Source organism: Chrysemys picta, chromosome 2, assembly GCF_011386835.1.
Source record: "Chrysemys picta bellii isolate R12L10 chromosome 2, ASM1138683v2, whole genome shotgun sequence".
In the NCBI taxonomy this organism is placed as follows: domain Eukaryota; kingdom Metazoa; phylum Chordata; order Testudines; family Emydidae; genus Chrysemys; species Chrysemys picta.
Window position 1 is genome coordinate 64432904 of NC_088792.1, and position 281311 is coordinate 64714214.

The following is a 281311-nucleotide window of genomic DNA, read 5'->3' on the forward strand; positions in this document are numbered from 1 at the left end:
TGTCCCAAAGGGCTTTGCAAGCAAAAAGGAACCAAAGTCACTAAAAAGACATGTCATACTTTAGAATGTTTGTCTAAATTTTTTTCCATTCAATTCAGTTTTCTATAGGTTCTTATACTACCCTCCTCACCATAGTGCCTTCTAGTGAAGACACTGTGGTAAGTAGATCTAAGTACGTTGACTTCAGCTACGTTATTCACGTAGATGAAGTTGCATCACTTAGATCGATCCCCCTACCTCCACCCTGTAGTGTAGACCTGCCTGAGCATAGGTTCCTTTTGAAAAATCAGGCCCTTCTCAAACATAATTCTAGCACAGACTTAACTGTTACCTACAGGGGAGAAAGGTAAAATAGCCTTTTCAAACTTGTCTCCCTTCTTATTGCAAGTAATTAAAGGTGACTTGAAAAAAGGAGAAATAAAAGTTATACCCTGTTTCACTTCTTTATGATGACTAATGGAGGCTGGAAATGGTTTTTCTTTTCTTTTTAAAAAGGAGTACAGAGAGCAATCGAGGGGGAGAATAAAGGGAACGGAGAAGAGGCAAGATGGTGCAGTAGTTAGGGTGCTAGCCCGCTACTTGGGAGATCCAGATTTAGTTCCCTACTCAGCCACAGCCTTCCTGAGTAACTTAGGGCACGTCTACACTGGCAGAGTTACAGCTCCGGGAGTTACAGTGCCGCTCGGAGAGCGCTGAAGGGAAACTGCTGTTGTGTATTCACACTGTCAGCTGCCTGCGCAATATCATGTTCACACTTGTGGCACTTGCGCTATTCAGAGCGGTGCACTCTGGGCAGCTATCCCACAGAGCATTTCTTCCTCTTCTGCCACTAAGAGTTGTGGGAAGACGGAGGGAGTCGTGGGGCATCCTGGGTCCTGTCCCAATGCCCCATTATGTATTGCTTCGCATCCCAGCAATCCCTGTGCTTACGTCCCCATTTGGCACCATCTTTCAATGGTTTGTGTACTGCGCGCCCTCTCTTCGGGCTGCAGGAATGGATCCCGAACTGTTAACCAGTATGCTGCTTGTTCTGACCAACACATCACAAAGGCAGTGGAATTATTCCTTAAACTACAAAGGCAAGAGGAGTGCAACATTGATCTCGCCACGCGTAGTAGCTACGACATGAGATTGCTTGTGGCATTCATGGAGGTGCTGACTACAGTGGAACGCCGCTTTTGGGCTCAGGAAACAAGCACTGGGATGTGGGCTGCATGGGAGGGTGGGCCTGGAGCTGCTCGGTTTGCAGAGCTAGTATCACCTGGAGGTGTCTGCTTGGTGCTCCATAATGTTTCAGAGCTGCTCCGTGGCTTCATTCTGGCATGCCGCATTCTCCTTTCAGTCCCTATTCTTGCTGTCCAAACACTCCTTCAGTTCCTACTTCTCGACCGTGGAGTGCATCATAACATCACGCAGAAATTCCTCCTTAGTTCTTCTTGACCGCTTTCTAATTCTGCGCAGCCGTTCAGCCGCTGATAACAAAGAGGGAGGCTGGGCTCCCAAGGTCGTCTCTGTGAAGTTTAAATGCCACATTTTACAGATTTCAGAGTAGCAGCCGTGTTAGTCTGTATCCGCAAAAAGAAGAACAGGAGTACTTGTGGCACCTTAGAGAGTCTCTAAGGTGCCACAAGTACTCCTGTTCTTCTTTTTGCGGATACAGACTAACACGGCTGCTACTCTGAAACCTGTCATTATGCAAGGCACTGCATTTAGCCGTATGGAATGGAAATCCATCAACCTCATGAAATTATTTTTTAAATTTGTTAGTCTCTAAGGTGCCACAAGTACTCCTGTTCTTCTTTTTACATTTTACAGAAGCAGTATTGTTTGCAACACACAGAACACTGATTCAGTGCTTTAAAACACAGCCACTATTCACACACCTGTCACTCACTGGCTGAGCCCAGGCAAGCACACATGAGCCACAAGACCCCCAAAATGGTGAGTAGTTGCAGGGGCAGGGGAAATCACTGTTCCCAGACCCAGCTGTACAGTGGGCACATGGATCTTGGGGAGAGTCAGCACTGTAAGGAGGGCCTGATAATCATTCCTGTCCCCACACTTTCCTCCGGAGGTGATCATTATGGAAGATATCTTGCTGCTGAGGGTGAGAAGGGAATCAAGGGAGGGCTTTCTCCAAGACTGCAGCTTCCGCCCTGGCCCCTATGCGGCTTGCCTGTGTGCAGCAATGGTCCCCCCGCCCCCATGACGGCACAGTGGTGCGGGAAAGTTACCATTAATGGGGCAAGAAACAAAGCAGCTCTGCCGAGGAACCTGCAGCAGCGGATTGCCCAGTATCTCCATGAGAGTTTTGTGGAGATCTCTGAGGGAGATTCCCGTGAAGTGAGGGAGTCAATCAACAGCCTGTTCCACCACTCAGACTAGGCATGCGGTGGGAGACAAGCCTGCTTTCTGCAACCCTCCTTCCCCCAGCAACTCGCTTCAGCAATTCCCAAAATCAGATCCACTTACCAGGGGCCTCCTCTCTTCATTAACATCCAACAGCTGTGACTGGCTAGTCTCCTCCGGGATAGAAAAGAGCTCCTGGCTGCATGCATCTCTGACCTCCGAGTGATCCTCTGCCTCTGGGTTCCCCTCCACCTCCACATCCTCGTCCAAGATTTCTTCCTCCTGGCTCAGTCCACTCTTGACTGGCACACAAGCCACCAAAGTATCCAAAGTGGTCTTCGCAGTGGAGGTGGGGTCGCCGCCGAGTAGCGCGTCCAGCTCTTTATAGAACCGGCAGCTAGTGGGCGCAGCACCGGAGCGGTGGTTTGCCTCCCCAGCCTTGTGATAGGCGTTCCGCAGCTCCTTCACTTTGACCCTGCACTGCAATGTGTCCTGCTCATGGCCCCTTTCTGTCATGCATCGTGAAATCTGTCTGTAGGTATCATAATTCCTATGGCTGGAGCACAGCTGGGACTCGACAGCCTCCTCTCCCCAAATGCTGATGAGGTCCAGCAGCTTGGCATTGCTCCAAGCAGGGGATCACCTGGTGCATGGAGCAGGCATGGCCTCCTGGAAAGATGCGCTGAGACCACTGCACGCATCATCAAACAAACAGGAAGGAAGGAATGTACGGGATGGGGATGACAGTTGGTCACCTGAGGGCAGGGCAGCAGAGTTCAAACCAATGACCAGAGAGGTGAAAACAGGCATTGTGGGACACCTCCCAGAGGCCAATCACAGCGCTGTAATCGCCATGGTGTCTACACTGGCATCGTGGTGCTGTAGCCCCAGCACAGAAAGCTTTACACCTCTCGTCGGGGTATTTTTGATTTTTTTTTAAAGCTCTACAACTGCGCAATTTCTCCTCACTAAGTGGCTTGGCAGTGTGTACACCTCGGGAGTTACAGCGCAGAAAGCTGCTTTACTGCGCAGAAACTTGTCAGTGTAGCAGAGGTGAAAGTAAGCCAGTACGCCACGGTATGGCATACCAGCAAGAGCCCGTGCGCCGTACCGGGGCGGATCGGCTTCCCCTGGCAGCAATTTAAAGGGCCTGGGGCTCCCAGCAGCTGGAGCCCCAGGCCCTTTAAATTGCCGCCAGAGCCCTGCTGCCGGAGCCCTGGGGAAGCGATGCGGGGCTTGGGCAGCGATTTAAAGGGCCCAGGGCGCCTGCCGCAGCTACTGCCCTGGGCCCTTTAAATCATCCCTGGAGCCCTGGGGTAGCGGCGGCGGGGCTCCAGTGGCTATTTAAAGAATCTGGGACTGCGGCAGCCACTACCGCCCGGGCCCTTAAAATAGCTGCTGGAGACCTGTCGCTGCCTCTCCAGGGCTGTGGCAGCAGGGCTCCAGGGACGATTTAAAGGGCCCAGGGTGGTAGCGGCAGCTGGAGACCCGGGCCCTTTAAATCACCGCCCGAGCCCCCGGCTGCCGCTGCTACCCCAGGACCCCGGCAGCGGCTCAGGTGGCGATTTAAAGGCCTCGGGACTCCCACTGCCACTACCCTCCAGGGCCCTTTAAATCACCACCCGAGCCCCGCTACTGGAGCCCTGGGGTAGCAGCGGCAGGGCTCTGGCAGTGATTTAAAGGGCCAGGGGCTCCCGGCTGCCACTACTGCAGTGGAGCCCCGGGCCCTTTAAAGCTCCACCAGAGGCCGGGGCCCCCTCCAATGGTGATTTAAAGGGCCTGGGGCACCACTGCGGTAGCAGCAGCTGGAGCCCCAGGCCCTTTAAATCACCCTCGAGGCTCCCAGCTGCCTCTGCAGTTGATAGCTCTGGGGGTGATTTAAAGGGCCCGGGGCTCCCAACTGCTGCTACCACAGCCCCAGACCCAAGGCCCTTTAAATCTGGATTTAAAGTGCCCGGGGATTTAAAGGCCTTGCCTCTTCTGGCAGAGGCCACGCCTCTTCCGGTTGAGGCCCCGCCCCTCCTAAGGACTCTGGAGTACCAGTAAGTCCTTTAAGTTACTTTCACCCCTGCAGTGTAGACAGGGCCTCAGTCTCTTATCTGCAAAATGGGGAGAATCATATTCTAGTGTTGTAAGGCTAAATACATGAAAAAAGTGAGAGACTGGATATTATGGGGACAGGGCTCATACCCATAGTTGTTATGCCTATGTTTACACAGCAAAAAAAGCCCTAGGTAGCAAGTCTCTGAGTCTGTGTCAACTGACTCGGGCTTGTACTGCAGACCTAAAAATACTGTAGATACTTGGTCTTGGGATGGAGGCTGGGCTCCAAAACCCTCCCCACTAGCTGAGTTTCAGAGCCCAAACAACTCCTCTGCTATTTTTAGCCCCACAGTATGAGCCCTATCAGCCCAAATCAGTTGACCCAGGCTCGGAGACTCACTGCACAGGTCTTTTTTTGCTGTGTTGATGTATCCTAAAAGGAGTGGGGGGAGAGAAGTAAAGAAAAGTTGGAGTTGGTGAGAGACAGGTAGGCATAGAAAGAGAGAAAAAATGGAGAGAATTAATGAAAAGAAAAGGGAGGGTAGAAAACCTAGGAGACACAGTAAGTAAAAAAAAATAGTATATTGTCATATAGAAAGTCTGATATAAAAATATTACAATGAAATACACAAAGTAGTTGGCAGGGCACAGGCTCGAGTAGGAGGGGGATGTAGAGATTTGGCTGTGGGTGGGAGATGAACACAGGAACCTAGAATTTTTAGAGAGGAGCGGAGAGGCTCTGGTGGGATATGACGTTTTACATCAACAATGCTGGCATTTGGCAATGGCTTGACATATTTATATATGTGTGTTGCATGGGAAAATTTGCAAGTTTGACACCTGGTGGCTTTGGCCAGTGTTTGCTGGGTTGTTTTGTTTTTTAACCAAACCTACTTTACCACATGCAAATCACAGGCAAAGATCAGGCTCCTTTCCTTTCCTTTCCTTTCCTTTCCTTTCCTTTTGTTTTTAATTCATAAAATCTGTCTCCTGAAATGTCTTAAAATCATTTAAAATTCAGGACACTGCACCAGACACTCCAGTTTTTCAAGAAAAGAACTTCTGGGCCCTTCCTTTTTATTTGCCATTACATCAGGACAGTTTCTCCACCCGGGGTAAGTCTAAACAAGGGTATTTATAAGGATCAAGGCCGGCTCCAGGCACCAGCCTGGCAAGCAGGTGCTTGGGGCGGCCGCTCCAGAGAGGGGTGGCACGTCCAGGTATTCGGCGGCAATTAGGTGGACGGTCCCTCACTCCCGCTGGGAGCAAAGGACCTCCCGCCGAATTACCGCCGCAGATCGCGATCGCGGCTTTTTTTTTTTTTTTTTTGGCTGCTTGGGGCGGCCAAAACCCTGAAGCTGGCCCTGATAAGGATAGTTGTTGAGAGCCTCAGGGATGTGCCTCTGTCCAGCTCACATCCCCCTCCGCCCCCCATAGTTGTGCTTGACTAGCTATGGGCCTACTTGGGGACATGAATTCTTTCTGGATACATTTCTGCTCTTGCTGCAACCTGTTGCCACAAGATAATGCCAAAGCAGGACATATCACTTGTACTAACTGTCACCAGAACTGGTGAGCTCCCTCTCTGATTCTAATCTACCTTAACCAATAGCTATATGCTAATAAAGTCATATGTCCTTCCTCCTGTGTAAACATGGACTAAAATTTGGTCCTTGATTTGTGCTTTGGTATATAATCTGCTGTCTCCTGTGTAAGCAGAGTCAGGATGAGCTCTACCCTGACATCTGGTGGTGAATTATGGCGAGTGTGGAAAAGAACTCCAGGGGCTGATCTTGTTTGCATAGGCACACCCACTCGCCTGGCATGAAACAACAGCAACTCAAAGTGGTTACTTTGGCTGGTGTGGGATCCCCAGTTTCTCTGTTATTGGGGCAGGAAGAATAAAGTTTTGTTACCCTGATTCTGTGAATCAAGGCCAGTGGAACTGTTGTATGACAGAAGGACTGAGGGAGTCCTTCACCATTACCTAAGTAGCACTTGCTTGACAAGGGGCATGGGTTACAAAACCCAGTGAATGGAGAGAGGATGGGGACAGGTATTTGTACCTGATGGGATGGGCCCCTCTCTGAGGGGTTGAAACACCAATTGCGCTACCTCCTCTCTCCACTGTTGAATATCAGAGCTAAATTTGATTCCATTAGAAGTCTAGTTACTGACTGCTGAGCTGAATTCACTTTGGGCCAATGGTGCCCCAGCATTGGGGCTCCCCTACTACTATGAGCTGAAATTGCTAAGAGCTGAAATCACAAAAGAGCTGAGATCACTGAGGCTGTGTTAGCTAGTGGGGGAGCCTGAAGCTATATTGCTAAGCGGCTGGTGGAGCAGCGAGCAGAGTGGAGCCTTGCGAGCGGAGTGGAGCGGAGCGGCTGGAGGAGCAGCGAGCAGAGCGGAGCCTTGTGGGAGCGGCCCAAGGGACGGCTGAAGTGGAGCAGAGCTGAGCGGCTCACAGGTCGGTGAGCAGAGTGGAGCAGCTGCCAGAGCAGTTCGTGGGACGGCGGGAGCAGCTCACGGGGCAACTGGTGGAGTGGAGCGGCTCGTGGTGAAGGCTGCAGCGGAACCCCGTCGGCCTCGGATCACGTAAGGTGCCCCTTAACACCCTGCGTGCCCCCCCCCCCCGAACTCTGGGGCTGCACTGACCAGGGACAGAGACTTTGGGGGGTTGTTGGACTTTTGGGACTTTGGTGAACCTTGAGTTGCTGGTTTCAAGAACCCAAGGGAAAGGACACAGCCCAACTTGCTGGGGTGGGTTTTTTTGCTCATGGTATGTGTTATGAATCCTGTTTGTGGTGTTTTTTATCCAATTTAATGCTGATGTCATTTACCTCATGTTATTAAACATTTTCTGTTACACTCAGACTCCGTGCTTGCGAGAGGGGAAGTATTGCCTCTTAGGGGCGCCCAGGGGGTGGTATGTAATTGTCCCAGGTCACTGGGTGGGGGCTCGAGCCGGTTTTGCATTGTGTTATTGAAACGGAACCCCTAGATACAGAACCCGGCCCTTGTTGCTGCCAACTTAGATGGGCAGAAGGGTTACACCTGTTATTTCCACCAGTTTTTATTAGTCTGTGTTCTGTTCTTCTGTTGAAATGGATAGTTTTATTGGATGCACTTACTCTTGAAAATCAGTAACAACTAACTTTAAAAAAAAAAGCAGGCAGAGTGAAAGGATGTAACCATGTTCTTGTCTGCAGCTGTAAAGCCTGTTGGCCTATCAGCACTGACAATAACTATTTATAACTTGGGTAACATAACTTCTATAGTTTTGCAAAGATGTTTTACAGGGAAAGGTACAATGATTGTGGTGGATAGCTCTGTCTATCACGTGTGACTCTGCTGTTCATGTATGGTGCAGACATGGGAAACTTTTTTAATTTGTGAGTAAATGTAGTGTTCATAAAAGGAAGGGATGGATAGCATATTAAGCTAAGCATAAGGTGAGAGAGGTGCTTCTTTCTCGGTGCTCTACTAATGCATTTCAATGCTAAGTTGCAACGCCCACGCTATACCAGTCCTTAACAACTCCTCAATAGAGATATACTTACAATGTTTTAGTGTTTAGGGCACTTAGCATTTAAATGGGAGTAAGTAATTTCACATTGCCATACAGATACTATACTGTATTATCAAATGATAGAATTACGTTGACCTTGATCTTGCACTCTTTGTGTGCTCAAAATTCTTTGAAGTCAATGGGAGTTTTGGGTGCACAATAAATGCATAATCCTACTCAATATAGGCAAAATGAAATTCCCGAATCAAGAAAAAAGGAATTTATTCTGACTGTAAATTGGGTTTTTGCAAAGCAGATTTAACAATCAAACTTGATATCTTTCCTGCCTGACATTCAGGTAGGACAATCTGAGATGAGAAAATCATCATGCCAGTCATAGGCTCCTTTTATTAGAATGCCCAGATTGGCATCCTTGGAATAAACAACATAAAATTGATCCACTCTTTTGTATCTGATGCAAAACCAAAGGCAAAATAAATAAGCAAACCAAATAAATAAACATGGAGATTTGTGGGTCCGATTCCTGGGAAGATTTGTGAGTCCGATTTATATAAACACAATTTACAGGTGAGAGTTTAATTTTTTGTCCATAGGGACCATACATTCAGTAGGAACTGGAGGTGAAAGAAACTGAAAACTTTAGAGCAGAGGTGGGCAAACTACGGCCCACGGGCCGTCCTGCCCAGCCCTTGAGCTCCCGGCTGGGGAAGTTAGCCTCTGGCCACTCCCCCGCAGCCACGCTGCCACATGGGTAGCGCTCTGGGCGGCGGGGTTGCATGCTTCTGCCGAGCAGTGCGGCAGCGTGTCTGGCTCCAGCCGGGTGGCGCGGCTGCCAGACATGCTGCTCTGAGCAGCATGGTAAGGGGGCCGGGGCTGGGGGGTTAGATAAGGGGCGGGGGGTCCCAGGGAGCAGTCAGGGGACAGGGATCAGGGGGCAGTTGGATGGGGCAGAGGTTCTCGGGGGCGGTCAGGGGACTGGGGTTTGGATAAGTGAGGGAGTCCTGGGGGGGCCTGTCAGGGGGCGGGGGTGTGGATAGGTGTCAGAGCAGTCAAGGGACTGGGAGCAGGGAGCGTTGGATGGGGGATAAGGTCCCAGGGGCGGATGGGGATGGGGTCCTGGGGGGTGGGTGGTTAGGGGACAAGGAGCAGTGGGGTTGGATTGGTCGAGGGTTCTGAAGGGGGTGGGAAGTGGGAGGGGTTGGATAGGGGGCGGGGGCCAGGCACAGCCTTCCCTACCCGGCCCTCCATACAGTTTTGCAACCCCAATGTGGCCCTCGGGCCAAAAAAGTTTCCCCACCCCTGCTTTAGAGCAACTGTATTTAGCCCTTGTGTGCCTCCCAGGATGCCCATTATCTATTATATAGAGAAGCAGTGGGTAGGTGTCTCAATTGGCCAGGGCAGATTTTCTGCTGAAGGATCTTTAAGGGAGAGAGAGTAAAGGAAACCTTACACAAGAGGCTTTTTCTTATGTGATTAGATACTAGCGCTGGTCAGACAATGGGTTGGTTGTTTTTCTAGAGAACACATTACTGAAAATGAAAATAATTTTTTTCTTAATTTTTCACAGATAACTTTTACTTTTTGGCAAAAAATCAAAACCCCCCAAAATTCATCTGAAAATTGATGTTTTGATCTGGAAATGATGTCACAGTGTCTCATGGGACTTGTAGTTCAGGTGCCTCATGCCCCCATTGCCCTCAATGGACTGGGCTCTGTGGCTAGACTACATCTCCCATGATACACTATGGTGTCCCAGGTCTCTAGAGCCTCAAACTAGCACCCTAACCACCTTCATCCCCTATCTTGTTCATATAGAGTTTGACAATCTAATGTATATCATAGCCTCACACAGCAAAGAAAAAACAAGGGCAAAAACTGGAAGGTAAAATGGAAGGAATGAATCACAGGATCATCCTAGGAAAAGGGAGAAGGATGCAGTTACCTTGTCCTCTGAAAAGAACAGCTCGGTTCCCAATCCTATTGTGCTAGGAGAATGCTCTCCAGAGAGAGGAACAATTAAGCCCAAAGACTTGAGGGAAGACAGACATAACTTTCAGAGGATGGATTTGGGGTTATAATATTTCCTCCATACTTTTACACCAAAAGCTAGCTAGCTATTAGGACAGGGGTAGGCAACCTATGTCACGTGTGCCAAAGGCGGCATGCAAGCTGATTTTCAGTGGCACTAACACTGCCCGGGTCCTGGCCACCGGTCCAGGGGGCTCTGCGTTTAATTTAATTTCAAATGAAGCTTCTTAAACATTTTAAAAACCTTATTTACTTTACATACAACAATAGTTTAGTTATATAATATATACTTATAGAAAGAGACCTTCTAAAAATGTTAAAAAGTATTACTGGCACACAAAACCTTAAATTAGAGTGAATAAATGAAAACTCGGCACACCACTTCTGAAAGGTTGCCGACCGCTGTATTAGGACCTTCTCACTGCTCACACCATGATGAGAAATTCAAGGAGTATCTTATGAAAAAAACAGTGAAGTGTTATTTGGTAGTCAGAACAACATAAAACCTGTAAAACTTGTATGAGTTAGAAAGCTTAGTTTTTTCCTGTCCTTTGAAAGAAACAGTAATTGGAAGGGTAAACAGATAAGGAATTAGACATCTGATGTTTCTTGACTATAGCCAGTCAGAGACTGATCTCCCCTCTCTGTCTGGTGGATAATTTTGTCTTTTTAGCAAAAAATATCAAAAACCAAAATCTTTTGTGTGATTGGGCATTCTGTTTTTGATTAAAAAATCAAAAATTAACATAGAAAACATGCACTTTTTGCAGAGAAATTCATTCAGTCAAAAATCTAATTTTCTGTTGAAAAACTGTTTCAAAGGAAAATTTACAACCAGCCCTAGACTTGGCAGAGGAAAGAGCAAAAAACCTACTCTGAAGAATGTCTTCCAGTAAGATAGAAAAAGAAATGTTGTTGTTCTACCAAGTTTCTAGGAAAAAGCAGTTGTATTACCTGCCTGAGAAGACCTGTTCTAAAACTTAGGTTGACCTAACTATGTCGCTCAAGGTGTTAACCAAAAAGCGTAAAAAAACAGCTTTAACAAAGAGAGGCATTATTTATAATGGCCCCCTTCCCCCGAGGTTCTTCCTCAATTCCATATATATTCACCGGTGGTGACCCTTTTCCCAACCAATAATACAACGGGAATGTAATTAAGATACAATAACAGAGATTTATTAAAAAAATAACTCGGTAGTTAACTTTTCAATGGCTTAAAGCCAGGACCACAAACTAATAAGGTGGGTTACAAAGAAAGACAAATAATTATGCACATCATCATTTCCTTCACAGGGACACAAGGGACCGAGACAACACCAGGAAAACGACTGGATCAGGAATCACCAAGAGCTGATGCCACCGGGGCTCAAAATGGACGGGACAGTGACGAGGACCACAACAACGCAGGAGCGGGATCAAGATCAATGTAAGGAGGAGGTAGGTACAATCTTTTTTTTTCTTCTTCCAAGGTGACACGGAGCAAGCACGGCTGCCACTGGGGTGGACAGCACCTCATCCAGGGTGTACAGTCTTTATATAGTCTGCCGTTGCTAGGTAGATTTCACCAAGTCAGGTGACCTTTCCCCCTCTCACTTTCCCCCCATTATTCAAAAAGAGCGCCAAGTGGGCGACAAGGCAGGGACCCAACATGGAGGGCAAACAACAATAATAGAAAAACAAAATGGTGAAACAAACCCAACAAAGGATGTGAAAAATTCACACCCTGGGGGACAGTTAATCTGACCTAAGCCCCTGTGTAGGCACTGCTACCTCCCCTTGGGGAGATAAATTTATTACAGCAACAGGAGAGCCATAGCTAAAGCTATGGAAAAACCTCTTCTGTCGTTGTAGGCAGTATGTACACAACAGCGGCGTAGATCCAGCACGCAGCTGTACCGTTGTAGTGTAGACATATCCTTGGTCTGAGAAGTAAAAGAATGTAAGAAGCTGCTTCTAAAATATTGTACTTTGAAGGGCAAGAACCTGCCATGGGTCCAGAAAGGCTAATTCGGTTATCACAAAACCCCGAGTTTCACAGGGATTTATGGAGTCTGATTACCTGTCTGAAAAAGCCTGAAATAGAAGAGAGATCAAGGATGCTTGCTCAGGAGTTGGTTGCCATACCTGTTCTTGTGTGCAGCCTTTTACAGCATATGATTTAATTTGTCCGCAACTGTGAGCAATGTAAATCTGGACCTTGTGAATTCCCCCATTGTGTGTTGACAGGTTGAAAGGCTTCTGGCTGCCAGTTACTAGAAATATAGACACCACCTAGGGTTTAGAGCCAGATTTCAATTGCTAGAGAGTATATATGCCCTTTCCTCTACTCCCTTTTCTGACAAAATGTAGTTTACCTGGCTACAGTGTCTGATGGTGGAAAAAAAGATGCAGTAAATCAGAAATATTGTTTTAGAAAGGAAGGGGGGGGGAGTCCCTCAGCCCTGTGTGATGGAGCTGCCAAAAAGATCAAACAATTATTTCTGGAAACTTTACTAGCTAAATGTGGGCAGAAAGTCGTCCTTCTGTATGATTTAGGAGCAAGTGGAAACATAAACAACAGAGATTTAGTTTAGATTAAGTTTAATCCCTGATGACATTAGTTATGTTTCTTTGAAAGAAAGCGTCCAGTTTTTCAGTTTAATTATATCAGCAATCACAAAGTTGAATTGCAGAATGGTATCACACACAGAGAAACACTGAAAGGTTCCCAGGCTTAGTTCAGTGAGATAATCACCCCACAGTTTGGATGCTTAGCTGAGACATTTTGCATCTACCTTTAACCACTTGAGATTGAAAATGAAGCTTGGAATTTCATGAGAACAAGGTTTCCTGTGAGAGTTCCAGTATTTTGTGCTTCCAGTCAGAATGGAAATATTGTGGGAACAGCTTTTCTTGCCACATTTCACTACATCCGCTTCCCTTAAACTAAGGCCTGGTCTATACCTAAAACTTAGGTCAACTGAAGTGTGCTGCTTGGGGGAGAGGGGGTGTGAAAAAATCACCCCCCTGAGAGATATAGTTAAGCTGACCTAAGTCCCGGTATAAACACCACTAGGTCAACAGAAGAATTCTTCATCAATTTAGCTATTGCCTCTCCAGCAGGTGGATTAACTACGGTGACAGAAAAGCCCCCACCATTACTGTAGCAAGTGTCTACACTAAGGTGCTACAGAGGCTCACCTGCAGTGCTGTAGCTGTGCCGCTCTAGTATCTGCAGTGTAGACATACCCTAAGAAAAAAATTTTGAACCCTGAAGGAAAATTTGGTTTCCATTTGAGTTTTGAATAAAAGTTTGTAGGAGTTGTGGGGTTCTTATTTTATCTGGACTTGTTCACCCTTGTTCTGGACCTTGTTCACCTTGTTCATTCCTAATAGTAATATATAAGGCACTGAAGAATAAAAATACAGTTTCCATACTGTAGGAGGGGAAAAAATAGGTAAAAAGTAGATCTGGTTCAAACATTTTCAACCAAATGAAATGTTTTCAAAACATGCTGTTTCATTGAAGTGTTTCACGGAGATGTATTTGTTTTGGCAACATTTTCATAGTGAAGGATATATTGGCACATGGGCTCTCTTGTCACTTCTGATGAGAGAGAGAGAGATCTGAATTGAAAACTTGAGCTTTTTTATTCAAAAATGGACTTTTCAACACTATTCAGTTTCATGAAACTTTTCAAGATGTTTTGTTTTCACTCCAATGCAGAATGAGAATAAATTTCAAAACCTCAAAAGTTGCCATGGAACACAGTTGTTGTCCTCCAGCCATCTCTAGTAAAAGTGCCAGATAGTCTTTTGAGGGGGAAAAGATGCATTATTTGTAGAATTAAAGGGCAGGAAAAGAGCAGCTGCACCAGGGAACAGCTGGTTCTACCTGTGGTGCAAGTGCAGATCTCATCTAAGTGGAATGTATTAGTCCCGGCTAATCCTGCAATCACTTACATATGTGTTTAATTTTATGCCTGTGACTATACCCATGAGCAGGTCCTCAAAGACACTAAAGTTCAGCATGTGCACAAGTATTTGCAGGATCGAGGCCATGGATTGTCAACATTACTTTCCTTTACTTTATTCTGTAAAACAACTAGAACAATTTTGGCTGCTCAAAAATAAATATACATGAAGTGTATAAAATGCACAGTTGTGGAGCTTATTAAGTGTGACTCCTATAAATGCAGGTAGAGAGCTTATAAAAATCCATATCCTCTGTGTTCCACTCTTGGTCCCTAGCACACTCCAGTCTCATCTGTGACGGGGTAACGATCCCTGGGCAGGACCAGTGCCATGCAGACAGTACCAAACACTGGTCAATGCTTTTAAGTTAACTTTAACGTGTAATGTAAGGTTTGGGGTGGGCGGTCGTGTGTCAGTTTATAGGCATATATACAGAAATAAGAACTACTTACATAAATAAAATCTCTTAATTTGAAAAGTGAGTGGGTACAGGGACAGTTGTTGATCCTGCAAACTGCTTTGTCTATTTAATTAGCTTAATGCTCATGTTGTTGCTCTGTGTGTGCTGCTGACCAAGCTGCACAATCTGCTTCTCTGCTGTGCTGCAGCTATACTAAGTCCTATGATGAGATTCTGTAGAAGGCATTAACCTTCCTTGTCTGACCCTGGTCCTTTTATCTGCATTCCCCAGAGGCTTTCATTCATCTCCTCTACCAGCGCAATTACAGGGGGCGGAGGGGAGGTGTAGAGAAAAGAGTGCTTTTTCATTGGCTACTCTGTATATGCTAAGCATCTATTTGTATGACATGAAGCATCCTATACAGAAGTGCTTACGATGCAGAAATAGCTGAAAATACTAGGGGATATATTTTAAAGACAGTGCTCAGAGACTTAGCAGCATGATTCTTACTGACATTAATGGGAGTCATGAACCTAAATCATAGTGCAGTGCTTTCAAAACTGACCCCAGAAGACATTTCCTGACAGAGGGAAAGATAAAATAAGAAATAAAAGTTTATAAAACCAGAGAGCTGAAATAATTGAATAAAAACGGACGATATTGGTACAAAACTGAATAAGTCGGGCCCTATCAAATTCACAGTCCATTTTGGTCAATTTCAGTCATAGGATTTTAAAAATAATATAGTTCATGATTTCAGCTATTTCAATCTGAAATTTCATAGTGTTGTAATTGTAGGGGTCCTGACCCAAAAAGGAGTGGCGGGGGGAGGAGGGTCACAAGGTTATTGTAGGGGGGGTTGTAGTACTGCTATTCTTACTTCTGCGCTGCTGCTGGTGGCGATGCTGTCTTCAGAGCTGGGCAGCTGCAGAGATGCAGCTGCTGGCCAGGAGCCCAGTTCTGAAGGCAGAGCCACCGCCAGCAGCAGCAGCGAAGTAAGGATGGCACGGTATGGTATTGCCACCCTTACTTCTGCACTGCTGTTGGTGGGGCACCGCCTTGAGAGCTGGGAGCCCGGCCAACAGCTGCCGCATTCTGGCCGCCCAGCTCTGCAGGCAGCACAGAAATACTGCAACCCCTCTGCAACTCCTTTTTGGGTCAGGACCCCCAGTTTGAGAAACGTTGGTCTCCCCTGTGAAATCTGTGTAGTATAGGGCAAAAGTACACAAAAGACCAGATTTCACAGGGGAAGATCAGATTTCACGGTCCAGGACGTGCTTTTCATGGCCATGAATTTGGTAAGGCCCTATGTATGAGTTATGAATCTGATAAGCTGGTATGTAATCTGTAAACCTGCAAGAGGAGTGAAGAGATAGTATCTAATCACAGTCTCAACATTTATATGTGTTCACTCTGTGGTAAACATTATGGGCTTGACCTTTTCTATTTACTAGCTCTAGATGTCTTAAGACAGTGAACATTGACTGGCAGCCTACAGAAGCTGTCTGAACTGCAAGACACTCATCCCCCCCAGTAGGTGGCTTGGCATAGCAAAATTTGCCTGGTCTTCTGGGATCCTGGGGCTTAATATAGTCAGCAGAATGTACAAGGGAGTTCATTCATGGGCTATTGAAATATTAAACCTCAGCTGCATTTTAAGGAATGAGGCTAACAGCTGAGTTTCTTCAGCAACTCCAAAACTGCACTAATGTTCCATTACTGTATAGTGTGGAAATGACAGTATTTTTGTCTGTATTCTTTTTACGATTTGTTTGTGTCAGTGGAGCTATGCCAGTCTGCATCAGCTGAGGATTTGGCCCATAAAGTCAAGTACATGGCAGAAAAATAATTTGGCCTCCGTTTGGGATCTGGCAAATGAGAAAATGGAAAATAAATGGACTCAGTGTCAAAGAGGGCTGCAGCATGCGTGGCATGCAGGGCAATGAAATGGAAGGCATAACACACACCTACTGTGTGAGATAACACAAGCTAACACTTGCATGGCAGCTAGGAGAATGTTTAGTGTGAGATCACAGGAAAAATTTCCAAAATTGCCTAAGCGACAGGGGACTAGGAGTGGAATCCATAAAGCTATTTAGGCATCTAAACCCATCTTTAGGTGCCTAAGTCCCCCACTGTGATCCACAAAGCTCTCGGCAAACCCCGTAGGTGCCTAAATTCACTTGGCACCTAAGTTTTCCCAAGGAAAAATTCCCTAGGTGTCTAAGTTTCTTCCTCTGGTCATGTGCACGACTGCCTCCCTCTAGACATCTGTATACCTATCTCCTGCCTATGCCCCAGAGTGACTCACAAATGAAGGGAAGACAGGTGTTCGGCTGCCTAACTCACCCAAGGGACCTGATCTGGTGGGTGCACTTAGAGGACACCTACTGGATCAGACCCCATTCAAAATCTGGCTGGAAGAGGTGTCGGGATGCCTATCTTATAACTTCTAACCTAGTGGTTAGAGCACTCACCTGGAATGTGGGACCAGGTTCAATTCCCTCCTCCCTGGCATCAGGGAAGGGGTCGGGAGATTGAAGCTGGGGTCTGCCACCTCTCAGGGGAGTGCTCTAAGCATTGAGCTGTGGGATGATCTGATGTGGGGCTCCATCAGTATTGCCTGTTGAAGCAGTTCTACTGTGGATAAATAAAGAGTGATTGGAACAGGGGGACTGGTCCCAGAGTCTCCTGTCCCACAGCTAGGTGCCCTAAACACTGGACTACTGGCGCTTGGGTGGGGGATTGTTTTTGTTTCGGCGGGGCGGCGCTCGGGTTTTGTTTTGTTTTGGCGGGGTGGCGCTCAGGGTTTTTTGGTTGTTTTTTTTTTTGGTTTGTTGGAGCGGCGCTCAGGTTTTTTTGTTTTTGTTTCGGTGGGGTGTACTGGGGCTTTGGCTTGAGCTAGGGCTGTGAGTTGTTCGATAGCTGTGAGGCAGGGCTTGTGGGGCTTTGCAAATGCTGACTGGTGAAAACGTAGGTGCCTGGGGGTTAGGTGACAGCTGAGTGGCAGTTTGAAAATGTCAGTGGTGCCTAAACGGTGGATTTAGGTGCCTAAATACCTTTAAGGAACTGGGCCTAAGTCCTCTTTGAAAATGGGTCACTTATGTGCTTTCGAAAAGGTTACCTCACAGCTTTGGGGATGCAGAATCTGCTGGTATATTAGCACAGACAGTTTTGGAGATTTGTTTGTTTTAACCCAATCCTAAATATCAGTTTGCTTTAATAACATATAACTTAAGAACAAACCACACCTATTGGCAAAATCCAGGAAGCAAAATTCTAGCATTCAAAATTGTGTGAAGTTATCAACAACAAAAAAGACATAAAGCAAGGAAAAGAAAATTGTTCTTTGGGAAAGGCAGAAAAAATAACAGAGAGCTCATACGGAGAGCAAACATTTGTGACACTAGCTTGCAAGTGAAGATCATGACCAACTGTCAAAATAAGAGACAAACAGAAAGCACACTTTAAAATAAAAGAGAATTGAAAGCGTCCCAAAGCTGAGTATTCTGGCTTCCAGCCAAGCCAGCCTATGCAACAGTTCAGCTCTCTAGAGCAAGAGCAGTCCCTGATATCAGCTTTGCACTGTGGATGGGACCGCATGTTTCGAAGAAGTGAAAGTTTCTGTTACAGCAGAAAACAGACAGAGTCTGGGGCTTTCAATGGAACAAGCCAGGCAACTGAATGCGCCTGAGTGACATGCTTTTACTTCATGCTGCATGCCAAACAATGCTGCAGTTCTCCCACTTGATTTCTGAACTCTTGGAGATAGTAACTCATTTGGTAGGGATTCTAGCACAGGGCTTACCCAAGCTTTGGCCTTTGTGCAATAAGTGGTATTTTTGGACAATTTTGTCCACCCTTTTAGAATAATCTTTCATATGAGCTGTGGGGGCTGTCAGTAAAAATAAAAATGCACATTAGTCTAAGTTTATGGATATGATCCTTATAATTATGGGTAACAAAATTACTCTGGATCCTGTTCTATGACACAGCCAGAATCAGGGCATTGGTGCCCTAGACAGACCAGATTTGACTCTTCTTTCCACATAGTGATTTCCTGTTCCCTTCTCCTTAGCTGTGTGGCCACAAATCTGAACCATTTCTTCCTCTAGAAGGTTGTCCCTGTTTCTGCTTTTGTCATCTGTGACAGGTGCTTTCAGTCTCCTAACAGCACCACTGAATTACTTGTAGCAGCTACAGTGGTGTTTCAGAGAGAAGCTCTACAGCAACCAATGCAAAATGTCTTGGGAGTATATCTAGGACCTAAGGCATTTACTTGACTAAGCAGAATCAGAGAGACCTTCCTGAAGGGGGCTGGCTTGGAATCTCTATCTAAGCCAGAGAAGAACAAGTCCTCATGGTCTATTGGTGAATGGCCCTAGTTGTCTCAGCTTTCTTCCATTATTGCTCTCATAAGTTATGCCCTAAGTGGTCACCTACTTACATTTGTCTGTTGAATGGTTTAAGTTTAAATCTTATAAAAACAACACTACCCAGCCAATAGGTAACACTCAGGAAAAAACAACTCCTCTTTTCTAGGTGGCCAAAGTACCAAAAAATGATTCCAAATACATAGAACACCGCTAGCCAGGGCCTATTTTTGGTGATAAGACACCTGCACTGCTACAGACTAGGGACCGAATGGCTAGGTAGCAGTTCTGCAGAAAAGGACCTAGGGGTCACAGTGGACGAGAAGCTGGATATGAGTCAACAGTGTACTCTTGTTGCCAAAAAGGCTAACGGCATTTTGGGCTGTATAAGTAGGGGCATTGCCAGCAGATCGAGGAACGTGATCGTTCCCCTTTATTCGACATTGGTGAGGCCTCATCTGGAGTATTGTGTCCAGTTTTGGGCTCCACGCTACAAGAAGGATGTGGAAATATTGGAAAGAGTCCAGCGGATGGCAACAAAAATGATTAGGGGTCTGGAGCACATGACTTATGAGGAGAGGCTGAGGGAACTGGGATTGTTTAGTCTCCAGAAGAGAAGAATGAGGGGGGGGATTTGATAGCTGCTTTCAACTACCTGAGGGGGGGTTCCAAAGAGGATGGAGCTCAGCTGTTCTCAGTGGTGGCAGATGACAGAACAAGGAGCAATGGTCTCAAGTTGCAGTGGGGGAGGTCTAGGTTGGATATTAGGAAACACTATTTCACTAGGAGGGTGGTGAAGCACTGGAATGCTTTACCTAGGGAGGTGGTGGAATCTCCTTCCTTGGAGGTTTTTAAGGCCCGGCTTGACAAAGCCCTGGCTGGGATGATTTAGTTGGGAATTGGTCCTGCTTTGAGCAGGGGGTTGGACTAGATGACCTCCTGAGGTCCCTTCCAACCCTGATAGTCTATGATTCTATCTTGTGAGATACAGAGCACTTCCCACTGGGTACTGAATGCGATTATCAGTGTGCTCAGTAGGAGGGAAGGGTGCTCAGCAGGGCCGGCTCCAGGCTGACCAGCTGACCAACCACATGCTTGGGGTGGCACCTTGTAAGGGGCGGCCAATCTTGGGGAGGCGGGGTGGCACTCTGGGTTTTTGTTTGTTTGTTTGTTTTGTTTTGGCGGGGCGGCACTTGGGGTTTTTTTTTTTTGGTGGGGCGGGTTGGCGCTTGGGTGGGGGATTGTTTTTGTTTCGGCGGGACGGCGCTCGTGGGGGTTTGTTATGTGGGGCGGCGCTCGGGTTTTGTTTTGGCGGGGTGGCGCTCAGGGTTTTTGGGGGGTTTTTTTGGTATGTTGGAGCGGCGCTCAGGTTTTTTTTTGTTTTTGTTTTTTTGTTTCGGTGGGGTGGCGCTCGGGAGGGGTTGTTACAGGGGGGGTGCCCTTTTTTTGTTTTGGTTGGTGCTCGGCACTTTGCAGCATCAAGCTCTTTGTTGCTTTTTAGCAGTAAAAATACCCCAGATACTTCTCAAATGTACCAATGACAAGGTATTTACACAACAACAGACACCAATGGAACACAAGACCTTAAGTCTTTAGAATTAAATATGTTGCTCAGTTTTATTTTATGGTGATAAGACACCTACATAGCGAGGCGGATTAGCTGGGAAAATCAGTAGAGGCTAAATGAAATGGAAAAAATCTAGATCTCTAGACTTTTCTGCTTCTAGCACAAGCTGTGGTGTTTCACTTTTCCAGTTTATGAAGACACCCACTGAAAAATTGCATCTGGTGATCATATATATATAATGTAGAGTGGTTATTTATTCTATTGAGCAAGAGTTAGGGGTCTTAGGCCTGGTCTGCATGAAAAAATTTAAATGGCTTAACTATGTCACTCAGGGTGTGTGTGAAAAATCCACACCCTTGAGCAGTGTATTTAAGCCAATCTAATCCCCAGTGCAGACAACGCTAGGTCAATGGCAGAATTCTTCTGTCGACCTAGCCACCGCCTCTCGGGGAGATGGATTACCTATGCTGACGGAAGAACCGCTCCCTTCAGTGTAGGAATTATCTGCAGAGGTACCATGGTAGCTGTGCCACTGTAGCATTTCAAGTGTGGACAAGCCCTTAGAAGGTGGTTTTCAAAACAAACACTCTTTCATTAAGCACAAGCAGTAAGTCCCTTTGCTTTCTAGTGATGAAGAATCTGATTTTGCCTGGGGTTGAGTAACCTCATCTCTCCCTTAACTTAATCTATGACAATTGAGGGATTTAAAGCCTCACAGAAAGTGCATTTTACCTTCAAGGGATGAAATTCTGGCTCCACTGAAGTCAATGGGAGATTTGACATCAACAGGGGCAGGATTTCATCCTAGGGTTTTAAATTAGTCCTGTAAATTCTCTAGCTTTGGGATAGTATTAGCCTTTACTGCTCTGGTGCAAAACCACAGAACCTTTTTTTGGAGCTCAGTGTATTGTATGGGATGTGTATGGCACTTTTTGTCCAGAATCCCCTAGAAAATATAATCTCTGAAAAGGGTGAATCCATCTTTCATTCACAATGCTCTCCAAAGCACTGAAAACTCCGGATGAGTTTGCCATAACTTAGACATCTGGCACACTGCTTTGCTGTGTGTTGCAGATAGATTTGTTAGTTTTAGTATTGAACATGTTTATTTTAGTACATATAAACATAACCACTGCCAAAAATCTACCACATAGACTCATCTATCCTGTCCCCCCAAAGTACTGCTTATAATAGGATTGAATTAGTGGATTTCTAATAGCATCTTTGTTTATTTAATACAACTAAATATCAATTAGAGATCACTAACAATTAGACATATGGAGTGGATATAACAGATGGGCCTTGTCCATGGTTTATTACAGTAAAAACACTATGGGATTCTATTTTTAAAATAGTATCATTCTAATACTCTTGCTCCATGCAAATCATACTGAAGTTAATAATGTAGTGGTCATAAATTCTGCTTCCTGATAAATTTGCAGTTTGCACAAAACATGCTGTTTAAATTGCATAAGTGTTCCAATATTATGTCCTGTTACCTCAGGATTATGACTAACAATTATGGTTAATCTTGTCCTGAAAGGTATTGTTGCATAAATCTGATTATGATAATTTGGTTAAAATGCAAAAATATCCAAAGCAGACTTACAAATAAGCAATTTGCACATGTGATCATGGTAATTTGGTGTGTAAATTAGGCAAGCAATTTTACATTAATTTTCAACGTGACCTTGGGCTTTTAATGTTATGAAACTCAGGCTGTACATGTCAGCTATTTAATATATACCTCTGGTGAAAAGGATGAGGGATTTATTTTCCAAAACATGAAATCGTGATGCTGCATGCATTGCTACCTTTGATATGCTCAGTGTGTGATTTTTAACTATGCTGTACATGGAAGATCCTTTTATCTTCACCATCAAAAGAACTTTGATTTAGATTTCTGGCACTATACTTATTGTACTGGATATTTTACAACCATTCTGAAACTTCCACTTTGTCCAAAGGAATATGAACAAAATAGCAAGGAACTATAGATATAGATATACATACAGATATACAGCGAGATATAGAGAGAGGTAGTTATATGTAGATATATATAGTTTTATATATAGATAGATATAATATATTAATGTTGGTGTTTTTATTGTATGTTTGAATGGGATTTGGATCCTTGTTTGGTTTTGTTTCTTCTGCACTCTCCCCTGGTTTACTCTCCATCATGTGGTCTTTTACATTTGTCAATGCCTAAAGAAAATGAGGCATAGTGGTATGCAGAGCCATCCCTTGGGTAGGGTGAATCGGGGCGACTGCTCTGGGTCCCGCACTTTGGGGGGCCCTGTGGGCCAGTGCAATTGGCCAGTGCGGTCGGTCCCGGAAGAAAGTAATCCGTCACTTCTGCCCTTGGCCCCGCATCGTCCATGGACGGCCCTGGTGTTATGATATAATTATGACAGACACCTCTTCCTATTTAAAGAAAATAGACAACACCATCTCCTAAAAGGGTTTCAGCTATCTTCCTTCCCTATCACACAGAAGAAAAGGTAGGAGAAAATCCTGCTGAAGAATATCACCGAGAGAATTTTGGAAAGGGAGTGTTACCCTAAGAGCCCCTCAATGCCACTGGCAGAGGGCCCGATGTTCTGTAACTCCTGTCAGGCCTGACACGCTCACTACACCTAACCCATTGCTGTCATAGTGTTTATCTGTAAAGAGTGTTGTATGAATTATCAAATGAAAGCTGGTGACACCCTGGTAATTAATATAATTGTGTGTGTGTGTAGGAACGGATGGTGTGTGTGCTGGAAATACCTTCCTAAAATATGTTTTGGGGCAGAGTTGATAAAAAAAAAGTTTGTCTTAGAGAAAAGAATGTTGATTTGACTCTTTGCCTATGTCTCCAATGTAAATTGAGCATGGCAGTGCCAGAGATAATGGACAGTTCATTTGTATCTGAGGTAAACACCAGTTATCAGGAGGATGAGGAAACAGCATGGTGTCAGCACCCCAGAGACAAAGAGGGTGAACTCCCTGGGAATATAAGAATATAAGTTATCCATCACTGAGGGAACAAAGAGGTCAGCGCTCTTTGCATTCCATGACCAGTGGATCCCTAACCCCAGAGGGTGCTAGGCATAAGCAGACTAAACAATTGCTTAGGGCCCCAAGCAGCTCAAGGGGGTCCTTTATTAATTATTAATATGTGTTGTGTGCCCAATGGACTAGCACTGGAACTGTCCAACCTCTTGGGGCTGGTGACTCAAAGAAGTGGCTGTAGGTGAGAAAACTGCCTTAGACAAGGATTGTAACCTGTTGAGTTAAGTTTTGGTCACTAGGAAGTGTGATTATACACCTCTACCCCGATATAACGCGACCCGATATAACACGAATTTGGATATAACGCGGTAAAGCAGTGCTCCGGGGGGGGGAAGGGGGGGGCTGCGCACTCCGGTGGATCAAAGCAAGTTCGATATAACGCGGTTTCACCTATAATGCAGTAAGATTTTTTGGCTCCCGAGGACAGCGATATATCGAGGTAGAGGTGTAACACAAATTCGGATATAACGCGGTAAAGGAGTGCTCCAGGGGGGGCGGGGCTGTGCACTCCGGTGGATCAAAGCAAGTTTGATATAACACGGTTTCACCTATAACACGGTAAGATTTTTTGGCTCCCAAGGACAGCGTTATATCGGGGTAGAGGTGTTTTTTTGTTTTATTTGTAATCATTTTCGGTTTCTAGTATCTCTGCTTAGTATCACTGAAGTCTCTGTTTTATTATACATTCACCTCAGTGCTGTTATATTAGAATGAGGTGGGAATCCTCAGCTGAACCAACAGGCTTGTGTTTTTGGAGACAGTGGGCTTGGTATCTCTGTGGGCATCCAGAACAGGGGCTGGATGCTGCAGGGAGATGCTTCTGGAGAGTTCAGGAACTGACATACACCAAGGATCAACCTGCAAGGCAAAGTTAGGACTGACAGAGTCCTGAGGAGTTTGTTTGGCTGGCTAACCAACGAGGGGGGCAGGGGGCTGTCACGCAGGCTAGCACCAACAAATTCCTCTTTTGCTAAGGCAGAAAGGTGACAGAGTGACTTACAGTTCTGAATGCCCCAAGAAAGCGTCACAGGGAGCATGTCAGAGAACATAAAACAAGCCCAGAGGAGCACTGATGTTGAAGGATTTTAGCTAAAATTAGAAGAGTTTGGGTGAAAGGCCATTTAATCTAAGATGACAAACGTAACCCATTTGAATTGCAATCATGCACTCTGTTTCATATTTACAGCACAAATCCTTGCCCTTTTCATTTATTTGGATCAGTGGCACACAATCTTTAATATCTGGAGAGCCCCTTTGTCATCTAATATAGTCTCAGACAGTTCAGAAAGAATTAAATGTACATGAAATACAAGTATTGGACCAGATCCTTAGCGTCGCTATATACAGTCCCTCTGCAAATCTCTGGCAGCACAAAGGGCCATAATACAGCTTAATTGTCCTCCTGAGGAGCCCTCTTATATAGGAAGATTCCTGGGTGGCAAAGAGCCAGTGTAACAGTTCTTGGCACAGAAGGCTTATCTGGTGAAAAATGGATGAATTCTGAGCACTACTGCACTCCAGTGATCCCTAACTGTTGGAACAGCCCACTGGGATAGATACAACTTAGAGCAGACCTGAGGCTGCACTACATTGCGCTGGGAGCCGAACTGGCCCCTAGACAGCTCCAAGATTGGGAGAACCCACAGTACCAAAGTCACCTTTGCTCCTTCTCTCTGGTCCTTTGCTGAGCATAGCCTGGCTAGAAAAGAGGATTCAGCCCAGTGTATGTAACTACTTAGTTGCAGAAATGATGGTTAATAATATTATTAATTAATATTACCCTCTAATAAAGCAAACATCAAAGCATCAAAAACATCCAGGTGAGATCCATGGTAAAGAGCTGCTGAGTTGTTTGGGAAGGATGTACAGTAACCTTCACTCAAATTTCCGAGTATGGAACAGAGAGACCAACTACACAGTCACCTGAACTAGCTGGGGGTTCCTGGAAGGCTCCCTGCCATGCCGCCACAAACATGTGAGCTCTGGTTGTGAATGGGGCATTTTTTTATCTTAAGACCCAGTCTTCAGTCCCTGCCCAATAGTGTTATTTCAGGAAGCAAAGACAGGGAAACTGTTAGCCATGGACACTCTCTTTGGTGGCAGTTTATTTGATGTCCACCTGTTTCTCAGGTGGGGAGAAACCTGCCTTCCTTGTGACAATAATGAGGCATTGCCTGAGCTGATTTAATCTACAGTGGCTTGATTGCCATATATGGAAGTTGGGCTGGAGTCGTGGACAGCCCCTTTGGAGGGGGTTGGGTTAGGTTGCCACATAGAAGCTGCTGAGGGCTCTTTGGAGAAGCTTGGGGCTCTGTGACAGGAACAGTGCTAGAACCAGGATTGGGCTCCATTTGTATGATTTTATGTGCAAGGGTTTAGATACCATGCTCTGGTCTTTTACAAAGACAGAAGAGAGGTGCTGGCATTAAATGAACTGGCAAATATATAGAATTGCCAGGGCTACCTACAGGAATTAAAATGTGGAATTAAATATAATTCTTATGAGCAGGGCCAGTGCAAGGATGTTTCGTGCCCTAGGCGAAATTTCCAACTTGCGCCCTACCCGAGCCCTGTAGCAGCTCCCCGCCCCCCCCCCACCCCCGAGGCACCTCCCTCCCCGCGGCAGCTCCTCCCTTCCCGCCCCCCGCCCTGAGGCAGGGCCGCCCAGAGGATTCAGGGGGCCTGGGGTCTTCGGCGGCAGGGGGCCCCCACTGCCAAATTGCCACTGAAGACCTGGCACTTCAGCGGCGAGTCCCAGAGCGGAAGGACTCTCCGCCGCCGAACTGCCCCCAAAGACCCAGAGCGGAAGAAGTTCCGGGGGCCTGGGCCCCGCGAGAGTTTTCCGGGGCCCCCAGAGCGAGTGAAGCACCCTGCTCTAGGGGCCCCGAAAAACTCTCGTGGGGGCCCCTGCGGGGCCCGGGGCAAATTGCCCCACTTGCCCCCCCCTCTGGGCGGCCCTGCCCTGAGGCACGCCCCCCATCCCCCGCGGCAGCTCCCCACCCCCCCGGGCAGCCGTGCGGCAGCTCCCCACCCCAGCTAACCTCTGCTCCGCCCCCTCCCTGAGCACTCCGTCGCTGCTCCACTTCTCCCGCCTCCCAGGCTTGCGGCACCAATCAGCTGTTTGGAGCCGCAAGCCTGGGAGGGAGAGAAGCAGAGCGGGTGGCGTGCTCAGGGTAGGAGGTGGAGCAGAGGTGAGCTGGGGCAGGGAGTTTCCCTGTGTGCCACACACACACCCCCACTTGCTGCAGGCGGCCCTCCCAGTGCCTCCCTGCCCCAGCTCCCTCCACCGAAATGCCGACGACGACTGGGGCGGCCGAAGATCCAGCCGCCGCGGTCACCGCCAAAGAAATTGCCGCCCCCCAAATGCTAGCGCCCTAGGTGACCGTTTAGGTCGCCTAATAGGTTGCACCGGCCCTGCTTATGAGCCTAGTTTGAATGTTGCCATTTGGGGTATAATGGAAAAATGAATGGGTCCTGTTTTTCTGTTGGAATTATATAGAGTGAAAATGTTGGCACTATAATTTTATCATTAGGTGATTAAAAGTACGCGTAAACATTCAGTGGAAAGGTTAGGAAGTTTCCAGTGCATTCTCTAGTTCATATCCAAACATACCAGCATGCTAAATTTTATGAAAATCCAACTTCATTTTACTGCGGGGCATATTGTCCTCTCCCTTGTTACACTTGTGGGAGAGTCACTGGAGATCTAGGAAACTTAGGGCAGTTCAGATCATGGAGTCTACCTCAAATCATCCCCTTCTGGGCTCCAGGAGGATGGGCACCCCTGGACTCACAGAGGGGATGTCCCTCCATGCTGCTGTTCTAGCCTCACAGTTCTCCTAGCAACATAGCACAGGAGGTGTGCTGTCATTGGCAGAGTTCCCCCGTGGCTGTGTAGTAGTAGCTACAGAGGAGACTCTGAGAATTAATTCTGTGTCAAGCAGTATTAACTGTAGCTCAGATTTCCAGCTGGAAATCCTTAGGGTCAGCCGAGGACGATGCTGTGGAGAGCAATGAGTCCTCTGCTCCGCTCCCTCCCACCACAGCCTCCACCCCCAGAGAGCCCAGGCTTGCGGAACTACCTCAGAGGTGCTTCTCTTGTGTCCCAGGAAAGGGAAGGGGGAATAACGTCCTGGGGGCAGCAGTTACCTCATTTCTTTCCCCATACTAGGGAACTGTCAGGTTTTCAATCCCTCCACCCACCGAGACAGAGGGAACAATCTGGCTCTGAGGTTTTTATTACTTCTACCAAAAAATGGGAATTTTTTTCTACATTAAAGTCTGAAAGCTTTTTTTTTCCCATTATTGCACCGACTTATTGCCCATGATGCTGGAGGCAGCCAATCTGTGCAGAAACTCAAAAGTACAAAGTTTGATGCGTGATATTTTTAGACTAATAATATCACAGGTTCCCCATATAGTTTGGCCTGTATTGAGGAATAGATGCCCTAATGTTCTGCTAGTTCACCTTAGATTCCCTACCAGGACTCTCAAACAGAGACAAGATACTGCTGTTAATAAAGGCACTTTTTGAGGACTATTGTTTCAGAACTAGTGCTATAGACAAGGAATTCTCCTGCAGAATTTGGGCTCCTAATGCTGCAGAATTGTCAGAACCCTGTTCTAGACCTTTGTGACAAGACTCTTGCAATATCAAAAGCAAAAGAGAGGCTTTTCTGTAGTTGAGGACATAAGATATTTCATGGCCACCTGATGACCTTGTTTACAAGTGCGTTACTCCCAGAAGTGATTGGCAGCTTATGCTCAATCTGGTGTTTCCAGCAGCTGCCACTAATGATTAATCTAAACAGCCAGCTAAATCTCAGGCTGTTCCTAAAGTCTGGGAAACAACGACAATCTAAATACATTAATATTAACCCCCTGTCACCAGGGTTTGGAATTTTCCAGTACTGAGTGCTGCTTTCATCAAAACATCTCTCAATTTATTATATACAACTGAAACTTGATATAAATTACGTTCTGATTCTGTTACTAAAGTTGCTGTTCCACGGATTGGAAATGGAACTGAACTAGGCAATAACCAATAACAAACATTTTTCAATGTCAGGAAAATATTCAGGCAATTTTAAATTTAACATGGGGAGCATCCTCTTCTACCAAAAGATTTCGGATGCCATGTTGAGATGGTAGACACTCTCCAAGATGAATTCATCTGTCGTTTTTTGAGGTAATGGGCTAAACTCTCTGAAGTCAGTGGAGTTTTGCCAGCAATAGACTTGCATCAGCAGAGAATTTGATCTGATATTTACAAGAGTGTTTCCCTTTACAAGATCATGCTTTCCTCTTTCACAGTTGGTGAATTTCAGTAACTTGCTCCTTCTGTTAGGATAAGATGGGCAAATTGTTTCAAATCAACTGTGCCTTTGCCTTTGGGGTAAAATTCACAAGGACCTCAAAATAGGGCTAAAGTGAGACTTAAGTGCCGCATAGCCCTTGTGCGGGCCCTCTGCGTAAAGGTTAGTTCCATCTTTTAGGAGAGGGATCAGAAAAAAATTGAAATAATCATCATAATTCTGGTTTGAAAAGCAAACCTATTGTAAAACTGTCTTTTTGAATAGCTCTGAAACATCTGGTTATGTATACCCTGACATTTAAAAAATCCTATGTAGAAGAGGTTTGACATTTCCTCCTAAAGCAAAAATATTTTACATACCAATCCAAAATATTCTCACTAGTGCCAGCATTTATAGAAAAGGTGCACCATTTTTACTGATGATACAAAAAGAAGCTCTTATTCATTAATTTTTTGTTACTGGCTGGAAATGGATATGTAAACTGGCCTGACAATGTCCAGGTATTCTTTTTCAGGAGCAGAGAGTTTTAATCTGCCTAAGCATTATTCAGTTCACTTTTTGTCTGAGGAAAAGGTTTTTAGCTTTCATTCCTTATCTTAAATTCATGGAGGAATCACACTGTAAATGTCAGATTGTTAATAACAAGACTACATATTTATTCTCCGATCATGACCAGCTGGTCTTACTACATGGGAATTGGAAATCTGAAAAAACTGTGATTCTTCGTCAGCGGAATTGAAAGTGGAGTGGATAGTGGAGTTTTCCATGTATATATCAGAATATTTTATATTGATTGATTTTAACATTGGTTCAATGTTATCTTACAGATTTCGACACTTATAGATAGACCATTGGTAAAGAAATATTATTTATGATGTTCAATGGGAATGTATTAGACATTTTAGCAGATTTCTCTCCTGTTCAGTAATTTAGAGGGTTTGTGGTTGATACACATAGGGGCTCCTTTGAGCTAGAACCTCAGTTGGTGTTAATCAGCATATCTTCACTTTACCCCAGCTGGAAATCTGGCCCTTTGTCTCTTGGGGTAGGCCTACATTACAATCAGGAGGTGTGATTGCACCACATGTAGGCATACCCAAGCTAGATTTGATTGAGCCGGGGGCGGGGAGGCAGTGGGGTGGACAGGGGTCGAGGCGGTCAGAGAGCGGGGAACAGGGGGGTTAAATGGGGGCAGGGGTCCCGGGGCACCCATCAGGAATGAGAGGAAGGGTTAGATGGGGTGGTGGGGGGTAGTCGGGGCAGGGCTTCTGCAGGTAGTCAGGGGACAGGGAGAAGGGATGGTTGGATGGGGCAGGGGTCCTGGGGGGGGCAGTCAGGAAGGAGAGGGGGGTTGGATGGGCCGGTGGGGGGCAGTCAGGGGCAGGGGTTCCTGGGCCAGTCAGGGGACAGAGAAAAGGGGTGATTGGATGGGGCAGGGGCCCCGGGGGGGCCATCAGGAATGAGAGGAGGGGTTGGATGGGGCAGCAGGGGGCAGTCAGGGGTGGGGTTTCCAGGGGTTGGGGACAGGGAGCGGGGGGTGGTGTGGATGGGGTAGGGGTCCCGGGGGGGGCCATCTGGGAATGGGGACCAGGCCACGATCCCCTCCCCTAACCGACCCTGCATACAATTTCCGAAACCCGATGCAGCCCTCAGGCCAAAAAGTTTGCTCGCCCCTGGTCTAACTCATCGCCATATTTGGAGTCAGGAAGGAATTTTCCCTCGGATCAGATTGGCAGAGACCCTGGGGTATTTTCGCTTCCTCTGCAGCATGGGACATGGGTCACTTGCAGGTTTAAACTAGAGTAAAGGGTGGATTCTCTGTAACTTGAAGTCTATAAATCATGATTTGAAGACTTCAGTAACTCAGCCAGAGGTTAGGGGTCTATTACAGGAGTGTGTGGGAAAGGTTCTGTGGCCTGCAATGTGCAGATCAGCCTAGATAATCACGGTGTCCCTTCTGGCCCTAAAGTGTATGAGTCTATGCTGCAGGTGCTGTGGTAACAGCAATGTCATCTAATCAGCCTGGGTGGGTACTGGGACATTTTAAAAATAAACATTAGCGAGGGGCCTGAATCAGAACCTCATATCCGAACACTCCCAAACTGTGTGGCAAAGTCCACATATTTGATGGCCTTAGTCCCATGTCTAATACACATATAGTTGCATCTTAGGTTCCATTTAGCATCTGATCTGCTCACTGACTTAAATTAAAATGTCTGTTATTAGAGTACCATAAACAAATTAAACTAAAACTTCCTATATGATGCACTTGCATATTATATCAATTTCATTTCCCCATTAAAATAATTTTCTGGATAAGGATAAAAAGAATCAGGACACTTCAGAGAGATTTACAGGGCCCCTAGGATTTTTTTAAAATTTCATATCCAGAACTCCAACTAGTAAACTGGCATACCAGCCTGGATTTCTCTTTGGGTAATTTGCAATTGCTTGAATAAGTACTAATAAAGAGCTCATACATTTATTGCCACTAGAATGTATTAAATTAGCATGTCTAATGTCTACTGAAATTTGTTTTTCATTAATATAAAATGATCAGAACTCTATTGGGCCCCTAGTTAGAAGGTACTTGTAAATTAAATGAAGAGCTGTCCCCAACTTTCTGTTTGGAATTTGACTGAGCGCCATTAATAAGATTACATATAGCTGCAAATGTAGCCAAATGTCTCTATTAATGTATTTAATTATATTTATGATTCTTACACATAAACCGTACATTATTTTTATCTTCCTGCATCAGCCAATATGAGATTAGCTTTTTAAACTCTCCTGACTATCACACCAGGGAATTAAACCAGTTATGTCATCTACAAAGAATGCAACATTATTCTGACTACATTCAAAAGAAGCAGATGCCAGAACACAGTTTAGCAGCTGTTATTTTTTTGTAGTAAGCAGCATATTGGAATATTTCCAAGTATTAATTTAAGGGGACAGTCCAGTACTGTCATTACTTGAATTTATCATAATTTGGTGGAGAGAATGCTGTGAGATCAAAGTAACATTTTAAAGTTTAATTTTTGTGATTTTAAAATATTTTCATATGAAAGCCTGATACAGATCACATGCATCCTCTTTGATTAGCAAGCTTAAAGCACAACATAAACTAAGGCTCTACTTCTGTTAGGTGCTTCATTTGGATGGACTCTTGCACCTGCATTGAGTTCTATTGACTTTAGTAGAACTCTACTTGGCATAGACCACAACAGAGCAGTTTGAAAGAGTGGAGCTCAAGAATGCAACCATAATATAAGTTTTAATCAATCACTTGGTCACCAATAAATTTTTTTAGGTAGGACCGACCTGATTGAAATCCTGACCCTATTGAAGTCAGTGGCGAAGCTCTCGTTGACTTCAATGGAGCCAAGATTTCCCCCACTGTTTTTAGTGCTCTGCTGCTTTACAGCCATTGATCTAGCAGAGGAAGCATATGTTAAATAACAAACTCTGGGCCATATACTGAGAGATGCTGGTTAAAATCAGTGGGATTTGCAAGCTCTCAGACTCTGATTCAGCAAAGCACTTAAACACGTGCTTAACTTTTAGTCAATGGGACTTAAGGATGTCCTTAAGTATTTTGCAGACTAAGGTCTCTATTTTCAGAATTGGAAAAGTATTACTGATTTTAAAAGAGAACTAAGTGAAATAGCCACATTTTGCATCTGCTTCACTAAATCTGAGTGCTTAGAAGGAGGAACCAAAGTTGACCTAATGGAAGAGGCTTGCACTGGTAAGAAAAAACATGTAAATTGTCAGGTTCCAGGAGAGTATTGCAAACAAAAACTAAAAACTCCTTCCATGTCCCTTTGCCAGTTTCACTGAAATCTGTAAACTAGGCAGCTTTGGATGTTTTGGAAACATATTTTATTGTTTGTTTTGCTATAAGAATCTAAGCCCACGCAAGTTAGTAAACCCAGGCAACATAAAATTGTCACTTATAAATACAACAAACGGCAAAAACAGCTCACACTCGTTAGATGTAGCAAATTAGCAAACGAGGCAACTTGTTGAATAAAACTAAAATGTTATGAAACAGCTATTGTCCTCCCACAGGGCAGATGTACAATAAAAATAATTGTATGTAAGGTAAAAAGGAAATAGATTAAGCATCCCAAATAAAAAGGACATCAGTGCACTTTACAAAAGCATTTTATGCCACCCGTGCTATATATTCAGACTAAAAGTCTTCAGCTAACAAACAGTCAGAGCTTTAGAGGGACTTGAATGGCTTAGAGGATTTGTATTGGGATATAGAAGCTTTCATCTTTACGTCACTACTTTGGATCAGGTCCAAGATGGGTGGTGATCAAAAATTGTCATATGATGGTGATTTGTTTGGTAGTCTATATGAAAAGAGTTGGTGGTCTCATTTCTGTCCACCTGTGCTCACATCACACCATCAGCAGTTTCAGCTGAGAAACTAAGAACCACCCCCAGATGAGGCTTCTGCAAGTGACACATGAGGCAGAACAGGAAGCCGAATTGTGCAGCATCCCTTCTGAAAAATAAATTGAGGACTTTACATAAGCACACATATATTTTAACCCCCCACCCCCCGTAAAAACAGCAGTGCATTAACAGCATCTATTATAATGCAGCTCTCAAGAGTAAGATTTATATTGTCCACCATTGGATTATTCCTAACCCTGGAGTTTGTCATGGGCATGAGAAGAGGGTCTCTGGAAGACACATCCATATGTTGCTTCAGGAAGTCTCACACTGAAGGGAGTCCTTCCTGTCAGAAGTGCATGCAAGCTCCTTAGCAGCTATGTTATGTTTTTCATTAGCAGGGCTGGTGCTTCCATTTAGGCGACCGAGGCAGTCGCCTAGAACACCAGGATTTGGGGGGGCGCCATTTCGCCACCCTCGGTGTAAATTCTGCGGCGGGGGGGTCCTTCCGCGCTCCGGGTCTTCGGCGGCAATTCTGTGGCGGGTCCTTCACTTGCTCCAGGACCCCCGCCGAAGTGCCCTGAAGACCGGGAGCGCAGAAGGACCCCCGCACCTAGGGGCCACAAAAACCCTGGCGCCGCTCCTGCGCAGCCACCATGTGGGAAGCAACTACTCTGTTGCTGCCCCCGGCGCTGCTGGCCAGGCTCCCGCGGCCGGCAGCGCTGCAGCCCGCCGGCCGGGCGGTGCTCATCACCGGCTGCGACAGCGGCTTCGGGCACCTGCTGGCGCTGCGCCTGCACCGCCTGGGCTTCACCGTCTTCGCCGGCTGCCTTTGCCCGGGCGGGGAAGGGGCGCAGCGGCTGCTGTGGGAAGCCGCCTCCGGCTCCAGCTGCCTGCGGGTGCTGCCGCTGGATGTCACCTGGGAGTGGGACGTGGCCGCGGCCAAGGAGTTTGTGCTGAGCAACCTGCCAGAGACAGGTGAGAGCATCCTGCACCCACCCCTTACTCCGAAGGTAGCACATTCACATGGCACTGCCCTGCTCCGGGCTCCGGCTCCTGTCCTCTGCCCCCGGCTGCCACCTGCCAAAGACCCTTCCCAGAGACAGCAGCCACTCACCCTCTGCACCGGGGCCAGGCAATGGTTGGGGGAGCTCGGGACACTGGAGTAAATCCGGAGCAGCATTTTCTCCGGTGTAGGAGCAGGGTGTGGTCCTAGACTTAGGGCTGGGAGTTCAACCAGGGTAGATATGGGGGCAAAAATAAATTATCATCAGTAAACCTTCGTGTGTTGTAAACTCCTTGAGGCAGGGACTCTACTGCCTTTGTCTCTTGTCCAGACCCAAATTTGGGGGGGCGCCTCAGGGCAGGGGGAAGCTGCCGCGGGGGGGGGGGGGTGCCTCAGGGCGGAGGGGGGGGCAGGGAGCTGCCGCAGGGCTGGGGGGAGGCTCAAGATGGAAGTTTCGCCTAGGGCACAAAACTTCCTTGCACCGGCCCTGTTCATTAGGGCAAAAGAGCTGAAAAAAGGGAAGAAAATGCTGGTGAACATTAGCACTAACTATAACAATATCCTAACATTCAGGAGTCATCTAGCTTTGTTCTGGACTCCAATATGAGCAGCATAAAACATTTTAAAATACTCTTCTTTCTTGGATTTTCATGTGTCATAAAACAATTGGAAACAACAAGGCTAACTATTAATCCAAAGAAAAGTTATTTAAGCCATAGGGAAATTAAAGAGTTTGGGTTTATTTTAAGGATTGAAGCGATGAAACCGGACTAGGATAAAGTCAAGGCAGAGAAGTGGGGTAGGTTCCTAACACCAAAAAAGAGGTGAAACATTGTATAAGGTTAGCCAGCTATTACAGATCTATCAATAGATCTGTAATTTCTGTGAAATTACTGCTCTATCAACAAACATCATTGAAGATAAGTGTAAAAAAATTGGTATAATATAGAATGAGCGAGTCGTTTAAGAGAAAAAGAAATGGTTGTGATATTCTTCTGTTTTACATAGCCCAGATTTTGAGAAACCCTTCTGCAAACAGATACCTCTATGCAGTGCTTAATTTGTGATGAAAGACGTGCCAGGGCTCAAGCAATGTTTTAATTTTCACATCGGATGCAGCAAGCCCAAAGGTGCCGGGGCTATGAACTGCCAAGCCTAGAGGTTCCAGGGCTTGCCAAGGCCAGCACAAATTAAGCAATGCCTCTATGCCTGTAACAGGAGTAGCATTAAAACAAGAATCCTCAGAAGTGGAACGGTCAGTTCTTTGTGTGGTTAAAAAACAGTTCTCAAGAGAACAAATGGTAGAACAGATATGATCCCATGATAAAACAGGAATGCGTGGCTATGAAATGCAATTTTAAGGAGTGAGAATATATTTTAATAAATATATTTTGTTATCTAATAGGGTGAGAATTTATTAATAACAGACATCACCCACTAACCTGTATGAACAGCATTTGTAAGACATAAACACCTGAATTACTCCAGCCACATAGATATAAAATCATGCACTGGCCAAGACCGCAACATAAAAAAATGTAATTTTCATTTCCCATATGGAACTGTGATGTCAGATAAAACTGAAGAAGAAACAAGTTCCATCCTGACCAGAGAGATACGTGAGGACGTGCCACCTCTCAGGATTAAGAGAGAGAAAGAGGAAAACGTAACAGGAGCTAAATATACCAGGGGAATGGGGGTGGGCTAGCCAGCAGCAGTTATATGCAAAATAGCTACCTTAAGGTGGCAGCCGCTTTTCTCTCCTAGATTTAAAGGACCTGCTACCAGCAAAGCATTCTGGGAAAGGTTCCTATAAAATGTGGAACCAAAATTGGAGAGCCCTCAATAGTGACCAGGTAGTCACAGAAACCCAGTTTTGACATTTATATACCTGCTTGTGCTGGAAGTAGTTCAAGTGTGCTGCCTGGAGATAGCTGGCCTGCAAGGGGAACCTACCCAATGCACCATCTCCTTTAAAGGGGGCAGAATTTCCCCCCTTCACAGTAACTTAGCTCCATGGCCAAGGCCCAGCATTCTCCCCATCCCCTTTGGAATGTCTCTGCTGGGCACTCCCTACACTCAGGAGAACGTGAGGGCTGCCTTTCTGACTAGACCCTTCACAGGACTACAAGAGAGGAGGAAGCGCCTCTCCTAGACATCCACAGGGAGCAGTCACACTGCCGAGGGTGGCATAAAACCCTTCCCCTAGTCCATCACCAGTTGGCCAAGCCCCCACATCAGGAGAATGTCCTGAAGGCCAGATTCACTGACAGAGGTGGTACAAAAGGGGCATAGTGCAATGACAAACTGGGCTCTATGTACCTTTGTTAGCTTGTGATAGTCTGTTGAGAGAGTGTATCCCTTTTCAACCCAAGTGGCTAGTCAAAATTCAGGGACCTGCGGATGTTTCAGTAGGGAGCAGAAATTGATGATGGAGTCTGGCATTTTCTTTGATGCGGTCTTGTTTATTTGGAGGAATGTATAAAGTCTTGCTTCTCCAAATGCAGCAGGAACCAAAGGCAAAAGGAGCCGTTTCCTGCCTTACAGGCCCAAGCCAGCCCCATCCAATCAGAACCTCTCTCTAGGTTTTGCTCAGGGTCACACCATGGAATTCTTACAGGCTTCTGCTTGGATTTCTTCAGGCTGTCTCTGTCTATCTCTGGTTCTATGTTCTGCTGGGGTCACCTTTGTCCAGCTTGTCCTCGTCTGTCCCTCCACGAACGCAAGTCAACACCACACCATTCTGTTTTGTTGTGAGCATGTTTTTTCCATTTCTGGCCAAAGAGTTTTGTCATGGGATCAGTCCAATGCGTTTTCGGTCTGCCCAGCGGTCCCTTGTGGTCTCTGGGGATCCAGTCACTGATGTCAAGTTGTCCACCTGTTGTCTTGCCTACTGACTACATGACCTGCCATCTCCGCTTTACGTCGTACATCACCTGAACTACATCGGTCACCTCTGTATGCCTTCTGATCTCCTCATTTGGTATGTGATCACTGAGCGATATCTTGCACATTTGCCTTTCCATTGCTCTCTGGGTGACATTGAATTTTTCTTCTGCTGGGGTGAGTGCAAATAACCATTTTGCTTTAGGTTGCAGATTGTGATTAATTTATCTTTACAGTTAGGTTATGTGGAGAGTGTGTTCACACCCATCAATCTCAATGAGATTTTAACTCGCCATAACCTGGCTTTACCCAGTTCACAATAATAGAATCACACTACCTTTCACACATCAGCTGCTTCCTGTGCTCAAGGTTTACCATTTCCTTATCTCAAGGATGCCACGGAGGTGCCTGACATGTGGATAGATGGCAAACAGCATGGTTATAGGTAGAAACCCTAGATGGGGTGAGGGTCACTTTGATACTTGGGTCCACATCAGTTTATTGTTTTCCCCAGTTAACTGTGACAAGAAGGACTCATGATGAAAGACAAGCTAAGAATCAAAGAACTCAGGTGTGATAGGACCACCACGTCTGTTGAATTATAAATTAATTAAAAATATGCTTGGAGTACCTTTCCTAGATCTGAGGAAGAACTCTGAGTAGCTGGAAAACTTGTCTCTCTCACCAACAGAAGTCAGTCCAATAAAAGATATTACCTCACCCACCTTGTCTCTCTCAAAGATACTAAACATTTATGATGCCATTCCAGAATTGTTTAATCTAGCCACTGAGTAAAGGGGGTAAAGAAAGGCTTTGCAAGGTGCAAGATAAAAAAGGTAGAGAGTAATAAAACAGTATTTGTTAATGATCCCAGTGGGAGTGAGAACCTCTTTATAACAACATGCTGAGGCTGTAGTATTTTGTAAAACTGTGTGATAAACTCCAATAGCTTCTTTGCAAATCTTTAGAGGCAGAAGTGAGCTAAAGCTGGCTGCTGTTGCTCCCACAGCTTTCAATGAATGAGCTCAAAATGGACCCTCTAGTCACAGCTCTGTCAAAGAATAACAATCAGATATGCTCAAAGACAACCATTTCAATATATATATATATATATATATATTTGTAGGTTCTGGTATCAAAAGAAACGACAATCTCAGAGTTCTTAAGATGGATGGTTGGATTCTAAACAAACTAAAGCTGACACAGACAGTACTGGATTTTTTTCATCTGGTTTGCAAAGCACGATTTTCACTCAAATTGAGATGAGAACAGAATACAAATACAGGTGGGGGGAATGATTGGAACTCTGACATCACCTTCAAAAGGGAAATGTGATGGATAGTTATTGTCACTACCGCATGCTTAAAAAAACCAGTTCCCAGTTCAGAGTGGATCAGGGATGGGCTGAATGATTTAGTAAACCTGACCTTCGGGCAAGCAGCATAAAAACCACTTTCTGGGTAAGATATTTCAGACTGCAAAAATCAACTGGTTAGAGAGAGAGACTTAATCAGAACCAAATCATTACCTCATGATGTTACTGGTTTCTCGACAGACAGCTGACTTAATATCCCTAATACATTTTACATCTGGAGATCGTGGTGTGCTTCTTCTGTTGAATAGTACATTACAACAGCATGAATTTCAGAGAAGTGCCAGGAGTTTCAGAGAAGTGCCAGGAGCTTCTCCGCAGTGATGGGTGGTGTGAGTAAATGGACCTATGTGCTTATATTTATAGAAGAGGAAATGAAGACTCTCCTTTGACTTGTAATCAGTTCTAGCTGTGGGGAGAATATCATGCTGTATTGAATCCTATGCAACCCAGCTATATCGGGTGCTTTTTCACAGCCATGCTAAGAGTTAAAAACTCCAGGCTGAAAAGAAAGACATCCTCGTCTGGATTCTGCTCAGGTGTGGCTGGTTGAGCAACCTGATGGAACTACTGCTATTGCTAATGGAAAATTAAAACTCTTGTTTGGCTAATAAAGGGCTCTGAGCATTAATGTCTTTTCTCAAATTGTCCAGAAGTTTCAATCCCCTATGTGATGAAGACAAAGCACCTGCAGCTATTTTAAATGGTGTTATTTTAAAATTTTTGTTAGGTAAAATATTTTCAGTATTTATCTCTGACCTTTGGCAAACAAATCTGTAAGGAATATGGGAGGACGTGAGAATGGGATAATTATTTTGTGGGGAAGGAGGGGTTAAACCTTGCGCATTAAACCTAGCAGTGCAGATAAAATAAAACAACAACACTTTATGGGCCTGATTCTCAGAAATGCTAGGCATTCACAGCTCTCATTGAAGTCAATAGTCCTGGTTCATCATTGTTCTGTTGCTCCTCTGTGCCCTGCAATGAATTGCACTGGTGCAGAGGGTGTGTATGCAGGGCCGGCTCCAGGCACCAGCGTAGGAAGCAGGTGCTTGGGGCGGCCAATTCAAAGGGGCGGCACTCCGTCCGGTATCGGGGAGGCACGTCTGGGTCTGCGGCGGGTCCCTCATTCCCTCTCTTCCTCTTTGAGCTGCTGCCGAATTGCCGCCGAAGAGGAAGAGAGGGAAGACCCGCCGCCAAACTGCCGCAGAAGAAGCGGCGCGATTGAGCTGCTGCTGAAGTGCTGCCGCTCTTTTTTTTTTTTTTTCCGCTTGGGGCGGCAGAAAAGCTGGAGCCGGCCCTGCGTGTATGCCAGGCACAAAAAGGTGATTCCATCACCTCTCTGCTGCTTCTGCAGCAGTCCTCAGTATAGGGGGCATTCCAGGGACAGAGTAGAGGTCAACATGGGAGCGTGCCAGAAAAGGGAGGGAACGTGGCTGGGGTAAACTTGAGCACTGGTGATTTTGCACCCCGGCATTGCTCCATAGTAGTCACTGAAATCAGTGGTACTAATTAGAAAAGCCTACGCAGGTAACAGGGCTGAGCCAGCCTCCAAAAGCCCCTTATCCAAAGACATAAACTCCAGCAGCAGTGTCCCCTAGCACTTGGCTGGGCATTGGTTCATTCCTGACTCGGGGTATGTCTATGCTGCAATTGTGGAGTGTGACTGAAGTTTGTGTAAACACACCCGAGCTAGCTTTAATCTAGTTGGCTTGGGGACTGGAGAAGTGAAGCCATGGCAGAATGGGCTTCTGCATGGGCTAGCTGTCTGAGTAATTAACCAAGATTCCTGGATGGGCTCGTAGAGCCCACGCTGCTGTGACTTCATTGTTCCGGTACTAGTTAGATTAAGGCTAGCTTGTGTATGTCTACATGAGCTGCACTCACATTCCGTGATTGCACTGTAAACATATCCTCAGAGAAGAGAGCGCCACCTCCTCACTCAACACCACCACTTCCTGGAGCACCGTTGCACTTTGGAGATCTTCCACCAGGGTGCTGACCTGTCCCTATTCTATTTGGTTGAGAGCTGATATGATGAGATCAACCTCTGTGGCAGTATCCTGATCATTGTTTTTATTGAGTAAAGAAATTCTCTGAACATATCCGTGTTAAATCCACCCTATCATTCTCATTTAATATTTCATCCTTGCTCTTCTGCATTGACTTGGAAACTGCACCTCCTCCCAGTCACCTAAAAGGAAGCACTACCTAGGAGTGCAAGCACTATCTTTAGTAAGAGATGACTCAAGGTTCTCTAACTTTAATGATTATAATAATACACCTTCTTTATATAGAACCTATCTGCATGGCAATCTAAGTGCTTCACAGAAATGAGAGATGACAGCAAACAGATTAAAACATTAAAATTCATCTTAAAATGAGAGAAAACAATCAAATGAATCACAGAGACATAGAAAGACAAATCATTATTTCAAAAATGCCATAAAACAAAAACAAATAAAAAGTATGCTCCATCTGAAATGCTAATATCTGAAAGAAGATATTAAGAGACATTCCCATCCCTGTGCAGGGACCCATCACAAGCCCTATGCACCATCTAAATTCCACTTAAATTTTGTTTTGAGGGCTTAAATGAGACTTAAGTGGTGCAATGACTTTGTGCTGGCCCTCTGTCACAGAAGTGAAATTAATTCGTTGAGTGCTTGTATGATGTCATGTCATGTCTCCCAGCTCCTACATTATTCCTGAAGGATGCACTGGCACAAAGATGGGAAAACTTGATCTGCCTGTAGGGGAGGTTTGGCCAGGGCTCGTCCCCCTCCGGGGCGGTGGGGAACCAGACTGCCTCGCTACTTCGGTCAGGTGTGTCGGGGAACTAGCCTGGCTGTGCGGCAAACAGTCAGCAGCTCAGGCCCTCAGGCAGGGGCTGAGCGAACAGTTCAATATTAGCAAGCCCAGGCCCTGGATCAGGGCGGGGCAACAAACAGTCAGTAGCTCAGGCTCTCAGGCAGGGGCTGAGCAAACAGTTGAACAGCAAATTCCAGGCTCCTGGCTCCGAGTGGCCTGGGAGAGGGGGAGACTGCCACCCACAAGGTGGGTGGCGGGGGGACGCAGATCCACCACTCCACTGTGCCCCAGCCCGGGGCCCTAGCAGCGGCAGAAGGCCCACTGCTGTGTCAGTGGGGATCTCACCGCAACACACTGACATGGGCTCTGGCAGTACTGCAGCCAGACTAGCGTCGGCTGTCCCCGGGCTACTTCCTACCTCCCCGTCCGGACCGGAGGTCTGAGTCCGGACGGCGTCCTCCAAGGGGTCACACACCATGGGCTCCTCGGGGTAACCGGCGCACGGTTGGCTTGGCAGCTCCTCGGGGTAACTGGTGAGCAGCAGGCTTGGCAGCATCTCTGGGCTCGGGCTAGCATCAGGCATTGGCTGGTCTGGCCAGTCCTCGGGTCGGACGCCAATTGCCGTGGTCTCCCAACTGGGAGCTACGCCACAGGCGTCTGGCCTCTCCTGTGGCTGAGTTCCAAGTGAGCTCTGGGGTCGGGCTTTTATACTTCCTGTCCTGCGCCTTGACCTCTGCGGGGCGGGTGCAGGATTTGGTGGCTCCGCCCACTTTGGTGTCCAGAGAGGCTCGTCCCCTTCTGGGGCGCCAGGGAACCAGACTGCCTCGCTACACTGCCAAATTTTAAACCCCCTCAAACATAATGGATTTAAAATGTGACAATAATGGGGCAGGACTTGTTAGTATTCAAGTGCCATTTTTGCCATATGAAATTCACCAACTTCCTCAGTTGTAATTAGGTTTTGTGGTGCTGTTGATCTCAGCCAGTCTCATTGCCCCATTTGTCTCCTCCTCCTTCTGCTTCCACCTCCGTGCCATTATCCATTATTATTGTTGTTATTTATACCCACCCTCATCCCAAATTCCCTAGCCATCACCCTCTCCACGTTCAAGTCCCTCCTAAAGTGAAACAAAATTATATACACAAATAAACTCTCAGCTTCAAAGCAGGAAATGTCCTCATTTAAAACAGGGCCAAGCACAAAGTTGGTACTTAATAAATAAATAATGGGTCTGATTCTGAGCTGCCACTTCTGAAGGCACAGCACTGGAAGTGCATAAATCACTTTATTTGACCCAAATCTGCATTTTTCAGCTGAGAAAAACTTTGGCAGAAAATGTTTGCCCATCTCTACTTGCAAGGTGGGCAGCATAGCGCTGTGAATGCTGATTGTTCGTTGTGCCTGTGCTGGGGGACTTTTCCTCAAACTATTGTGGTGCATTAAGGGTTCATATGTGCTGCCAGAGCAGTGTATGGGAGTCGTGTGTGTGTGTTTGTGTGTGTGTGTGTGAGAGAGCATGTCCCAATAACAAAAACAGCAGCACTGACACCTCTGTCAAGTTAATAAAGATGGCAAAACACCATAATTAGGGTTAACAGGAGGGCTCTTCTTTGCATTCATAAACCTAGACATCTGGGTATAATAAAAATACATTAACACATGGACATGTGAACTATTTTTCTTTGTTAGCAGCTGGTCAATTACAGCTTAATTTTGCTCAATTGAAATGGATGGCAAATCTCCCTTTGACTCCAGTGTATGTTAAAAAAAGCTCTTACAATACACTTGGGGTTTTAATCCTGGTTTAAATATAAATGGCCAAGCTTGTGGAGGAGAAAAAACAGTATATCAATGATCTAAGATTTTGCAGGGAAACATATGACTATCTGAAATTACTGGGTGTCAGCTCCTTTCTGTAATTCTGCTGGATGTTAACATACAGTTAATGACAGGGGTCTTAGCTTCTAAGTGTAGGTGTTAGCAATAGGAAACACTAAATCATTACTCTGCCATTGCAGGGCCTCAGGCACTGTTGCGCCTCTGTCCCTCCTATTCTCTGCCTGTGGCACATGACAATCGAGCTGTAATAGTTTGGTCTAATTTCAGTTGTTGGCTTAGTATGCGGGTGCTGGATGGAGTTGGTGGCCTGTGATAGACAGACTGGGTGTCAGACTAGATGATCTGGTAGTCCCTCTGGCCTTAAACTCTATGAATCCTTAAGTGAAAACCCAGGTGCAAACACCATCATGTTCTGTTATAAATAAATGGGTGTGAAAGTTCAGTAGCAAATTACATTCCAGTTTTAGATGGATTACTATGGATATTCTGTGATTCTGTAGGACACCAGCCTGTTGGCACTTTGTTCTGCTGGCAAGTTAATATCAATCAGACAAGAGTGTTCTAGATATCCTTGAGACAAGGTGGGTGAGGTAATATCTTTTATTGGACCAACTTCTATTGGTGAAAGATACAAGTTATCAACCTGCATAGAACTCTTCTTCAGGTCCAGGGAAAGAAGCAGAGTGGCAGAGCTAAAATATAAATTGGGACAGATTATTAAACAGAATGGGTAATGCACATTGTTGGTGGTCATTTGAAATGAAGTGGACAATTGGGGGTTAGATTGATATGCATAAAGTGTTCAAAGTGGGCAATAAAGGGTAGCAGGTAGTGTGGTATGTTAAAAATTGTTGTAATGAACCATTAAACCAGCATCTCTAAGTCCATGGCTTTTGGAGTCTAGCAGAGGTATGATTTTAAGTTCCCATGCTCACCTTTTGAAGGTGTTGTGCAGGTTTCCCTTGAGGACAAGTATTGAAAGATCAGATATGAAGTGATCACTTTGTGAAAAGTGTTCACCCCTAAGTGATATGGTGGTTTTGTCTTTTATCATTTTCTGTGTGAGTTCATTTGAGAATGTAGTGATTGTCTATGTTTCACTGACATAGTTATTATTGGGGCATTGGATGCACTGGATGCTGTACACCACTTGTTGTGATAGGCAAGAGTAGGACCCATGGGTCTTGAAAGGTGTGTTGTGGGAACAATTGCTCATTGCAGTAGTGGAGATATGTCTGTAAGTTTTTGTGTCTGTTGTTGTGGCAGGGTCTGGTGCTACTTTGAGTTGGTGTGTCCTGGTCTGTGGGGAGCTTGCTTCTGATGGTGAGCTTGGTGAGGAGGGGGGGATTATTTGAAGGCCAGAAGAAGGGATTCAGGAAAGATTTCTGTCAGGATGTGGTCCCCATCAAATATGAGTTGTAATTGTTTGATGAAATCCTGTATGGGGTCCAAAATGGGCTGGTAGGTGATAACTAGTGGTGTGCAGTGAGTGGGTTTCCTTTTCCTGTATTGAATCTCCTAACCTTCAATCTACTTCTCTCGTGGAGTGTCCTTGTTTAGTGAAGGTGGTTTAGGTGTGTATCCTGGACTTTCTCTTCAGAGCAAATTCTGTGGTACCTGAGTGCCTGGCTGTAGATAACAGATTTTTTGGGGGTGTCTGTGGTGATTGCTGGATCTGAGGAGGTAGGTGTGGTGATCTCTGGGTTTCTTGTATGTGGTTGTCTGTAGGGTTCTATTGCTGAAGCTGATTGTGGTGTCCAGGAAGTTGATGTTATTGTGGGAGTGTTCCAGAGAGAGTTTAATGGGCAGGAGGTGGTTGTTGAAGCTGTGGTGGCAGTGTATGAGGGAGTTTAGATCTTCTGCTTAACAATCTGTCCTAACTTGTATTTAGCTCAGACACTCTGCTTCTTTCCCCAGACCTGAAGAAGAGTTCTGTGTAGCTCAAAATCTTGTACCTTCCACCAATAGAAGTTGGTCCAATAAAAGATATTCCCTCACCTAACTTGTCTTTCTCATATCCTGGGACTAACATGGCTACAACAACTCTGGAAACAATAGATATCCTTCTGAGCCATAAAAATCTTTGAATTTATTAAAACCTAGCTACACACTGAAGTGCTAAATTGGGCAGGATGACCAGTTAGCTTTAATTGTGGCTTGCTTAACTTGGCCATTTAAAAGTTAATCCCTTTTTAACATGGCTGTTTCTATAAATATTAAATATCATGGGCTTCATTCTCTGCCACATTTCACTGTATGTAGTTATTTATTTGTGCAAAGTGGGTATGAAATGGTACCAGATCAGAACGGCAGTATTTTACACCCACTGGGCAAAAGAGTACATGCCTACACAAAGTACAAGGCAGTAGAGAACCAGGTCATGTATCTCTGTATGGAGGAACTGTGATTTTTCTGAGCTCTGGTCTACACTACAGAGTTAGGTCAATGTAAAGCAGTTTACGTTGACCTTTGTAAGTGTCTACATTAAAATTGCGCTCCTGCTGATGTAACTCGCTCATTACACCGACTTAATAACTACACCTCCACGAGAGATACAGAGTCAATGTAGTCATGGGTGGCGGGTATTGGGGCTGGGGGAGGCTGTGCCTCCCCAAACAGCCTGGCATGGCCCCACCTACACTCTGCCCCCAGACTGCCTCCTGCAGTTCCTGGTGCTCTGCCCTGGCCCAGGCTGGCTGGGGCTGGGGCTGGCCGTCCTGCCTCCCAACAGCCGGGTCATCGGCCACCCATGGATGTAGTTAGGTCGATGCAGTGTCAGTTTAGACACTGCATTGCTTATATCAACTGTTGCTGGCTTTCAGAAGCTGTCCCACAATGCGTCACACTGACAGTTCAGCTGGTGCAAGCATTCCTGGTGAAGACACACACTGCCGACACAAGGAACAAAGTGTAGACACTGTAAATCCCTGAAACTCAGGCAACAACATGCACAAGTGATGTAATTACTGTGGTGGATGTATGCCAACGTAAGTTAGGTCAACTTAATTTTGTAGTGTAGACAAGTCCTAAGTTGGTTATTTTTAATGCAAAGGTTTTGATTCAGATATCATTACATTTGGCTTTACAGAGGTAGTAAGGATCAGTCTAAAATCACCTATGGAGGAAAAACATATAAGAAGTCTTAGTAAAAGTACAATCTTAACAAAATTGTAATTCAATATCTTTGAAATATATAAAGCAGACACTTTTTCTGTTAGGATATGCTATTTTAGCATACCATCCATGGGAAACAAAAGGTATTGTTTTGACCACCAGAGGGCTCACATATTTTCCCATGGATGCAATAGAAATTTATTGAGAATGACTAACAAACTAATTTTAAAATTGAATATAAGGATTGTGAGGTACAGAGTGCATTCTATATTACATATCAAAATCAACATGCAGTCATTTAGTTAAAATTTGAGTTAATAGCCCATATTATGTTTTAGTTCTTCAATAAAAATAGTTGTTCACGGACTTTTGTTAAAAGCATTTTGGAATGAATAAGATAATTAAAGGCCCAATCCTGGCCTCAGTTTCACAGGTGTAATTCCTATCATTCCTACTGTGTATCTGAGGGCAGGATGGGCCCTGTGTAGCAATGCATTTGACACAGAGAAAATAGATATGAACTTCCAAAAAAAAAATACAAAAAATACAAGGGCTTGATTCTCCTTTCACTTACATCTCTTTTACTCTGATGTTAACCCCATCACTGTTACTTCTAATTTCCATTACTGTAAACTAGATCAGACCCAACATTCTGACTAAGTACCTTTTGAAATAGAAAACACACACTTTTTCTACAAGCCTATATACATTTGCATGAGCCATTTTCACTGGAAATTAAGGGCTTGATTGTGAAAGGTGTTGAAAACCTCTTTAGAGAGACTGAGAATTCTCAACTCCTACTGAAGTCAATGAGAGTTAGAGGGTGCTAATGGGATAGGCGATCCAGTCCTGCAAGATGTCCTCAACCTATTGACCTCATTGGGAACTGAGGGCACTCAATGCCTGGCAGGAGGTGCTCAGCACAGGAAGGATTAGATTTTTCTTTTGGCCACCACAAGCATCACATTATTTAATGAAGGCAACAGAAACATATTGAAAATCTTTTAAAATATTAATAGAAAATAAATATCAGAGATCTGGGGTGCAGTCCTGAGCGGTGCTGAGCACCTCCTGAAAGACCCTTGTCTCCTTTTCAGGAAGCACTTGGCTCCTCACCTAACCAGAGCTCTGGAGCTTAAATGAAACATTCCCTTATTATTAATAGTGCATTGTGTTTCCAACTAATAACATGCGTATGTATCCTGATTGAATGAAAAATGTGATTAATTTTCAGATTAAAATAAAATGTGGAATCAACAACACAAATATGAAGAAGATGAAGAAACAAATGCCTTCTCTTTTGTTCATAACAGTTTTTGATAAACTGGGCATGCAACACCATAGTTTTAGCTCTGTGATGTTAAAGTATGTGGGTACAAAACCGTCAAAATAATACAATGTTAAGGTTTAATACTGTCAGATCAATATGTCAAATTCCCCATTTAGTTCAGTTCTGAATAAACAGAGATTCTTTTTTTCTAACTTGCTTTGAGTCACTTCCATATCTCTCTATATTGTCATAGCTTATTTGCTGCACTGTATTTTGCAGCCCTAATGTATTTTTTTCTAAATGCACTAGAATACAGATATACTTTGGCCTACTTGCAAACTATGATTGTAGACTAGTTTTGGGGCTGCTGCTATTATTATTATTCTGCTAAGAACTGAAAAAGTATAAGACACAAATATAAAATGAACCCTTGCCACAAAGAGTTTATAATTTAAAAGACAGACACAGGAAAATGGATTAGGATCTCTAGAGTGAGGAGTAAATTTAGATTGTGTTTTAATTACTCTGTTCTGGTTTAAGAGATCCTTTCTGTAATTTGACATGCTCTGCAGTCTTGGAAGCAACTAATTTTCAACTCTGATAACACTGACTGAATGTTGATACAGGGAGAGGAAACAGGAGGGACACAGTCACCAGGACTTTAAAGCACAATAGTCAAACCATCATTTCCTGCAAAGATACCCATGGAAGGGACAAGAGACGCAGTGCATCCAAGAAACTCCAGGACATGATTGTTAATAGAAGTTTTCCTCAGATCATCCTCTTTAGTGGGAGGGGCTAGGGCAGGGGTAAGCAAACTTTTTGGCCCAAGGGCCACATCTGAAATTGTATACAAGGCCATGAATGTAGGGCTGGTGCAGGGAGTTGGGGTGCAGGAGGGGGTGCGGTGTGCAGGAAGGGGCTCAGGACAAGGGGTTGGGGTGCAGGAGGGTGCAGGATGCGGCGGGGGCTCAGGGCAGGGGGTTGGGGGCTTGGTGCAGGAGGGGGCTCAGAGCAGGGGGTTGGGGTGCAGGAGGTGTGCCGCAGGGGGGTTAGGGGGCTCAGGGCAGGGGGTTGGGATGTGGGGTGCAGCAGGGGGCTATGGGCAGGGGGTTGGGGCCTCAGGGCAGGGAGTTAGGGTTCAGGAGGTGGTGAAGAGTGCGGGAGGGGGCTCAAAGTAGGGGGCTAGGGGACTCAAGGCAGGGGGTTGGGGTGCAGAGTGCAGGATTGGTTTGAGGTGCGGGCTCTGGCCTGGCGCCACTTACCTCGAGCGGCTCTGGGGTGGCAGTGGCACGCAACGGGGCTAAGGCATGCTCGCTGCCTGCCCTGGCCCCGCGCTGCTGCCGGAAGTGGCCAGCATGTCCGGCAGTGGCTCCTAGGGGTGGGGTGGGGCAAGCGGCTCAGCTGCGCGCTGCCCTAGCCTGTGGGTACCACCCCTGAAGCTCCCATTGGCTGCAGTTCCCTGTTCCCAGCCAATGGGAGCTGCGGGGGACGGTGCTTGCAGGCGTTCTAGACCTTTTTAGAAACACTAGACTTTTCTGGTTTTCCCAACTGTAAATGGAGAGCAGCATGCTTGGAGAACAGTGCTCTCATTCATTTCCCAGGCAAAAAGTATTAAATATGGTCTCATCTGAATTCCACTCGTTTCATTCCAAAAGAGCTTCTAGCACAGTTCTTGTTAATTCAGATAATAGATTACTTCAACAATAAGACACAACAGACCCTGTTTTAATGGCCTATTAAAATGTGCCTTATGTGCATTGTGAAGCAAAAGGCCGAGTAACTTCAACCACCCAGGAAGTGTATTAATGGCCAACGTATACCTTGTTGTGTCTTATTGATATAATAATACAGATCTTTTGCATTTACCAAGGAATGTCTATCATGAAATTTTGAAAATGATTTTGTGTGATTTCATTGAATGCATCTTTATTTTATGAAAAAATAGATTATAGTAAAAGGAATGGGGAATTTAGTTTACTCTTTGTAATGGCTTTTAAAAATTTGTACTTTAAACTTGATGCACTGGAAGTGATCCCAAATTATGTTTGTCTATTGGGTTAAGATTTTTTTTTTTTAATTCTAAACAAAACAGCCACCATCAATTTGTACCCAGTATTAGTCATTTCCAAATCCAAATGAAAAAGGCAAGATTTTTGACACATTCTCTTAAACAGGTCACGGGGAAAGAAGAGCAAGATGTAAAATATGAATATACTGAGCCATATGTTCCCTTCTGCTTCTGCAAGTGAAAGAGAGCGAACAGCTGCAGATCCTGACAAGAGGATGGATGCAGAGCAGGGAATGTCAGCTCTATGGCCTGCTTTCAATGGTGACCCAGAAGCACCTCCTTAACCCTGTCAGCATTAATTTATGCCAATTCCACCGCTGTGACATGACGCCCCCCTCGCTCCTACGAAGAGTTTCCAGGATATCAAAAGGTGAAAGGCACTACAAAAGCTGTGTTGCTACAGAGAATAGAGAGGGTCTCCATCCATGTGAATGGCTTTGCCATTGGTAGATACTGGAGGCTGGCAGATACTGGTGGTCAACATTCATTCTGATAGAAAAAATGTGAATCTCAATTTTTTAACTTTTATTTCAAGCTATGTAAATGAGGTGTCTCAATGCGTGGATGAGACGATGGTGTAGGGAGGAGGTGTTTAGATTAGGAACTGGGGACACTTTTGGGAAAGGGGGCACCTATACAGGAAGGATGGGCTCCACTTAAACCAAAATGGAACCAGATTGTTGGCATTTAAAATTAAAATGGTCGTAGAGCAGTTTTTAAACTAAGGGCTGGGGGAAAGCGACAGGTGCGGAGGAGCACGTAGTTCAGACAGCGACATCTCTTAGGGGAGGATCTATTAATGGAGATTCTCTATGTCCTAGTAAGGAGGAGAGGATGGAAGATGATAAAATACAGGCAGGAGCTGATGAGAAACAGTCAAATGAAGAAAAGTCCCATTCAATACATCATGTAATAGCAGACAGCTAGAAAGTGACAAGTTTTTAAAGTGCTTATATACCAATGCTAGAAGTCTTGCCTCATTTTAAATGAGGATATTGATATAACAGGCATCACAGAAACTTGGTGGAATGAGGATAATCAATGGGACACAGTAATACCAGGGCACAAAATATATCAGAAGGACAGAACAGGTCATGCTGGTGGGGGAATGGCATAATATGTGAAAGAAAGCATAGAAACAAATGAAGTAAAAAACTTATATGAACTGAACAGTACCATAGAATCTCTATGGATAGAAATTCCATGCTCTAATAATAAGAATATAGCAGTAGAGATCTATTACCGACCACCTGACCAGGATGGTGATAGTGAGTTTGATATGCTCAGATAGATTAGAGAGGCTATTAAAATAAAAAACCCAATAATAATGGGGGGATTTCAACTATCCCCATATTGACTGGGTACATATCACCTCAGGACAGGTTGCAGAGATAAAGTTTCTTGACACCTTAAAGACTACTTCATGGAGCAGCTAGTCCTGGAACCCAGAAGAGGAGAGGCAATTCTTGATTTAGTCCTAAGTGGAGCTCAGGATCTGGTCCTAGAGGTGAATATAGCTGGTCCGCTTGGTAACAGTGACCATAATATAATTAAATTTAAACCTCCCTGTAGCGGGGGAAACACCACAGCAGCCCAACACTGTAGCATTTAATTTCAGAAAGTGGGACTACACAAAAATGAGGAAGTTAGTTAAACAGAAATTAAAAGGAACAGTGCCAAAAGTGAAATCCCTGCAAGCTGCATGGAAACTTTTTAAAGACACCATAATAGATGCTCAACTTAAATGTATACCCCCAAATGAAAAAACATAGTAAAAGAAACAAAAAAGTGCCACCGTGGTTAAACAACAAAGTAAATGAAGCAGTGAGAGGTAAAAAGGCATCCTTTAAAAAGTGGAAGTTAAATCCTAGTGAGGAAAATAGAAAGGAGCATAAACTCTAGCAAATGAAATGTAAAAATATAATTAGGAAGGCCAAAAGAGAATTTGAAGAACAGCTAGCCAAAGACTCAAAAAGTATTAGCAAAATATTTTTTAAGTACATCAGAAGCAGGAAGCCTGCTAAACAACCAGTGGGGCCACTGGACGATTGAGATGCTAAAGGAGCACTCAAGGATGATAAGGCCATTGCAGAGAAACTAAATTAATTCTTTGCATTGGTCTTCACGGCTGAGCATGTGATGGAGACTCCCAAACCTGAGCCATTCTTCTTTTTAGGTGACAAATCTGAGGAACTGTCCCAGTTTGAGTTATCATTAGAGGAGGTTTTGGAACAAATTGATAAACTAAACAGTAATAAGTCACCAGGACCAGATGGTATTCACCAAGAGTTCTGAAGGAATTCAAATGTGAAATTGCAAAACTACTAACTGTAGTCTGTAATCTATATTTAAATCAGCTTCTGTACCAAATGACTGGAGGATAGCTAATGTGATGCCAATTTTTAAAAAGGGCTCCAGAGTTGATCCCAGCAATTACAGGCCAATAAGCCTGACTTCAGTACTGAGCAAACCAGTTGAAAGTACAGTAAAGAACAAAATTGTCAGACACATAGATTAACATAATTTGTTGGAAGAGTCAACATGGTTTTTGTAAAGAGAAATCATGCCTCACTAATCTACTAGAATTCTTTGAGGCGATCAACAAGCATGTGGAAAAAGGGGATCCAGTGAATATAGTTTACTTAGATCTTCAGAAAGCCTTTGACAAGGTCCCTCACCAAAGGCTCTTAAGCAAAGTAAGCTGTCATGGGATAAGAGGGAAGGTCTTCTCATGGATTGGTAACTGGGTAAAAGATAGGGAACAAAGGGCAAGAATAAATGGTCAATTTTCAGAATGGAGAGAAGTAAATAGTGGTGTCCCCTAGGGGTCTGTACTGGGCCTAGTCCTATTTGATATGTTCATAAATGATCTGGAAAAAGGGGTAAACAGTGAGGTTGCAAAATTTGCACATACAAAATTGCTCAAGATAGTTAAGTCCCAGGCAGACTGTGAAGAGCTACAAAACGATCTCTCAAAACTGGGTGATTGGGCAACAAAATGGCAGATGAAATTCAATGTTGATAAATGCAAAGTCATACATATTGGAAAACATAATCTCAACTATACATTCAAAATGATAGGGTCTAAATTGGTTGTTATCACTCAAGAAGGAGAGTTTGAAGTAATTGTGGATAGTTCTCTGAAAACATCCACTCAATGTGCAGCGGCAGACAAAAAAGTGAACAGAATGTTGGGAATCATTAAGAAAGGGATAGATAATAAGACAGAAAATATCACATTGCCTCTATATAAATCCATGGTAGGCCCACATCTTGAATATTGCGTGCAGATGTGGTTGCCCCATCTCAAAAAAAATATAGTGGAATTGGAAAAGGTTCAGAAAAGGGCAACAAAAATTATTAGGGGTATGGGACGGCTGCCATATGAGGAGAGATTAATAATAGTGGGACTTTTCAGCTTGGAAAAGAGACAACTGGGGGGGATATGATAAAGGTCTATAAAATCGTGACTGGTGTGGAGAAAGTAAATAAGGAAGTGTTATTTACTCCTTCTCATAACAGAAGAACTAGGGGTCACCAATGAAATTAATAGGCAGCAGGTTTAAAACAAACAAAAGGAAGTATTTTTTCATACAATGCACAGTCAACCTGTGGAACTCCTCGCCAGAGGATGTTGTGAAGGCCAAGTCTATAACAGGGTTCAAAAAAGAAGTAGATAAGTTCATGGAGGATAGGTCCATCAATGGCTATTAGCCAGGATGGACAGGGATGATGTCCCTAGCCTCTGTTTGCCAGAAGCTGGGAATGGGCGAAAGAGGGTTGATCACTTGGTGATTACCTGTTCTGTTCATTCCCTCTTGGGCACCTGGCATTGGCCACTGTCAAAAGACAGGATACTGGGCTAGATGGTCCTTTGGTCTGACCCAGTATGGCCATTCTTATGTTCTTGTAACTACCTGGAATTTTAAAGTTTGATTTATACATTGACTCTTTTAGGCTACGTTCAAGCCTCAATTCTACTTACATCTTGGGCGGTGAGCCTATTAGCTCTCACAAAGCCCAGCACTGCCTATCTTATCTATAGTTGAATTGGAGACCTCCAAGGAACACCAGGTTCTGCAGGAAGTGGCATAGGTGATTCAGTAGATGGCACACCTCTCTCAGAAGCAGCACTGAACCAAAATTTTGGCATGGGAAATTGTGTTTCTGAAGTTGGTGACCCAGATTCTTCCCTGCATTAGGGCCACTTTGTGCCATGCTGCCATTGGCCCAAAAGCCAGTGTAGATGATTACAGGAGGATCACGCCAGCATGGGTGATCCACTGTGTTGTAGAGCTGGTGTAATGGCTCCTGCAGCATTCCCCTCCCACAGTAGAAGGTGGGACCATAAAACAGGGGGCATGACTGGGGATTCCCTGTACCCTGGTAATCCCCAGTTGCATTCAGGTTCTAACTTATTCCAGCACACAGCTGAACAATGATTAGGGAACTGCAAAAGTGCCTTAAGGTCACCCCTTCACACACACACAAGTTGTGCTGTGCATTCTTTGGCCACAGTTGAGAATCTGGGCCTCTGTCATCTGCCTAAGATGTAAACTAAGGAACTTGACCACTTGCAGTGATTAAAAACAGATAGCAGTATTTGTAAGAGTAGAAATGTTAACCCCTGAGTGACCCAGCCAAATTACTTACCTCCTTCCTAAAATCAACCTGTAGTTTCATTTGAATTCGGGTATTCTTCTTCACACCATGTCCTAAAGTATTGTGTAGAACAGCTGCTCACTGCTGTTGCATCTCCCCTGCAGGTTACTGTATTCTTGTGGTAGATGAAATGATGCCTTTATACATGTGTATCAGTTTATAAAGTGTTTTGGGATCCTTTAGGTTGAATCCTGATACACAACTACATGGCAAATAGTTACCAATATTACCCAGCAGCGCTTTGAACAGTTCTGTACCCAGGACACTGCTGCTTTTAACCTTCACATTTTAGTGAAAAGCGTTTGATTCTCTAGATTTTTTTCTCTAACGAGAAATGAAAATCAACCTTGACACAGCCATACATGAAGCAGCATTAAAAGCCACTGACAGTCTCTGCTGAAAAAAATTATCTTTCTGTTCCTTTGATGGCACTAGCTCAACTGTGACTTTCAGAAACTATCCCCCCTCCCCCGACTTTACAGCTTTTAACTTTTAATTTTTAAAAAAAAACCCCTGAGCTTTAAAGACCTCTCACAATTTGACTTTTATTAATTAAAAAAAACCCAATCAAATGTTGAAAAGAAGCACTGTGGTGGGTGAAGTGCTTTTGAAAAACCATACAAGCACTGATGTCAGGTAGAAATCTGCTGAAGTCTGGAGTCAGAGCAGGAAGTCTGAAAAGAAGAAGGGGGAACCAAAATGAGCATTTAGGTGACATGACTAAAATAAACAAGGAAAAAAAACATTCAAAATAATATTACATTCTATTATTTTTATGATAGTGCCTAGGAACTGCCCAAAGACAGGGCCCCATCATGCTAGGCACTGTCCCAATACCCAGTTGTAGACAGCCCTTGCCCTGAAGAACTTACAATCTAAATAGACAAGTCAGACAAAGAGGTGGAGAAAGGGGACATAGCATTATAAAACACGAAAACAGGGATGTTTTTACTATAAATTAATATTTTTTAAATTACACAACCCCACAGATCCTGGGGTTTCCTAAACTCAATGCAATATAAAGCATCAGACATATTCAGTTCAGTTTTGATTTAAAAACTCAGATTAGTCTTTGAATGTGAAAAGGTAATTGATTTCATAACTGTGGGATATAAACATTAACAGAGGAATTCAACCCTGTGTCAGCACTTGCAAAGGACTGGAGGGCTTTCACCTCTCCTATTCAGAGGGCTGCCAAATGATCAATTAGGCCCTCAATGCAGGCTACAGCTGCTCTAACTTTTGCTCCTACTGCAATGGCACCTATAGGCCATTGCAGCAGTGGAGAATAACTAGGGCATAAGAATACCCTGAAAAGCTCCTTGTGCCATGGCTTCCTGTTTGGGAAAAGGTATGCAGAGCTGATTCTGTGGCTCCCACAGAAGGTTCCTGACACTGTGGGTATTCCCCATGGATTCATGCATCTGCTTTGCAGCCCACTTGTATGAGAATAGCTGGCACAAAGGGATGAGAGAACCTAACTCCACCTTGGCTTTCATGGATGCACTTCATAATGGGAGTGATGCTGTAATGGGAGTTATACCTGTATAAGGGCAAAATTGGTCCCTATGAGCCAAGTCTTCACAACTAGCCTCCAATTTCATGCCTGAAACTAACTACAGGAACAAACAGTAGGGTTTATACACCAAACTAACTAGATTGGGTAATCCAGGTAATTAGATTTCTGTATTCTACCACTTGCATCTACAACTGTGATTGCAAAATTACTTTGGTTGAAGCGTCTCCGAAAACTTGCCCAAAAAAGCTCAATCCTCTGTTCTAAAGTACATTTAGGACAAACTGGCCAACATCCTAAATCCACAGGTTCTGACCCTTAAAAAAGTATATGGAAATTTAAGAGAAAAGTAAGTAGGAAAGGTATGCAGAGTTGAGCCAGATTTTTTCATTAAATATATACTTGCAGCTCCCAATTATGTCATGCTTAACTGAAGTGAGAATCTGGTCCTTAAATGTGGTTGTAATTAAAATGAATGCTTTTTAAATATGTGAAAGTCAGATACAGTAAAATACCTATCCTAATCCTTTCTTTTTTTCCCTCTCCAAAGTGTTTAACTCTGAAAATTGCCTCATATTTTGTCTCCCCTGATTTTCTTCTTTCTTTCTTCATTCAGGCAGAAAATCTCCTCTGACACTGCTGTCATTCTTGCCAGATCTGCTTGTGGTTCCCTTTAAATGAATTTGCCAGGGCAGAGAGCAGGGAACAGGCAGCAATGCTTGCTACTGAAGACCATCATCTTCTACAGGATTTTCATTAGGCGCTTAATTTTTTCCCTGGCATCCCAAGGAGCTGTAGGGATGCAGAGCAATAGACTCTGACTTGAGAAGATTTGCAGCTGGTCAAGGAGATCTGGAAAAAAGCTGCCTTTTGCAGCCATAGATACTTGCAGCAGAGTGAAGAGGGGTATGCACTCCTGAGGATACTAATATTGTGCATTATTGTGTAACGGGGGTGTATATTTCTTCCTGACCGCAGCTGATGATTAACTTTTTGCCCTGAAACATGGTGATTCCTAATCCTTATTAGTTTTACTTTAACTTGTGATGGTTTTGTGTTTTTTGTTTTTGTTTTGTAATGTGGACACCAATCCATTACGAAGTGAACTAAGTCCATTCACGTTGGCCACCAAACTGTAGCTTTTCTAACGTGCTGAGATCTACAATGATTTGACTTCCCCACGTTTATTTGAGTTTTTTTAATTAAAAGTCTTTGCCTTTGTGCTCTGATTCTACTGAATATGAAAAAAGGCTCTGGGGGCTTGATTCTTATTTACATGAAGGGCCCTATACAACATTCTGGCAGTATAAAAGAGACCTTAGAGCAAATGAGAATCGGGGTCTTTGTATTTATGAATTTTTTTAGCGAGCCTTTATTTGTCTGAACTGAGAAATTGTTGCTGAAACAAAGGAGTTGCTGCACTCATTGGAAGTGATTATATTCAGATTTTAGTACCACAGAGATCTCCACCTCACTGAGGCCCAAATAGATTTCAAAATATGCAACAAGAGCCCAAATAAGGAACACAACAAAAAATAGAGACCAAAGCTTCTATGATGACCTGGATAGCCCTTGACAGTTCTGCCCCTCTGGAACAATGGAACTATCAACCTGCAGGGTGAAGTTTGTATGGGCTGGCGACAGGGATTTCTCAGGGCCTACCCCACGACTGTGGAATTCACTACTGCTGGACCAGAGAGCCTGATTCACCATTGCCCTGCACTTTTTGTAACTATTTACACCAGTGCAAATTTGGCTTAAAACACTATCATTCTGCTCTGGTACCATTCTCACTTTGTACTCACTGCAGTCCTGTAAATGACCCCATATGGTGCTGGGTAATGGTGAATTAGACCCTAAAAGTAAACACAAACCTCATTTCTTTCTGGTCCAAATGTAAACCCCCCTTCTTTTATCTATCTAAGGGTATGTCTACACTACGAAATTAGTTCGAATTTATAGAAGCCGGTTTTATAGAAATCGGTTGTATACAGCCGATTGTGTGTGTCCCCACATAAAATGCTCTAAGTGCTCTAGTCGGCGGACCGCGTCCACAGTACGAGGCTAGCGTCGACTTCTGGAGCATTGCACTATGGGTAGCTATCCCACAGCTATCCCACAGTTCCCGCAGTCTCCGCCGCCCCTTGGAATTCTGGGTTGAGATCCCAATGCCCAGATGATGCAAAACAGTGTCGCGGGAGGTTCTGGGTACATGTCGTCAGGCCCCTCCCCCCCGTCACAGCAACGGCAGACAATAGATTCGCGCCTTTTTACCTGGGTTACCTGTGCAGACAACATACCACGGCAAGCATGGAGCCCGCTCAGCTCACCGTCACCATATGTCCTCTGGGTGCCGGCAGACGTGGGACTGCATTGCTACACAGCAGCAGCTGCTAACTGCCTTTTGGTGGTAGACGGTGCAGTAGACTGGTAGCCTTCATCGGCGATCTGGGTGCTGGCAGCCGTGGGGCTGCATTGCACCAGCCCCTTGCCTTTTGGCAGTAGATGGTGTATTACGACTGTTAACCGTTCTATTACAAGTTGGGTCATCGCACATTAGCAGAGTCTTCCCTGAGCAGCAGATTGTGCAATAGGCCTGAAGGCCATCGTAATACACTAACTGCCAAGCGCCCAGTATTTGCTGCCAAGCACCCAGAAAGATGCCGAGGGCTATCAGTCACGCTGCACCGTCGTCTTAAGATGTAAAAAATAGATTTGCTCTGTATTCATTTGCTTCCCCCTCCCTCCGTCAAATCAACGGCCTGCTAAACCCAGGGTTTTCAGTTTAATCTTTGGGGGGACCATTCTGTGTGACAGTTGTTTGTGTTTCTCCCTGATGCACAGCCACCGTTCTTGATTTTAATTCCCTGTACCTGTACGCCATGTCGTCACTCGGCCCGCCCTCCCTCCTTCCCCTAGTCCGTCAGATACTACTTTCGCGCCTTTTTTTTGAATTCTGGGTTGAGATCCCAATGCCCGGATGATGCAAAACAGTGTCGCGGGCGGTTCTGGGTACCTGTCGTCAGGCCCCTCCCCCCCCGTCACAGCAACGGCAGACAATAGATTTGCGCCTTTTTACCTGGGTTACCTGTGCAGACAACATACCACGGCAAGCATGGAGCCCGCTCAGCTCAGCTGAGCTCACCGTCACCATATGTCCTCTGGGTGCCGGCAGGCGTGGGACTGCATTGCTACACAGCAGCAGCTGCTAACTGCCTTTTGGCGGTAGACGGTGTAGCATGAGTAATAGCGGTGGGGCTGGCAGCCGTAGGGCTGCATTGCACCAGCCCCTTGCCCTTTGGTAGGCGATGGTATATTATGACTGGTACCCATCGTCGTCGTACTGGAGTGGCTGTCAATCATGGCCACCTGGGCAGACATGCTATTGTTTCGATTATGATGGCTACCAGTCGTAGTATACTATTTTCTGCCAATTGCCCAGTATTGTCTGCTAAGCACCCAGAAGAGGCCGAGGGCGATGCTGGGTGCTGGCAGACGTGGGGCTGGCAGACGTGGGGCTGCATTGCTACACAGCAGCAGCCCCTTGCCTTTTGGTAGACGATGGTATATTACGATTGGTAACCGTCGTCATCGTACTGCAGAGGCTATCACTCATGCTGCACCGTCGGCTGCCAGCTTAAGATGTAAAAAATAGATTTGTTCTGTATTCATTTGCTTCCCCTTCCTCCGTGAAATCAACGGCCTGCTAAGCCCAGGGTTTTCAGTTTAATCTTTGGGGGGACCATTCTGTGTGACAGTTGTTTGTGTTTCTCCCTGATGCACAGCCACCTTTCTTGATTTTAATTCCCTGTTCCTGTACCTGTACGCCATGTCGTCACTCGGCCCTCCCTCCCTCCCGCCCTCCCTCCTTCTCCTGGTCCATCAGATACTAGTTTCGCGCCTTTTTTCTGACCAGGCGCCATAGCTAGCACTGGGATCATGGAGCCCGCTCAGATCACCGCGGCAATTATGAGCACTATGAACACCACGCGCATTGTCCTGGAGTATATGCAGAGCCAGGACATGCCAAGGCGAAACCCGGACCAGCCGAGGAGGCGATTGCAGCGTGGCGATGAGAGTGATGAGGAAATTGACATGGACATAGACCTCTCACAAGGCACAGGCCCCAGCAATGTGGAAATCATGGTGTCACTGGGGCAGGTTCATGCCGTGGAACACCGATTCTGGGCCCGGGAAACAAGCACAGACTGAAAAGTTTCAGAGTAGCAGCCGTGTTAGTCTGTATCCGCAAAAAGAAGAACAGGAGGACTTGTGGCACCTTAGAGACTAACAAATTTATTAGAGCATAAGCTTTCGTGGACTACAGCCCACTTCTTCGGATGCATATGCATATGCATATGCATAAGCTTTCGTGGACTACAGCCCACTTCTTCGGATGCATATGCATATGCATATGCATCCGAAGAAGTGGGCTGTAGTCCACGAAAGCTTATGCTCTAATAAATTTGTTAGTCTCTAAGGTGCCACAAGTCCTCCTGTTCTTCTTTAAGCACAGACTGGTGGGACCGCATCGTGCTGCAGGTATGGGACGATTCCCAGTGGCTGCGAAACTTTCGCATGCGTAAGGGCACTTTCATGGAACTTTGTGACTTGCTTTCCCCTGCCCTGAAACGCCAGGATACCAAGATGAGAGCAGCCCTCACAGTTCAGAAGCGAGTGGCGATAGCCCTGTGGAAGCTTGCAACACCAGACAGCTACCAGTCAGTCGGGAATCAATTTGGAGTGGGCAAATCTACGATGGGGGCTGCTGTGATCCAATTTGCCAGGGCAATGAAAGACCTGGTGATATCAAGGGCAGTGACTCTGGGCAACGTGCAGTCAATAGTGGATGGTTTTGCTGAAATGGGATTCCCAAACTGTGGCGGGGCCATAGACGGAACCCATATCCCTATCTTGTCACCGGAGCACCAAGCCACCGACTACTTAAACCGCAAGGGGTACTTTTCAATGCTGCTGCAAGCCCTGGTGGATCACAAGGGACGTTTCACCAACATCAACGTGGGATGGCCGGGAAAGGTACATGATGCTCGCGTCTTCAGGAACTCTGGTCTGTTTCGACAGCTGGAGGAAGGGACTTTCTTCCCGGACCAGAAAATAACCGTTGGGGATGTTGAAATGCCTATCGTGATCCTTGGGGACCCAGCCTACCCCTTAATGCCATGGCTCATGAAGCCGTACACAGGCAGCCTGGACAGGAGTCAGGACCTGTTCAACTACAGGCTGAGCAAGTGCCGAATGGTGGTGGAATGTGCATTTGGACGTTTAAAAGCGCGCTGGCGCAGCTTACTGACTCGCTCAGACCTCAGCAAAAAGAATATCCCCATTGTTATTGCTGCTTGCTGTGCGCTCCACAATATCTGTGAGAGTAAGGGGGAGACATTTATGGCGGGGTGGGAGGTTGAGGCAACTCGCCTGGCCGCTGATTACGCGCAGCCAGACACCAGGGCAGTTAGAGGAGCACAGCAGGGCGCGGTGCGCATCAGAGAAGCTTTGAAAACGAGTTTTGTGACTGGCCAGGCTACTGTGTGAAACTTCTGTTTGTTTCTCCTTGATGAACCCTCCAAACCCCCCCCCCGACCCGGTTCACTCTACTTCCCTGTAAACCAACCACCCCACCCCACCCCACCCTCCCCTCCCCAATTCAAGCACCGCTTGCAGAGGCAATAAAGTCATTGTTTTTTCACATTCATGCATTCTTTTAGTTCCTCACAGAAGTAGGGGGATAATTGCCAAGGTAGCCTGGGATGGGTGGGGGAGGAGGGATGGAAAAGGACACACTGCATTTTAAAACTTTAACTCTTATTGAAGGCCAGCCTTCTGATGCTTGGGCGATCATCTGGGGTGGAGTGACTGGGTGGACGGAGGCCCCCCCACCGTGTTCTTGGGCGTCTGGGTGAGGAGGCTATGGAACTTGGGGAGGAGGGCTGTTGGTTAAACAGGGGCTGTAGCGGCGGTCTCTGCTCCTGCTGCCTTTCCTGCAGCTCAACCATACGCTCGAGCATATCAGTTTGATGCTCCAGCAGACGGAGCATTGACTCTTGCCGTCTGTCTGCAAGCTGACGCCACCTATCGTCTTCAGCCCGCCACTTGCTCTTTTCATCCCGCCATTCAGCCCGCCACCTCTCCTCTCGTTCATATTGTGCTTTTCTCATGTCCGACATTGACTGCCTCCACGCATTCTGCTGTGCTCTATCAGCGTGGGAGGACATCTGCAGCTCCGTGAACATATCGTCCCGCGTCCTACGTTTTCTCTTTCTAATGTTCACTAGCCTCTGCGAAGGAGAAACATTTGCAGCTGGTGGAGGAGAAGGGAGAGGTGGTTAAAAAAGACACATTTTAGAGAACAATGGGTACACTCTTTCATTACAAGGTCGCATATTTCGGCTTGCAGGCAGCCATGGTAGGTCACAGTGTTTTGGCTTTTTTAACCTTCTTAACATGCGGGAAAGGTTTCAAACAGCAGCGCATTTCCCATATCAAGGATGAATTGGGTTGTCCATTTAAAATGGGTTTTCAATGTAAAAGGAGGGGCTGCGGTTTCCCGGTTAACATGCGGCACAAACCCAAGTAAACCACCTCCCCCCCCACACACACACACACACGATTCTCTGGGATGATCACTTCACCCCTCCCCCCACCGCGTGGTTAACAGCGGGGAACATTTCTGTTCAGAAGAGCAGGAACGGGCGCCTCTGAATGTCCCCTTAATAAAATCACCCCATTTCAACCAGGTGACCGTGAATGATATCACTCTCCTGAGGATAACAAAGAGAGATAAGGAATGGATATTGTCTGCATGCCAGCAAACACCGGGACCATACGCTGCCATGCTTTGTTATGCAATGATTCCAGACTACGTGCTACTGGCCTGGAGTACATGAAGGAGAGCTTTCTGGAGATGTCCCTGGAGGATTTCCGCTCCATCCCCATACACGTTAACAGACTTTTCCAGTAGATGTACTGGCCACGATTGCCAGGGAAAATTAATCATTAAACACACTTGCTTTTAAACCATGTGTAATGTTTACAAATATTTACAAAGGTACACTCACCAGAGGTCTCCTGTGTGCCCTGAGGGTCTTGGGTGAGTTCGGGGGTTACTGGTTCCAGGTCCAGGGTCACAAACATATCCTGGCTGTTGGGGAAACCGGTTTCTCCGCTTTCTTGCTGCTGTGAGCTACCTACAGTACCTCCATCCTCATCTTCCTCGTTCCCCGAACCATCATCCCTGTGTGTTTCTCCATTGATGGAGTCAAAGCACACGGTTGGGGTAGTGGTGGCTGCACCCCCTAGAATGGCATGCAGCTCCGCGTAGAAGCGGCAAGTTTGCGGCTCTGCCCCGGACCTTCCGTTTGCTTCTCTGGCTTTGTGGTAGGCTTGCCGTAGCTCCTTAATTTTCACGCGGCACTGCTGTGTGTCCCTGTTATGGCCCCGGTCCTTCATGGCCTTGGAGACCTTTTCTAATACTTTGCCATTTCTTTTACTGCTACGGAGTTCAGCTAGCACTGATTCATCTCCCCATATGGCGAGCAGATCCCGTACCTCCCGTTCGGTCCATGCTGGAGCTCTTTTGCGATCCTGGGACTCCATCACGGTTACCTGTGCTGATGAGCTCTGCATGGTCACCTGTGCTCTCCACGCTGAGCAAACAGGAAATGAAATTCAAACGTTCGCGGGTCTTTTCCTGTCTACCTGGTCAGTGCATCTGAGTTGAGAGTGCTGTCCAGAGCGGTCACAATGAAGCACTGTGGGATAGCTCCCGGAGGCCAATAACGTCGAATTCCATCCACACTACCCCAATTCCGACCCGCAAAGGCCGGTTTTATCGCTAATCCCCTCGTCGGAGGTGGTGTAAAGAAACCGGTTTAAAGGACCCTTTAAGTCGAAAGAAAGGGCTTCGTCGTGTGGACGTGTCCAGGCTTAATTCGATTTAACGCTGCTAAAGTCAACCTAAACCCGTAGTGTAGACCAGGCCTAAAGTACTTGTATGGCATCCCTCACCATAGTTTCCGAGCACCTCACAATCTGTAACATGTTTATACTCAATACCCCTGTGAGGTAGGGAAGTGCTATTATTCCCATTTTACAGATGGGGAATTGAGACACAGAGGTTAAGTGACGCATGCAAGGTTGTGTAGAATGTCTGTGGCAGAGCAGGAACTTGAACCTAGATCTCCTAATTCCTAGGCTTGTGCCCTAATGACTGGACTATCCTTCCCCTTTAACCGTGCTTTCCTGCATAGCAACACAGAGCATATTGCTTATATTTAAATTAATTACTTCAACCGCCCCTTATATATCATTGCCTCTGTAAGGGACAAATGCAGAGAGAACACATGATCAACATTAATCACCTTGTTTATTTTTAACATTGGAAGGTATTTGGACATCACAGTGAATGGTGCAGTACAAGAATCTGAATAAAATGAAGCCAGGCTGATTTCTTTAACATAAATGATACTATTACATTCATTTCAGGATCACAGAACCCTTTATAAACATTACTTATGCCGCCTAACAATCTTATGAGATAGATATAGGGCAGAGTAATTTTAGACCATTTTGCAAACGGATCAACTGAGGCAGTTAACTGGGGAGCTTAAGTGACCTGTGTACTCACACTGAATCAGTGGAAGAGTTAGGAATAGTATCCAAGAACCCCGACTTCGTGTTCCCTCCGCTAAACACTACCCATTTCTTCAGTTTCATGATCCAACAAAGTTCATGTTAATGATGGACAGTAAGTAACAGTGGGATAATACCAGATATGTATGAGACAGGAAAATTTTAATCTAAACTAAATGAATGAGTCATATGCATTAAATGACATATTCAAGTACTTCTAGGGACATACACACAATATTTTCAGTTAGAAAATCTGGAGCTCATCTTGCCACTCCTGAGGAAGAATGTCATTGAATTTATATACTTTCCATAGGCTAGTTTGAATCACATATGGTAATAAATGCAAAATGTATAGCTACTGAGAAGATACCACCATTTTTAGAATTCCCCTAATTTTCTAGAATTCCTCTAATTTTTATCTTGAACCTAAAAAGTTGATTATGGGGAGTGTTTTTATAGTATTTCATTATTTGCATAGAGACAATGCAGGTGGAAAGTGACAGGAATGTATACGAGCAGAGGCTTTGGGATGATAGATCAGCAATTGGTGGACAGCAGATGACTAATCTTTGTGTAAAAAGCAACAGAGGGTCCTGTGGCACCTTTAAGACTAACAGAAGTATTGGGAGCATAAGCTTTCGTGGGTAAGAACCTCACTTTGTTACTGCAAGCCTAAAACAACCTAATGCCTTAAACACTTTTGATAAATATACTGTTTGTTGTGCATTGCCCCCTACAAAATTTTCATTTAGGAACCCATCAGATCCTAAAGCCCAATGTGATAATTCCTCTGAGTCATGCCAAATCACCACATGAAGGTCTTTGGCTTTAATTGACAACTGAATGAGAAGTAAATGGCCCTCATCGCTCATGGTTAGAGAACAGATGGCAGTTTTGTAAGAGTTCAGGAGTGAATTTTGGGGTCTTGTCCAAATTCCAATTTGGATGATTACATTCTACTTACCTAAATTCTCTCTGCAGGTTCAATTAGATATCATATTCTTCTTCACTTCCTTTCTTAAACTGTTCTCAAGTGTTGCTGTGTGCTATTAGGCAACTGCCAAGCTTTCCTCCTGGGGTTGTTATACTTCAGTCGGAAGTGAAATTATCCCTGCTTTTTAGATGAAAAGTGCTATAAAATTAAAGATAGTGTTATAAAAATTATTTTTCAAGGTTAATTTACCATGTTTCCCTTCTCTTTGTTCTTCATTCATTTTCATATTTCACCTTTGGGGGGGAGGGTTCTTTATTTTTTTCCTTATTCTTTTTTAGTTTCTGTTTTCCATTAAACTAATTTCTACAATTTAGTCATTTTTAAAAATGTTCACACTTTTTCTTTCAAAGCACCCATATTTATTTGCTGTGCTTTTTTTTCATCTAGTTTTTTACAAGGTATGGGCAACAATTCATCAGTTGTAAGTTACAAGTAATAAGGTAGCTTGTTATCAGCTACCCAATTATCAGAGAAGGACAGAGAGGGGTGATTCCCTCTGACATAGGGTGACCAGACAACAAATGTGAAAAATCGGGACGGGAGTGAGGGAGTAATAGGAGCCTACATAAGAAAAAGACCCAAAAATCGGGACTCTCCCTATAAAATCAAGACATTTGGTCACCCTACTCTGACAGGATCCAAGACCGAATGGAACAGTACATCAAGAATTTTTTACGGTTATGCTTTTCTATGGATATTCTTTGTTCCGTGCTAAAACGTGCACATATCTTGGGGAAAGATGAAAGACGGGAAAGAAGAATATTCATCATAGCATATGGCATACTTAACTATATCCCTTCCTTTTAAACACTACTTCAGTGCCTTTCATCTAATTAGACATAATATGTGTGTAACAGGCTGGTAATATTTGCCTGAAATACCCCACTCTCTTATTAGATGTTGATTCTTCTGGGAGGCTTAAGGGGGTTTGCTGAGGCAGGTGGCTCAATGTCCTACATGGGTATGAGGCTGGGATGGGGTGAGAATGGCTGTCTATAAAGAAAGAAACTAGGGTGTTGACTGTGTAATCCTCAGGTAAGAACTCTTGGAGCATCTACATTTGGGGATAAGGCTTGAGATTAATTTTATGTCATGTCATCTCATGCTAATCTTTTTGTCAATAAAGCCAACCCCAAGAAGGGGGTTAGTTTTTTATTCTAAACTGTGTGGGCTGAGAGCTGAGAATGTATGTGGGCTGAGCACAGAGGAGCGGAATTATACATTAGAGAATAACTGATACATTTAAAATTAATATCTTTGGGGGTAGAGATCAAAGATGGGCACTTCCCAGTTGTACTATGTAAGGTATAGCTTGTGGAGATGAAGTTCCTTCTCGAATGTTGACTTCCAAGACACTCTGTCCTTTAATTGTAATCCTTCCACCGTCTAAGACAAAATAGTAAAGGACTGCCACATTCACATGGAGAATATAATTCTTGCACAAAGAAATAGCAAAATATTTTCACTTATAAATAACATCGGCTTCCTGCTGCACACATTGAAGGAAAATAAAACTCAAGTATACAGACAGAACACCTACAACAATATGTTCATGCAATTAAAGAAAATGAACTGTGCTTTTACAACTAAATATTCCAAACACATGTCACTTTAGCTTCTAGCTAAAACAGCTGATCATCATTTAGGACTAGGAGTTTCTGCTTGAGCCACCACAGGGAAGCAGTTTTTGGCAGATTCTATAGCAATACTGACCTAAACAGATGATAATATATATTGCAAAAGTTGAGGAAAAGCCACTCTTAATCATTGCCATTCTTGAGTCCAATCAATACCTGCTATTTTTGAGCTGGCTGGCCTGCCCAGCCCTATTGGGGAAGGTTTCTGACAGATATTTGGCAACACTGATGTCTGAAAGCAGTAATGCCCAGAGAGGAAAGTAATTAAAAAAAAAATCTTGGTTCTTATATCCCTAAAATACTGGACCTAACAGATGATTGAGGGAGGAGTAACAGAACAGGCATAAAAGATCATTGATCTTTTGTCTATCTGGCCTGTTGGTTCATCTAGTCCATCAAGTATGGTGCCTGATGCCAACAGTAGTCAATACTTGTTGCTTTAGAAGAAGGTATTTTTCCCCTCTACCCCATCCCAATAACAAGGCTAGCTAATTGTGCAATATTGTATATAGGCGAAAGAACCTTTCTTGATCCCAGAGGGAACTAGTGTTCTGAAGCATGAGATTTGATTAGCAGCTTGCCCAGTTACCAATATTGTAAGCAGTCATGAAATTATCCAACCCTTTAAAAAAATCTAGCCACAATATTTGTCTTGATAACCTCCTACTGTGGAATTGAATTCCACATGTGAAAATACCACATTGCTGGAATATGTGAAAGAGCCTAAATAAATAGACTTTATATTTTGTAAATAAATATTCTCTTTCATTTGTTCAAAATGTACTGCCTTTTAATATAACGGAATGTTCCCCTAATTATCTCATTTTGGGTCAGTTAAAAGGAGAAATTGGACAATTTTTTACTTTATCCTTAATAATGTTAATGACCCCTTTGAATTATTTTTCTTTCCAGCTAAAAACTCCTAAAATTATGCAATTTCTCATCAAATGCAGATTACACTCATGTTGCTTAACACCTTCATAGCACTTCACTGGACCTTTTTTATTCTCAATTTGGAGGATATTTCATGAGACACCATTTCATATTATCTGCCTCAAACTCCTAGCTAGATCCTTTGCCATAAAGAACCTCATAAAAAGAGATCACTAATGTTCATTATGATTGCCTTGTGCACTATGTCAGCAGAATAAATAAACTAGGGAGCCAATATCCCAGATGTTGGCAAATATGGCAAAGTAATTGTGGATGTATTGACTGCAATATAATATCATGTGACAAGTGGAACATATTCCATGGGTTACCCAACATGATAGTCGACTGGAACTCATCTATCTAAGAAGTAATAACAACCGCATTTCATAAACAAATCTCAATGTACTTCAATAATTTACCATCACAAAGCTCTTGTGAGGTGTGCATTATTATATCCATACTTCAGAAATGTAAACAGAAGCACAGACATTACAGGATTTACACTGGTTGCACAGTGAGTCAGTGAACAGATGGGAACATAGCCAAAGAGTATACTGATGCCTCGTCCCTCACTTTAACAATTTGACCACACTGCTTCACAACAACTGGATTATACACAAGGAACACTGTCAAAAGGACAGGATCTTCTGAAGCTGGATCTCACAGCTAAATCAGTAGTTATAACAATTATTGAGACTCTGATGGAATTACATGGAACAGAACAGAATTTGGCCCAAAGATACTACCAATGGGAGCATTCCTCCAATAATAGGTGGATAAAGGCGGTGTATGCCTTTCCCCCTTTTATTCCAATGCCAAGAGTATTAGGTAAGGGAAGAGACAGAAATATTCCATTGTACTAGTAACACCAACAGAGAGTTACCACAAAACTAGCAACCCTGTTCTCTTTCATTATGTTTAGAGGAGTACTGAGCATCTGAGCTCTGGACATAATAAAGAGATGATTCCACCCAAATGAGGCCCATTTCCTCATAACACAGAGGATTGAGTCCACAACTTTTTATGGCTGTAATCTCCAGTCTAGTCCAATGGTAGTATCTTTGGGCCAAATTCAGTGCAAGATGGGGGGGGGGGGGGGCGGGACAAAGGTGCCTTTAAGCCCCATTCATGCTCCCAATCTTTGTGGCTGAGAAATTGAGAGGATTGTAAGCTGTTTGGGGCAGGGACCACATCACTCCATGAGTTTGTACAGCTCCCAATACAATGACCCACTTCTGACTGGAGTCTTTGGTTGCAACTGTAATTCAAATAGTAAATCATTATAGGAGGAAGTTTACAGCCCGGCCTCCTAACCTAAGTCCGCATGTACAATGGCAAGATCCTATTTACTATGTGTATTAATTTGTTAATCTGAAAAAGATTTTTAACATGCTGGCTCCTACTTCACAGTTTCTTTTGTTGGGCTCGCTGTATACACTGCTTCCTTTGACTCTTCTGGCTGCATAAAAGTCAGCTTGTTCATTATCTAGTGGTATAGCACAACCCCAATCTGTTAAACAAAAATAAATACCTAGCCAATTTTTTTTCCAAATGAACTCTACCCTAAATTGCTCTGACTGTGCAAGCCCTTATTCCTCTTCCCCCTTACTGCTCCCATTGCAAGAGCCAGTGTGAATCGCATTGAGCCATTACTCAGAGTGATCATGTGTTCATCACTCTATCTGGTTTTCTTAAAGTGGCATAATCAGATAGATTAAGTGCAAAATGTATGTTCAATTTTAAAAATGGGTTTACAGACTAAGTTTTTTTTTCAAAGTTTGAATGAAAACAGGTAGTGGGATTTTTTTTTTTTTTTTGGTGGTGGTTTGTTTTAGATTTAAATATTTTCGTGCATTGGGGCTAATTCTTCCCTTTCATATGCACATGGCTCCTACTGGCTTCCAGGGGAGTTTTGCGTGCATATCTAATCTAAGGACATGAACTGGTCCAGTGTTTGCAATTCAGATACTGCAGCATTGGTTTGGTCCAGGAGAGCCTAAATGTGAAAGTTTCTGTGGTGCAGACTATAAACAAAAGTGATATTAGTCTATTGTCATTGTTCAAATGGAGTAAAATGCAAAAAGTAAACAACAACTAAATGCTGAGAGGAAAATTAGATTTTCAATTTTCCATTCTTTCCATTTGCCAGTCTCTCTCACTGGCTGGCTAAGCGTATTTAGTGGGATCCACAAAGGGACTTAGGCATTGCAGGGCTTAGCATCACAGAGCCTAATTTTTAAGCACCTAGAAAATCTGAGGAACACATTGTGCTTCACAAAGCCTGCATTAGACATCTAGGCTCCCTATACAATGAATGGGGAAAGATTCATGGCTTAGAATGGGACCCATAAAATCAAGCATACTAGGTAAGGAGCTGCCAAACTAGCCAACAGGAGACACCAACCAGAAAAGAGTGTGCATAGTGCGTTAAAACCTAAATCTGGGGTTTAGGTCCCTAAACACATTTTATCCCCACCCCTTGGACCAAACTAATCCCTGGTGTAACCCCTACTGATTCCAGGGGGATTACAGTGGAGTCCCAAACGTGGAGAGGGGGGTGTAAATGGACTGTGCACATCACCCCACTCTGTGCAGGGCATGATTCACAGTAGTTTGTCTTTTTACAGCCCAATTAAGGGCGTGACCCTGCTGACACCCCGCCCCAGAACCAAGCCGCCCATACTCGGGCCAAACACCACCTGCAGCTAATGGACATAACGCACCATCTGTCCTTCCCTTAAGGGGCCAAGGCCTGCAGCCCCAATGCATGGGACGCTCCTTCAACCAGAGCCCGGCTCCCTACTGCGAAGCGATCAGGCCTGTGAGCCGCCTCGGGCGCACTAACAGGAGGAGGCGGCCGGCGCGCGCACGCTCCCACGTGGGCTCCGAAGAGTTAAAGGGGCGGGGCCTGGGGAAAGGAGGGGGCGCGCTCGCGCTCACTGGCTGGAGCAGCTGTTGGGCGCTCGGCAGAAGCGCAACCGCTGCCCCTGGTAGCGCTCACGCGCCATAGTGGCTGCGGCCGCGCGCGTTGTGAGGGAGGACGGGGAGTCTGTGCTGGAGCACGAGCGGCGGTGGCGGCCGGCCGGCGGGCGGGCAGGAGCCGCCTCGGCTTTCTGGGCACTCCCCCCTCACCCGACTAGCCGAGCCGGAGTTTGTAGATGGGGCAGAGCTGTGCCCGCTGAGGAGGAGCCGGGGAGAGGGAGCCGGGGCCAGCCGGTGAGTGCCCCCCCCCCACGCGGAGGGGTCGGTGCGGGTTGTTGGACGGGGCTCCTCTCCAGGCAGTGGGGGGAGGGGGCCTGTTGCTATTCTGGTTTCTCTGCGGAGACCCCTCCGCCCCGCTCCTCTCCCCTGCCGGGCGCAGCCGGCGGGAGGCTGTAACGAGTGGGGCCGGCTGGCCTCGGCGTTGCGAGGAGGCTCCTTTGCCTCCGGGGGTCGAGCCACCCCGTGTGTGAGCCGCTCGCACGCAGGCCCGCCCCGAGCCACATACCTGCGGGGGAGCATGGCAGCGCTTTGAGGGAGAGAGGGTTTGATTTTGCCCCCTAGGTGGGGATTGATCACTCGCCGCTGCTGTGCCCCCAGCGATTCTCTGGCCGCTCCGGATTAGCGCTCCCTCCCCAGCCCCCATTCTCTGGTCTCCTGGAGATTATCTGTTCCCGTCCTCCCTCCCCGAGGGGATTATTCTCCCTATCGCTACCTCCCTTCTCCCCCCGCGCTGCCCCTCCCAGGGATTATCTCCCCTCCCTGCGGGGAATTGCCTCCCTTCCCCTCGCTGCAGTCCGCATTGAGATGGGGGAAAGAGGGCTGGTTTTGATCGGGGAGGAGGGTGGGTTGTAATTGCCACAGGTCTGCCCCCTTACTAGGTTTTGTACTGGTACTACAGGCTGATGGAAGTACGCGGTGTGTGGGGGAGGAGGGGAAGTAGGGGGATACATGGTAGAGTTAGGGCTGCAGTGTGTGTACTAAATGCAGGAGGAAATATCCAGCTTCACCAAAGCATTAATGCTCTTGCTGTTGTTGCTGGCGAGAGAGAAGAAGCCAGCTGTCTGGCATTATGCTTTATATATGCACACATGCACTTTCTTGTTGGGTTCTGGAGTCTGCTTTTCAATCATTTATTTTTGGACAGTGTCTCTAGAGAAAATACCTAGCCTCCAGTTCATAACCCTCCCCCCCCCCCCCATCAAATACAGTAGTAAGGTGTAATTAAAACATGAAGAAGAAGCTACATGGATGACATTGCTGTTGTGCAGGGTGAGCTCTGAACTGAATGCTTTAAAAAAACAAAAAGAGAAACAGTTGATTGATGAGTTGGGAAGGGGGCAAACATCTTGCACTGGGACCCTGGTGTATGTGTATGGACTAGTTAGTGACACTAATTGAGGGGAAAACAAGTTTGCTTAATGAAGTAGCGATAAGGGTGACCCTTTATGTATTGCTTCCACTTGGGTCAGACCAGTCATCTCTTCTTTATCTCCAGTTGCTATACATGGGATCATTGGATTGGAACTGCAGAATTTCCTATGAGCTCTGCAGCTCAGGGCCCAGGATTACATCCATTAAACTTCCCTTGACTTGGCTCTGGGAGGAGGAGGGGCCAAGGGAAATTGGAGAGAGGCTGGGTGGCTATAAATAGACATCTAGAGGAGGCTTTGAACAAATCTTGGTGTGTTACTTATGAACACACAGTGTCTGTTAAACTGGTTGGTTGTCAGTAGTGTCATAATGTTTCCTTTTATTCCTGCTATGGTGGTTGGCTTTTAACACTCCTAAATGTTCTTAGATTAGCCAATATTTGTCGCCAGATACTGTTTAGAAATGCCATAGAGAAACTTTACATTTTTAAAATAAAATGTTGATTAATTGGTATCTGGTTTATATTTTGAAAATAATCTTAAAAGGCTCTTAAGAAAAGACCAAACTGATGACATACAAGAATGTTGAATACAGAGGCTGTCTCTCTGCCTTCCTATCTGCTTGAGCCTGGGTATTGCACCACATAAAGTGAGATCACGCATTGCTTAGAGATGTCTGCAGTGTCAAGGCACAATGTCATGAATAAGGCTGGAGTGTCTGTATTGGCTTTGGATTTCCGTGGCTCTGTTGTAGAGGAGACTCTCCAACTTTTGTAACATTTTATTTTCAAACACTCCACCAATATCTTCTTTAACGTATTGAGCCTTCAACTCTTTTGAATTCAGTGTGCTTCCATAGGCTGCAGATCCTACAGATCACTGCTGTTTCAGTTTATCTTGTCAAGAAAAACGTAACACAAAGGTTATTGCCAATTAGACCATAGCAGCTCCTTCGGAGTTGTATTTGTTCTGTTGCTATATTTGTGGACTAACTGTGCATACCAAAAATTTCTGAAATGATTTAAAAGCTGTTGCAGAATATGTGCAGTAGATCATTTTCTAAAGAAAATTACAATTTTTTTGCCAACAGCAGAAGCAATTAATTTAAATAATGGACTAATCACCAGAACCTTTTCAATAAAAAATGTAAATTACCAAAGTATGCAAGTATCAAACTGTTGGTGAGGATGTGGAAAGGATGAACCTTTAAAGAAAGATGACTTTTCCAAGAAGTTTTGGATTTAAAAAATTGCCCTTGGACTAACTCTATATCTAGTGGTTTGGAACAGAACTTGGGTGAGTTTGAAATGTGCAAAAATCTAGACAGCATCATTTATTCTTGAATGCCAAGACTAATTATAATAACCCCTCCCCCCAAATAATGGTCCAGAGTGAAACTTGCCCATATAATGATCTGAACCTGCAAAGTTTATAAGCATCTTCCAGTTCTGTTAGCAGCATGGGACAGTCAATATTCAACTGAGATTATGTCCCCATTGTGCTAGCCTCTGTACAAATTCAGAGTAAGACCATTCCTCGCCTAAAGCTGGCAACATAAATAGGGTAGCTGTAGAGTGGGAGGGTATACAGGGATGCAGAGAGATGACTTGGCCAAGGTCCTACAGCAAGAAAGTGGTAGAGCTGGGTATAGAACCAAGGTCTGACCTGTTCAGTTCCCTGGATCCCATTGCCTCTCTATACAGGCTTGCTCATTTAAAATAAATAAAAATCTATATACAAGTCTCTACTCCTACAGGCAGAGAAGTGAGTTTCTTTAATAGTTGTCAGTGGTACCTATGTAACCTTAACACTTTTTTAATTGTTGCAATAGTAGTTGGAATGTACATGGTGCTGTACCTATATATAGGAAGAAACAATCTATGCCCCAAAGGGCTTGCATCCTATGGACTAAATGGGAGAGGGATGCAAGATGCAAGCAAGTGGGTGAGGTGATTAGTACTAGTGTGTTCCATTTCTGCCACAATATAGAACAAGTCAGTTTCTTGTTTTTTACTTAAAATACATAGTTTCTAAGGAAGGGATTTGAAAGAGGAAAAGGCAGTGGCCAAGCAACTGGTTCAGGAAGGTCATTCTATGCATAGGGGAGGCCATGGAAGAGAGTGTCAAATGAGGTATCAAGATTGGCATCAAGAGTTGAAGAGTGTTTGATATATTAAAGAATAAAGTTGTCCGAATAGGGAATGGCATAGTTACATAACCTTGAAGGTGGGAAGTTTAAATTTGTGGTTGGGAAGGAAAGCTAGTGGAGGGATTCAAAGGATATGTATACACAGCTGCTGAGTGTACTTCCCAGCATGGGTAGACACTTGTACTAGCTGCACTGGAGCTAGCACATTAAAAATAGCAGTGTGGCCATGGTGGGATGGGTGGCAGATCAGATTAGCTGCCCAAGTATGATTCTGTCTGACTCCCTGGATAGCTATTTGGGCAGTTACCCTGTGGTGCCATGGCCATACTGTTAGATGCTAGCTCAAGCAGAACTAGCACATGTATATCTACCCCTCCTGTGAATTACACCTTCTGGTTGTTGTGAAGACATAACCAAAATGAGGAAAGAAGGCCTGGTTAGATGAGATAGTAAGGTGACCTTAGCAGCTGTCTTCTGTGAATTGGGAAAGCAGGTGATGCTGGGTGTTGGGGTCGAGACGGCAGAACATGTTGAGGGTGTCTTGGATGAGTCTTAGTTCTATGGGTAGAACAAAAAAGCTGGGTTTCTAGAAATGTTTGGGCGGGGGGGGGGAGGAGAGGGAGAAACAGCAGGATTTGGATACAAACTATACGGGGGGGAGGGTAGAGTGAAATGACCACATGATCAAGATTTTGTGTGACAGGGAGGCTGATGGTAGTGTCAGCTGTGATGGAGCATAGGAATAGTGTGGGGGTTGGTAGTGATGGTTTCAGGGAGCTGGGCTGACATACAGGTGTGGATGGAGGAGACAAGACAGCAATAGATGCATAATAAGTTTTATCTTGCTGTAAAATCCTAAATGGAGGCAAGGCATTTATAGTGTTAACCCATTGTAAATTAGGTGAGGTGAACATTGCATCCATGCCCATGGTTGACTTCACCTAATCACAGTAAATTTAAAACTACAGTTCCTTGTTCCCACTATGTTTTTACAGCAGAATAGTTGATGAGCATTAGCTGTTCTGAGGTAACAAACTTCTTTTTGTTGCTAAAGACAGTCTTAGTTGTTAGAGATGGTGGCTGAAGCTGATGACAGCAGAAGGAAGGATATATGAGGGGGGGGGGAGGGAGGGAGGTGAGAAACAAGGGGGCCAAGAATAAGACTGTAACAACTCTTTAAAAAAGACATACTGCTTTTATAGCATAAGTACTTGTAAAGTACTTTCACAGGCCATATGAAATAATCCAAAATGGTATTGGTAAAAATAGAATTTGTTCCTATAATTTAAGATGGAAGGAGTTCAGAAAGCCCTCCCTTCTATTTAGTCCATGTTTAATTACTTTCAAGGTCTTGCTGATTAAAGAACATGACTAAAATGTGAGGGGTGCTGCTAATATGAAATATAAACATTTCTAGAATTACTGCTGATTTTAATGTCTGTCTCCTTAAATTCTGTTTGAAGTGACATCAAAAGAAAAATTCATTTGAATTAAGTCAACACTTGATGTATAAAACTATCAAGGTATGTCTTATTAAAGTAAGAGCTTTAGGTATTTTAACTTTACTCTTCTGACTCTCACTTCTTCATTTTACAGCCTTTTTTTAACAGCAGGAACAGTATAAGAGTCCTATATCCTTGCTGGCTGATTGTCTCTTTTCCATAAGTTTGTAGGGCTTAGTTTAGCTTTGACTTTTCAGTCTTTTGCATCTTGCACTGACCTGTCAGTTTCTGCTTTTGCTAGCTACAGAATCTCGAAGGATCAAATCTTGCTTTAGCTTTTTCTGCTAAATTCACCTATCCAGTAGCTGGAGACAAGCAGTTGATCTCAAACCTTTGCTTTTTGATTCTTAGCATTTTTGCCAAAGTATTGGTAGAATGCTGCTGATCACGAAACAGATGAAGGTACACTTTTATTAATGTGTGCTAGATTGAGAAAAATCACTGATAAAAAACGTATTTCCTTGCATTCTACCTCTTCATCAAGATAGCATGAGCATGCTGGTGTGCTGCCCAAGAAGAGTGATTGCAGTCAATTCATTGGTTTATAATTTGTCCTTTTATGGCTATATTGCCACCTCGTGGTCAAATGTGCTTAGCAGAAAATCTAAAGTGCAACCTGAGACTCGAAGTGCAAGGTGCAGGAAAATGTATTGAGTAGAATGAGAAGGTTTTTTAATGGCAAAACTATCTAGAAAGGGAGGGGAATTAAGACTAAATTCTATACAATTATCAGGGAGATGGAACTCTCTTGTATAGCATCTGCTGTCCATTGGGAAAATAAAAGTAGGAGGGGTGGGGAATGGAAAAATTAGTAGTTCTAACTGCCTTATTGCTGATACACTATTGTTAGATCTCCAGAAAAAATTGAATGCAATTATGACACCATTCCAGTGTAAACAAAGGTCTGCAGGTATTCATTCTTTATCACACCAGCAGGATTCCACGCATAGGAAGAGCTTCCTAGGCAAACTTTTAACTTGTCTTAAAGAGACACTGACATAAATTGTTTGAGACTAACTTTTAGAAAAATAGTTACTGGTAAATCAACCTTTAGCTTCTTTACTTAAACTTAATTCAAATGACACATAATTTTCCTGATCTGTTAATGTTTACAAAGGTCTTTTCAGCGAGAAAAACTAAGTACTTGTATAGCAGAAACGATGAAGCAGACTATGAAGAAGCTGCAATCAAAATGATCAAATAGAAAAACTAGAGAAATGCTTCCTAGCAACTCTAGGTTACGGTAATCTTGGCTGTTGTAACTAGGTACAATGCTACACAGAAATGACGTAAATCTCTTGTGTTCATAATATTTCATACTAGCAGTCTTTGCATTTTTGCCATGGTCGTTGAAATGCAGGAGGAACTATTGTGGTTATCAACGCTTGAAAAGGATCTTGCTCACTCATTAGTGGAGAGGATTGGGGGAGGCTACTACTAAAGTTTCTAGTCCTTCTGGCTGCAAAAACTACTATAGTGTGGTCTTCCTAACTCTGCAGATAGGTAGTTTCGTGGCTTCCTGCTTACTATAGTTTTGCGAAGTTACAGCAGAATAGGATGAACAATATTCACTCTGGTCAAGTCATTTTTGACAAGGCTTTTAAACTTCCCTCAGCACTGTAGTATTTGAGCACTTCCACAAAGTCATTTCTACACTACAGGTGCTGCAGTAGCACAGCTATGACTCCACTGCTGTGCTTTTGTAACACTGTAGTGTAGACACTTTCTACAATGATGGAAGGGGTTTTTCCATCTCTGTAGGTGATCAGTTTCTCTGAGTGGCAGTAGCTAGATCCACAGAAGAATTTTTCCATCAACCTAGCTGCATCTACATGGGGATTAAGTCAGCATAGATACAGTGCTCTGGGGTGTGAATTTTTCACATCCCTGAGTGCCATAGCTGTTGACTTAACTTTTAAGTGTAGACCAGGCCTAAAGGATGTGACTAGACTTTGTCATGTGAGCCCTTCTCTAAGGGGAAAACTGACATTGCTTTCAGTATATCGCATAGCAGACCAAAAATAGAGAAGCACAGTGACTTTTTTTAAATTTTCAAGTGGGAAGTTTGTGATATTTAAGGTGATTGTTAGCTGCTGTGAGTTTATTCCACAGCCTTAGAAATTTGTGCCTGGTCCACAGATGAGTTTTAACATTCAAGTGATTCATTGTGCTTGAGGAATAGAATTCTGTTTCATGGTCCTAATTCTGGAGCCTCTGGCAACCTTTTAGGTATCTGGGATCCAGTTTACTGAGTGCCTTGAAAATGAAGAAAATTTTGAATTTGACTTGCTGTTCTGTAGGAAGCTAGATAGAGAGCAGAAGACCATCTGATGTGATGGGCTTATGGTAGCCTTTGGTGATTAGACAATGCAGCCCATTTGGAGTTTCCTAAGGACTTATGGCAATACTCTAGTCATCTTGACTATAATTATTAAGAACCCTGTGGGCAAGAGGGATCACGCAGGTTTAGGACCCTACAAAATTCACAGTACATTTTGATAAATTTCCTGGTCATAGGATTTAATCTTAAATGTTTTCAGATATTTAAATATGAAATTTTATGGTGTTATAACTGGGGATCCTGATCCAAAAAAGGGCGTGTGTGTGGGGGGGAGGTCACAAGTCTATGGGTGGTGGTGGGGGTCACAGTATTGCCACCCTTACGTCTGTGCTGCTATCAAAGATGGGCAGTAATGCCTTCAGAGAGTGGTGGCTACTGACTGGGAGCCCAGCTCTGAAGGCAGCACACCACTGACAGCAGTGCAGAAGTGAGGATGGCATGGCATGGTATTGCCACCTTTCTGTGCTGCCCCAAGAGGTGGGTCTGACCTGGCCCCAGGAGGGGTCTGTGCAGGTAAGAGGAAGGCCTGTACCACCACAGCCCTGCCGGGACTAGCAGCTGAACCCTGGCGCATGGTAGGATGCCCCAGCTCTGTTCCTCCCCAGCATCCGGGTTAAAGGGTAGAGGTGTGTGTGTGTGTGTGTGTGTGTGTGTGTGGTGACCATGGCACCTTGGGCAGTCATCCACCCATAAGGCCAGCCCTGCTTTCCCCCAAAAGTGACAAACCCTCACCCCCCCATGCCATGGCACCCTCCCTTCTGCACTGCTGGTAGTGGCGGTGATGCCTTCAGAGCTGGGTGCCTGGCCAGCAGCCACTGTTCTCTGGCCCCCCAGCTCTGAAGGCAGTGCAGAAGTAAGGCTGGCAATACTGCGACTACCCTACAATAGCCAGATTTCATTGTCTGTGGCATGTTTTTCATGGCCGTGAATTTGGTAGGGCCCTACTCATGTTGCTGCTTCTTGGATTAGGAGGAAATGTATGAGCTGCAGCCAGGACAGGCTGTGGAGGGCCCAGAAAAGGAGTTTGTATGACGGAGTAAAATAGAGAACTCTGGAAGATTTCCTTTAGGAGCCCTGTGATGTCTAATTCCATATAACAAAAAATATTTTCTTCCTCTTCTCCCATCCCTTTCCACCAATGAAAGATGCAGAGTCCAGGGACACAGTACCCTAGTGGAAATCCCAGCTACTGGAATGGGAGAGAGGCTGAGTATTGCCTTTGGACTTCATGGGGAGGGTGTTGCTGGTGTGGGGGCATGTCTGGCTAATAGGGTTCTCAAATTTTTTCATGCCCTGTATATCAGTATTATAAAGGGTTCTTTTTAGAACAGTGTGGGCAAACTGCGGGCTGAATCCAGCCCCTCAGGGCTTTGGATCTGGCCTGTGGGATTGCCATCCCCATGGCGCCGCGGGCCCCGTGCTGCTCTGGGAAGTGGCCGGGACCATGTCCCTGCGGCCCCTGAGGGAGGGGAGACAAAGGGCTCAATGAGCTGCCCTCGCCTGTGGGTACCTCCCCGAAGCTCCCATTGGCCAGGAACGGGAACCGCGGCCAGTGGGAGCTTTGGGGGAGGTATCCACAGGCAAGGGCAGCGCATGGAGCTGTCTGCCCTCCCTCCCCAGGGGCTGCAGGGATGTGGTGCTGGCCGCTTCCTGGAGTGGCGTGGGGCCCGGGCAGGCTCCCTGCCTGTCTGCCCTGGCCCCCATGTGCGCTGCTGCTGCCACCCCAGAGCCGCTCCAGGTAAGCGACGTGGGGCTGGAACCCTCCTGCACTGTGCATCCTAACCCCCTGCCCTGAGCCCCCTGCCTGCACCCAACCCCCTGCCCTGAGCCCCGCTACACCTCACACCCCTCCTGCCCCCCAACCTCCTGCCCTGAGCCCCCTCCTGCACTCCACACCCCTCCCTGTACCACAGCTCTCAGCCCCCTCCTGCACCCCAACCCCCTTCCCTGAGCCCCCTCGTACACCCTGCACCCCTCCTCTGCCCCAGCCCCTTGCCCTGAGCCCCTTCCTGCACACCACACCCCCTCCCTCAGCCCAACCCCCTGCCCTGCATGCAATTTCCCTAACCAGATGTGGGCCTCGGGCCAGAAAGTTTGCCCACCCCTGTTTTAGAAGCAGAACATTCTTACAAAACAAATTTAGCTAGAGTACTCCCTCTAGTGGTTGAGTTGTGGTATCTAGATTGAGAAGTAGTCCTGGGAGAGGTTGTAGTTGGTGTGGATGCTATGTGAAGCTATATAGATGCCTGAACTTTTTAGTGTATAGTTCCTTGGTTGTATAACTTTTTTTAAAAAAAGTTATCTATTGTAGTGTTTTTAAGGGTAGCCTACTACATTTTTACAAAAATAAATCTCAAAATAGAGAGGGGTTCAGAAAATGTCATGTAATAAGTGGGCTTGGAAATTTAACTTGCCTACTTATCCAGCAGTTCTCTCTCTCTGCCAAGCAGGGGAGCTAGTGCTACCAAATCATGCTGAATCTATAGCTATCATCCACTTACACAAAACATGTATGTTTATTAGCTCTGACTGTGAAGAGAACTTTCTGAGGCTGAAGTCAATACATTGCTTTCTTAAGTCTCCACAGTGTTCTGAGTAGCAAGCGAGTTTTCCCCCTTCTGCATCTTAGGAAACCTATGAGCAGCAGCAGAAGCAATGAAGTTGTTGATCTGGGAACTTAAAGGAGTCAATGCATTGAGACTAATAGGTGTATGTGTGTGGAGTGAGGTGCTCAAATCAGAAGCTGGGCTAGGGTGTGTAGAATAGACCCTATATCGCCAGCAGTCATGAAGCTCTGGAGTTGGAGGTAGAACAGAGAATGTCTTTCCAGCAGTTGGTGGGGATGGACGGCTTCAAACTAATCACACACCTACCTAAGCAGAGGCTTATAGAAAAAAATTGAGCCCTTCAACAGTTACTGAATCTTGGCAGAAATCCAACACCTCTAATCTTCCCAGACCCAGTCTATATTTGTGATTGATATAGTTGTGATGGTAAAAGTTCCTACCGTAGATGCAGTTATGCTGGCAAAAACTGCTTTTGGCAGTTTAGCTTCCTGCCAAAGCACTCCTTAGTGTAGACCGAGTTACTATGGTACTATGGGATATAATGAGAACCAATTCAAGGTTGTTGGTGGCATTTGTGGAGCAGCTGCAGATGGTGTAATGCTGCTTCTGGGTCTGAGAAATGAGCACTGACTGGTGGGATGGTGAGCAGTGGCTGCAGAATTTTCTTGGATCTGTATGCCAAACTTTCCCCAATCCTCCAGCAGAGGGACATGAAAATGGGAGCACCACTGACAGTGGAAAAGAGAGTGGCGATTTCACTGTGAAAACTTGCAATGCTGGATTGCTACCGTCAGTGGCAAATCACTATGGGGGCTGTTGCCATGCAAGTGTGAAGGCCCATTAATTGCCCCATGTTACACAGGACTGAGAGACTCCGCAATGTGCAGGACATAGTGGGTGAATTTGGAGCAGTGGGATTCCTGAACTGTGGGAGAGCAATAGATGGCACTCGCATCCTTATTTTGGCACTAGACCTTGCCACAGAACACAAAGGGCTACTCTTTCTATGGTTATGCAAGCATTGATGAATCACTGGGGATGCTTCACCAACATCAGTGTTGGCTGGTCAGGGAAGGTACATGACGCTTGCATCTTTTAAGAACACAGGACTGTTCAGAAAGATACAAGCCAGAGTTTCTTTCCCGGCTAGTGGATTATCATTGGGAATACTGAAATGCCAATAATGATCCTGTGGGACCCAGCCCACCCATTGCTCCCCAGGCTCATGAAGCCATACACTGGCCATCTCGACAGCACCAAGGAGAGAATCCACTACCAGCTCAGCAGGTTCAGAATGACAGTTGAATGTGCTTTTGGTCATTTGAAGGGTTGCTGGTGTTGTTTGTTCACAAAATTGTATCTCAGTGGGGGAGAAAAGTCCCAAAGGTTATAACTCCTTGCTGCGTCCTGCATAATATCTTGGGGGGGAGGGCAGAGGTGAAGTGGCTGTCTGCAGAGTTTGAACAGTCAGACATAAGGGCTATTAGAAGAGCTCAGTGTGGAGCTCAGGGAGGCTTTGGAAGAGCATTTTAATAGTGAGCCACAGTAATGTGTTGTGGTGTACTATATTCTACTTGACCCTGCTGTTTTGGGGCTGGCTAGAAATTGTGGTGCTCTTGGTGTATATCTGTGAATAGAATACTGTCAATGAATCTATTAATTTTGCAGTACTTGCTGTACATTTGATGATTACTGTCACTGATCCTACGAATTGTCACCCTGTACAGCAACTAGTAAAGTGGGTGCTTTCAGAACTGCTAGGCACTCTGCAGCATATGTTGTGAACTAATAAAGATGAATTATTTTCCAAATAGAATTTTATTCAGTAACAAAACCAGTGCCAAGAAAAATCTGCAATTTAAAAGCAAATACATTAAACCTAATACATTAGTGGAACAGTCCTTAAGGGGACCGAACATTCATGTCCATTTTACCTGCACATAGAGCAATCATGGCTTTCACAGATCAGTCTGTGAAGCTGTGGTTGTCCTTAATAGCCTTCAGTGTGGAGTGGTAGTGGTAGGAATGTCATAGAATGAGATGTCCCTGATGTCACGTGGAATGTTGAGGGGGTATGTAGGGAGGTGCTGTAATGGAGTTCTCCATGGAGAACTCAAAAGGGAGGTGAACCAGTGAGTGTTAACCCTGTAGGTCCACAAGTCATCAGCATTTGTGTTTGCTGTTGGAGAACCCCCATTGTGGTCTGGTGCATTTCCCTCTCCTTTTCCTGCAGGGACTCCAGAGCCTTTCTCCTTTTCTTTCTTTCTTTCACCAGGCTGTCTGCAGTGTTCACCCACGAGGCCCTTTGCCCATGACCTGAAGCAACACTGACTTACAGGATCTCATTGAACTTGTCATCTCGAGTGCTCTTTTCTCCTCCTTATCTGGCTCAGGTGTTCTGTGGGCGTTAAGGGGGAACCCCTCGAGGCCGCAGCTGCAGTTAAAACAGTATAGTCACAACAGAAATCAAAAGTTAAGATTCAGAACTTCCTTCCCTTGCTCCTGTAAAGTTTTAAACAAGACATGCTATTGAAATTTCTGCTTTGAGAGGCTTATGCACGGCACCACTCTCAGCACAAGCCATGGTGAGTATGGTCTGCCTAGGAGTAAGGGAAATGAGGAGAGAATTGCTCGGTTGTATGAAAGTATGCAAATAGGGCAATGGCACTGAATACTGGAACCATTTTCCATAGATGGTGGCGATTTTAGCTGATATCTCACTCCTGAGGGAACAAAGGCACAGAGAGGAAAGCTGTTGTTGGTATCCTGAAGCTGCCTGCCCCTGTATGCTGCTAGCTTGTATACTGCAATGGTGCCTACTGAAGTTATCACTGACTGGTGTGGGAAAGTGTCCTGCATCAGAGGAAGAAGCAAGGCTGCCATCCCTAGAAACCTTCAGGAGAGGATTGCAGAGTACCTCCATGAAAGTTTCATCAGGATCTTTCAGGTGGATCCAAGGAACATTGTTGTGTATATAATAAACTATTCCACATAGCCCTGCTTGCTTAATTCTACAGGAGAATGAAAAGCAGATGATGATGCTATCTCTCTTGGTTGTACCACTGCCTCTTGTATGGATAAACTAATAAATTGATAGCTGTGCCCTGTTAAGTTGGGGACACCATCAGTACATCTTTGTAATGTGAAATAGTTTCACATTTACCTGGGGTACCTTCCTCTTTATTGGGCTCATCTGCCAGAGCTGACTGAACTGTGGTGGAGTCTCAAACAGGTCCTGACTCACAGCATAGCTGGACCACCTGGTTGCATGTTTCCCATCCTCTTCCTCCAACTTGTCTTTGCTGTTGAAGCTAGGGGCTTGTGTCTTGGATCTATTGGAGGTATCCATGGTGGTGTGTGGGGTGGTTGTGGGATATCTGCCAAGTATGGCATGCAACTCTTTGTAAAAGCGACAGGTCTTCAGCTCAGCACTGGATCAACTGTTGGCCTTCTAATGTGCCTGGCACAGTTCCTTCACTATCACATGGCACTGTTACTGGTCCCTGTTGTACCATTTTCCTGCATTTCTTCCCCCCCCCCACCCCACCCCATTCAATCCGCTCATAGATGTTGATGTTTCTATGGCTGGTCTCTAGCTGTGCTTGCACAACCTCTTCTCCCCACATGCACAGGAAATCCAGTATCTCCTGTCTACTCCAAGCAGGAGCACATCTGGAGTGTGTAGCCAGCATGCTCAGCTGAGCAGTTGTGCACAACAATGGGAAGCTGCTAGGTGTGCTCACAAGGCTGTACAATCAGGAAAAGGCATTTCAAAAGCTTTAAGGGGGGGAGGGGGAGGAAGCGTCTTGTTACCCAACGGCAGTGGAGGTCACAGTTATGACCAGAGTGGTCAGTATTGACCATTGAGGGACAGCTACTGGATGCCTGTTAAGGTTGACAAAAGTAATGCAGTGTCTATAGTCATGCTTCTATGACCTCAGTATATCGACCATAGCTCAATGCCGCTTGGGAAGGTAGTGTTACTGGGTTGCTGTAACAGGGCATTTACATCGGTGGGAGACAAATTTAAATGTAGATATATGCACAACTATGTTGATGCAAGGTGGCTTACATTGACCTAACTTTGTAGTATAACCCAGGCCCAAGACTGACAGCACAAGCTACTTAAATAATTTAATTAGAATAGACTGACTTCTCATGCTTCCTCAACAGTGTGTGTAAATACTGTTTAAGTAAATAGAAACTCCAGTCTCATGGGAAGTTCAAAAGCTGTTTGTTCCAAACTTATCAATCTTTCGTCCATTCAGCACTTTGATTTAGACTGATTTTTAATGCATGTCCGAGAGAGACTGCAGGTGCGTGTACTTCCAGGACTTAAGCTTTGGAGCTGCAGTCGAACACTCCTGTCTGTCCCAGCTAACTATGACCAAATAGATCATCTGTAATGAATGGCTCCCTGTGGTGATGCACTGAGTTAGCAGTTTTACTAATAAAAGTGTCAGAGTATTGGAATTATATTATTTTGTCTCATTTACAAGGACCAAGATGTCTATTAGGAGAAAAAAGAACTCTTACAAAATGTTCTCAGTGACGTATTCATCTAAAAAGTCAAAAACGTCTTCTATACGTGGGATAAAGGGGGATTTAAGATTTAAAGGCATGTGTTTTTTTTGGATCAAGTTTGTTGAAATAACATTGGAGTTTGTGCAAGGGAATACTGTACTATTGACTAAATTGCACAACTCCTTTTTGGAGTCTCTAGCTTCCTGTTCTTGGAGGTTTTAAGCAACTCATGATACCTCTTGGGTCTCCCACTTTCTTGCATAACACATACAGGATGGCTTCACCCTTTGTGTGTTGTGCAGGTGAATGGTCATAGTTTAGATTATGCAGTTGTAGCCTCGTTTGTTTCTGGATATTAGTGGGTGAGAATCTTTTATTGATCCGACTTCTATTGGTGAGGGAGACGAGCTTTTAAGCTTACATAGAGCTTAGTTTAAATTAAAAGGCTATTCCTTGCTGCTTACAATCAAACATGCATAGCTGTCCAAACTTTCTAGGATGTTTCACAATAGGCCAGGGGTCGGCAACGTTCGGCACGTGGCTTGCCAGGCTAAGCACCCTGGCGGGCCGGGCCAGTTTTATTTACCTGCTGATGCGGCAGGTTCGGCCGATCGCGGCCCCCACTGGCCGCGGTTCGCCGTCCTGGGCCAATGGGGGCAGCAAGAAGCGGGGCGGGCGAGCAATGTGCTGGCCGCGGCTTCTCGCCGCCCCCATTGGCCCAGGACGGTGAACCGCGGCCAGTGGGGGCCGCGATCGGCTGAACCTGCCGCCTCAGCAGGTAAATAAAACTGGCCCGGCCCGCCAGGGAGCTTACCCTGGCGAGCTGCGTGCCAAACGTTGCCGACCCCTGCAATAGGCTCTTGTTTTATAATTACTATGCAAAACCAACTGACTCCTAAATCTTTATCTTGCTAGCCATGTAGGGAAGACTAAGAGCCAAAGTTTAACCCTCATTTGTTCATGTATGGCTTATCATAAAGACATGCAATTAAAAAAAGTATCCAAATTTACAGAAAAGAAAATGCAGTATTTCAGGTCAGTGATAGAAAGCTGTTTGAATCTTCTACCGGTTTGCTGAGACTGTCAGTTGTGATCATCTTTACTTGTAGGTGCCCAGTAGGGATGGGATTGAGACCAGACTCTCTTCATATGCTTCAGTAAGTGAGTTGAAGTTCATGCATATGCTCTTTATTTTGACAAATGCTTAGTCTCTCTTAAGCTACTTCTGAGATCCTGCAGTTCTTTGAAACTAGTGAGAGCTCTGCATTTGGGACTGTAGGATAGATAGTTTAGTCTAGTTACAAACTGTGGGATGAAGTACTATTGCAAGAAGTTGTAATATAATTTTTCACTTATTGGTTTAAATGTACATCTGAAAGTTACATGGAAACTAGATTACACTCAATATTTAATTATGTCTGTCAACTAGTGTTTCCTAAGGCTGTCTACGCTTCAGAGTTTTGTAGACAAAAGTTATTTTGACAACCAAAAAGCACTATAGTATCACTATTGCATGTTTGCACTATGCTCCCTCTGTCGGCGGAGTGCGTCCACACTTCGTGCCATCGACAGTGAGAGCAATGCACTGTGGGTACCTATCCCACAGAGATACTCGCTACATTATGCCGCTATGACTTGTGGATTGGCGGAGTGGATCACAGTACATCATGGGTGTGCGCTCAACGTCCCATGATGCATTGTTTTCTGTCCCAGCATTCCATGGTCTTCCAGCATCGGTTTGCATGTTTTTCTTGTTCACTGTTCGCCGGCCATCTTTGTGTGAAAGGATAGATCCTGCCCTGCTCTCCAATGCTCTGCTGTCATTAACACATCATGAATGGCAGTGCAGTTAATCATAAAGTGCCTAACTGAACAGCATTCTGACTTGCTCGATGACATGGATAGGAGCGACATGTGATTACTTTTGGCACAGAGCAGCTGCACACAGTGGACCATTGCTTTTGGGCTCAGGAAACTAGCACTGAGTGGTGGGATCGCATTGTTATACAGGTCTGGGATGACTAGCAGTGGCTGCAGAACTTTCAGATGTGGAAAGCCACCTTCCTGGAACAGTGTGTGGCGCTTGCTCCAGCACTCTGGTGCAAGAACACCAAAATAAGAACTGCCTTGTCGGTGGAGAAGTGCGTGACGATAGCCGTGCAGAAGCTGGTGACTCCAGACTGCTACCAGTTGTCACCAATCATTTTGGAGTCAGGAAGTGGACTGTTGGGGCTGCATTAACACACATGTTCAGGGCCATTAATCGGATCCTGCTGCGAAGGACCATGACTCTTGGCAATGTACGTGAAATAGTGGATGGCTTTGCAGAAATGGGTTTCCTTGACTGCGGAGTGGTGATAGCTGGTGCGCACACCCCAATTTTTGGCACCGGACCACCTTGTAACAGAATACATCAATAAAAAGGGGTATTTCTCCATGGTGTTGCAGGTGCTTGTGGATCACTGCGGGCATTTCACTGACATAAACGCTGGATGGTCCGGGAAGGTACATAGTGCATGTATTTTCAGGAACGCTGGCCTGTACAGGAAAGCTGCAGACAGGGACTTTCCGGACCAGATGATTCCAGTGGTTTAAAATGTTTAAAATGCCCATAGTGATCCTGGGAGACCAGCGTATCCCTGACTCCCATTGTTCATGAAGCCATATACAGGAAACCTGGATAGCAGTAAGGAGTGCTTCAACAATAAGCTGAGTAGGTGCAGGATGACCGTGGAATGTGAGTTTGGCAGATTAAAGGTGTGCTGGCAATGCCTTTATGGCAGGTTAGACCTCACTAAGGAGAATATTTCAATGGTCATAGCTACCTGCTGTACGTTGCATAATATTTGTTAAGCTAAGGATAAAAGGCTTCTTCGGGGGTGGACTGCTGAGGCATGCCAGCTGGAAACTGATTTTGAGCAGCCTGATATCAGGCTATTAGAGGGGCACAAAAGGGACCAGTTCAAATCAGAAGTGTTGAGGCAACACTTTGAGAATGAGAACCAATAATGTATATTTTTATGCTGCAAACTACAATGCTTCATTAAATCAGATTTTCCTAGGAAGCACTTGAGGAGATTCGTGGTCTAGGATTTCAGTAAGCAAAGGATTAAACTGCCTGTGTATGTCTTGCTGCCGCCTGCTATCTCAATTTGTAGGGCATAAATAAAGGTATCTCTTGTATTTTGTTTTTATTAAACAATCAATACACACACACCCTTGGTGGGAAAAGAAGAGACCAGGGAAGGGCAGACCGTCAGCGCTGTGCATAGGTCCAGCTATCATTTTGAAAGCTGGCCCAGGGGGTGGAGTGAGTTTGGGGGTAGTATGGTCTATGGTGGGGACAGGCTATAGGGATAATGGAGTGGAGAGTACTCTTATAAAACTTGTGGATGACACCAAGCTAGGAGGGGTCTCCACGTCAGAGGACAGGATTAGAATCAAAATAACCTTGACAAAATTGGTGAATTGGTGTAAAATGAAAGGTGAAATTCATTAAGGGCAACTGCAGAGTACTTAGTTAATGAATTTGATTTTTCCTGCCTAATACAAAATGGGGAATAACTGGCTAGGCAGTAGTTCTGAAAAGAATCTGGGGGTTATAGTAGATCACGCACTGAATGAGCCAACAGTGGGATGTAGTTGTGAAAAAGGCTAATATTATTCTGGGGTGTAGTAACAGGAGTGTCACAGTAAAAGATGGGAAGAAATGGTCTTGCTTCACTCAGCACTGGTGGGGCCTCAGCTGGAGTACTGTGTCCAGTTCTGGGTGCCACACTTTAGGAAAGATGCGGACGAACTAGAAAACTCTGAGGAAAGGCTTAAAAAATTGGGTATGTTTAATGGTGAGAAAAGATGACTGAAGGGGAACCTGGTAGGTCTTCAGATCTGCTAGGACCATTATAAAGAGGCTGGTGATCAAGAAGAACTCTGTAAGCCAGAAAGCTTGTCTCTCTCCAACAGAAGTTGGTCCGATAAAAGATATTACCTCATATCCTGGGACCAACACAGCTGCAACAACCGTGCAAATGAATTGTTCTGCATATCCCCTGAAGATAGGAAGCACTGGAATAGGCTTCCAAAAGAGGTTGTGGAATCACCACAAACCAGGTTAGACACCTACGTATCAAGGATGGTACACGTATACTTCATCCTGCCCCAACATAGGGGGCTGGACTCGATGACCTCTTGAGGTCCTGTCCATCCCTATATTTCTGATTATACAATTTGTTCCCCTTGATTACTGCAATGTTGAGCAAAGGCAGACAAAAGGTGAAGAAGTGAAGTCTAGGCCAAGGCTTTTAGTTTCAGTTCTATTGTCATCTTCCAAGGTTTCATTTCAAGAGTACAGTATGTTAATGGATGTTGATTTTTGCTTGTTAAATGCAAGGTCAGTGGCTAATACAATTAAACTGTGATTCAAAGGTGGAGGCCTTAATTTTGGTTGACTCCACCCCTATAGATGGTAGAGGGAGATATACCAGTTATAATCTGTAGGTTTATCTGTTTTCCCCTTGGCTGTTGAAGGCCAATAGGGAGTGTAAAATGCCTGCTTATCTAAAGATGCATATTCCTGCGTCTTGGCTCCTTTGGAACTCCTCTTGCCTTTAAGGTGTCTTCTTTTTTTTTTAATTATTATTTATAAGGGCAGCTTATAGGTAGAAGTAGTAAGTAGAATAGAGCACAAGTCAAGCCCCCCTACTGACCATGATTAATTATCCCCTTCAGAAATAGCCAGTTCTTCCTTGTGCAAAACTGGCACAGAAGCTTCTTGCTGGACTGTATTGACCATTGTTCCAGTGCTTCAGTTGATCTTAACATGGGCTATCCTTTCTCTTTGGGATTCTAATAACACTAAGTTTGAGACCTTTGGCTTGGGCACTAGACATACTTCAATTTTTTTTTTTCCCTTTAAGTGCTCCCAACCCTTCTTATCTAAAAATTTCTATGGCATTTTCATTAGTTTTGGTGTTTGGGTGCCAATAATGTTCATGCTTCATTGATGACAGTGTCTAGGCACTCTGGTTCCACAAGTTTTAGAAGCTTTAGAGTTTGGTGCCTATGTCAATGCTTGAAACTGCTTGTACCTACTGGTATGGTGCTCCTCTCAATGCCCTGTACTCATTTTTCTCTTCTGCATGACCCCTGTGTTTCAGGTATGACATCCATTGCCCAGAGGTGTATTCTGTGGAGCCTGCAATTCTTGCATAGCACACTTGTCCAATCCCTGTCATGAGCACCCCATGATGCCAGGATTTGTAGGAAATAATCATCTGCTTCAGATTGGAGTAATAACATCTGTTCCCCCATTAAGAGCTGTCCTCATCCAATTTCTAGCCTCAGAATTGGGGACAGACTGGACATAGCTTTGTAGGAACAAATTTCAGAAACCAGGCTTGTTTTCATATTCCCATTTCACCATCCCACAATTCCCTAACTCCACATATGGATGGCAGCCTTTTTCAACTCCATTCATTACTGATTCATCCAGCAAGTCCTCCTTCAAGGTGGCTTCTAGGATCATAGTTGTATTCATATTTTCTTTTCCTGGACGATTATGTGGATTGGTGCACTGCATAGAGTAATAGCAGAAATAAACAGTGATAGGCTGTCTGGAGCATCTTGGGTTCAATGTTTACTTTGTTTGCCCACATGCTTTTTCTGTGTCTGTCATCGATCTGGAATACTATCTGGTACAAGGTCTTATCTCAAAAGAATGTTAACAGAAGATGAAGGCTGCTATAAGGAAAGACAAATGGTACCACAAACAAAATGTATGTAGTCTATTGGGAATGGTTTGTCACATGGACTGATGTGTTTCAGTCAACCAGAGTTCATATCTGTCATGTAATCCTCTCCACATCTCGTGCTCTCATACTTATTGGCAAAAGTCAAGATCCCATTGTCTCATCTCTGCTCCTTCAACAGGTGGATTCAGAAAATCTGACTTTGGGGGGGGAAGTAATTCTCCATTGGTGAACCAGGCAGAGTGATCACTATGACAGGTACACAGCTGGGGATAATCAAGTGTAGACTTGGCAAGCTGGTCAATTGACTGGTCAAATGACCTATTATTGGACCCCCATCATTAAATATTCCAGCAGGAATGTTCTGATGTAGGCAACAGTTTACCTCAGGTTGCATCATGGGACCATCTGTTAGCAAACCTGTTTAAATGTCTTGATCACTCACTTTACTACATGCCACCTGTTGTGGGGGAAAAGGGTGAACTAACTTAAAGTTGGCTAAAATCTTCTAGCACAAATATTGTATGTATATTTTTATTTGTATACCAGGCCATCAGGATATGTGGTAGTTTACAAAGTGCATTAAACAAGTTAAAGGCATGATCCCTGCCTCAAACTGCCTACAGTTTAAATGGACTAGAGAAACATCCAGAACTTAACTCAGAAGGGACTGGGGGAGAGAGATGAGGGTTCAGATATTAAATTTCCTCTTTCAACACAGAGAAAAGATGCACAGCCATTAAACCTCTTCCTTAACAAACAAAAGTGTCATAGCTATAAATCCCCCCTCAAAACCTCCTCCACTCTCAACAAAACAAACACCACATAATAAATGCCTATGTAGATAAGAGGAGAGGAAGGAGTGAGATTTATCAAAAATCTCCTTAATGTCCCACCATTTTGCATACCTATTTATCTCAAGCCAAACCTGCAGACAATATGAAAAGTTGTGTTCTAATGAAGGGTGTGAGACATCACATCTCAGAGGCCCCTCCCTTCCTGCTCTGTTCCTCTTCCTCTTGATGTGCAGCTGCTTGAGTCCATTGTGTTAGCTTTGGGGAGGAAGGGCTGCCTGCCCTGCACCCCTTCCATGTGATCTGGGAGTCTGAAAGGGTCCTGGGAGGGAGAGTGCAGCTTTTGATTGAGTGACTGGGATCTTTTGGAACAGATCGCTTCCCGGCTCTTTGAGCTCTGGTCAAGTGAAAAATTCTCTAAGTTAGATGAATGGCTACTGGTTAGCTGAAATAAGATACTTCATAATCTATATAGCATTCCAGAAAGTGTGACAGTAATAAGTGACATAACAAATTATGCAGAGTCAGGGAAAGCCAAAATCATTTGTATGAAAACCTTTTATTAGAGATGAACATGGAAAAACTGTTAAAGCTAAGTGCAGGTTCTCTTCTTCTGGGTGTGTGATATATGTAGATAGAATGGAGAAACGCTTGTTAAATTCTTCAGATACGTCCAACTGCTGTCAAACAGCAGGAAAACTGGTCTTCATCAGAATTTTTTTCCCCTGTGCATTATCCTTCATCTTTGGCAGCATCACCACAGAGCACGAAGCCTTTTGATGAAGGAAGTGGTATGAGTGGCAATGAGAGTGAAGCTAATTCTATTTCTTTATTTTCTAAAAAGAATTTTTCTACTCATCTGTTTCAGCATTGAAACTTGTACACCTGGAAAGTCTTCAGTTGTTCATCAAATTAGTGTTTAAGAGGTTTTTGGATTGAATGTCCCATGACCATAAAAATGAACTTGATGCTAGAGGTATTTAATTATTTATGCCAGCAATACACCATTTCATATAGTTTAATTGTTATAGGCTAGAATTTTTTTCATAAATTACATCCAATTTACAAAGTACCAAGTCGGAAACAGCTTGCAGGAAGTCTTCTGAATGCCAAAGCAGACAGTGTGAGAAGAAGTTGGTGTTTTTGCACAGACTCCTCACATCTCTCCCAGTGTCTGATGGATAGAGCAATATTCACAGTGAGTGTGTCATCAACTTAATAGCAACTCCACAACCAGTATTTCATTCATTCCGTTGGACAACTGAGTGTCATCACATAGTCCAATATATTGGTGACCAGTTTAAAAATATAGTCAATGGACTGGGTCCATGAAGGCTATTTTGGTTGTGACCAATAACGTGGCTAATCTGAAAGCTGCTTGGGCTTCAATAAATGAGTATCCACACCTCTTTTTTAATGTGCTGCCTATGATAGTTTTCACTGGTGATGTGATGAGAAAGTTGCCAGTGCTTTTCACTTTTGCCACATGTTGGATATCTGACCAGTTTTTCAAAAATTGTTACTAGCAGCCATTTTTAGTGCCAATTTCATCCGCACTGAGAGCCTTGTCATACTTGAAGCATCTTCTATTAAATGTCTCCAAAGATCTTCGGATATGCAAGAAAGCTCTTCAGTCAGCTGCTGTTGAAGAAGGGGCTGCCAGTTGGTGCCCCTATGTAATCAGCACTGGCATTCTTGATGACTGTCTTTTGGAGGCAAAACTCAATTCACTTAACTACTTGAACCTATAGCTCAATCCATTCAGAATATGGAACGTTTTATAGTTCTGCATTATGCAGTGGTGGTGTAGCTATGTTACTCCCAGGATATTAGTGGGTGGGTGAGGTAATACCTTTTTATTGGACCAACTTCGATTGGTGCGAGACATGCTTTCAAGCTACCCAGAGCCCTTCCTCAGGTCTGGGAAAAGTACTCAGTGTCACAGCTAAATAAAAATGATTCTCCCAGCCCGTGTTTCCTCAAATTTTTCACACACGGGTGGGATGAATTTTGTTATGTGCACCAATATGGAGGTGATGTGTCACATCACCTTCATATTGGTGCACACAACAAAATTCATGTGGTGGGTGTGGGGCTGAGGGGTTCAGTCTGTGTGGGGGGGGGGCTCAGGGCTGGGGCAGAGGGTTGGGGTGCATGGGTGTGTGGGGGTGGGACTACCCCAGCCATGGCAGATCCAGGGCTGAGTTGGGGCCTGGGGAGGGGTGCCCCTATAGACACTGACTCTGTGGGTGCTCTGAGGCTGGACCACTCACAGAGAAAAATTAGCGGGTGCTGTACTGGGAGCCAAGCTTCCCCTAACCACAGTGCCTCTCACCTGCCCCACTGACTAACTCCTCCTGCCCACTCTGAACAGTTGTTTTGCAGCATATAGGAAGCTTTGGGAGGGAGGGGTAGGAGCGGAGATGGGGTGTACTCGGGGGAAGGGCGGTGGACCTTATCAAGGGGGGGGGGAATCAAGCACCTCTCGACTAGAGGGGAAGTCGCCCCCATGCGCGCCACGGCAGGTTGGGGCCAGGGGAAGGACGGAGCATGTCTGGAGTTGGGTTTGGGCTGAGGAAGGAGCAGCCCTCCCCTGCCCATGGCAGGTCCCAGCTGGGCGGGTTCCCTGAGCACCTGTGCGCTGCTAAATAGACTGCTGTGCTGCCATGCAGCTTATAGGGAGCTTTGTTTATAAGTGGCTGGGAGCTAACACAAGAGGTTCTAGCCCAGGGTGGAAAAACTGTGGCCCAGGGATCACATCCGGCCTGCCAAACATTTTAATCCAGCCCTCCTGCTCCTGTCTTGGAGCAGGGTCGGGGGCTTGCTCCGCCTGGCTCCTGGAAGCAATGGCACGTCCGTCCCGCCCCCCCCCCCCCCCTCTGGCTCCTACGCATAGGGGCTGCCCCCCGCTCCAATCACTGCCTGTGCAGCTCCCATTGGCCAGCAAACAGGGCAGTACGCTGAGCCGCCTGGCCGCGCCTCCGTGTAGGAACTAGATGGGGGACATGCTGCTGCTTTTGGGAGCTGCTTGAGGTAAGTGCCACCCAGAGCCTGCACCCTTGGCCTCCTCCTGCGCCCCAACCCCTTTCCCCTGCCACGATCCCCCTCCGAACCTCTGTTCCATCCTCCTGCACCCCAGAACCTGTACCCCCGCCTCATCCCCCCCATCTGCACTCCAAACTCCTGCCCAGCCTGAAGCCCCTTCCTGCAGCCTGAACTCCTCATTTCTGGTCCTACCCCAGAGCCCTCACCCCTTCCCACACCCCAACCCCCAATTTCATGAGCATTCATGGCCCACCATACAATTTCCATATCCAAATATGGCTCTTGGGCCAAAAAGTTTGTCCACCCCGCTCTCGCCAATTCCTCTCCAATTCCCCAGACTTGAACCCCAGAACTGTACCGTCTTACACTGGTCAGGCTTCTGACCAGGGCAAGTTCATTACCCAGTTTGCCCCTCTCTTGTGGAGAGGACGTACGCTAGCCTTTACAAACTGAGCTGAGATTGCCCGAGCACTTCAGCTAAAGCACACTCTTTTTTAGGTAAAATATAAAACAGGTTTATTAAGTACAGAAAGATAGATTTTAAGTGATTATAAGTAGCAACAGTAAAGTTCAAAGCTGGTTACCTAAAATAAAATAGATTATAGAACTCGGATTACAAAACTATATTGGATTTGATGCAAGCAGTGTCTCACCCTGGCAGATGGTCTAGTTCAATACACAGGCTGGGATTGTCCTCGAGCCTGGGACCACCCTGCCCCAGTTCAAAATCTGTCTTTCAGATGTGCTTCCAGGTGTTGAGTTGTGGGGGAAGTGAGGCCCGGTCATGACATCACTTGCCTTCTTTATAGGTTTCTTTCCAGCTTGCTGGAAAGATCTATGCTTATGACATGGAGGTTCACCCCCATTGGTCAATCATTCTCCATTGTCTGTGTGCTCTCTCTGAGAAGTCTTCTGGGATAGCTGTTGGGAAAGTAGATTCCCTTTAATGGCCATCAGCACGTCTGACTACTCCGTTGTTGTACCTGAGAAGCTGGTTACGGATGTTCCCAACCTCACAACATATTTCAGTAACACACACATACAATGATAGCACATACAATCCAAGTGGACATTAGTATTCAACAGATCAAGATGTTAAAATGATACCTCACAAGGCATACTTTGTACAAAACATAAAATTATATTACAGAGGTGAATATGGGGGTTCCAGGGTGCTGCTTGGAGGTACAGAGTGCCTCCTGTAGTCATAGGTCAAAAGGGGGGAATAGTTGTTTAGATTGTTGTATCAAGCCAAAATCCAGTATCAGCTAGATATTAAAAAATCATGGTTTTAATACAAAGTTATGAATTTAAGTTCCCAGGCTCATCTTTTGAAAGAGTTTATGCAAGTTTTCTTTCAGGATGAAGACTGATAGATCAGATATTGAGTGATCACTTTCTGAAAAATGTTCACCCATAGGTGAAGTGTTTTTATCTATCATTTTTCTGTCTGAGTTCATTTGAGTGCATAGTAGCTGTCTGGTTTCACCCACATAATTGTTCTTGGGGAATTTTTTTTGTACTTTGACTACAGGAGTGTTAACGGGCCATTTCACCTTGAGTGGTTGTGACGTTCCACTGGTGCTATCTGGACCGGCGATCTACTAGGTCACTCCAATCCTTGACTCTGGGAGCCAGCCTTACCCTGCTCTGCTGTGAGAACCCCCACTCGTGGGCTGTTCACGCACAGCCTCTGGCATGTAAACTGCTCCTTGGATTGTGCAACTGAATGACACTAGCCAATATCTCTGGTCCCAGACACAATCCTAGCAACCTCTGTCTTGCAGTGTCCAGTTATGCCCGCTGAATACTGCAAGCTTATATGAATTTGTCAGTTTAACAAAGAAATTGATATTCACCAGCCTTGTTATCCCAGGAGGAGTCTCTGACACCCTTGAAACCAAATGCACTGCTTCAGGTAGAATAAACAAACACATTTATTAACTATAAAAGATAGATTTTAAGTGATTAGAAGTCAAAGCACAAGAAGTTGGATTTGGTCAAATGAAACAAAAGCAAAACACCCACGAAAGCTTATGCCCAAATAAATTTGTTAGTCTCGAAGGTGGCACAAGGACTCCTTTGTTCTTACAAACTTAGATGCCCTTCAGCCAGGCTCTCCCCTCTGATCAGTGCTTCAGTTGCTTGGTGGTGATGTCTGTAAATGGAGGTGGAAGAGACAGGAAGAGCATGGAAAACATCTCTTTTTATCATGTTCTTTCTTGCCTTGTGGCTTTGGCTCCCCTTCAGAGTCAGGTGAGCATTACCTCAGCGCAGTCCCAAACTGACCAAAGGAAGGGGAGGTGACTACTTGAGAGTCCAACAGATTCTTTGTTGTTGCCTAGGCCAGTGTCCTTTGTTCCTGTGAGGCTGGGCTGGGTTTGTCCCAGGCATGCCCTGATGGATGTGAACTGCCCTTTTGCTCTTGTAGAGTTTTTGCTTGGGCTTGCTTTAAGCCAAGAGGGCACATTCTCAGCCTCATAACTATATACATGAAATTACAACCTATAACAATGATTACCATAACAACAATGCTCAGTGCAACATGAGCCTTCCAAAGACACCCGACATGATAAACTTTGCATTAGATGCCACACGATCATTTTATAAGGATGAACATGGGGTGTAGGGTGTTCCCACGAGGTACAGAATGCTACAGTGGTCCCTTAGAATATGTGCTAACTACTTATGCTAAACTATCTTTTAGACCTTGTATTTAGCTGGGGCAGTCGGAGTATCTCTTCCAGACATGAGGAAGAGCTCTGAGTAGCTTGAATTCTTGTCTATCACCAACAGAAGTTGGTCCATTAAGGGCATGTTTATATGTACAGCGCTGCAGCAGCGCAGTTGTACTGATGCAGCTGCTGTGGCATTGCAGCATGACCAGTGAAGACACACTATGCTTTTTTAGAACTCCATTTCATTGCATTTAGCATTTTTCGTAGTTAAAGTAACTCAGTGAACTAACATGATTTTTGTAATTAGGCATAAGTATTTAAGGTTTCTCGTTTTTTTGTTTTGTTTTTCTAAAAATTAGTGTCAAATATTTGGCTATTTTTTACCAATGTTTGACACACATTGACCAGTTATTTTTGGACCAGTCAAATGCCCAACCCAAATCAAGGGGAGGTGCATGTTCGGGGAGAGAGGGTGAATCATTCAGGTTCAGATTTAATCCACGTAACAAGTACCAAAAAAAGCACACCATTAATTGGTTCAGACATAGTTATTCATTCTTAAACCATCGTTCCTTCTCTGGCTAACACACAGGGCAAGTCTAGACTATGAAATTAAGTCAACTGAAGTTACATTGATGTACAGCTGCTGCAGTAATTAAATAGCTTTTGCATGTCCCCATTATGCTCTTTGTGTTGGCAGTGTGCATCGATGCAGAAAGCAGTGCGCTATGGGTAGCTATCCCACTGTGCAACTTGCCACCATCTAGCGCAGCGTGTTTTGGTAAGGGTTTGCAAGTATCATGGGGTGAAACAAGTTGTGTAGGGGTGACTGGGAACATGGCTTCAACGTCCCATAATGTAGTTTTCTCCATCCCATAATTTTATCTGCATCCCATAATGTTTCATGCCTCTTTTCAAAAGCCCCACAAACCTGCATGTCTGCCATCTGTGTGAGAAGTATGGATCCCGTACAATTCTGCACTATTATGATGAGCGTTGCAAGCACAATACTCCTGATCCTGCAGTATTTGTGGAGCTGCGGGGAACATGACTATTCCTTGGAGCTAGCTTGCTGTGGGACATAGAAAGAAACCACTCAAGGCAATTGTTGGCATTCACGGAGCAGCTGCAGATGGAGTGCCAGTTTTGGGCCCAAGAAACTAGCACGGACTGGTGGGATGATGAACAGTGTCTGCAGAACTTTCGGATGCACAAGGCCACCTTCCTGAAAGTGTGCAGAACTCGCCCCTACCCCTAAAGTGCAGCAACACCAAAATGAAAGCTGTACTGACAGTGGAGAAGTGAGTGACAATTGCTATGTGGAAGCTTGCAACACTAGATTGCTACCAATCAGTCAGGAGTCAATTTGGAGTTGGGAAATCTTCATGGAGGTTGCTGTGAGGCAAGTGTGCATCTTGCTACAAAGGATTGTGACTCTGGTCAATGTGCAGGACATAGTAGATGGTTTTGCAACAGTGGGGTTCCTGAACTGTCATGGGGCAATAGATGGCACAACAGCCCTATTTTGGTATCAGACCACCTTGCCACAGCGTACATCAATGAAAAGGGCTACTTTTCTATGGTATTGCAGGCACTGGTGGATCACCATGGACATTTTACCGACATCAGTGTGGGATGGTCAGGGAAGGTTCATGATGCATGCGTCTTTAAGAACACAGGCCGGTTCAGCAAGCAGGGACTTTTTTTCCAGTCTAGAGGATTACCACCGGGGGATGTTGAAATGCCCATGGTGATCCTGGGGGACCCAGCCTACCCCTTACTCCATGGCTCATGAAGCTGTACACCAGCCATCTTGACAGCAGCAAGGAGGGTTTCAGCCACAGGCTCAGCAAGTGATAGTTGAATGTGGCTTTGGCTGTTTGTAAGGCTGCTGGTGCTGTCTACTCATGAGATTAGACCTCAGTGGAAAAAAAATCCCAATTTTTATAGCTGTCTGCTGCATGCTTCATAATATCTGTGAAGCAAAGAGGGGAAAGTTTTGCCAGGGTGGAGGTGGAATGGCTGTCAGCTGATTTTGAACAGCCAGATGCTAGGGCTATAAGAATAGCTCAATGGGAGCTGTAATGTTCAGGGAGGCTTTGAAAGACCATTTTAAATAGTGAGCCACAGTAAAGCGTGTTTCTATAGTGTGCTCTGTCTGGCATTGTGGTGTTTTTGTTTTGTTTTTGTTTTTTTGCTCCTGGTATGAACCTTGTAATGAGTGCTGTGTGTAATACTATAACATTGCAAATGTGCCTATTGCTATTGTTGGTGAATCATGTCAGCCCCAGACAGCATATGTTGTGAACTAATAAAGATGAACTATGTTTCTGTAAATAGACTAAGTATTCAAAATACCAGAGGCTTGCAGGATATTTGGAACATGTCATCCTGCCTCCTCTTCCTTCTCCTCCTCATCTGGTTGAGCTGCTCCGCTGGTATGGATGGAGAGACCCTCGAGGGCACGTTTCCAGCTGTAAAAGATACAATGCACAGAGATACTATTGTGAGTGTATTTACAAGATAAATGGAAACTTGGTATACTGAACTCACTCCCCTTGATCCACACAAGTTACAAGTACTACATTGTCATTTCTCCTTGGGATTCATAGAGCGTGGTGGCAGTCCCAGCCACAGTGAGTACGGCCTGGGGGGGAGGGATGAGTTGGTTCAGTAAGGGGGGGGGGGGTAGCTCATGGGCATGAGGATATGTGGATAGGGCAATTGAGCTGAATAATGGCCCTGTTTTCAACAGGCGGTGGTGATTTTAGCTGATATCTCAATCCTGAGGGTAATGGCGTCTGAAAGGGAACAGCTCCTGCACGTGTCCAGCTGCATACTGGGTCCGTATGCTGCTAGCCAGTGTGCTCCAGTGGTAATTGCTGAATGGCATGGGAAAGTGTCCTACTGTGATAGAAAAGAAATAAGGCATCCCTCCCCAGAAATCTTCATAAGAGAATTGCAGACTACCTCCAGGAAAGTTTCCTCGCAATCTCTATGGAGGATTCATGGCCATCCCAGTACACACAAACTGTTCTGAAGGGCTTCCTCTGCCTAACTACAGGGGAATGAGAAGCAGATAGTGACTCTACCTCTATTGGTTATTTCATTACGTCTTCTAGCATGATTAAAGAAATAGTGAATGAACAAGATGTGTCCTTGCAATATCAAAACAAACTGCATACTTACCAGAGGTTCCTTCCCCTGCATCAAGCTTGCCTGTGCTGGACTGTAAGGATTGGCTTGACTGCTCTGGAGTCAAAAACAGGTCCTGACTTGCTGTGCCACTAGATCCTCTGGTTGCCTGTCCCCCATACTCCTCCTCATCTACTACCACCTCCTCATTGTTCACTCGGGAGGCCCGTGACTTCAACTCCTCTGAAGTGTATCCATGGGGTTGTTGTGAGTGGTGGTGGTATCTTTGCTGAGGATGGCATGCAGCTCTTTGTAAAAGCAGCATGTCTGTGGCTCCATGCCAGAGCGACTGCTAGTCTCCCTTGTCTTCTGGTACACCTGCCGCAGGCTCCTTAGCTTTCATGAGGCACTGCTGTGGGTCCCTCCTGTAGCCTTTCTCCTCCATGCCCCAAGTAATCTGATTGTAGATATCGACACTTCTACAGCTGGATCGGAGCTGTGCCTGCACAGCCTCTTCTCCCCACAGATCCACCACCTTCTGTTTACTCCAGGCAGGAGCGCATCTGCAGCATGGAGCAGGCATGGTCAGCTGGGCAGTTGCTAGGTGAGCTGTCCACATTGAGCAAACAGGACATGAATTTAAAATTTGCAGGGCTTTAAAAGGGGAGGGCTGTGTACTTGGTCACCAGGCAGTGGAGTTCAAAATCGTGACCAAAGCGGTCATGATGGTCCATTGTGGGACACCTCCTGGAGGCCACTAAAGTTAACGTAAGTAACGCAGTGTCAATGTAGACTGACACTGCATCACCCTAACTACATTGACCTAAGAGCTACGCCTCTCACAGAGGTGGAGTTAAGTCAGCGTAGTGGGCAAGCTACATTGGCAGGAGTGACGTTTTATTTTAGATGTTTACAGAGTTAGGTCAATGTAAGCTGCCTTGCATCGACCTAGCTCTGTACTGTAGATGAGATGACATTCTGACTGTGACAGGAAGAGCACAGTCGGCCCTATCCCATAGAAAAATAAATCAACCTCTCCTATTCTGTGTGGAGAAGTGATTCCTATTTCTACAAGCACTTTGCGGTTACAGGTGTGGATTTTCTTCAACAAAAGTGACAAAGCTGTTGCTGTGTTCAGTGGCCTATATTTAAATGTGTTGATGGCTTATCTAGTTCTGATCTCAAATACAGGCATAGTTTGCTCATCATCTGGCAGTCTTAGGCCAAGGGTTGACTGGAGGCTTACCTATTTTCTTGACCAAGAACCAGTTCCTTGACAAGTCATTACAGCAGTATGATGAAGCTGTACTTGCATGTTTTGGTCTCTCTTCTTCAGGCTGAACCACCCCACTAAGGTTTCTTTGAAGATACTAGTGGGTGTAGGGTTGCTGCACTGTAAAACTCTGTGTGCTCCAGAAGTGATGGTATAGATGCTTGTAACTAACTGCACAATTTCCCCACGCCTCTTGGTGATGAAGGACCCTCTCAGAGCTTCCCACCTAGATTTGTGGCTTACGTCTCCCGTAAATTCAGGTTATTCCTTTGTGACTTCTCACTCCAAAAACTTCATCCTCCCACTCTCATCTGTGCTTTAAAAGTGACTCTGCAAAAGAGAATGTAGTGAAAGTTCTAAGATCAGTACCCAGAACTTGGAGGCGGGTGGCGGTGGTCGGGGACTCCCTCCTCAGGGGGACTGGGTCATCTATCTGCCGCCCCGACTGAGAAAACCGAGAGGTCTGCTGCTTGCCGGGAGCTAGGGATTCACAATGTGATGGAGAGACTGCCGAGACTCATAAAGCCCTGGGATTGCTATCCCTTCCTGCTTATCCACGTGGGCACCAGTGATACTGCCAAGAATGACCTTGAGCGGATCAGTGCAGACTACGTGGCTCTGGGAAGAAGGATAAAGGAGTTTGAGGCGCAAGTGGTGTTCTCGTCCATCATCCCTGTCCAGGGAAAAGGCCTGGGTAGAGACCATCGAATTGTGGAAGTCAACAAATGGCTATGCAGGTGGTGTTGGAGAGAAGGCTTTGGATTCTTCGACCATGGGATGGTGTTCCAAGAAGGAGTGCTAGACAGAGACGAGCTCCACCTAATGAAGAGAGGGAAGAGCATCTTCGTGAGCAGGCTGGCTAACCTAGTGAGGAGGGCTTTAAACTAGGTTCACCGGGGGAAGGAGACCAAAGCCCTGAGGTAAGTGGGGAAATGGGATACCGGGAAGAAGCACAAGCAGGAGAGTGCAAGAGGGGAGGACTCCTGTCTCAGACTGAGAAAGCGGGACAGTCAGCGAGTTATCTTAAGTGCCTATACACAAATGCAAGAAGCCTGGGAAACAAGCAGGGAGAACTGGAAGTCCTGGCACAGTCAAGGAACTATGATGTGATCGGAATAACAGATACTTGGTGGGATAACTCACATGACTGGAATACTGTCATGGATGGATATAAACTGTTCAGGAAGTACAGGCAGGGCAGAAAAGGTGGGGGAGTTGCATTGTATGTAAGAGAGGAGTATGACTGCTCAGAGCTCCGGTATGAAACTGCAGAAAAACCTGAGAGTCTCTGGATTAAGTTTAGAAGTGTGAGCAACAAGGGTGATGTCGTGATGGGAGTCTGCTTTAGACCAACCAGACCAGGGGGATGAGGTGGACAAGGCTTTCTTCGGCAACTAGCAGAAGTTACTAGATCGCAGGCCCTGGTTCTTATGGGAGACTTTAATCACCCTGATATCTGCTGGGAGAGTAATACAGCGGTATACAGACAATCCAGGAAGTTTTTGGAAAATGTAGGGGACAATTTCCTGGTGCAAATGCTGGAGGAACCAACTAGGGGCAGAGCTCTTCTAGACCTGCTGCTCACAAACCGGGAAGAATTAGTAGGGGAAGCAAAAGTGGATGGGAACCTAGGAGGCAGTGACCATGAGATGGTAGAGTTCAGGATCCTGACACAAGGAAGAAAGGAGAGCAGCAGAATATGGACCCTGGACTTCAGAAAAGCAGACTTTGACTCCCTCAGGGAACTGATGGGCAGGATCCCCTGGGAGAATAACATGAGGGGGAAAGGAGTCTAAGAGAGCTGGCTGTATTTTAAAGAATCCTTATTGAGGTTGCAGGGGGAAAAAAACATCCCGATGTATAGAAAGAATAGTAAATATGGCAGGCGACCAGCTTGGCTTAACAGTGAAATCCTTGCTGATCTTAAACGCAAAAAAGAAGCTTACAAGAAGTGGAAGCTTGGACAAATGACACTGCTCTACAGCCAAAATGCTTCTGAAATAAATGTAGTCAAACTTTACTAATTCTAGGTCACTGAGAACGAAAATGATGCTTAAAATTGTTGATTGGCTCTAGTTTTCAAGATATGCTATTGGGTCAGTATATACGATCCTTGACTTGGGAATGGCGGAGGATAAGTGAGTTATAAAGGGAAGGGATCTCAATTTAAACCAGAAATGACTAAAATACATCTTTGGCTGGATCTATGAATAAATCTATGACTGGGTTTGGACAGTACTTGCTTTTTAGGCAAAACAATGAATGATGCAATCTGAAGCTGGTATTGCGTCATGCACGATATGAATTGCATCATGTTATTCCTAGAAGTCATGGATGATGCAATCATAACGAAGCTTACATCACTCTGCTGAACAAATTGCCCTATATCAGCTCTAGAAAAAATACAGTGTCGTGCTATCTTATTTGTCAGTGTTTGATTTTGCAAAGGGACACATTTCTGTTTAGCCAAAGTGAGCAGAGATGCCTCTTACTTGTGTGAATAGTGCAGATAACTTCTGCTATGTTTGTGGTGAAGTGACTTTTGCATCACAAAAGCGCAGTATAACCACTATGGTTAAGAAAGCCTATCACCTTTATTTTGGCTGCAAAATTGGAGATCAGGACAAGAGATGGGCCCCACACATATGTTGCAACACTTGTGCAACAAATCTTCGCCAGTGGTTGAACAGGAAAAGGAAATCTATGCCTTTTGCAGTGCCAATGATTTGGAGAGAGCCAACAGATCATACCAGCAATTGTTACTTCTGCATGGTGCCTCCAGTTGGGAAAGGTGTGTGAAAGAAGAAAAAGTGGACTGTGCATTATCCAAACATTCCATCAGCTATACGCCCAGTACCCCACGGAGAAGGACTGCCGATTCCTGATGCACCAGAATCATTTTCACTTGAGTCAGACGAGGAAGAGGATGAAACTTCTGGTCCTGAACCATCAATGTCACAGGACCCACATTTTCTCCCATCCTCCTCCTCTGAACCACACCTCATAACACAAGGTGAACTGAATGACCTTGTCAGGGATTTGGAACTACCCAAGAGTAAGGCAGAGCTGTTGGGCTCCAGACTACAGCAGTGGAATCTCCTGGCAGGTGATGTTAGGGTTTCCATGTTCCGTGACCATCAAAAGGATCTTGTCCCATTCTTCTTCATGGAAGGTGATCTTGTAGCCTGCAACAGCTTCGATGGTGTGATGGCAGCCCTCAACGTCGTTCACGATCCAGATGAGTGGAGACTGTTCATTCATCGAAGAGGAGTCTTAAAGCTGTTTTACTGCATAATGGCAATGTTTTGCCATCAATTCCAGTTGGTCATGCAGTCCATATGAAGGAAACCTATGACAACATGAAACAACTTTTGAGGTGCATAAACTATGACCAACATCAGTGGCAGCTTTGTGGCGATTTTGAAGGTTGTTTCTCTCTTGCTTGGTCTGCAGACTGGATACACAAAGTACTGCTGTTTTCTCTGCAAATGGGATAGTCGTGCAAGAGATTCCCACTACATCAAGAAAGATTGGCCACTCCGACAGTCATTGGAGCCTGGGAGGAAAAGTGTTCAGCATCCACCACTTGTTGAATTAAGGAAGTTTTCGTTACCACCCTTACACATCAAGCTGGGTCTGATGAAGAACTTTGTCAAGGCCATTGACAAAACACAAGCAGCTTTCAAGTACCTCTGTGGAAAATTTCCAAGGTTAAGTGAAGCTAAGATAAAGGAAGGTGTCTTTGTTGGTCCTCAGATTCGTGAACTTCTTCGAGATGATGCATTTGACCATGCACTGCGTGGCAAGGAAAAGACGGCATGGAAAGCCTTCCAGTTAGTGGCAATCAATTTTCTCGGAAACAACAAGGCAGACAACTACAGGTCGTTGGTGGAAAACCTCCTCAAGGCATACAAAAGCCTTGGTTGCAACATGTCACTAAAGATACATTTTTTGCACTCTCATCTAGATTTTTTTCCCACCGAACTGCGGAGCAGTGAGCGACGAGCACGGTGAGCGATTTCACCAGGACATTGCAACAATGGAGAAACGCTATCAGGGCAAATGTAGACACTGAATAGGACTAAACTATGTACAGAATAGTTTTTTGCCTTTTTGTTTCATAATGTTATTTATATAACCCTTTTGCTGATTTTTAAAGTGTTACATAAACAGGACAGGTGAAATATCATGTAAAGCAACCATAAACACATGAAAAGAACTAGGTTTACAATTTATGATTAAAACTCTATCTAAACAATATGCATAGACATAAAATGTAAAAACTTAAATATCTTAAACAGTAGCCAATCAGTTGTTTTAATTGTCATATTTGAATTCGGCACATCAAAATACATAATAAATAGCACATTTTATCTCTGAAGCAGACAACTTCTCAAAAATTGTAGACCAGTGACCAGGGAGGAGTATAAAAATATTGCTCAGGCATGCAGGAGTGAAATCAGGAAGGCCAAATCACACTTGGAGTTGCAGCTAGCAAGAGATGTTAAGAGTAACAAGAAGGGTTTCTTGAGGTATGTTAACAACAAGAAGAAAGTCAAGGAAAGTGTGGGCCCCTTACTGAATGATGGAGGCAACCTATTGACAGAGGATGTGAAAAAAGCTAATGTACTCAGTGCTTTTTTTGCCTCTGTCTTCATAAACAAGGTCAGCTCCCAAATTGCTGCACTGGGCAGCATAGTATGGGGAGGAGGTGACCAGCCCTCTCTGGAGAAAGAAGTGGTTCGGGACTATTTAGAAAAACGGGACGAGCACAAGTCCATGGGGCCGTATGCACTGCATCCGAGGGTGCTAAAGGAGTTGGCAGACGTGATTGCAGAGACATTGGCCATTATCTTTGAAAACATATGGCGATCGGGGGAGGTCCTGGATGACTGGAAAAAAGCTAATGTAGTGCCCATCTTTAAAAAAGGGAAGGAGGAGGATCCGGGGAACTACAGGCCAGTCAGCCTCACCTCAATTCCTGGAAAAATCATGAAGCTGGTCCTCAAGGAATCAATTCTAAAGCACTTAAAGGAGAGGAAAGTGATCAGGAACAGTCAGCATGGATTCACCAAGGGCAAGTCATGCCTGACTAACCTAATTGCTTTCTATGAGGAGATAACTGGGTCTGTGGATGAGGGGAAAGCAGTGGATGTGTTATTCCTTGACTTTAGCAAAGCTTTTGATACGGTCTCCCACCGTATTCTTGCCAGCAAGATAAAGTAGTATGGGCTGGATGAATGGACTATAAGGTGGATAGAAAGCTGGCTAGATTGTTGGGCTCAACGGGTAGTGATCAATGGCTCCATGTCTAGTTGGCAGCTGGTTTCAAGCGGAGTGCCCCAAGGGTCGGTCCTGGGGCTGGTTTTGTTCAGTATCTTCATTAATGATCTGGAGGATGGTGTGGACTGCACCCTCAGCAAGTTTGCAGATGACACTAAACTGGGAGGAGTGGTAGATATGCTGGAGGGTAGGGATAGGATACAGAGGGACCTAGACAAATTAGAAGATTGGGCAAAAAGAAACCTGATGAGGTTCAATAAGGACAAGTGCAGAGTCCTGCACTTAGGATGGAAGAATCCCATTCACTGTTACAGACTAGGGACTGAATGGCTAGGAAGCAGTTCTGCAGAAAAGGACCTAGGGGTTACAGTGGACCAGAATCTGGATATGAGTCAGTGTGCCCTTGTTTCCAAGAAGGCTAACGGCATTTTGGGCTGTATAAGTAGGGGCATTGCCAGCAGATCGAGGGACATGATCGTTCCCCTCTATTCGACATTGGTGAGGCCTCATCTGGAGTACTGTGTCCAATTTTGGGCCCCACACTACAAGAAGGATGTAGAAAAAGAATCCAGCGGAGGGCAACAAAAATGATTAGGGGTCTGGAGCACATGACTTATGAGGAGAGGCTGAGGGAACTGGGATTGTTTAGTCTCCAGAAGAGAAGAATGAGGCGGGGATTTGATAGCTGCTTTCAACTACCTGAAAGGGGGTTCCAAAGAGGATGGATCTAGACTGTTCTCAGTGGTAGCAGATGACAGAACAAGGAGTAATGGTCTCAAGTTGCAGTTGGGGAAGTTTAAGTTGGATATTAGGAAAAACTTTTTCACTAGGAGGGTGGTGAAGCACTGGAATGGGTTACCTAGGGAGGTGGTGGAATCTCCTTCCTTAGAGGTTTTTAAGGTCAGGCTTGACAAAGCCCTGGCTGGGATGATTTAGTTGGGAATTGGCCCTGCTTTGAGCAGGGGGTTGGACCTCCTGAGGTCCCTTCCAACCCTGATTCTATGAATTTAAGGAGTTGACTTGGTATTTGGCAAAGTTTCTAAAACTATGAATGCTGGTCTTGGTCTAAACTTCCAGTGACCATCTAGAGCCTATTTTTCAAAAAAGTACGTGCAACTCCAGTCAGGGGAGCTTGTGACTGTGCAGCGATTTTGAAAATCAGACGTAAGACCTTCTTACTCCTCATGTCGTGAAGTGGCCATTGTCAGCAGCTTGTCATTGCTAGACCTTCTTTGGGACCCTCATTGTGCACCATCTCTTGTTTAAAATATTCCAATTATTGGCTTAGAGGGCCTGCATTTCCAGTCTTAGCATTTATGGAAATTGCTAATCGTATGTAATACGTAACATTTTGCATTTAAAGAGAACAAAGGATAGTGAAGATTGTCATCTTGATACATGAATGTCTCATTATATCATACTTTTTAGTTATTGCAAGCTTCCTAATACTGAAGATTTACATTTGGCTCCCTAAACGGATAGCGCGGCACTTGCTGTTGTGTGTAATGCTGTCAGTTGGGCACAACTCCTATATTTAGTTTCATATTTGTTTTTAATAAATCTGAAACAAAATACAAAATCTATCCTAGTATTCCCTCTGAACAGCAGTGATTAAGAAATCTAGAATTGTGAAGTAGCTACAATACTTGCATATTCAGTTTAGGTGTTTCAGTATGGTAAACAGATCAGAATGGAAAAAAAAATATTTGAAAATTGAGTGGTTGGAGTTTGACGTGGCAATCAGTTACAATAAACAGCTGTGAGAATAAAGACTATTTGTTAATGGGCGTCTTTAATATTTCTTTGTCATAATGCACTCAATTGTGTAAGAAAATACAATTAAAGCTCTTTGAGTTGTCAAAGACCTTGGATTTCATCCTTGTGCCTTACAATGTGCCAGTGCTGTGTAATCATAAGACAGTAATGTATAGTCTGTTGTTGCCATAACAACCAGAATATGAAGAATCTATGAAAGTACAGAACTCTGGATGAATAAGGAATGAGAGCTCTAAAAGTTGACATTCTCTTAATATTGGTGATAAAATTAACTTCTAGTAGTCAGACACTTGTCTGGGTCGCACAACTCAGAGGTCAACTTTTGAGGCATTTAGGAATATCTTTTCAACTATGTGTTTCAAACAAGTCTATTTAGTCTAACATCTTAGAATTCTACTATAGTGTGGAAACCGGTCTGTTTGTAGCTTAAGGTTGAGTTTGCACCTAAAGTAAGATTTCAACCACTCTTACATATGAAGAATATAGCATATCCTCCCAAAATTACAGAACTTTGAGTACAGAATGAATTTTGTGAGAACTTGCAACTAAATCCTTTAATTTTGAGTTACAGCTAATTAAAAATTGGTCATTTAAGAAATCCTGCCCTGTTTTAGACTTCTTTTGGTCTTGAAATGAAAAACTAGCAGAAACTGTCCTCTTTAATGAAAGGGGTTGTAGGCTTTCCAGTGAAAGTAGTGTGAAGCCTCTGGTGTGCACATATGCTCTATTTTACTCCTCACTAGCTTGGATGACTGTGTAGCATTGATATCTAAAATATGTTCTCTTGCCTCCAGCTTGCTAGGAAACTTCACTCCTTCCTCCAGATGAGGTCCGGGCCACAGTGATCAATGCACTGGTCACTTCCAGATACAATTAGGGTCATTTTTCTATCTGAAGCTGAAAGTGAAGACCATATACAGGCTGCAGCTAGTACAGAATGTGGCTGCCTGCTCTACTCCATGGTGTAGGCCATCATGAGCAAATCAGGTCCATGCTAAAATCCTTTCACTGGCTTCCAGTCACTTTTTAGCTGCTTGGCTCAATTGAGGAGACTATGGCCTCAGTTTCATTGAAGATGGTAGCTGGCAACCGTCTTGAAGGAGCGCAGTTCTTCATGGAATTATCTGAAGAAAAATATTCTTCAGACTCTGTTTCACAAAACTTAATTATGAAAAATGGCAACAACAAAAAACTTAATTTGAGAGTGCATGCTTAGGACTAGTCAGCAAGGAGAACCAGACAGGAAACCTGTATGCTCAGGGGATGTGAGAGGAGAAATTGTGGGTGTGAAATGGAATGTAGTAGTGAGTTGTTACTGGAAAGGAGCCAGAAAGCTCAGGCTGTCCCAGAATGGCAAAAAGCAGTCAGAATCCACAGGTGAATCTGACTCAAAAAGTAAAAGAAAAAATTAAGGCTGATGCTTCATATCATGTAATATTCCTAATGACTTGAAGGTTATGTTCTCTTTGGGTTTCTTGTTTAGTGTTGATGTATGAAATTTAAAGAGTTCCTAGGGTATAGTGCAACTTGGATTTTATATATTTAAGGAAAACCTTAACTACTCCTTTCTCATCCTCTGGTCTTTAGTGACATGGGTGAGGAGAAGGTGGGAATGATGAAGAAATCTGTGGTTTGTTTTTTTTAAATCAGTTTAATAGCATCTAGGACTACAAACACTACTGTGCACTAGTCATACATGTCCTGTAGTGACACAATACAGTCAACATTTGGGTGCCTGAACTAGGCATTTCCATATTTTAACCTGGTTTGATATCCTTAAATTTAACCTTAATTCTGAATATCTGTGGCTTGTAATGCTTTGTTTTTTAGACAACTGAAATGCATGTAATGCTTTTACCTTTAACTCCAGTTTAATGTGTTTTTGATCTGGGAACTCAGTAAATGCAGTATTATAGCATTTAGGACTAGCTTTGTGTATGTTCTTTTTATGGAGAAAAAAATAAACGTAAATGTTATGTCAAAAAAAATTAAAGTATTCAAACTGTTCCTTTCAATGTGTGTCAAATGCAACTTTATTTTCAAATGATATCCAAAAAGCCACTCCTGTGCAAACTAACATTAAGAAAAGTGTATATTGAATTATTCATGAATATCTTAACTTGCATTGCCTTGCAATAGCTGTGAGCAGTGTTGCCTAGCTTTGATAATTCACTGGCAAACATCAGTAGATTTAACTTGTGACTGAGGCTACAGTCCTGATAGCTCTGCCTTTCACTACTTTTTCCCCCTCTCTTGTCTCCATATCAAAGCTGTGTTTCAGATCACTTTTAGTGTTGGAAATTGCCTACAGGCCTCAGTTGTTTTTCTTGCACCGACTGTTTCTAATCAAACTCCTCCCACATCACAATAAACAGAGAAGCTGTTGTGGCTTGAGGCAGTTTTGAACACTTCAGAATATTTTTGAACATTAAATCAATAGAGAGCAGAATAGGAAAGTATATATGGTATTAGGTGAATGGAAATAAGTGATAAATGAGAGATTCACACTTTGTCACAAGTTTTGATCGCAAGTTGCATTTGAAAACTGAATAAGAAGGGTTATGGATACAATTCAAACAAATTTTATAAATCTCATTCAAATAATTGTACTGTATATGCTCTTGCCATATTAGCTCATCTCTATTCAAGAGGCTGAATACAAACTCAATCTGAGTTTTTAATGCAATTAGGTTAACCTTCTTCCCATGCCCTTCTTGTGTTCTAGATCCAGAAAAGCACTTAAGCACATGTCCAGTTTTAAGCATTTTAGTAATCCCATTGACTTTAGAATTAAGTGCATGCTTAAGTCACTCAATTATACACACTACTTTTGTGCTGGCTAGTGGAACTGATTGAAAGAAAGTCCCAACTCTGATATCCAGTTTTCAGTCTTCTGTGTGCATGTATGGTAACTTTTCAAAATCAGCCCTGGTTCTAAAGCACTAAACATAAATTATCTGAGGAAAGCCAGGAGTGATGGTAGAAATGGTTGGAAAACAGTATTTTTAACAGATTTTTGAAAGAAACTTCTCTTGGCAATTTTCATCAAAGTTTTCAAATGAAAAATTGCTACCAGACAGAGGTACTATTTTAACAATTCTGTAGGACTGTATAACCAAAGGAGGGAAAGTTTAACAATGGCAAAATAAACACAAACTAAATGTTGGTAATCACTTTGAAAAGGTGCAAATATACATCCTATTTTGCTGTATACCATTGCAGAACTCTAGCTTTAGCATGAGGCTACAGAAGTTGCACACTGCCTACATTCCAAGCATTGTTTTGCCTCGGATTATGCAGTAGGTTTCCACTGAATTCACTAGGATGGCTCTTGCACAAGGAATTATTTTAGGAATGATAAACTAACTGGGGTTCAAATCATCTTTGTTTTATTCAGTTTACTAGTCCATTGACTTCAGTAGGACTTGCCTGCTGAGGAAGACAAAGTCACAATCTTAAGGCAAAATTCTGTCTTCATCTCAACACACATTATTTCTGCACATAGTTGAGGGTCTTCTTATTTTGGCTGGAAAAGCTGTCTCAATTGAAGATGAAGAATTGTACCAATATGAGAGAACAAAAATGGCAGACTAAATTGTGGTACCTAGAGCCCTGTATGCACTAAGATAAAGTGTGTGTATGTGTGATTATTTTAAATCCAAGTGTAGAGAAGGCACTGTACTCTTAACTTGAACCTAGTGTTAACATGTTAAAATACAGCTTGTCCCGTCTGTTGTAGGGTTTTTAAATTGCAGAATCAAAGAAATGTAGGACTGGATGGGACCTTCATAGGTCATCTAGTCCAGTCTCCTGCACTGAGGCAGGACTAAATAATATCTTGGGGTTCTCGCAACAATTTTTTTTTTTTTTTGGTGGCCTCAGAGTGTGGCCACCAACTTTTGCTGGTGGCTGCTGTGACAATTTTTCCTAAAATATTTAACTTTAGGAAAACACAAATAAATATGCACATATACATGTCCAAATCATTATTTATTTATGTAGGGTTTTTTGAAGTAATAACAATAATGTACAGTTGTCTCTATTCTTTACTGGACCTAAACAGAATTGAAACACAAGTAAAGTGCTTCGTACATTCTTGTCTTTTGTTGCTTCTTTTGCTGATTTTAGTTGCTTTTTTTAAAGACTTGCTGGCTAGTAAGTCTGCTGCTGTGAAAAGTGTTGCTTGTATATTAATACCACTTTGCACAGCCTCCCAGCTAGCTACTAAGTTTCCTGTGAAAAATGTTAACAAACATATAAATATCACTTTTCACTGCAAACTACTCAGCCCTGGCTAGCCAGGGGACAAAGTAAGCCCTGGATGGGGAGGTGAGTAGGGAGCCAATAGGGCCAGGGGCGATAGGGAGAATGGATGGGAGCTGTGCGAGGCAGCAGGGGTCAGGGACAATTGGGGCTGGAGCTTGCCACTGTGCAGCTGGGGGGCAGAGCTTTGTGCCCAGCACCCAGGGAATGAGGCCCGGGGCTGCACCCCTAGGCTGAAGATGGAGTTCGAAGTCCCGGGCCTGGAGCCTGCTGCTCACCACCCATAGGCTGAAGCCTGACCCCACCACCTGCAGGAAGATGAGGAATTCACTGGCTGCCTCCTTCTCCAGCATTTGTGTCCCCAGAGGGGGGCAAGGCCCAACTTCTGCTGGTTACCCTAGGGGAGGGGCTATGGCTTTGTGCCCACCCTTCCTCCCCCATCACCTCCCAGGATGCTGTGGCCCCAAAGAAGCCCCCGGTGGCTGCATGTGAGAAACATTGACCATCTCTGACAGGTGTATGTCTAACGTTCTTAAAAACCTCCAGTGACAGAGGTCCCAGTGCTTAACTACCCTTGCAATTAAGAACTTTTTCCTAATGTCTGATTTAAATCTCCCTTGTTGCAACTTAATCCCATTGCTTCTTCACCTGTCCTCTGTGGATAAGGAGAATGATTTATCACCCTCCTGTTTATAACACCTTCTTACATACTTGAAGAGTTATCATTTCCCTCCCCCCCCCCCCGATTATTCCCTTCTCCAGACTAAACAAAATACAGTTTTTTTCAATCTTTCCTCATAGGTCATGTTTTCTAGACCTTTAATCATTTTTGCTGCTCTCCTCTGGACCTTCTCCAGTTTGTCCACATCTTTCCTCAAGTGTGGTGCCCAGAACTGGACACAGTACAACACTTGAGGCCTTGTCAATGCTGAAGGGTGGAAGAATTGCCTCTTGTTTTGCTTACAACACTCTTGCTAATACATTACGGAATGATGTTCGTTTTTGTTTTTGTTGCAATAGCATTACGGTGTCAGCTCCCATTTAGTTTGTGATCCACTATATCCCCCAGATCCTTTCCTAGGCAGTCATTTCCCATTTTGTATTTGTGCAGTTGATTATTCCTTCCTACTTGTACTAGTTTGCATTTCTCCATACTGACGTTCATCCTATTTATTTCAAACCATTTCTCCATTTTGAATTCTATTTCTATCCTTCAAAGTGCTTGCAACCCCTTCCAGATTGGTGTCATCCTCAAACTTTAAATGAACTCTTTATGCCATTATCTAAATCCTTTATGAAGATATTGAATAGAACAGGACCCAGGACAGATCCCTAGCAGATCCCCCTGGATGTGCCCTTCCAGCTTGACTGTGAATTATTAACTACACTGAGTATGGTTTTCCAACCAGTTATGCACCCATCTTATAATAAATTCCTTCAGGCTACATTTCCCTAATTTGCTTATCAAAAGGTCCTGTGAGATAACAGACTTTTGATACTAATATTTTTAAAAATACACCTTTTTAACCTTGTGTGGACAGGCCATAGGCAAGGTGAAGAGCAGAGACCCTTCATATGGCCTTATGTAAATCTTAATTACCATGTTTGGTAATCAATCACATGCTGTGATGAATTTCTAAAATAAGAGATGCATATAAAGAGAAGAGCTTCACTGCCACCATTCATCCCCCCCCTCCCCAAATGTTGAAGGATTAAGATCAGCCACCTCTCTCTCTCCCCGCCTCCCACACACACCCAACTATTGTGTATATCAAAAAGAAATAGGCTAATTGTTTTAAGGTGCTTGCAGTCTGGGCTTACTCTGATATCTTCTGGGGAAAAAATAGATTCCAAAGATAATGGGAAACAAATGCAACTTTCTGTTGGCTTTGCTTATAACACTAGAACTTCCATCAGTGATTTTTGGAGGGTAAGGCAAGAATATCAGTATGCTTCTGAACTGGAGCTGCACTGTCAGTTCTGTGACCCATACTAATGGTGCAGTTTTGTAACCTGCAATGAAGCATAGTAAACTTTCAAATATGCTTAATATAATAAGCAGAAGAAAAAATCTGCTGGATAGTGAATACTTGTTTCTTCATATGAAAAGCCACCTGTCTAGAATCTGTGGCAGTTGCTCCTTGTTATGCTGTTTACAGGTTTTTTTCTATTCTATTCTTTTCCTTTCCCTCCTCTCCTCTTCCCGCCCCCCGGCATGCAAAACAGACCCTTGTTTCTTGCCAGGCTTTTGGGGCTGACTACCAATCCTACCTGCAATCAGCTTTTGGCTCCTCTTTTTTTCTGGTACCTTTGGGTAAGATGGGGTGGCTCCTCCTGTTGTGTTGGTGATTGGCGTGGCATATGGGGGCATTAGACTGACCAAAGTAGATTTGAAACATTATGGGACAGATCTCTTTTTTAGCACCAGCATAGTTCCTATAGGAACTAATGGTTGAGACATCCTTGTTTTCTCCCAGAGCACTTAGGCCAGAAGCGGGCAAACTTTTTGGTCTGAGGGCCACATTGGGTTTCCAAAATCGTATGGAGGGCCGGTTAGGGGAGGCTGTGCCTCTCCAAACAGCCAGGCATGGCCCGGCTCCTGCCCCAATCTGATCCTCCCCCCCCCCCCTGCTTCTCACCCCCTGGGACTCCTGCCCCATCCAACCCCCCATGTTCCCTGTCCCCTGATACCCCCCGGCACCCCTGCCCCATCCACCTCTCCCTGTTCCCGACAGCCCCCAGACCCTCTGCCCCTGACTGCCCCCCACCTCCCCACCCAAACCCTCCTTTCATTCCTGACGGTCCCCCGGGACCCCTGCACCATCCAACCGCCCCTTCTCCCTGACCACCCCCGGAACCCATGCCCCTGACTGCCCCTCGCTGCCCCATCCAACCCCCCCATCTTCCTGACTGCCCCTCCCGGGACCCCTTCCCCCATTCAACCCCCCGGTTCCCTGCCCTCTGACCGCCCTGACCCCTATCCACAGCCCCACCCCCTGACCACCACCCCGAACTTCCCTGCCGTCTATCCAACCCCCCCATTCCCGGTCTCCTTACCGCGCAGCTTGGAGCACCGGTAGCTGGTGGCACTACAGCCACGCCGCCCAGTGCACCAGGACAGGCAGCTGCGCTGCCCAGCTGGAGCCAGCCACGCCACCGTGCAGCATAGAGCACTGGGTCAGGCTGTGGCTCTGCAGCTGCACTGCCCAGCAAGAGTTTACAGCCCCGCCGCCCAGAGCATTGTGCCGGCGGTGCAGTGAGCTGAGGCTGCAGGGGAGGGGGCTAGCCTCCCGAGCCAGGAGCTCAGGGGCCGAGCAGGAGAGTCCCGCGGGCACAGTGAGGTGGGTAGTTTGCCCACCTCTGACTTAGGCTGTGTCTACGCTGCCATTTTCAGCACTAAAACTTTAGTCATTCAGGGGTGTGAAAAAACACCCCCCGAGTGACAAAAGTTTTAGCACTGAAAAGCGCCAGTATAGACAGCGCTTTATCACCGGGAGCACCACCACTCGTTCAGGGTGTTTTTTTTTTTTTTTTTTTTAATTGCTGGGAGCTCTCCCTTGGCGATAAAGCGTGTCTACACTGCCCGTATCACAGCGCTGCCACGTCCGTGCTGTAACGTGGGCAGTGTAGACATACCCTTAATTTATCTACTACTGTCCTGTTCTATAATATTTCACTGGAGAAGTGTGGTTTTTGAAATGTAGGAAACTGGGCTTACAGTTGAACTACTATTGGAAGAAACTCTGGGCATGTCTTCACTACAATGCTAAATCAGTGTTGCTGCAATCGATGCAGCGGCATCGATTTAATGGGTCTGGTGAAGACATGCTAAATCGATGGGAGAGCGCTCTTCTGTCGGTTTCTGTACTCCGCCTTCCCAAGAAGCATAAGGTAAGTCGGTGGGAGAGCATCTCCTGTCGACACAGCGCAGTGTAGACACCGTGGTAAGTGGATCTAACTACATCGACTTCAGTTACGTTATTCACGTAACTGAAGTGGTATAGCTTAGATCAGGGGTCGGCAACCTTTCAGAAGTGGTGTGCCGAGTCTTCATTTATTCACTCTAATTTAAGGTTTCGCATGCCAATAATACATTTTAACGTTTTTAGAAGGTCTCGCTATAAGTCTATATTATATAACTAAACTGTTGTATGTAAAGTAAACAAGATTTTTAAAATGTTTAAGAAGCTTCATTTAAATTTAAATTAAAATGCAGATCTTATGAGTTTAGTGCAGTGGTTCTTAACCTGGGGTGCAGGCACCCCCTGGGGGTCCGAGATGCCCCTTCTGGGGGTTCAAGACATGCGAGATTTTTTTAGAAGCTGGGGGCGGCTGCAGAGCACTGGGCCCAGGCCAGGAGCAGAGCCCTGGGCTGGCTGCCGGTACCCCAGTCTGGCAGCAGGCTGAATAGGGCCAGAGGCCCGGACTCCAGCTGGCAGGGGGCCGGGCGGCTGGAACCCCAGACCAGCAGCAAGGTGAGCGGGGCCGGCAGCTAGTATCCCAGGCCGGCAGCAGGCTGAGTGGGACCAGCGGACCGAACCCCAGACTGGCAGTGGGCTGAGCAGCTCAGCCTGCCGCTGGTCTGGGGTTCTGCCAGCCGGGGTCCCAGCCACCGCCCCGCTTAGCCCGCTGCCAGCCTGGGTGAATGGAACCCCTGGCCGGCAGCGGGCTGAGCGGGGCCAGTGGCCAGGGGTCCCGGCTGCCAGCCCCGCTCAGCCCGCTGCCGGCCTAGGGTTCCGTTCACCCAGGCCGGCAGCGGGCTGAGCCGAGCCAGCGACCGGAACCCCGGCTGGCAGCAGCGTGCCAGTAAAAATTGGCTTATGTGCCGCTTTTGGCACGCGTGCTGCAGGTTGCCAACCCCTGGCTTAAATCGATTTACCATGGTAGTGTAGACAAGGCCTCAGTTGCAACTTAAACTTCTGTGTGTGGGAAATGGCTCATACTTGAACTGATCACTTATATTGGAAAATGACATGGTGCAAAATACTGAAAACATTTTGACAATGTATAATTGCAGTTCACTGAAAAGTTTTTTTTCTTCCACGTTTCAACAGCTTTAGCTAGTGAACATTAATTTCCCTCTACAGTAATTGTCATTACTATGGACTTTAGTATTTGAGCTATCCCATAACAAACCTTTTCAGACAGCCATTTGGTATTTTTTGGCAAATGGAGTCAATATCCTGTTTTGTACTCCACAGATTTTCATTAACTGCCTAGAATGAAAATTCTAGGCAGTTTGTTTTAAATCTGCAGAAGTGTTTCCCATTACTTCATGATGAATGACAAATGTACGGACAACTTCCTGTTTGCATTTGACAGCTGCAGAGTGGTTGTTGCACATGGAATTTAATCACATAGGCCCTGCAACTGAAACTCATGGGCTTACCCATGTATTACGACTTGGCCCAGTAACACCCCCACCCATCATTGTTGCCACAGTTATATCAGTGTAAGGGTGCTAGTCCCATACAGAAAGGGGAATAAATTAGACCGGTATAACTGCATCCACAGTAGGGGTTGTAACACATACATGTTTTGGTAAAAATCACATTCCTAAACAAAAGTTATTCAATTACAAAAACAGTGTGTACATCAGGCCTTGGCATAAAATATTCAATACTTTACAGCCTAAACAAGAGGAGAAATTAAAACTTGAGTTTAGATTTGATTTAAATCCATCCTTTGGTAGTGAATGCCTTCACAATTATTGATAGAGGTTTTTTTAAACTGACAGTTGGAAACGTCATGCCCAGTTTTCCAAATCCCATTATTAGTCTCTGCATAAAAATGCAGGGCACTGGCTTCCATTTTGACTATGTTTGGGACAATACAAGGGTGTGAAAAGTGTCTAACATTGTTTGTGACACAAGTCCAGCTAAAGTTGACTGTAAACTGATGGAAATAATTTGTCAGACTTCCAAATCCTTCTCCTGTAATGTTGTCTTTCCTCAAAGCTCTCCATAGCAATATATATCTTGAATTTAAAAATTTTTAAAACAAAAAAATGGGTGCTTTCTATATTGTATATATTGTGATAAATATAAACACTTTTGGGAACACTTGTGATAATCTCATATCACATTTTCTCATAATAAAAGGAAGGAAGAATTGTCTGGAAAGCTTATGCTCAAATAAATTTGTTAGTCTCTAAGGTGCCACAAGTACTCCTGTTTTTTGCGAATACAGACTAACACGGCTGCAACTCTGAAACCTGGAAAATAAGCGTTACCCTTATTTTTTAATTTAACATCTATTTAGCTTCAGTGGCTAACACTTTAGATAAAAGAAGCCTGTGTTAACAGTTCACTCTTGCCCCCTTGTTTATGGTGCTAGAGCTCATGATTAAAATTCCAGAAACTTCCTAGAGGTCCATTCCTGATATTTCTGTGCTTTAAAAAAAGAAAGGTAGCAAAACTTTAAGAAACACAAGTGCAAATGACCACTTCTAAAAAGATTCTTTGGGGGTCACTTAAGATTCTGCAAACAGACTCGATTGATCCTGTATCAGTGCCCATCACTGTATTCACCACCATACTGACAATGTTTCAAGAATCTCAAAGCCTCACTTCACATATTAATAAATATCAATCTAAAAAACACCTTGCACTGACCCAAACATACTTTCACCAACTTCAGTTGCCCCCTTACAATAGGAAATGCCAACATGTTGTCTAATTTTTTTATTGTAGCTTTTAGACGATCTTTAATTGTCTAAATTTAAATTAGAAGTTTTAAATGTTCACATTTTAAATTTCAATATAAAAAGCAAAGTGATCTAAAAAAATCTCTATCATAAATTTCTGAGCAGCGGTATGGGACATTACAGTAAAGAGGGCTGAAATGCAAGACCATGTGTGATTGATTTAACCTATCAGGGGAGGTATAAACTAAATGTCAAGGTAGTCCTGTTATCTATGAGGTAGCAAACCTGAGCATGGGTTTCCAAGGTCTGAAAGAGAGCCAGTTGTCAATGATAAAGAAGTACAAAGTCCTGAATAAATGAATGGAATTGTATGTAAAACCAGAAATAGTTTAGGCGACAAATGCATTCTAACATGCGATCTGATGGATTCTCACACAACAGTGCACATTTCCATAAAGAATTATTTTCTATTTTAGTCAGCAGTATCAAGGCAATCATGGATTTAGCACTATAAGTAGTAGCCAGACATGGATCGTGGTTCTGGCACAGTATTTGTTGAGGCTTTTTAATGGTGATCACTTAATGTTTCTGATTTGCTTATAGAACATAATCTCTCCACAATGAGACAGATAGACCAATCAACTTTATATACCTTTCAAACGTCGTAGTTTATAGAAAGATCATAGTATACTTCAATTTACTTCCTTTTTTAAACTCCCCCTTTAAGTCAGGTTTAACTGCATCCTCCCCTTAAATTACACAGAAACTGTATTGTACAATAAGAGTATTCAAGAGTAGATAAGACCTCTTCCCTTTTATTTATTTTATTTTTGGACAAAACACATTCCGTTTTTTTTACACAAAGAAGCAGAAGGGTGCAGGTCCAATATTTTTCAGTTGCAAATCACCTGTTAGACTGTTTCAGGAGCCTGGACTATAAATTTCCTCACTAGCAACGTCTTACAATTTAAATTCTTAAAACTCTTTATTTACAGTTAACTCTAAAGTTTGTCTGGGAATAAGCTGTAAATAAAACTGTTCTGAATGATGTTCTTGGACAGATTTCAATTTGATAGTGTCTAACTACAGAAAAAAAGTTAACTGATTAAAGATATACACTTGCTCCTGATTTCCCTGTGTCAATTTTTGTGCCTTTACAATCTGAATTTCTAGTTTGAAAAATGTTACGCTCCCCTGTTCCTGTGTGAAAGACTTACACAAAAAAAAGGGGGGAACTACACAGGTGAAACTGACTAGATTCATAATTGTCAAATGCACAAAGTAACTGAACTGAAATTTAGATTTTTCTCTAATTGTTGTTTTAAAGAAAACCCCAAATGTTAGTTGTAACAATAGTAAATAAAAATATTCAGATTTTTGTTTGTTTTTTGTTTTTAGGTGGGTGTCAGCTTAGATCATGTTTAAATAATGGGGGGGAAATATTATGATTCATCTTCTTTGCTGCAGTTCATTATAAAAGCTGTCCTGTATAATTGATTTCATTTGTACAAATTAACATCAAATAATCTTTTAAAATAGTCTTAAATAATTTTGGATATTTAAATACTTATTTTGTGTAGTGTATTAAACTGTAAGAGGTGATGTATACATTTTTAATTGACTAAATGAATACATGCTGACATTTATGAGGAACATACATTGGCAGGCAATGTTAGTTTGTGGTAACTAAGTCCAAGGGAGCTCTGCACAGGTGCAGACATACACCTGCATGGAGCATGTGCAGGATCAGGGCCCTAAGCTTGTGAGAGGTGCAGTACTTCACTAAATGTTTGCATCATATGTAAACATCCAGTTCTTGCTATGAAATAAGTCAAAATTTGAAAACATCCTGTAATCTGATTTTAATGTACCATCAAAACATTTTACTAGTTAAATTTATTTCAGGAATTTGTGTCTTCATAATATCTAGACACTATATCTTTGTGGCAAAACAAAGTCCATTGTATAGGAAGCTAATGTCTTATAGCTTCCTTTAACATTCTGATTTTAATATATTAGGGAGGGCACTTACAGTATCCTGACTAGTTTAAACTTCTTGGTGGTACGAGAACAGATTGCTCCTTCTGAATAAAATACAAAATTAACAATTTGTTTTTTCCTGGTATGGATTAAATGATAAATGTGCATGAGGATGGGTTTGGTTCAGTCTTTCTGCAAAGGTTAGGTTGAACCGGGCCTATTCTTATGTAGCATATGTACAAAAGCATTTGGCACTGCTTCTAACTAGCGCATTTATTCAGGACCTTGGAATTCTGAAATCTTTCAGAGCCAGCTTCTGCAAGTAACAGAAATTTTGAAGCAATGAAATTCTGTGACTGTAGCACCTACTGCCTACAAAATTCCAGAAAACCTGACAACTCCAATCTCTTCTAGTATGTTTGATGGATGCTAGCAGCCAACTGAGTGAAAATAAATTAGTTGTTCATGCAATATTAGCAAGTGGCTGGCTGAATAACTTGAAAAGAAAGATCTGGTCATGAGTCTTAATAATGCTTGCTTGTGACTGCTTTTAGTTTATTTTAAAAGGTTTGTTTAATATGTAATGCTATAACTTTAAGCTTTTATGTAATAATTAAAAACAAAGACAGCAAGTAGCTATCTGTAATTAGTGTCTTTATTGTGGGACTTCTGAAAAAAAAAATTTAATTTTCTCTTTTCCTTCTTTTTCGAAGTAGTGAATGAATCAGCATCTCAAACTCAAAACAAGCGAAAAACCCCTGCTCAAAACAGATAAAAAAGGGAAGAAGTAGCGGAGCACTGCAGCAGTTATTTTGCTGAATCTAAATTCCATGTTGTGTAGATATAGAAAATGGAGACCTTGGCTGTTGTAAGAGACGTGGGTATTATTTAGGTACAGCGCTATGTCATTCTTAGGGTACGTCTATACTTACCCGCTGGTTCGGTGGCAAGCAATCGCTCTTCTGGGATCGATTTATCGTGTTTTGTCTAGACACGATAAATCAATCCTGGAAGTGCTCGCCATCGACGCTGGTAATCCTGCTCTGCGAGAGGAGTAGGCGTAGTCGACGGGGGAGCCTGCCTGCCGCTTGTGGACCCGCGGTAAGTACCTTTAAGTTCAAACTAAGATACTTCGCCTTCAGCTACGTTATTCACATAGCTGAAGTTGCATATCTTAGTTCGAACTGGGGGCTTAGTGTGGACCAGCTCTTAGATACTTTAGTAAATGACCTTTGTCTTTCAGGGAGGGACAGATTTGTGGCTCTTGTTGCGATTTTGAAAGAAAACCAGTCTGTGACTTGTGAATCTTATTACAAATAATGTAAAATTGATTTAAACTTGTCACTAAAACTATTATAAATCTTACTAACCAATGAAGGATTAAACAGCACAATTATCTAATCAAAATGACAGTTGGAACTGTTAATAAATCAACAAATTGATTTCATTCCCTATTATTGTCAGTAACTGACTAAATCACTGGATGACCACAATAAGTTTTAAATCATGAGGGTAACAACACACGATCAGTTCTTACACATACTGTCCCTGGAAACACAAGGAGGCATGGCTTGCTTCTCAATCCTTTCAAGTTGTCTAGACTCCTTCAAGGTTGCCATTGAGGGCTGGTCTACACTACAGAGTTAGGTTGATGTAAGGTAGCTTACATAAGTGCCTACACTAAAATGCAGCTCCTGCCAATGTAACTTACCCACTACACTGACTTAATAACTCCGTGAAAGGCGTAGCACTTAGGTTGGTGTAGTTAGGTCGATGCAGGATCAACATAGACACTGTGTTGCTTACATTAACTGTTGCTGCCTTTCAGAAGCCGTGCCACAATGCCCCATATTGAGAGTTAAATCAGTGAAAGTGCTCTTGGTGAGGATGTGCACCGCTGACATAAGGAGCATGGTGTGGACATGATATGGTGATTTAATTATTGTGGTGGCTGTGCGTCGATGTAACTTAGGTTGACATAATTTTGTAGTGTAGATTTGCCCTGAGTGACTTCACCATATGGCTCTTTCCCTGACTTAATTTATCTCTATCTGTCCTTTGGGCAAAGTATTTTTTGAAGACACTATTTTATAACCCACAAAGTGATTTAAGATAGGACTGACTTAGAATTTGGATACGCACATGCATTTTTGACTCTCCCTCTCTCTCTCATTCACACCTAAAGAACTGTTCAGAGAAAAATCATGAGTATAGGTGGCAGGTGTCCCTAACCACAAAATAGGGACAAGAAAACGGTATTTAAAAGGAAAACAAATTTCTTTAGCTTGCTCAGTCATCAATGTCAGGACATAAGAATGGCCATTGTAGGTCAGACCAATGGTCCATCTAGCCCATTATCCTGTCTTCTGACAGTGGCCGGCAACACATGCTTCGGAGGACATGAACAGAACAGGGCAATTATCGAGTGATCCGTCCCCTGTCATCCACTCCCAGGTTCTGGCAGTCAGAGGTTTAGGGATACCCAGAGCATGGGGTTGCATCCTTGACCAGTTTGGCTAATAGCCATTGATGGACCTATTCCCCATGAACTTATCCAATTCCTTTTTGAATCCTGTTATACTTGTGGCATTCACAGCATCCCCTGGCGAAGAGTTCCACAGGTTGACTATACATTGTGTGAAGAAATACTTCCTTAAGTTTGTCTTAAACCTCTTGCCTATTAATTTCATTGGGTGACCTCTGATTCACATGTTATGTGAAGGTGAAAATAACACTTTCTCCACACCATTCATGATTTTATAGACCTCTATCATATCCCCCTTTAGTGGCCTCTTTTCTAAAATGAGCAGTCCCACTCTTTTTAATCTCTCCTCATATGGAAGCTGTTCCATACCCATAATTATTCTTGTTGCCCTTCTCTGTACTTTTTCCAATGAGATGGAACAACCAGAACTGCATGCAATATTCAAGGTGTGGGTGTAGCATGGATTTATATAATGGCATTATGATATTTTCTGTCTTCTTATCTATCCCTTTTCTAATGATTCTGAACATTGTTAGCTTTTTTGACTGATGGTGCACATTGAGCAGATATTTTCAGAGAGCAACCCATAACGAGTCCAAGATCTCCTTCTTGAGTGGTAATAGTTAATTTAGACCTCATCATTTATATGTATAGTTGGGATTATATTTTCCAACATGCATTGCTTTGCAATTATCAACATTGAATTTTATCTGCCATTTTGTTGCCCAGTCACCCAGTTTTATGAGTTCCTTTTGTAACTCCTTGCAGTGTGCTTTGGACTTTTTTGAGTAATTTAGTATCGTTTGCCAATTTTCACACCTCACAGTTTACCTTCTTTTCCAGATCATTTATGAATATGTTGAACAGCACTGGTCCCTGTACAGATCCTTGCTATTTGCCGCTCCATTGTAAAAACTGACCATCTATTTCTACCCTTTGTTTCCTGTCTTTTAACCAGTTATTAATCCACGAGAGGACCTTCCCTCCTATCCCATAATCCAAGTACACTAGATTAATTGGATCGCCCTTGTCCACATGCTTGTCAACACCCTCAAAGAATTCTAATAGATTGGGTGAGATATGATTTCCCTTTGCAAAAGCCATGTTGACTCTTTCCCCAACATAGCGTGTTCATGTATGCGTCTCATAATTCTGTTCTTTACTATAGTTTCAACCAGTTTTCCTGGAACTGAAGATAGGCTTACTGGCCTGTAATTGCCAGGATTGCCTCTGGAGCATTTTTTAAAAATTGGTGTTATATTAGGTATCCTGCAGTTATCTGGTTCAGATAACTGTAGGATATAAGCGAAAGGTTACATACCACAGTTAGTCGTTCTGCAATTTAGTGTTTGAGTTCCTTCAGAACTCTTGGGTGACTACTATTTGGACCATATGACCTATTACTGTTTAATGTATCAGTTTGTTCCAAACCCTACCCTACTAATACTTCAATCTGGAACAGTTCCTCAGATTTGTCACTTAAAAAGAATGGTTCAGGTGTAGGAATCTCTCTCACAACCTCTGTAGTGAAGTCCCATGCAAAGAATTCATTTAGCTTCTCCACAACAGCCTTTTCTTTGGAGACAAGGACTAGAGTTTGGGGGACCAGGTGATTTCATCTCTGGTTGATGCCTTATGCTGGCTGGTGGGCTTCCTCTGGGCACTTGTCTGGTCAGGCTGGCATAGCCTGTACTAGTCTTGGGCTCCTTACTATTCCAGTATCCGTTCTTGGTGTTGTGGTGAACTAGCAAACTCTGCTTCTGGCATTATTGCAGAGTTAGATATTTTTAAGACTGTCTGAACCCCAAGATTATAGCACAAGTGGAGAAGCTTGAAGAGCCTTTGAGCCCCATTTCTAATCACAGAAATTCTGTTAAAATTTGGCTGTTAAACAGTCTATTTTCTAAAAAAAGAAGGATAATGGTGCACAGAAAGTAGAAAATAAAGGAATTCTTCGAGAAAGCTGTTCATTCATCCTCACACTTTTATGTATGGTGATCCAAGAACCTTAACCTTCACCAGGGTCGCCTCTTGGAGAAATCAAACTAGGTATCAGTCAAAACTGATGCTAATCTGAGGAGCAGGGGATCTCACTTAAGTCACACATGTTAGCAATACCTTGATCTTGGTATCCATGGAAAAATGCTTTATGTATGAACATTCTGGAGCTGAGAGCAGAAAGATAAGATCTCAACATCAATACAGTGAAGATGTTGTTATTATTATTATTTATTTTTTTTAAACAGCAGCTTGCTCCCCAGTGGACTCAGTAATTAACAGGGAGGGACAAGACTGGAATATCTGTGGGATGAAGTTCTGTAGCTCCTGTTCTCTATCAGATCTGGACGTGCAGTGGGGAATGTTGGAACAACCATTACTTAATCTTTTCACAAAGAAAAATAGTCTAACAAATGTATGTATATTATGAATATTCATTTTGTGTGGCTAGTAATGTGGTATGGAATTTGGGTAATGGTACTTGCAGCAATGAATGATGCTTCTTAGTATGACTGGTTAAAGCAATACTATTTGTTCCACCTCACTGCAACAAATTGATTAAATGATTCAGCAGGATCATAGCTGTAACTGCATCAGTTTTATGACTCCTCTGAAAAGGTACACATTAGAGATGAGATTAAATTAAATTGAAAGAGGAAAGGCACACTTTAAAGGATTGCTGTGCCCATTTTGTTACCCCGTTTTGCTACTCTTTTGGACTTTATAAATACTCATTAAAAATCTTAGCAACCTCTTTGTTTCAGACATTAATTACATTTTTAAGATATTCAAATAAAAATATAGTATGCATGCACTTTCAACTTGGGAAAGAAATCCCATGTTTAAATCATGATGATTAAAGAGTGATGAAATATTTATACACATCAGTTTTTTTAATATTACTTCAAAGGCTTTTGGCTATAATTTGTCATTTACAGAATTAGTCATTGTGTTTAATCCCTCTGTGTGACTTTTTAAAAAATTAAAATAACTGTTTGGCTTATGTAATTTAGCTGTGCTTTCAGTGAAGGGATGGGTGCTGAGAAAAATCTAACAGATGATTTAAACTTTTTTCTATTGTTGAAGCTTTTCTGGTAATCTTAAAGATAGAAAAACAAGGAAATTGAACACCATTCTCGACACAAGGTAAAATTTTCAAAAGTCCTTAAGTGACTACGTTCCTAAATCTTACTGAAAATCAATGGGACTTTGTCTACTAAGTCTCTAGGTGCTTTTGAAAATTTTACCAATGTTCCAAATGCTTAGGTTTGCTATTTCTACATCTCTGGCAGATACAGAACAATGAGAGCTAAGTCTGATGGTACTGTTTTTGCCTAAGGACAGCCTTCTCTCTCACTTAGAATCAGAGAAATGTAGTGCTGGAAGGGACTACCAGAGGTCTTCTAGTTCAACCCCATGTGCTGAGGCAGGACCAAGTATACCTACACGATCCCTGAATGGTGTTTCTTCCCCATATCCTTATGATTGTTCTCACTGGCCATAATGGGGCTCCTGGGATCCTTACTGTAGAGTAATGTTTCTCAACAACCGGTCCATGGACCAGCACCGGTCCCTGAGATCTCCCTGAGATCGTTTAGGAAGGCAGTAAGCCAGTCGTTGGTATCAAAAAGGTTGAGAAACACTGCTTTAGCGCTCCTGACTATGAAGACTCTGGGCAACACTTTAGACAGAAGAATTCGTAGAGAAGAGCTGCAGTACTCCTTTTCCCCCCCCCCCGCCCCAAATATTTTGAGGAAGAGGAACAGTCATATCAGTTGATTCCACTCAGTTTTTTCTTCCTCTTCCCTGGATGAGGCAGAGGCACTGGCCTTACCCTCGTCACCAGAAGAATATAGTATCAAGATTTCTTGAGGAATGTGGAAATTCTCTGGATCCTTTTGGAAGAGGTTCAAGATCCAACCCATAAGCTTCTGGACATTCTCCAGATGAGGGGCCATAACAAGGTGGTGCTCTCTACTAATGGGGCCATATTGGATCCTGCTAAGATGGTTTGGCATATTTTGTCCATGAAAGGGTGGACAAAAAAATACTTTGCTCCTTCCAAAGGCGAGGAATATTTGTTCTCCCACCCTAATCCGAATTGTCTTGTGGTCCAAGGTTTCATGGAATGCAACAGGCTTCACTGTCCTAGGTCCACTCCTTTGCACAAACATCCAAGTGACGGGATCTCTTTGGCAGAAAGAATTTTTCATTGGCTAGCTTTTTATTTCATATAGCAAAATTACAGGCATTGATGTTCAAACAAGAGTTTGATTACAACAAACTGTTGGAATTAGTTAATAGGCTGCCACATGAGCTCAGGCCTTAGTTACAAGTTATCCTTGATGAAGGGAAGTTGGTTGTCAGATCATCCCTTGAAGTGTCACTAGATGCAGCAGATAGAGTTTCCTGATCCTTGGCAACTCCGCTCATGATGAGGCAGGCTTCGTATTGCAATCCTCAGCTTCCCCAAGGAGGCCTGGGCAATAGTAGATCTCCCTTCAAAGAAAATAACCTGTTCAGCAAGATAACAGTGAATCACTTCATTCTTTTAAGGACACTCGCACAATTCTCCTTTCCTTAGGGATATATGCTTTGGCACCTGGAGGTAATATTCCATCCAGTTGCCTCATACACAGTTCTTCCTCTCAGCCATTCTGTCATTAAAAGGGCCTGTGATCCCCCTAAGAAGTGTCAGAGGGTACAGTACAGCAGGCACAATGCACCACCACCATCCCATCTTCAGTCCCAACCTCCCACCAGGAAGGCATTTTGTGAGGGATGTTCAAGAGCTATTAACTTGTCTCCACACCTTCAGTTATTCCTACACCTTTTGGTGGCTGCCTGGCCGATTTACACCTGATGTGGCAGTATATTGTGTTGCACAAATGAGTCCTAAACATCATCTCGACTGGCTACACCATAGAATTCCTGTCTACTCCTCCTACTCCGGCACCCCTGTCCCTCCTCAGGGACCCCCCTTACGAGAGGTCTCTTCAACAGGAGGTGGACTCCCTAATTCCACTAGGGGGCAATATAGCCTGTGCCACCTCAGCACAAGGGCAAGTGGTTTTACTTAAGATATTTCCTCATCCCCTAAAAGAAGTGAGGCTGGACTTTAGGAAGCTTGAATGTCTTCATATACCACTAAATATTCAGGATAACCACATTGGCTTCAGTAATCCCTTTCCCAAGTGAAGGTGACTGATTTGAAGGGTGCCTATTTTCACATAGCACTTTCATCCAGCATACAAGAGATTCCTGCGCAGTATAGTGGACCAAGAGCACTTTCAAGCAGAGTTCTCCCTCTTCTTGATGGCACCAAGAGTTTTTTTTACAAAGGTGCTCTCCGGGATAGCAGTATATCTTCATTGCCGAGGCAGCCTGGTATTTCCTTACCTTAACAATTGGCTGCTCACAGGACACTCGTATCAGGAGGAATGGATAGTGATCCTCTCCTTACTAAACTTCTTTCACTCTTTGGGATGTAGGTAAATCCAAAAATGTCCACTTTAGCACCAACAAAAGTTATGGAATTTATTAGAGTGAATCTGAACTCAATTTTGGTCATGGCATACTTACTGTTTCAGATTTTGTGTGATGAAGGACCGCGTCGCCCAACTCTGACTCACCCTCACAAATGACAATCTAGCCCTGTCTGGTCCTTCCAGGCCATTTGGCTGCATGCAGCTATGTGACATCATTTGTAAGAGTCTGGTTGTGGATGGCCTATGCTCCAAGCAGATGCACCCTGGACAAACAAGTTTTGTTTCATCTGAGTGTCCTCTCGTCCCTCACCTGGTGGGAAAACAAAGAGACTGTGTAGGGGTTCCCTTTGTTCCCCCATAACACACAGATACATTCATTACAGATGCCTCCTTACTGTGCTGAGGAGTGCATGTAGGCAGTCATATGGCTCAGGGCTCCTGCACTCCACACAAAACCGAACTGTACATCAATCTTCTCCCGCTTCAGGGAATGCACAAAGCTTGCAAAAGATTGCCACCCTTCATCTGCTCCACACATGTCTAAGTTATGTCCGACAGCGTGACTACTACAGTCTTTTATATAAGCAGAGAGGAGCGAGGTCTCCCTCACTCTGCATGGATGAAATCAAGCTTTGGAACTGGTGTATCAGATCCCTGTTGGCAGTGCACTGACCAGAGTAATGAATGCTAGAAGATAGTGTAAACAGGCATATCTACCAGGATTGTGAGTGGGAACTCCACTCTTCAGTGGTGCAGAACATCTTCTGGTAGTGGGGTTTCCCATTCTGGAACTTCTTCAAGCAAACTAGAAGTGCCCAACTTACTGCTCATGAGCTGCTATGAAGGATGCCTTTCTGGGACACTGGTTGGAGCCGCCAATGTAGGCCTTCCCTCCCATTCCCCTATTAGTCTGTGCCTACAGGAAGGTCAAGCAGGAAACGGCGAAAATAATCCTGATAGCACCTTGGTTGTTGAGATAATTTTGTTCTGCCACCGTCCTGCAGATGGCCTCTCACCCATGCATAACCTATAAGTGTTTCTAAATCTGCTGTCTCAGAACGAGGACAGAGCCGTCCATCCAAATCCAGCCTCTCTCCCTCTGGCCGCCTGATTTTTGGATGGCAGAGCATTTAAGAGATTAATAGAGTATAACAAAACCAGACTGTCCAGTTCAAGTACTTTGGTGGCTGGGTTCCAGAAGATAGTAAGCTTAAACATGATATGGTCCAGACTGGGGAGTGTTGGCAAAGTGTGGAATAGCATCTTGTTTATGACAAGCATGTCACTGTGACTGAAAGTTCAACTGTATAGAAGGATGGTGCCGCTGCAATGCTCTGCAGTAGAGAAACATGGGCAGTAAAGGGGTGGCAGGGTCAGTGCCTACAGGTGTTTGAGATGAGATGCCTTTGCATTATACAAAGAGTCACACACAGAGACAGATTGCAAAAATGTAGGGTAGAAATCAGTCCATGATGTGTCTGCATCATTTGAACCTTTGGCCACCTGCTCTCTTTTGCCCCGTCTATGAAAGTGGCCTTCCTAATGGTGATCATGTTGGCTATGAAAGTGGATAAGCTTGGGGCCCTCATGGTGGACCCTCTCCACATGGTGTTCCACAGGCATAAAGTGTTGAAATCACATCCCAAGTTCATCCCAAAGGTCCCTTCTGAATTTCACATGAATCATACTGCTCACTTGCCAGGCTTCCACTCAAAGCCTAACAGTAATAGGAATGACAGGAAGCTGCACTCTGTGGTTGTTGGCAGAGCTTTAGCCTCCAACTAGCAAAGGGCAAAACCCTTTAGAAAGTCTCCAAGGCTATTCATTTCCATTACTGAGAGAATGAAAGGAGAAGCAGTCTCTTCTCAAAGGCTCTCAAAATAGATTTCAGGGTTTATTCTCCGCTACTAAGAGCTTATGGAAGCTCCTCCCCTTTACGGTATCTGGGCATATTCAACTAGAGCACAAACTACAGGGAGTTAGTTCCCCTCTTGGACATCCGTAGAGCAGCAGCTTAAGGCTCCCTTCATACCTTTACCAGGTATTATGCTTTTTTCCAAGCTTCATCTGTGGATGCCTCCTTTGGTTCAACGATCCCGTGATCTGCAGCATTCTTCTTACATACTTCTCTATCATGAGTACTGCTTGGGAGTCACCCACAGTGTATACCAATATGGACCAGCGCTTGAAGAAGTGAAGGTTACTTATTTCTATAGTAACTGGAGTTATTTTGAGATGTGTGGTCCCGATGGGTATTACCTGCCCTCCTTCCCCTCTGCTCAGATCCTTACTTGAGTCGCAGTAGAGTAGGAACTCGTGAGGCAGCAGGTCCTCACTTCCACTTATGTCTTCAGTTCAGAGCATGAGGAAGCATAGGGTGCAGGTGTGGACCAACACACTGCTATGGAAAAGTCTTCTGGTCTCAGGCACATGGAACATGTGCACTCATAGGGACCGTGCATCTTGAACTCCAGTAACTATACGGTAAGTAAACTCCATTTTTCCATGCTAAAGCCAGCTTAGCATAGCCAATACTGGCATTGTATCAAATTTAAAAATCGATTGAGGCTCAGAAGTAGGGCTACTTCAGGTCTACTAGCACAGCAGAGGAGATCACAAGACACTGAATATGGTGTCCAGATTAGTCTTCCAAAATGAATAAGCCTTCATATAGTAAATACCCTTCTCCTTCATGGAAGCAAGAAAGATGTGAGCACATCAGGACTTTCAGTTTCTGGGCACCTAGTCCCCTGCATTCATCTCATCTCTAGTAGTTTCTTTTGGAAGTCCCCCTTATGTCAGGAGTTCTTGCTCCAGAAACATTTGAGGTTAGTGGCACAGCGATTGATTCAGCTCTGAGGGATAGATGTCTGAAGTGAAAGAAAAGTCAGAAAATAATATTTAAACAGGAACATCTGTCTTATGTATTACCTAAGAGCGTTCTCATTTTCTTGATGCGTCACATATTTAGCACTTCAGCTACATGCTATATTAGTTAATTTATTAAAGAATGAATGGAACTATACCACTGTAGTTTTAATGAGGTGCCTAGCAGATTTCTAGTGTATCTGCTTGTGACAGGATCCCTGGGGTGCAACCTGGGACTATGGGACCATTGTGTCCCCTCTGCTCACTATTCTGGGTTGTCTCTCACAATGCCTTACTGGTGGCAAGCAGCAAACCCTCCAGGTGCCGTTATCACTCAGTACAACTGCATGTGGAGCCCCACACCCAGCTAGAGTGCATGAATGCCCCAGTCACTCATGAATCACACAGAGAAAGGTACCAGCCAAATCCCACCAGCTCCCAGCCTTGTACCTTAGGAATATACCGTCTTGCACTGTTCAAGACTCTTTCTTGAGCAATGCAAATTTATTAATTGGTTCATAACTTCATCAATGGAAAGTGGAAATGCACCAGCCTTTGTGACCTGAGCAGATTTGCCAAACACTTCAGACAAACTCGCTGGTAAAGATAAATAGTAAAACAAGTGTATTGATTACAAAAGATAGATTTTAAGTGATTATAAGTGATAGGCAAAAAGAGTGGTTACCCCCAAAAAAGAAAAGAAAATATACGCATGCAGTCTAAACTCTCAACCCTACTAGACTGGGCAACATCTAAGTCAGGGGTTGGCAACCTTTGGCATGTGGCCCATCAGGGTAATCTGCTGGTGGGCTGCGAGACATTTTGTTTACGTTGACCATCTGCAGGTATGGCCCCCTACAGCTCCCAGTGGCTGCGGTTCGTGGTTCCCGGGTAATGGGAGATGTGGGAAGTGGCGGCCAGCATGTCCCTGCGGCCCGTTGCTTCCTTCAGCTCCCATTGGCCGAGAACGGCGAACCGCGGCCACCGGGAGCTACAGGGGGCCGTGCCTGTGGATGCTCAAGATAAACAAAAAGTCTTGTAGCTTACCAGCGGATTACCCTGATGGGCTGCATGCCGAAGGTTGCCAACCCCTGATCTAGATTAAGCAGTTCTTCTCATTTCACTGGATATTTCAGGTTGGTAACAGTCTTTAATACTCAGGCTTTTCCCTCTTAGTCTGGGGACCAGTCTCTTCAGCTCCGGCATTCTTGTTGCCTTCTGCATAGGTGGGGAGAAGAGAAAGGACGAAGCATGGGGCCATCGTGTTGTGTTTTATACCCTTAGACCATGTGCTTGGAGAACATATGTCTAAGCATGTCTGGTGGGCATTGCTGAGTCATCAGGCAAGGTTGAGCAATTCCCCTGGTGTGGCCTTCTGCAAGTGAGTCATTGAATTGTCTCTTCCTGGACAATGGCTGATGATGTTTGTTCAGCACCCACCTGGGCGCTGGTTGCACCCCTTCTTATTGTCTTTGGGGAGCTAGTGTCTGGATGCTCAAAGCATATTTTAATATTTTAATGACAACCATACAATGTAATTCTCATAACTTCATATGCATTAATGATATACATATTTATATGGAACAGTGGGTTTCAGCAGATCATAATCTTTCCCATGATACCATACATGGCGTGCTTTTATATGCAATATCACAATTATATACAAATGATGAATATGGGGGTTACAGGGTGTTCCCCCACGGTGTAGAGTTTCACAATGCTGCTTTCAGGACTTAATCTGACCTGGAGAGGGGGGATGTGATGGTAGTTTATTTTTTATACAGTGCTGTGGTACACATGGTGCTTCAGTCATTTAAGAAGAACAGTCCCTGCCCCAAAGAATTTACAATCTGCAAAGACAAAGTATGCCCAATAAATGTGGAAAAGGATACAGATTGTCAGCCTAAAGAGCTCCCTGGCATTTAAAAACTTGTTAGATCACCCATATGAGAGACTTTAAAGAGAGAGAAAAGGAGGAAGCTGATGCATAGTATCAATAATAAGTAACTAGTGCTGTTGTCCATATGTAATGGTTGCTTCTGTTTGTAAAACACATAATTTGTTAGAACTTTGTGGAATAAGTTCTTAATTTTAGGAAGTTTGTTAACTATGAAATGGCATTGTTAAAGATGTGTAATTTTGTGGAATCTGGTGAGCTCTGCACAATTTCTTTGTAAAGCAAAGAAAGCATATTATTGTGATTTAACATTTGTGATCCCAACACTGTATGACACATATTACACCAATAAAAATGCTAGATAGAAGCACTTGTATACTTGTGCAAAGGTATTTATTTTATACCAGAAAACCAGCATTAAGAGAATGTTACAGTTGTGTAGTTAGAGAATTTGGAAGTCAGGAAATGTGAATGTAACATTGTTTGCCAACTTGAACAGGGGCTTTTAAAAACATATGGGCTATGTAGAGTTTGATCTGGTTGCTTTTAGTCATTTTTGTTTTGCTGACTTAGATACAGTATTCAGCATGAACCTCTCAGTGTGGTTGCCAACAACTTTTGTCTATCAGCTAAAGATTGGAAATAATATATTGCTGTCAGAATCTATGAAAGCATAATGTAACTGTCATTTCCCTCCTACTCATCCTTTCAAGGAGAATTCATTTTCTTAAAGTAAATGGGGGGGGGGTGTTTATTGCAAAATATGGTTATAGAAGACTTTTTTTAAATATTAAAAATGGTTCACAAACCTGTTGATTGACACAAGCTATTGTACTTCAGGATAGCATTTAATTGTGTTAAAACGTTCTGCTTAATAAAGAGTGGCCAGTAAATATTTTCATGAAATGGATTTTTCTAGGCAAGATAGATATCAGAATGTAGGTGTTTTAAATACCATCCATTCTGTAAAGTTGTTGTTACATAATGAAAGCTATTGTGGAAAGCCATGAAGAAGTAATGCAGATTAGGAACGCATTCCTGGGTGGGAGGAAAGGGTATGTGTGTAGTTTTCTGACTTTTTTGCGGCCTGTGGACTACTGCAGTACAGTAGCTTATAATTATTATTTAAAAAAATTTTGTGTGTGGAACATTTGCAAGCCCATGTGTACATGCAAATATCAGAATTGTTCAACTGTACACAAGTGTAAGGGTACAACATGCATATGTTTGGACCTGCAGTATGTGTGGACATGTGCACATGACGGCTGAAAACACTTTTTAAATGTGCAAAGAAAAGAGAAATAGAAGGAAAGCAGTCATTAATACACGTTACATTTAATAATAATATGTGCAGGTTTGTCTCCCAGGATATAATGTATAGCATATACTCATTTATGTATTTCTTGACACCTTTAAACACTAGCAAATGTTGGAAAAAATGTGCTGCACCCAGCTTCAAAGCAATTGCATAGGTAAAACTCTAGGTGGATCTCAAAAAAAAAAAAATCTTTATTTTCTGTCTAAGCCACTTTCTTTGTAAATGTAAATGGAATGTTGGCTGCCCCACACTCACTCCAATGTGCTATATAAAATATCTACAGTAATTCCACTGGGGCAGTCACTACATCAGTAGTCTCTAAACATCTGAGATGTCTTATGAATATTGGGTTTTAGTTGTATTTCAGCTTTTAAAGGCTTTGTCCAGAGTATTTTTATCATTACTTTTTCTTTTTATCAGCAGCAATGCAGCAAGTTTTGGATAATCTTACTGATCTGCCCACATCAACAGGAGCTGAAGAAATAGACCTTATTTTCCTCAAAGGAATTATGGAGAACCCTATTGTAAGATCACTTGCTAAGGTATTTTGATGTATTGATAGTTTGAATTAAATTTGACACTTTTGATATTTTTACTTGGACTATTGTCAATTCAAGAGTTCTGACTGGTAGTATAAATTCATTTGTCCGGAGCATAGCTACCACTGGTGGACTTGGAGGAAAATGTGAGAACAGATTTAATCCTGGACCCCCTTGACTTGATCCTTTCTACTGAACTCCGTTTCATTTCTAGCATTTAGAAAAGGGGTTGGAATACGGAGGATGAAAATAAGTTTATTTTTTATTACTTTTTTTAAAATTAAATTAATGGAGATCTCCCATCTCCTAGAACTGGAAGGGACCTTGAAAGGTCATCAATCAAGTCTAGCCCCCTGCCTTCACTAGCAGGACCAAGTACTGTTTTTGCCCCAGATCCCTAAGTGGCCCCCCTCAAGGATTGAGCTCACAACCCTGGGTTTAGCAGGCCAATGCTCAAACCACTGAGCTATCCCTCACCTCCTGATAATACTTGTATTATCAAAGAGCCTAGGAGTCTCAGTCAAGAACCAGGATCCTACTCTGCTGGGCACTGTACACACAGAACAAAAAGACATTCCCTGCCTCAAAAGAGCTTACAATCTAAATAAAAGGAAATTTTTAGTGGATATAGACAGACCAAAAAGTAAGTACAAGAAACATTTCTGGTCAGTGTGATAGGCTGTGACCTCAGCACACCAGCAGCCTTATCCTTGTCAGCAGCACACCAGCAGCCTTATCCTTATCCTTTGTATGCACCTCAGCAAAGGAGAATTTTAAGGAGGGAATTGAGGGAGAATGAGTGAGTTTTGTAGATGTCATGGAGCCGTTCTTCCAAGCATGAAGGGAGAAAACACAAAGGAGGTTGTTTGAAAATTGACTTGGTGCCGCCCAATATTTTGATTAGTTTTGTTCATTCTAGTTTTTTAACGTGGCACACACAAATGGATTAAAAACTGGCTGACAGGTCTCAAAATGTAATTGTAAATGGGGAATCGTCATTGAGCAGGTGTATTTCCAGTGTGGACCAGCAGGAATCAACTCTTGTCCCTTTGCTATTTAACATATTTATCAATGACCTGGACGAAAACAAAATAATCACTGATAAAGTTTGCAATTGGGGGAGGGGTAATTAATGAAGAGGACGAGTCACTGATTCAGAGTGATCTGGATCGCTTGGTTAACTGGGTGCTAGCAAACTATATGTGTTTTGATAGAGCTAAATGTTAATGTATACATCTAGGAACAAAGAATATAGGCCATATTTACAGGATGGGGGACTCTATCTTGGGAAGCAGTGACTCTCTGTAAAAGATTTGGGGGTTGTGGAGGGTAATCAGCTGAACATGAGCTCCCTGTGTGACACTGTGGTCAAAAGAGCTAATGTGATCTTGGGATGCATAAACAGGAGAATCTCGAGTAAGAATATATGTTATTTTACTTTTATATTTGGCAATGGTGCAACCGCTGCTGGGATAGTGTGTCTAGTTTTGTTGCCCACAGTTTAAGAAGGACGTTGATAAACTGGAGTGTGTTCAGAGAAGACCATACAAACGATTAAAGGATTAGAAAACATGCCCTATAGTGATAGATTCAGAGCTCAATCTGTTTAACTTAATAAAAGAGAAAGTTAAGGGGTAACTTGATTACAATCTATAAGTATCTACATGGGGAACAAATATTTAATAGTTAGCTTTTCAATCTAGCAGCGAAAGATGTAACATGATCCAATGGCTGGAAGTTGAAGCTAGACAAATTCAGACTGAAAATAAGGCATAAAGTGACAATAATTAGCCATTTAAACAACTTACCAAGGGTTGTGGTGGATTCGCTATCACTGGCAAGTTTCAAATCAAGATTGGATGTTTTTCTAAATGATATTCTCTAGGAATTATTTTGAGGAAGTGTTACGACCTGTGTTATACAGGAGGCCAAACTAGATAATCACAGTGGTTCTCTCTGGCCTTGGAATCTATGAAAATTTAACAAGTGGGCAATGGAGGCTGACATCAGAGGCCGATCGAAGGTAGGAGTTGATTCGGCAAATTCCTGTGTTTTAAGAACTTTAGATATCGAAAATATGGTAAAATTATTTATGAAGACAATTTCAAAATACTCAATATTTCAAGATTTTCAGTATTTAGTATTTCTATAGTACTGTCTCCTGTCGCATCTCATCCAGTTTATCTTTGACCAAACGTACATTGTGATCCATTCATATGAGATATTGTGCCTGTATAGAGCCTCTCTGAAGTCAGTGGGGCTCCAGGCAGGCACAGAAACTCACCCACATGGATCACCGTGCAGAATCCGTGCCTTTGATTGTAAGCTTCTCTGGGTATGGACCATCCTTATTTGTGTCATGTACAGCATCAAGCATTTTTGGTAATAAATGATAATGCTACTTTACAAATGTAAAGTAGACAATTGAAGATTTCTCAAACACTTTTATAATTTGAACTATATCTTAGCAGGGATGGCCTCATGAACCATCTTCTTTTCTAATTGTCATTGCATGGAGCAAATCCCTACCCATTCATGCTTGCATCCTCCATACCTGGGGCAGCTATAGTAATTGCTTACATGGAAAGGTAGTTAATGTATCTTAAGCTATCTCTTAATGCAAATAAACAAGGAGGTGAGCCAGCACTATATGACAGACCAACTCTGTGTGGATCATCAGCAGGTGCTCCACAAATCACAGTTTGAGAACCGGTGAAATAATCTAAGCAACAAAATCCTTGTTCAATGATCTTTGAATATAAAGACCGGCAAAGCAAAAGATTAATTGAAGAATGCTGTCAGATTTATGTAAGAGAAAAGTGTTTTTTCTGTTAGAGACTGTAAGAAAATTGTAGTTAAAAAAAAAGGAAAAAAGTACACCAGGGTGCAGCCTAGAGAGAGAGGTGTAGAGCAGGGGTAGGCAACCTATGGCACGCGTGCCAAAGGCGGCACGTGTGCTGATTTTCAGTGGCACTCACACTGGCCGGGTCCTGGCCACCTGCATTTTGATTTAATTTTAAATGAAGCTTCTTAAACATTTTTAAATCCTTGTTTACTTTATATACAACAATAGTTAGTTAGCTCCCGGCTCCGTTCCCGCAGACAGTCTTCATCGCGATCCAGGTCTGGATCTCGGTACCGGCATGACCATCGGCACCTTTCTTGATCCTGGTACTGCTCCCTGGCACCACGTAGAGACCGCTTTCCTGTGGACCGGCACCGTTCCCAGCGGAGTCAATGCACGCACACTCCTCACCGCCCTGGCCCTCACTATCCGCCTCATGCTCTTCCCAGTCGGACGGCGCCTCCCGCTTAGCCTATCCCGCACCGGGCCAAGCAGCGGACAACCTGGGTCACTGGCAGGATGAGGCCGAAGACCCTAGCCAGGAGCCTGCACAATGGTCTTTCTGGACCCCATGGGCATACCACCAAGCCCAAGGGGTTCCACCTGCAGCCTCCCACTCAGCACATTCAGAGCCCCGAGTACCGGAGGCCACCATCAGTCGTCCCCCCTCAGGGGGTATGGAGGTGCCTGTGCCCACTCCTATGCAGGCCCCAGACCCCGGTACAATTGATCCTGCACATCAGGACCCCTCGCAATTGGACCCGCCACAGGATCCATTAGCCCCGGTAGCATCTTCCTCATCTTCTCCAGATGAGGCGGTGGCGGGGACAACGACCTTGGGTCTCCCCCCGATAGACCTACGTGCTCACCAAGACCTTTTACTTAGGGTGGCACGTAACATGGACCTCCAGGCAGAGGAGATAGTGGTGTTAGAGGACCCAGTGGTGAGCATCCTTTCAGCTGACTCCCCATCCCGGGTAGCGTTGCCCATCATCCGCACCATTCAGGCTGGCACGTAACATGGACCTCCAGGCAGAGGAGATAGTGGTGTTAGAGGACCCAGTGGTGAGCATCCTTTCAGCTGACTCCCCATCCCGGGTAGCGTTGCCCATCATCCGCACCATTCAGGCTAACGCCAAGACAGTATGGCAGATCCCTGCCTCTATCCCACCTACTGCCAGAGGGGTGGAGAGGAAATACTTTGTTCCCTCTGAGGAGTATGAATACCTGTATACTCACCCTCAGCCGTGTTCACTGGTGGTGTCCTCCGTGAACGCAAGGGAACGACATGGTCAACAGGCCGCAGCGCCCAAATTTAAAGATGCCAAGCACTTCGATTTGTTTGGACGTAAAATTTACTCAGTGGGGGGCCTACAGCTCAGAGCCGCAAACCAACAGGCGCTCTTGAGCTGCTATGATTATAACTCGTGTAATTCCATGGGTAAATTTAAGGAGTTGATTCCACGGAGTCCAGGGATGAGTTCGGGGCTTTAGTGGAAGAGGGCAAAAAGGTGGCTAGGACCTCCTTACAGGCCTCTCTTGATGTAGCGGACTCTGCTGCTAGGACTCTGGCGTTGGGCATAGCTATACGACGCATCTCCTGGCTTCAGGTGTCTGGCTTACCGCCAGAACTGCAACAGACCCTGCAGGATCTACCATTTGATGGGCAGGGCCTGTTCTTGGACAAAACGGACTCTCGGTTACAGAGCCTAAAACCAGAACCATCATGCACTCCCTGGAGATGCATGTCCCAGTTACCCAGCGCAGGCCCTTTAGACCACAGCCTCAAAGGTTCTACCCTCCCTCTTGTCCAAGGCAAGACTTTTACAGAAGACATGGACGAGGTGGTAGAAGGAGATCCACCAGCCACCAACCCGGTCAGAACCAAGGCCCTCCTAAACCATCGTCAGGGCCCAGGCAAAATTTTTGAAGGTGCGCCCCAGGACGGCATATTAGTCACCACCCAGGATCCTTTCCCTCCATTTCGAGATTCTCTCCCATGTCCACCATGCGTGGTCCCGTATAAGTTCAGACCGATGGGTTCTTTGGATGGTGGAAAGGGGATACTCTCTCCAATTTTCTTTTTGCCCCCCCTCCCATCCTCCCTCCCCGTCCCTCTTCAGGGACCCCTCTCACAAGCAACTCCTTATACAGGAGGTCTTTACGCGATCGAGGAGGTTCCATCGGAACTAAGGGGCAGGGGGTTCTACTCCCGCTACTTCCTAACCCCCAAAGCAAAAGGGGGGCTTCAACCCATATTAGATCTGCGTGGACTCAACAAATTCATGGTAAAGTTGAAGTTCTTCTTTAAGTGATTGTTCATGTCCATTCCAAGCAGGTGTCTGTGCGCCGCGTGCACGCCAGCTGGAAGATTTTACTATAGCAGCGTCCGTAGGGTCGGCTTCGGTGCCCCCTGGAGTGGTGCCTTCATGGCACTGTATATAGGGGCCAGCCAACCCTCCACCCCTTCAGTTCCTTCTTACCACCGGTGACGGCTAGCTGGTACTTCGCTTGCTCTTCAGCATTCATGGCAGTGTTCCATCTTAGTTGTAAATAGTTAGTCAGTTTGTTAGTTTAGTGTTAGTTTAGATAGATAGTTGTTGGGGGGGGGGGTTCCCCAACGTTTTCGTCGCCCCACTGGGACATGCCCGGGTCCCCAGGGTTCAGACTCTGCAGGGACTGCGGGAAATTCATGCCGAAGAGTGACCCGCACTCTTCATGCTTAAGGTGCCTGGGGGAAAGCCACGAAAGCCACCTAAACAAAAATAGTGAGAACTCAGTTTTTCTCCGACAAGGTGCAGTATCTGCAGGGCATTTTGCCCCAGGACTCTCAAAGATAGAGAGCAGAGACTTAAAGTCCTCCTAATGGAAGCGGCCCTGCGGCCACAATCGGACCCTGGGCCTGCCGATCCGGCACGCAGCACTTCATCCTCGGTGCGCAGTGATCCGGCACTGGCGATAAGTCGTGAGGTCAAAGCCTCCAAAACCCGGCACCGGAGAGAGTCAGCACACAAGAAATCGGCCTCTTTGAGACATCATTCACCATCGCCAGTGCCGGTTAAAAAGAAGAGGCCGGTGAGGGAACATTCCCCCCACCAGGACCCTAAGGGGCCGGCGCCGTCCACGAGTGCTCCGGGACTGGCTGCACCGCAGACCCATTTTGCTATCCCATTGACTCCCGCCCCGGAGAGGGTACGGTTGAGTCCGGACAGGCCTAGATCCCCGGACATTATAGAGGAAGTGCGCCTCCCATCGACGCCGGAGGCATTCGAGGCTGCCTCAGACCTCTTGAGCCTCCCGGTCCCAGTGTCGCCGCACCGGTGGAGAGAACCTCCGGATTCCGCTCGACCCCAGTTACAATCTTGGGGCAAACTGGCAATGCTATTGCCACGCTCCCCATACCGCACCACCCCAGTGGCACCGGCGCAGAGGGAACTTTCTCCAGTCCGGCGGCATCGGTCCCCGGCGACAGTGGGTACCGCCCCTCCTATGTCCTCATACTTGGAGACCACTGACTCGGAGGCGGACTCATACCGCTCCAATAGATGGAGGAGCAGACGATCATCCTCACATGCGAGTGCCCAGCCCTACCCGCCACAGTGGCAGCAACAATGGCAACCACCCCCCCAGTGGCCGTTCTGGACGCCATGGGCCTACCACCAGTCAGTGGGTCAGGCGTATGGAACCCGTTCACGGGCTGCATCGGTCTCCTTGACATGGGTGGCCCCGCCGCTAATGCCCCCACAACCGGCACCACTGTCTGACAGGAGTGTGCCACAACGGGACACGGCACCGCCTAGTCAGGCACCTGCACCGATGGGGACCATGCTCCCAACGCCACAGGCACCGCCCAGCACTCCTCGTCGCTCGGTGTCGACCCCGGTACCGGCCGCGGTGTCGCATCCTGAACCCGCACCGGCCGCGCAGCCTGCGTACCGTGTGCCGCAGGCCCTGGTAGAGGTGGAGGGTATAGAAGAAGGCCCTCTTTAGGGGATCTCCTCCTCTTTCTCGCCGGATGATGCAGTGGCGGGAACGTCAGCGGCACTGGCTCTGGAGGACAATAGGATCCTCCAACAGCTGATTACGCGAGCAGCCCAGAGCCTCTTGATCCAAACAGAGGAGATCGAGGTGGATACTGATCCAGTGGTGGACATCCTGACCCCGCGGGCCCATCCAGGGTAGCCCTGCCTCTCATAAAGACCATTGCGGACACAACCAGCACCTTGTGGCAGACGCCAGCCTCATTGGCCCCCACGGCTAAAAGGACTGAGAGGCGATATTTTGTTCCATCCAAGGTCTATGAACATCTTTATGCACACCCTCCCCCGGACTCTCTAGTAGTAGATGCAGCCAACCAGAGGGAGCGCTAAGGGTTCCAGGGAGCTACGCCAAAAAATAGAGAGGCCAAGAAGTTGGACCTGTTCGGGCGAAAGGTGTATTCGACAGGGAGTCTGCAGTTGCGCATAGCCAATCAGCAGGCCATAGTGAGCCGGTATGGACACAACACGTGTTCGGCTTTGTCTAGGTTCGTGGAACTCCTTCCCCAGGAATCGCGAACCGAGTTTTCAGCCCTGGTCGAAGAGGGAAAATTGATTACCCGAGCTTCCCTCCAGGCAGCCTTGGATGTGGCCGATTCAGCCTCACGCACTCTGGCGACTGGTCTGGTCATGAGGCGGGGAGCCTGGCTTCAAGTTTCAGGCCTCCCACATGAGGTCCAACGGACAATCCAAGACATCCCCTTCGAGGGGCCCATGCTCTTCTCGGAGAAGACTGATAAGAGGCTACATAGCCTAAAGGATTCACTGGCTACCCTTCGCTCACTAAGCCCACACACCCCAGTCACTCAGCGTAGGCAGTTCAGGCTGCCACAGGCCCCACGGCCGTACCAGCCTCAAAATCGCATGGATGCATTGCGCAGAAGGCAAGGACAGGCAGAAGGAGGCAACAACAGCAGCCCTCTGGCCAGTCATCTGCCCAACCAAGGCCTCCACAGGGGCCTAGACCACCATTTTGATGGCCCGGTCGAGGACGACCTACCGGTCAGAACTCTGGATTGTACTAACCTTACCTTTTCGTCATGTCTGTCCCCCTTCTATCGTGCGTGGGCCCGGATCACATCGGACAGTTGGGTGCTTTGCACGGTAGAGAGGGGCTATTCTATCCAGTTCTCCTCCCTCCCGCCCCACCAGCCCCCCTCCCCGTCCCTCTTCAGGGACCCCTCTCACGAGCAACTTCTAATTCAGGAAGTACAGTCCCTCCTCGCAGCAGGGGCAGTAGAGGAGGTTCCTCAGGAGCTCAGGGGCAGGGGCTTCTATTCCCGCTATTTCCTAATACCGAAAGCGAAAGGGGGCCTCAGACCTATTTTGGACTTGCGGCATCTCAACAAGTTTGTAAAGAAGCTCAAGTTCCGCATGGTCTCCCTGCCCTCCATCATACCTTCCATGGATCCAGGAAACTGGTATGCCGCCCTCGACTTAAAGGACGCATACTTTCACATTGCAATAATCCCTCAGCACAGGCGTTACCTCAGATTTGTCGTGGGCAATGCCCATCTACAGTTTACGGTTCTTCCTTTTGGACTGTCAGCAGCCCCAAGGGTCTTCACAAAGTGCATGGCAGTCGTGGCAGCCTTCCTGCTCAAGCAGGGTATTCAGATGTTTCCCTACCTGGACGATTGGCTCATCAAGGGCCGTGCCAAGGCACAGGTGGAGGCTCAGGTGGTCTTCATCAGGCAGACCTTCCTCGAGCTCGGCCTCTTGCTGAACGAGGCCAAGTCCACACTTTCTCCAACCCAAAGAATCGAATTTATAGGGGCAGTTCTGGACTCGACACACGCCAGAGCATACCTCCCAGAGGCCAGGTTCCAGACTATGTCCAACATTATTCTCGGCCTCCAACGTTACCCTATCACCACAACAAGAAATTGCCTCAAGTTGGTAGGGCACATGGTGGCATGTACCTATGTGGTGAGCCACGCCAGACTCAGACTGCGTCCGCTCCAGTTCTGGTTGGCGGGTGTATCGGCTGGTCAGGGACTCCCTAGAATCAGTGATGACGCTACCTCGGCCAGTGTTGGACTCCCTCCAATGGTGGCTCGACCCGCGGGAGGTCTGCACGGGAGTGCCTTTCCTCGGCCCCGAGCCCTCCCTATCCCTGGTAACAGACGCATCGGATGTGGGATGGGTTGCACATCTGGGCGACCTCAGGACCCAAGGCCTTTGGTCAAGGGAAGACCTTTCGTTACACATCAATGTCAGGGAATTACGAGCGGTGCGCCTCGCATGCATAGCCTTCAAATCCCAGCTGACAGGCAGGTGCATTTCTGTCCTCACGGACAACACTCCAATGATGTTCTATATCAACAAACAGGGTGGTGCTCGCTCCTCTCCCCTGTGCCGGGAAGCACTCGCATTATGGGACTTTTGAGTACAAAACGTAATTCACCTGACAGCATCCTACCTCCTGGGGACGCAGAACGGGCTTGCAGACGCCCTCAGCCGCTTGTTCCAAGGTCACGAGTGGTCTATCCGCTGGGATATAGTGCTCTCAATTTTCCGGCTCTGGGGTCATCCCCAGGTGGACTTGTTTGCTTCCAGAGAGAACAGGAAGTGTCACCAATTCTGCTCCCTCATGGGACGCAGTCCGGGGTCTCTAACGGATGCCTTCCTCCTCTCTTGGGCAGACAGGCTATTTTACGCCTTTCCCCCAATTTCTATGGTTCACAGAGTAATCCTCAAGGCCCGTAGAGATCACACTCGTGTCATCCTGATAGCGCCGGCGTGGCCGCGCCAGCACTGGTACATGTCGCTCCTACATATGTCTACATGGGTACCCCTCAGGTTGCCCCTACTCCCGGACTTGATCACACAGGATCGGGGTTGCCTGCGTCACCTGAACCTGGAGTCGCTCCACCTCACAGCCTGGATGCTCCATGGCTAAACCCAGTGGAGATGTAATGCTCTCATCAAGTCAGGCAGGTCCTTCTTGGTAGCAGGAAGCCCTCAACAAGGACCACATACTTGGCCAAGTGGAAGCGCTTCTCCCTCTGGGCCACACAACGGGGTCAGGCTCCCTTGCTCACCCCGGTCCCTCTCATATTGGACTATTTGCTACATCTGAGACACCTGGGACTCTCCCTCTCTTCGGTTTGAGTACACCTTGCTACAATCTCGGCGATCCACGCTGGAGCGGGGGATACCTCAGTGTTTGCAGACCCACTCGTTGGTCGCTTCCTCAAGGGCCTTGACAGGTTGTTCCCACACTGTCCCTGCGTGGGACCTCAATTTGGGTAGAGCGGCCACGTGGTCCTCAATCCACACTTTTACGGCACACTATGCCATCACGCACCAGGCCAGAGATGATGCAGCCTTTGGCTGCACAGTACTCCAGTCTGCAGTGACCTCTGACCCCACTGCCTAGGTTCAGGCTTGTGAGTCACCTGCTTGGAATGGTCATGAACAGTCACTCGAAGAAGAAAAAACGGTCACTGACCTTTTTGTAGCTGTTGTTCTTCGAGATGTGTTGTTCATGTCCATTCCAATACCCACCCTCCTGCCCCTCTGTCGGAGTGTCAGCAAGAAGGAACTGAGGGGGTGGAGGGTCGGCTGGCCCCTGTATACAGCGCCATAAGGCGCCACTCCAGGGGGCACCGAAGCCGAACCTACGGACACTGCTATAGTAAAATCTTCCGGCTGGCATGCACACACCTGCTTGGAATGGATATGAACAACACATCTCGAAGAACAACAGTTACAAAAAGGTGAGTAACCATTTTTTCCGCATGGTCTCATTGGGGACCATATCCCTTCCCTGGATCCTGGAGACTGGTACGCCGCCCTTGACGTGAAGGACGCGTATTTTCACATAGCGATTTACCCTCCACACAGGCACTTCCTTCGCTTTGTGGTAAACCACGAACATTACCAATTCGCCGTCCTTCCCTTCGGATTGTCCACTGCTCCGAGAGTGTTCACCAAATGTATGGCTGTCGTGGCAGCCTACCTTCGTCGACAACGAATACAGGTGTTCCCGTATCTCGATGACTGGCTCATTTGGGGCCACACCAGGGAAGAAGTGCAATCCCATGTCCAACTCACCCTGCGCCCCTTCCGCAAGCTGGGCATCTTACTCAACAGAGAGAAGTCAACTCTGGAACCAACCCAGAGAATAGAGTTTATCTGGGCAGTCTTAGACTCCAGACTTGCCCGTGCTCTCCTGCCGATTACTCATTTTCAGACTATGGCAAACATCATCCGCAGCCTCCAAAGCTTCCCGACTTCCATGGTAAGGACTTGCCTCGGCCTTCTGGGGCACATGGCGTCGTACACTTACGTAACCAGGCATGCCAGACTTTGGCTCCACCCGCTTCAGGCCTGGGTATCAATGGTGTATCGTCCGGGTCGGGACAGCCTGGACATGATGGTCACGGTTCCGGAGTCCGTCTTGTCCTCTCTCAGCTGGTGGCTGAGCCACACGTCGGTGTGCGAAGGGGTACCATTTCACGCCCCACAACCTTCCTTATACCTTGTCACTGACGCATCATCTCTGGGCGGGGGCGCCCATATCGGGGAACACCAGACGCAGGGCCTTTGGACCACGTCCGAACTAACTCTGTACATCAATGTACAAGAACTGATGGCAGTACGCCTAGCATGTCAGGCGTTTCGCAGTCTCCTACATGGCCATTGTGTGGCAGTCCTCACAGACAACACCACAGCCATGTTCTACATCAACAAGCAAGGGGGAGCCCGGTCATCCCACCTATGCCAGGAGGCCATTCTCCTGTGGGAGTTTTACATAGACCACTCGATACATCTGATGGCGTCGTTTCTCCCAGGAGTACAGAAAACGCTGGCAGACCGTCTCAGCAGGTCATTCCAAACTCACGAGTGGTCGATTCGTCCAGATATCATCCACTCCATCTTCCGGAGGTGGGGATTTCCCCAGATCGGCCTATTCGCCTCGCACATCAATCAGAAGTGCCAAGTGTTTTGTTCTCTCCAAGGGCGATCTCAGGGCTCCCTGTCGGATGCTTTCCTACTGCCGTGGAAAGACCAGCTGTTCTACGCCTTCCCTCCATTCCCGCTGGTTCACAGGGTCCTGCTCAAGCTGCGCAGGGACAAGGCAGGCATGATTCTGGTCGCTCCAGCATGGCTAAGGCGGCATTGGTACACCACACTCCTGGAGTTGTCGGTAGAGCCTCCGATCACCCAGGACCACGGACGACTCTGTCACCCCGACCTGCAGTCGCTCCACCTTACAGCGTGGATGCTGCATGGTTAACTCGGGCGGAGTTACTCTGCTCACAATCCGTGCAGCAGGTTCTGTTAGGCAGCAGGAAACCCTCCACACGGGCAACCTACTTAGCCAAATGGAAGTGCTTCTCCTGTTGGTGTGAGCAGCGTGCCACGCCTCCCCTTGTAGGCGTCAATACCACTTATACTGGACTATCTCCTATCCCTAAAGCAGCAGGGCCTGGCGATATCATCTGTCAGGGTGCACCTGGCAGCTATCTCAGCGTTCCATCCAGGAGAACGTGCTTCCTCGGTCTTCTCTAACCCGATGGTCATCAGATTCCTAAAGGGCTTAGATTGCTTATACCCACAACTGCGTCAACCGGTCTCGGCGTGGGACCTTAACCTGGTCCTATCCAGGCTCACGGGGCCCCCGTTTGAGCCAATGGCTACCTGCTCACTCCGTTACCTATCTTGGAAGACAGCCTTCTTTGTAGCCATCACTTCAGCAAGGCATGTTTCTGAAATTAGAGCCGTCATGTCGGAACCTCCATATACAGTCTTCCATAAAGACAAGGTGCAGCTTCACCCCCACTCTTTCTCCCCAAGGTGGTATCAGCTTTTCATGTGAACCAGGATATCTTCCTCCCGGTCTTCCACCCTACGGTGCACGCTACGCGGCAAGATCAACGTATGCACTCTCTGGACGTGCGCAGGGCCCTCACATTCTATATCGAGCATATGAAGCCGTTTAGGAAGACGACTCAACTCTTCGTTGCAGTGGCTGACCAGATGAAAGGCCTACCGGTCTCCTCGCAAAGTATCTCCTCTTGGATCATGTCCCGCATTCGTGCTTGCTATGACTTGGCCGGTGTCGCGACACCATGCCTCACCGCCCACTTCACGAGGGCTCAAGCCTCCTTGACCGCTTTCCTGGCCCAGGTTCCAATCCATGAGATCTGTAGAGCGGCAGTTTGGTCATCCGTTCATACCTTTGCCGCTCACTACGCGTTGGTATAGCAGTCTAGAGACGATGCTGCATTTGGCTCAGCGGTTCTGCACTCAGCGATGTCTCCCTCTGACCCCACCGCCTAGGTAAGGCTTGGTAGTCACCTAATTGGAATCGATATGAGCAAGCACTTGAAGAAGAAAAAACAGTTACTCATTTGTAACTGTTGTTCTTCGAGATGTGTTGCTCATATCCATTCCAAACCCGGCCTCCTTCCCCACTGTCAAAGTAGCCGGCAAGAAGGAGCTGAGGGGGCGCTGGGTCGGCTGGGGTATATATCCAGCGCCATAAAGACGCCACACCAGGGGGCTCCACAGCCGACCCACTGGGTGTTGCTAGGATAAAAATTCTCCGACAATTGTGTACGTGGCGCGCACACATCTAATTGGAATGGATATGAGCAACGCATCTTGAAGAACAACAGTTACCAAGGTGAGTAACTGTTTTTTCTTCAAGATGTGTTGCTCATATCTATTCCACCTGCCCCTCTGTCGGTGTTGCCGGCAAGAAGGAACTTCTTGGGCTGTCAGGGTGATATATAGAGCACCTTATCGGCACCACTCCAGGAGGCTCCACAGCCGGCCCGACGGGTAGCTGCTAGAGAAGTTTCCAACAGCCGTGCACACGGCGCGCACACACACCTAACTGCAATAGATATGAGCAACACATCTCGAAGAACAACAGTTACGAAAAGGGTGAGTAACTGGTTTTTTTTTTTGTTAGATTTTTTTTTTAATGAAAATTGTCATTACAAAATTTTACTAATAAGATCAGTATTATTAAGTCTTTTAGCTATTTTAAAAGCAGTATTGGGTACAGTGGTAAATGGTTATATAATCTGTATGATATTTGCAAAATACATTTAAAAAACAGCAGCACCATAACATTTCTTTATTCTTTTAAGAGTAATGTGTATGTCTGGCTCAAAATTCTCAGTGAGCCTTATAATAAACAAGGTTATTTAGTCAATGACCTGACTTTTTTTTCTTTAAAATAGAAAAATAACTGAAGCTTTGCCCTTTTCTTTGTTAAATAAGTGGTTAATCACAAATATTGGAGCTCACTTAATAAAATTTACAGGTAAGAATGGATTCTTATCTGTAAGTTCTACTTATTATTGAATTCTACTTATTTCATGAGAAATTATTTCAGAAAAAACACACAGATTTTTCTGTTTTTATATAGCAAGATTAAATTTAAACATCTGCCTTTGACACTGCCTCTACACAGCCACACTGAGAAGTGGTTTTCCTAGGCACATACTAAAGGACCCATATTAAAGCAGTACTTGGCAATTGGACATGTGCACATGTCCATCAGGCTCCATATATTGAGGTATATATTGTTCGCTCCCTTTAAGGGTGTTTCAGTTCACTCTCTACCAACCAGTGATCATGAATCAATCCTTTTGCTGACTTCTGTTTATTAAAATTATTGACAGGGGAGGGATAGCTCAGTGGTTTGAGTATTGGCCTGCTAAACCCAGGGTTGTGAGTTCAATCCTTGAGGGGGGCCACTTAGGGATCTGGGACAAAATCAGTACTTGGTCCTGCTAGTGAAGGCAGGGGACTGGACTTGATGACCTTTCAGGCTCCCTTCCAGTTCTAGGAGATAGAATATCTCCTTATAAAAAAAATTAACTTTTGGGGGGGAGGGATAGCTCAGTGGTTTGAGCATTGGCCTGCTAAACCCAGGGTCGTTAGTTCAATCCTTGAGGGAGCCATTTAGGGATCTGGGGCAAAAATCTGTCTGGGGATTGGTCCTGCTTTGAGCAGGGGGTTGGACTAGATGACCTCCTGAGGTCCCTTCCAACCCTGATAGTCTCTGGTGTTGAGCATCTTAATTTTTTTTGTTGGTTTCATTGGGAATTTCCCCCCTGGTTTTTGATTGTCTTGAGCTCCACCCTGTTAACAAATAATGAAATCTGGATTGTACCACAAAATTCCCAGCTTCTGATGAGCACAGTAAGTATCTGCTAAGTTTAGAGAAGGACTCTAAGGCAGTACATCTGTAAGTCTTTTCAGAAAAGGGGCCCAACAGACTTTTCTTTAGAACTTGCCTTTACAAGGGGATCAGGAAGCTCATGAGCCTGTTATCTTCCCCTAAAAAGGCACTGGAAGTGTAGTTTATTAAGCCTACCTCAGTGTCAAAGCCTGATATCGCATCACTGGACTTCAAAGTTGTCCTCTGGGTTATCATTAAAGAATGACAACATAAGCTAAATGTCTTTATAAATCTTAGGATCCAGTCACCCTGAATGGAGCTGGAAAAAGCATTTTCCTAAGGTCTTTAGGTTAGAGGTTGTTCAGCACAGAGGAGAAGACAGGATTTCACCAATCTGATCTGCTCAGCCTTTATTGTGATTGGCCTTCCGGAATCCTAGGTTGTAGAGATGTGTGTCTCAGGTTCTGCATTAGATTGAGCAGTAATCCACAGTGTGGTTATAGACACCTTTCTCTTATATTTGTGGGGGAAAGGGCCCTTTTATGAAAAAATGCTTTTTCTCCACTTCCTCTCATTGCCAGGGTAGTGTAGAAGATTTGGCAGGGAAAAGCCAACATGGAACTGACAGACCCAGTTCTCAGAGCATATTGCTCTGTCCATGAGATCATCCTTTCACTCTTTCTCTTGAGTCCGGATTTCTTGTTTCAGCAGAGCAGTTTGTGCAGACTTCATGTCCCTTCATATCTTGTTTTGAAAATCAACAGCTAACTTTTCTTGTCTGAGGTGGTCCAGTCAGTCAGTTAGAGATCAGAAAGCAGCCTCGTAGGGGGTGCCAAAGTTAGAACTGGCTTAAAATTGCTCAAGGCAGATGCTTTGACATGGTGGTTGTCTGATTCCAATTGTCTTGGACTTTGTCCTATCTCTGGTATCACTAAGCAATTCTTTGCAACTGTTCATATTTACATAGCTGCCAGTGAGAGCAGTTCTTATATCATAGTCCACAAAGAAGGTGTCCTTAGGCTGCACCCCAAGTTTCTGACCAAAATTATATTTCATCTCAATAAGTCAGTTTCACTGCCTGTGTTTTTTTCCCCAGAGCCCAATATCTGCTGTGGGGAAGCGAGGTTGAGATGGTTAAGAGCTCTTAGTTATTACAGTATACACCTGATTACCCAAATAGCATGGAGGACACAGATTTTATTCAGATAATCAGGAGTTCGGATAATGGAGAGGGCAGGAGTTGTTCAGCAGTGGGGTGGCCTCCCTGGTATCTTGGGGTGGCTTCTCCTCACAGTCCTAGCCGGAGGGTGGAGGGGGTCTCCGCTTTTCCCCATCAGGAGTGCAGCCTTCTGCCTACACCTTGCGCCTGCAGGGGTCAGGTGTCACTGGCTTTGCAGCAGTGCAGAGAGCCTTCTGCAGCTCCACTGTCATAGCACCAGTTCACCCATTCCCATGACAGCAGAGCTGCACAGGGCTCCCTGTGCTGCTGCAGGAGCCATTCCGCATCATGGTGGCCTCCCCTGTGATCAAGGTGTGTTGTCGTTGTCCTCCTGGCCAGGGGTCTTTGCTCTGGTATTGGAATCTCCACATTATCCAAATCCCTTTCTTGGCCCCCAGCATAGATTCAGGCCCTCTGCAGCTGGGGGACAAGGAAGGGATTCAGATAATGAGGATAATAAGGATTCGACTAAATGAAGTATAATGTATTTAGAGGAAAGTCAGACTATGTAGTCCAGTCATTACGGGGGGGAGGGGGGGGGAAGAAAAACTCCTAAAAATCTCTGCACAGAGATTAAGTGGATGAGGTGCTACATCCAATCATGTATGAAGTCGTTGGTGTTCCCATGTCTGAATGCCTCAGGGTTTGCTCTGTGAGGAAATGGCAGCCTCTATGACGCATCTCTTCTCTAATGAAGGGCTAGCAATGTTCCCCTGTTAGAAATCTGTAGGACTGCTGTGTGGGCTTGGTTCACACATTCTCAAATTGCTGTTCTCTTGACACTGCGTCAAGAGCAGATGCTGGTTTCAGAAAGACAATGCTTCAATCGTATAACTAGCAGGGCTCCTTGGACCTTCTTTTCAAGGAGGTCACTGCTCACTACGGTGACCAGACGTCCCGATATTAGGGACTTTGTCTTATATAGCACTATATCCCCTGCTCCCGAAAAAGAGAGTTCTGATTTTTCATACTTGCCACCTGGTCACCCTACTGCTAACTAGTCTCTTAGAGTGGGACTCTGTGACAGAAATGTCCAGGATCAAGAAAAAGATAGTTACCAAGGTAAACTCTTGTTCTCTAACCGTATTGCCTTCATAAAGCAACATTGATCCTCCCTCTTCCTCTCTGTTTCAGAGCCCAACCCTTGTAGCACTTCTAGAAGTAGAGAGGAACTGAGAGATTGTTCAGAGATGGTGGGCTATTAGACTGTTGTGTAATACAGTTACTCGTCACTTAACATTGTAGTTATGTTCCTGAAAAATGCGACTTTAAGCGAAATGATGTTAAGCGAATCCAATTTCCCCATAAGAACTAATGTAAATGAGGGGGTTAGGTTCCAGGGAATTTTTTTCACCAGACAAAAGAATATATTATATATATATATACACACACAGTATAAGTTTTAAGCAAACAGTTTAATACTGGTACACAGTGATGATGATTGTGAAGCTTGGTTGAGGTGGAGGAGTCAAAGGGTGGGATGTTTCCCATGGAATGCTTTACTGCTAAATGATGAACTAGCAATTGGCTGAGCCCTCAATGGTTAACTCTCACACTCTACAAGGCAGCAGGAATGGAGGGAGGGGAGACAGCATCACAGACAGAGACACACACCGTGTGTGTGTGTGTGTGAGAGAGAGGGATGCACATTTCCGCTTTAAGTACACTGCCTTGTTAATTAGATCAGCTTGCTGAGACCACAGCTGCTGCCAGCAAGCTCCGTCCTGAGCCCTGTCATCTGTCCCCCCTGCTCTATGGAAGATGGGGTAAGCGGGGTGCAGGAGCAGGGGGGAGGGGGACACCCTGACATTAGCCCCCCTCTTCGTCCCCTCCCCCCTACACAGCAAGCAGGAGTCTCGGGGAGCAGCTTCAAGGCAGAGGGCAGGAGCAGCACATAGCAGTGGGGGGAGGAACAGCTGCAATTGCTAACCTGCTGGGCAGCTGCTGCACAGGGAACTTAGGTGAGCGGGGAACTGATGGGGGGCTGCCGGTCCACCCTGGTTCCAAGCCCCCACCAGCTAGCTGCAACGGGCTGCTCTTCCTGCAAGCAGTGGACAAAGCAGGCGGCTGCCAAACGACGTTAGAAGGGAGCACTGCACAACTTTAAACGAGCATGTTCCCTAATTGATCAGCAATGTAACAACGAAACAATGTTAACCGGGACGACTTTAAATGAGGAGTTACTGTATAGAGCTTGAGGGGATACATGTACACACACACGTCAGTCCGGTCCTGCTTTAAAATGGGGGTCCTATAGCCAAGTGGTTAAGCATGCTAATCCTACGGTGAGGCTGTAAAGGCAAAACAGCAGATTTACTTTAGATAAGGCGCTCTTTTTAATCTTCTTGATGATAAGATAAATCAGGAAATAAAATGAATCCCAGGGCTAAATGAATTAAAAGTACTGCTGCAACTCATTGGCTGTCATTAATATAATTTTGTTTTTAATCTCTCACAGGCTCATGAGCGACTGGAAGATTCTAAACTTGAGGCTGTCAGTGACAACAACCTGGAGCTAGTGAATGAAATTCTTGAAGACATCAGTCCTTTAATAAACAAAGATGAAAGTATTGCAGAATTAGTTGGTATACTCAAGGAACCTCATTTTCAGGTACCATTTTTTTTCAGTTTGAATATTTAAATATGTTACCACTTAATATATCAACATATGCATATTGATCTAACTAGAAAGAGTGGAAAAAATAATTTTAACCTCCCCCCAACCAAATAAGGAGGAAGAATTTGGAAGAAACACCACAGTCTTTTTTCACCAAGAGTAAAGTTAAAGAGAAATAAGATAAAACTAAAACAAAAAAAGGCCACTTGGAGGGATTAGGTATATATGCTGACTAATTCGTTTTGATCAAAGCATATTATACATTCCTTGACATATTCTCAAATCTGTCTCTAGCCAAGCATTTGCCATTCTTTCTTCCCCTGGTCCAAATTTGCTGTGCTCAGGGGGATGATGTATATTATTACATACAGATTTAACATTCTTTCACCTGGAAACTTAGTGCTGCACTGTCAGCTAAAGAATCTTTCTGGTTTTTTAGAACTGGTCACACTCTTCACAACCCTCTTGCATACAGGGTTTTGGGGTTTTTTTACTAGACAGTTTTATGCTTCCAAGGTTACACAAGATCTAAAAGGATTTCCCTAACTTTTTTTTTTACTCTGGACTTATTTTTATCTTAAATTTGGATTTACCTTTCTCCACTGCTGTGGTGAGTTTGGCAGACATTTAACTACACCATTATTCCAGGATCCTATCTCTGACAATAGCCAGTAGCAGGTTATTCACAAGAAGGTGTAGGAAACCCCTTATTCAGAAGTCTGTGGCCTTCTCTCATCCCTCAGAAAAACGGTTTCTTAAGGATCTGGGCGAATATAAGTTTATCTGTATAAAACTGGTGCAGAACCTTGGTGAGTTTCTTGGTTAGCTTGATCAGGAATGGTGGGTTAATTACTGGGCAGTAGTTGGGAGAGGTTGGTTTTGTCAACCAATGGTTTAAATCAGGGGTCGGCAACGTTTGGCACGCGGCTTGCCAGGGTAAGCACCCTAAAGGGCCGGGCCAGTTTATTTACCTGCTGACGTGGCAGGTTCAGCTGATTGCAGCCCCCCACTGGCCGCGGTTCGCCGTCCCGGGCCAATGGGGGCGGCGGGAAGCGGCGCGGGCGAGGGATGTGCTGGCCGCGGCTTCCCGCCGCTCCCATTGGCCTGGGACGGAGAACCACGGCCAGTGGGGGGCTGCGATCGGCTGAACCTGCCGCGTCAGCAGGTAAATAAACTGGCCCGGCCCACTAGGGTGCTTACCCTGGCGAGCTGCATGCCAAACGTTGCCGACCCCTGATTTAAATACTGGCTGGATTATGGTGTGCTTTGAAGGGCTGGTAGATTTCCTTCCTCAAAGGAGAAATTGGTTCACAGTTGCAGATGGTGACTTGCTTTTCCAAAAGTGCTTCTATGACTTGTACTTGTGTGAATAGACTGAAGAGAAATTTGACTGGGACAAACTTATCTGGTTGGTAGATATTACAAATGGTTCAGAGAGAATTTGTATTTATCCAAGGGAAAAATAAAAGAATTAATGGAAGCAAGATGTGGATGATTTCCATTCCCTTTTGAGAATGGGAGGAGTTGTGTAGGAATGTGTTATCAGCTGTGTCAGATCAGTCTTTAGGGAGCTATTTGCTTCTGGGCTATAACCAAGAGAGAAAAATACTTGAGAAATCCTGATGGTGAATCTACCTTGTTTGTAGTGGTGGTGTGTCAAGATTCATAGGCTTCTGGAGACCGAGAAACCAAAAAATTGGTTTCATTACTGAGATTCAAAAATTACCCTTTTGCAACAACAACACTCTGCAGGTAGAAATATTCACCTTTGTGTCTGGTTCTCACTATCTGGGATTGATTTTAAACTTGTAATTACTACCATTTGACAGCCGTTTAATTAAATTAATTTCTGTTCTTTGTTTATTTGAATTCGGTATGTGCCCACAGTATCACCACAACCACAGTAATCAGTCTTGTTTAGAGTCTAACACAAAGGCCAAGGAGTGAACTGATATTGAGAACTCTTAGAAGGTGGCTTCTTCATTGTTCAGGCACGTAAGCTGGGGAACATTGTATTGTCATAGTGCATGCTGTACCTCTTAAGCAAACAGAGGAACCCACTCTCCAGTGCTGTCAATATGGCACCTTTCACAATATTTAAATTTACTTAAAAATAGAGGTTAAACAGAATATTCTTTTTCAGAAAAGCCTGTTTTTGACCAATCTGTCAACAGATGCTACATTGTGGATGCTGTTAAATCTCTTAAGTATATGCATATACCTTGCTGCACAAAAAGTAAAGTATTTTACCGGACATCCCAAGTGTAAAATTTAGCAACAGAGAAATGGTTTAAATACAATTTTGCATGCATATATTAGCTAATAATTTTTGTATGTACAGGGTGGTAAATTCGCAACCATATGAGGTGGAAAGCAGTAATAATGATAGTTTTGGTTTTATCTGGTTTTTATTAAGTCTGTAATTCCCTTAAAGATAAATGAGACTAGCAACACTGAGGCTAGATATATATCACTTTTGATTATTATAAATATTTATGGACTTTTAGCCAGATACTCAAACAGGAAAGAGATATTGCACATTTCTATCTATTAAATCATTAATAGTCTAGGAATTGCACTTGACATGAGCTATGCCCTCTACATATTCTCAAACAAAAAATTGTCACGGCAGAATTAAGGTTGAGTGTACGTACCAGTAACTTAAGGGAAAAAACATAACCTGGATGTTGTTGTCCTACCAAAACCAAGCACTACAAACCAGGAAATTCAGAGTTAAGGTAACGCTTAAGAGATCCAAAAAGTTAAAGTAAGAAATTCACAGTTATGGCACCCATCATCTCTCATTCAGTACCGAAAGGTCAACTCTAGCCTCCCCAGCTCACTTGTTAAATTTTCAAACAAGCATCTTCTCCCATGTTGCCCCTTTCGCTTGTGAGTTTTTCCCCATAAATATCTGCAAAGCTAACTCATTATTTTCCTTCATATTCCTCCTTTGGACCCTTCTCTGTGGTGTTATGTACAAAAACTTGACAATGGTTAGGCTGCTGGTGTACTGAGCCTGCAGCTTATTGTGCTGACCAATAATGTCCCTTGTGTCCTTGTACTTTCCTGTAGGTTTGTCTGTATCCCTCTGTTATCTTTTCTTTCATTTAGATTGTTAAACTCTTTGGGGCAGGAAATGTCTTTGTTCTTGTGTGTACAGGGCCTAGCACAGTGGGGTACTGGCCCAGGACCAGGGCTCCTAGGTATTGTAATATATATATATTATAATCATAATCATCTCACAATGTTACTACAGGGCAGAGTTAAGGTTATTATTTTTATATATATATATATATATATATATATAATATATATATATATATATATATAAAAAAATAATAACCTTAACTCTGCCCTGTAGTAACATTGTGAGATGATTATGATTAAGGAATCTTAGCATTTTGTGGCACCACATTAGGTTAACCTGATTTTTAAAGAGCATATTCGAATATTTTTTCATAATTTACCCTTCATGGTGTCATGAGGATTCTGCCTCTCCCTTTGCAGAGATTCCTACACAAAAACCCACTTACTCAAGTTTTGAGCAGAGGACCAGGATCTGTCCCACAGAAGATTGTCTCTATAAGCTATGCCCTCTTAGCTCCCATTCCTCTAACTGCTAGGTTCAATTACAAGCAAATTGGTGGCAGCAGTTCAAGCAAATTTTTGCTGGCCCTCCAAGAGGCTCCCAAGAACAGGTAGCCCCTATCTTCTGCTTCCACAGCTGGACCCGAAGTTCCTTTTTTCTCTATGTCTGTTTTGCTGTTTCCCTATTTGTGGCACACAGGCTCCTGAAGCATCCCATGTGAGTTGCTTGAAGGCCTCTGCTTTCTGTGTCCATGCTCTGGTAGGCCTCTGGAAGCTGTAGCATTCAAGTAGTACAGCTTGGCCTAGCTACTGGTCCTATCCTCTACCTACCCCTGCTGTGCGTGTTGCCCTACCAGAGCCACCATTCATGGTATCTTGTACTCTGTTTTTTCTATCCAGCTACTTAATGTGATGCCTGTCAGTGGCCTTGCCTGTGACTAGAACTCCAGGATGCCCTTTTGTGAAATAAACTGCCACTACCCCACTTTAAGGTGAGGTAGGATTAAGGGCCATCCCACTCCACTAACTTGTCAAGGGCCCATATTTCCTCTCCCTGCCTCTACCAATGAGACTCCCCTTAGCTCCCTTTATGAGGGGGCCTGGTACTTCCATCTCATCGGAGTGAATTATTGCCAGGTTGTATAGACGTGGGTTGGAGTACCCTTCTTGTTTCCACGTTTTCCACTTAGGCCTGAAGTCACTATAATCTGTCCCCTAGAGTCTGGTCTTTTGCTTTGTCCAGCAAACCTACATTTATGTTGATTTTTCATAAATGTTAGAAGGTTAGATTTTTTTAATGACAGGTACACCTCTACCCCGATAGAACGCTGTCCTCGGGAGCCAAAAAAATCTTACCGCGTTATATCAAACTTGCTTTGAGCCACCGGAGTGCGCAGCCCCGCCCCCCCGGAGCACTACTTTAACGCGTTCTATCTGAATTTGTGTTATATCGGGTCGCATTATATCGGGGTAGAGGTGTACCTTAAAATTGTAAAGTAAATTATCTTCTAAAGGTATTCACTATAAGATTTCCATTTTGTGTGTGTGTGTGTCCATGTATGTAGACTGGGAAGAACTCCTTTAGTTCAAAGTTCTGATCACTTGTTTCCAGCAAGTGGAGTTATCTCAGTTTACATATATCCCAAATTGTAAATGGGACTATAATTCAGGTTCTTGTAAGTAGAAACCACACACATCTTGCAAAATCACTAGATACTCTTATAAATCTAGAACTTATAATTCTGCAAAGTTTTAGCTTTTTTGTGGGGGATTGTTCGTTTTACTTCCACCACTTCATGAGGCTCCAGGAACCTAATGTGACTGCTCAGATACTTCCTTATTAGTCAAAGAAAAAGAATATTTTAGGGTGTCTGCACGTATGTGCATGCGTGTGAGTCCAGCTGGTCATATTCAACTCATATTTACTCTGTGTCTACTAAAACTGCTTACAGTAAATAGCACTTATGTGAGTAGTCCCATATTTGTTCAGATAGTATGGTGATGAGGTCATGTAAATACTTAGTCATATGTCCCAAAGAAGTCTATTTAAGTGTTACTGTATTCAAAATGAAATAAGGGCTGCAAAATCTAGACTTAAATGAGTTGCTACAAAACCTTTAGGTACTGAATTGTCATTTAATAACCAATGCCTTCCATGGATATTAATAGTAAACATGCTTTATTCACTCTTCATTTACAGTCACTCTTGGAAGCCCATGATATTGTGGCATCAAAGTGTTATGATTCCCCTCCTCCTAGCCCAGAAATTAATAATTCTTCAGTGAACAACCAGGTAGTACCAGTAGATGCCATTCGTATACTTGGTATTCACAAACGAGCAGGGGAGCCACTGGTAAGTAAACGTAATTAGGTGTGTCTGTCTTTCGCCTAAACAGTAAGAGAAATATTTTATGTTTTGAATTTTCTACACTGTTCTTATTACTTCTCTTTATTCATACTGGTGTTTATAATTTGTATATTGAGTAATCCCACTGATTATAACATTTTCAATATCAGTTTGACAAGAGATGCAATAATGAAAGGCTAAAATCTGAAGATACATTACCATTCTCCCACACTTTTCTCTTCAAGGACAAATGATGACTTTGTCATTAGGCAGCATAAGTGGTATGAAGAAACTTTTTTTAGTATTTGATCCTAATAAGGAATGATAGAACTTTGTGAAGTCAAGAGCAAATGGTTTGACCGGTGTACGCTTACGTATCAACTTCCTGTCTGGAGTACATATGATTTGCATTTATTTCACTTGTACCATGCATGTTTCCATAATACAGTGCAATAATGTCAGTATGTTAACAATTTGTGCTGTGGTCACTATTAAAAAGTCAGCATTTTACTTTGGATAAGAAATAAGTAGGATAGCTCAGATAACATTCTGTAGTAACTGTTAGGTAAATGTTAAAACAAAATGTAAAGTGAAACTCAAACAGTGATATTAAACTAAGTAATGGTGTTACTCAATGCTTCCTTTAGGGTGTTACATTTAGGGTTGAGAATAATGATCTAGTAATAGCACGAATCTTGCATGGCGGAATGATAGATCGACAAGGTCTTCTGCATGTGGGAGACATCATTAAAGAGGTGAATGGTCATGAAGTTGGAAACAATCCAAAAGAGCTACAAGAACTACTGAAAAATATTAGTGGCAGTGTCACTCTGAAAATTCTTCCCAGCTATAGAGACACTGTTATTCCTCAACAGGTCAGTAACATGATATCTTCATTGCTTCTGCCAGAAAACGTTTTATTTAGTGATGTTGTTTATAATACATAAGATTATTATAACTGAAGGAATGGAGACAAAATACTTTTCTCTATTTTTTTTTCTTTGTGCATTTGACTGCACTCTTTGTATAGTCACTTTAACTCTTCCCCTGCATAGTCAGCCAGTTTCCCCTTTGTCTGGGTCTTTCCCATACAGTAGAGAAGAGGAAGAAAAAAGATTGTTTTAAAAGAGAAAGGAATATGTAGCTAAAACCACAAAAGTTAGCATAGAGGCTGAAGAGCAAGTGTAGTATCTTTAATTCTCTTAAAAAAAAAAAAAACTAGATTAAGTTGTCCTTTTAATGATAGACACAGGATATATCATGTAATGTAAAGCTGCTATATAGCTGGTTGAAATTTTGAAAAAAACCCGAACATTTTGAAGAGTGACAATTTTTGGACTAAATTTTGTAATGGCTTTTTTTTTTTTTTAACTGTTTTTGACTGTATTTGCTACCATTTTCTCATGTAAAACAACGAGGTATGGGTATTTCCTTCTCTTCATTTGGAGCATTTGGTAGTAAACACAGATACTGAAGATAAACTGGAGAATATAAATATCTGGCCCCATAGATACCATGGTAATTGGTGTCTTAAAATGCCTCATACTGCCTCTTAATGTGGTAGGTTGCTTCAAATATTAAAAGATGGACAAATAAAGGAAGGTTCACATAATAGGATTTTTGCCAGACAAAACCTGATAATATACAACTGAGCTATGGATTAATTTTTATTGAGAAACATAGCACATAAAGAGTATGCTTAATGTTATATGGTATTCCTTTACTAATATAAATAACATTTTGATCTTAAAACTTTTGTTCTGGGAATATGTGCCAATTTCATATGTTTATATCTGTCCTCTTAAGTCCCTCATGTAGACACATATGATGGTGTAAAGACCTTTTAACCAATTAACAGTGAAGAAGGTTTATTTGCTTTCTAGTGAGCACAAAGCTGGTGTTACATGTGCCTCACTATCCAATAATTCTAATTTGATTTCATTCCAAGAATTCCCTAAATCCCTCACGTCTTCATATTCCTGTAAGTTGAGTGGTAAAAGTATTAGTCCTTTGTATTTGCATAGTGTCTCTTTATTAGAAGAGCTCAGCTGCCTTAAAAGGATGGGTAAGTAGCAGTTTCTCCATTCACAGATGAGGAAAGTGAAGCACAGAGAAATTAAGTGACTTGCCCATGGTCACTCAGCAACTTTGGCGAAGGGTCAGCACACTAGAACAGATACTTTACCCTAGCCTGTATGAACTGTATGAGAAAGCCACTCTTCTGGATTTGGGGTTTATATAGATTTCTGGTAGCCATGTTAATATTCTGCAAATACAGGTTCTTGTCCTTCCTTGAGACCTACAAATAGGAAGTTCTATGTAAATGCTAAGTACTATTATTTAATGGGTGTTTCAGGTTCTAGCATATCAAAAAGCTGTAATGCTGAGCTTAAGAGATCCAAACAGTATAATACAATGCAAAATAAATCTTTTCAACATCCCATCCTGGCTTTTATCATATATTTATCCACGAGCCAAATTCCCTTTTGGGCAGTTGGCTTCATAAAGCCCATAAATTTAGTTAGCTAAGTTGTGAATGCAAACAGAGTGGTATTTTAGTACTGGCTTTCTGATTCTACTAGTAGTGTCCCATACATATTCTAACAATTTGTGCACCGATTGTGAATTCCTACAACACAGAACTCAAAGTGGGGTGTGTCTGTTTGTGGCATTACCCAGGGTGCAATCTGGACTGTTGAACAGCCATATCCCCTCAATTCTCCAGCCTGGGGTGCCTTTTACACTGCTCACGCACAGCCTCCAGCATGTAAATTACTCCCAGCTATACTGTGTGAGTGCTATGGTGAGCCACTCTTGAATTACACTGCAGAACAACACCAGTCCCCGATTCCCCCCCAGAAATGTGCATCTTGTACTGCCCAGCCCTCTCCTGGACAACACAAGCTCATATAAAGTCGGTCATTTTATTAATAGAAAATGACATGCACAAACCCTGTTACCTCAAATGAAGTTTCCCAAACACTTCAGCCCAAGCACACTGGTCTAGATAAAACAATAAAACAAGTTTAACAACCACAGAATGATAGATTTTAAGTGATTATAAGTAATGAGGCATAAAAGTCAGAATTGGTTACAAAGAAATGAAAAGCAAAACACAACTAATACCTAACATCATAAGTGTAGCGCCCCTCTCCACCTGGTTACCTCCTTCAGTGCCAATCCGCTTACATGTTTTGATGGACACGTCTGGGTTCTTTTAGATCCTGCCACCCACTCAGCAGGGTGTATCTTCTTTCCTTTTTTTCAATGAAATTATTTGGCGGTGCCTGCACCCCCCTCGCTCCTTCCTGGCAGGGTCACCAGGGCAGCTTGGGTGGAAAATTCTAACTACAGAGTAATCCCCACTTGCTAGATAGTTGGAGACTTCGAAGAAATAACACAAACACATAAAAATATATTCAACACAATAATTATATTAAACAGGAGACAAATACAACATAACAGGGTGAAACACTATTTTTAGGGTCACTGGTGCCCACACTGAAAATACCCATGACTTGATGTAGCAAATGTAAAATTAGTGTCCCATTGGTACACGTACTTTGCTGGGGCCCTTGATGACCTATAACCACAACATTCTTCTCTGCAGTGGTTTAGCAGTGTGGCTGACTTGGTTCAGTACAGCCCAAAGGACTCACAAGTGGGAGGAGGTGGGAAAGGATACCTCCACAGGTGTAATATGCACAGCTTATAAAATCCTCAAACCCTTACTCCCTGGCTTGAGGACACAGTTCAGGGAGTAGGGGGTCCCCATAACAAATTCCCTGACTAACTAAAAGTTGGTGCATTCACAAACTCCATGAATGATCCTCAGGTTCGAAGATGACGCTGGAATCCTCAGTCGCTGCAGAGGGGCTGCTGTCTGCTGGCAGGGAAGGAATCAGGCAGGAATCAGGCTGCGTCGGTCCCAGGATTTCCCCTCACCACAAAGGAGGGTGCAGGGCTCAAGGTGTAGGTTATACAACTACACTAACATCCAAACTAGCCTCCTAGCCCAGCCTCCAGTCACACACTCATCAGGAAGCTTCCCCGGACTAGCAGACAGAGCAGAATTGACCATGTGGTGACTGGTCTCACCTAAGGAGGTGGAGGGCGAACTCAGCCTGGCTGGGGAAATTTCCCAGCAAACGCTACAAATTGGGAATCATCAGTGGGGAAGGAAAAACCCAGCTGAGGGATCTGCTCTCCGGTCCTTAGAGGCCTGTTCTCAAGGGGAACCCTGCATGCAGGCCCGGGACTCACCAGTTCCCCACACAGCCAGTCCTGCCCTTGCCCTGGCTGGCTCCAGACTGACTCCAAAATGGCTTCTCCCCTTTCCTGAACTCCCTGGAAGGGGCATCTCACTCCCTATTGGTTGCCGGGCAGACTCTGAGTTTGCCTTGGCTCCCCCTCCCTGAGCTGCCTGCAGACAGAGCTCCAGGAATCTAGGTAATCTCCTTGGGGGTTACATAAGCTAAGTGAATTCAAAGCTAGGGTCCTTCTCTTCTCTTCTCTTCTCTTCTCTTCTCTTCCCTTCCCTTCCCTTCCCTTCCAGAAGACTTACTGGCTGAATCTTTCAGTCAGGATCTCTCGTCCTGGTCCAAAGCTATTTACTTTGTTCTTCAAGTATTGTCGATGTTGTGAGTAAAGATGAAGGGAGATTTGGGGTGTCTGTTCCCCATTTTTATATCTCGTCCTTTTTGAGAATCAGGAGACAGAAAGTCTTTGGGGATGGGAACCTCCAGCTATTTCTTTGCCAAGATGTAAATTTCTCTCTCTCACCCTTGTTCCTGCCAAAGAATGGCCACCTAATCAGGCGGTGGTCTATTTCATTTTGTTGACACCTGATTGAAACGTCAGTTTGCCTTTTGTCTCTGCGGAACTGGTTTGTGCCTGCTATTAGTAATATCATACAGTAGAATCTTATAATGCTGCATACAATGTTGCCACACATATTTTACCTGGATAATAATGACCAGCAAATTTTGAGTTTTCAAATAATACCTCACAAGGCATACTTTGTACAAAATTTATCATAGTCTTGAAAAAGGAATGAATGTGGGGTACAGACTATCACACTGTTGTAAACCAGTTTGCCTGTTAAGCCCTGAAGGGTTTATATATTCTGTTATAGCCTGATTTCTATATTTTAGGCAAATCAGGCTTTCTGCTGCAGTTCCTGTATTTTTTTATTTTGTTTAAAATCTTGAACTGAAACAAATGCCCAATTCTCAGTTTTTGGTAATAGATTATTTTCTTCTTTTGTCTTTTATTTTTTGTGGAATTGTAAATGTTAATAACTGAATCTTATTTGTATATAGTAAAGAAAAGAAAATTGACATATTTAACAATTAAGGATTGAGTAAGATTAGAGGCTCTTGATCCACCTCTTACTTGAACTCTTTTCTTTTCAAAATCTGCGTTTCACATGGATATCTATAGTTAATTTAAGTAACTGGAATTTTATTCATTGGGGGTAAAGAGGGCTGGAGAGTGCACATTTATTTAAAGGTGCTACACACAGAACTCTCACTTTTGGGTATCGTGTTCCTGTGAGCAACTGGTGTTACTCCTTACCAAAATAATCAATATCTCATTTAGGAAGGAATCTTTCCTTCCTCCTTCAGATATGCAAGAAGAATATCCATTGAATATCCATTGAAGAAATCCACTTTAGATACTTCAGATTTAGCTTAATTACCAGCCAGTATCAAATCTTCTGTTCCTGAGCACAATCTTAGAGAAGACAAAGGCCAATTTACAAGCCCAGGACCTAGGATCAAAACCGCTTTAGTGGCACTGACGAATGATCTCCTGCTGTGAATGGATGGAGAGCAGACATCCATTCTGATCCTCCTGGACCTCTCTGCAGCATTCAGCACTGCTGATCATGAGATACTGCTGTCCCATCTGAGAAAAGAAGCAAGGATCCATAAGAATGTGCTAAAATGGTTTAAGTCAAAGCATAGTGATGTGAAGTAGCATCTCTGCCACCAGGTCCCTCATTTGTGGAGTCCCATAAGGATAAATTTTCTCTGATCTAGGCAAACTAGTGAGAGTTCATGGATTCAAGTGCCAACAATATGCAGATGAGACACAACTTCTACCATCTCTGTTTTGCAAGGACTAAGTCCTATCCTGATGGAGATTCACCTGGCCCTCAGTTATATGTTGCCTTTATCATCTTCTATTTGGATGATCCAATGGCTGGAAGTAAGATGTAAATTTTTAACCATGAGGGTAATTAGCCATTGGAACAATTTACCAAGGAGGGTGGTGAACTCTCTGTCAATGACAATTTTTAAATCAAGGTTGAATGGTTTTTCTGAAAGATCTGCTCTAGGAATGATTTTGGGTCAGTTTTATGGCCTGTCTTATACAGGAAGTTAGAATAGAGGATCACAATGGATCCTTCTGTCCTTGGAATCTGTGATTCCAGCAACAAAATATACCTGGACATGAAGCCATGAGACTTTAGGAAACTTCAGCTACTGCAGAATGTGGCAGTGTGTCTCCTCAGCAACACAGGCTACAGTGAGCACATCAGACCTGTCATCCTCTCTACAGTGGCTTCTCATAGAATATAGAGTCAAATTCAAGGTCTTGATCCTTACCTTCAAGGCACTTAATAGCTTGGGTTCAGGATATCTAGAAGATCATCTAAAGGTCTGAGATAAAGATCGCTGTTGACAGCTCTGCTCCTCAGGCACAACGGGTAAAGCTAGTTTGTGCAGGAGACAGCTGCTGTGGGAGCAGAGTCAAGACTGTGGAACACATTCCCACAGGAACTGAGAACTGTCACAAACCTCACCACTTTCCACTCCAAGTGCAAGTCATGCTTCTTTGGCCATATCTTAACTAAAATAAACATACATATATTTTTTAAAAACTACCACAACTGAACACACTATTGCCACACAATTTTTCCTCTGGGGGATGATGATGAGAGGATGAACCACATGTTAAAGATGTTAGTCACATCACATAATGTGTTTCTGAAGGACCTCAAATATCATGAATAAAACAGAGCAGAAACGTCCCCATAGTAAGATAGGGCAAAACTATCTAAACTCTGAGATTTTGACTCTCCTAAATAAGATGGTGGTATCAAGCAAGCAAGATTCTCTCCTCTCCTTTTCTCTGTCCTCCCTCATACTGTCTGGTCAGCATTCATTTCCTAGCTGCCTTTACCTCAGTTTTCAGGACTTTCCACTTAGTGTTGCCTTGATTGGTAAAAGAGCTCTCCTTAAGTGACGTAGCCTGACTTCTGGGGCTTCCACTTCTGTTGTCACATGTCCCAGGGTAGCCTTTTCTCCTGTATTTATATCCTTTCTTTTTGAATCAGCCAGTCCAGTCAGATCTGTAATAAATTCTTCTGGTTTATTTAACTCGTGGTGCTTTTTCTCAGTGCTTCTGGTTATTTAATTCCAAAAGTATTACTTGTTCCTTTGTCATCTGCTGAAATCCTTTCATGAGTCAGCTCAGAGCTTGTTTTATCCTACTTTGCTTCTCTGTATTTGGAGGGTTTCTGGTCTATTTTGTCTGTTTTGGCACATTTTGTTGGCTTCTTTTCAGTGTCTCTGGTCTTGTAGTATTTCGGACTCTTCTGTTGTTGCTTTGGTGAATTGTTTCTCTGCACAGCTTCAGTGCTTTGCCAGGTTTGGTAGGCATATTCTTCCAGTCAAATCTCTTCAAATTATTTTCCCCCTCACTGTCCCTATAGATAACATGGTTTTCAAACTGTGGGTCGCGACCCAGTAGTGGGTTGTGGAATGGAAGACATTGGGTCGTGGCGGCTCTAGTCAGCACCGCTGTCCTAGCCGTTAAAAGTCCCGTCAGCGGTACTGCCTGGCTAAGGCAGGTTAGTTCCTACCTGTTCCAACACTACACTGCGCCCCAGCAGCTCCTAGGTAGGGGGGCCCATGGGGCTCCACGTGCTGCCCTTGCCCCGAGTATTGGCTCCACACTATAGGTTTGACCATTTAAAGGTAGATTTCTTTTAAAGCACAAAATAAATCATATTCCTGAAAAATCTGAATAAGATTTTACTGAAACATATGATGGCTTACAGTAAATCATGTGATCTTTATGTTCTTAGGTGCCTCAGAGGCCTAACTGAGAGGAAGAATTGTCTAGTGGTTAGGGCACTAGCCTAGGGCTTGGGAGACCGGGATTCAGTTCCTTGCTCTACAAAATACTTCCTATGTGATCTTAGGCAAGTCACTCAGCCTCTCTGTGCCTCAAATCCCCATTTGTAAAAACAAGGAAGTGCTACTGTCCTCATTTCACAGTGGTGTTGTAAGAATAAATACATTAAAAACTGTGAAGTGCTTTGAAATCTACTGATAAAAAGTGCAATATTAGAGCTAGGTATTATATAGTATGAAGAGACAGATCATAAGATCCCCTTTAAACTTTTTTCAGCCCAAGGTTTTGGCTAACACAAATCAGCATGGTATGGAAAATTGCAAGAAGAAATATAATTTCTGTATCTTCAGTCTGGTTTGATGGGTTGTTCCTTCTGTGTATACCTTATGAGGCAGCAGAAAAAACCAATTAGAACACTGAGGGCAAGATTTTTAAAAGTGATTAGTGATTTTTGGGTGAGTCTACTTTTTTGGTCTGACTGACTTGAGACTACTAAAATATGGCCTGATTTTCAGAGGATACGTGCTCAACATTTTCTGAAAATGTGGCCCCTTTAAGGTGTCTCAACTTGGGCACCCACAAATTGACCCTCAGCCTGTTGGAACCTTCAATTCAGATAATCAGTAGCCCATAAAACAAGAAGCTTCTTTTCCTCACCAAAGTCTAGCTTCTGCAAAGACCATTAAGGATTACTCAGTAACACTACTGCTGTTCCTTTATCAGGTAAGGATCCTTTTTTCTTTTAACTGTATGAACAAAAAAGAAACCAAGAAATAGAAACCAAGCTTCAAAGTGTAGCCTTTTGAAGAGCAGTTTTTCGGCCTTCTTTCTCTAGTTTGGTACATTTTTAAACTAGTGTGGCACTAAAGCCTGAAGATGAGTCTAACTCTGTAGTCAAGAGGCAGAAATCATTGAAAGGGTTCAAAATTGCATATCCTACTCAGAGGCTAGGGACCCCATTCCTTACCCATCCTGGCTAATAGCCATTAATGGACTTAACCTCCATGAATTTATCTAGTTCTCTTTTAAACCCTGTTATAGTCCTAGACATCACAACCTCCTCAGGCAATGAGTTCCATAGGTTGACTATGCTCTGTGTGATGAAGAACGTCCTTTTATTTGTTTTAAAACTCATGGGTCAAAAGAACTAAGGTAAAAGGCTTTTAAATATCATTTAGTTAAAAGGACTTATTAAAAGACTCAAAATTGAAACGTCAAACCTCCAAGCATAAGGCTGGACTGGATTTGTGAAACTTATTTTGTGCAGATTTATTATCTGTTCAGTACCTTATTGTTGCATGAAGGGAAAACGTACTCTACTTTAGAACTGCTGTTTTTCTGCCCACTGTTTCTCTTCTTTCCCCCTTCTGTTTCTTTCTTTCATTTGTACTTTGTTTTCTGTAGCAACTCCCAGTTTCTCACCCCTGACCTGTGGATTTTGATCTCAACCCTTTCCTCATTTCATTGCTAAAAGAATAAATTAGATAGTTAATGATTACATTTTAAAGTGTCTAGATTATTGGTAGTCAGAGGAAGTTCACATCTATGAATCATTGTTTCAGGCTGTTTGCAGAATCAGGCAGACGGCACTACATTGCTTACAGTCCGTTCACATTTGAAAGGTTATCTACCATACCATCTCATTGAGTGATTTAAAATGGGTAGGCTTCTTCACTCTTAGAGAAAAACACTGATAAGTACAAGATTGGACACCCTCAGTAATGGCCAGGTGGTACTGCATAAAATTACAGGAGATGCCTCTTGTGTCCCCTCTGTTCATCGTGCCCTTACTTGCTTTTTAGGAAGAAAAATAACACAAGGTTTTATTAACTGTGTGAAGTTCATTGCCTGTTCAAGTACAGGTGCAAAATCTGGGAGTTGTTTCCCTACATTTTATAGTACCAAACGAGGTGGACCAATTTTCATTTTTGAAATGGCTGAATTTGTTTGTATGCAAGAAAAAATTCTGGATGGAATCCGCTAATGCAAAGATTTGGGAGGACAGTTCATTCAGGGTATTTTGTAATATGCCTGGATCTCCGGGAGACCTACCTTTTTTTATATGCCTCTAGATCCCTGTTGGTATTATTGTCTGAGACTAGTCCTAGGGAGACATTCACTTTCAGTCAGAGCCAGTCCTGTGGACACATATGTGCTTGGGCTAGAACTGGCAGCAATAAAGTTTAGCTTGTTCTTCGAATGATGGTCCCTATGTGTATTTCACATGTGGGATATGCATGCGCACCATGTTTCTGAGTCTGGAAAGTTTTGTAAGCAGTATTCATTAGCCCGCCTATGGGCTGTAGATCTTGTGCTCCAAACTAAGGGCATATATGGTGGTGCGAGCCGATGCCTCTCTAGTTCCTTCTTACTGCTGCATGGTCTGAGTTGGAATCTTTGGTGTTCTCTGCTCCTTTTTTTCTTACTGTCATTGCTTTAGGATATTTGAAATAGTTCGTTTTTAGTAGCTTCAGCAGTTTTTAGTATTTTTATAGCAAGTTCTACATAGTATAGTTAGATAATGTTTTTTCCTTTTTCTTCCCCATCAGGGGATGTTTTCACCCTAAGCAGTCTGGGATTATGTCCAGGGTCTCAGATGTCAAAAACTGTTTCTTGCCCTCTCTCCTTTTCAGTGAGCGACGAACATCAACAGTGCCTCTACTGCCTGGGTGATGCTCATATTTCTGTCTAGTGCAGCATCTGCCATTCTTTTCCCCCCAGAACTTGTGAGGGTCAGGAACTGAGACTCAGAAAACATCTTGTGGAGAAGGCGATAAAGCCCCAATCAGATCCGGTCTGGGGACACCTCTGTTTATCAGTCTCAACAAGCGGGCTATGCCTCTCAAAGCACAAGTTGAGGAATGGAGGCTACAACTGTTAAGCCTAGAGAGAAAGCTTCACATGAGATGCAGTCTCATAGATATCAGGACAAGTCATCTTCGTCTAAAACTGCTCTGAAGAGAGAGGCTCCCTCCCTGACCCCATCAAAGTCAAAAGAGCCAGGGCGCACTGGCTCTAAGGGCTTAAGCCTCAGTAAATCTTGACAGAAGGAGGAGGCACACAAGGTTATAGATCCAGTGGTTCTGACATTGGCTCTGATGGTGAAGGCTTGTGATAAACAGCTTCTGACGCTCCCATCTACTTCTAAAGCTTATGCAGTACCAATAACGACATGGCCCTGATAGGAGCCAACCGCCACGGTGACCAGAGAAGCTCTCGTTCCAATGGCTCTGCCAATATACTCTCCTTAGACTACAAGGTGTTCTGAGATCTGCGTCTCCCTGGAGGACAGCTTTGCTCTTCCTTACCTTCATTCACCCTCCTATTGGGATCATCTCTATTCTTGGACATGCATACACCTGGAAAGAGACTATTCCACCAAGTCAACCATTTGTACCATTGGTTCCACCAGAGATAAGGAATCCAGCTTTCTCTTCAGATGAGTATTAGCCTCTGCAGGATCCTCTGCAGCATCAGGCAGAGGGAACATGAGACAAGAGCCCCAGATGATTAGGATTCCAGTCCCAGACCAGATACGACAAGCCAAAGGACAGGTGGTATCTGATGCCATGGATTCCTCCTCCACCAGTTGATCCATCCTACTGGCAATCTTGGGGACTATGGGAGCCTACCAGAGACACCAAGGATCACTTCAGGAGTCCTGTTTATCATCACCCAGTTACCCACAATTGAAACTGTCAGAATATTTGGAAGGGGAAAGTGAGCCAGAGCCAACAGTTCTTGTCATCCTCACCGAATGAGGTGGTTACTCTATCCTCTCTGTTTCCCTCAGATGACTTTAAGCAATACCAGGAGCTCATGCACAAGGTGACGATAGAGCTACAGATTGAGCTGGAGAAGGTCCAGGAGCCTCAGCACAGTTTGCTGGACATTCTGCAACCTTCTGGTCCCTGCTGAGTGGGCCCTCCACATCAATGAGGCCATCGTGGACCTGGCAAAGATGATTTGGCACACGCTGGCTTCTTGTGTGCCCACCCCAAAGAGGGCCAAAAAGCACTGCTTTGTTCCTTCCTGGAGGGGAAGGGGGGAGAGGTTTTTGTTTTCTCACCCACTGCCTAACTCTTTGGTAGTGCAGGTAGCTACAGAACAGTACAAGCAACAGCACCCAAAGCCCACGCTCTCTGATAAGGGACACAAGTGACTCAACCTGCTAGGGAGAAAGGTCTTCTCATCCACCTCACTCCAGTTCAGGAACTCAAATTACCAAGCCTTTTTGTCCAAATACGATGTTAGCAACTGTAATAAGTTTTTGGAATTCAAGGACAAGCTCCCTGAGGATAAGGCCCACTCGCAGGCCTTAGTGGATTAGGGTAGGATGGTGGCCAAAGCTTCCCTCTAAGGTGCTCATTTAGAAAGATGGCTGCAGCCATTGTTATGAGGAGAGATTAATGGGTTGCAATCCTCAGGTTTCCCTAGAGAGGTGCAGAGTACCATCCAAGATCTGCCCTTCGATAGTATCAACCTATTTCATGATTGTCTCTCCACTCCTTGAGTCTTTAAGGGTAATGCTTTGCTTGCTGGGCATTTATACTCCCACCCTTCAGAGAAAACACCATAGACAAGGGGAATAGGGCAAGATGATCTCCTCAGCTTTTTAACCACCAACATCCTCAGGAGCCACCACAGAGGAGACAGAGGGTTTATAGACCCAGGAACTCAGCCACTGTAACATCAACTGAAACATCATATTCCAGCCTCCAAATGAAGAGTTTCTTTTGATAGGTCTGTTAAGACCTGCATACCCTTATTGATGCTGCTTCATTCCCCTCCCCTGGTATTTGGAGGCTGCCTTACCTAATTTGCCAAAAACTGGGGGGGAGGGGGGGGGCACTACAGACAATTGGGTATTAGAGATTATTCATGGTAGCTATCTGATCATGTTTCTGGTATCTCCTACTCACAAATCCCCTTCCCTGTTCCATTTCAAGGACCACTCTCACAAGCAAATTCTACAACAAGAGGCAAGCCCCCTTCTCCTCCGGGGACCTGTAGAAAGGGTTCCACCACTACATCAGGGAAGGGATTCTATTCCCCTTACTTCCTGACCTCCAAGAAGAATGGGGGAAGGAGAGCAATTGTCAATCTGAAGCAGCTGAATGGATTAATTTGAAAGCTCAAATTCCTCATGATATCCTTGGGCATCAGTAATTTCCTTGTTAGAGGAGGACACATGGTTTGACATTCTTGACCTGAAAGATGCATAAGTTCACAAAGACATCCACCCAACTCACAGGAGGTTCCTCTTCAATCAATCACATTACCAGCTCAGTGTCCTTCACTTTGGCCTAGCTATAACACCCAAGGTCTTTACAAAGGTTTTTTTCAGTAGTGGCAGTTCGGATGAGAAGGGATTTACAGGCTTCCCTTACCTCAACAACTTGCTTCTGAAGAGCAATTCCTATGAGGAAGTCCAGTGAACAGCCAGTGTTGTGCTCAAGCTTCTGGCTTCCCTGGATGTCTGCATCAATCACAAAAAGTCCATGTTGACCCCCACAAGATGCATAAACTTTACAGGGGCCATGTAGGACTCAACCACAGCAAGAGCATATCTACCTCTTGATCAGTTTCAGGCCATGAGTGCACTCATACATCACATCAGTATCAGACCCAGGATATCAGTCCAGACTTGCTTTTCCCTCCTTGGCCACATTGTCTCTTGCACACATGTGATGCCATTCACCAGACTTCATCTTTGTTGCCTACAAGCCTGGCTTCTCTCTATGGACACATCAGAATGGCAATATAGATGGTAAAGTGACCATTCCTTCCAAAGTTTTGGACTCTTTCAGATGGTGGATGAAACCGAAAAAGGTTTGAATGGGGATTCCGTTTCTCACACTGACTCCTGAGGCAACCATTGTTAACAGTGCCTCCTTCTTGGGTTGGGGTGTTCACGTGGGTGATCATATGGCACAAGGTATCTGGGCTGTATGGGAGTCCAGAATGCATATCAATTTACTAGAACTCTGAGCAATCCATTGAACCTGCGACACCTCCCTCCCATTCATCCAACCCAAACATGTCTAAATGTTGGACAACATGACAACGGTATTTTATATAAACAAGCAGGGGGGAACAAGTTGTCATTCTCTGTGCATAGAGGCAAGCGTCCTCTGGAACTGGTGCATCAGCCATCGCATAGCCCTACCAGCAGCATATTTACCACGGGTGCAAAACTCCCTAGCAGATTGTCTGAGCAGACATTTTTCTGCAAATCACAAATGGGAGGTTTACAATTTGGTTCTCAGTGTTTTCTCTCAATGGGGAACACCAGACTGGGACATTTTTGCCGTATGAGGGAACAGGAAACTTCCTCAATACTGCTCCAGAGCAGCCCTGTGCAGGGGCTCAATTGGAGATGCTCTGCTGGTGTCATGGACGGATTGCCTGGAGTATGCCTTCCTTGCCATCCCATTGATACCACAGGTTCTATGGAAGATCCACCAAGACAGAGCTCAAGTCTTCCTGATTGCACCCAGTTGGCAGAGACAGCTCTGGCTTATGGATCTGCCAAAGTCCCGGTTCACCCACCCATGAATATCCCCTCAGAAAATGGGGTATTTGTCCCATAGAAAATGTTGAGTTTTCCATGAAAAATTGAAAACCCAGAACACTTTGGCCAAAACCCAAAATATTTCTACTCTGAAATGCTTCTGCAGTGCATAATGCTCTCATTCTCTTCTGTAGGCTGGGCTCCCTTGACAAACTACATCTCCCATGATGCATATGGGTCTTTACTCTTGGTGAGCAGAGGCATACATAATGGCAGTTGCATGGCTACGGTGCATCCTGAAAGCTGTAGTCCAGCTGGGGAGGGGTTTGGTTTTTGGATGTTCAGATTTTTGACAAAATCAATTTTCCATAGAAAGTAGACATTTTCCACAAAAACAATTTTAGTCAAAAACTCAATTTTCTCTCTAAACAGTTTTGATAGAAAACTTTCAACTAGTTTTTATTTTAATATATTTGTTAATTACTTACAGCCCCCCTCCCCACATTAAAAGAAAGCTAAGGTTGCAATATCAAGCACTAAGAAGTTAAGAAATGCTAGAATTGAGTTTGTGTTATAGCACACTCTGGAAAAATAGTATGTGATCTTGTAGTTGAAGTGTTGTTAAGGTGGCTATAGACCCAGGCTATCAGTACTCCTCTGCTCCTCTTTATTCACCCTCACACAACTCATTTCATTATCCCACCTCCACTTCTTCCCTTCCCACCAGCTCCTCCCTGTTCGCACCTCTGCATTCAGGTCACATTGCTTCCTCCTCCTTCATGCTGCCTTGGCGGTAGCAATGGAAGCATTGAGAACACAGGAGGGACATTCTTCCTGCTCTCAATTCCAGTGCCTGGCAGCACAGAATTGTTCAGCTGTTGAGAGAAGCAATTGCAGGTAAAGTCTGGCCCAATCCCTCATCCCTGGAATGGCACATGACTAGTCTTGTCGGTCCACAGGAGATGTATAGGGATGAAGAATGCTCTGTGCAGGCAGACTCTTCAGAGAGTGGTGCTGCTGCCAGTCTCTAACAAATTTCTACTGAGCAAACTGCAGTTTTCAGAGACTTGGCTGAATTTGGGTACAGTCTCTATTTGAGAGAGAGAGAGAGACACTTCCTCAGAAGTTGATTTTCTTGAGGGAATGTGAGGTGCCAAAAAGCTCAGTGTTCTAACTGATTGTTCCTGTTAACTTGTACACTGAAGGAGTAAATACATTGTTCTAAATTGATGGATTTGAAGATTTAAAAAAAAGCTCTTTGCAGGTGGTAAATTTATCTTTCTGAATATGGTTATCAAAAACATAAATTCTCCAGGACCAGCCTTGAGTACATGCAAGACAAAAGACTGCTTGAGCTAAGCAGGAGCTATAGGAATGCACTGAGCTTTAGTCAGAGATGCATTCTCCTTTACAGGGGGTAAGGCACACAAATCCCCATCTTCTGAAGCACTGGAACTACAGAGAAGGGGGGCAATTTACTGCCAGTTCCCTTTCCAATAGCAACTCTGAGAGGAAGGCCTTTAATACAAGCAAGACAAGTGACTGCTTGAAATCTCGGCAATTCGTAGCCTAAGTTCATACTTAGAATTTCACAAATCCCAAGGCCAGTGCTCACATTCTCAGAAATGCATATTTTAGATTAATTTCAGGTTAGTGCATGTCAGAATGCTGAGTTGTGGTTTATACTGAAGTGTAAAAATGAGTGTTTCAGTTCCAGTTAGACAATATATGTATAATTTTTTTTAAAAAGCCAAATTTTTTGTATTTTCCTGGGTTGAGAAGCTTTGAGACTGTTTTAGTATTGCTGCTTACTTTAATGTGCTCTCCGCTGGTATAATATCAGTATATATATCAGGCAAAATGTTCTTTAAATCTTCTCCAATAGCTTGTATTTCGCTTGGCCAAGGCAAATTGTTAACCATTAATGAAATTTTGTATGTCCTTAGCAAAGTTACTAAGCATTTTTGGCTTTATTAATGAAGTAATGAGACTTTTTGATATCAGTAGCAATTGTTGATATCCAATCTTTTAAGCTTTAAAAGTTTACAATGTGTTTCAGGTATTTGTGAAGTGTCATTTTGATTATAATCCATACAATGACAACCTGATCCCATGCAAAGAAGCAGGTTTGAAATTTTCTAAAGGAGAAATTCTTCAAATCGTAAACCGTGAAGACTCAAATTGGTGGCAGGTTGGTAAAATGCGGAGACCTTTATTACTTTTATTATTTATAACAGTAATAGATTTGTATTAATCTAATCCTGTTGGTAGGAGTTTTAGGAAGAAGTATTGATCCTGCTTTTCACTCTCCAGCATAACCTCAAATTTTTAAAACAACTTTATATCATTCAGTCTTTCACTTCAGTATTATCTATACCACTCTATCCTTTTTATACTACTACTTACTTGGTCTGAAGCTGCTATATTCCAAAATTCATTGTAGAGAGATAATTTCCAGCAAAGTATTAATTCTTAGGTTGTCAGTTAATTATGGTGAACCTCCCTCTGACAGTGATTGTGGAAGAGCAGGTTCTTCTTCGAGTGGTTGCAGACATGTGTTGCACTCAGGTGTGTGCACACCCAGCGGACCAAAGCTGGATAATTTTGCCTAGCAGTACCCATAGAATCAGCACTGGCTTCCTTCCACTCATAGCTCTTCCCACGGCTATAAAAGGGCAGCACCACCCTAACCCCACTCCATTCCTTCTCACGGCTCGCAGCTAGAGTTGGAGGACTTAGTGTGATCTTTCCTCTCACTTGCCTTTACAGCTTTTTGTGTCATCTTTGTATATACACCTCTACCCCGATATAATGCGACCCGATATAACACGAATTCGAATATAACGCGGTAAAGCAGTGCTCCGGGGGGGCAGGGCTGCACACTCCGGCGGATCAAAGCAAGTTCAATATAATGCAGTTTCACCTATAACGCAGTAAGATTTTTTGGCTCCCGAGGACAGCGTTATATCAGGGTAGAGGTGTAGTTACTGTTAGTACACTTAGTTAGTTAATAATAGTAGCCAGGTAGCTTCTCCTGGTAGGATGCCCTCACTGGGATTAAAACATTGCCCTTTTTGTGGGGCAGCTATTCCCAATAACCATCCCCACCCCAGATGCTTATTGTGCCTTCAGGAAGGGCATACTAAAGAAAGATGCTCTATTTGTAAGTCCTTTAAAAAGAGGACACAGGTAACTAGTGATGTAAGATTAAAACAGCACCTTCTCGAGCAGACAGTGTTACCTGCCTCAATGTTGGGGACCAGCGCCGCCAGCCACCAGTGCTCCAGGCAGCACGGTAAGGGGGCAGGGAGTGGGGGGGTTGGCTAGAGGGCAGGGGAGTTTGGGGTGATGGTCAGGGGTCGGGGGTGTGGATGGGGTTGGGGCGGTCAGAGTGCGGGGAACAAGGGTGTTGAATGGGGGCAGAGGTCCTGGGGGGGGGCAGTCAGGAATAAGAGGAGGGGTTGGATGGGGTGGCGGGGGGGAGTCAGGGGCAGGGGTTCCGGAGGCAGTCCGGGGATAGGGAGAAGGGGTAGTTGGATGGGGCAGGGGTACCGGGGGGCAGTCAGGAATGAGAGGGGGCTTGGATGGGCCGGCGGGGGGCAGTCAGGGGCAGGGGTTCCCGGGGCAGTCAGGGGACAGAGAGAAGGGGTGGTTGGATGGGGCAGGGGCCCTGGGGGGGCCATCAGGAATGAGAGGAGGGGTTGGATGGGGCGGTGGGGGGCAGTCAGGAATGGGGATTCCAGGGGCGGTCAGGGGATGGGGGTGTGTTTGAATGGAGCAGAGGTCCCGAGGGGGCTGGGGGGGTTGGATGGTGCAGGAGATATCTCCCTCCTCTTCCCCATCTCACTCTTGAAGGTTGTCAAGACACAGCAGGAGTCATAGTTGGTACCAGGTTTGATATCGTTCCCACAGCAGAGACAAGGGACCCTGACCTAGTTCTTACTGGCCTCAGATGCTGTATCCTTATACCAAGCAGCCTCCCTGAAATTGCTGAGCGAGAGACTTCTCAGAGAAGTCCCAGTCATCAGCTTGCTATAGGAGGCGATCACCTGTACCTCCAGGGGTCTCCCCGCCAGAACCATCAGTCCTGCAGGCACAATAGAAGGCGCACTCCCTGTGCATTAGGACATTCTGAGCCTTTGGGATGGTTGGATGTAATTCCTCAAGGGATTCCACTGGCCCCAACTACATTGTCATCCTCGTGACCAGATGATGCAGTGGTACTCGAGTCCTCATCTCCAGTACCAGAGGATTTCAGATCTTATCAGGATCTGCTCAGACACATGGCATCGGCCTTACGTATTCAGGCCAAGTTTGTGCAGGAAAACACCCATAAAATGGAAGATATCTTCCAACAATTGGCTCCTGGGAGAGTTGCCCTCCCTATAAACAAAGCAACACTAGAGTCTGTTAAATCATTATGCAATACCCTGGCTTTGTTAACACCCACAGCAAAGTGCACTGACAAGAGATACTATGTGGCAATGGAGGGCTTCAAATCCTTTTTCACCCATCCAGTTCCAAATTTCCTGGTTGTGACAGCAGCAAGTGAGCTAGTGAGACAAGGAAGATATAAATCTATGCCTAAAGAAAAGGAGTCCAAAATGCTATGTTGATTGGGGAGAAAAATCTACTTCCTCCTTGCAGATGCGTTTTGCAAACCATCAGGCTCTATTATCAAAATATGATTTTGTGAACTGTGACAGTATGTCTGTATTTGTGGACAAGTTACCAGTATCCTCTAAGGAGGAGTTCAAGGCTTTTTTTATGGATGGTAGTTTAGTGGCCAAGACATCCTTACAATCAACCCTGGATGTAGCAGATGCTTCGTTCAGGCTCATGGCCTCATGAGTACAAAACTCTGGCATAGCACCTGAGATCCAGCAAAACATAGAGGACTTGTTTGATGATCATCTCCTGTTCTCAGAGAAAACTGATGAGACATTATACTCTTTGAAAGACTCCTGTGTGCCTTACACTCATTGGGGATTTATACTCAGGCTGCAAAGACACTGAATTTCGGGAAGCAGCAGCAGCAATATCATCCTCAATGATATTTCTATCAGTGTTCCTACCCTGCAAGGAAGCAAGATTTCCCCAGAAAGGTGCATAAATCATGGAGGAAGAAACCTTCTGGGTCTACTTTTAGTCAAATGGCCTATCTTCCTCCTTCTGCTAGACAGTCTGTTTGACTGGTGTTTTGAGAGTAGCACCTCAGTTGTCAATGTCGTTTCTATGCCCCAGTTATTTGGAGACAGGCTGTCTTGCTTCTACAGTGTTTGGGAGACAATAACTATGGTCAGACGGGTCCTAAGCACTGGGTGATCAGGTTATGCCATTCAATTCCTATCCATTCCCCACTCCCATCCTCTTACCCCGTCCCTTTTCAGGGACCCATTTTATGAGTCACTGCTCTTACAGCAGGTACAAACCCTGTGTACTTTGGGCGCTATAGAGGAGGTTCCTTGTCATCTTTGCGGAAAGGTGTTTTATTCATGATACTTCCTGATCCTCACATCTAAGGAAGAAATGAGACCTATCCTTGATCTCAACAAACTTATCAGAGATTCCGCATGGTTATCCTGGTTACTGTTCTTCCTGCTCTGAATTACAACTGGTTTGCTGCTCTTGATCTCCAGGATGCTTATTTTCATGTAGCAATCTTCCCAGGCCACAGGAAGTACTTCAGATTCCTCATCACCAGCCATCACTACCAGTACACGGTTCTCCCTTCAGACTGTCATCAGCCCCATATGTCTTTATTAAATGCATGGCGGTGATGGCTGCCTTTCTCCGGAGAAGGGGAATTTATATCTTTCCATACCTGAATTATTGGCTACTGAGAGGTGCATCCAGGGAACAGGCTCTCTGTCACATCAGGCTCACGCTAGACTTTTTTTTTATCAGTTGGGTCTGATCTGAAACAGGAGCAAATCAGTTTTGAAGCCAACTCAAAAAATGGAGTTCATTAGTGCTCTGATAGACTATGAATTTGAGGGCCTTTCTTCTGTCTGAACTGTTCCAGGCAATTCATCACCTTTGTTGGGATCTTCAGTTGCACCCTTTGACCACAATCTGGGTACGCATGAGGTTACTGGACCCTATGGTGGTATGCACGTATGTAGTGAAACACACGAGGTTGCATTTTCCCCCTCTTCAGTTGTGGCCGGAGTTAGATTTTCACCTGTGTTGCCAGCTGCTAGACACCCTGTCCAGGTGCCATAAAAATTGTGCACTCTTTACAGTGGTGGATGGAATTTAACATTGTGTGTCAGGGAGTCCCCTTTGCCCACCTTCCACCAACCAAGACAGTAGTTACTGATGCCTCCCCAATTGGTTTCGGAACACATTTGGGAGAGTTAAATATTCAGGGTTTGTGGTCAGAGGAAGCTTCCTGTCATATAAACGTTCTGGAACTTCAAGCAGTATACAATGCTTATCGGGTGCTTCAGGATCAGATCTGGGGGGCATGAATTTATGTTCTCATGGACACTGCCCTTGAAGTGTATTATGTGAACAACCAGAGCGGTGCTTGTTCCAACCAGCTTTGTCAGGAAACAATAAAGGTCTGGAACTTCTGCATCAAGGAAGATATTCTACCCACAGAATACTTGCCAGGCCCTCAGAACCAAATGGCGAATCATCTCAGCAGATCTTTTTCGATCAACCATGAGTGATCCCTAAAGAAGAGTGTGTTGAGGTCCATTTTTCAGCAATAGAGTATCTCTACCATAAACTTTTTTGCAACAAAGGACAACAGAAAATGTCATCAATTCTGCTCTTGAGCCTGGCTTAGCCCAAGGTCTCTTATCAAGGCCTTCCATCTAAATTGAGGAGGGAACCTGATGTATGCCTTTTCCCCCATTCCTCTGATCCCTCAGGCTATCCTCAAGCTCAAATTGGATCATGTCAAACTTATTATGATTGCACCAGCATGGCTGAGGCAATGTTAATTTTCCAACCTCCTCTCTCTGTCACCTTGACCTCCCAAGCCTCTTCCTCTTTTTTCAACCCACTGATTCAATATCTTGGCCAGGTTGTTCATCCAGCTTTGAGCAGTCTGCACCTTACTGTGTGGATGTTGCATGGCTAGCTCTCGGAGGCAATTAGCCATATTCTGCTTAGTAATAGAAAACTAGCCACAAGGGCCATTACTTGTCTAAGTGGAAACAATTTTTGATTTGGGCAGCGTCCATGCTAGTTAACCCTGCGTCCATGCAAATTCAGCCCACGTTTTAAAGTATTTGGTGCATTTGAAATCTTCAGGCCTCACTCTGAACTCCCTGAAGGTTCACTTGGAGACATTCTCAGCTTTCCATCCTCCCATTCAAGGGAAGTTGGTATTCTCAAACCCTATGATTATGAGGTTTTTGAGAGGGTATTATCCATCTTTTTCCACTAGCAAAAGAAATGGTGCCATTTTGGGACCTTAACGTGGTCCTGCCAGCACTGATTGGTCTACCATTTGAGCTGATAGCAACATGTTCATGGGCTCTCCTCTCTCAGAAGACTGCCTTCCTAGTGGCTATAACATCTACAAGAAGAATTAGTGAGTTGCAGGCCTTAATGGCAGATCCTTCATATGCTCAGTTCTTCAAGGACAAGATGGCTTTAAGACCACACCCAGTTCTTTTGTCCAAAGTAGTATCTCAGTTTCACCTTAATCAGATTATTTACTTAACTATATTTTTTCCCAAACCACATTCAAGTGTGGAGGAACAGCATCTGCATAGTTTAGATTAATGGCTCTCAAACTTTTTTACTGTTGACCCCTTTCACATAGCAAGCCTTTGAGTGCGACCTCCCCCCTTATAAATTAAAAACACCTTTTAATATATTTAACATCATTATAAATGCTGGAGGCAAAGCAGGATTTGGGGTGGAGGTTGACAGCTCACGAGCCCCCATGTAATAACCTCGTGACCCCCTGAGAGATCCCGACCCCCAGTTTAAGAACCTCTGGTTTAGATGTAGTGGTTGGCATTTTATTTAGAAAGGACTAAGCTGTTTCATTCATCACCTCAGCACTTTATTTCCTATGCTGAGCAGATGAAGGGACAACCATTCTCTGCTCAGACTATTTCCAAGTGAATAACTGCCTGAATTACTATGGCTTATGAAGTGACTCAGATGACACCTCCACCATCATTTGTGGGCTCATTCAACGAGAGCTCATGTGACATCAGCTGCATTTCTTAGTGGTGTCTCAGTAGTAGATATCTACAGGGCTGTGATGTGTCTTCTGTACATACTTTTGCTAGACATTGTGCTATCACCACAGCATCAAGATCAGCTGCAAACTTTGGGGAGCAGTTCTGCACTCACTATTTAAATAATTCTGAGCCCGCTGCCCGCTGGAACTGCTTATGAGTCACCTGATTGGAATACATGTTTACCACCACTCAAAGATGGTTACTTACCTGTATTGTAACTGTTCTTCAAGATGTGGGTGCAGACATGTATTCCATGACCTACTCTCTACCCCTCTGCAATTGAGTCTTCAGCCGGGGATTTTGGCACGAAGGAACTGAGGGGGGATTGGGGCAGGAGTGAGCATGATGAATATTGCAAAGTAATCCCATGCACACACATATGTGGAATACATGTCTGCACCCACATTTCATAGAACAACAGTTATAATGCAGGTATCTTTTCTCTTGTTTGCTCAAAGAGTTGGATTTCCATCTCACTCCTTTTGTGTGTTTGAAATTCCCATCTTCTTCTAACCAGCCAGCTACAGTAACTACAGAAGGGAAAATAAAGAAGAAAAAAATAGTTGCATAATTACTTACTGCCAAATAAATGTGTTTCAGAAGTTAGGCACTCTGAATCTCTTCACAAGAGTATATTGGAGACATTCATGCATGCATGTCACCTGTCTGTCTTTTCAAACTCCTCCAGCTGGCAACTTGCAAGAGTCCAAACAAAATAAACCAAAAGCCCTCTCACACAAACCATCTCTAGTGGGTTTTTGCATTTCATTCTGTCTGTTGGCATGAACAACGATGTAGTGTTGTAAGTAGTAACTTGCAGGTGTACCAAAATAGATATCATTGAATTCCTACAGCTAGAGACTTTTCAGCATCCATCCAGTATTTCTTGAGTGGGCAAAAAGTGAGATACTAACTTCATTCCACCTGGCTACTAATAAGATGAAAATATGACTCAGCCTGCTGTTTATACCATTCCTTTTTAAGAGAAATGGATGAATGTAGCTGCTATTGAGAGGACCAAAACTATAAAATTTCACATTTTTGTGTCCTGAATTACTGACAGTGGGACTCTCACCATAAAATGATTTCAGTAGAGAATATCTGACTTCTAAGCTTTCATAACTAATCATAATTTTGGGTTTATAAAACCTAGATCTATGAGTTTTCTCTCTCAAGAAGTAGTAAAACAGTACAATGACAGTGGAATTTTAAGATATGGTCAGTTATTTGGCAAGGATAATATTCCATGTTCGTGAAATGACCAAAAAAATAGGTGCGTCAGGTGCCTATATTTGGAATCATGCTTAAGTTAGGGCCTCTGGATTCCAACAAGAATGCAGGATAAATGCATAAGTGTGCAGCAGAGCTCCATTGATGTTGTGCCATGCAGAATCCTTTCAAACAAATTATGTTTGGCTTTGTTAAGTGTTTTCTGAGCCATTTTGGTCAATTTGGTAATTGTACATTTTAGCAACTTTTTTTTTTAATGGCTGAAATATAAACCTCTGGAATTGGAGATTTAATAATTGATGTGGTAAACAGTACAATAACTTTATTATCAATAAGTAGTTTTCTGTGTGTCTACTCTAGCCGTGTCCCTTGAATTATGATGCTTAAGTGGACTAGAGAACCAGCAAACCGCACTGTGTTTCTGGGAAGCATGGTGTGCTAAATTTGGATTTTCAGGTGTCCATCACTAATGTATCAGTGCTTAGCCTCCAGAAATCCTAACTGACAGTGTGACATCTTTCAAGAAACCAGTCTTCAGGAGTGAATGTCTGATTGAAAGTTTGCTGCTTGTTTGCATCGTTGGACTAAAATTTAAAGTATTTGTCATGGGGGATTTATAGCTTATTAACTTGATTTCAGGCTAGCCATGTCAAAGAAGGAGGAAGTGCTGGCCTTATACCTAGCCAGTTCCTGGAAGAGAAGCGGAAGGCATTTGTTAGGAGGGACTGGGATAATTCGGGTAAGGTTTAATGCACGTTCAGAGATGGGTTCCTTTATGATTAGCTTGCTTTGCTTTTTACATTTACACGATAAGGCAGACCTTATAAAAGAGGCTCCATGGGTGGTTTCAATACATAAAATAAACGCTAGTTATTACAAATGTATTTTATTTTTACCTTGACTAAGACCGAGGATTAGAATGTGCACTCACTGTTTTCAGAGTTCTGAGCCCTTTTGCCACCTGCTGGTGAATGGTAAAATTAAGCGGGAAAATCAACCACAGGGTGACCATTTTCAAGTTGCTTTTAAAAAAAAAATATATATATATATATAAAAATTAGGGCTGTCAAGCAATTAAAAAATTAATCATGATTAATTGTGCTATTAAAAAAATTAATCACGATTAATCACACTGTTAAAGAATAATAGAATACCATTTATTTAAATATTTTTGGATGTTTTCTACATTTTCAAATATATTCACTTACCACACAGAATACAAAGTGTACAGTGCTCACTTTATTTTATTACAAATATTTGCACAGTAAAAAACAAAAGAAATAGTTTTTTCAATTCACCTAATACAAATAATGTAGTGCAATCTCTTCATCATGAAAGTTGCATTTACAAATGTAGAATTATGTACAAAAAAAACTGCACCCAAAAATAAAACAATGTAAAATTTTAGAACCTGCAAGTCCACTCAGTCCTACTTCTTGTTCAGCCAATTGCTCCGACAAACAAGCTTGTTTACCTTTGCAGGAGATAGTGCTGCCCACTTCTTGTTTACAGTGTTACCTGCAAGTGATGATAGGTGTTTGCATGGCACAGTTGTAGCCGGCATCGCAAGATATTTACGTGCCAGAAACTCTAAAGATTCATATGTCCCTTCATGCGTCAACCACCCTTCCAGAGGACATGCTGTCCATGACGATGACGGGTTCTGCTCCATAATGATCCAAAGCAGTGCGGAGCGATGCATATTCATTTTCATCATCTGTGTCAGATGCCACCGCAAAATGTTGATTTTCTTGGTGGTTTAGATTCTGCATCAGTAGAGTGTTGCTCTTTTAAGACTTCTGAAAGCATGCTCCACACCTCGTCCCTCTCAGATTTTGGAAGGCACTTCAGATTTTTAAATCTTGGGTCGAGTGCTGTAGCTATCTTTAGAAAGCTCACATTGGTACCTTCTTTGCATTTTGTCAGATTTGAAGTGAAAGTGTTCTTAAAACGAACAACATGTGCTTGGATCATCATCCAAGACTGCTATAACATGAAATATATGGCAGAATGCGGGTAAAACAGAGCAGAAGACATACAATTCTCCTCCAAGGAGTGCAGTCAAAAATTTAATTAATACATTTTTTTAAATGAGTGTCATCAGCATGGAATCATGTCTTCTGGAATGGTGGCCAAAGCATGAAGGGGCGTACGAATGTTTAGCTTATCTGGCACGTAAATCCTTGCATTGCCGGCTACAAAAGTGCCATATAAATGCCTGTTCTCACTTCCAGGTGACATTGTAAATAAGAAGCAGGCAGCATTATGTCCCATAAATGTAAACAAACTTGTTTGTCTTAGCGATTGGCTGAACAAGAAGTAGGACTGAGTGGACTTGTAGGCTCTAAAGTTTTACATTGTTTTGTTTTTTTGAGTGCAGTTATGTAACAAAAAAAATTGACATTTATAAGTTATTACATTATGGTACTTGTATCAGATGAATTGAAAAACACTATTTCTTTATCATTTTTATAGTGCAAATATTTGTAATAAAAAAGTATATAAAATGAGCCCTGTACACTTTGTATTCTGTGTTGTAATTGAAATCAATATATTTGACAATGTAGAAAAGCATCCAAAATATTTAATACATTTCAATTGGTATTCTATTGCTTAATAGTACGATTAAAAGTGCTATTAATCGCGATTAATTTTTCTGAGTTAATCGCGTGAGTTAACTGCGATTAATCGACATCCCAAATATAAATATTTACTGGAAACAGTTTTGGTCCTTTCCTATTCGTTTCTAGAAAATTATTTTGTTTTCTGGTACATTTATGCAGAGTATTAGCTTTTATGTGTCTGCTATACCATTTAAAGTATATGCAAAGAGGATTAATAATAATTAGTCTCTCCAATAAAGATCATACTGTGTCTCTGGTTTAAAAAAAAAAAGTGCAACCATCCTTCAAAATATGGATATATTTTTAGTTAATCCTAAAATCTACATAGAGTAAGCCACCATGAAAAGATATTTATCAAAAAGTGAGTTTGAGAGCTTTCAGTATTCTTGTCTGTTTTACTTTCAGGGCCCTTTTGTGGAACAATAAGTAGCAAAAAAAAGAAAAAGATGATGTATCTGACAACTAGAAATGCAGGTATTTTTTAGTCTTACATTATGTGTAAAATCCAATGGAATAGTGTACAAGTCCAGTATGTTGTAGAGTTTCTGAATCTGCATTTTAAACGTAGGTTATCACACTGGGTAAAGCAGATCAAGCTACCATGACAGTGAATGTCTGTGTTATAGGAGAAAGTTTTAAAATAAATTATAGTAGCTTGATTTGCAAATTGATCAGCTAGATCAGAAATTATAAACAGGGTAGTTTTTGTGGTAAAGACATGGTGCCCAAAGAAAAGTTGTTACTCTTGAGCAGTGCATTAGGGGACAGAATAAAGGATCAAAGAACAATTTTCTAAATGCTTAAACACCACTGGCACAGTGGTAAATGTTGGCATGGTGTCATAGGCACTGACTGCATGGGTGCTCCAGAGCTGGAGCAGCCACGGGAAAAAAAATGTTGGGTGCTTAACACCCACCGGCAGCCCCCCATCAATGCCTCCCCCAACCCCTCCTGCCTGCTGGAGGCCCTGCTGATCAGCGCCTCCACCCCCTCACCCCCCCAGCACCTCCTGCCTACCGTGGATCAGTTGCTCCATGGTGTGCAGGCGCTGGGGGGGGAGCAGGGAGGAGCGAGGGTGGAGCGCACTCGAGGGAGGAGGTGGGAAGAGGCAGGGCAGGGGTGGGAAAAGGCAAGGACCCTTGGGGAAGAGGTGGAGTAGGAATGGGGCCTGGGACGGAGCCGGGGTTGGGGGGCACCCACGGCACATTAGAAAGTCAGCACCTGTGCATGGTGTGAGTATTGCCTAAATTTCCGAAAAACAATCCTATTACAGAATCACTGTTTAGAGGAGATGGTCATTGAAAGAATCTACAGTATTCCCATTTCTGTTTATACATAAGAAAACTGTGATAAAAATATCAGATAAAAATACCTTTTAAGTACTATTTACTGTAATAGGTAATATGTGAATACAAAATAGAATTGCTGAAGTTTTCTACAAATGGTAATGACTTGATCCTCATTTAATATTTTGTTACTTTTTTCTATGTAGAATTTGATCGTCACGAAATCCAGATATATGAGGAGGTAGCCAAAATGCCTCCTTTTCAGAGGAAGACATTGGTCTTAATAGGGGCCCAGGGAGTGGGTCGAAGAAGTTTGAAAAACAGATTTATAGTATTGAATCCCATTAGGTTTGGAACTACAGTGCCGTGTAAGTTATCAACACTCCCACTGTCAGATCCTTTTGAAGCCTGTAATTCATGTGGAAAATTTTACTCTAATCTGAAGCTTGTTGTAGTGACTCAATCTGGGAGTAATAATTGTGGGTTGAAAACTTTGACTGGAGAATGAAATATGTTTTCAATCTCCTCAATAAGTAGGAAAACCCTATTTCTGCGTTAATGACATCTAACTACCAGCCAAACTTTTGTCTGCTTATGCAGAAGACAGGAATTCCATTGCATTCATGTGCAAGTATTATTCAAGTACACCTCTACCTCGATATAACGCAACCCGATATAACGCGGTAAAGCAGTGCTCCGAGGGGGCGGGGCTGTGCACTCCAGTGGATCAAAGCAAGTTCAATATAACGCGGTTTCACCTATAAGACGGTAAGATTTTTTGGCTCCTGAGGACAGCGTTATATCAAGGTAGAGGTGTATATCTATTTTGGGGTTTTCCTATAGTTCAGATTATCCTCACTATCTGAATGCTTCTTCAAATTCCGGATAAATTTTAATAATGAACATTTACTAGAATTTTGCTTGGAAACTCATTTTATTGTTTAAATGAACTCTTTATCTTTCTCTGTATGTGAAACTAAAACTTCATATGAAAATTTTAGTTCATGGATTTAACCCATAGTATCCTAGGGATTAATAAACTATGAACTCTATTTTATTGGTTGTTAATGTTATAAACTGAGGGATGAGAGGCCAGTTAATGTAATTTCTTCCTACTTCTTCCAACACCAGCCCTTTTTCCCCTCTCTGCTTTGGTCTTTCTTCCTTTTAGCTGCTGAAAGAGCCGCCCCTTCCTGCACTATAAGAATTTTCTCCTACCTCGCACTTTCTGAAAGAACCCCTTCCTTCCTGTCTGCCAGACCACCCCTCTGGCTGACCTCTGAGCACAGAACAGTTTCCTTGCTCCATACCCATTATGCCCAGCCATTTCTAAGAGCCATCTGTTCTCTTCTGCCTCATAGTGTGTGGCAAAGAATGGGACTGGCAGTAATGGGGATGTGGGCAAGTCTGAAAGACAAGCCAGGAGTGTCTTGTAACTGAGGCGGGGAAACCGGATAGCCCTAGGAGTCCTAATCTCTTTCCTGTATCCGTAATCTGTAATGCTCACCAAACCCCCAAACTGGTCCATGCCCCTAGAATCAGTGTGCATATCTGGTAGCATAATCTGTCCAAAGGAACCTATGCTGGGAAACAGGTTAATAATCCACGTAGGCAAAGGGTAATGCACAACATGACATTAACAATAAATTGTCTAAAAATTAACAAATTATAGGTTTCTGTAAAATGTCATAACTGCAGATAAGTAATAAATGAAATCTCACAATTAGTATATGTGCCAACATTATTATTTGTTTATTTATTGTTTAAATCTATTTAGAGCACTTTTGGCCACTTGAATAGGAATGTCACAGAACTCAGAGAAGAAGTGGTCCATGTGTCAAAGATCTGACAACCTAAATAGACAAGGCAAATTACCAAGCAGTAAATCAGTAACATATAAACAAAACATGTAAAGTTAAATACTATTTAATCAAGCTACCATAATAACTTATTTGGAGATTCATATAAGTACATATACAGTAATATTAGTGTATGTCTGTACACATGCATGCATAGGTGTGTGAGTATGTGGATATAAATGATGTACACTTAAAACTGCTTTCATATGCAGAACTACACCTAAATAAATAAATACACCTCTACCCCGATATAACGCGACCCGATGTAACATGAATTCGGATATAACGCGGTAAAGCAGTGCTCCGGGGGGGCGGGGCTGCACACTCCGGTGGATCAAAGCAAGTTCGATATAACGGGGTTTCACCTATAATGCGGCAAGATTTTTTGGCTCCCGAGGACAGCGTTATATCGGGGTAGAGGTGTATATACATATTCCTACTTGGAGATAGGAATGGTCTCAGAAAGGCTTCACAGTTTCTATAACTGAACAGTAAAATGTTTTCAGATTTTTCATTAAATATTTTATTCTCTTTATCAAGGTTGTGTTGTCCCTCAAATATTGTCAGTATTGATCCCCACTTTTTAGATGTGTATTATCAATATTGATCCCCACTCTTGGGATGTGTATGTGCATACCGTCTGGCATTGGGTTGGAATCCTCTGGATTCTATAGATTTGGATTCTGTGCGAAGTCTACCTTCCCTCCTCTGCAGAGTTCATAATATCTATTTTGGATATGAAGTCTGCCATTGCTCATGATCCAAATGCCATTTCAAACTCCTCAGATACCCTATCTAGTCCATCTAGGTTTTTATACCATACTCATCACTGTGGTATCTGATGCATCGTAAGAAGCTGGTGAGACTTGTGGTTTTCTATAATAATGAAGATGACAATGATGAAAACTACTTAACTATAATAAAACACATTTAATATTTTATTATTCATTTGTATAACAATATCACATTCAGGATCAGGGCTCCATTGTACTATGTGCTGTACAGAACAAAAAGGAGTTGTGGAGGGACCACCAGAGAAGCTATAAAAAGAACATGCATTTATGTAGGGAAATTTTGAGCACAGCTAGATGGTTTTAGTTGTCAATTTTTAAAAAAATGCTATTATAAGAAATAAATAAGACAAATATTAGAAGCTTCTACTGGCCAACTGCTTAATTACTATCACTTGAAAATTTACCGTAGGCTTTACAATAGAAGTGGGTCTTAAAGGAGGAATGGGTTAGTGTTTTTCTACAGCTTTTCCATTTCCACACTGTGTGTCTCAGAGAGAGAGAGAGAGAGGGAGAAATAAATGAGTGTTGTGGGATCAGCTGGAAAGAGCCTAAATCTCATTGAAAGTCAGTGGGACTTAGGCACCTAAGTATCTAAGTCATCTTTGAAAATGGGTCTTAGGTGGTGTTGAAAATCTTACACACTAGTGATTGAAGAGGCATAATGAATTTGGGATATGGAATGGTGAAGGTGAGGGAATAAATGAATGAAAGGGTAGATGAAATGAGGGAGGGAAGAGAGTAAGGGCAGAGGGAATGGGTTTGGGAGGAATTATGCTCGTAAGTTTTGAACATGAGCTTGGACAGTGGTTTGTTCCACACACAGAAAAGACCCATATTATATGTACATGGCAAGCCAATCAATCTTCAGATATCTTGAGGTTTTTTATATCCAGTGATTTGTCAAAAATTTGTGTTTAGTTACTTCACGAAAGCCAAGGGATGATGAAAAAGATGGGCAAGCATACAGATTTGTGTCACGAGTTGAAATGGAGGCAGATATTAAAGCTGGCAGATACTTAGAACATGGAGAGTATGAAGGAAACCTTTATGGCACCAAAATAGATTCCATTCTTGAAGTGGTTCAGACTGGAAGGACGTGCATCTTGGATGTGAACCCACAGGTATGTAATGTGTCATGTACCCTAAGATGAATATCAGAGTGTTGAAGAGCTATGTTTTAAGTTTGAAGACTTTTAAGCTAGTCTTGAGTCCTACAATACCATGGAAGACTCTCAAGTTAGTTTGGATTTTTGAAATTTCAAGGTGGAAGAGATCAGGAATGTGCAAAGGCAGTTCAGGCCTGTAACAGAGAGTGTTTTGCATTGCTGATCAGTAACCCATTTGACCAATGTAAGAGTGATGTTGAACATTTCAAAGGGGAGTTTCATACCATCCTTTGGCGAGGTAGCACTTTGAGGATGGGATAGGATTGTCTTGTTATTTTGTTAATGGTACCAGATTAAAATTGCAGTACTTCACTGATTAGTGACTTATTCTCATTTTTAACTAATTCAATTTAGTGTTTTGGGGTTTTTTGCTTTTGTTTGTTTTTGTGTGTTTTCTTGTCTCTAGGCCTTGAAAGTATTGAGGACTTCAGAGTTTATGCCCTATGTAGTGTTTATTGCTGCTCCAGAGTTAGAGACTCTGCGTGCTATGCATAAGGCTGTGGTGGATGCTGGAATTACAACCAAACTTCTAACAGTAAGCAAATTCTTCCATATATAGTTTCCTTTTCACAGGATTTTCTTAAACCTTTTTCCTTTTCAAGAAGTTCTTTGTAACACATGTGAGTGTAATGTCTTGCTGAGGAAGGTTAGGCAAGGTTTATGTTAGATTACATAATACAGAGTAATTTAAACTGATCATATACTACTAACACTAGTTGTTATGTTCTGACATGATTTGCTAGATTTTTAAATAAAAGTAATTAATTTATTAAGGTGGCACCCCCTATAATTTGGATTACCTAATTCTTTCGGTTATAAAGGAATCTTACAACCTTTCTTTGGGATGTTCTCACACCTCCACTGTTTGCAGCAGACCTTTGATATTTGAGAGGGAGAATCTTTTCAGGCTGCAAAGGTAGCTTTTCTTTGTCCCATGAAGTTCCATTGAGATTTGACTAAAATATAAATGATTTAAAAATCAAAATGGTCCTTCTCTCACTTGTGTTCCTTGGAAAGATTTTGAGAGCCTGTCAGTCACTGAACAGGCTTGTGCTGCTGCTACCACAGCAGCAGCACATACTGCGCTGCGAACATCTGGGAGCTGCTGGGAGCAGGGGAGAGGGGAGATGTTGGAAAGCCAAGCTGGGTTCCTCTGACCCTGTAAATTACCTGGCTGCAACACATGGAGCCAAGTGGTCCCATAGACTAGGAGCTCCCCTAACTCCCTGGGGAGAGGAGGGGGAAGGGGAGAGAATATGAACTGTGCTTCATCAAGCCATCCCATAGACCAAGCACATGATACCAATCCACCCTCTGGGTCAACACATTGGGCAGGAACTCCCCCAACTTCAGCAGCATGAGGGAGAGAGCTGGGCTGGGGTCCTCCTTGGATCCACCATCTGAAACCAGTAACCCATTTCTTCCCCTGTCCTGTATGAGAAAACAGCCTTCTCCTGCTGCCAGTTGATGTTCTTAGTCCTGTAAGTAGCTCTAGTAGAAGCAATCTCTGTTGTAATACCAAAGGTTGAAATCCTACTGATTCATGATTGTGGTAGGATATTGTTACATTTGCACATAAAATAATTAGTTTTTACCTTTTTCTTTTTAAAATTGAAAAACAGGTTGCATGTAAATCTGGCATTTCCTGACTTTCAAGTGTTTGACTTTGCAACCTAAAGAATGTTCTTTTAATGTGTTTTTGTTGTGATTTTTATATATGTATGTATACAGTGTGTGTGTGTGTGTGTGTATTTTACACACAGACAGAAAGTGTGTATTCATTCAATATTATCTGTTTATGCAGCCACTTCTGAGTAAATGGGTGCATTTGGATGGTTGAATCTGCTTTGCATGCTAGTGGATTATTTTAAATCTCTTCTAATATAACAAGCAATTGCAAATTTCCCTACTGCTTTTGGCTGTTTTGGTGCTAAATTAGCATTCCTCCTTTAGAAAAGAGGAACGTAAGACTGGCCATATTGGATCAGACCAATGGTCCATCTAGCTCAGTATCCTGTCTTCCAACAGCAGCCAATGCAGGTGCTTCAGAGGGAATGAACAGATTTCCTCAGGGTAATTAGTGAGTGATCCATCCTGTCTTCCACTCCCAGCTTCTGGCAGTCAGAGGCTAGGGACACCCAGAGCATGGGGTTGCATCTCGGACCATATTGGCTAATAGCCATTGATGGAGCTATCCTCTATGAACTTAACTAATTATTTTTTTGAATCCAGTTATAGTTTTGACCTTCACAACATCCACGGGCAATGAGTTTCACAAGTTTGACTTTGTGTTGTATGAAGAAGTAGTTTCTTTTGTTTGTTTTAAACCTCCTGCCTATTAATTTCTCTGGCTGACCCCTAATTCTTGTGTTATGTGAAGTGGAAAATAAACTTCCTTATTCACTTTCTCCACATTATTCACATTTTTATAGATCTGTCATATCCCCCCTTAGTTGTCTCTTTTCTAAACTGAAACTTCTCAATCTTTTTAATCTCTTCTCATATGAAAGCTGTTCCATATCTTTAATCATTTTTGTTGCCCTTCTGTGTACCTTTTCCAATTCTAATATAACTTTTTGAGATGGGACAACCAGAATTGCATGCAATATTCAAGATGTGGGCATAGCATGGATATACACCTCTACCCCGATATACCGTGGCCCGAAATAACATGAATTCGGATATAACACAGTAAAGCAGCGCTCGGGGGGGGGGGGGGGGGGGCTGCGCACTCTGGCGGATCAAAGCAAGTTCGATATAACGCGGTTTCACCTATAACGCAGTAAGATTTTTTGACTCCCAAGGACAGCGTTATATCGAGGTAGAGGTGTATATAGTGGCATTATGATATCTACTGTCTTATTATCTATCCCTTTCCTAATGGTTACTAACATTCTGTTAGCTTTTTTGACGGCCACTGCACATTCAGCAGATGTTTTCAGAGAACTTTCCACAGTGACTCCAAAATCTTTTTCTTCAGTGGTAATTTAGATTCCATCGTTTTGTATGTATAGTTGGAATTATGTTTTCTAATATGCATTACTTTGCATTGATCAGCTTTAGAATTTCATCTGCCATTTTGTTGCCCTGTCACCCAGTCTTGATATCCTTTTGTAACTCTTTGCAGTCTGCTTTGGACTTAACTATCTTGAGTAATTTTTTATCATCTGCAATCTTTGCCACCTCTGTTTAACCCTTTTTCTAGATCATTTATGAATATTTTGAACAGCACTGGTTCCAGTACAGATCCCGTGGGGACACCTCTGTTTACCTCTCTCTATTCTGAAAATTGACCATTTATCCTACCCTTTGTTTCCTGTCTTTTAAACAGTTACTAATCTATAAGAGGGCTGCTCCTCTTAGCCCATGATTCCTTACTTTGCTTAAGAGCCTTTGGTGAGGACCTTGTCAAAGGCTTTCTGAAAATCCAAGTATACTATGTCCTCATCACTTTTGTCCATATTTGTCGACCTCCCTCAAAGAATTCTAATAGCTTGGTGAGGCATGATTTCTCTTTACTCTTCCCCAACGTATTGAGTTTATCTATGCATCTCATAATTCTGTTCTTGACTATAATTTCAACCAGTTTGCCTCGTACTGAAGTTAGGTTTACCAGCCTGTAATTGCCAAGATCACCTCTGGAGGCTTTTTTAAAAATTGGTGTCACATTAGGTATCCTCTAGTCATCTGGTACAGAAGCTGATTTAAGTTATAGGTTACATACCCCAGTTAGTCGTTCTGCAATTTCATATTTGAGTTCCTTCAGAACTCTTCGGTGAATACCATCTGGTCCTGGTGACTTGTTACTGTTTAATTTACCAATTTGTTCCAAAATCACCTCTAATGACACCTCAATCTGGGACATTTTCTCAGATTTGTCACCTAGAAAGAATGGCTCAGGTGTGGGACTCTCCTTCACAGCCTCTGCAGTGAAGACCGATGCAAATAATTCATTTAGCTTCTCCACGATTGCCTTATCTTCCTTGCTGTTAGTTTTTGAGTCTTTTACTAGTTGCTCTTCAAATTCTGCCTAATTATATTTTTACACTTGATTTGCCAGAGTTTAAGTTCCTTTCTATTTTCATCACTAGGATTTGACTTCCAATTTTGAAAGGATGCCTTTTTGCCTCTAACCGCTTCTTTTACTTTGTTGTTTAGCCATGGTGGCTCTTTTTTGGTCCTCTTACTATGTTTCTTAATTTGGGCTATACATTGAAGTTTACCCTTTACTGTGATGTTTTTAAAAAGTTTACATGCAGCTTGCAGACATTTCACCTTTTTACTGTACCTTTTAATTTCCATTTATTTAGCTTCCTCATTTTTGTGTAGTTCCCCTTTCAGAAGCTAAATGCTACTGTGGGAGGCTTCTTTGGTATTCTACTCTCTTTCCCCCCCCCCGGATGTTAAATTTAGTTCTGTTATGGTCGCTATTACCAAGTGGTTCAGTATATTCACCTCTTGGACCAGATCCTTTGCTCCACTTAGGGCTAAATCAAGAATTGCCTCTCCCCTTGTGGGTTCCAGGACTAGCTGCTCCAAGAAGCAGTCATTTATCTCTTCATCCTGTCCTGAGGTGACATGTAGCCAGTCAATACGGAGATAGTCCCTCGTTATTACTGAGTTTTCTATGGGCCTTTAAATACTTATTTTTACGGAAGACAACATGGGAGCAAACCAATCAGTAACTGCAGGTTTTGTTTAATTGGCTGTATTCAAAAGTGACTTCTCATTTGACACTCACATCTTGGTAGTGCTGTATGTGGGAAATCCAGTATTGATAGAGTGCAAAACAAAGGTGGAATTTCTTCTCTGGGATGCTGAACGACAGTTTTATAATGACGTTTAAAAACCTTATACTTCAGATATAGAATGTCCTCATCAGCAGTCTTGGAACAGTCGTCACACACCTCAACATCTCAGAGATAAAATGATGCAGTGCAGGCCCACAAGTGGGAGGATGTGAACAGATGAAAAGATTGGGTGAAATGCAGACCAAAATAACAAGGAATGCCAGCACTTATTCTTTGATACTGGAAGGTGCAATTATAAAACTCATGCCTCAAGATTCTTGTTTTGGTGGCAGTATCGGTTTGAAAATTAAGTATATTTAGGGCCAAATAAAACTGCCTGCTCAAATTGTTCCTGAAAATATTACCTCCACACTCATAGCACCCATCAGTTCCACATACAAAATAAATAGCTGCAGTAAAAGGCCTCTTTGGGCAGATAGGCACCAGCTGATCAGAGCATTTAAGTATGTACGTAAGTTTGAGCACATGCTTATGTGCTTTGGTGAATTGGGGCTGGTATACACCTTTCAAATTTAGCAGATTTTGAAAGTTTTGCTCTTACTGTTATCCAAATTACATTAAGCCTACCTTCTTCCATCTCCATCAAATATTTTAAACTTTACTTCCAAGTATTTGTAGTAAATGAAAGCTTTTGTTCAATATTGCAATTAAACCTAGTAAAATTCAGTTGCACTACCTGACAAACTGATGTTACTAATTGTTACATTCATTCATTTATCTTTGTTTGAACTTGTAATGAACTGCTAATGTCACAATTTTTAATTAGTCTCCAAATCTTTTCAACAGGACACTGATTTGAAAAAAACAGTTGATGAAAGTGCACGGATTCAGAGAGCATACAACCACTATTTTGATCTCATCATTGTAAATGACAATCTAGACAAAGCCTTTGAGAAGCTACAGACTGCTATAGAGAAATTGAGGTTGGAGCAACAATGGGTCCCAATTAGTTGGGTATACTGACAGATTTTTGAAGATGGGCTTAGCTAACAAATGAAAATAGCTGCAACAAACATTCTCAGAAGACCTTCTTTAGAGATGGAAGATACCTGCAGCACCCTTGCATTTTTACTCTGTGTATATTCAGATGATAGTACACTATTCTGAGTTTTTATATAACATATTGAAGGAAAAGTGTACTTAAATATGTAATTTATTTTAATTTTTCTAACTTTTTACAGATAACCTTTCTATTCATGTCACGTGAAGGAAATGCGTTGAAGCATTTTTATATGTTTTAATTTAGTACCTTTGCCTTTTTCATCTAAACTTTCAAGTCATTCACTTTAACATTTACATTTTGGTCTTACATTTTCACTGTGATAAGGAAGGATACTTGAAACAATTTTTGTAAAACTCTTGTTCAAGTTAGTGTTCATCTGGTCAAAGGTCAGTTATTAGGAGAAAACACTAATCCTTTTCCTAATAGGCACCTTTAAATTATTTTTTTATGGGAGCAAAATTTTAAATATTAAAGCAGCAACCAGCACTGCTTTGCTACATTGCTCTGACATCTTTCTGCTCAATGTTTATACATTTTTGCAGTTTCATGGTTTCTTGTTGTCTATTTTGATTTAGACAGATGTACTGTAGACTTCCCCTCTGTGTACCATTAAAAAACAATAATGTAAAACAATACCTTGCACTCTACTTATTAGGCTGTTCTTGGGAGAAAACCTTTTAGCCCATTACAGTTGAAGTACTGATGTCAGAAAGGTTGTATGTAATGTAAATCATCGTAGTTAGGATCATGGTGAAGTAGCCCGAGAAGAGAGCCTTATATTGCAGAGCCTTACAATGAGGCTGTGTGTGTAGGACTATTTATTCACATTTGTGAAAACACATTGCTAAAGAAACCTGCTTTTTTATTGAGACGTTCGGTATTTGTATATTGATCTATGAATTGAGTTCATGTGATATTTAGCTGGCTCTTATTTTACATTTTGGAATATTGTGAGTGATCAGCTGTTGTGTTTTGTGAAATGTGATGTAATGAGATTTTTGTGCTATTTGTTATATTGTGTTTAAACTGCATTCTTCATTGAATAGCTTGTGAAATTTGAAAGTTATTGTCAGATGCTAAAAATCAATGTTATTTATATTTTGTTTTATAACATGATTTTTTTGTGTTTCGAGATGAAATAATTCTCCATTCAGTAGACTCACTGGCATAATTTCTATTATCTCCAAGTTCATATTGATTCATATTTTCAAGACTTTTACTAATATAAATTTTCCTTAACAAGTATAAAATGAAAATACAAATTGTCACTAAGAAAAACTTTTCTTGTGACCATATTTTATATTACACTAGCTCTTGTATATAGTCACATTTCTTCATCAGTTTCCAGCTTTATGAGCCTAAATTACAGTCATCTGTCCACTTAATTTATTTTCTATCTGGTGACAGGCACCTGTCTTCTGAAGTTTTTTTCCATGCCAAAGCATATTACAGAGAATGCCAACAAAAAGAGGACTTCTGCTGAATTCTCTTTCTGATGAAAAACCCAAAAGAGTAGATACACTTAAAAACAATAGTGTGCCCTTGGGCTTTTAAAGGTTTTTGATTATGTACACAAGAAAACAGGGTTCAGGTACTTTTATGTAGTTACTTTATACAAAGAAACCATGAGTCTCAAAAGTTATATTATAGACAATTAAAAAACCGCTAAAATATTTTTCGAAGATTCCAGTCTATTTTGTAAATGTTATACAAAATCTTGCATAGCCTTGGTCTTCTCTGTGGCTCTTGGTATTGAGATTTCAGTTTTTTAAAGTGAGTCTGAAACTTTTAAGGAAAACTTGTATCAGTACTTTGTTTTTATTCTGTTATATTCTGCAAAGTATATATGGGTTTGTTTCTTTTCTTTTTAAAAGTTTGATAGATTTCATAATATGTGGTACCAGCATGACACTTTTCTATTTAGTACTCTCAGGAGACTAGGTTCTATGATGTTACTGCTCTAACGGTACTTTGAGGAATAGATCTATTGTATCCAACAAATAGCAGAGCCTTTGCTTGAATATTTTAAAGATTCAATCTTGGTACTGTAGGACTTTATAGCTATGATTGATCTATCAGTGTCCTTGTTGTACACTATGTAATAGGAGATAAATGTGTGCTGTATGTGGGAAATGTTATCTAGACAGATACTACGCCTTTCATTATGAGTTAGGAATGACTAACTCCTGAACTGTGATGCCAAAAGTGGGTTGAGCTAGCTCCTACCTAACGAGTGAAATTAGAAGATTTTACTTTCCACACTGTAGTGTCGTATATTGCAAATTTCACTTACTCTGCAGCTTTGTCAGAGGGTATTTCACCAAATGGAAATGTAGGCGCCAAGGTCTAGTCAGAAAACTACTGTACTACTTCCAGTACCATCATAGAACTAGGACTGTCAAAAGGGACAGTGTGTTGGTGTTTTGTGCTGGGGCCTAGGCCCTCCTGTGTTCAGTAGAGTGCAAAATGTGAAATTGATCACACTGGAGCCTATCCTAAGTGCCATCAGGCATGCTGTACCCTTTTAGGTATTGTCTTTAATGTAGAAGCAGCTGGGGAGTGTGATTCTGGGGCTCCCTGACAGGAAGGATTGACTGACAGGATGTATATAAGAACCTAGTGTATCAAAACCTTTATGGGGATTATCTGGATCTCTACACTTAAAGTGGTAAGCAAAATAAACTCTTTTCCAGACTTCTTTACCAAATCTTTCAAAGTTAGCGAAGTATGCTTTCCTCATTGAGGAACAGGTTAGCTGTATAAATACACCTGCTTTGGATTTAAAACAACTGTTCAGAAAACATTGGAACTTTTCTTTAAACTATAAAAAATAGGTTTTCAGCACATATGGTCACTCAAAAATTGCTGAATTTTTTCTTTTACTCTTTAAAAAAAAAATTCCTCTAGTCTGACAGCAATGAGAATTTTGAGTTCAAACTAACCTTTTAGAGAGTTGTTAAGCCATTCACCAGAGGGTTAGAGAATGAAGATGCTGTTTCCACCATAACTACGGTGATAGCTTCATCTCATAATACAAATTGATAGGAAGGGTGGTAGGCTAGAACAGTGGTTCTCAACCTTTCCAGACTATTGTACCACTTTCAAGAGTCTGATTTGTCTCGCGTACCTCAAATTTCACCTCACTTAAAAACTACTTGCTTACAAAATCAGACATAAAACAAAAGTGTCACAGCCCACTATGACTGAAAAATTGCTTACTTTCTCATTTTTACCATATAATTATAAAATAAATGGATTGGAATATAAATATTGGTTGTACTTACATTTCAGTGTGATACTTGAGCCTTGTCATTCTGGCAGGCAGTGAAGCGACAGCAACAATTAAGTTTTTCTCCACATTGAGTCTATTTCTACTCTTTGTCTTGATGGCAGTCATAACAGAAAATGAGACTTCACAAAAATATGTTGACTCAAAAGGTAACCAAACATCCAAAGCATGGTTCCCAAGGTCACTGTACTCTTTCTGTACTAAACACTAGAACTGGGTTAGTGTGGAGTCTTTAGACCTTGGTCTTAGGGTGGCTCAAGAAGATTTTCTTGCTGACTGGCAGAGAGGTTACTGCTGCTAACATCTGACCAAATGAATGGGTTTCTTACCCAGTCGAGTTGAGCTAAGTTGTGTTGAATGTTGGGGCAATATTGTTACCCTAAAATTTTAGACGCCAATTATGTTACCTACAATAGCACTTTTAATTTCTTAAAAGGGTAACCAGGTTTGTGGTCTGCCCTAAAGGAATTGCCAGGGTGTTACCAGGGGGCTTGTCTCTGACCCACAGAGGGCTCCCCAGGGCAAGCTAGTCTTGCTACCCCCTAAAAGGACACGGATACAGCCTGCCGCTCAAGGATAGACACACAAGCAGTAATTCTTCGAAAACAAAAGAATTGTTTATTTAAAAGATAAGTGGTTACAATGTATTTAATGAAGCAAGAAAGAATACATAGAATATCGTAAAAATGCAATAAAATTACATTTAAAACATCATAATTAAAGCAATGCAATTAAATAAAAGACACAGACTGCTTACAGTATTTACACACACAAAGAATACAGCAGCTTCAGTGTAACATGTATATAAAGATCCCGCACACACAAAGGTTTTTAGTCTTAGTGTTACAATCTAATCCTGTACTTAATGTAAGATATGCGGTCTCTACACATATGAGAAATCATTGTCACATAATATTTAACATAGAATCTTTGCTTAACATTAACACTTAATATTTAACATCCTGTAAGCGCTGGCCACGCGGTTACAAGAGGGGAAGGGAAGATCTCACTGCTGGACACGGGCATCCAGCTTTATTTACAGACAAACCCATACACTCTTAAATATTAAATAGAAAAGAAGATCAGACTTATACTTCTTATTAAAAATTTCCCTGTGATTCATCTATTGGTCCTTCTGATTTGTCCGAATTTAGAGAGCACAGTTTTCACAGCTTGCTGTTTCACTGCTCAGTCAGACCACGGACACAGTAGTGGCTGCTGCTCGTTTGTTGCTGCTGGTAAGATAGCTGCTGGCAGGCAGTTGCTCATTGCTACGACAGCCTTGGAATTCTGCTGCTGTAGCTGCTTTTCAGGTAGCTGCTTTCCAGGCTGTTCCGTTCTTCTTTTCAAGCAGCTTCCGTATTTCAGTTTCAGCCTGCTGGCTGAACCCACTGTAAACCCACTATTTTCAGCCTATTAGCTGGAAGCCTCCTATAGTATCAGCCTGCTGGCTGAACCCACTACAAACTCAGCCTGCTGGCTGTCAGCCTTATATACTGTTTGCTTTCTCAAGGTCAGCTCCTCTCAGCCAATCAGCTGCTAATTTTTCAGCTCCTCCCTATGCCATCATACCTATTTTTAGGTAGGAAAGCTCCTCCCCTGATGCCATCTTGGATTCTAGTCCTTTCTAAGCTCCTCCCTCTGACGCCATCTTGTTTGCTAAACTTTCCACAACCCAATTTTGAACTACGTCATCCCTGTCTCTCCCATTTTGATTAGCCATGTTGGATTTTCTAAATTTAAATTATCATTAATTTCTACTTAATTAGAGCCTTAATCTTAAAACGAACTACTATTTTATGCTAACCAAAGTGTCCTGATACTGTCACCACCTTAATTATATCAATTGGGAAAAGTGAATTTTTGCGATATTTAAACCCCGAGGTTTTTCTGTAAACCTCTATTGAGGTATTCAAGGTATTTCAGAACATTCAAAGCAAAATCTCTCGCTACAGTATGACTTGAACTCAGAGGTCAAGTGAGCAAAATGATCTACTATTATATCTTTAATTTTGCTCTGCTCAATTTCTCCTGTGCAGAAATCAGTGACGTACATGAAGCAGTGGAAAACAGGTAAAGTCTTTGTCTCCACATTTGGACTTCCAGAATTCAGTTTTCTTGATAAAAGCATTCACTTTGTCATAGAGATTCAGAATGTTAGTGTCACGGCCTTGCATGGACAAATTTAGATAATTCAGTTTGCTAAGTGTATCTGCGAGGTAGGCAAGTTGAGGTAACCACACAGTATTCTCAAAGCTTCAACTATTTCTACAAAAATACACAATGCTTCATATGCTGTCTCCCTTGTAGCAAAATCAAAGAAGCCATCCACTATTGCAGAAGATCTGATTCTGCCTGCCGCTGTGGCGCTTGCAGAAAATATGCTTGATAAAAAAGCAGTTGATACTCTCAAGAAAGGACCCTTATCAAATGACACTGTGTGTCGTAGAATTGAAGAAATGGCTGAGGAAATGAGGGAATGAATGATCAGAATGAAACGCGTGAACTTGTGTATAATTCAGACAGTTTCAGAGTATGCGTCCGAAGAAGTGGGCTGTAGTCCACAAAAGCTTATGCGCTAATAAATTTGTTAATCTCTAAGGTGCCACAAGTACTCCTGTTCTTAATTCAGACAGTGTGTCAAGTATTTTCCGTCATGAACGCAACAGTATGAAGTGAAGCAACAGTAGCTGATGTTCTGACTCCATCTCTATGCAAACAATGCAAAACAGGTGAGCATTGAGGGGCCTGGACTTGATAAAGTGACAATTTTGACACTCATTTGAAACTTCATGCAGTTAAGAACTCATCTTGTTTGATGCAACCTCTCTGTGTATGATAGAGTGCACCCACTGCCCGGAAAGATTTTCTATCCTGATCTTAGCTACAAGTCCATTCACTCTCTTGGTCATTGCAGCAGCCCTCTCAGTGCAGATGACTTTGCATGAATTCCAACTCAGAAGAAAAAGTCTGTTTAAAAATGTCCTCTCCGATTGAGTTTGCCTTTAAACTTTTGCAAAACAGTATGTGCTTGTTGATACCAATTTCAGGTTATCGAACATAAGTAATCAGCTGAGCTTCTCCACCAATATTCGTGACTCATCAAGCTGAAGGGCAAATGTTTTTGCCATTTTAAGTTTCTCTACAAGTTGAGAGAAAAATTCCTCAGCCATTTCTTCAATTCTACGACAGTGTCATTTGATAAGAGTATTTTCTTGAGAGTATCAACTGCTTTTTTAACAAGCACCACAGCAGCAGGCAGAATCAGAAATTTTGCAATAGTGTACAGCTTCTTTGATTTTGCTATAAGAAGGGAGACAGCATGTGAAGCTTCATGTGCTTTTGTAGAAATAGTTGAAGCTTTTTTCATTTTAAGCTGGCAAATCTGGAACTCAGAAACCTTTCTTTGAAAAAGTTCTACCAGTTTACTCACATGCACAGGGTGTTTTATCTTCAAATGTTGTTGCAAATATGCTAGCTTCATCCTGTTATTTAATAGACTTCTCCACAAAGGAAACACAAAGTTTGAGGTGTATCATTATTTGTAGCTGTGAATCCAAAAGCAACATATTCCTCGCAGAATTGATGGAGTTTTTGCAGTCATTTTCAATTTCTTACAAATTTCACTGTCGCCACTACCACTGCTTCCATCACCTTGTTTTAAAAATCTGTCCGTTTTTACATTGGAACTGCATACACACCATGAAAACTTCAACCTCATTAATGTGCTTGCATGCATCAGTAAATGACATAAAATGCATGTTTAATACTGTGTGTATATGCACGTTGTTACTGTATAGTATAATATAATATATAGAGAGCAGTATAAACTAGTCATTGTACAAAATTTTAGTTTGTACGGACTTCGCTAATGCTCTTTACGTAGCCTGTTGTAAAACTAGCAAATATCTAGATGAGTTGACATACCCCCTGGAAGACCTCTACGTACCCCTGGTTGAGAACCACTGGGCTAGAAGATACACAAGTTAGACTGACCTGCATAATATACAAGTAATGATGAGATGCTATGAATGCATTAAGCTTGAAAAAATGAAAATATTTCTCCTAGCATGTGCTATATTGTTAATAGTATTTTGGGGGTTTAAAATTATATCATTTCCTATTGTCCAGAAATCACTTTTGTATTTGGTTCGTCTTCTGAGTATTAAACACTTGCTCACTTTTTCCTGGACACTGAAAAGTAAAGTAGCTAAACTTTATGCTGACTAACCATAACACAACAATGGGTATGTGTGAGTAGGGTGACCAGACAGCAAGTGTGAAAAATTGGGACGAGGTGGGGGTAATAGGAGCCTATATAAGAAAAAGACCCAAAAATCGGGACTGTCCCTATAAAATCGGGACATCTGGTCACCCTATGTGTGAGTGAGTTAGAGATGTTGCTAAATTTATAAGGTACATGAATATATTAGTTTACTTTTATCTTTATAATAGTCGAATAGCTGGGAGGTGAATGTGTGCATGCGTGGATGGTAAAACAAAAAATGTTCATGTACACAATCATATTACTGATGTACCAAGACTTAATCAAAAGGAAATATTCCTGCATATGAGATGTATTGAAAACTGGCACATATATCTCTACCTGGATGGTGGTGATTATTAATAAATGTATATTTTTTAAAATATACATTTGCTCACTCTAAAAATTATTCTGTATCTGTAACTTCTATCTATATTAAGCAGTTCATGAGGTACCATAAAATTGTGTGTTATTGAGGAAATACTGAGTTCATCCTGTGAATGATAGCTTTTTGCTAGAATGCAATCAGAATGTCATGAACCACAAATTATTCCATGGCAGGATGGAAAAAAATTGATGCTTTCTTTTAAAAGATCAAAAAGAAAAAATTGGATTTTTTAATTTAAATTAAATGCCTGTTGATTTTTAAAATATCTATTTAAATTTGAAATAGACCTTAGCATAGGTCGTCAAACTTATTATCTATTAAAATAATTTAAATTAAATACAAAAATAATAAGTAGTTCATGTTTGCTGCCAACTTTTAAAGAAAATCAAACCACTGAACTGGTGGTAATCACTGGCGAAGCACCTGGAACCAAAGTCTGTTTATGGGCTAACACAGCAGTTTTGACAGCAGTAGCCTCTTCTGCAGGTGCAGAAACAATGTTTTATTTATTTCAGTTTATTCAACTAGTTCAGTTCCGTTCAGTTACTAGTTCACTCATAATTAAAAAACCAATTGGGAGTTGAAAACCAGGAAAGGTTGTTTTCTTCTTCCAACCTAGGAATAAAGACTAGGTGTCAGGATGAGATCTACTAGTTCTAAAATCTTGAAGAACAAAGTGACCAGAAACTATCAGTTCAATTCCAATTTTAAGTGCAAAACATATTTTGATAAACTTTTTTCTTAGGCGTGTAGCACATTTGATGTAGTTTTATTTAATGTTTAAAAAAATTTGGTTTTGTGCATCTTTAATTTAATTAGAATATCCATCCAAATACATCTTGAAACAAATCACAAGTAAAATAATCATCTAGTAAATAAGAAATGCCTCATTCACCATTTTCTAACATAATAAAAAATGTAAAAATTAAGAATCTGAGCAAATGTATGTTAAGATATATAATTGCTTAAACAAATATGCGTAGATATAATGTATCCTCCTGGTTAGCAAAACACACACCAGTTTAGTGTAAAGGCTATATTTAGTTGCAAATCAACATGTTTTAATGGTTACCAGCCAATAAGAATCGATCTTTCTTTAGGGAAAATAACTAAAAAGTACACATGCAAAACAGAATTAAAATAGATTATTTAAATAAAGGTTTCCTGATTGCTGATTTAAATTGCTTTGATATAAATCAATCCACCCTGTTTCATAGATGGACTAATTTAAGTAAACACCAAACTAAACTTTAATACAAATACTTTGGGTGCATAACTGCTTAGTTGATAATAGCTCTGTTCTTTAAAAGTTATATTATTGATTCAACTTAAGTTTCTAAATATTGTGACAAGCCAGAGTCTGTTTATGGTTCAGTGTGGTAAACCATAAGAGAACCTGTCAAGTTATATGTATTTTATGAAGGGCTTTTAAAATGTTCAGTATAAAATAAAAGAATGTGAAATTAGAGCAGTATCATAAATTGACACTGGCAAGGAAATTCAGCCTTATGGGCAGTATGATTATTTTTTTCCCTTGTACAGTGTTCTCAGATCAGAATTTCTCTGTGTATTGAGGTGCAAGAATTGTGTGGAACAGGATGGCAAGTCAACCTTAACTTTGAATTTCTGTGCTTAAAGACACTGTCAAGGATTGTGAAGGCTCAAAATTTGACCTATTTTTTCCTGCTCGTTGCATGCTATCCTAATTGTCTTTTCAAATCAAACTTCAGTGCTTTTATTGTACAAATTGCCTGATGCTTAGCACTCAAGAGCTGTCCTAGGTTTCCAGGATGATGATGCAAATATGAAATAGAAAAATGTTTTATGAAATATGAAAAATGCCTGGCTGGGTCCTTTTTAAAGTTTGTGTCCATACTGTTCCTTATTTTAGCTACTGCAAAGACAATGTGGTCTGGTGGGTCGGGCACTAGACTGGCAATCAGGAGATCTGGGTTCTTTTCCCAGCTCTGCCCTTGACCTGCTGTATAACCTTGCCTATGTCAGTTCCACTCTCTGTGCCTCTGTTTCCCCTCCACACTTTGTCTTGCTCATTTAGACTGTAAGCTTTTAGAAACCAAGACTGTTTCTCACTGTGTCTACATAGTGCCTACTGCAATACAGCCCCCAGCTCAGGTGGTGCCTCTAGGCACTACTGTAATACAGATATGAGGCTAGATGCTAAACTCAGTGTGGTACATAGGGGGTTTTGCCTCAAAACCCAGTTGAGAAATCCAGTGGGGAACATACATGCACCTGTTAAAAGGCAGGTTCATGCTTCTGCAATTAGAACTGTGGCTCATTCATTAAATCCTGGAGAGATTATTTAAGTATAATTTATACCGCCAAATTCAGTGTTGAAAATGTCAGGTCCTACTTGTTTTTAAAAGGGATATTTTGGTATGTGAGTTCATAACAGGAGTGGTGGTGAACATGTCCATCACCATGAGGAATCATACCCCACCATTTTTCAGCATAGAGAATTCCCAAGTAAGTCAGTGGGTGTTGTCTGTAAGAAATTATTTGCAATATGTTGTCTTTTATGTAATTTGCAGTATGTTGTACTTCTATTCAAGTTCTAGTTTAACTGTACAAAATAAGAAAAGCATCTTGACTAAAGGCATTCTGTAAAGTAAGTAGTTCCATTTCTGTTAAGTAAACCCACCTATAAACAGTTAATTACTTTTGTAGTGGGCAGTATTTATATTCTATGGGGCAAATTCTACTCAGAAGTAAATGTGAAATCATACATGTACATTAGAAGGAAAGATTTTTGGTACTCATAATTTTTAACTTCCATGCTAGTGGGCATGGATTCCCCTTCCTTTGCTGCTAATGTAAGATTGGGTCCTCAAGCGTGAAAGTTACATTGGCTATGGGGACACTTTCTCCTGTACTCTTTTCTTTTTAATAAGTCTCTGCCAGCTGTTATCCAGGCTCAAGAACAGGATAGTTGGGCACCTCCAAGGCTGACCTAAATATTGCTCCATTAGATACCCAACAAGTACTTCTCTAGCACATGAAGAATAGTAAAGCTTTCTCCAGAATCCAAGTGGCTTTTCTGTATTATCTGACCTCTCAAATAAGGCATAGAGCGGGAGTCACAAGATTCCTTTTAACACTGGGTTTTGTTGGGTGGCAGTATATTGGCCAGTACAATATAGTTTTGAACAGGTGTCTGTTCTGTTTCAAAACGCAGTCCAGGACATGATACAGTGTTTATCATGTACAAAATATTACTTCCATAGACTTTTTCTTGACTTTTAAAAATGCATGTTGAGTAAGTATATCCTTCTCCCACAAATCTTACACTTCGTATGTATAATCTTTTTATATATTGTGGTATAGTAAGGGGACCCACCATTACTGAAGGAGTCTAAAATCTGGAGTTTCTTTGTCAAGGATTGTGCTAAGAAATTCAAGATTTTGGTCAAGTTAAACTCTGATTTACATTTATATTAAATATCTCTCTGTCACCTTGAATTAAGATTTGACTTACCTCGCGTGTTTTCACAAGTGGCTTTTTCTTTTGGATGTTAACGTGCATGCTTTTTGTGTAACTTATTAAATTTTAAAACTGGACTTGGTACTTGTGAGTTTTAAAAATTGTTCTCTTCTGATGTATATAGGTCTCAGCAGTGCAAAAAACAAAACTAAGAAAACCTTGTCGTTGCCACATTAGCCAACTGTTGAGTTATATTTTCTAAAGCAAGACTGTGAAAATAACTTAGCAACTAAACTTTTGCCTAAGAAACACGATATTATGGAAGCAACAGAGGGTCCTGTGGCACCTTTGAGACTAACAGAAGTACTGGGAGCATAAGCTTTCGTGGGTAAGAACCTCACTTCTTCAGATGCATCTGAAGAAGTGAGGTTCTTACCCACGAAAGCTTATGCTCCCAGTACTTCTGTTAGTCTCAAAGGTGCCACAGGACCCTCTGTTGCTTTTTACAGATTCAGACTAACACGGCTACCCCTCTGATATTATGGAACAGGTTCAACAAATGGAACCTGTTAGTATTATATCTTTACATGGATAAAATCAGCTTACATGTCGGACTATGTTTTTAATCATTTTGTATTCAAAGATCCCCCCCATTATCATGTTGTCTTTTACACCGTTATCTTTCATGCCATGCATAGTCCAGCATAAAAATATTAATGTACAAATATGTGAAATTCTGTTAATTTGCAACAAAATATTTTTGTATATAATAAAATAAAGATTTAATATTGGGGAAAATGTAGTCTTTTTTCATGATGTTCGCTATACTGTGACTTTTAACCAAATAGTAAAGTTGACAAGATTAGACTACACTACACATTAGGTCCTACCTCAGTAAATCCTTAACTAGAGCCATCTTATTCTCTTAAGTGCAATAATTCCTCTGGTGTTGCAAGTGGACTGTCTGTCAACCAATGCACTTAATCAGTATACCCAGCGCCGGTGCTACCATTAAGGCAAACTAGGCGGTTGCCTAGGGTGCCAAGATTTGGGGGCACCAAAAAGCGGTGCCCCCAATTTTTTTTTACAGCGTTCCTGGGCTGGGCTGCTGGCAGCATGCTGACACGTGCGGCTCAGACTCCCTCTCCCAGCGCAGCGGCCGTTCCACTTCTCCCACCTCCCAGGCTTGCGGCGCCAATCAGTTGTTTGACGCTGCAAGCCTGGGAGGGGAGGAGAATTAGAGTGGGGGCAGCGTGCTCGGGGAGGAGGCGGAGCAGAGGTGAGCTGGGGTGGGGAGCTGCCGCACGGCTCCCCGGGCAGGTGAGGTGCCGCAGGGCTCTCCACCCAAGCTCACCTCTGCTATGCCCCCTCCCCGAGCACGCCGTCGCTGCTCCACTTCTCCCGCCTCCCAGGCTTGCAGCGCCAATCAATTGTTTGGCGCCACAAGCCTGGGAGGGGAGGAGAATTAGAGTGGGGGCGGTGTGCTTGGGGAGGAGGCAGAGCAGAGGTGAACTGGGGTGGGGAGCTGCCGCATTGCTCCCTGGGTGGGGGAGCTGCCGCGGGGGGGGCGCCTCAGGGCAGTGGGGGGAGCTGCCGCAGGGCTGGGGCGGGAGGGGCGCAAGGTGGAAGTTTCGCCTAGGGCACGAAACTTCCTTGCACCGGCCCTGAGTATACCTAGAAATTCTGCTACAGTATTCTGGCAGACATTTTACAAACCAAGGCCCTGTGACCTGATCAGCACCAGTTAATCTTTTTGCCTGGGCAGAATCCCAATAAAGTCAAAGGGGTTACACGTGGACTCAGAGATCCAGCCACGTGGATCAGATTGCCAGTTTGAGCCCTAAGCACATAAATGTAGTAGTTTTCCTTAGTTACTAAAAATCAGTTTTAACATTCACTCCATGTGAAGTATGATACTGTTCTCAGAAGTGGACAAGGAAAAAAGGCCAGATGTAAAAATGAAATGAAAGTCTTTGGTTCTACAGAAATGGCTTAAATCTATTTCTTCAAACAGATATTTTAAAGTTTCTATGTTTGTGTCTAAAACAGTAGCAGTGGTCCTAAAGTTTGCCTCTAAACACTTCCACTGGAAATTATATGAGAAACTAGTTTAGACTAACATGGCTGGCTACCCCTCTGATAGTTTAGACATGGCCTATCCAAAACACTCTCTCGGAGGCAGCAGGCAACTTTCCAATAAGGTAATTAACTTGAAAGTCATAAGGTAGAGAATATATTGGTGGGATGTATGCTTTAAGTTTAAAAATATTTGGTGGAAAATACCCTGGGTTCTTGAATATCCACAAGGAGTTTGGTGCTTGTGTAACACCACAATCTATTCTCAATTTTGGGGGACAACCATTCTATTCCTTTCATATATTCCAATGGAAACATTTTTTCCCTCTAGAGATTGTGTTTTGGCAGGTCTTCTGGGTCTTGTGCTCTTACAGCACAAAAACATCCTATCACCTGTGGGTGAACACTTTTCACAAAATGATCACTATATCTGACCTCTCAGTCCTCATGCTCAAAGGAAATCTGCACACTTAAATTCTTGTGCTCTTTACAGCACAAGAAAGGTAGAACTCTGCAAGTGACCCTCATCCTTTCCCTGTTTCTAGTGGTTGTGTGCACCACTCAGGACTCTAACCACTGTTCTTAGGCAACAAAACTACTGGAAGTGTCTTCCTTAGTGAAGGAACTTTTTCCCAGTCTTCCACCAGGAGCAGTCTCTGGTCAAGATTTTTTAGGCACTTTTCTCAGTTTGCCTTGGCCTGGCCTTGCCAGCATCTGCATTTGCAGTACTTTGTAGTTCCATCTTATATCAGGGTTTTGGTGAGTTGTCACCTTGCCTTGGTGCTTCTGTATCTGTGTTTTGAGAACACTGGTGCCTTTGTGCTTGTACTTGGGCTCCTTCGTGAAACATTTAATAAAGCCTCAGTTTTCTCTGTGGCTTCAGAGTTTTGGGCTTCAAAACTGCCTGCCTCAAGTATAGCTTATTTTTTAGGATTATAGAGAGATGAGGTGGGTGAGATAATTTATTTTATTGGACCAACTTCTGTTGGTGAGAGAGACTAGTTTTCCAGCTACTCAGAGCTCTTCCTCAGGTCTGGGAAAGGTACTCAGAGTGCCACCGCTAAATACAGGGTCAAACAGATAGTTTAGTACAAATAGTTAACACATATTCTAAGGAACCATTCAAGGCGAAGTGGCCTGTTAACACTCCTGTAGTCATAGGACAAAAGGGGAGTGGGTGGGTGGGTGGGTGTGGGGACGGGCAGGGCAGAATAGTAGGTTACAGATTGTTGTATTAAGCCATAAATATAGTTCTTTAAGACTATGATTTCAGTGTCTAGCAAAAATATGAATTTAAGTTCCCAGGCTCATCTTTTGAAAGTGTTGGATAGGTTTCCTTTGAGGATGAGGACTGATACAGTCAGATATGGAGTGATCACTTTGTGAAAAGTAACAAAAAGAGTCCTGTGGCACCTTAAAGACTAACAGATGTATTGGAGCATAAGCTTTCATGGGTGTCATGCATCTGACGAAGTGGGCATTCACCCACGAAAGCTTATGCTCCAATACATCTGTTAGTCTTTAAGGTGCCACGGGACTCTTTGTTGCTTTTTACAGATCCAGACTAACACGGCTACCCCTCTGATACCTGATTTGTGAAAAGTGTTCACCCACATGTGATAGGGTGTTTTTGTCTTTTATCATTTTTCTGTGTCCCTTTTAAGCCTGGAACTTCTTGCTGTATATTGAGGTAGTACTGCTGTCTAAGCCTTGACTCTTGAAATTGAGGGTACTAAGCTGTGCCTTATCCAATGAGGTATTTTGTCCTTAGAAGAAATGATGGATAATGGTGCAGGGAGGAGACTAACCTGGGAATATTTAGTAGCAGTGCAAGTTAAGGAACCTGGCCAAGTCAGACCTGGTCATCTCTGAAGCTGGCTGAAAGGTTGCAGTGCTTCCATTGAGCTTTCCCCTAACCCTATGACATAAGTTGCCAGATCTCTGGGTGCCATTGGACTTTTTTTGTGTGACCACATCAATAGCCAAGTCCTTGAATTTTGCTCTCTTGATGTGCAGAAATTGGCCCCAACACCAGTATTCCCAGCACCAAGGGTCTTTGACAAAGGTGTAGTCTGTACTGACTGTGCTTATCAAGGATACAGCCTTGTGGATAACCTTTTCAGAGCCACTCACTTGTGTGCTCAAAATAAGTGAATCAGAATGATACTTTTGATGCCATTGGTAGAGGCAACTTTTCCAGAGTTTGTCAGCCAGATTTTTGAGTCCATGCCAGTCCAGGAATTTACAAGAGCTGTAGATGAGATACCTGGGCCAGGAAACACGTTCCAGTAGGGTGGCTGGAATCTTGCATCCTACTTCAGACTAGCTGCCGAAGGCATTGTGGCAGACAGCTTCATTTCTACATCCCTGCCTAAAAGGCAAGAAGATGTAGTCTTCCTACTTCTATCTAAAGGGGAAAGGATGGCCTAGTGCATCAGTTCTCAACCAGGGGTCTGGTGCTCCCTGGGGGGCTGTGAGGAGGTTTCAGGGGGGTCTTCCAAAATAAACCAGAGAGCAGGGCCAGCGTTAGATTCACTGGGGCCCGGGGCAGAAAGCCAAAGCCTGACTAGCTTAGCTTTGCGGGGGCCCTGGGCAATTGCTCTGCTTGCTACCCCCCTAACGCTGGCCCTGGCTTTTAATTTACTGAAAAACAGTTGGGGCACAGCTAGGTCATGGAATTTTTATAGCATGTGGTGGGCGGGGCCTCAAAGAGGAAAAGATTGAGACCCTCTGGTCTAGTGATTAGGCTACTAGCCTACAACTCAGGAGACCCATGTTCAATTCCTGACTCTGCCACAGACTTTGTGTGACATGGGGTATTAGTCTCTTTGCCTCACTTCTCTATCTGTAAAATGAGGTAATCACATCCCTTCACAGAGATATTGTGTGGATAAATGCATTCAAAGACTGTGAGGCACTCAGAGAGCATAGTGATGGGAGCATAGACGTACCATAGATATTTCCCACACTCTCCTCTGCCATCAGAGCTCGGTGCCTAATTCACTGTGATTAGAGTGGGGAAATAGGCCAGAACCACTATAATGTGTCCCAAATTCCTGAATTTTGGTAGTGAGAGTCATTTGAAGGGTTTACCCATCTATGGTTTAAACATTCTAAGCTGTGAATAATAATACCTTCTAGTTCCTTTCCCAGTACTAACACAAGGTGTCTGATTTTAAATTTACATAGACAGCTAAAGATGTAGTGGGATTTTCAAAAGGCCCTAGATGCCTAAACCATAAAAAGCAATGTGAGTTAGGGCACTTTGAAAAGCTGACTAGGTGCCTATCTGCATCTTTAGGTGCCTAAATACCACTAGAAATCTGGTACAGGATTTGTTAGTCTCTAAGGTGCCACAAGTACTCCTGGGTTTTTGGTTTTTTTTTTTTTTTGCTGATACAAACTAACACGGCTGCTACTCTGAAACATGACTTAAGGAGTGTTTCAGAAAGTCCAAAGGTTTCAGAGTAGCAGCCGTGTTAGTCTGTATCCGCAAAAAGAAGAACAGGAGGACTTGTGGCACCTTAGAGACTAACAAATTTATTAGAGCATAAGCTTTCGTGGACTACAGCCCACTTCTTCAGATATGCATCCGAAGAAGTGGGCTGTAGTCCACGAAAGCTTATGCTCTAATAAATTTGTTAGTCTCTAAGGTGCCACAAGTCCTCCTGTTCTTCTTTTTGAGAAAGTCCAAAGTGACCCAAACATGATGGGAAGGGGTGGCAGATACATTGGTCTACTTCAGGTCATTCATCCTTAGGCAGGAAAGCTTTGGAAGAGTGGGGCTGCATCTCTTGGTGTGGCCAGAGCAAGGGGTGGGGCAAAGGGTATGGAAAGTGGTTCGCTAAGTCTGTGTTCTGGAACCCTTGAAGAAAAGACATGGAACGCTTTTGCTTCTGCTGTGGAGGGCAAGCACCTGGGGCAGTGAGATGTTGCTCCCACTGAAACCAGCTGCTGCCATAAAAGCCAGCTTTCCAAATGGAGCCTCTCTCTCTTCCCCCCCCCAAAGGGCAGCACAAGGAGAGGTGGAGAGCAGCAGCTGAAGTGGTGGGTGGAGCACAGCTAACTCCTCGTGGAATGCTCCCCTCCCACCTCCTCTGCAGCGACTCATGAGCCAGTCTTTAGATGGGTTGCCAGGTGAGGACTTCCCTGTCTGTTCCCTCACCTCCCTATGCCTCCTGCAGCATCCCTCGCACAACCTCCCCCAGTTACCCCTTCACATGCGATGGGAGGAGCTGTTACATGTGCTTTTGCTGAGTCACAGAGCTCCCAGCCTGCTGTAAGCAGAGTGGGTCAAAGCTGCGCTCAGTTAACAGCTTTCTCCCCACCTTCTCCAAACCTAACCAAGAACATTGAAGGGCCTTGAGGAGTAGGGAGTGGTTGTTGGCAGAAGGAGATCCTCTCAGTTCTGCTCTGCCTACTGCTGCTGCAGCTGGGGAGTGGGAAGAAACCTAGGCAGAGGAACACCGCTCCTTTCTACCTTCCCCCAAACAGAGCAGGGGCCCTGGAGGAGGAAGAGAGACAGAACTGCAGGATTCTTAGGACAATTCCCAGTCCTATCCCTCTTTCAGCAACCCCTCCCTCTCAGCTACTCCCTTCCTTCTGATTCCCCATTCTGGTGCAGGAAGGAGGAGTTTACGGGTGGGAGTTGGACTTCTGCCTCCAATCCAAGGGGCTGCAGCCTTGTCTAGACTAGAATTTAATGTGCTGATGTGTTTTGAAAGCATAGTGTAGACAAGCACATTGCCTGTAGCATGCTAAATTGGTTGAATTACAGCCAAGGTGAGTGCCCAATCCATTTTAGCTACCTCATGCAGCCATTACATGTTAAATACTAATTTAGACAAGTCCTAAAACTTTGGCTAGGGTGCCAGCCCTGCTGTCTGGGAGCTGCTACAGAACAGCCCCAGCTTCATTCTGCTGCTCCTGCCTCCATCCTTCCTTCAACCCTCTTTGCTAGCATTTGTAAAAGGAACAGCTGGCAGCAGAAGGGACTTCAAAATCCAGCTGCTGCTGCTTCTCCTGGAGCTGCTTCCCTCAGAATGATCCCTAACTAGGGAAGGGGCTCCAGGCTCCCCATCACCCAGGTGGGTGGCTGTGGCTGCTGAAGAGGGGGAGTCAATGGGGGGATGAGGGACACTCCCCCTTTCCTTGAGGTATATCCTAGCAGAGCTAAGGGGAAGATCCTGACTTTTCCCCCTTGGGGATCTTCTTAGCAACTGATGGAGAGCTTCACAGAAGAAGCCAAGTGCAGTGCACCAGTTTAGTCCTGTGCAAAACCTAGGAACTATGAGCACCCCGGCACCTTTCTGTTAGCTATTTACATATAGGCCTGTATCACGTGTATTAAAGCAGGGAGCAGTGGCCCCTTTGACACAAGTTGTCAAAGGAAAGTTGGAAAGGCAGCAGCAGGAACAGTTATGGTAGCCATGAGCCTCAGGAGGAGCACAGCTCTTCTCCTGCTTTCTTAACCTTCACCTCGGGGGTCCTGGTCACCCTATGGCTGCTGCTCCCCCACCCTTCCACTGCTCTGCCTTGGCCCTATTGAGCCCGATCAGCACCATCTTGTTATGGGGGGGGAGGCAGTGAAGTCCTGCTGCCTAGACGCGGGAGTCCCAGTGGTAGGCCAGCTTGCTACACATGCACGTTGAGGAGCCCTCCCAGAGGACGCCTGCTAGGGTGTGAGATGTCCACAGGCCCAGCTGGAGCAAGAAGGTGCCAGGCTTTGGCCCCTCAGGCAGAAGGAAAGATAATGGCCTTGCCCCTTGGATTAGGGGCCTCTGGAGGTGCCCTGAGGGAGGCTGTGCTGGTTCGGGGGGATGCTGTGGGGGAGGGTGGTGCTGGCTCAGGAAAGGGGGAAGGTACTGGCTCGGGGGTGGGGGGGGGGGATGTTATGGGGGGGGCGGGCTGTGCAGGAAAAAGGCCTGGCAGTGGTAACACTGCGCCTAGGCACCACCAGCCCCTCCCCACAACCAGCCCCAGCAGAGCCGGCTCCTCTGCATCCCCCATGGTGTCCCCCAGAGCTAGCACATCCCTCCCCTTTACCACCTACTCCAGGGCCAGTCCCTCTCTCCCCCATGGCACCCCCAGAGCCAGCACCTCCTGCCCCCCATGGTACCCCACCCCAATTGGCACTGGGAGGGATGTTGGCTCTGGAGGTGTGTGGGGGAGGGAGGGGCTGGCTTGGGGGGGGCAGGTGCTGTGGGGGAGGGAGGAGCTGGCTCTGCAGAGGGTGCCATGGGAGAAGGGAGGTGCTGGCTCCTGGGGGGGGGGGGGAATGGTGGTGCTGGCAGTGGCGCTTGGTGCCATGGAGGTGCTGGCTCTGTGGGGGGGCCATGGGGCGTGGGGGACGGTGGTTCTGGCTCTGGGTAGACGGTGCCATGGGGCGGGAGGTGTTGGCTTAGGGAGAGGGGGGGGGGGGGTGCCGGGTGGGGCAGGGATGGTGGAGCCCACAGTATTGCCACTGCCAGGCCTATTTTCCTGCACAAGCCCCCACTCAGCAGCCTCCTGAATGTCAAAGATGGACATGGGTGAAACACTGGTTACAGTCAGAAGCCCTTGCCCCCCCACCCTTCCCTGAGGCCCTGCCCCCGCTCACTCCCTTTCCCCCCTCCCTCCGTCACTCGCTCTCCCCCACCCTCACTCAGTCTCACCAGGCTGGGGCAGTGGGTTGGAGGTTTGGGAGGGGGTGAAGGCTGGGGGTGCGGGCTCTGGGCTGGGGCCGGGGATGAGGAGTTAGGAGTGCGGGAGGGGGTTCTGACCTAGGGTCAGCTGTTGGGGGTGCAGGAAGAGGTGAGGGGTGCCGGCTCCGGCCAGGCGCCACTTACCTCAGGCAGCTCCTGGAAGCAACCGGCATGGCCAGCACCCAGGTGGAGGGGTCAGGGGTCTCTGTGTGCTGCCCACGCCCACAGGTGCCACCCCCCCACAGCTCAGGGTGGAGCAGCGCCCAGAGCCCCAATGGCCACCCCTGAGCCTAAGAGCTGGACATAGCGGCCGCAGGGAGCCTGCCTTAGCCCTGCTGCACTGCCAACTGGACTTTTAGCAGCCTGGTAAGCGGTGTTGACCAGAGCCACCAGGGTCCCATTTTGACCAGGGGCTGTTGCTGGGGGAGGGGCGGGTGGGGGAAGGGATGCTGCTGAGGAGCTGGCTCTGAGGGTTCTGGGGAGGAGATGGCAGTGCCCAGGGAATGGTGTTTCCTCTGCCAGGCCTTTTTTCCTGTGCAGGAGCCCAAACTGCACCACCCTCTCCTAGTACTGTCCAAGGCAGAGTGGGGCCAGGATGGCTCAATCCCAGCCCTTGAGCCATAGCAAAGGGCCCAGGCCAGCCTGCTAGTAAGGAGGGAGCAAGGTGGTGCACAGAAGCGGATCAAGTTTGTGGTGCGGGATCACATGTGGTAAGGCCTCCCACAGCTGACTCCAGCCCTAAGGCCCCCACCCACACTGGATTTGTCACATGCTCCTAGGTTGTAGGGGCCCTAGCTCATGGAGCTGATCCAACAGTTTCAGGAGCAAGGAACTATATCAGGAATTGGCAACCTTTGGCAACACGGCTCGCCAGGATAAGCACTCTGGTGGGCCAGTTTATTTGACTGCTGCGTGCGCTGGTTCGGCCGAGCACAGCTCCCACTGGCCGTGGTTCGATGCTCCAGGCTACTGGGGGCGACTGCGTGGGCTGAGGGATGTGCGGACCGCTGCTTCCCGCCACCCTCATTGGCCTGGAAAGGCGAACCGCGGCCAGTGGAGGCTGCAATTGGCCAAACCTGCAGACGCGGCAGGTAAACAAACTGGCCCTCCAGGGTGCTTACCCTGGCAAGCCGTGTTGCCAAAGGTTGCCAATCCCTGCACTCTATGGTGTGGCCTTCACCCCTGCTTGAGGCCCCAAGTGACACCACTGGTAATGGGGAACATCTAAAGACCATTACTGGGGAGCTTGGGAGGAGGGAGTCAAAGCAGTGCAGAAGGGTCATTGTAAGGGAGGGCAGTTGGAGACAGGTGAGGGGAAGTAGGTAGGGTGACCAGGCCTCTGGTTTTTGACCGGAACTTCCAGTTGGAAAGGGACCCTAGTGGCTCCAGTCAGCAGCACAGTGGGGCTAAGGCAGGCTCCCTGCCTGCCTTCGCTTCGCACAGCTCCTGGAAGCAGCCGTCCAAAGTCCTGAGATAAAAGTGGGCATGCCTGACTCCAGTCCCTTGGGAAATGGTGCCTGGTCCTGTCCTGAGATGCCACCCACTACCCTAGATATATTGACTTGAGCTTTATTTATGGCCCCATGGGAGGAGCCTCACACATGTTCATTCAACTTTGCTGCTATCCCCTGTTTTGTCTTCTTTTGAAGAGTCCTCCAGAAGGCACAGGAGCCCAGTGGCAGATAACCAGTAACATATAGGACCCTTAAACAGAAAACGTCCTTGCTCCCAGATAAGAGCCATTTCCTGCTCTCCTTTCAGTTCCATCACCCAAGCAGTTCTGAGTTTGTGTACTAGTATGGTGGCTCCTGAAGTGTCAATGGAAGAATTCTGGATAGAAAGTTTATGCAAGTCTCTCTCTTTAGCCAGATTTCCCTCTGTTCACCAATAGATGGGGGCAGAAAGCTCCTTCCATTCTGGGGCAGATCTGTGGCCATTCTACTCTGGGTATGCCTACACAGCATTTTAGCTCATGCGGTAGGCTCATGCACAAAGCTCCAGAGGTCCCTGGTTTGATCCCGCCCACCGACAACCAAGGACTGTCGGTATTACAAGTGCCACAGCCAGAAGGGGTGTGGGTTACACAAGGAATCAGTGAGACAAACGGCAGCATTTTGGAGCCAGCAGGCGCAAGCTTCCCAGCCAGCTCAACAGACTTGGGTTAGCAAGGGTTGAATCCACAGCTCAGACTGGAACTCCAGGCTCACACTCTTACTGAACGTAGCCTCTCAGCATCCTGTGAGGTAGGGCAGTGTTTTTTCTCTGTTTTACAGATGGGGAATGGAGGCACAGAGCCCGGGGACCAGATTTTTAAAGGTATTTAGGTGCCCAAAGATGCACATAGGCACCTCATGGGGATTTCCGAAAGCTTCAAAGCAGTTTAGGCACCTAATGGCCATTTAAAGCTTAGCTTGTAAATCCCTTGGTGTCAATCTGTAATTTTAGTCACCTAAATATCTTTGATAATCTGGGCCTAAATGACATACTCAAAGACACATCGAAAGGGAGCAGGGAATGGAACCCCAATCTCCTTAATCCCAGGCTAGCACCCTAACTACTGAACCATTCTTCCTGCCTAAGCACACTTCTACAATGCTGCCCTTGTTCACTTTACGATCCACTATGTGCAGTATAAGAACATGATCTTCAGTCTTTTAACTGAAATCTTCCCAAACCAACATTTGCAATTATTTGCACTGTATTTTTAGAGCACAGCGACATTTTATCTCCATTCACACGATGAGGAAAAAAAAACAATTAGGATTGAAGAAGACAGATAGCAAAGTAATGCACTGAGAATAAACACTTTACTTTTATTAAAAAACCACCATACTGAAGAGGTCAGAAGGGTAGAACAAGTGTTTGTCTGGACTGTAACAGGGTGAAGCACACACATACACATCAAAAGGAATCATTACATTTTTAAGGGAGAGCTTAGGGTGCAATTTAAGCATAGCATGCTGCTGAAACTTGCTAACTTGCACAAAAAGTGATCAGCAAAGATGCTGTAGTGAGGTCTAATCACTAATTTGATTAGTTTTAGGAAAGTAAATGAGAGACATGGAGTATTTGCTATACTGTGGAGTATTGCCATAAATCAATCTAAACTACTATTGACAAAATAAACGCCTGATTCTGCAAGGTGCTGAGTTGAGTAGTACTTGAGGGCGCTCTGCAGGACCAGGCCCTAAATGAACAAAGAACATGCTGGGATGCGGTGCCCTTGTATTTTTCATGTTCATTTACTCACCCACTTGGTTACAAAATTCAGTGATTTGCAGTTGTCTCCCAGGAATACGAGTGTGAATTAGCAGGATTCTTAGCACTGAAAATCTGGCATTTATTAGTGCAGTATTTCAGCTATTATTCTAGGTTTTTCTTTTTTCCTCAGATGGTCCCACCTAAGGCATAAAATCCATACAATGCAATATAAAGAATGAATGGGAAAAAGCTGGGTTCTTTCATGGTTACAGCTTTCACTGAAGACTCCATCATTTCGAGGTTAATGTTTGATAGGGCGAACAGCCTTTGAACTATGTCAAATCTTCCTGTGTCAGTGAGAGGGGCCAGGGCAGGATCTCTCAGTGTCAGAGTGCCATCAGCTGAAGCGACATTAGGCTGTATTTATATAGACAGAAAGAGATGTTAAAGCTATTTTCATAGAGTACAGTTTCTGACATCATACAACTTTGCTCTCTGCAGTAAAACTCAGAGGGCTCAGGTTCTGGAAAAACAAGAAAATATATTGTCTTGCTGCCAAAAGGTACATTTAGGTAGAGTAAAGATTAACCAGTGTGATACACTCAGCCTGAATGGAGCTCACACAGACACATTCTCAGAAGCGTCCACTATTTTTAGATGCCTCCATTTTTAGTGTTCAATTTGAGACAATGTGAGCCTGGCTTTCAAAGGAGCTGACACCCTGCCGCTCCTGGTGACCTCCCTGGGAGTTTTGGGTGCTTGGCAAATCTAAAAATCAGGCCCAAGGGATCTGAGACCGGCACTGACAGTTGAGGCGCTCGTTTTGCCCCAGCACTCACTTAAAGTAGGGGCTTGGTGTTAAAGGGAAGTTATGCTTTAACTGCAATCCTTTTCCTCAAAAGCAAAAGAGTGAAGCCTCTTGCTCAGATCCTCACTGTTGGGGGCTACTATTTCCCCCGGTGCCCTACAGAGAATGCCATTGCTCCGATAGGTAGAAAGGATGAGACCCACATCATCTTTTCTGGCTACTATTGACATAAACCCATGGACTAGCAATCGAGAGGGCGTTGAGACAGTTTCAGCTGGCCAGAGGACTTCCAAAGAAGTTCTGAAGCTCAGGCTTTCTACATACATGGTTGTGTAGTGGGACAGAGTGGTGCACGGACAAGAGCACTCCAGCCTAGCCTACAACCTCAGCTACCGATGCTTCCTCTGCAGGCCTCTGATCCCTCCCCAACACCTGCCCACAGTGAAAAAGTTCCCGTCATTCTGCTTCCAAACGACAAGTTCAGCTCCTCTTCCCACAACTGACTTTCCACTCTGATCCTTGTTCTTCACAAGCCTGCCTATAGCTCCCTACCAAGGTTTTGTCACTGAACCCAGAGCAACTGAGATCTCCCACCCCTCTCCTCACAACCTCTCACCTAAAGTATTGTAACAGGCAGGCTCAGAGCTACTGCACTTAGAATCATAGACTATCAGGATTGGGGTTGGAAGGGACCTCAGGAGGTCATCTAGTCCAACCCCTTGCTCAGAGCAGGACCAATCCCCAGACAGATTTTTGCCCCAGATCCCTAAATGGCCCCCTCAAGGATTGAACTCACAACCCTGGGTTTAGCAGGCCAATGCTCAAGCCACTGAGCTATCCCTCCCCCTTCAAACTTACCACTGCCTCCATATTACTGTTTGCACAATGCAATTCCTACTTCACCTGCCTCTGATGCCCACTGGAGGTTTTTGGTTTATGAAGTGGTCTAATTAGACATTTAGTAAAATAAAATCATCACCTTTGACACTCAAACCAAAGTTCCTATTTTCTCTTGCTTCACATTTGATGTAGTTTTCTACATGCCACAAGGTGTCAGAAGGAAGAAATCCAGTTTTGGTTTAAGCTAGCTGCATTGTTTGTCATTTTAACACACTGGACCAGATGGTGACTACGCTTAATCAATGCCTACCGATTTAATTTGTAGCATATTCTGACCTCTCCTTTATTTAATGACAGATACAATCAGCCAGAGCCTACAAACTCCTCACAGTCACCAGGACGGACCTCTGAACACTAAGGTAGTCCACTCCCTTTTGGATTACTTACCAAACAACACAAGGCAGGAATTATTTGTATATCACAGCAAGCACGCAGCAGAGCCAGTGTGTAGTCAGACAATTCTGTGGAAGGAGATATAAAAAGGAGAAGAGTTAGTTTCAATGATCTCTGAAGCAGGGTGGTTGCTAAAAAGGAGACTGTAGGAATGTATATGAACAAGCTAAGCCTACACACAGAGTTACGAAATTCCATTGCTGGGCAGTGACAAGACCCACTGCTTCTCTTGAGTGCTGTCCTGATTAGCATAAAGTGCTCTGGAGACCAACACAAACCCACCACTGAAGGCAATTATCATGTGTTTTATTGAGCCCTGTCAGCATGCTCTGTGCTGCATATCCATAAGAGGCAATCTAGCCTCTTCCTTGTGCATGTACAGGCTCTCGAAGCAGCAGAAGCAGCCTTCCAAAGGGAGCAGTGGGGGCAAAAAACCTAACTGGCTTCAAGACTGAGCTTGATAAGTTTATAGAAGGGGTGGTCTGATGACATTGCCTACAATGGCATGTAGCTGATCTGTGACTGTAGCAGCAAATATCTCCAAGGGCTAGTGATGGGATACTAGATGGGGAGGGCTCCGAGTTACTACAGAAAATTCTTTCCCAGGTATCTGGCTGGTGGATCTTGCCCACATGCGCAAGGTCTAACTCATTGCCATATTTGAGGTCGGGAAGGGATTTTCCCCCAGGTCTGATTGGCAGAGACTCTGGGGGGGGGGGGTTTCCACCTTCCTCTGCAGCATGGGTCACAGGTCACTTGCAGATCTAAACTAGTGCAAATGGGTTCTCTGTAACTTGAAGTCTTGAGCTCATGATTTGAGGACTTCAGTAACTCAGCCAGAGATTAGGGGTCTATTACAGGAGTGGGTGGGCAAGGTTCTATGGCCTGGACTGTGCAGGGGGTCAGACTAGATGATCATGATGGTCCCTTCTGGCCTTACAACCTTTGAGACTATGTGGGGGGAAATGGATGCTAGGAGCTGCACTGTGTACGTTCTCCATGTGTTGCAAAGTCCTGTTCTGCGTGAACTCCCTGAGCAGCAGCATACCGGGCAGTGCAAGTAGGTTGGCAGAGGGGTGGAGCCAGGAGGGCCATGTAAGCCTTTGGGTGCTAAAGGCAGCTTTCCAGCCTGGGTAGGAGAATTTCTCTCCTTGTCTCCTGCCTATCCTAGTGCCAGACATGGTATTAGGTCTGGGTGCTGGACAGAGGATTTGGGCCTAAAGAAAGACAGGGTCCCTGCCCCAACATTAATGAGACACAGACTGTACAATCCATATCATTATAATTCCCAATGGAAAACAGCTACAAAGCAGCTTTCTGGTTACTGATACGGCTTCAGGTATACATGCATGTCAGATCTAGATATGTCCAGAGCCAGGTTACATTTCATTAACTGTACATTACTTTTAATAGAGTCTGACAAGTATCATCAGTGGGTCTGTTTTGTTCAATTTCTTTTGAATCTCTGCAACTGGATCACGCTTTCAAAATGTCTCTCTTATCTTCCATAAACTGGTGCCATGTATAGTTGCATGGAAACTGACCTTCCACTGTACAGTGCTACATATTTACCCAATACCACACTTCACTGCCTCTCAACGCCTGCCTTAATGGAATGAAGATTTTTATGAGAAAAAGTTGGATTTGCAGGTGGCTTTTAATTAATACTATAGTGCCAATTTCATTGTGAGGGTGGCATTCATTTACATTTATGCTTAATTTCCTTTTTCTATGGCAGCAAAATAACCCTCTAATTACAGATCTACATGTTAAAGTATTTTTGCTAAATATGGCATGTACTTTAACATAAAGCCACACATTCAGCAAATACAAGGAAGCCAGCACCTACAATGCAACCCTGAGACACTAGATATGAAGGATTCTGATTGCACAATGAGAACAGTAATTCATTTACAAAACTTAGTGAAAAGGTTTGGCTTCAATGAAAACTCAAATCAAATGATTTCCAGGGAATGTTACATTTTACTTGTAAAATATGCAGTGAAGGGGGTTTGAATTTAATTCTTAGCCTGAATCATAAAGTGCTTTCTTCTCTATCCACCCTAGCCCCATAAAACTGAAACCGAAATCAATACATGTACTGACGCTACCCAGCTGTTACAATTTACCTACAAAATAAAAATTCCTGCTGTACACAAAAGAGAAGTTTCTAAGTGGGAAAGCTGCAACTATCTCCATTGTACCTGCCACTGCACTGATCAGGATGTGAGCCGCTGAGAAGAGTCCCTTATAATGAAGTTGGTCATTCTGCAACAACAGCTCATTCTGTAAACTGTACCCGACCAGCTGCAAGAAGTCGGTTATGTTTTGCTGCTGTGGAGGTTTCAACTCCTTCAGGTCCGTGAAATCCGGCTCCTCTCCTGTGCAAATACTATCTAACTGGAAAGAGGAAAAGATACATTATTAGGTTCTCACATTTTAAACTAGACAGGGAAACAAGCCCTGATCGTCCTCCCACTGAAATCAACAAAAAACTTGTTAATACTTATAAAAGAAGTGTTTGAATAGAGGGACGTGTTAGCTCTATTTTTAATGTACTTTTTAGAAGGAAAAAAAGAACCATCCTCTTACCACCTCCTCCAGTGCAGTCACCATTTCTTCATGATGCAAGAACTCATAAAATATTTTATTTAAAGCTCCTTGCTTGTCTTCTGGAAGCTTCACAAAGGGTTGGAACTGCATCTTTAACAGCAACAGATCTTTCCAAGAAAGAAACACAATGTTAAAAACTCATGACTCTTACAAATGCCAGTATATGCAACTAAAATTCTGTAATTAACCACTAATTTCTAGAATTCATAATGAAATGTTAGTAAAAACACACCTGTAACCAAATTTGTCCTAATGACCTTTGCAAATTAATGAAGTGTCAGTGCAAACTGAGAGAAAAATAAATACTGTTATTAGGAATCAATATTCAGTTTTAAGATTTCAATATTTTATACTGTTTTTCACATGAAAGCTGTTCATGATTCCCAATAGGAGGTTCGTTTTTAGAACCAAGTAGTCTTACTTCTCAACCAGAATATTTTATTCCTGAACTGCTTCATGTTACGGGAAAACATCATGAATAACTAAGGCTGATGGTATTGTTCATACTTCAAATTAAAATCTCAGACAGTAACACTATTTCTTACTGTCTTCATATATTTCATCAGAGGCTTTACATGATTTACAACTCTGTCTCCTTTGACCAAAAAAACATATGTTTAATTAGCTTCAAGAGGATCTCTATATTTTACATAATATTTAATCTATTACAGTATGTAGTTTAGAAACTCAACTACAGTTTATTAGATTCCTTTTCCTGCAATGCAAACATGGCATTAAGCCAAGATGTTTTATGAGTAGCAAATCATCAACATTCCAGCTGTGAGTTCAAGTCAACAGAACTTTAGGGCTTGGGTTTTTTTATCCCTGAGGATGCCTGATGTTACTTTTAAAGCCATACCACTACATGTAACACTTGTCAACAAACAAATGATCTTTAAAGATGCCTATTTCACATCAATAATTATAAGATATTGAAAAACAATTTTACTATAGGTAGTGTCTCTATATATGGTTCAACCAAATAATTATACAAATACTAGAACAGCATGATGGGAGGAAAAGTGGGATGGGTCAAACACCTGCCCCAAATTATTCCAATATAAAAGTTTTTAAAAGCATTTCAATGAATAGGGTAGGTTAATCAAAAAGAAACCGAATGACAATTCTTTAACTAAGACAGGCACAGAGGGTATTAAGAAAGAACAGTGCAACTCAGAGTCCTTCACAAAAAAATGTTATCCCTACAAAGAGATAAATTTATTTCTCTTAAGCAAGTCTACACTAGAGAAGAATAGGATTTATTCTAGTACAATAAAATGGCTATTTTGGTCAATTAATTTACTGACTAAACTGTGAACTCAGGGCCAAATTCAGAAGTGACATAACTGGTAAATCACACCTTGGAATGTGGAAGTGGGTGTAAAGGCAGGACTACAGGAGGAACTGACAGGAGGTAATATAAAGGGGGATGGGGCCTCCTTTATTTTACACCTTCTTACTCCTTCCTGTTTGTTGTTTTTCTTGGTACAACCACACCCTTCCACTCCTTAGCCACCTAAATCAATTTACCAACATGTAATTCACACTGCCACTTAGCTCACATCTGAGTTTAGTCCTAGTGTTCAACTCTGATTTTTTCCAGGTTTCTCAGAACTCCGAGAGGTTCAGGAAGAAAAAACAGCAACTTTGTATTTCTCGAGATGTCAAATAACCTTCCCCAAGAAGCTTTACTAAGAGAATGTTTTCACATCATGCGTCAAATATTCTCAATGAACATTTTTCAGTGCCAACATAAATTAATCTTGTGCAGTTTAGCAGGGATATAACAAAACTGATGCAAAATCAAAACTGTATAAGGTTATATTTATGACAAAGGGTAACAATATGTTCCTAGGAGATATATATTCATTCCAGAAGTACCATATCTTCCTGTTTTTTTTAAGTGATCACCACGGAGTTATTGCTAGTGGCTATTAAAACAGGACAGCTTAATTTCGATGTACTATTTTGGAAGAATACCTCCTTCTGTTATCTTGCTTAAGACTCTGTAGTGTAATTAAATAAATAGTTTCTGGTAATACCTTGTTTCAGTACACTTAAGGAAGCACCGCTGGGAATGATGTTTCTATCTCCAGAGTGCCTGTCACTATCCACAGCGTCTGGCTGATATAGAAAGGAAGAGTCTCTAAACGGTAAAGAATATGGATAAGATGAGCCTTCTGCGTTTTCTCTTTCAAAACCTCCTTCTTGCTCATCTAGCAGGCAGAATTCTGTATTAGAAACAAGTGAATAAATAAATAAAACCACATGAGTGTACAGAAGCAAATATTAATGATAGTACTTTCAATGTAGGCATTAGAAACATGGACTCAGGAAAGCTATGTATCCAATTTCTTGTAGCTGGAAAAAAAATGGTTAGCAGTCACTGTCTACATGAACTACTGTACATTATATGTTGTTGCAGGTTTAGAACAGTGCTGTGCACAGATCTGCCTTGATGTAAATAGGTACTAACTACAGAACTTGAGAAGAGATTTTGTGGATGCATTTAATAATCTGTTCAGCAAATACCAAGAAAAGAAGCAACCGGCTAAATTAGAACAGCAATGCTCCTTGTGGACAATGAAAACCTGCATACTGTATATGAAGGAAGGATCTATATATGTCTCACATTATCTATAAACTACTAGATGTTATATACAGTGGCCCAGATCATCCCTTCCTGTAGGAAACCCCCGTGAAAGAGCTACAGGCCAGAAAAACTCCATGAGCATCCCTCAGAGCTTTGCCCTGGTCCTTCTATCAGTGGGCTTCCCTGCTTTTGGAAGGCTGCAGGTCCATGCCTAAGCCCCATAGATCAGTGGGAGGCCAGGTCCATGCCAACTCAGTAGCAGCCTGGCTCCCCCAGAGTTGCATCACTAGGGTCTTCCTCTGGCCATGGATGCTTCCAGGACTACTCTTCAAGGGAGACACCCACTGTGGAGGAGACTCCCTGGGAAAGGAAATACAGCTTTGAGCTGCATTACATTTCCTGTCTAGTCGCGGTGAGTTCATGATGGGCTGATGTGCATCCTCTACCCCACCCAATGTCGGGTTGCCACCTCCTTGAACCCAGCCAGATTCCAATATGGGGTACTGGAAAGGAGGTGGGAGCAGTGCCACAGAAGGCACTGATCCACCCTTCTGTGAAGGAGAGGGGACATTTGTATGCGGAGGATCCCTTCTCCACTCAATTCAGAGGGCACAATGGGGCTCATCATATAGAAGACTATTGCTAGAAACAGAGTACTGTCTACCCATCAATGTTCAGCTTTACAGTTCTTCACAAACAGTAATTACACGGAGAGTTAAGCAAGTTTCATTTTACAGATGGGGAAACCGAGGCAGAGATTAAGGACACAAAGGGAGCCACTGTCAGAGCCAGGATTAGAATGTACAAGTTTGTAACTTCCAGACCTATGCTCAGACCATTAGGCCATGCCCTAAAGAATAATATATGTAAAATAATCCAAGACCCTGTATGTTATTACAAAATTTAACGGCCCAAAAAGATATTGAACCATATACTATCCATGACATTTTGTAGCAAAACAAATGGGTAGACGAAAAAAAGGAAGTCAGTTTTAAAATAGTATGTGACAAAGAGAGGAAAGTCCAAAAGTAAACAGGTATTTCAAAGGGCGAGGGGGAAAAGAAATCTCTGCTACAGAAAGAGGGAAAAAAGCAATCTTTCAGAAAGCTGCTGTAGCCTGTAAAACAATGTAAAGAGGAAAGCAAGTTCTAGAGGAACAGAAAGATTAACACAAATAAAAGCCTTTCCCAGCAAGGGCAGCAGCCAAGGCATTACTGACTAAGGAGTATAGTCTTGTCTCAATGTGCTTGTGTTACTTCCATTACTGTTAACGAGATTTACATACGCACAACTGAAGGGAGAAGCCATCACAAAAAAAAAAACCCACACCACACACTAACTGCCCTTTACAGGAGAATGAGACCAGTGACTGAAATACATACACAGCATCATGTGAAAATAAGTGAGGCAGTCACAACTGTCAAATCCCATAACAGATCTGGATTCAAAAGCAAACAAGGCTATGGAAGTTTGTATTGTTACTATTGTTCATTATTTTTATAGCACATTATGTTTGCACGACCCTTTATAGAGGTGGGGGTGAGGGCAGGGAGGATTGGAAAGTCAAAATATCATAATGCCATTATATAAAATCAATGCTGCACCCTCTCCTAGAGCACAGTGATCAGTTCTTGTCACTTTATCTCAAACATGCTGGTAGAAACAGAAGAGATCCAGAGATGGGCAATGAAAATGATGAGAAGCAGAGAGATTAATGACAGGTTTCAGAGTAACAGCCGTGTTAGTCTGTATCCGCAAAAAGAAGAACAGGAGTACTTGTGGCACCTTAGAGACTAACAAATTTATTAGAGCATAAGCTTTCGTGGACTACAGCCCACTTCTTCGGATGCATATAGAATGGAACATATATTGAGGAGATATATATACACACATACAGAGAGCATTAACAGGTGGGAGTTGCTCTCTGTATGTGTGTATATATATCTCCTCAATATATGTTCCATTCTATATGCATCCGAAGAAGTGGGCTGTAGTCCACGAAAGCTTATGCTCTAATAAATTTGTTAGTCTCTAAGGTGCCACAAGTACTCCTGTTCTTTTTGCAGAGAGATTAAGATGATTAAGGGGAGACATGTCAAAGATATATAAAACAAAGAATGGTACAAAGCAAATCAGCCAGGTGCTACTATTTATCCTCTCTCGTAACACAAGAACAAGGGAACATAATGAAATCAAAAGGCAAGAAAAAAATTAAGCCCTTTAAAAGAGAGTTTTTACATTCAGTGCATAAGTAACCTGTGGAACACACAGAGACACACAAAATCACTGTGGTAAAGGATTCAGAAAAGGATTAGACATTTTTATAGCTAAGACCCTCCATGGTCATGTTTTAATTTATATATACACACCTCTACCTCGATATAACGCTGTCCTCAGGAGCCAAAAAAAAATATCTTACTGCATTATAGGTGAAACCACGTTATATTGAACATGCTTTGATCCACTGGAGTGCGCAGCCCCTCCCCCCGGAGCGCTGCTTTACCGTGTTATATCCGAATTCGTGTTATATCAAGGTATATATATTTTAATGAGAGAGAGAGAGAGAGAGAGAGAGAGAGAGAGAGACAGAGACAGACAGACACACACACACAGACACACTATAAACTCTCATGCCTTAGGGCATAAGCTAACCACTGACAGAAATGAGAACAAAACAAAACTCATGTGCAGGTTATTCCATAATTATCATCTATTATGGGGATCCTTCCGTGTTCCGCCGAAGCAGCTAGTACCAGCCACTATCAGAGGAAGGACATTGGACTAGATGGACCTCTGGTCTTACCCAGTATGGTAATTCTTCTATTCCTAACCAGACATTAATTCCACTCTTACTCTTGCTGAAGAGTACCTTACTCTGCAATTAGTCCCACTGGTTTCCCTGCCCACTGAAAGGAAGGGAAGGGATGGATGATAACTACAACAAATATTAAAAACAAAAAAAAACAAAAAAAACCCAGACACTAGACATATGGTGTTTATGAGGTCCAACATGAGACATATGTTGTTTGTGAAGATGGAAAGATTAGATAATTAAAATGAAAATAGGGTCAGTCAGCAGTGAAGACAGACATCAGTGAACACACACACACACACACACACACACACACACACACACACACACACACACAAACCAGCTGACAGAACACAGGATATTCCCAGGGAGAGATTCCCAGCTACAAACTTTTACTAAATAATATTTTAATACACATTGTTAGCCTGACTTATTAACACCGGATACAGCAAGCAGTGTAGTTAACTGGGAAATGCAGTTCATTTCTGAAAAGTGACTATAAAATGTACAGCCTTAGGGAATTTTCCTGTTCATCGCATCTTGACGACTTTAGGCCAAATACATTTTGTTTACGAATAATAATAAATTAATAAATAAAAATTACTACTACTGCCAGTCCTACAAACTCATCAGGAGATTCAAAAGTCGGTCTAGATTCCAGCTGTCATCTCCTGTAACAGACCCAAATGAAATGCATTGTAGATTTACATCTCAATTGCACCTTAAGGACATCTACCAGTTCATCTTGGATGCACTTAAACTTTTCTAACTGCCTGCACTGCACACCCAACCTGGGTTCTTTCCTTCTTGCACATTATAATCAGTAACCTCACATGGGTCTGAGAGTCGTAGTGATGATACACAAAGAGGAAGAGCCCAGATGGAATGTCCAGAGCAGGGAGTTACAAAACAACAAACCAAAAAACCCAGCAAACCAAACCAAAATCCCCAACCCCAATGTATTTTTACTTGTAATCTCAGCGAATTTGATCTGGAGTAACCAAGAGACAAAGACTGAACATGGCAAGGACATTTTTACGGTCACTTTTCTGAGCTGATCTATATTCATTTGAATGTAAATCAGTAAAGTTCATGAACTACCAGCCTCACACTTTATTTCGTCATCATTTTTTCTAATCAAATGTTGTACAGACAGACAATATTTGATTGAAAGAAGAACAGGGGTACTTGTGGCACCTTAGAGACTAACAAATTTATTAGAGCATAAGCTTTCATGGACTACAGCCCACTTCTTCGGATGCATATAGAATGGAACATATATTGAGGAGATATATATACACACATACAGAGAGCATAAACAGGTGCTGTCACCTTCAGCCCCCAACTAAAACCTCTCCAGCGCATCATCAGAGATCTACAACCCATCCTGAAAGATGATCCTTTACTCTCACAGATCTTGGGAGACAGACCTGTCCTCGCTTACAGACAACCCCCCAACCTAAAGCAAATACTCACCAGCAACCACACATCACTGAACAAAACCACTAACCCAGGAACCTATCCTTGTAACAAACCCCGATGCCAACTCTGTCCACATATCTATTCAAGTGACATCATCATAGGACCTAATCACATCAGCCATACCATCAGGGGCTCGTTCACCTGCACATCTACCAATGTGATATATACCATCATGTGCCAGCAATGCCCCTCTGCCATGTACATTGGCCAAACCGGACAGTCTCTACACAAAAGAATTAATGGACACAAATCTGACATCAGGAATCAAAATACTCAAAAACCAGTGGGAGAACACTTTAACCTGTCTGGTCATTCAGTGACAGACCTGCGGGTGGCTATATTACAACAGAAAAACTTCAAAAACAGACTCCAACGAGAGACTGCTGAGCTAGAATTGATATGCAAACTAGACACAATCAACTCCGGTTTGAATAAGGACTGGGAATGGCTGAGCCATTACAAACATTGAATCTATCTCCCCTTGTAAGTATTCTCACACTTCTTATCAAACTGTCTGTACTGGGCTAGCTTGATTATCACTTCAAAAGTTTTTTTTTTTTTTCTCTTAATTAATTGGCCTCTCAGAGTTGGTAAGACAACTCCCACCTGTTCACGCTCTCTGTATGTGTGTATATATATCTCCTCAATATATGTTCCATTCTATATGCATCCGAAGAAGTGGGCTGTAGTCCACGAAAGCTTATGCTCTAATAAATTTGTTAGTCTCTAAGGTGCCACAAGTACTCCTGTTCTTCTTTTTGCGGATACAGACTAACACGGCTGCTACTCTGAAACCGAATATTTGATTGACTGTATCGTATTCTGGATCTGATTGACTGTTGCCCTGCATCTTATGTAGTTATTTATAATAGTGAAAAGGGAGTGCGAAGAGTGTGTAAAATGCTACTAAATCAAAATACACCTCTACTTCGATCTAACGCTGTCCTCAGGAGCCAAAAAATCTTACCGCGTTATAGGTGAAACCCCGTTATATCGAACTTGCTTTGATCCGCCAGCGTGCGCAGCCCCGCCCCCCCGGAGCACTGCTTTACCGTGTTATATCCGAATTCATGTTATATCGGGTCGCGTTATATCGGGGTAGAGATGTCGTAGCAGCATTTTATGCCCATTTTGCACTGGTGTAAATGACTATGCAAGATGCAGGGCAATGAAGAACCAGGTGCTGTAAGCCTGCAGATGAATGAAAGGCTTTACTTGAGGAGGTGGCTTTTTCCATATCAGAGCTACATGTAAAAAAAATGGACATCATACTTACCGAACTGACCATCACGCTTTATATACAGTTCAATTACGCCATAGGCAATCGCGGTGGGGGCAGGAATCTCTAACACCACATTGGAATCCTTTCTCACATTCCCATTTTCGCTCACTGAAACCTGAGGGACATATTCATCCACTGTTTATTTGATTCAACTACAGAGCAGCTTGCACACAAAATGAACTTCAGGGTAACACCCAAATTAGATTAGGAAAAGAATTAGCTCAATTCTCCACTGTGCCTGAGTTAGGGTGACCAGATGTCCCGATTTTATAGGGACAGTCCTGATTTTGGGTTTTTTTTTTCTTATATAGGCTCCTATTACCCCCATCCTGTCCCAATTTTTCACATTTGCTGTCTGATCACCCTAGCCCGAGTCAAGATCACATGTGATATTAGAGGTCTGCGAACATTTATGCCAGCAAAGCTCTCCGTGTCTGAGCTCTGCCCTGTGGCAGGAGACAAGAGCAGCTCCTCAACCCTCAGCCTCCCAGCCCCAGCGTGTGCAGGGGGCAGCTTTCACTTATGCTCCTGGTGTAAAGTCCCATGACACCAGTGGAAAACTGGTCCTCGCTTTGACATACTGCTGCTGCACCCTGCCCACCCATCCTGACACTCCTCCTGCTCATCCCCACCCTCTTTACAACCAGGCTGGTGGAGCAGGTTAGCAGAGTTAGCTCTGCCAGCTTTATGCCAGTGGAGGATCCCCCTACAGTGGGGATTAGTCGGTAGTTCAGATGATTTTGCCTCAGTTTGTTAGACAGTCATTTCAGAAGCACTTGTAACGCATCTGAAGAAAAATGGTAAACAATTAGGATCCTAGTACTCCATGGAGCTGGGTGACATGGCAAAACCTGGTTTCCAAATAGTCACTTGAATTTTTAAATGAATTGGCTTCAGCTGTGCTCTTGCCCCTTTAATGTGCCATTTCTTTTAACACTGAATCACAGGTCAAGAGTATTCATGGAAACCAGGTTCTAGATTCACACCAGAAGAGCCTGCACTCTCATCTAACTAGGGAACTCTACTGATCAATGACAACTAAACAATGTATCAAATACTTGTGGTCCACAAGTTGTGGAGAACTATTTGCAACAGATACAGTTTAAAATATTGACAAAAATTGCCAAATAAATACATATGAGGAAACTGATCTGTTCTCAGAAAATTCATATGGAGGAAAAAGGGCTAAATTAATTGGATAACGTTCACTGCCAATTATGTGCTTAGCTCTAGCAGTTAGAGAAGGAACAGATCCATTAGATCAATTATTAAAATCAAGGGCAGGATATGATCAGTTATAATATGGTTTGTCCAAAATCAGGAGGAAAAAAAAAGTGGAAATTTTTTCAATTATTGTTTAATACCATAACTGAGGTTTTGAAGACATCTAATGATGCTGAAGAAATATTTGTGTGTGCTGCATGGTTGGTGGGTTGTTTTGTTTTTTACCTTTACAATTTTTGTATGGAGTCCCACCAGGCCACCATATTTTGCTTCTGTCTGAATATGTTCAGATACCAAACACTTTTGAGTTGTTACTATCTTTTCTGTCAAGATACACAGTACCTCATGTTTTCTTCCTAGCACTTGTTGCAGTAAATTATTGTTTAGATTTATTGTTCTGAAATTTAAAAAAAAAGAGAGTATTAATAGCATAAACACTGCAGCTGATAAAACAACAGTCTTCTTAATTGTATGCCCGGCAATCTTTGTAAGAAGCTTTTATTGTAAAGTATAAATGGTTTCAGTATAAGTATCCTCCTCAAATTATGATGTTCTCTTTTGTTATCTGGTAGCAGCATGACTGTAATTATCAGTTTGGAACAATTTAAATCCCACAATATTTAGTGAATTCTTGGTTCATCATTTCCAGCAAAAACGTCAGTCAAGGCAATTGTTTAGTTATTTTTATTTGTTTAAATAAAAGCCAAATAACTTCAGACAAATATAAGACTCCTTTGTGATTTGAAAACAAATCAACTGATCTTGCAAACATAAGGGCATATCCTCAGCTGGTGGGTCAGTTGTCACTGACTTCAACGGAGCTATGACAAGTTACACCAGCTGAGAATCTGCCCCACTAGCTTCAGAGTCTATTGCTGACTAACAAGCATAGCCCCATTGAAGTAATTGAGTCACAGAATAGCCAATTCCCAAATAAGGACTGCAGTAAGTACCAAAAAAAGATATTTGTGGTCCATCCAGTGGCATGCCTAAGGGTGTAAGATTGAAATTATTGGCTAGTAGACAAGGTTGTCTAATTATACGCCAAAAAAAAAAAAAAAAAAAAAAAAGAAACCATTAAAAGAAAATTATTAAGGGGTTGCGAAGTCAAGCACTCAAATGCTAGAAAATACCAGAATTAATTTGCCTCCCCAACCTCCCAGTCCTACCTCCAACAATCTCCTTGTCCCAATCTACTCCTTTTCCTCCCTCACCCCACCCCGCTTGGTTTTTTGTCCCCTCTGCATTTGAATCAGACAGCTTCCTCCTCCACACTGTCTGGGCACCAGCAGGGGTGAGATATCACTGAGAGCACAGGAGAGACTGGCTCCACCCTGGCATGGAGCACCCGTTACAGGGGCAGTCCAACTTTGGACCATGGCTGGACCACGCTATGTCACTCTGTGTTGATGGTACATGCACGGTCTGGTCAACACTAGTAGCTGCGAGAGGTTCAAGCATGCTCAATGAGAAAAGAATCTTCCAAGATTTTAGCTGTAATGCTCTAGCAAGTCTCGACTGAGCATGTCTGAACTGCAATTTTTCAAAAGCTTATAACTTGGGTAGTTTTATCAGGGGATAGCAAAAGGCACATCCTTGTCACAAAGATCCCCCTCCTGCAAATTTCAAGTCCCTGCTCCAAAGCACGGGGGCAAATACAGCTTTTCTAAGAAAAAGACACCAGAATTTTTTTAAATGGGCAAAACAAGATGATCTTTTTCCTTAGCCTTGTTCTCAGAAACAACGCAACTGTTTTGGCTAAAAATGTTCAAAAAAATTCCGCTTGAGACAGATCTCCAACATGGAAAATTTCAGACCAATCAGTTAAAGTTTGGCAAAGTTATAAACAACTGAAAACCAGTCTTATAATGGGATGTTATCAGGCAACCTTAATAAGAAGTCATGGTCCCAACCCCACCTATAATAACTAATTACCTCCGTTTTCTAATCTTGCTATTAATAAGTCAGTTTTAGTGTCTAGTCAGACTCATGGCTGGTAAACTGGGATCACAACTAACCAAGTACTTTACATGGTGGAAGTAGATAACATTTCACAGATTTTAAGGACAGAAGAGACTGTTAAAATCATCCAGTCTGACCTCCTGCATAACACAAGTCACAGAACCTCACCCAATCATTTCTGTATTGAGTCCATAACTTTATTTCAGTGATCGCATACATCTTTTAGAAAGGAAATCCAGTCTTGACTTAAAAAGGACTTCAAGAAATGGAGAATCCTTCCGGTCCCTAGAAAGTTGTTTCAATGGTTAATTACCCCTCACGATTAAAAATGCATGCTTTATTTCTAGCATGAATTTGTTGAGCTTAAAGCTCTTGCATGGATTAAAAGGATACCCCGATTTTATTCTGTATCAGTTCCAATGCACCTGTGAAGGTCAAGGATATATTTAAAAAAATCAATTACCAGAACTGTCACATTCAGAAGATGGGGAGGGGGGGACATTAAGAGGGAGAAGCGATTCTGCCCCCTTTACTCATGCTGAGTAGCACCTTAATATGTCCCCAATTTAGCAAATCACCCCAACTCAGCAAAGCACTTAATCATGTCCTTAAGTCCCACTGAAGTAAGATGCTATTCAACATGAGAAAGGGTACCAGAATCATGCCCTAAAAATATCAAGAGACCACAAGATTTTTCTAAGAAATGATTACATACTTCATTACCACATCTTCTGGGGTCTATGATAAAGGATTCAGTCCTGTCAGTGAAGTTAAAGGAACTTTTAACTGTATTCCATCAACTAAAATGTGTAAATTATACCAACCTTTTTCAAAATACTCATCTGAGGTTCCTAAAAGAGGTGTCCTACCTTCTATTAACAGACAGCTCTAGCAAGATAGCTAGAAGATTAAAAGATTGCTATCCTTGACAGGAGTTATTTAATCCTCTCTTCTTCATTCTACTGTAAATGGGATATTCAGAGGGGTTAAACTATAATGCCCAGAAAATACAATACAAAGACATGTTCTGCCTCAGATTCATTTAAATCAATCTAGCTTCCCCCCCACCACTCCCTTCAATTAAAAAAGTTTAGACACCCCAGTTTCTGGAGCTTCAGAAGTTACACAGACAGCACAACATCAGATGGAAGTCAGCTTGGTTCTTTTATTTTCTTTAAAAAACAAAAAAAGAACCTCTCCCCCCAAAAAACTCCCCACACCTTCAGACAATTTTTGATCTGCGTGGAATTTAGAAATCTCTAACTGTTTCTGTGAAAGCTCAATCATTCAGAAACTGTCTAGAAACCTTAAACATTGTGCAGATGAGAAAAAATATATTATAAAACAATGTACCCAAACATTCCTGAGATTTTTGGGGGGCTTTTTTTTTTTTTTTTTTTTTTTTTTTTTAACAAAGCTTAGTTTTATATCTGAAAGGTCAGGCTCTGAAATCCAAGTAGAAATCCAAGAATTTTCACATGGCAACAAACACCGCTGTTCTTGGAAACTCCCACTGACATGCAAAACCAGGGCTACTGAGCCGCATAGTAACTATCAGAGATTACACTTTCCATATTATTACTACTATAATTAAGCTTTATGCAGTGTTCAGAAGCGTAGTAGGCATCTTGAAGATATACAGCAAAATGGGTCCATGCTTCAAAGAACTTGCAAGAGGCAACACAAGGACCAACAGGGATGCAACACAAGAACATTTCCCCCATGCTCTCTTGTTTTCATTCCACCTATTTTGTGCCTATTTTAGGTGGTTACAAACTTACAGGACATCCTCCATTCTATCCAGTTATCGGAAAAGAAAAGAGAATGTAGAAAAATACAACCAGATTAATTTGGTACCAGAAATAGTTCTAACTCAAGAAGTACTTCAAAACCTGCTTACATTTTGTTAAAAATAATGGCCCTGCAGAGTTCAGTTTCATCTACTGCAATGGAGTGGCAGCCCAAGCCTGTCTTGTAGTTGAGACCTGACAGCAGCCAGGCTGGGGAGCTCCCCGGCCCTGAAATTGACAAGACAGCCAACAGCTGATGTAAGAAACAGTGTTCATGTCACCCTAACTACACTGACATAAGCCCTACGCCTCTCCTGGAGGTGGAGTTATGATATTGGTGTAGTAGGGCACTTACATCGGCGGGAGCAAGGCTGTAGTGTAGACACTGACATAGGTCGACATAAGCTGCATTGTGTCAACCTAACTCCGTAGTATAGGCCAAGCCTAAGACACCTCATTCGCTCAGTTTTATCTTAGCCTTGTACTATGAGCACAGTTAACATGAGATGCGGGAAGCTAGATTAAATGACTGAGGATGCATACAAATGGAGTTGCAGTTTTTATTTCACAAATCGTATTTTAATGCTCTTATTTATTGTATGCAACGTATCACTCTTCTAATCACTTTCACATTCTATTTTACATGCATTATCATTGATCTGGGTTAACTCCACTGCATTCCTTTTCAAACTCTTTAAAGGTAAGCTGAAATGCCTTACAAAAGAAACATTATAAAACACATTTGAAATGCTGGATACCTCAAATCAGAGATACAGAATTTGAAGTAAATGTATGTGTGTTGTAAGTTAAAAGATGAAGTGAAAGTTTTTATAAAACTCAGTGATGTTCTATGGCAATGAGTTCCATGGTTTAATTATACATTGTGTAATAAAAACTTGCTTTTATCAATTTTAAACTTACTTGGACTGATCCTGCCCCCAATGAAGTCAACAGCAAAACTCCCATTGACTTGAAAGACAGTGGGCATGATCCTGCTCCCATTGTCTTTCAATTTTATTGGATGTTCTCCCTCTTCTTGTATTATAAGAAAGTGCTCCTATTTACCCTGAGTACTCTCTCTCTGCTGCAGAACAGAGGCAGCAAAGAGAAAAATGGAGAAGCCAATAAAAGGAAGGAGCATGACAGGCAGATACAAATCTAGAGAAACAATCCTAGAGCCACCAGCTGAGTGGCCTCCTAGAGGTCCCCTGCAGCCAGAGTTTCCTCGGGAGGGCTAGGACCACTCTTCCCTCCAATCCTACCTAGATTTTCCAGGGGAACAAGATGAAAGGCCCAATCCTGCAAACTCTTTATGCTAAGTACTCAGCTAGTTGCTGGGCGTTCCAAACAGAGGGTTTGCAATGTTGGGCCCTAAGGCACACTCACTGATGGGCAACCTCCTATCTTCTAGCACCACATATTTCTGCTCACCATTTTATATCACCCACACTGCTGAAGAACCGTTTCCACATGTGAACAGATTCCTAGCTGTACCAATCACAAATGGATGCTATCCCACCCTCCTGCCCCCCAATAAATGTATCTACTTCTTCACTTTATAAAAACGCATTTCTCTGACCTACTCAACAGAAATGTGCTAGTCTGTTCAATCTTCTCCACCTCACTTATAAAGCACAATAGCCTATTTCTTCTATTCAAACACTGCCTCCTACTTTACAATGTCAACTCTTGCACAGCTTTATTCCTTCTCAGAACAAAAGTCTGTATAGCCTGGTGTCAGACAGCAGAGAACACCAGTCTAATCCACTGTCACATTCCACCAAACACAGTTCCATATTAGTTCCTTTATTAAGCCATTTAAGATCAGTTTTCCGAGTGATTTCTTACCATCACACCATAAACACAATACTTACTATAATCTCCTTAAATACAGTATTTCACAGTTCCCCTAAAGAGACACCAGGCAATTACTCTATACCACATCTTCCCTGAGAGTACTAAAGACTTATGACTGAGTTCAAAAGGGGGACAGTGCTCCTGAATTTTCTATACAACTTCCCGTACTCCATTTTCACACACACACACACACACACACACACACACACACAATTGTATGCAATTCTGAGTGGTGACATTTTAGGAGTTCACTTAAGCCATGGAATACTACTGATTGAAATCTACACTGAACAGATAACAGGCCCAGGTAGTTTACCAGCCTCTAAGTATTTCAACAGTGCTCAAAAACGTGTTAGGTGCTTTAAAGAACAAATACAAACAACACAGTCCCTGCCTTGATGAGATTACAATTTAACTTCATGCATTACTTGACAAGTGGGGCGGAGGAAGGACAAGATTAACAGCAATAAAACCCCCACCATTACTCAGTTTAGGCTTATGTATATAGGTTATCTGCTAATTAACTCACTGTATAAGCAATAAAGTGAATTTTAAGGTAGAATATACCAGAACATATTTCAATTTGGGCCTGGTTCTTTTTAAATATCTTCATAAATGATTTAGATAATGACATGGACAGAACATATATAAAGTTTGCAGACGATACCACACTAGGAGGGGTTGCGAGTGCTTTGGAGGATAGGGTTAAAATTCAAAATGATCTAAACAAACTGGAGAAATGGTCTGAAGTAAATAGGAAGGAACAATCTATTGCACATGTACAAAATGGGAAATGATTGCATAAAGAGGAGTACTACAGCAAGGGATCTGGGGGGCTATAATGGGTCACAAGCTAAATGAGTCAATAGCATAACACTGTTGCCAAAAAAAAAAAAAAAAAGATAGACATCATTCTGGGATGTATTAGCAGGAGTGCTGGAAGCAAGTAATTCTTCCACTCTACTCCACACTGATTAGGCCTCAGCTGGAGTATTGTGTCCAGTTCTGGGCACCACATTTCAGGAAGGATGTGGACAAATTGGAGAAAGTCCAGAGAAGAGCAACAAAAATGATTGAAGGTCTAGAAAACGACCTATGAAGAAAAAAATTAGGTTTGTTTAGCCTGGAGAAGAGAAGACAGAGGGGACATCATAACAGTTTTCAAGTACATAAAAGGTTGTTACAAAGAGGAGGGTGAAAAATTGTTCTTGTTAACCTCTGAGGATAGGACAAGCAGCAATGGGCTTGAATTGCAGCAAGGGGGGTTTAGGTTGGACATTAGGAGAAACTTCCTGTCAGGGCGATTAATCACTTTGGAACAAATTGCCTAGGGAGGTTGTGGAATCTCCCTTATTGTCTAATCTGTTCTTAAAAACCTCCAAACCCCTGTCAGGGACGGTCTAGCACTATTACTTAGTCCTGCCTTGAGTGCAGGGGATTGGACTAGATGACCTATTGAGGTCCCTTCCAGTCCTACACATCTATGATGGTATAAAACAACAATTATGATTGATCTTATTTTCTAACAAATTGATTAGTAGTAGAGCCTCATTTATTCACCCTAAGCAGCTGCAAGACAGTGAATTACTGCATTTTGTGAATTAGCGACTTAGTTCAGCAAACACAGCAAAAAAGAGCAAGGATAACGTATCACAAAATGTGCTTTGTTCATATATTTGACAAGAGCATTTTAATTTTTTTTGATACTTCATATTATGTTAACAGATGTTGTGTGGCATATTTTGTAAAAGTAATGATATTTTACTTACGCGGGACCTTACACCACACCATTCAGCTGTTAAAGTCTTGCTAAAAAGGGGATACACCATAGGTTTTTGTAATTTAATTATGAGCTTCACTCCGGTTCTCCTTTAGAAGGTACATATAAGGGAAGGGAAGCTGATTTTACACCACACAGCACAGTATCACATTCTGTACGTTGAGGACAAATTATTTTTAAACTTTATTTAAACTTTTGAATTATATCACAATTCAAGTAATGCAAAACAAGTACTGCATTTTTGCAAAGTAACATAATTAGAATATATATTAAAAATGAACAAAATAATTACAGATCCAGCAAACCTGGATAACAGTCATTTCATTAGGTGAAATCAAGTAAACATCCCCTTGATAATATACAGTATTGCTTAAAATGAAAGGTCACCAGTTTGAAGGTCACCAGTGTTTCTTAATGTGATCACATAATGTTCTATGAGCAAAATAATAGGTAGATGCTGAAGAAAAATGTGTGTCACATCATGAAATAACTAACATACAAATACAGGAAATTTAAATTTTAAAAGAACTGCCACAGCCTCAGTATGGTAAATTCTAAGGACCATACTGCTTATGACCTCCTGAGGTCCCCTCCAACCCTGATATTCTATGACCAGGGTCACAGGAAAAACTGCAAATTAATCTTGTTCTGTAATCTCCCAACTCCTAGTGAAACTAGGGCTGGCTGGAATATTGACAATATATTTTGTATCATAAGCGTTAATAAATTATGAAGTGTCTTTTCTAGAGAAAATGAGCCAGATGCTTGGGTGCAATGCAGGCATATTGCACTGGCATACTTCCAGTGCAAAATCTGCATAAACAATCCAGTGAGACTCATATACAGAGCATATTATCTTCAGAAAATTAAGGGCCTCAATAACTGGTTTCTGAGTCTAACAAACCAAGGATTCTGCAGTCCCATGTGCGTTCCCACACTTCAGAAGCCAAATATATATTTTTACTAGATTAGGGCTTGTATTAATTTAATACACTACATTTACAAACATGAGGTCTATCATTGGGATCTTAATTTTCATTTTAGATATTCACAGATTGGTGTATACTTTATGACCATCCCAAGTGGAATACAGATAATGTTTGTAAATGCGGTTTAATTACTGTGAAGATTGTGAGCCCACAGACATTGGATTAACTTCAGAACATTTCCATTTGCTACGGGAGAGTTGCCTGTTCTAATGGAGCAGCTAACTAGCTTTTTCAAAACTCATCTTTTCCAGCGGATACTAGGCATGATCTAGTGTGTCACTGTCATGCTATCTACTCTAAATCTTGAGATTTTTCTTTATACTATATATAAATTCATTTTTGAATCATGGCACACACATTTGCCATGATATTTATGTTTTTAATCAGGAAATTTACTAGGAAAGTAATAAGGTGCCTTTCAACAGAGCAAGTTTGATGGCTGTTTGTAAAGACTCATGACAAGTAGAACAGCAGGCAATTGTTACTGTGAGAAATTGATTACTTTTAGAGCATCTGTTTAAAGGAAATGTACAGAGCTTTAGACAACTATTATGCAGCTAGCGAAAAAACTAATTCTTCCATCTCATTTCTACACCTGCCACCTCTCATCATCATCAGAGCATTAGCAATGGTTGTTAAAGTATCTTACACTGAATCCGATAGATTAAGGGCTTGATCCTACCACATGCTGAGTGCCTTCAACTCCCATATGATTCATGCCCCAATCCTGCAAGGCAAAGGGCACAAGATTCCCACTGAAGTAAGTTGGGTTCCACGAAGGGGTCTGTCCATGGACAACTCATTGTAATATGAGGCCCTTATATGGGATTTAGGGGCACGCAGAGATTGGCAGGAGGTGCTCTGTACATTATGGAACTGAGCCCCTGACTTCGGAAGTCTATTTTTCCTCAGGTTATAAGTGAGTTTGTATTAGTGATAGGAAAGTGCTGTAAAATGTTTTCTTTCATTATTCATTTAATTTTTAAATGAGTTTTTGTTGACATGTTTCCCCCCTTTTGTATTTCATGCCTATTAAATTTGTGCAATCAAGTTTTACTAGCTTGAACACTCAGAGAACGGATTTTAAAGCTTGCTTACTAGAATACTGGGTATTTGAAGTTTGGTTTCCATGAGCATTTGCACTAGACATCTGGTGAAGAAAATCCTCAAAATGTTCTAGTTTGTAAACAATCAATATACATTAAAAGAAAAGTATTCTTACTGGATCCATCAAGACTTACAATCCAAGAAACTGCCTGATTCTGTTCCATATCTTTGGCATTCCCTTTTCCTCTCCCATGGTTCATTACTCCCACTGATTACAACCTGTCTAAACTCAGGCTCCAAACCTGCACCAACCACCAAACAAGCAGATCCCTGCACCCACACAGAGCCCACAGAGGGAGGATTTGGCTCCAAGTTAAACATGTAAATTCAGGGTAAAAATAAGCCACTTGAAGATATTTTAAAAATATCTTCATTATTCCTTTTTAAACTTTACATGGATGGCAAAAAACAAACCCTCATACCTTCCCTTGAGGTCTTTCATAAGCTGCTGCAAATCAGCCTCCTGCTTTTTTAGGTTTCCAAATGAAGACTGGCTTTCTACAAAGCCTTTTCTTCCAGCACCCAGGTTGATCTTTCCAAATGAAGTTTCAATACTTCCTCTGACAAAGTCTTCAAACTTCCCCTCATATTTCACAAAGTCAGACTCAACAACAACTTGGGAAAAAAAACAAAACACAATAAAAAAAGTGATTAATGCATACTTGAAAACAATAGATCCTAAAACAGTAGCAGGATGTGATTGAAAAACCGAAGCTTGTGGAAAATATAAACAGGTAAATAAAGTCACATAGAAGAGTTAACTGGCCTACAACCCTTATTTACTATTTTTCATTTTGGCATTTTAAGGAAATGTATGATGATTATAGTATTGAGTTCAAATCCTATGAGAGGTTTATAAAGTACCCTAGAGATTTTTTCCTGCCATACACAGAATTAACACACAACTCAACTACCTATGTTTTCAGCTTTCTATTTTCCATTATCTTGGTTTGTCTTATCAGGGCCTGAGCCAAAACCCACTCAAGCCAATGGAAAGACTCCTATTGATTTAAATGGGCTTTGGATCATGGCCTCTATGCCAAAAACATAACACACTCTAGGCACAGAACTCAACAGTTCCCAATTTTATGTGCAAGTTATAAACACAGATCACTCCAGATTACTTATATTGGACAGTCATGTCTGCCTAGAGATACTGACCTTGTTCATGCCATTACCCTTTCCAATGTTAGTCTAGCAATGGTGTAACTCAATGGTGGGAACAACTCGAAGAAACAAGTACAGACACTCCACACAGGAGATGACGACATGGGGATAAAAATGCCTGAGCTCTGTCTACACAAGCACTTCCACTGTTGCTACCCCCAGCAGATTTTCATTGGTACACATTAGCATAAACCAGTATCAGAATCAGGCCCAGACTCCTTCACTTGCTGGTCACTCAATCAAATCTACATTTAGTCACCTGTGACCAAAGGTCTTCAGTTTTGGCAGAGATGCCAAGGAATAAGCAGACAGGAAGACTGAGCTCTCCCTTGTATACAACTGGAGCTGGACTTTCCAAGTCAGGGTTGATAAATATTGGGGGGGCCTGTGAGAAAGCTTGCATTCCTGCTACCTGTGCTGTTTCTGTTTTGGGGATCAATGTACAACCTTGTTCTCCACATCTGAAACAAACATATTTTTTAAAAATGTATTATAAAAAGCGCAGACAACCGTCAAGACTGATTTGCCCCAGGGCTTGAGGATTATGAGATGCATCTCACCTCACCGTGGAGGGGCAAGAGGTAACTGCTGAGCATATCACAGTGCGCTCTCACCTAGAATGCACTATGACTGCACAGTATTACCACACACCAGAGCCTGACAGTGACTCTGAAAGAGTTCTTCAGAATGTCAAGCCATAAAATAATATAATTTAACAACACTGTCATTTGGAGTCTCCAGCATTCAATCACGCTACTCTCACTGGACAAGACATTTCACTTTTTAACTAACATTTTATTAGTATTGTTATTAACTAAATGACAAGTCAAGTATAGAAAAGATCAAACCATCTCATATTTAAAAGTGCTGAATATTTCAGAGCCAAAAGAAACCCTGCAGTAACATGCTGTAAGAACTTTCTTTAATAATAGTTAGAACAGATTGTACTTTGCATTCTTCTTATCTACTGTAATGTCATATAAGTATAGTTTTACCTGGTTTTATAGGTTTGTCTTCAGTAAGCACATCATTCAGCGTGACTGTCAAGAAATGGTACTTCGGTTTCTGCCAGCACCACAATTTCTTCTTCTTTGTTACTAAGTTCAGAAGCTGTAATTTATCTGAGTCATTCAAGCGGGATACAGGGATCAAGTCACCGCCAGTGTCAGTCTCTCTCACAAAATTTTTTGTTGCTTTTGCAAACATTTTGTGGAATCGTTTAATATCTGAAAGAACAAATCCCCTTTAAAAGTACAATTGGAAGGTATCCGTGCTTAGTTGTCCCCTTTAAATAAGCTTAGAGTTTTAGAGAGTTAACATGAGAATGTCAGTATTAGTATCTCTTTTTGTTTAAGGGCCTACCTCTGCCACAAATCAGTTTATTTCACAAGATTTTTCTAAAAGTGAAACCATACAGAGGAAACAGTGAAAATGAATACATAAAGTTTATAAACAAAGGAAAATATTTTTCTCCCATCTCAGTTTTTATATGCCCATGTGTTACTTGTACCAACAGTTAAGTAAAATATTTTCAGAATGAAAGATTTTTAACTTGACAATGTTCTTTTAAATCCGACTGCTAATGCTGAAGAGTTCAAGTTGAAATGTAAAATGTCTTATCTGTCCATTTCTTTTTTTTGAAGCTGTATATTCACACAATCTTTATTAATTATCTGTTCTGTTCCACACAGATATTAGATTTGTCAATTAGAGATGCAGACCAGGATAGGGGTGGACAGACTTCAAAGCAAGGACAGACACTCCGTGAGCATCGGTGAATATTGACAGAAAAGATACAGAAGAAAAATACTGAGGGGAGCTTGGCTATAGAGCTCGTTTCATTTTTAATAAAGGGAAAGAAGAAAATATCTTTACAGACAGAAACCTGCCCCTCTGTTAACTCTCCCAAAATTCCATTTCAGATAATACTTCACACAGTGTTAACCAATTGATGTTCAGGTATTTTCTCATGAGACCCCTGTGGCCTATTCTTCGTTCTATATTTAAGGTTAGTAAAAGGTACTTCCTGACTACACAAAAAATGGAAGGAATTTTAACAAAAATGTTTTAAAGTCAAACAATATTTTACCTAAAGGTCTCAGCACTTTCATTATAAACAGCTATTGCAATGTACTTGAGGCACAGTCCAAAGCCCAATGGGAATACTTCCACTAACTTCAGTGGCTGGTGGATCAATTCCTTAGCTCTACATTTGTTCAGATTCTTGCATTCTCAAACTTCCACTCACATCCCCAGTTTTAGGCTCAATGAAAATTTAAAAATGACATGCATATGTACAAATATGGGAATACATTTTCAGAACATTTAAAAAAAAGACAATTGTTCAACTCCATTTATATTTGGAAGGGAAGAATAAACAACAACAAATAGGCAGGGTTCCCCCACAGACTTCTACTATGGTGAAGCTGACTTCTGGAACTAACCTGACAAATTATTTGTAGTGAAGGAGGAATGCCAGAGAAATTCTCACTCCCTGCTAAAGGATCTGTTACCTGTTTCTAAATGTCCAATGACTTCTCATCCCCAAGGAACATATTCTTCTTCTCTTCTCTCTCAGTACACACATACACCTGTGGTTTGCATATCCTTTACTCATTATGCTGAAATGGAACCAATCAGGTCTGCATAGGCAGACCCTTCTACATATGAAGAGGGCCACTGACTTCAAAAAGAGGTTAATGCAGAAAGGAGGTTCACCACTCACACAGATACAATTGCAGAAATGGATCCTAAAAATGACACATCATTTATCTCAGTCTACTCTACAGCACCCTCATCTTCTAGGAATTTCAGAAGTCATAGAATCATAGACTTTAAGGTCAGAAGGGACCATTATGATAGTCTAGTCTGACCTCCTGCACAACGCAGGCCACAGAATCTCACCGACCCACCCCTGTATCAAACCCCTAACCTATGTCTGAGCTACTGAAGTCCTCAAATCGTGGTTTAGACTTCAAGGTGCAGAAAATCCTCCAGCAAGTGCCCGTGACCCACGCTGCAGAGGAAGGCGAAAAACCCCCAGGGCCTCTGCCAATCTGATCTGGAGGAAAATTCCTTCCCAACCCCAAATATGGCGATCAGCTAAACCCTGGGCATGTGGGCAAGACTCACCAGCCAGACACCCAGGAAAGAATTCGCTGTAGTAACTCAGATCCCACCCCATCTAACATCCCATCACAGGCCATTGGGCATATTTACTGCTAGTAGTCAAAGATCAATTAGTTGCCAAAATTAGGCTATCCCATCATACCATCCCCTCCATAAACTTATCAAGCTTAGTCTTGAAGCCAGATATGTCTTTTGCCCCCACTGCTGCCCTTGGAAGGCTGTTCCAGAACTTCACTCCTCTGGTTAGAAACCTTTGCCTAATTTCAAGTCTAAACTTCCTGATGGCCAGTTTACATCCATTTGTTCTTGCGTCCATATTGGTACTGATCTTAAATAATTCCTCTCCCGCCCTGGTATTTATTCCTCTGATATATTTATAGAGAGCAATCATATCTCCCCTCAGCCTTCTTTTGGTTAGGCTAAACAAGCCAAGCTCTTTAAGGCCACGACTTCACTGGTGCTTTACAGCGCTGCAACTTTCTCGTTCAGGGGTGTGAAAAAACACCCCACTGAGCGCAGCAAGTTACAGCGTTGTAAAGCGCCAGTGTAAACAGTGCCCCAGCGCTGTAAGCTAATCCCCTCGTGGAGGTAGAGTACCAGCGCTCCCGCGGCAGAGCTTTGAAGTTCTGAGTGTAGCCACGGCCTAAGTCTCCTTTCATAAGACAGGCTTTCCATTCCTCGGATCATCCTAGTAGCCCTTCTCTGTACCTGTTCCACTTTGAATTCATCCTTCTTAAACCTGGGAGACCAGAAGTGCACACAGTACTCCAGATGAGGTCTGACCAGTGCCTTGTATAACGGTACTAACACCTCCTTTTCTCTACTGGAAATACCTTGCCTGATGCATCCCAAGACCGCATTAGCTTTTTTCACGGTCATACCAAATTGGGGGCTCGCTCATCCTGTGATCAACCAATACTCCAAGATCCATCTCCTGCTCTGTTACTTCCAACTGATGCGTCCCCAGCTTATAACAAAATTTCTTGTTAGTAATCCCTAAATGCATGACCTTGCAGTTTTCACTATTAAATTTCATCTATTACTATTACTCCAGTTTACAAGATCATCCAGATCTTCCTGTATGATACCACTGTCCTTCTCTGTATTGGCAATACCTCCCAGCTTTGTGTCATCTGCAAACTTTATTTGCACATTCCCACTTTTTGTGCCAAGGTCAGTAATAAAAAGATTAAATAAGATTGGTCCCAAAACCGATCCCTGGGGATTTCAACTAGTAACCTCCCTCCAGCCTGACAGTTCACCTTTCAGTACAACCCATTGTAGTCTTGTCTTTAATCAGTTCCTTATCTACCTTTCAATTTTCATATTGATCCCCATCTTTTCCAATTTAGCTAATAATTCCCAATGTGAACCGTATCACATACCTTATTGAAATCGAGGTAAATTAGATCCATTTCCTTTGTCTAAAAAAATCTGTTACCTTCTCAAAGAAGGAGATCAGGTTGGTTTGGCACGATCTTCCTTTTATAAAACCATGTTGTATTTGGTCCCAATTACCATTGACCTCAATGTCCTTAACTACTTTCTCCTTCAAAAAGTCGCTAGATTAACCTGAATCTCAATAGAAGAATCTAGAACAGCTTTCTATTAAGATTAGTTTCTGCTACATGAAGGCATTATCTTGTTTTTTCAATTCAAATTTTAAACCTATTAATCATAGAAATATCATTATCTCCTTTAACTTGATGGCAACTAATCCTACATACCCTTTTCACAGACTTCCATTCAGATAAAATTGTTTCAAAGGGACACTTCTAGTCTCAATGGTAAAACAATGTTCTACTGGGTTTCCTAAAAACCCATTTAGGTGTGCTGGGAGGGGGGACGGGGGGGACTGTCAGGCAGGGTGCTAGGCATTGAGAGGACATTACCTTTGAATTTTCTTACTTTGGAGGTTTATGTTAGACCAGGGCTTGGATTGACAGAACTAGAGGGAAAGCTATTCCCCGTGTCTAAATGAAACAAATTATTGTAGACTGATGAAAGAAACCAGCAGAGAAGTGGAGGGGTGTTTTGCTTGCTTAACTGGGGACTTGAGCTAAGCCTTTAAAATGAGTTTGCATGTGGGATAGGGAGGGGACAGTGTTTAATAAGAATATCACTAAAAAGATGCAGAGGAAAACCATGTCAGCTACACTCAGTTCCCTCCCTCCCAGCCCCCATGATGGACACCTCATTATTCTTTGGAATAGAGATTATCTTTTTTTTTTTCTGTATTTGTGCAATGCCTATCACAGTGTGGTTCTGGTCCATGACTAGGGCTTGTAGGTGCCTCAATCAATCCATCCATCCATCCATCCATCCAGTTAAATAAACATCTCCCTGTACTTCATAATATTTGTATACATTTATTGCAATTCCATAGCTATATGTTTAGGAACATTACCCCAGTAATCTGTATTTAGGAATATTAATTCTACAGGAACATTTTACAAGGGGCAATGAGGATTGTGAAAGTGAGTACATTTTACTCTGGGCAGCAAAACAGGAAGTTTCACGAAAATTACCCAGTATTTCCCATTTGTCAGTATATTAAAATGTAACTACAAAAAAAAAATCAGTTTTGACTAAAGGAAAAAATTGCTCAAAGCCTTAGGCCTTGGCTACACTGGCAATTCACAGCGCTGCACTTGCTGCGCTCAGGGGTGTGAAAAAACACACACACACCCCGAGCGCAGTGAGTGCAGCACTGTAAAGCGCCAGTGTAATCAGCGCCTGCAGCAGTGCTGCACGCTCGCTCGCAGTGCTGCAAGCTATTCCCCTCGGAGAGGTGGAGTACTTGCAGCGCTGCGAGACAGCTCTCGCAGCGCTACTACACTCGCAATTCACAGCGCTGCCGAGGAAGGCTGATGTTGAGGATGAGAGCAATACTACAAAATGTTAGAACACTGAATACAAATTCAAGTTGTTAAGTAAATAATTCATAGGAGGGTCCTTGTGTACCAAACAAATCTGAACAAGTAGCTTGACAGTCCAAAGAGCTGTTAGATTTTATATTTAGTGAAGAACTGCAACAGAGGAGATATCCTTTAAATTCTAATGGGACCTGAGTCTATACTGAATTATACTGAGAAACAAGTAAAGAGAGTAGGTAGCAACAAGCAGCATGTACATTTTATTACCCTTTTATAGCAAAATTTGGAACTTATTTTCATGGCCTTATTTTTCTGGATAACTTAAATTTTTAAAAACCATAAAAGCAAATGCTGAAAGGTTAGTGTGGGAATTATTTTGGGGAAGTTCTAAACACAGGTCAGACTGGGTCATCACAATGGTCCATTCAGGCTTTGGAAAAAGTTCATGCAGTTATTCAGCCCTCAAAGGAATTAATTTCAGGCCCTCCTCCCTGCAATCCTTGGAAACACAGGCACGTTATTTAGCAGCACTGAAAAGATGATTGTTTCCAGGGCCGGCTCTGGCTTTTTTGCCGCCCTAGGCAGGGGAGGGCGCCGAGCACATGCTTGGTGGGCTGGTGCCTGGAGCCGGCCCTGATTGTTTCCAATTCTGTTTGCCTCTAAGGGCTGGTCTACAAGTTGTACTGCATTCACTATAGCAGTACAATTAAAGCAGTAAAAAAATATATATCCCTAGCGTGGACAGAGTTTACACTGGATTAAATTGCTTATGCTAGTACAGTTCATCCCTTTATAGGCAGGGGAATCAGTGGCGCAAGGTATCCCTAGAACTATTTCAGTTAAAACAAAAACAAACAAACAAACAAACAAATCACACTCCTACCCCCCCCCCCAGCCATACTTAGGCCTTAGGGTGTGTCTACACAGCAGCTTGCCGTTTTAACCCTGGGGCGTGGAGACACACACCCGTGGTCAGCTAGACTGACCCCAGCCCGTCTGAAATCACCCTCAGGGCATCCAGACACGAAGTCGCACAGATGAACTAAAGCCCCGCTAAAAGCAGCGGCGCCGGAGGGAGACACCGAGGGGGAGCGGGGCTCGGACCAGCCGCTCCTCGCCCCGGGGACGCGCTGCCGAACAAAGGGTGACAGCGGGAGGGGGGAGGGCGAGTGCGCCGGGGGGGGGGGGGCGCTGGGTGGAGCCTTTGCGGCGCCCTCAGGAAGACGCGGGGCAGCGGCTCCCCTTCGCCTTCCCGGCATGCCGGGGCCGCCACCGCCTCGTACTCACCAACACGCCCGTGGCTCGCCCGGCCGCAGCCTGCCCCGCGGAGGACGATGCTCGCTGCGCTCTCTAGCCCATTGGCTGGTGCCTGCGCCGCCCAGCACAGCCTCACTCGTGAGCTGAGTTCGCCGGGCCGCGGCAGCGGGGCTGGAAAGGCGAGACTGGCATGGCCGGGGGGTATTATCAGCTGCTTGCACGCACACACCTGGGAGGGGGGTGGCTCCCTGGCTGCGGGGTGTGTGTGAAGAGACAGGCGGCAGCACGCTCCGTGGGAGGGCAAGGGCGGGCAGGCAAGGAAGCTTCTTGCCTGGCGTTGTGGCAAAGCGAGCAGCTGACACGGGAAGGGAAACACCAGCTGCAGAAGAGACCGAAACGGTCCTTCCCATCATGGTTTCTCTCTGCACGCCAGGGGAAGCGGCTGTGAAGCGCTGGGAGTCCAGAGCAAGTCTGAGTGCACCGAACCTGCCAAACCAGCGACTTCCCCTGCCACGTTCTGGCGGAGCGTTTCCTATGACATGTGCCTCAGCAGCGCACGATTCCACAAGGGCGGTGACAGTCTGCAGAGGCGCTGAGAAAGAGGCACCCTGTGAACTAGCGTCGCCAACCCAGCTCCAGGATTGTCCTGGGGTCTCTAGAAATTAAAGATTAATTTTGAATTAAAGATTATGTCATGTGATGAAACCTCCAGCAATAGATCCAACCAGAATTGGCAACCCTAGTGTGAACACCTGGGTAATGGAGCCAAGGTAGTAGTTCCACCAGATCAGTAAGGCCACAATCCTACAAACATGCTCATGCGAAACTTTATTATTGGAGTAACCCCTAGAGTTAAGCACATGAGGAAGTGTTTGTAGGATTAGGCCTAAGGCCTGGTCTAAAATTACATCAACCTACCTACAAGTCTCAAGGCTGAAAGATTTCACACCCTGTTTGACAAAGTTAGATTGACCTAACCATCCACTGTAGATGCAGTTAGGGGTTTGTCTTCACTATGGGGAGATCCACAGTGCTGCAGTGGGTGTTGATTTAGTGGATCTAATGAAGACCTGGAGGGCAACGAAAATGATCAGGGGGTTGGGGCACATGACTTATGAGGAGCGGCTGAGGGAATTGGGCTTATTTAGTCTGCAGAAGAGAAGAGTGAGGGAAGATTTGATAGCTGCCTTCAACTACCTGAAGGGGGGCTTCAAAGAGGATGAAGCTCGGCTGTTCTCAACGGTGGTAGATGACAGAACAAGGAGCAATGGTCTCAAGTTGCAGTGGGGGAGGTCTAGGTTGGATATTAGGAAAAACTGTTTCACTAGGAGGATGGTGAAGCACTCGAATGGGTTACCTAGGGAGGTGGTGGAATCTCCATCCTTAGAGGTTTTTAAGGCTTGGCTTGACAAAGCCCTGGCTAGGATGATTTAGTTGGGGTTGGTCCTGCTTTCAGCAGGGATTGGACTAGATGATTTCCTGAGGTCTCTTCCAACCCTAGTCTTCTATGATGCTATGAAATAAATAGTATTCTATTATTATTTAACAGTTCAATTAATTTTTTTAATCACACAGTTAATCACAATTAACTTTTTTAATTGCTTGACAGCCCTATTATTTTCATTCCTTGCCATTCAGGAAACAATATAACTGTGTTTGTAACATAAATTAACATGAACGGTGCATCCATCAAATTAAAAAAATGCCATGTTAACATGAGGCATTACACACGCACAAAAAATGTAATGTTTTGTGCTTATGTAGTGCTTTTTGTCTATAGCTCTTAACGTTTTTAATAAGGATGGGAAATATCATTATTCACATAGTATAGATAATTGTATTGTATTGGATAATTCTGGGGACTAGAATTGCCTCTAAGGCTTTAGCTTCACTGACACAAAGGTGGTATTTTTACAGCAAGATAATTAGTATCTTGCTGTAAAATCCAAAGTGGATACAAGGCACTTGTAGGTGTGTTTTTATGTAGGGATAATAACTAATGTGTATGAGCTATTCCGTTGTAAAACCTCAGTGGAGACAAGGCACTTTAATTTTTATTATGAAGTAGATGAAGCAAGGTCAGCCAAAGGCCGGGTGGATAGTACTGACCTCCCCTAACTACCTCCCGATATACTTTTTTTTTTTTTACCCAGTTAGATACCTCCCGAAAAACACTATAAGTGCCTTGTCTCCACTGAAGATTTTACAGTGAGGTAACTATTGTGTGTTAGTTACCTTGCTGTAAAAACAGACAAAACAAAAAAAACAAAAACAAAAAAACCCCACCACCTTTGTCTCATCAGTGAGGACAAAGTCCAAGTCACCTATTCAAATCTGGCTCATGTCACTAGTGACCAAAAATCTGCTGGAGGTTCAGTGCCAATATAAAATGAGTTTGGTGGCGTCTGCCCCAGTTCTCCAGGTTGTCTACAACTCAAAAGATGTCATCACAATTGGCATTTTTGTCATACTTAGCAAAGTCTAAGGACTGAATAACTCATGGGGACTGAATTACCCTCCTATTCTGAGATGTAGTCCTTCCGTAACATGCTGGAGGCTGGTTTTGTCAGGATGGCTTGGGGAAGCCTGTTCTGCTACTTACTTTGCTTGTTCAGTTTCCAGTGCAGTCCAACTGACACCTTTCATAAGAATTAAGATAGAAATCAATTTCCTAACAAATTTAGGTCCAATCCCCAATCTAGCCCCAAATCTGGAGCCACATGAAAAGAAGATGCAAGTAAATAAAAAACCATATAAAATGTAGCAGGGGGGTTTATGAAATACACTGTGAAACTATTTGTATGACACCATACACATATATTTATAAGATCTTTGAATGTAGCTCTGCTCTGGGCTCCTAACTTTGCTCTTAAAGACATCAAAGGTCTGATTCAAGGAATGTGCAACTTTGCATAGAAATCAGAGATGCCTTTTTCTCATGAATCACACCAGACTAACACGGCTGCTACTCTGAAACCACACAACAGGTAGCTTCCTTGAGTGTCTGGGGGAAGGAGTTCTACGCTGCAGTGAAATGGGCCCAGATCCAGGTATTTAGGCACCCATTGAAATCAATAGGAGTTAGGTACCTAAATTCCTTTGAGGATCTTGGTCATAATGACAAAAATGTCAAATCACTAGCTGTTAATAGACCCAAGATTGGGCTTTGGAACAAAAAGAATCTCAAAGTCAGATGACCTTAATTATTGAACAGCCCCTGGTTAGGTGTAAGGGTTCCTTTAAAAAAAAAAGGCAGGCCAATTACCAGTTTTTCATTCCCTCCTACTAAATGTCCCAGCTTCTCCTATGCATTTCAGTGAGGTTTAGATCTGACGTTCCATCCCTTAATAGCCCTCATTATTACCCTTAATGACTCAAGAATACTTACTGTTTTTTTCTTTCTTTCTATGGTTCCAGCTGGCTAAAGGCTTCTCAACAAAGAGCAGAAATGCAACTAACTAAAAAATGTGAAAAGTTACAAAACAAAAACGAATGAGAAATTTTTATAAAGGCAACACGGCCTAATAATATAAAAACAGAAACGGAAAAAAACAAAAATCCCTACCATAGCCCATCCCTTAAAATAGAGCCTAATCCTGAGAGAAACTCAGCATCCGCAGCTCTCTCTGACTTCAGTGCAAGTGCTCAGCCTCTCTCAGGATCAGGCCACAGTTGCAGAATCACCAAGTCTTGTGGATGACAGTAAGAATCTCCCCCACCAGCCACCCACAGATGTCATCCATTCTTGTTGATGGGTCTCTTTGCAGTTACAACCTCTGAGTAATTGTACATGGAAGTGCCTAGTAAAGCTCATTTGAGAAATCCAGCCAAGATGTCAGTGAAATGGATCACCGTGGAAACGTCAATAGGAAAAAAAAAGTATCCACAAATTGTGAATCTTGTCAGCCAGCTTGGGGTGTCTCTTATTGATAGTCAGGAGCTCTGCTGAACAAGTGAAATCCGCCTCACTCCCCCAGTGATATTTCCATCTTACCAGTGTTTAAGTTCAGCCAGCTGTCATCTATCCAATCTGCAACATGGCAGGAATCCTGACAGTTTTGAGATACTATCTCTTCCAACCAAAGTAAGTGTAATTTAGGTCTAGGTATCATCATTCTGATAGCTCAAGACCATACAGTTATATCAGTTTTCACACATTCTACACTGGTGGCAAACCTGGTCCCTGGAACACTGAATATGGAAGGATGCCTGAGGCAGATGAGTAATCACTCGTACTTCAGTCAGAATATAAATATGTGATGTTCAGACATGTAGGGCAGTTGAAACTGATAGAAGGAAGAAAGAGATCTTGGAATCATTGTGGATAGTTCTCTGAAACCATCTGCTTGATGTGCAGCAGCAGACAAAAAAGCTAACCGTGTTAGGAACCACTACCAGAGGGATAGATAATAAGACAGAAAATATAATGACACTACAGAAATCCATGATATACCCACATCTTGAATACTGCATGTAATTTGGTCATCTCAAAAACAATATATTAGAATTGGAAAAAGTATGGAAAAGGATAACAAAAATGATTGGGGTATGGAACAGCTTCCATACAAAGAGAGATTAAAAATACTGAGACTGTTCAGCTGAGACAAGCGAGGACTAAAAAGAGATGTGATGGAGCTCTATACAATCATGAATGGTATGTAGAAAGTAAATAAGGAAGTGTTATTTACCCCTTCCCTTAACACAAGAACCACGGGTCACCTAATGAAATTAATAGGCAGCAGGTTTAAAACATAAGGAAGTATTTCTTCACACAATGCACAGTCAACCTGCGGAACTCATTGCCAGCGGATGTTTTGAAGGCCAAAAGTATAAATGGGTTAAAAAAAATTAGACAAGTTCATGGGGAATAGGTCCATCAATGGCTATTAGCCAAGATGCTCAGGGATGCAACCCCATGCTTTGGGTGTTCCTAAGCCCCTGAGTGCCAGAAGCTGGGGCTGGACGACAGGGGATGGATCATTTGATAAATGCCCTGTTCTGTTCATACCCTCTGAAGCACCGGGCACTGGCCACTATCGGAAAACAAGATACTGGGCTAGATGGATCACTAGTCTGACCCAGTGTGGTCATTCTTATGAAATTACTTCACTGGTGAACAAGCAGCCAACACAGAGGCCAAAGTTCTGAGGAAATACAGCCTATCAGAGAGCCTGTGTAAGAATCTCTTTGCCACATTCTGAACCTCTTGATGGTACAACAGCTGAAGCATGAAGTCCATTGTATAGAGCTGCATGAAGGAAATGCACTACCAGCTGAACCAGACGAAAACTGTAAACATGTGGCCAGTGTGACACAGGACAGAACAACAGTCAGCACAGGACAGGGAGGTAACCCAATTGGTTACATCACCCAAATGAAAAACAAAAAACAAACAAACAAACAAAAAGGAGACTAAATGAGGCAAGCTGATCAAGAACTGAAAAAGATATAGCACAGCATTTCACCAATGGAAAATACACTTCACCTGTTAATAGTGACCCTACAACATGAGGGCAGAGAAGTATGAAGTGAAAAATTGAAAAGTATTAAGATGTTCCTCAAATGCCTTGGTGTGAGAATCCTCTCACATTGTGTCTGAACTATGGTAAGAGAGAAAATAAGATTTAAAAGCCACCAGGTGTCAGTATTGTAGAAATATTACTTCCTTGCACTGCTTAATGCTACAGCTTATATTTTTATTTTATATAGTAGTATGACACTGATTTATTTTTCAATCATTGATGTAAGCATAAAATTAGCTGTAAAGGGAAATTTCTTAGACAGAAAATAGTCAGTACTGTAGATCTATGGCCTGATTTGTACTTCTCTTCAATCCTTTAATTATGTGCATGTATTAATATCTACAGAATAAAAGTCCTATTAATTGTCATTCAGAGGTTTTACAATCTGCATCTGTGCCTATTAGAGAACAATTAGTATATATATATATATATATGTGCTGCATGATTTCTTTCTAGTAAGACTTTAAGAAATCTTGCAAAGCTCTCTCTGGTTCCATTTCAGGCCTCTCAACCATCAAATTGGCTGGAGAAGGCTCCACTGGTCTAGATTCCTTCCGGGAAGTAGGATGAAGAAGAAAGCCGGGGGACCTTTTTGGGTTTTTATTTAGAATTTATGGCTGTTTTGTGGAAATTTTAAAATTTCCTGTTTAAAGATAACCAACAAAGAGATGAGCAATTGGGTGCCCCCTGCATTTGGCATTTTCATTTCATATGAAAAATATCTGAGTAGTTTTTCATTAAAAAACAAACAATCCCCCAAACCTTGCTTGTTTTTGTTTACTAGAAAGAATCTAAGATTTTTTTTTTGAAAAAATTTCCCACCATTGCTGTTGGTGGTAGCAATGTTGACAGCTCTACCAAAGCACCAGCGGCCAGCAGTGTGTTTAACAAACACCATGTTACTGAAGCTGCTCAGAGTATTTCTAACAGACAGTGGTTAAAAGGCCAATGAAGAAAGTTAGAGGCAGAAGACATTTAGGAGCTATTTTAACAAATTTGCTTGTGCGCTTATTAGCTATCCTTACAGGAGGAGGAGAAGGGAAAGAGAATTGTTTACAGATCTTTTCAAGGAAAAGGCACTTGGATACTATGGTGATGAAGGACATAAAGGAGCCTAGATAGACAGACAGATGTGCTTCAATATAGCTTTGTTAGTTGATATAAATGTAATGCAGAAGTCACCACTTGTGTCTGGGATGTTGAACTTGGCTTTGAGAACGAAGTTACCATATTTAGTTATAGCTGAGAAGTACATTATATTGTTGGACTCCCACATGTCATTGCTAAAACTTTTTTTCCTCTTCCTCAAGGAAAGGTTGGAGAGGATCAGAGATGGGATTTTGAGATTGCCAGACCTTTTTAAAGATCTACCCTTGAAGACCTAAAAATATGATGGTTCTTAGATCAGAAGATTGAAGGAGGAGATTGGTCAAATATGACAGAAAGAAGATGTTGGTTCCTTCCTAGTAAGTGGCATAGTGTTTTGGTTGCTGGTTGCTTTAGGAACCATTCAGCTATGCCTCTCATATAATATAATGGAGAATATATGCAATAATAAGTCTGATAAACTCAATCCTTCAGTAGCTAAGTGATCCTAAAACCATAAAACATGGACTAAGTGTAAAAAATAGAAATGTCCTCTTTATTTTCTGTGTAAGAGTGGTAAATTAAGGGTTAGGAATGGATAACGTTACTTGCCTACTTCCAAGGTTGCTTCAATAATACTTTATTAAGAACCATCTGGTCTTTTTAATGTTTTATTAATGACCATCTGACTGCTGCATTGTTCAAGATATTCAATATTAGGATTTTAGCATAAATAAAGCAAAAGAAATAGCTTTGAAGACCACAGCTAAGAGCACAAAACATTTTTATGTAGGTCCTACATAAACTTAAAAAAATCCAAAGTGTTTAAATATTCCACACCAGAAGATAAGAATTTTTGCAAATATAGGTTAAAATTTGGAACCAAACTTCTTGACAGTATCTCTAAAAATTATAAGCTTCTGTCTTATACATTTAGGAGATTGCCGTCACATATTTCAGAGTGGTAGTCATGTTAGTCTGTATCAGCAAAAAGAATGAGGCAACACCCATTTTTTCATGTCCTCTGTGTATATATATCTTCCTACTGTCTTTTCCACTGCATGCATCCAATGAAGTGGGTTTTAGCCCACAAAAGCTTATGCTCAAATAAATTTGTTAGTCTTTAAGGTGCCACAAGTACTCCTCGTTCTTTTTGCTGATACAGACTAACACAGCTACCACTCTGAAATATGTGAAGGCAATCTCCTAAATGTATAAGACAGAAGCTTATAATTTTTAGAGATACTGTCAAGAAGTTTGGTTCCAAATTTTAATCTATATTTGTTAGTCTCTAAGGTGTCACAAGTACTCCTCGTTCTTTTTGCCTTCACATAGTTTATGAAGTAAAGAACAGACTATACTAGAATAAGAAATATTAGGGCTTGATTTCCAAAAGTGCTGAGAATCCAAGCTGTTAACTCCAGGTGGAGTTGTGCGTGCTCAGCATGTCTGAAAATCAGGCCATTCATCTTTATATATCTACACCAATATATCTTTGGGACGCTACGTTCTTTGGTGCAATGACTGTTACGATTATGTATTTGTCTAGCATCTGGCACAATGGGGCGCACCCTGGTTGTGGCCTTTTAGGTGCTCCTGCACTATAATTGATTAATAATATGATTCTAATAACACAGCGTAGGTTATTACATAATTATTTTGTTAAAACATTTATGTTACTAATCCAAAGAGCTAATACATTTGGTGCCCTTTGTACTGATTCTGTTAACTGTGTCAATTATGTGGCACCAGGGGCAGATTTAAAGCTAAAGGCCAGTGGGCAGAAGAACTAGGGAGAAGAGGTTAGCCTCAGGGTGGTGTTTGGAGATGAGCCTTTGAAACTGGAAAAGCAGATGGAGTTAATTGATCAGCAAGAGTGGAGCTCTGGCTGTTGTTGAGAAGTTCATGTCCTCTGCAGAGTGGACCATGACTGGAATAAAGACTCCCCTTCTCACCAACCTGGTAAAAACTCTGCAGGGTTGATCTAACTCATATGACCCTCTCTCTTTTTTGCACACACACCACAACCAAGCTAAGTCCCTGATTAGTGGGCACATGGAGTGTGGGCAGTATTTTCCAAACAGCTCACAACACTTGACTACAGCTGCTCACAATTTACCAGACCCACTTGCATATGTATTATACTGGTGTGGGGAGCCGGTTTTAGAAACTTAACATACTGTCTCTCGCTTTTTTGCTTTCCTTTTTCTGTTCCTTCATTTATTATTGCTAGGATCCTGCTGTCCCTCTTCCTTCCTCCTGACTTTCTCAATGTCATTTTATGTTCAGTGTAATTTCTCCTCTAGAGCTGGCTGAAAACGGGAATTCCCATTCTTTGGGAAACTCCAACATTTCATTCCGAAACAACAGAAACCAAAATTCTGAAATTTCCCACAGAAAGAAAATTTGAAAATTTAATTTAGAAAAAAATCAAAATGGTATTTGACCTTTTAGAAATGTCTCCAAGGCTGCCCGAGCTGCCAGCTGGTTGGAAAGCCTGGGAGCCCCAGTGCTTCCAGGCTGCTGAGGAACAGGGAGCCTAGAACTCCAGGATCCCCACCAGGTGAGCTGCTGCAGTTTGGCAGGAGACCAGGTAGGGTTCCACTTGCATTTCATCAAAATGGACACATTCTTTTGGAACATTTTAATTGTGATAAAATTGGCCTTTTCTATCAGAAAAACATTCTGTATGAAAAACTCTCTTCTCTTTGCTCTCTTTCCCTTCCCCATTTTCTTTCTTTGTGTTGTTTTCTCCTCCTCCCATTTTCTTCAGTAAAATCCTCTCTTTTGCTCTCTCTCATCTCTTCAGTCTTTTTTCTACACAGACCACAACCAGTTTTTCCTTGTCACTGCAGAATTGGCATGTGCTCTGACGACACCTAGTGTCTAAAGTGTAGAAGTTCATAAGCTGATAATGTTTGCAGCATGGAGATATGGGACACAGATTTACCAATCTCAAATGTTTGAAAATAAGCATCATCCTACAAAATTTATTTGAGATAAATAGAATCTGGTTCTGAGCCTTTAGGGGGCACTTGGGTCAAGTTTTCAAGCTTTTCTTCCCAACAATAACTCACTTATTGTTTCCTTTTATTTGAAAGCTGAGATTCTTGCATAATTACATGATTCCAGGAGCTGGGGCTTCATACACCAAATATTGGGAGTCTTGCCATAAAATCAGAAGAGCTGGCAACACTGGAGGCATATTGCTGAAAATTACAAGGGTGGCCAGTTGTGTAGGAAATTAGATACCAGGTATGGTGAACAAATACACAGGGGCTAAACTGGAAACCAAAGAGTCTACCTGTGAGGAAGCAGATGGGGAGAGATTTAATAGCCACCTCAAAATGCTAGTGGAATATTGGAAATGGCCAAAACTGCCCAATTCCAGATAATTATTACTATTTGTTTTTAGGCTTGAAAAGTTAACATTTTTATTGATAAATGTCAATAGAGTCAATTTTACCCTACACGCAGAAGCCATGAAAAAATCTTGCCCTTGCTAATTGGAATGCATAGATAAGCAAAGAAAGACAAATGCTTTCTAAGAACTTATTAGAGTTTAATGCAAATCTGTTTACTTTGTATATTTTCATGTGATGTTGATGGTTTGTGTTTTAGTAGTTATAGAGCTTTAACTTTAACGTCATTAAACAATTGTCTGACTCCACTCATAGTCTGATAACACCTCCCCCCTACCCCACCCCCGCATAATTTCCTGGAACTGTGAACATTTAAATAAATAAAAAATAAAACATCCTTAAACCCCAGCATTTTGCATGACTGTGAAAATTTAAATTGATAAGAATGTGCTTAAACAGTCAGTTATATAAAAAAAATCTAATTCTGCCTAGCCTATTTCTGTTGCAGTAGTACCTAGAAACCAGAGCCCCATTGCACTAGACACTGTCAAAGCCTAGAGCAGAGAGAGGGTCCCTCCTCAAAGAGTTTACAGTGAAAGCTTGGCGTTCAGTCACAGGGTTCTAACAAACACTCCAGCTCTTCTCTCCTTTTGAGCTTTCTGCAGAGCTGAATGGAGGGTTAGATTGGAAGGTAAGCAGATGAGCGGCTGCTGAGGAAGATGATGCAAGTAGCCTCCATCGATGGCTTTCTTATGGGTGGCTGTGGCCTTTTCACTTTGCAGCAATTGGAGACATACTACCTTCCATGGGACAGGTCTAAGGCCTGGTCTACACTAGGAGGTTATGTCGAATTTAGCAGCGTTAACGCGAATTAACCCTGCACCCGTCCACACAACGAAGCTATTTATTTCGACATAGAGGTCTCTTTAAATCGATTTCTGTACTCCTCCCCGACGAGGGGAGTAGCGCTAAATTCGACATGGCCATGTAGAATTAGGCTAGGTGTGGATGGAATTCAACGCTAATAGCTCCGGGAGCTATCCCACAGAGCACCACTCTGTTGACGCTCTGGACAGCAGTCCGAGCTCGGATGCTCTGACCAGCCACCAGCCACACAGGAAAAGCCCCGGGAAAATTTGAATTCCTTTTCCTGTCTGGCCAGTTTGAATCTCATTTCCTGTTTGGACATCGTGGCGAGCTCAGCAGCACTGGCAACGATGCAGAGCTCTCCAGCAGAGGTGACCATGCAATCGCAGAATAGAAAGAGGGCCCCAGCATGGACCGATCGGGAAGTCTTGGATCTGATCGCTGTGTGGGGCGATGAGTCCGTGCTTTCGGAGCTGCGATCGAAAAAACGGAATGTGAAGATCTACGAGAAGATCTCAAAAGCCATGACGGAGAGAGGATACAGCCGGGATGCAACGCAGTGCCGCGTGAAAATCAAGGATCTGAGACAAGGGTACCAGAAGACCAAAGAGTCAAACGGACGCTCCGGATCCCAGCCCCAGACATGCCATTTCTACGAGGCACTGCATTCCATTCTAGGTGCGGCTGCCACCACTACCCCACCACTGTCCGTGGACTCTGACGATGGGTATTGTCGACGGCCGCTTCCTCGGAGATGTTCGCGGACGGGGAAGATGAGGAAGCAGATGAGGAGGACGAGGCAGTCGACAGCGCTTTCAACGCTGATTTCCCCGACAGCCAGGATCTCTTCATCACCCTCACGGAGATCCCCTACCAACCCTCCCAAGGCAGTAACCTGGACCGTGAATCAGGGGAAACATCAGTAGGTAAGTGTTTTAAACATTTATTTTGAACAGAATAGGAATGGTATCTTAACAATGGGTTTTTCATGATTAGTTTGCCCTAGGCGCTTTAGTTTTTAGTCCTTGCCAGTGCAGCTACTGGAAAATTCTGTCAATATGTCCGGGGATAGAGCAGAAATCCTCCTGGGACATCTCCACGAAGCTCTCCTGGAGGACATCAGGTTCCTGGGGAGAGTGGCCTTATTGCGTCCTCCATGGTAGGAAACTTTTCCGCGCCAGGCTAGCAGCAAGTACTCCGGGATCATTGCCTCACAAAGCATGGCGGCATACGGCCCTGGTGTTTGCTGTCATTCACACAGCATGCGGTCTTTCTCTGTCTCCGAAATCCTCATCAGAGTGATATCACTCATGGTGACCTGCTTTGAATTAGGGGAATGTTAGTATTGGGACTGATTGCCTGTTCCTTTACATAACTGTAACTGGCGGTTTACAGCCACGCGGTGGAGGCGGGTTAGGGGCAGCATGCAGGGATCTTTCCCGGGGACAGCTGCGAGGGGGGTGGGACAGGGGCAGAGTTCATGCTGGCTGGATTGCCGGCAGCAGGAACTGGCCAACGCTAGGAGCATTGCTTGGAACGTGAAAGGAGGGCACTGCTATAAATTAAGCTTTAAGCAGACAAAAGTCTACGGCTTACCATGTCCGCCTGCTAGCCGAATTCTGTTGTCCGGCCCCGCTTGTAGGATCTGTACAGCAAGACCCCAGGCACTCAATGGGAAGGCTGAAAATTTGACCTTGTACTGAGTGCGCATGTGATAGGTACTGTGCATGGTCTTGTTCACAGAGAAAGACTATATTCATGGTTCGCAAAACTGTATCTTTGTGAGGAATTCACTCCCTTTTTCCCATCCCACAGCTGCGAGTGTCTCCTGAGCCACCCCGGCATCCCCCTCCCAGAGGCTGGCGCAGATCAGGCAACGAAAGAGAAGGACACGGGACGAAATGTTCTCAGAACTTATGGGCTGCTCCCGAGCCGAGGCGGCACAGCAGATCCAGTGGAGGGAGAACATGTTGCAATACCAGCAATCACACAGCGAACGGGAGGACAGGTGGCGGCAAGAAGACCAGCAGGCGACTCAAACACTGCTTGGACTAATGAGGGAGCAAACGGACATGCTCTGGAGCCTTGTAGATGTTCTGCAGGACCGGAGGCAGGAGGACAGAGCCCCGCTGCATTCTATCTCTAACCGCCCTCCCCCGCCACAAAGTCCCATCCCCCCCTCACCCAAAGTCCCAAGAAGGAGGGGCGACAGGGGCCGTGAAAATAGTCACTCCACCCCCGCAGACTGCTCAAGTAGCAGAAGGCTCTCATTCCCAAAGATTTGATAAGTCCTTTCCTTCACTCCAAAAGCACATCACCCAAGCCCCCATCCCAGTTTCATCCCCTAACTGTGTAGTTGTTAATAAAAAATAAGTTTCTGTTAATTACTGTTTCCCTCATGTTTTTAGAGGAGAGTGTGTTTGAAGGGGGGGGAAGGGGGTTGGTAATTGGAGAGGACAGTCACCTTTACCAGGGTACAGACACAGGGGCAGGTTCAGCAGCAGGTCACACACACATTGCAGTCACTAGGCACCCTGGTCAGTCTGGGAGGTGGTTTTCATATTCGGGGGGGGGGGGGCGGCTATGTGAGTTTGTGGCGGGGGAGGGCGGTTACAGATCTTATGCAGCAGTCCTTAGCCTGGATGACAGAGCCACGCAGCAGGGGATCTGTAACTGCCCTCCGCCGCCACAAAGTCACATAGCCCCCACACACAGAGTCCCGAAAAGGAGGGGTGGCAGGCTCCGTTGAAACAACCAGTCCACCACTGTGGACCACTCTAGGAGCAGGAGCCTGTCATTCCTCGAGTTTAGAAGCGTCCTTTCCATCACTACACCCGTTCCCCACCACAGTCTGCATCCCAGTTTCAACACTTTGCCATGAAATCCTTAATAAAGAAAACGGTGTTAATGAACAAAGTTTCTTTTATTTTTAAAGGTGTGTTGGAAGGGGGGAGGGGAAGGGGGTTGGTAACTGGAGAGGATAGTCAACATTAACTGGGTAAAGAAACGGGGGCAGGTTCAGCTTCTGTTTAAACAAACGTAATAGTCACAGATTACCCTGCTCACTCTGGAACCCAGCTTTCAAAGCTTCCCAGATGCACAGCGCGTCCCGCTGGGCTTTTCTAATCGCCCGGGTGTCTGGCTGGGCGTAATTAGCAGCCAGGCGATTTGCCTCAACCTCCCACCCCGCCATAAACGTCTCCCCCTTGCTCTCACAGAGATTGTGGAGCACACAGCAAGCTGCAATAACAATGGGGATATTGGTTTCGCTGAGATCAGAGTGAGTCAGTAAGCTTCTCCATCTCCCCTTGAGACGTCCAAAAGCACACTCCACCACCATTCTGCACTTGCTCAGCCGGTAGTTGAAGAGTTCTTTTTCACTGTCCAGGGCGCCTGTATAGGGCTTCATGAGCCAGGGCATTAGCGGGTATGCTGGGTCCCCAAGGATCACTATAGGCATCTTCACATCCCCAACAGTTATTTTGTGGTCCGGGAAGTAAATACCTTCCTGCACCCATCTAAACAGACCAGAGTTCCTGAAAATGCGAGCATCATGAACCTTGCCCGGCCATCCGACATTGATGTTGGTAAAACGTCCCCTATGGTCCACCAGTGCTTGCAGCACCATTGAAAAGTAGCCCTTTCGGTTAACGTACTGGCTGGCCTGGTGGTCCGGTCCCAGAATAGGGATGTGAGTTCCATCTATAGCCCCACCGCAGTTTGGGAATCCCATCACAGCAAAGCCATCTATAATCACCTGCACATTTCCCAGGGTCACTACCTTTGAGAGCAGTAGCTCAACGATTGCGTTGGCTACTTGCATCACAGCAACCCCCACGGTAGATTTGCCCACTCCAAAGTGATTCGTGACTGACCAGTAGCTGTCTGGCGTTGCAAGCTTCCAGAGGGCTATGGCCACTCGCTTCTGGACAGTCAGGGCTGCTCGCATCCGGGTGTCCTTGCGCTTCAGGGCAGGGGACAGCAACTCGCAGAGTTCCAGGAAAGTTCCCTTACGCATCCGAAAGTTTCGCAGCCATTGTGATTCATCCCAGACCTGCAGCACTATGAGGTCCCACCAGTCCGTGCTTGTTTCCCGGGCCCAGAATCGCCGTTCCACAGCATCAATGTGACCCATTGCCACCATGATGTTCACGGCGCGGGGTCCCGTGCTTTGTGACAGGTCTGTGCCCCTCTCAGACTTAATGTCCTCACCGCGCTGCTGTAGCCTCCTCACCCGATTTCTCAGCATCTGCCTCTGAAAAAGGTGGATGATAAGGTGCGAGGTGTTGACAACGGCCATAACTGCAGCGATGATCGCAGCGGGCTCCATGCTTGCAGTGCTGTGGCGTCTGCGCTGTCAATCACCAGAAAAGTGTGCGAACTGATTGCCCGCTGGCGCTTTCACGGAGGGAGGGCGGGAGTGAGGGTTGAATGACGACAGTTAGCCAAAACCACCCTCGACACATTTTTTGCCCCAGCAGGCATTGGGGGCTCGACCCAGAATTCCAATGGGGAGCGGGGACTGCGGGAACTGTGGGATAGCTACCCACAGTGCACCGCTTCCAATGTCGACGCTTGCCCCGTTAGTGTGGACTCACAAAGTCGAATTACTGTCCTTAGTGTGGATACACATGTTCGACTTTGTAATATCGTTTCCACAAATTCGCTTTAAGTAAAATCGAACTACTCTCGTAGTGTAGACATACCCTAAGCCTGGATTGATGAGACTGAACCACGGCCCTCCAGGAATTACTGGCTGTGCATCAGGACATAAGTGATGCAGTCTTTGATCGAGAGAGAAGATGAGTTATGTCCTGCTAGCCAATGTTAAGCTAACAGGAAAAAATGATTAACTGGTCCAGGCAAAGTGAGCCCTCCCTTGTTCTCTTTACCAGGACTTCCTGCCCACATACTTAATTTCCATGAATTTTATACATCCTTTTATCCCCCTGTCATTTCAAAGTCGTGGGTAGGCGCTGACATTTGTGTGCACCCTTGTCAGCCCAGTATTAATGAAAAGTAATAACATTTCTGGAGTACTTTACATGTTCAAAGAGCTGTGCAAAATTGACTACTTCCTGTCAGGGCCTCTTTTACCAGCTGCAAATTTGGTTGGAAGGAGGTGTAACAGAGCACACCTGGCTCTGCTAGGCTCAGATAAAGTCACTCAGAGACCCTTGGGTTCTGAAACCACTGGTGCTTTTATTTACAAGTTTGTGTTCCCACCACCTTCTCAGCATACACAGCTCTAGGTTCCTGGTGGCTGAACCCCAAGGCAGGCACTTGCTGCCTGGCCTGGCTTCCCTCTTCCCAGCCTCTTATATAGCCCTGGGCTAATTGGGCTGGCAGCTGGCTCTCATTCCCCAATTAGGGCAGGTTCTTTCCAGCCAGCTCCAGTTTATTCACCTAAATGGGGCTGGCGTGGCAGGGGGCTGATTCTGCAGTCTTTCTGCTCAGCACCCTGTCGCAGGAGGTTTAAATTATTTTCTGAATAAAGACAGTTGAACACCTTTCAAGTGCTCCTGAACAAAAGACCCTCACTGTACAACAGGGCTAAAAGGATGGGTTTGTTTGAGCCAGAGTTTCTATAGCTTAAACACACCGAAGCAGTCAACTTGTTTTGGACAAGCACTGCATTGGATAACTAGGCAATGAGCATCCATCTTCTGCTAGCTTCATTTTGTCCTCCCTGCCCCACCATTTAATCTGGCAGACACAAAAGCCTGGATTTTGTTTATTTTCTGAAAGAAGGCTAGGTAGCAGTTTAGGACAGAGAAGGGAGTGGGTTTGCCATATTTTGGTATATATATAGTACTAAATCAAATAACTACTGGTATATAATTTTATTTTCCTTTAGCATAAATTACACTTGTTGTAATTGGCCTCCTCAGATTGTCCTTACTTGGCCAAAGCTCCCATTGGAGTCTGTGGGGCCTTTGCCTGAGTAAGGATTGCAGGATAAAGCTCAGTATTTTAAAACCTTTAAGAAAATGCAGTCTTTTTCAAAGCTATTTAACAATTCTGTGTCTTTAGCTGCTTCCAGAAGATTTGTTTCTTTGACTAATGGGTAAGTGGCATACATTGAATACAAGAAGGATGATCTCTTGACTTCACTCCATCTTCAATTTGACAATGACTGTTTACTTTTGTGTCTGGCACCATTTCACAATGGTAAATCACTTCTCTCTTTCAGCTGTAGATAGGATCTTGTCTAATGATAAATCCATGTAATCTTTCCAAAATTCCAGACATTGCAGCAATTTTCTGACAAAAAACAAAGAGAAAAATGCCTTTTAAGCCACCTATTTTAATACTTTTTTTTAAACTAGTTTCTAGTGCAGTCTTTTGCTTAAGATCAAATCTTTTCATGCTATTTTTAAACATTCCAGTAATGATATGTTTGGTGATACAGCTAACTCAATTTTTGGTAAAAGAAAAGTATTGTTAATTATGCAAATGTCATTATTTTCTGATTACTATCATTGGCCTTGGGGCAACAGACGTTAAAATGGAATTACAGGAAGCATTTCAAATAAAGCTTAATAAGAGAAAGTAATGTCTCAACAAGTTACAAGAAGTCAAATCACTGTTGAAGTCTATGGAGGTACAGACCAGAACTTCAGCTGGTGTAAATTACTGTAGGTACAAGTTCAGGAATTCACTGTTCTTGTTTTTCCAAAAACTATAAAAGTTGCATCAGTAAATTCAAGGGGCCAAATCTTCAGGTGTAAATCAGCATACTTCCATTGAGTTCAATGCAGCTATGCTGATTTATAGAATTTGAGAGTCTGACACATAATATTAGGAACTAGTTTTTCTCAGGTTTCAGAGTAGCAGCTGTGTTTTCCACTCTGTATGCATCCGAAGAAGTGGGCTGTAGTCCACGAAAGCTTATGCTCTAATAAATTGGTTAGTCTCTAAGGTGCCACAAGTACTCCTGTAGTTTTTCTCAGTAACAAATAAAGAGGGGTGTTGCAGATACCAGGCGGATTGGGGGAGAGAATCAAAAGTGTACGCCACATAGTGATATATTACAGCTTTCTACTTGACTTGATTTACAGACTTAGGCCCTGGTCCTAAAAATTCTTGTGCATATGCATAACCCAATGGAACTAAGTCATGCGTGTCAACTTAAGCATGGACATCAGCATTTGCAAGATGGGAAACTTAAAACAATTTTATTAAAAATTTAACATTTGCAAAGAGCTACTGTACAGGGCTAGTGTATCTCGAATGTCAAAACGTATCCTTATACTTAGAGGCAGTAGTAGTAGCAGCATCTCAAGTCATTGTGTGGCAAAGGCTGACTTAAAATGGAGACTACTGTAGAACACTTGGACAACATAATGTAAGTACAGCAAATGTGGTTCATGAAAGTGTTGTGTCCAGTTTAGACTGGAAGCTCCGAAGGAGTAGGAACTGTGTAGTGGGTTGTTTGTGCGCATTGTTGATGCTTGGTCTATTATAATGGCCATTATCAATCTGTAGAAAATATACCACATGTTGTAGAATTTAATCCTATAGGATATGTGGAAATGTTTTGTGAAGTCTGACATTTTAACTCAACACATACTAGATTAGACAATTTATTAATGTGTTGGAAGTTAACTGCATGTTTGTCTTTTGTATTCTTAAAAAAACAGTCACCTTCTTTAAATTGTCAGTTTTTTCCCTACTCCCCCCCATCTTTTCTTCCACATCTTCCTTTCCCCTTAAGTCTTCAGTCACTGCACCCTATTCCTCTCAAGCCACCAACCTTGAAGATCCTGCTGCTGTCACCCCCAATCAAATATTTTATAAAAAAAACATTTGCTTCTGTGAAATGTTCTTTACAATTCCTCCAGCCACACTGGCTCAAGTACATTGCTGATCATGTTGATAGAAACATCAGCTAATTAAATAGTTACCATTTCATAAGGCTGGTCTACACTGGGGGGGGGAGAGAAAGAATCGATCTAGGATACGCAACTTCAGCTATGTGAATAGCGTCGCTGAAGTCGACGTATCTTAGATCGATTTACCTCGAGTCTCACGGCGCGGGATCGACGGCCACGGCTCCCCCGTCGACTCTGCTACCGCCTCTCGCTCTGGTAGAGTTCCAGAGTCGATGGGGACCGCGTTCAGGGATCGATTTATCGCATCTAGATGAGACGCGATAAATCGATCCCCGATAGATCGATTACTACCCGCCGATCCAGCGGGTAGTGAAGACATACCCATAGACCATCAGGGTTGGAAGGGACCTCAGGAGGTCATCCAGTTCAATCCCCTGCTCAAAGCAGGATGAATCCCCACACAAATTTTTACCCCCGTTCCCTAAATGGCCCCCCTCAAGGATTGAACTCACAACCCTGGGTTTAGCAGGCCAATGTTCAAACCACTGAGCTATCCCTCCCCCAATGATCATGAAAATGTTAACACCTCACTGATATGAACCAGGGATAGTTCACTGACGTAGGGCCAAATCCTCAATCCAGCATGTGGCCAAAGTGGCTGGATTTCCCTAAGAGAACGAGCAGGAAAGAATTCTCACTCGCTGTAGCCACACTTACCTTGGGCTTCGATGCTTGTTCTGCCTAGTGAAATGACTGTAATCTTATGGTAGTGAATTCAATGATCACATTCTCCCAGCTCTACCATGGCATACCCCCAAAGCCCTCGCTACAAGCAGGGTGTAGGAAATGCAGCAGAGCTGTGCTCCAGGCTGATCAGACTATATTCCATGTGTATGGGCTCCCCACATCCTATTCCACCCACCCACCCCCTGTGCAGCCAAACTACATCTCAGGACCCCTGCACCCATAAAAGGAAGGCCAAGATTTCCACCATAGTGTTACTGAGTCAGTATCTGGGTGTGAACTCAAGAAGAAAGCACTGTATTGGTTCACATTCATGTTCTCTCTGCAGCCGTAAGTACTAGTTTTATGTTTAAAGATTTTGTTGCCTCTAGAATGTGAAGACTGTGGTCTCCCTAGATGTGTTATAGCATATTTCTGGGCTGTGCATTTTTCTATTGATCATTCTCATTAAGATTAACCTTCTCTTGGTGTAAATGTATTCCATGATTTTCCCTCCATCCACTCCTCAGCATAATATCCATGATGTGGTGTTTTACCATGTGTGCAGATAAGGGTAAACAGTCACATAGACTTCACTGGGGAATGTCAAAGTTAAGTCCTGGGGGATTGTGAAAGGGATGCATCAGCTCCACCAGATGAGAGTACTTCCAGCCTGTCCATTTTGAAAGTATAAAATCATAAGGCATTACAGCAGATAGAATCGTTGGCATCTGTATAAATGACAGCTGAAATAAATCTGAACAAAAATGAGGATGTTCTGTGACCTTTCAGATGTAATATTTATTAACATCTAGCTAAACTGGTTAGAGAGAGAAAACAAGCCATAAATTACACAGTAGGATGATCCAGTATATTTACAGGTTTCAGAGTAGCAGCCGTGTTAGTCTGTATCCGCAAAAAGAACAGGAATACTTGTGGCACCTTAGAGACTAACAAATTTATTTGAGCATAAGCTTTCGTGGGCTACAGTCCACTTGATCGGCTGCATAGAATGGGACATATAGTAAGGATATATATATACACATACAGAGAACATGAAAAGGTGGGAGTTACCCTACCAACTGTGAGAGGCTAATTAATTAAGATAAACAATTATCAGCAGGAGAAAAAAAACATTTGTAGTGATAATCAAGATGGCCCATTTCAGACAGTTTGACAAGAAGCTGTGAGGATACTTAACATGGGGAAATAGATTCAATGTGTGTAAGTTGTCACGGAGTATTGGGGGACTCGGGGCCCTGCACCCCCGGCCTCCTGCGATTCACCATGACTCTCAGCCAGCCAGTAAAGCAGAAGGCTTATTTGGATGACAGGAATACAGTCCAAGACAGGTCTTGCAGGCACAGACAACAGGGCCCCCCTCAGTTAGGTCCATCTTGGGGTCCCAGGGCATCCCAGCCCCCCTTGGGAGGTCAGAGCAATCTCTGCCTCCCCACCATCTCACCACCCAGCTTCCAAGACTCTGCCTTCAGCGACCCCTCCCCCAGCCTTTGTTCAGTTTCCCGGGCTAAGGTGTCACCTTGCCTCCAACCCCTTCCTGGGTTCTCATGTTACACGCTCGGGTATTCGCCTTCGGGCAGACTCCCATCCCCCAGTGCAGACCATCCTAGCCACACTCCCCTGTCAGCATTCACAGACCACAGTAAGAACAGGCCCAGTTCGTCACATTTCCCCCCTTCGAGACCGAACTGAGCAGGGTCACTTTAGCCAGTGACCCGGGGAAGTTCGAACCTACCCCCGTTCCCATGGATGCCCCCGCATCCCTCCCATTCCTTGGTGAGAATTACACCAGGCCCCTCCAGTTTCACGCCCCCCCTTAGGTCGGGGGTGCTTGATGGCACTCGCAGTTCACATGTGGGAAGGTTTATGCGGCCTGTGCCCTTTTCCCACCCCCATACCTCTGGGGTTCCAACTGGGCTGTGGTCTTCTCCCAGCGCTCCAGTCTGGCGGTCTGTGCTTTGGGCTCTCTTGGTTTAGAGCCGCCCTTTTAACCTTGGCCACCCTCCGGAAAGGATCCTTTATGCTGGGCAAGGGTCCTAAAGCTGTTTTCCCCTTGTCCCAGGCCTTCCTCCCCCTCTGACAGGGGTCACAGGATCCGCAGTACTGTCGGACAGTAACAAAGACCCCAGGCCAGTAAAAGCTCCGTAGCAGCCTCTGCTGGGTACGCCAGGTTCCCTGGTGCCCTGAGAGAGGAATGTCATGGGCCCGGCACAGCAGCTGGCGGCGATACTTCTGGGGTACCACCAGCTGCCTCCTGATCCCCCCTGACTCCATTTTCCCTGGGGAAGCCCATTCTCGGTACAGGAACCCCTTCTCCCACAGGAACCTTTTCCGGCCACCTCGTCCCATGGTCTGTACCGCATTGAGGTCGGCCAGGTCCCTTATCTTCCGCAAGGAGGGGTCTCTCTGCAACTCGGCCTGGAACTCAGCAGCTGGGACAGGGATTGCCACCTGCTCTTTCTCGCCCGCTGGGTCTGAAGCTGCAGCCTCCCTGAGCCGTGTCCCTGGGCGTTCCCTCCCCACCAGGTTAGGGTCCTGCGCCTCAGGCAAGGCACCCCCCCCAAGGCCAGGGCGCAGTGCCCCTCGCCGGCTCTGACTGCGGGTCACAACCAGTGCCCTTTGGGGGTTGCTTGGCCAGTTCTCCAGGTCCCCCCCCATCAATACCTCAGTGGGCAAATACGGGTGTACCCCCACATCCTTGGGGCCCTCCTTGGCCCCCCACTTCAGGTGTACCCTTGCCACGGGCACTTTGACTGGTGTTCCGCCCACCCCCATCAGGGTCAGGTAGGTGTTGGGCACCACCTGATCTGGGGCCACCACCTCGGGCCGGGCCAGCGTCACCTCTGCGCCCGTATCCCAGTATCCATTGACCTTCCTCCCATCCACCTCCAGGGGAACAAGGTACTCTCTCTGGAGGGACAGCCCCGTGCCTACCGTATAAACCAAAAACCCTGAGTCTGGAGCATCCAGCCCCCTAGAGGAGCTGGCCTGGGGCCCTTCTCTCTCTTGAGCCGTTGATAAGCTGCCAGCCCCCCTTGCGTGAGAAGCCTGCCCCTCGTCCATCTGGGCCTCTACCAAGTTAACCCGGTGCGGGTTCGGTCTGCTCAGTCTGTCCTTGAGCTTGGGGCACTGGGCCCGAACGTGGCCTCTTCGGCCGCAGTAATAGCAGCTCATGTCCCGTGGGTCCCCTTGAGCCGGTCGGTTGTCCCTGACGCTGGGCATTCCCCGTGGGAGGGGATTCCCCATATTCCCCCTTTGGGAGGTCCCAGGGTGACTCTCTCTCTGCATCGCGGCGGGCCTGTTCCTTTGGGGCTCCTCCCTGCCACCCCCTGACCGGCTCTTTACAAACTCATCGGCCAGCCGCCCTGCGTGTCGCGGGTTCTCTGGCTTTCTGTCCACCAACCACAGCCTCAGGTCGGATGGGCACCGCTCATACAGTTGCTCCAGTACCAGCAGTTTAATCAGGTCCTCCTTCGTCTGGGCCCCATCAGCCCACTTGCTGGCGTATCTTTCCATGCGGACGGCTAGTTGCAGATATGAGATCTCAGGGGTTTTATCCTGACTCCGGAACCTTTCCCGGTACATCTCAGGAGTCAGGCCAAACTCTCGTAGCAGGGCCTTTTTGAACAGTTCGTAGTCCCCTTTCTCTGCCTCTTCCAGTTGGCGGTACAATGCCATGGCTTTGGGGTCCAGTAAGGGGGTAAGGACCCGGAGTCTGTCCGTGGGATCAACCCGGTGCAGCTCGCAGGCCGTCTCAAAGGCCTCCAGGAAGTCATCCATGTCCTCCCCCTCCTTGCGTGGGGCCAGGATGCACTTATCAAAGCTCCGTGCAGTCCTGGGTCCCCCCTCACTCACCGCAGCCGGGGGTTCGCTGCCCTTCAATCTCGCCAGTTCCAGTTCATGCTGACGCTGTCTCTCATTCTCCTCCCGTTCATGCTGACGCTGTCTCTCTTCATGCTGTCTCTGTCTGTCTTTCTCCTCCCGTTCATGCTGACGCTGTCTCTCTTGTTCACGATCCTCCAGCTCTCTCAGTTTTAGCTCTCTCTCCCATTCCAGCCAATTCCGCTCCACTGATGCCGAACGTCGCCGGGAGGATCCTCTGCTGGCCGGCGAGCTTCGCCGGGAGGATCCCCTGCTGGCCGGGGGGGTCACGGCGCCCTCGGTATTTGCTGGGCTCCTCCCCACCCTTCCCCTAGGCATAGGACGGAGGGGTCTCGGGAAGCCCTCAGCAGCCGGCTGACCACTCCCAGCTGGGACAGACACCGGTGCCTGCGCTGCATTTGCCAGGCTGCTTCCCTGAGACACAGGGATCAGTTCATTCGCGCGATCTTCCGCCTCCAGCCAGGCAATGAGCTGTTCTTTGGTGAGCCTCCCAATGTGCAGCCCCCTCTGCTTGCACAGCTCCACCAGGTCGCTCTTAAGCCGCTTGGCATACATCTTCCTGCTGGCCACTCACCGGCCTGTGTGCTCACAGCTCCCCACAGTTCCCAGGGGGACCCCTAGTGTGCCAGCCCTTCTCGAGGTCACCACCTCTCTGCCAGGGTCGAGCTGCAGACTCCTCCGCCCCTGGGACCACTCGCTGCGATCCCCCCGGGGGACCCTGTTACTGCAAAAGTCTTTCTCGCTGGTCACACACTCCCAGGGGTAATAACCGTCTCTCTCTCTCACTCTTCAGCACGCCTGGTCCCCGTCAATCCCCCTTCGTTTTACTGCTCCCCAGTCACTTACTGCAGGAAGCGCCGTCCACGGGGTGCAGTAGATCCCACCGCTGCCACCAGTTGTCACAGAGTATTGGGGGACTCAGGGCCCTGCACCCCCGGCCTCCTGCGATTCACCATGACTCTCAGCCAGCCAGTAAAGCAGAAGGTTTATTTGGATGACAGGAATACAGTCCAAGACAGGTCTTGCAGGCACAGACAACAGGGCCCCCCTCAGTTAGGTCCATCTTGGGGTCCCAGGGCATCCCAGCCCCCCTTGGGAGGTCAGAGCAATCTCTGCCTCCCCACCATCTCACCACCCAGCTTCCAAGACTCTGCCTTCAGCGACCCCTCCCCCAGCCTTTGTTCAGTTTCCCGGGCTAAGGTGTCACCTTGCCTCCAACCCCTTCCTGGGTTCTCATGTTACACGCTCAGGTATTCGCCTTCGGGCAGACTCCCATCCCCCAGTGCAGACCATCCTAGCCACACTCCCCTGTCAGCATTCACAGACCACAGTAAGAACAGGCCCAGTTCGTCACAGTAATGGCTCAGCAAATGAAGAGGACCGAAGTGATTCTGACTATGGAAGTAGTATCATCAAAATAGACAGTTGTGGTAACTGTAATAAATAAAATATCTTTCCTGCATAGTGTCTAGTCTCTAGTGCCCCACTGAAAAGAATTTAAAAGATGTATTTGATTTTAACTGTTTAATATTTGTAATAGCTCAGACATACACAATACACTTTTCCAAACACAGGAACTAGCAAAAAAACCAAGAAAGGACATGATCCTGAGAGATTCTGAGTATGCTCAACTCCCACTGAACTCAGCAGAATTGAGAAAGCTCCCCCTCTCTTGTGGAGCAACCCCCAAAAGTCCTCACGTAAAACAAAACTGTGCAAAGCTCAAAACAGTAACAAAAAGTATTGAAAGAATTTGTATAAAAAATACCCCAAGCTGTACAAAACTAGGGCCATGTCTACACTTACCGGGGATCGACACTGCTGCGATCAATGCAATGGGGGGGGGTCGATAAAGTGGGTCTAGTGAAGACCCGCTAAATCAATGGCAGAGTGCTCTTTGGTCGACTCTGGTACTCCACCGGAGCGAGAGGAGTAAGGTAAATCAATGGGAGAACGTCTCCCGTCAATGCAGCATGGTGTAGACACCGCAGTAAGTTGACCTAAGCTATGTTGACTCCAGCTACATTATTCATGTAGCTGGAGTAGTGTAACGTAGGTCGATTTACCGCCATAGTGTAGACGAGGCCTAAGGAAGGTAGAGTCCCTGCTCTGAGGAGCTTATCCCCGAAATAGAAAACACAAGAATGTACTCAAAGAATGCAGATCATAGGACGGTGCTAATTTAGGACCTATTTCTGACACCCTTACTCACCATGAACATTACCTTACTCATTCCTGGAATAGTCCATTGGTTTTGTGACTACTCTAGAAGTAAGGAAATACTCAAAGTGAGGGAGAGGGTCAGAAGCAGGCCTTTAGGCATAGGTTGCTTGGTTTAAAGTGGTACACTGTCCACTTTTACTAACATGATTTAGCATTTGTGGACTTTTGAACAGTGAGTTTTGGGGAGGATTTTTAATGGAGAGAGTTAACCATGGGTACACTAGGATAGGGGTGGGTGTCCAGGCAGGTGGGACACCAGAGAGAAACTAAACTGTATGACAGACAACTGTAATTTTTGTCACTTTGGCCACATCAACTAAATCAGCACCACTGCGATCGATGAAGCGGTGTCGATTTAGTAGGTCTGGTGAAGACACACTATGTTGATGGTAGAGCACTCTCTGGTCGACTCCAGTACTCCACCAGAGCGAGAGGAGTAAGGTAAGTCAATGGGAAGCATCTCCTGTCAATGCAGCACAGTGAAGACATCACAGTAAGTCAACCTAAGCTATGTTGACTCCAGCTACGTTATTCATGTAGCTGGAGTAGCATAACTTAGGTCCACATATCCTGGTAGTGTAGACAAGACGTAAAGTGTAGAGAGAATTTTTCAAATTGCCATTTTGTTTATGTTGTGGTTTTGTCCATCATCTTGGTACCCCTTCTTGTTGGGCCAGTTGGTGCCTTTTTCAGTTAAGGCGGGAAAGATGGTGCCATAGGACCTAGGTAACAAGAGGGCATAAAAAGTTTGTGCATCCAGTGCCAGAGACTGCCCATCCTGTTGGCAGTCCAGTGTTTAGGGTGTCTTAGCCGAGACTACGTGTCAACAAAAGAAGAGAAGATCTGCCTGCCATTCCTGTTTCTGATCCTGAGTGTGTCCGCTCCTGAATCCTGTGTCATGTGTCTCCGGTTCCTGATGTTGGTGATCCTGCTGTGCCCCTGGATCTGTATGAATTAGTTGTATTCCTACCTTGTTTGGGGTCCTTGGCTTAAGGCCAATCTATTGAATTAACAACCGAGTGCTTTGTGTTACCCTTCGATGTGAACTGTTATTTAGTTGGGAGTCCTGTTTAATAAATTTGACCTTGTTTGTATTTTATATCCTGTTTGCTTTGTGTTATTCCCATGAATATCACCCCCAGTGACAGATATGGGAAGAAGTACGAGTCTGTAGGATGGGGGCTGGTAGCTAAATTCAGTAGCTCCCTGTTGAATACCCTTTCTGGGTTAACAAAAGAAGGTAGAATCTCTGCCCTGAGGAGCTTATCCCCTAAATAGATAACAAGAATGTGCTCAAAGAATGCAGATCAGAGGACGGTGCTAATTTAGGACCCATTTCTGCCACCCTTACTCACCATGAACAGTACTTTACTCATTCCTGGAGTAGTCCATGATTTTGTGACTACTCTAGAAGTAAGGAAATACTCAAAGTAAGAGAGAGGGTTAGATGCAGGACTTTAGACATAGCTTGCTTGGTTTAAAGTAGTACAGTGGGCTTAGCATTTACTAACATGACATAGCATTTGTGGGCCTTTGAGCAGTGAGTTTTGGGGAGGATTTTGAATGGAGAGAGAGAGAGTGTTTGCCACTGGTATACTGGGATAGGGATGGGTGTCCAGGCAGGAGAGGCAGCAGAGAAAAACTAAATTGTATAACAGACAACTGTATTTTTTGTCACTTTGGCCATGTCTACACTACCGACTAAATCAGCACCACTGCAATCGATGCAGTGGTGTGGATTTAGTGGGTCTGGTGAAGACACGCCAAGTGACAGAATCATAGAACTGGAAGAGACTTTGAGAGGTCATCTAGTCCAGGCCCCTGCACTCGCGCCAGGACTAAGTATTATCTAGACCAGTGGTTCTCAAACTTTTTTTCCCCACATTTGAAAATTGCTAAGGGTCTAGGCGGACCACTTAGTGAGCTTTCCAAATGTTGTTTGTACCATTAGGTAACTATTGAAAAGTGCTTTGGATAAAAGCGCTATATAAAAACAAACAAACTTTTTTTGTTCTACAAATAAAAGCACACAACTTATAT

General features: G+C 43.8%; 3 protein-coding genes and 3 long non-coding RNA genes across 11 annotated transcripts; 4 read left to right on the top strand and 2 right to left on the bottom strand.

The window, feature by feature from the left end:
* The first annotated feature begins 5759 nt into the window (after positions 1-5759).
* LOC101945545 (uncharacterized) lies at positions 5760-56904 on the top strand. Its single transcript, XR_508990.4, has 4 exons — positions 5760-6990; positions 11246-11389; positions 49505-49768; positions 56193-56904. It is a non-coding gene; the product is annotated as an uncharacterized LOC101945545 (long non-coding RNA).
* Positions 56905-61287: 4383 nt separating this feature from the next.
* Positions 61288-63342, bottom strand: LOC135981341 (uncharacterized). The gene is made up of 2 exons (XM_065583371.1): positions 62650-63342; positions 61288-61892 (listed from the first exon to the last, which is right to left on the bottom strand). Exons 1-2 carry the CDS (start codon positions 63215-63217, stop codon positions 61390-61392), a joined length of 1071 nt encoding a protein of 356 aa, XP_065439443.1. The 5' UTR covers positions 63218-63342; the 3' UTR covers positions 61288-61389.
* Positions 63343-70724: 7382 nt separating this feature from the next.
* PALS2 (protein associated with LIN7 2, MAGUK p55 family member) lies at positions 70725-199544 on the top strand. 5 transcript variants are annotated; one of them, XM_005290868.5, is made up of 12 exons: positions 70725-71002; positions 136319-136437; positions 155143-155295; positions 160592-160744; positions 161386-161613; positions 177460-177591; positions 185483-185582; positions 187873-187941; positions 188960-189121; positions 192325-192527; positions 192979-193107; positions 198170-199544. In XM_005290868.5, the coding sequence occupies exons 2-12, from the start codon at positions 136321-136323 to the stop codon at positions 198344-198346; spliced, it is 1623 nt and encodes a 540-aa protein (XP_005290925.1). In that variant the 5' UTR covers positions 70725-71002; positions 136319-136320; the 3' UTR covers positions 198347-199544. The 5 variants fall into 5 exon arrangements, with proteins under 5 accessions (XP_005290925.1, XP_023962555.1, XP_042717452.1 ...); XM_024106787.3 differs by having other exon boundaries at positions 136319-136419; XM_024106785.3 differs by having other exon boundaries at positions 70741-71002; positions 136316-136437.
* A 21027-nt stretch (positions 199545-220571) lies between these two features.
* LOC122174795 (uncharacterized) lies at positions 220572-226041 on the top strand. The gene is made up of 3 exons (XR_006177106.2): positions 220572-220771; positions 223735-223796; positions 225898-226041. It is a non-coding gene; the product is annotated as an uncharacterized LOC122174795 (long non-coding RNA).
* On the bottom strand, positions 221317-254303 carry GSDME (gasdermin E). 2 transcript variants are annotated; one of them, XM_065583372.1, is made up of 10 exons: positions 253781-254303; positions 247484-247714; positions 245744-245936; positions 236062-236233; positions 234607-234727; positions 228486-228674; positions 226423-226550; positions 226035-226230; positions 223825-223898; positions 221317-222146 (listed from the first exon to the last, which is right to left on the bottom strand). In XM_065583372.1, the coding sequence occupies exons 2-10, from the start codon at positions 247692-247694 to the stop codon at positions 221916-221918; spliced, it is 1515 nt and encodes a 504-aa protein (XP_065439444.1). In that variant the 5' UTR covers positions 247695-247714; positions 253781-254303; the 3' UTR covers positions 221317-221915. The 2 variants fall into 2 exon arrangements, with proteins under 2 accessions (XP_065439444.1, XP_065439445.1); XM_065583373.1 differs by lacking the exon at positions 253781-254303 and adding an exon at positions 249002-249025.
* A 7291-nt stretch (positions 254304-261594) lies between these two features.
* LOC135981342 (uncharacterized) lies at positions 261595-266969 on the top strand. The gene is made up of 2 exons (XR_010598317.1): positions 261595-265513; positions 266403-266969. It is a non-coding gene; the product is annotated as an uncharacterized LOC135981342 (long non-coding RNA).
* Positions 266970-281311: the final 14342 nt, after the last annotated feature.

Excerpts from the sequence above, each read along its gene's own strand:
- PALS2 (XM_005290868.5), top strand. The coding sequence starts at position 136,321 with ATGCAGCAAGTTTTGGATAATCTTACTGATCTGCCCACATCAACAGGA. Across the intron at positions 187,942-188,959 it reads TCTGACAACTAGAAATGCAG|AATTTGATCGTCACGAAATC; the intron begins GTATTTTTTAGT and ends TTTTCTATGTAG. Across the intron at positions 189,122-192,324 it reads GTTTGGAACTACAGTGCCGT|TTACTTCACGAAAGCCAAGG; the intron begins GTAAGTTATCAA and ends ATTTGTGTTTAG.
- GSDME (XM_065583372.1), bottom strand. The coding sequence starts at position 247,694 with ATGTTTGCAAAAGCAACAAAAAATTTTGTGAGAGAGACTGACACTGGC. Across the intron at positions 228,675-234,606 it reads AAAGCGTGATGGTCAGTTCG|AATTCTGCCTGCTAGATGAG; the intron begins GTAAGTATGATG and ends TTTCTAATACAG. Across the intron at positions 226,231-226,422 it reads TGACTGCACTGGAGGAGGTG|TTAGATAGTATTTGCACAGG; the intron begins GTAAGAGGATGG and ends TCCTCTTTCCAG.
- LOC135981341 (XM_065583371.1), bottom strand. The coding sequence starts at position 63,217 with ATGCAGAGCTCATCAGCACAGGTAACCGTGATGGAGTCCCAGGATCGC. Across the intron at positions 61,893-62,649 it reads GGGCACACAGGAGACCTCTG|CTGCAAATGTTTCTCCTTCG; the intron begins GTGAGTGTACCT and ends CTCCTCCACCAG.